Source organism: Rhinopithecus roxellana, chromosome 8 (assembly GCF_007565055.1).
Source record: "Rhinopithecus roxellana isolate Shanxi Qingling chromosome 8, ASM756505v1, whole genome shotgun sequence".
In the NCBI taxonomy this organism is placed as follows: Eukaryota; Metazoa; Chordata; class Mammalia; order Primates; family Cercopithecidae; genus Rhinopithecus; species Rhinopithecus roxellana.
Genome location: NC_044556.1, coordinates 81,453,226 through 81,741,583, shown reverse-complemented (window position 1 = coordinate 81,741,583; position 288,358 = coordinate 81,453,226). Strand labels below are relative to the sequence as shown.

The 288,358-nt window shown below is 33.3% G+C and overlaps 1 protein-coding gene across 1 annotated transcript; it reads left to right on the top strand.

Moving 5' to 3' along the window:
• Window positions 1-60,927: 60,927 nt before the first annotated feature.
• Window positions 60,928-286,693, top strand: COL11A1 (collagen type XI alpha 1 chain). The gene is made up of 67 exons (XM_010356796.2): window positions 60,928-61,363; window positions 87,001-87,168; window positions 91,087-91,300; window positions 95,165-95,327; window positions 133,219-133,347; window positions 138,206-138,322; window positions 138,925-139,017; window positions 141,578-141,832; window positions 143,137-143,199; window positions 144,646-144,687; window positions 145,619-145,681; window positions 148,086-148,160; window positions 149,225-149,308; window positions 151,355-151,411; window positions 155,356-155,409; window positions 157,293-157,346; window positions 157,487-157,540; window positions 157,726-157,779; window positions 158,956-159,009; window positions 159,133-159,177; window positions 160,356-160,409; window positions 160,787-160,831; window positions 161,092-161,145; window positions 161,604-161,648; window positions 166,904-166,957; window positions 168,145-168,189; window positions 169,220-169,273; window positions 169,355-169,399; window positions 175,992-176,045; window positions 177,842-177,949; window positions 180,988-181,041; window positions 185,755-185,808; window positions 186,095-186,139; window positions 186,286-186,339; window positions 186,447-186,491; window positions 190,293-190,346; window positions 195,539-195,592; window positions 199,926-199,979; window positions 202,721-202,828; window positions 203,216-203,305; window positions 203,565-203,618; window positions 218,559-218,666; window positions 224,475-224,582; window positions 226,114-226,167; window positions 230,077-230,130; window positions 230,641-230,748; window positions 235,717-235,770; window positions 237,221-237,274; window positions 238,429-238,482; window positions 243,068-243,121; window positions 243,954-244,061; window positions 244,360-244,413; window positions 245,065-245,118; window positions 246,548-246,601; window positions 258,787-258,840; window positions 259,007-259,114; window positions 259,597-259,650; window positions 273,614-273,667; window positions 274,560-274,667; window positions 275,223-275,276; window positions 275,386-275,421; window positions 275,514-275,567; window positions 277,070-277,319; window positions 280,853-280,965; window positions 282,396-282,464; window positions 284,228-284,461; window positions 285,964-286,693. The coding sequence occupies exons 1-67, from the start codon at window positions 61,258-61,260 to the stop codon at window positions 286,108-286,110; spliced, it is 5,421 nt and encodes a 1,806-aa protein (XP_010355098.1). The 5' UTR covers window positions 60,928-61,257; the 3' UTR covers window positions 286,111-286,693.
• The last annotated feature ends 1,665 nt before the right edge of the window (window positions 286,694-288,358 follow it).

The following is a 288,358-nucleotide window of genomic DNA, read 5'->3' as shown; positions in this document are numbered from 1 at the left end:
TGCTTGTAAAATTTTTTCTCATTAGTGTTTTTTGTTTTTATTTTAAAATAATTATAAATTCAATGGAAAATCCAAAAATAGAAGAGAGGTCCCACGTACCCTTCACGTTTCCCCAAATGGTAATATCTAATATAACTGCAGTACAGTACTAAAACCAGAAAAATTTTCATTGGTACAATCCACAGACTTTATTCAGATTTTATCAGTTTTACATACACTCTTTTTCTTTCATATGTATAGTTCTATGCAAGTCAATTAAATGTGTAGAATTGTATAACTACCACTAATATTAAGATATGGAACTATTTAGTTGCCACAAAAATTTCTCTCAAACTACCTTTTCATAATTACAGCCATTCTCCCCTCTTTCATCACTAATCTGATTGTCTTCCTTAGAGTTTTATTATTTCAAAAATGCTATGTAAGTTAAATTATACAGTATATAATGTGTTAAAGTTGACACTTTTCCTCAAAATAATTTCCTTAAGGTCCATCTCTGTTTTCTGAGTGTGTTAATAGTCCATTCATTTTTATTTTTATTACTGAATAGTATTCCATGGCATGGATGCACCACAATTTGAAAGATATTAGGGTTATTTGCAGTTTCGGGTTATTACAACAAAAACAGCTATAAGTGCTTGTGTGTACATTCTTACAAATGACTAGGAATGGGAGTGTTGGGATGCATGATCAGTATATAGTTTTTCAAGAAAATTTCCATAGCTTGGCTCTGGAATGCACCTGTATGGTCAGCCACTGGAAAGGCTGATGTGAGACGATCGCTTGAGCCCAGTAGTTTGAGTTTATCATAGACAACATAGCAAGACCCTACCTCTTTAAAAAAAGAAACAAAGAAAGAAAAAAAGAAAAGAAATGAAAATCCCAAAGTATTTACCAGTGTGGCTGTGCCACTTATATTCCCACCAGCAATTTCTAAGCAATTCAGTTTTTCCATATTCTTGCCAGATTTGGTATTCTCACAAGTTTTTATCTTACCTGATCTAATATTTGTGTTGTAATATCTATTTGTGGTTTTAATTTGCTTTAACCTAATGGCAAATGGTGTTGACCATTTTTTACGTGCTTATTGCTATCTGTATGCTCTCTTTGGTGAAATGTTAATTGAGTATCTTTTGCCCATTTTCTAATTGAAGTGTGTGTGTGTGTGTGTGTGTTACATTTTAAAAGTTCCTTATACCTGATATGAATCTGTTTTTCAGATATATGGTTTGAAAATATGTTCTCTCATGCTAGCTTGTATTTTTTATCTTTTTAATGTGATCTTTTCATTTTAAGTTTAATTTATCAATTATTTTCTTTTATGAATTGTGCTTCTGGTATCATGTTTAAGAACTCTTAAACATGCATTTCTGCGTGTCTATTTCTATTTCTTGTATTCAGCTCTATTGATCTCTGTATGTATTGTTTTGTTAGCACCACTCTGTCTGATTGCTGTAGCCATATAGTAAACTTTAAAGTTGGATAGAGATCCATACCACTTTATTCGTTTTTTGTTTATTTTTTTTCCAAAATTGCCTTAACTATTCTAGTTCTCTTGTCTTTGCATATAAATATTAGAATAAGCTTATTAACATCTACAAAGCACATCGTTGAGATTTTGAAAGAAATTGTATTATACATATAGGTTAATTTGAGGGAAGAATCAACATCTTTATTGTATTGTGTTTTCTAAATCATAAAACTATATGTCTCTATATATTTAGATCTTTGTTTTATCAGTGTTTTATAATTTTCAGCATAAAAATACTGCACATGTTTTGTTAGATGTAGTATCTATTTCATTTTTTGAGTAATTATAAAATAAATTGCTTTCAATTTTTGTTTCCCTGTGTTTATTGTTATTATATAGAAATATGATTGTTTTTTTAATATTAATCTTGTCTCATGTGGCCTTATTAAACTCACTATTAGTTCTAAGAGTTTTTTGTTTGTGTTTTATTTCTTTGTAGATTCCTTGGAATTTTGTAGGTAGACTATAATGTCTTCTGCAAATAGGGAACCTTTTATAATTTCCTTTCTTGTTTGAATACCTTTTATTTCCTTTTTTTTTCCTTCATTAACTGCCTAGGAATTCTAGAACTAGGTTAAATAAGAGTGATGAGAGCTGACATCCTTGCCTCATTCTTGGTTTTGGAGGTGATTAATTCACTCTTTCACTAATAAGTATGATGTTAGCTATGGGTTATTGGTTTTCTTTTTAAACTTAGTTTAGATTATTATTACTATACCGTATGCATCTGTTTTATAACAAGAAAATACTAAGAAATCATAAGTTTCAAATTCAGGATAGTAGACAGTCACTTTTCTCATGACAAAACTTCATTCACTTCCTGATACATGTTGATTTCCTAGTTTCAAAAGAAGCACAATAAAGTAGGTTTTTAAGAGTTTCCATCATAGAGTCAATCTGTCTATATTTATTCTCAGCTCATATCAACCAGCTTCATCTATTAAGAGGGATAAAGAATCAGTCTATGATCCTGGGAAAGTTTGTAACAGCTGACTTTGCCAGGTTAATACTGTATGACAAAGGTTATGATGCATTGTATTTGACATAACTTGGATCAGTTATCCAAGCATGAAGGATAGAATGGAAAATACAACTTTTTACTCTAAAGAAAAAAATTTAATTCCGCATTTTGTCTAGGGGCATGAATGAAAACCACTCTAAAAAAACCCTCCAAAATGTAGAATACACACACACACACACACACACACACACACACACACACACACATATATATGTCTGTGTGTATATATATTCTACATATATCTGTGTGTATATATATTCTATAAATATATCATAAAATTCACTAGGATTTTTGCTATTAGGTTCTGAATGTATAAAGTATAATTATAAAGTAAGAAATTTGGTAACATTTTTTAGTATTTTTTGTTTACAGTTTTTTTTTAAGTTTACAAAGAGGTGTAGTTTAGGTGAGTGGTAAGCAAATCTAATTTATGTAAGTATCAAATATGGTTATGGTTGTAGAATCCTTTTTTCTTATCAAGAAGCTACTGCTATTACTTGGCTCTAAATAAAATGTCTTAAAAAGATATGTTAACTTTTCTCTTGTTCTGTTTTGTTTTATATAGTTTTAGGATGTAATTTTAGAACGCCAATCAGTTATATTCATGAGAAAAGTTACTAACTTCCAATTGGCATATAATATTTGACTTATGATAATACAGACTTATATCCAAAATACCTTCTAGATAGCATATGCTTGATTGTCTTTTGTCGATTATGAGCTATTCATTTGATTAGAGGTCAACATTAGAACACACAAGCTGTCAGGTCTTTTTTCAAGACTTTTATTTTCTGATATGCACATACGATTTTTTCCTCAAGGCAGATAATCAGTGAGTATGAATGGAATTAAACAATGCTTTTAATAATATTGTAAATATTTTGAAATATAGCAGAAAATATTATATGATCATTATAAAAATGATAATATTAGGTTGGTGCAAAAGTAATTGCAGGTTTTACTACTAAAAATAATGGCAAAAACCACAATTACTTTTGCACCAATCCAATACTACATATACTATTGCTGTGTGGAACATTCTAGAAGGCTTAGAACTTTTTAGAACCAAAAAATCTTTGTGGTTATTCTGTTTCTCCCACAAAGAATAAAGTAAGAGGATCTGGAGAAGGCCACTCTCCCATTCCACCAGCAAATAATTCCACATCCTGGAGAAAGAAAATTAATTTTAGGGTCTAGTTATTTCAAAAAATTTTAAAAGATTGGATAAAATGTATTGTTTGATACTCTTCAATCAAATAATTTATTAAAACTGTTATATGACATTGTTTTCCTGATAGATTTAATAAATCTGAGAAATATCCAGAGTGTCTGTAAACTCATAAGTCTTTTGAATTTCTAACTTTCTAACTCATGCCAGTTGGATAATTAGGTCAAGTCATAGTAATGCCATTTTGACTATGTAAAAATGAAAAAGGACTTTTTTTCTACATTTAAAAAAATATATTCACCAAAGAGAATTAACATAACATGACCTATAAAGTTAGCATTAAAAAATTCAATTCATAGTGATGTTTATTTTTCTTGCTTGCTGATATCAATATTGTATGCTTAATAAAACACTTAATGAAGAATGTTTCCAGATATTTACCATATTTTATAAACACTATTTTAGAAACTTATGTAGATTACTAAAAATTCTCAACAACCCTTTGATAGTCTTTCATGCTACATCTAGGATTTGAATCTCTGGTTTCCAGAAGCATGGTAAGAATACTTTTTTAGATGCCACCAAGGTTGAGGGGATACCACATGATGAGTGCTGGTCAATGCACTGTAAGTGGAAGTGACATGTTTCACTTCTGGACTGAAGTATTTACTTATGGGTTACCTTCCCCTCTGCTGCAGCTCATTACAACTTTTGATAAAGTGATTTCTCCATCAAGCTGTGTCAGAGAGTGAGAAGATAGTATGGAAAGCCCTAGCCAACTCATGTACCCTGCGGGAAAAAGAACCTTTCTTTTTTTAAGCCTGTAAGATTTATGGGTTGTTTATTACTGAAATCTAACCTAGACTGGTATTAACTGTCCCACTTTGAAGACAAAAATAAATTTCACAGCTAGTAAGAGGAATAACTGAGACAACCTCAGGTCTATTGCAAAAAATGCATATTTTTCTCTACAACCTCTTTCCACGCCACATGTTTTTGCACCAACCCTTGGACTTTCCATCATTAAGTTTTAGAGCCCATGGGAATACCTCAATTCTTTCAGTATTGTTGTAGAACCCTAAGGGCATTTCTCTCAGAATGCATAAAAATGTGCTATTTATCTACCGCTTAAATTCATAACTCTGCTACTGTTACAATTTTGCATAAGGAGAGCATTGGAAATTATGTAGAACATTTCATGGTTTTGATGTTGCATAACTTCCAGCTGCTGACCATATGAAGGAGCCACATAAACAATTGCAAACACAAAAATAGAGAGTTTTATTACAAAATGTGAACTCTGAGATTGTTCTATTACTTGTGCAAATTCTTAAATTTTTTTCTTTGATTTACAACATATAATAAACTTTGTCATCTAGTGCTAAGTTATAATGTACAATTCCACATTTTCAGTTTAAAATAATATTTCCATAATGCAAAGATGTTTCATTGCTCCTTTTATCCATTTTTTATTAAAATCAGAAGTTGGAGGAAAAAGTGATTCCTTGTGTTACATCGGTCAACCTAGTTTATATGTAGTCTTTATCCATTTTGCACTGAAATCCTACATTAAATAATGAATTTTTGGAGGTTACTTGTAATGAACAATGATCCAGTTTTCACCTTACTATGAAAACAAAAAATACAACTTGGGGCTTACTTTCATAGTTCCAACATAGATAAAGTGATCATTAAAATTATGCAGTTTGAGTTTTGTATTATACCTGTAACTATAGATTTCACTGACTTGTAAAGTATTTTGGTTCCAAGCAAAATTATTGATTTTACTTGTGGAAGTGCCAAAAGGACACCTTCATTCAAAACCTAGAGTCAACAGGTTCACTTAATGTGTTAAATATTCCAAGAAATAAACTAGTTGGATCCAGCCTTCATACAAGAAGATACATTTATTCTAAAAGGTAGTGTTCTAAAACCACCATCTAAAACATATCTGAGACAGATGTGGTGACTCACACCTATAATCCCAGCATTTTGGAAGGCTGAGGTGGGAGGATTGCTCAAGCCCAGTAGTTCAACACGAGCCTGGACAATATAGGGAGAACCCGTTGTTACAAAAAATTTAAAATATTAGCCAAGTATGGTGGTGTGTGCCTGTAGCCCAGCTACTCAAGAGGCTGAGATGGGAGGATTGCTTGAGCCTTGGAAGTCAATGCTTCAGTGAGCTGTGATCACACCACTGTACTCCAGCCTGAGCAACAGAGTAAGACTCTGTCAAAAAATAAATAAATAAATAAAAAGCATTTCCTAGAAGGTAATTTGGATTTTACAAGCAAAGCTGACTGACTTTGTGTCTTTTGCCTTGTGAGTGATTCTCTTTCTTCCTTAAAAATACCACAAAAATGTTACAATAATATCATCCCTCTAGTATTATTGTATCAAATATAAATATTCTTGGGCAACTAAAAAGGCCTATAATTACATATGTTGCTTTTTTCATAAACTTTTAAATATTAAGGGAAAAAGGCAAGACATAACATAACCTAGGGGGAGACAACATCAAAACATATAACCAACAAGGACTTAATATTCAGAACTTACAAAGGAAACATACAAATCAATATGACAAAATATAGGAACTCCCAAAAAGAGAAAATATGAAAGGCATTTACATAGAAGAAACCACACATATCCAATAAACATAATCATAGATTTCAAAATTAAACCACAACAGATATCACTTTATACTGACTAGCATGGGATCAAATTGAAAAATCAGCCAATATTATATGTTTACAAGAATGAGACTAACAAGAATTCATGTACATTGTTGGTGGAGTGTAATTAATAACATTAATTTAAAAAGCAATATGGCATGACCTTGTAAAGTTGAACATGTACATATCACACATTCAAACAATATCAGTTCCAGATATAAACCACAGAAATCCTCTTGCAATATGTTCCAGGAGACATGTACAATAATATGGAACTGTTTATAATACTAAGGCATTGGAAATAACCCAAATGTATGTCAACCTGGGACATAATAAATACAATGTGGTAGAGTTACGGATTGTGATACAAAACAGCAATGAAAATAAATGAGCTTCATGTAGATATATCAAGAGCTGCAGCTTATAGAATGTAGAGTAAAAAAGATTGCAGAGAATACAAACTTTCTGACATGATTTAAATAAAATTACACCACAAGTAAATTAAGCTGTATATTATTATGGGACACATATATGTGTTATTAAAAATACAAAGAAAAGCATTGGGAAGGAGAAAAAGTAGTTAAGGATTGTGTTTTCTGCTAAGAGGAGACTGGGATCTAGGAAAGTTTAGATCCATTAGTATGCTCATGCTATATATATATACACACACACGTATATATATATATATACGTATATATACGTATATATATATACATATATATATACACACATATATATATATACACAGTGTTTTTTTCTTTTTTCTTTTTTTTTTTTTTTTGAGGCAAGATCTTGCTCTGTCGCTCAGGCTAGAGTGCAGTGGTGTTATCACAGATCACTGCAGCTTCAACCTTCTGGGTTCTAGCAATCCTCCCACCTCAGCTTCCCAAGGAGCTGGCACTACAGGAGCACACAACCACACCTGCTCCATTATCATTCTTAGCACACGCATACTCCCCAACCCACACACACACACACATAGGTACCATGCTGTTTTCTACTAGTAGGATGGTAGAAGAACTACCAATAATATTGAAAAATGTTTTAAGACCCAACATGAAATTCGACCCAATATAGGTCCTGTTCTCTTTCAGAGTCATTTGTTCTTTTCTTTGCTCATTCCTTTTTATTTGCATCAGGCTTCTTTCTGTGCTGCCAGTAGTGCTCACACCTCAGAGCTTTTACACATGCTGTTTCTTCTGCTCAATATTCGCTGCCCATAGATGTTTCAAAGGCTTGCTACCTCATCTGCTTTTGGCACTTACTCCATTATCACCTTCTCAACAAGGCCTTCACTGATCAATCCAATTAAAACTTCAACTCATTATTATGTGTATGTGGGTATGATTGTTTAAATTACCTATTTCATTTATTCATTGTCTTACTGCTAAACTTTTAGAATGTAAGCAGTATAAGGGCAAGGGCTCTCTTTTTTTTTTCCCTCCTGTATTACCAATGCTTATGTCAGCACCAGATACATAGTAGCATTCCTTTTGAATGAATTATTCCTTAAATTTCTTGTATTGTCATAGACAGTAACTTCAAACAACTGCTACAAAAAAGGAAAATATATACTGAAAAGGGAACTATATGAAATACTTAAAACCCATTGATATTTGTGATATTAGGAGGAGAAAGGCCCTGTGGAAATGCTTTTATGTGGTATACAAGCAAAAATGTTTCATCTGACATATAGGGGCATATAAGGGCAGAAGGGAAATGAGCAGCTTGCCAGTGTAGTGTGAAGACATTAAAAACCTATTGTATGTATTACAACATATTCCATGTACTTTTTGGGATGTACTTTTTGTAAAAGCAGAGCACATGGCCAGAATATTTAAAACATATTTAACACAATTGTGTACATATTTAAAACATATTTAACACAAAAATATATTTCTCAACAAAAGCAATATATATTGTAATATATATAATAAGTAATATATATCTACATGTAACTTGCAGAAAGCTAAGGATTTCTAATAAACTTTAAAAAATCTTCACACATTTCTGTATTCAGGAGACCTATCTCCTGTGCAAAGATGCACATAGGCTCAAAATAAAGGGATGGAGGAATATTTACCAAGCAAATGGAAAGCAAAAAAAAAAAAACAGGAGTTGCAAACCTAGTCTCTGATAAAACAGACTTTAAACTGAAAAAGATTTTAAAAAGACAAATAAGGGCATTACATAATGGTAAAGGGATCGATGCAACAAGAAGAGCTAACTATCCTAAATATATATACACACAATACAGGAGCACCCAGATTCATAAAACAGGTTCTTGGAGACGTACAAAGAGACTTAAACTCCCACACAATAATAATGGGAAACTTTAACACCCCACTTTCAATACTACACAGATCAACGAGACAGAAAATTAACAAGGATATTCAGTACTTGAACTCAGCTCTGGACCAAGCAGACCTAATAGACATCTACAGAACTCTACACCCCAAATCAACAGAATATACATTCTTCGTAGCACCATGTATCACTTATTCTAAAATTAGCCACATAATGGGAAGTAAAACACCCCTCAGCAAATGCAAAAGAATGGAAATCATAACAGTCTCTCAGACCACAGTGCAATCAAATTAGAACTCGGGATTAAGAAACTCACTCAAAACCACACAACTACATGGAAAATGAACAACATGCTCCTGAATGACTACTTGGTAAATAATGAAATGAAGGTAGAAATAAAGAAGTTCTTTGAAACCAATGAGAACAAAGAGACAATGTACTAGAATCTCTTAGACACAGCTAAAGCAGTCTTAAAGAGGGAAATTTATAGCACTAAATGCCCACATCAGAAAGCAGGAAAGGTCTAAAATCGACAACCTAACATCACAATTAAAAGAATTAGCAAAGCAAGAGCATACACATTCAAAAGCTAGCAGTAGGCAAGAAATAACTAAGATCAGAGCAGAACTGAGGGAGATAGAGACACAAAAAAACCTTTCAAAAAATCAATTAATTCAGAAGCCAGTTTGTTTTAAAAGATCAACAAAATATATAGACCACTAGAAAGACTAATAAAGAAGAAGAGAGAGAAGAATCATATAGACACAATAAAAAAAAATGGTAAAGGGGATATCACCACTGATCCCACAGAAATTCAAACTACTCTCAGAGAATACTATAAACACTTCTAGGAAAATAAACTGGAAAATCTAGAAGAAGTGCATAAATTCTTAGACACATATACCCTTCCAAAATTAAACCAGAAAGAAGTCGAATCCCTGAATAGACCAATAACAAGTTCTCAAATTGAGGCAGCAATTAATCGTCTACTAACCAAAAAACAACAACAACAACAAAAATGGATTCACAGCCAAATTCTACCAGAGGTACAAAGAGGAACTGGTATCATTCATTCTGAAACTGTTAGAAAAACTACAGAAAGAGAGACTCCTTCCTGACTCATATTCTGAAGCCAGCCTCATCCTGATACCAAAACCTGGCAGAGGCACAGCAAAGAAACAAAATTTCAGGTCAATATCCCTGATGAACATCGATATGAAAACCCTCAATAAAATATGGGTAAATCAAATCCACATCAAAAAGCTTATCCACCACTGTCAACTCAGCTTCATCCCTGGGATGCAACACTGGTTCCTATATATAAAGCAATAAACGTAACCCATCACATAAATAGAACTAATTTGAAAAACCACATGATTATCTCAATACAAGCAGAAAAGGTCTTTGATAAAATTCAACACCCCTTCATGCTAAAACCTCTCAATAAACTAATTATTGAAGGAACATATCTCAAAAAAATAAAAGCTGTTTATGACAGACCTGTAGCCAATATCATATTGAATGGGCAGAAGCTGGAAGCATTTTCTTTGAAAACTGGCACAAGACAAGGATGCCCTGTCTCACCACTCCTATTCAACATAGTATTGGAAATTCTGACCAGGGCAATCAGTCGAGAGAAATAAATAAAGGGTATTCAAATAGGAAGAGAGGAAGTCTAATTGTCTCTGCTTGCAGATGACATGATTGTATATTTAGAAAACCCCATCATCTCAGCCCCCAAACTCCTGAAGCTGATAAGCAACTTCATCAAAATCTCAGGATACAAAATCAATGTGCAAAACTCACAAGCATTCTTATACACCAATAATAGACCAGCAGAGAGCCAAATCATGAGTGAACTCTCATTCACAATAGCATAAAGAGTACAAAATACCTAGGAATACAACTTACAAGGGACATGAAGGGCATCTTCAAGGAGAACTACAAACCACTGCTTAAGGAAATAAGAAAGGACAAAAACTAGCGGAAAAAATAATTCCATGCTCATGGATAGGAAGAATCAATATAGTGAAAATGGCCATACTACCCAAAGTGATTTATAGATTCAATGCTATTCCCATCAAACTATCATTGACTTTCTTCACAGAACTGGAAAAAACTACTTAAATTTCATATGGACCCAAAAAGCAGCCTGTATAGCCAAGACAATCCTAAGCAAAAAGAACAAAGCTGGAGGCATCCCACTACCTGACTTCAAACTATACTACAAGGCTACAGTAACCAAAACAGCATGGTACTAGTACCAAAACAGATATATAGGTCAATGGGAACGAACAGAGGCCTCAGACCACCACACATCTACAATCATCTGAACTTCTACAAACTTGACAAAAACAAGAAATGGGGAAAGGATATCTTATTTATAAATGGTGCTGGGAAAACTGGTTACCCATATGCAGAGAACAGAAACTGAACCTTATACAAAAATTAACTCAAGATGAATTAAAGACTTAAACATAAAACATGAAACAGTAAAGACTCTAGAAGAAAACATAGGCAACACCATTTAGGACATAAGCATGGGCAAAGACTTCATGACTAAAACACCAAAAGCAATTGCAACAAAACTCAAAATTGAAAAATGGGATCTAATTAAACTAAACTAAAAAGCTTCTGCACAGCAAAAGAAACTATCATCAGAGTGAACAGGCAGCCTACAGAATAGGAGAAAAGTTTTGCAATCTATCCATCTGACAAACGGCTAATATCCAGAATCTACAAGGAACTTAAACAAATTTAGAAGAAAAAACAACCCCATCAAAATGTGGGCAAACGATATGAACAGACACTTCTCAAAAGAAGACATGTACATGGCCAACAAACATGATAAAAAAGCTCATCATCACTGGTCATTAGAGGAATGCAAATCAAAACCACAGTGAGATACCAATTACAATGGCTATCATTAAAAGTCAAGAAACAACAGATGCTGGCAAGGGGGTGGAGAAATAGAAGAAACACTTTTATACCGTTGGTCGGAGTGGAAATTAGTTTAACCATTGTGAAAGGCAGTGTAGTGATTCCTCAAGGATCTAGAACCAGAAATGCCATTTGAACCAGCAATCCCATTACTGAGTATATACCCAAAGGATTATAAATCATTTACTATAAAGACAGATGCACACATGTGTTTACTGCAGCATTATTTACAATAGCAAAGACTTGGAACCAACCCAAATGCCCATCAATGATAGATTGGATAAAGGAAATGTGGCACATATACAACATGGAATACTATGTAGCCCGCCTGTAATCCCAGCATTTTGGGAGGCTGAGGCGGGCAGATCACCTGAGATTGGGAGTTTGAGATCAATCTGACCAACATGGAGAAATTGTGTCTGTACTAAAAATACAAAATTACCTGGGTGTGGTGGCGCATGCCTGTAACCCCAGCTACTTGGGAGACTGAGGCAGGATAACCGCATGAACCCAGGAGGCAGAGATTGTGGTAAGCCGAGATTATGCCATTGCACTCTAGCTTGTGCAACAAGAGCAAACTCCATCTCGAAAAAAAGAATGAGTTAATGTCCTTTACAGGGACACAGATGAAGCTGGAAACCATCATTCTCAGGAAACTAACCCAGGAACAGAAAACCAAACACTGTATGTTCACATTCATAAATGGGAGTTGAACACATGGACCCAGGGAGGGAAACATCACATACCGGGGCCTGTTGGTGGGTGGGGGGCAAGTAGAGGGATAGCATTAGGACAAATACCTAAGGCATACAGGGCTTAAAACCTAGATGACAGGTTGATAGGTGCTGCAAACCACTATGGCACATGTATACCTATGTAACAAACCTGCACGTTCTGCACATGTATCCCACAACCAGAAACAAAACAAAGCAAAAAACAAAAAGCAAAAAACTCCACATACACAAAACCAGACATGTAGGTTTTCTGATTGATACCTTTCAAGGTTTTGTTTTGATGAGCTGTTATAAGAGCAGGCCTCTCAGCTACTGTGAAATAAGCACAGGAAATGCAACATAATATAAGGATCTAAATGCCATAATGGCTACTCTTTTGCACCTAAATTGTGTAGTCACTAGTCATTCATAGAGTCTGCATTCACACATGGCAGACCATAATTGAGAAGCTAGAAGGACTTGTTTTGAGGGTGTAAGATGAATCATTTCAGGGCTGTAATGATTGAATTGCTGGGTTCAGCACCACCTGCTTCAGTTATCAGATGAGTCGAGGTGAAAGCACAGTCAAATACAATCAGCCTTCTGAAAATTAAATATATGTGAAAAATTACTGACCACAAAGAGGACTGAACTGTGTTATACAGTTATTGGCGTAGACTAGTGAAACTCTTTTTTTTTTTTTAGCGACACAATGGCTCTCTTATTGCAAAAGTGGCATTTTGCTACAATCATCTTCCAGTTGAGAACTGAGCTTCTGTCCTAGATTTTAAAATGCAACCTTGGAAATGATGTTATTACTTCTGTGTATATGTGTTAAAACTAATTCCAGCAACATTCCAATGACTATATCCACATGATTCTAATATCTACAAATAAATGAAAGTTTTTGATTAATGATTCATGCAGCTAGATACTCAATTTCCAAATATTTGTTGTAAAAAATAAAGATAATTGATGATATTTTATTTCATTTTTGTGTCACCTGAACACACCTAAAAAAATTAAAACTTCATAACAAAAGACCATGATATAATTTTTAGTTAAGTGATTGGTAAGAAAGGATTTCAGGACCATATTGGTAGTAAAAACTAGAAAGTAAAGGACCTCTTCTGGTGCTGAGATAAGCCACTCTCATTTGGTAGGAAATCAAATTTAATATTCCTATATATATTTTTCCTTTCTATTTAAACAAATATTGAATTTGAAGAAAAAATATCAAGTGCACAATTATTCTCAATGTAAAATTAAATATTTAAAATCAATTTTTAAGTGTTGACATGTAGAAATAAATATTTAAATATTGGATTTTTAAAATTTATTATTTAAATGTTAATTTTTTTGAGGGAGAGTTTCGCTCTTGTTGCCCCACAATCCTGTAAATAGTTTCTTCATTAAATGCTCTTTAACTACACCCTGTGAATGAGCCACCTATTTCTTGCTGAATTCTTAACTAATAAAATATACCTTTTAGGAGGATGCCTTATATTGGCCAGTAAGTACAGTATCCTCTTATTGCTAATTTCAGGTTTCTTTCTCTCCCTCTCTTTTAAAATGCACATTCAATAGAGAAAACAGTGCTTTAACATTGTTTTTACTGCACTGCAATCTGTACCAAGACTCTTTTTCAGCTTTATATCTTTTTTATCCCACAAAAATATCTTTCCATTCCTTACATATGTGCTAGCGTTCTTTCTCCACATGGTTAACTTCCTCCACTCTATTTATATTCACCTCAAAAGGCTTAGGGTTAATTTTCATGTCCAGAGGAGGCTTTTTTATACCCTTTAGCCTCCATTGATCTCTTGTTTATCTGAACCTCTAATTGGGGTACAGATAATTGCTATTTTAAACTTAGATATATATGTTACTCACATGGTTCCTTAGCTCCCCAGAGGCAGAAATAATTTCCTTTAACTTATTTATCTCCTTCCCAGGATCTAACAATATACAAGACAAAGATGTTTAATAAGTATTTGTTGATTTTGTCTTTTAAATGATAGCTATCTAAAATTTATTCATTCAGATAAGTACTTCTAAAATTATATTCTTTATTCTTTTTTGCTGAGCACATTTATAATATTGATTGCTTTATTCAAAACTTTATTAAGAGTACTTAATGTAAACTAAAATTGCCTGTTGAAAGTTTGAAATGAATGTTGTTGATGGGAATGCTGAGAAAATAATATTATGAGCAGTGGATATAGGACTAAATAAAATTATAATAGCTTTTAAAAAACATAGCTTAAAATTGGAAATACTAATTTCAACTAGCTAGAAGAGAATAACTTGAAGTTTTCTAATGTAAAGAAAAGACGAACATTGAAGGCTATAGATGTTACAATTACACTGATTTAATCTTTACTAATGCATGAATGCATTAAATTATCACCTTTGTCCTGAAAATATGTGCACCTATTATGTGTCAGTAGAATAAAATAAAATAATAATTTCAAAATAATCATGATTAATCTGAATTATTGCTGAACAGAAAAATTAATGTTCTGTCATATTGCATATCAGATAAAAATTGCTAGAACAAAAAATGTTTAGTCGATGAACAAGCATTTATTGAATATACATTATAGCCTTAGCATAGTATTCAACGAATCGATTAAACAAAACAAGAAAATCATTGCTTTTGAAGAACATATCATCTAGGGAAAACTTTAAATACATTAAGTAATATAAACCACTGCATAATATCTAACAGGTTTTATATGATGAGTAAGGTGTGGTAGCTGATATCTCTAGCAAGATAACAAACCACTCAGTTGCTGGAACGAAGTATGACTACAGCCTCTGTGGAAAGAAGATGGGGTTAGAATGAAGATCATAACTTCACTCATTAAGGTAGATCTCTGATCTTAGAAGGAACTTATTCATAAAAACCAGATTTATGCAATAGAGACTAAAGTAGAAATGTGCTGCTTAGTTGGTTCAGGAGAGCTTAAAAGCAAATCACAGGCATGTGGAGCACCTAGACAAGGCCTCAAGATTAATTTAGGCTCTATCTACTAATGAAGACGAAGCTTCTAATATACTTCCAGATATGATCTGGGTTAGTTCAGAAACTGTGGTGTGAATGAGTTTAGACATAGGATTGACTGAAGTTGAACTTGAAGACAGAAATAAAAATTAGTTTAATCACTCATTCATTTATTCACATATTTAACTTTTATCAAACAGTAATTTGCTAGATGACCAATAGTTTTCTGGGCACTAAACTTCAGCATCAAATACTTTGATGCTTACATGCTTATAGATATGGATAGGCATAATTCTTACATTCACTTCCATGGTGCTTTTCCCGTAAGAAAAAAAATAATTGAAGAAGACTTTAGCTAAAAATATCATATTGAAGTTTTTGATATGGCCTTAATTTGCTCCTGAATAATCTGTGATTTCTGTTTACTTTTTGTTATTCTTTTGAGTTTTGAGGGCTATAAGAAGTCACTATGGAAAATTCTAAAATAAGGCAAATTTGGGTTTTGGTGCTGTTTATTGCCATTTTAGTGGATTCTTGTCTCTATCTCCCATTGAGGTATTTTCCAGTGGGAAGCCAGCATAATGTTAAAAACCTTAGACAAATTAAATTTAACACAGTTTATTTTAGCAAAGAACAATTCATGAATCTGGCAGCACTCAGAACCAGAAGAAGTTTAGTGATCTCTGCCCAGAACCATGAGCAGAGAACTTTTACAAGCCAGACACCAGGCAGAGTAGAGCAATCACCTGATTGGCTACAGCTAGGCATTTGCCTTATTTGGGTGTGGTGTGATGAGGCATTTACCTTATTTGGCTAAGATCTGATCAGTTTTCTGTCTATGATTGGATGAAGCTTACCTGTCTGTGATTGAAAACCTAGCATATATATATATATATAATCTCCTAAATTAGGTTTTGATGTGTTTACATACTAAGTTAGTTACAGAGCTTTTATTGTTGGTTTATTTTCCCTATGGGAACTCAAAGCACAGAGACAGTCTCAGCCCAATTGCTGCTTATTTAATTTAACAATAAGAAATAGAAATATTGCAATTTGGAGGTTAAGGTGTATTGGATTTGAATCTTGAGTCTGTCACTAATAACATATCTTGATACCTAAATGTCTAGAGAAACAGATGTGGGAGCTGAGACCATTGTTGAGGAGAAATCAGCATAAGAGTATGTTACTCTGCTCCTCCCAGCCTCCTGAGGCTGCTGGACTCCCTTGAGAAGTCCAAAGACATTAGGGAAACTGGGTATGAAGACAAATTTGAATTTTTAACAATAACTTTTTAAAATAGTGGAACATCCTTTTTTAAGCACTGAATTAGGAACTTAAAATAATGAAAAGGAAGGCTATTGGGAAGAAAGTGTTTTTCTGGATTTTCCAGGAACTATTATATATCTCTTCTTATTGTTACCCACCAAACAACTTCATTGAGTTCTACTTCGCACAGGCATCTCAGAAAAAGTTTGCAATGCATTAACAAAATTGAAAATCCTCTTCTGAAGGTGAAGGTTTCCAGACTAGCTCATGTATTTTGTGGCAAAGATTACTATCACACGTCCAGGGCTTTGTTTGCCTAGAGTTAATTCCTGTGGTTCCTGTAGTTGGAAGGCAATCAGAAGAAATAGAAAAGAGAGATGTTGGTCAGGGCTAACCATTATTCAGCAGTAGCAGCAGCTTCATGTGTTTGAAATCACTTTGTGGTTTTTCCAGTTTGATTTTTATTTTCTGTTGGACTAAACACTTGCCACTCTTGTTTTGATGGTAAGAGTAATAAAGAGTAGCGTTCCTGGACATCACATTACTTTAATACATCATTGTTAATAATTAATGTCATCCAGAAATCTTTCAAAAGAAGGAATATATTATAATAACACTCAGGAAAAGCTTACAGTTCCAGGGTCCACTGCAAATTTTAAAGAAGACCATCCTTAGAGTTTGGCTTGCTTTAAGGGAAGGTAAAGTTTCTTCTTCCAAGGTATTTACAGAAAATTCTTAATAACCATGCCAATGAAAGCCTAATATAGCCTATGTGAATGTATTACACAGATACCTTCCCCCATCACTAAATCCTTTTTACCAAGATGTCTCCCTTATCAAATAGTTAACTCAAGTAACATATCTGTTGGTGAACTTGGAGTCATATAGGCAGGTTCATATCTGACCTTATGCTCTGTTAGTTATGTGACCTTGAACATGTCATCTAACCTTGTGAGCCTTGTTTTCTGATTTGTAAATATGTGATCATTAAGAATTATGAAGGGGCTGATATTTTACCCTAATTGCAAGCTAACACATTAACATGCCTCATTTTCGTGAATGTTGGCAGAAAACACAAAACTAGAGGATCCAAGAAAAAAGGACATTTTATTGCTTATAGCAATAACAGTAGACAGAAGATCTTCATTTTCTTGTGCCTCATTTGGCACAAAGCAATGCAATTAGGAATATTGAGAATCCAGAGGTAGAAGGGACTTTTATATTAAAATTTACTATTTTCCACTATTTTTCTTAAGAACTGTGTTTCATGCCCATTCTCTTTTATCCCTAAATACAGTTTGTCCTGTTCAGTCTTTCCAAATTCTTTTGCCAGAGGTGGCCAGAAAATGTGTCTGTTTTTTCAGAGGAAAGGGTTAGAGGATCTAAATATTTCTTATAAACTTCAAAATTTATTAATGTTTATTTTCCAGAGGTACCTGGTGTCTCTATGTACTAGGACTTAGTGGATTCTTTGACATGAAGGTCTTACTTGTTGGCTTGCTCTCTGAACACTTAGATTTTATTTTTTTTACCATCTTCTAAATGAAAGTACCACTTTCCAACCATTTTCTGGCTTCTAGAATTTTATTGATATGAAATGTTTGTTATATCTACTGTCTTTCTTTTTGTCTTTATAGGTGTATGTCTATTTTGTTCCTTCACTGTAGTTTAAATAAATTTTCAGTAGAGTGCACAGATTAGGCCGGGTGCGGTGGCTCACGCCTGTAATCCCAGCACTTTGGGAGGCTGAGGCAGGTGGATCACCTGAGGTCCAGAGTTCCAGACCAACCTGACCAACATGGAGAAACCCCATCTCTACAAAAAATACAAAATTAGTCAGGCATGATGGCTCATGCCTGTAATCCCTGCTACTCAGGTAGCTGAGGCAGGAGAATAGCTTGAACCTGGGAGTGGAGGTTGTGGTGAGCCGAGATCACACCATTGTACTCTAGCTTAGGCAACAAGAGTGAAAGTCCGTCTCAAAAAGAAAAAGAAAAAAAAAAAAAAAAAAAGAATGCGTAGAATAATACAAAGTTTCTACAAGCATGAGGTCTGTGTTCTGAGACAATACCAGCATTTTTCTACCCTTTCAAGTTCCAAGGTATGTTTGTAATTACAAACCTAACACAAATGGCTCTATAGTATTTAATTATTTTATCTTTACTTGTTCTTTCTTTTCTAGAGATAAAAACAAAAATAAAACAATAACAACAAAAAAATTTGTTTCTTTTGCCGTGGAGACCTTGTGACACAAATGTATTTTTTCCTAAAATTTTTAAAGGGTAATAATTATAATATTAAAATATTTAATTGACCTATATATGCACACTCACACACATACATATACACTCACATATATACACACATATATATGCACATCACAATTACTTTTTTCATCTGTCAGTGCACACTTAAGTAGTTTCCATGTCTTGACTATTGTGAGTAATGCTGCAATGAACATGGGAGTGTACATATCTCTTCAAACTTGATATTGTTTCCTTCAGATATATATCCAGAATGAGATTGCTGGGTTATATGGTAGTTCTATTTTTAATTTTTTGAGGAATTTCCATACTATTTTCCATAACAACTGTATCAGTTTGCATCACGACCTTCTTCACAGTATACAAAGCTTCCCTTTTCTCTATGTCTTTGCCAAATTTGTTATATATTATCTTTCTGATAGCAGTCATCCTAACAGGTGCGAAGTAATAATTCATTTTGGGTTTGCATAGCATTTCCTGGTGATTAGTTGAGCATCTTTTTCATGTACCTGTTGGTCATTTGTATATTTTCTTTGGAGAAATGTCTATTCAAGTGCTTTCTCCATTTTTAGTTGAATTATTTGTTTCTGTCATTTGTTTGTTTGATTGATTTTTGCTATTGAGTTGTACGCATTTCTTACATATTCTGGATATTAAATCTGTATTGGACATGTGGCTTGCAGATTGTATTAGTCTGTTCTGAAACTGCTGTGAAGAAATACCTGAGTTTAGGTAATTTATAAATAAAGAGGTTTAATGGACTCAGAGTTCTACATGGCTGGGGAGGCTTCAGGAAATTTACAATCATGTTGGAAGGTGAAAGGGAAGCAGGCACCTTCTTTACAAGGCATCAGAAGGGAGAACTGTGAGTGAAGGAGGAACTTGACAAACACTTAGAAAACCATCATATCTCATGATAACTCACTCACCACCATAAGAACTGCATAGGGGAAACAGCACCCATGATCCAATCACCTCTCACCTCTCAAAGTACCTGTGATATGATTTGACTTTGGGTCCCCATCCAAATCTCATCTAGAATTGTAACTGAGGTGTTGAGGAAGGATTACAATTTGAGATGAACTTTAGGTGGGGACACAAAGTCAAACCATATCACAGACATTTTATTTTACTCTATAAGAGTAAGATAAAATTTATTTCCTTTTCATTTTGTTGATTGTTTCTTTGCTGTGCAGAAGCTTTAGCTTGATATAGTCCCACTTACCTATTTTTGCTTTTGTTTCTTGTGCTTTTGATATCGTATCCAAAAAGTCATTGCAAAGAGCATTATCAAAAAGTTTTTACCTTATGTTCTTTTTCTCTGCTTTTATAGTTTCAGAGCTTGGATTTAAGTTTAATGTATTTCAAGTTAATTTTTATGAGTGGTGTACAATAGCCATCTAATTTTATTTTATTTTTTAATGAGGATATCCAATTTCCCAACACCATTTATTGAAGAGATTATCATGTCCCCATTGTCTGTATTGTTGGCACTCTTATCAAATATTAGTTCACCATATATGCATGAGTTTATTTCTGAATTGTTCATTCTATTGCAATGAGACCATCTATGTATCTGTTTTTATGCAAGTACCAGACTGGTTTGATTACTGTAGCTTTGTAATGTACTTTGAAATTAGAAAGTGTGATTACTCCAGCTTTGTTCTTTCTCAAGATTGCTTTGGTTACTTTGAATCTTTCATGATTCAATACAAATTTTGGTATTTTTTTCCTATTTCTCTGAGGAATGTCATTGGAATTTTGATAAGGATTGCATAGAGTCTATAGTTCTCTTTGAGTGGAATGGTCATTTTTATAATATTAATTATATTACAATATTAGTAATGAACACAAGCTATCATTCTGTTTATTTGTAACTTCTTCAATTTCTTTAATCCATATCTTATCGTTTCCAGAGTACAGATCTTTCACCTCCTGGGTTAAATTTATTTCTAATTACATTCTCTTGTTCTGAGTCTCTTCCCCCAGTATCTCTGAGTTAAGATCTAGGTATTAGGTCGTCTGTCCAAATCTTAGAGTCAGAATGTGATAACAGTAAGAACTTGATTCTGAATCTTTTAAATTTAAATTCCCTGCTTTTTATGTCATTAAAAAAAAAAAAGAAAAAACAATATCCCCAAATCTCCTTACCTCATCTTTTTATCTGCCTCTACCTCTTTCCATGTATTTTTTGATATATCTCTCAAATTACATGTGAATTCTGTCTGGACTACACTCCATATTGGTCCCAGGTTATATATCTAAAAATCTTTCATTCTCCACGAAGTACTGAAATTAAGATATTCTGGTAAATACATATTCCCACAAAGATTTACTGCACAGATTTTAAATTTTATGTGTGATCCTTCTATCAACAGCTCTACTAACTTACAGTTAAAATTGTCAATTTTGCCTTCAAAGCATCTCTTGAATCTATTCATTTATTTCATTTTTACCACCCTTTATCTTTAGGCTCATATTATCGCTGCAATGGATACTTCAGTTGCTCTCCAAACACCACTGGTCTCCAAACACCACTCTGGCACACCTCCAAACTGTTCTCTATACCATATCCAAGGCAAATATTTTGAAATATAAGTATGATAATTTTATATTATGTCTAAAATATTTTATTGGCTTCTCATTGCTGGTGTCATAACTTGACCAAGAGGCTTTCACATAATTTATCCCTAAGTTATCTCCAAAGCTTTATTGTTCTTGTGTCTTCTCATCCCCTCCCAGTCAATATATACCAGTCTTCTTTCAGTCCTTTCTACTTTTTTTCTCCCTCCAACTATGTGTTTATCTCTCTTTCTGAAATTTTCTTCCTTATTCTTTTTGCATGGGTAATTCATACTCTGAATTTCATTCATTCGAGTATCACTTCCTAGGGACACTTACCCTGGCAAGTGGAAATGTTTCCAGTTTTAGCTTTAGCTGTCATAATAGCTACATCTCTTGTGTAACATTTACATTTATTATGTCATATTTTTAAGAGATATGTTTTCTCTAACAGACTGTTAGAAGAAACATGAAGACATCAGTACGGTCTTTTGAACATTTGAAAGTACCCGGTGCCCACTTGAATATATAGCTCAGAGTAGAAATGATTTGATTGCTAACAAGTATTATTATTCCTTATTGACACACCAATTCCAATCTCATGAAAGTGACATTAATTATATGCCTCTTGCTTCAAAATATTTGTAAGGTCCTCTCTAATTCTGTATAGTACAAGTTTTTGAGTTTTGACATTTCACAAGTTATCTCTGAAGCCTTTGAAAGAACAGAAGAAAATTCAAGACTTCCAATATAGGGGATTTCTCCCAGAAGTAGCTTCTTTTAGAGGCTCTTACCCAAAGTCTCAGAGCTGTTTATTGTACTAGATAGTAGTCTAAATGTACAAATACCATTATCTACCATACTCAGTGTATAGAAAATGTACAGTTCATTTCAAGTTATATCACACCAAGCATCCCCACACTTTGAATAAAGTAGGAGATAAGCCTGCCTATACCAACTATTAAATCTATTCTCCTCATTCTCCGATCACACGCTTAAATAAATATCCAGTACCAAAAACAATAATGACAACAAGAATCAACAATCTTCAGACTCTGGACAAAAAGTATCTTAATTCAGACTTGTGGAAAGTAAATAAAACACATTTCTCCACTTTTCCTGGTCACGATTTTGGAAAAAGAAATATATAACCAATTTGCACTTCAATAACACAACACTATATGGAATCTGAATGTGGCTCCATAAGTCTTTCAGGACTTCCAATGAATAAGCACTTGACTTGTATTTATATATTAAGAAATGAGGAGAGAATCTATTTCTCGCAGACCCAGTCTTTAAAAGGTATTAACCCTCAAGGTTGTGCAATTAAATGACCCGGAGAATGAGCGCCTCATTAAATTTTGCACTCTGGCTGATTGTCTTGCTTCACACTAGTCCTGATGCTGCCTGAATGGCATCATCAAATGGTATTTTGAAGAATTTATAAAAGGTAATTGATGGAATGAGTGCAAATATGAATATTTACATTTGAAAGTATTGTTGAAGATATAATTTTACTATGTTTGATGGTGCAAGTCAACGTGAACAAGTCTTTTAAGATAGTTTTAAAAAACAATAGAGTGATTTCTGCTTCCAATATAGATGGTGTAACAATGATTCAATCTACTCTACTGCCTGAAACAAATAAAAACTTAAAAATTCCATGAGGCAAAAGTTTCAAGATACAAGGCATCAGGCAAGAAAGGATAGTGATCCCTGAGAAGTGAAAAACGAATGAAATATGAGTTATTATTGTTTCTTATAATTGCTGGGAGAGTTTTTCTGAGTAATCCCATGAAAGTGTAAAGTCAAGTAGAATGAGGAAGATCCATGAAGTTGAGGAGAAAAAGTTGAGAGTCCACAGAGAACACGACATTAGATTTTACAGGACAGTACCGGAGATGAGAGATATTTAGAGAGAAAGTGTCTGTTCTTACTAGGGAAACGTAGATGCATGGAACACTGTATAGAGCATCCAAGAGTGCCTTATCTTGGAAGTAGTACAGTGATCAACTATTGTATTGTGAGTGGAAGAGTTTCAGGGATATTAGATGTTTAATGCTAAAAACAGGACAGTCGCAGACAAACCTGTACACTTGGTCACTACAGTCGTGAGGGAATAATTTGCCCCACACTAATACTCGTATCATATTGCTTAATCCATTTTAAGTACAACCCCAAATGGTTAAACTGTTTCAAAATTACTGTGTCACAAATCATATCTCAAGAATAAATACATATGGAAATCCTGTATCTCACAATGTAAAAGTTCTAAAATTAGTAATTGGAAGCAATAATAACTGAGAATTTCCCCAAATTAATGTTAGATACCAAGCTGCAGGTTGAGGAAGTTCAGAGAACACTGAGCAGGATAAAAACAAAACAACAAAAACAGAAACAACAACAACCAGACAACACCTAGGCATATCATATACAAACCACAGCAAATCTAAAGTAAATAAAAAGCCTTGAAAGAAGCAAGAGGAAACAAAGAATTATGTATAGGGGGGTCAACAATTAGAATAACATCTGATTTCTGCTAATCATGTAAGTAAGAAGAGAAGACAGCAAAATATATAAAATGTTGAGAGATAAAAACAAACAACAAAAAATCCACCTAGAATTCTGTATTCTGTGGAATTATCCTTCCAAAGTTAAGGAGAAATAAAAACTTTCTGAGACAAACATTGAGGGAATTTGTTGTGAGTAGACTTATCTTGCAGGAAAATTTTAAAAAGTTCTTCAGAGATAAGAATAATAATACAGGGAAGAAATATTTCTACATAGAGAGGAAGAGAATTAGAGAAGGAATAAGTGAAGGCAAAATGAAAGCTTTTTAAAATTCTTAATTGATCTAATAGATAAGTGTTCACAATAATAATGTTAATAGCAACAGTGTTTTCAATGATTATACAATGTCAATGTATACAAATGACAGCAATGACACAAGGGATGAGAAGGAGGAATTGGGAATATTTGTACTTGCACTACATATGAAACAGTGCATTGTTTTTTGAAAGAGGACTAACTTTAGTTGTAAATGTCTATTGTAAACTCCAGGGCAACATTTTTTATTCTTTGTTTTTTACTTTAAAAAGTAAAAAATAGAGTTTAATTGGTATGCTATGACTGAAGACATAATGGAATGTTATAAAATGCTCAATTAAAACCACAAAAGGCAGAAAATGAGTGAAAAAAATAGAAACTATGAAGGGCAGCAAAGAAAACTATAGCATATATGATAGATATTATTCCACCTACATTAGTCACCATTTTGAATGTCAATAACTTTTACCAGTTAGAAGACAGAGATTTTTGGAGTGAATAAAAAAAAATGCCCAACTATATGTTGTCTACAAGAAACCCATCTTAAATATAGATACACAAAAGGATAAAAAGGAAAGTAATGGACTAAGATATCAGGGAACACAATTCAGAAGAAAGCTGGGGAGCTTTAGTAATTTCAGAATTAAAGTTGTTACACACATGGAAGAGGCTAGACTCTCGTATTAATCTGTGGTTGGGTCTTTTCTAGAACGTTACAATAAAAGCTAATTGAGTGATAGTGTTGAGAATAGTGGTGAGAAGGTGGTTCATATAAAGAACCATGAAATTTAAGCTAGAAAAGGGAGTATTGCATTGAACAAGAAAGGATTAATGGAGACAAAATAAGAAGATCTAAGGAATCAAGGTTGGTGTGAAGTAAAGTAAATGATAGGAAGAATAACTTTAACGAAGAGACAAAAAAACAGAAGCTCGTAGTTGAAATGTTTAAAGTTAACATCTCAAAAAGTGAGCAGTTTGAACATTGAGAAGATCAAGGATCTAGCCATGAAGTTAGTCTCTAGGGATTAAAAAAAAAAAAAGTAACAAGATTTATTTTTGCCTATGTAACATGTGCAGTGCTGTATATATTTATTATATTTTTTTTCTATTCATGACAAATTTATGAGTTTAGTATTACTATAATATTTTTGAAAATTTATTTTGAGGCAGGGTCTCACTTGGTTGCCCAGGTTGGACTGCAGTGGCACAAGCATGGCCCACTGTAGTCTTGACCTCCTCGGCTCCAGTTGTACTACTGCCTCAGCCTCTTAAGTAGGTTGGACTATAGGAACATGCCACCTTACTCAGCTAATTTTTTTAGTTTTTGTACAGACAGGGTCTTGCAATATTGTTCAGGTTGTTCTTGAACTCCTGGGCTTAAGTTTCCTCCTGCTTCTGCCTCTCAAAGTGTTGTGATTACAGTCGTGAGCCACTGTGCCAAGGTTAATATATTTATACTTCATTAAAATAACATAATACATGCTATATATTATTACATAATATATATACATTATATTAATTATGATAGTTATTGTACTACCAAAGAAGAGAAAAACAGAAAACTGAGAGCAGTGTTTTAGATTGACTATTTATTTGGATTTTCCAATCCTTCGAAGATGAAGGCAGAGAGTAAAGTGGAGAGAGAAACCCTAAATTAATGGTGAGATATTTGGTAATCAGGGAGTGTAGCAGCAAAACAAGGAGGAGAGATAGAAGATCAAGTTGCTAAAAAGTCTAACGCCTCAAATGTGTATGAGTTTTATGTAAGGATGGAGAATTAATAATCCCTAAGCAGTGGTTGAGAAACAAATAGGAAGCTAACCTCACCTTTTGGTCTTAAGGTGTGGAAATCTAATTTCAGTCAGGGAAAAAGAAGAGGACATTTTATGAAAATGTTGAGGATGAAGGGGAGTTCTTATATCATAAAATAGACTTCATAAGAGCACAATGTAAAGAATATGAAGGAGAGGAGGTTCTGCAAAGAAATGTGTATTGTTAGCATATCACTAATGTGAATACAACTTGGAAAGTGAGCAGAGGATACAGGAATAGACAGTGAAAAGCCCTGCAAGATTTTAGAAGGGTTTCCGTAGTCCCTTGGGTTATCAGTGATACGGCTTCTAAAGGTCTCAAGGAAACCGAATGCACACCTTTTCTTATTAAAACCTCTTTTTCCCAGCACTTTGGGAGGCCGAGATGGGCGGATCATGAGGTCAGGAGATAGAGACCATCCTGGCTAACACGGTGAAACCCCGTCTCTACTAAGAAAATACAAAAAAACTAGCCGGGCGATGTAGCTGGCGCCTGTAGTCCCAGTCACTCGGGAGGCTGAGGCAGGAGAATGGCGTAAACCCGGGAGGCGGAGCTTGCAGTGAGCTGAGATCCGGCCACTGCACTCCAGCCTGGGCGACAGAGCGAGACTCCCTCTCAAAAAAAAAAAAAAAAAAAAAAAAAACCTTTTTTACATTTATAATTGATCCATGGACATGAGAAATAAACAACTGCCAGATTTTTCCTTCTTTATTAAAAAATATGAAACACAGGCCGGGCGCGGTGGCTCAAGCCTGTAATCCCAGCACTTTGGGAGGCCGAGACGGGCGGATCACGAGGTCAGGAGATCGAGACCATCCTGGCTAACACAGTGAAACCCCCGTCTCTACTAAAAAATACAAAAAACTAGCCGGGCGAGGTGGCGGGCGCCTGTAGTCCCAGCTACTCAGGAGGCTGAGGCAGGAGAATGGCGTGAACCCGGGAGGCGGAGCTTGCAGTGAGCTGAGATCGGGCCACTGCACTCCAGCCTGGGTGACAGAGCGAGATTCCGTCTCAAAAAAAAAAAAAAAAAAAAAAAAAAAAAAAATACGAAACACAAAACATAAAGCAAAATAACAGAAATAGATTTAGGTCTTTTATAGAGTGAGTTCCTTCAGCCATCTTGTGATTATAAGGAAAAGATCTTGACATCATTCACAAAACTGCAGACCTCATGTGAATAGCCAAATACCTTTGGAATTCTTACTATGTAATTAAAAAAAAAAAGCTACCTTCCTTTGTTTAGTTTGGTTTTTTGTAACTTGCAACCTGAGGTAATTCTTTCCAGTAGAAAAAAATAGAAACACACTTGCAATCTATATAATTGTATCCAGTATAATTTCCGAGATAATAATTTGTATCCAGTATAATTTCCATGCTCTTCTTAGGGAGTTAATTGTTCCCCCTTTTATACTTTTTCATCTCATATAATTATTTTTTCATACTTGTCTTGGAGTAGTCGTACAATGTATAGTTTATTTATCTTCTTGCACAAATAGACCAGGCATTGTTCTAAGTCCTTATCACAGTATCTGGTAGGCAATAAGAAGCCTGTAGATGTGTTGAATGGATAGATAAAAGGTGAGTATAATGGAGACCAATAGGTTAGTCTCCAAGACTCACTTTTGAGAATTCAACACCTCAAGTAACTAATCCAGAGATGAGATTCTTCATAGTTCCAGACCTATCATAGTACTTATCTGGGAATTTATAGCATGAAATTGAGAGAAAAGGACATGTGGAATCATAGATGCACAATCATACTATTGACATTACCCCAGTGGAACAATTTGTGAATTATTTCTACTAAGGACTAGAAACTACCCTTATTCCCATGTTTTCTAGTGCTTGGTTGAATAATTTGTCCTGGGATTCTGTGAAATACTGATGAACCCTTTCAAGCAAATGTATTTGTGGTCTAAGTTGGCCAGAAGATATTCCTATTTCTCATAACCAAATGAAATGTAGTAATTAGGATACAATCAGGTACAGTCTGAATATGGGAGGATGTGTATAATTTCAGTATCTAGTCATTATTGCATATAGCAGGTACAAGAGAACATTGTAAGTACACATCTGGAAATAAAATACTTTAAGAATTGTATCTCAAGAAGTGAGGTCAAGTGACAAGTTTGAAATACAATCTTAGTTCTAGTTGTGTAGGGAATTTAATGCAAGACTCTACTTAACACCACTTCTTAGAAGTGGAGAGAACTCCCAACACCCAATCCTCAGATAGGCAAGCCCATACATGACCATATAAGCAACTATCACAAAACCACAGTATTTGCCAGGCATTAAGCCCAAAATAGAACTGAAGAAATTGAGCTAGGAGACCCACACTCTAACCACTAACACCACTCCCTTCCTACAGTACATTTAGTGTGAAATAGTTTTTTGGTTTTCTTTCATGCTTGTAGTCAACTAAAGTAGGCTGGAAAAATTAAAAACAGTCCACTCACTTAAAAAATGCACTTTTCCTTCCATTTAAGGACTTTGAAATTTAAAAAATAATAATAATTTAAGAAATTTCATGGAAATTAGAAACCAAAAAAATGTAGTTTTCTGCTAATAGAGACCTTTTATCTGTACATGAAACTAGACTATTTTTCATCTCTTTGAAAAATAGCGTCTTTTAGAGGTACTGTGAATAAAGAGCCTATTTTCTTCAGATTCTCTAGCAAGATAAACTGTGACAGCGTAAAATTATTAAAAAATATACAACTAACTTTTATATTTTAAGTTATCTCATATTATTAATGTGTAGCATAGTTTTTAGTTTTCAAGAGTAAAGTTAAATTAGCATTTTTCCAAGCAGAGAATTCAGAGGTTAAGGCAGTTTGGTGTCTAGAGATTCAGTAATTCATGAAAGAGCCTCTTTTTTCCCATTTCATTTCCTGTTTTCAAACTCCTTCCACTAGCACCATTCAACCAAAGAGTAATACTGTGCTTCAGCACAAATAGCTAAAAGTGACATTAATTATTTTATTTATTTACTTTTTGTTTGTTTGGGCAGCCTGCCTGCAGACACAGGGACTTGGCAAGCTTCATTGCCTTGTAGATGTGCTAACTTTAATTTCTTTTTCTAACAGAGATGATAGCTTTAATGACACTGACTTAAGTTAGGCAAAATATTTGACTACTGGTGTGTTAATTGAAAATATTTGTCTAACTCAAGGCTGAGAATTCAAAATAAAATTATCTATGGTCATTTATATATTTATCACATTTTAAAACCTTAGGAGGAAACAAGTGATTAAATATATATTTTTAAATTTCAACAAAATACCAGCAACAAATAATTACGTTTTAGTGTTCCAAAAAACTGCGATATTTGAAAATGCTATTTATTGCCCATCGTTGCTTTTATTCATAAAATGTATATCATGTTCCTGTTAAGTATACTTATGCTAATATTAAGTAGGATCAAGTGTTAGTAGTAAATTGTAATGCATTTCCTTACTGAAAAATAATGAAGTCTTTTCAAACTAAGTATTTTCATTCAAACGGATTTTGTATAGTAGAAAAAGATGTGAATAAAAAGTAACAGGTATGAAATTTAAGTTTAACAATCATAAACAGTAATATTTAGTACATCCTAAACCTGAAAGGGGTCGTTCTAGGGTATGGTCTTTGATATTCCAGAGTTCATGCTTAGAGTCATTGCCTTTGGTGTTTCAAACCTCACATTCTTTTCCTCACCTCAGACCAGCTGAGCTTTCAAACTTTTGAATTCCTCTTTCATAATTTCAGCCTTTCATGGTGCTTTGAGATGCATATTTTCCAGAAATAGAGTATTAGTCACAAAGAAAGAAGTTAGTTTGGTTTCATGATCAGAAATTTTCCGCCATATTTAGGCTGTCCTATAATAACTCATCTTTGAAGCAATGGAACTGAATTTCTAGGCCCACTTCATCCTAGGTGGAATTTTCCATATCCCTTTGCCTGCTTAGATTCAATAGTTTTTGTAACAACTCTTAATTTTAAGGCTTGTCCATTCATCAGGATACATTTAATTTTAAGATTACATAATTTTTCCATTGCAATTTATGCTTTTATAATATTTTCCACTATGTCATATTTTGACAAGAGTTTTTTTGAATATGGTAAAGTTAATATGCCAAACTGGATATCAAAAAACTGAACATTTATTGACAGATATTTTGTTTTCCTATTTTCTAAGTCTAGGAGGTAATGTAATGTGTGGTACATAGTTGTGTATCTGCAGTGAATAGGTACATAGTTGTGTATCTGCAGTGAATATTTGTTGAATGCCTGAATGAATAGTAAAAAAAAAAAAAAAAAAAAAAAAAAAAAAAAAAAAAAAAAAACTATATTTGTTTTAAAGTAAAATATATTTTAAAAGAAAATATAATTATTTCAGTTAAATGTTATTATCTCCATTCCTGTAAATCAGTATCTTTCAATCTTTTCACTCCAAGATCCATGTGTGAACTTTCCAAGGCAATTGTGGAGGACAATTTTATTCCTCAATCTCATTAAAAGACATCTATGGTATTGGTAGCTCCAGTTAAAACGTATTGTACATTTATAATCAACTTCATGTCCATCAAACATGTCTCCAACATAGTTTACAGCTTGTTTTTCATTTCTCCTTCAAACACTGGCAAAAGATATGGTAAAAACACATAATGTCACTATATAAGTACAGTTAGGAAGTACTTCAGTTATTAACCTGGAGATGTACTCTAATCAAAAGGGAAAAGATCCCAAATTATACCATAAGAATGCAGGAAATCTTCTAAAATCTCCTTCTTTAAAAGGAGTAGTGATACTGTTCTTAAAAATATGAAATGTAGTAATTAGGATACAATCAGGTACAGTCTGAATATGGGAGGATGTGTATAATTTCAGTATCTAGTCATTATTGCATATAGCAGGTACAAGAGAACATTGTAAGTACACATCTGGAAATAAAATACTTTAAGAATTGTATCTCAAGAAGTGAGGTCAAGTGACAAGTTTGAAATACAATCTTAGTTCTAGTTGTGTAGGGAATTTAATGCAAGACTCTACTTAACACCACTTCTTAGAAGTGGAGAGAACTCCCAACACCCAATCCTCAGATAGGCAAGCCCATACATGACCATATAAGGAATGCAGGAAATCTTCTAAAATCTCCTTCTTTAAAAGGAGTAGTGATACTGTTCTTAAAAATATGAAATGTAGTAATTAGGATACATTTTAAATTTTCCCCACATTTGATAATATTATCCAAGAAACTATGCTTCTCAGCCTGATTCTCAAAGGCTTGATTTTGAATATATTCTTTGTCTAGCCTATACATTTCATTCTGCTTCTTCCCTGGAGGATTAGATGAGTTTTAACCATTCCAAGTATTAATATTCTTATAAACTGTTAAGCTTTTCAGCTGAAATGTCTTATTTATTTAACATATAATTGTATGTAGATTTTAATGTCACTTATTATTTTAAAGCGTGTTTGATATGCTTGGTATATCTAGAGGAGACAGAATTCCTTCATGCATACTCACATTATTATCTCCTCATTCAAGTTGCAAATCATGTGTCCTCCCCAAGGTAGATGAAAAAAGTTGTTATAAAATAATCTTTAGGTTATAGAATTATATATATACATATATATAATTATCTTGTATTACCATATCTGTAGCTTAGTATTCAACAAACTTAATCAAGATGCCTTGATAATCCAAAGTCCTCATGTCTTCCAGGAGTGACCCTATATTTAAATATTCAAAAATGTAAACAAGTACTGCCATCTTCCTTGCATATGGAGAAGGGCCTCCAAATATGTATATGGAGATCCCTCTCCAATTATTTAATTGGACAGAGATGGAGTGTACGTGGGACACCTCTTGTATCTAAGCAGCCCACTCTCAAACTCTTTTCTAAAGTTCTCTATATTCTCATCGGTACTTCAAGTTCTGTCTTTTCCTCTTCTCCAGCTTACTTCCCAGGAACGCATATCACCTCATTGTTTGCTATGATCAACAATGTAACATTGTTTCTTTAAAAAAAAAATAAAATAAAATAAGCCAGGCGCGGTGGCTCAAGCCTGTAATCTCAGTACTTTGGGAGGCCGAGATGGGCGGATCACGAGGTCAGGAGATCGAGACCATCCTGGCTAACACGGTGAAACCCCGTCTCTACTAAAAAACACAAAAAACTAGCCGGGCGCGGTGGCGGGCGCCTGTAGTCCCAGCTACTCGGGAGGCTGAGGCAGGAGAATGGCGTAAACCCGGGAGGCGGAGCTTGCAGTGAGCCGAAATCCAGCCACTGCACTCCAGCCTGGGGACAGAGCGAGACTCCGTCTCAAAAAAAAAAATGAATAAATAAGTAAATAAATAAATAAATAAACAAATATTAGACATCTTTTTCTTCTCTCTCTCTCTCTCTCATTATACTTTAAATTCTGGGGTACATGTGCAAATCAAACAACCTCATCAAAAAGTGGGCAAAGTATATGAACAGACACTTCTCAAAAGAAGGTATTTATGAAGCCAACAGACACATGAAAAAATGCTCATCACTGGTCATCAGAGAAATGCAAATCTCTCTCTTTTGTTTTTTTAAGAGAAAAAGGTCTCACTGTGTTGCCCACGCTGGATTTCAACTCCTGGGCTCAAGGGATCTTCCTGCCTCAGCCTCCCAAGTAGTTGGTACTACAGGCATGCACCACCATGTCCAGCTGACATCCTTGTGTTTTTAAAGGTCCTAACCAGTTCCACCACAAAGAAATGGCATGCTGCCTGACATCACCCCATTCTCTTCCAGTCATTATGTTGCTAAAGCCTCCACCACTTCTTCTTTCAGGTACAAACCATAATCCCAATTATTTAGCTGATAAATATCTGACGAAAACCTACTACCACATCTCCGTAGATTTTATTAAGAAGACCAAATTAGCTCTGTTTTTCTTTAGTCTAAATTGTGTCCAGAAACCTTGACTTTCAAAATTACAATTTATCTTTATTGTTTTTTCCTTAAGAAAAGAAACAATCTTACCAGCAAAACTGTAAACTTATCGACAGAAATGTTTCTTATTAGATTGTAGATATGGTTTGTTGAATGCCAGGTATAAAGTTATGAAGAATTTATAACAAACATTCAACAATACTTTTTTGAGATAATGATACAAAATAAATGGACACAAAGTAAGTAAAATTATATCTTAAATACACTGAAAGAATATGTAGTGTATTAATGTGCTTTCTTTCCATACTATGTCCAAGTAATATCTGAAATATATTTATTAAACCAGTGTTTAATGATTGTCATTAAACATTTTATATATTTTGATGTATTCCTGTATTTTACAATGTTTATGTAAAATCATAACAAAATTGAAGTTTCTTGTTTTGTAATTTGTGAATGTGGAGAACAACGGATCATTAACATTGATAAAATCATTCCATAAACCACTTCATCCTCAGAAGATTGCATTTTACTGAGTAAAATAGACTCCGTTTTTCAGTGTCTATATCTTACAGCAACCCAGGAAATCACTCTAATTGCCAAGGTAGTTTCTGGCATAGGCAAATGGACTTGGAATCAAACATTACTCCGTACACCAAAAGTATTGCCAAATTTGTGAGGAAATATTAATAACCAGCAATTCAAATTTAACATATTTATTTGGTATATACAGTCCCAACAGGAAATAGATGATTTTAAAAAACATTTTGACTAATTTTAGGTTCAGGGTTATATTGCAGGTTTGTTACGTAGGTAAACTCATGACTCAGGAGTTTGGTGTACAGATTATTTTATCACCTGGGTACTATACATCGTACCTGACAGTTGCTTTCTTTTCTTTCTGAACCTCACCCTCTTCTCAACTTCCTCTCTCAAGTAGACCCCAGTGTCTGTTGCTCACCTGTTTCTCCATGCTTTCTCATAATTCAGCTGTCACTTGTAAGTGAGAACATGCAGTATTTGGTCTTCTTTTCCTGTGTTAGTTTGGTAAGGATAATGGCCTCCAGTTCCATCCATGTTCCTCTAAAGGACATGATCTCATTGATTTGTATGGCTGCATAGTATTTCATGGTGTGTAAGTATCACATTTTCTTTATCAAGTCTACCATTGAGTAAAGCAGTGAACTTATTTACACTCCTTCCAGCAGTGTATAAGTGCTGCTTTTTTGCCACAACCTTACCAGGATCAGTTATTTTTTGGCTTTTTTAATAATAGTCATTCTGACTCATGAAAGATGGCATCTAATTGTGGTTTTCATTTGCATTTCTCTAATGATTAGCGATGTTGAGCATTTTTCATGTTTCTTGACCACATGTATGTCTTCTTCAGAAAAGTGTCTGTTCATGCCCTTTGTCTACTTTTGAATGGGTTGTTTGTTTTTTACTTGTATGTTTGTTTAAGTTCCTTGTAGATTCTGGATATTAGACCTTCGTTAGATATATAATTTGCAAATATTTTCTCCCATTCTTCAAGTTGCCTATTTTACTCTGCTGATACTTTCTTTTGCTGTGCAGAAGTTCTTTAGTTTAATTAGGTTACATTTGTCCATTTTTCCTTGTGTTGCAATTGCTTTTGCCATTTTCATCATGAAATCTTTGCCAGTTCCTAGGTCCAAAATGGTATTTCCTAGGTTATCTTCCAAGATTTTTATAGGATTCGATTTTATAATTAAGTATTTGATCCATCTTGAGTTGACTTTTGTGTAAGTTTTAAGGAAAGGGACCAGTTTCAATCTCCTGCATATAGCTAGCCATTTATCCCAGCATCATTTATAGAATAGGGACTTCTTTACCTATTGCTTATTTTTATCAATTTTGTCAAAGATCAGATGGTTGTAGGTGTATGGATTAATTTTTAGGTTCTCCATTCTGTTCCATTGGTCTATGTGTCTGTTTTTATACCAGTACCATGCTGTTTTGCTTACTGTTGCCTTATAGTTCAGTTTGAAGTCAGGCAATGTGATTCCTACAGCTGTGATACCATTGCTTAGGATTGCCTTGACTATTTGGGCTCTTTTTTTGGTTCCATATGAATTTCAGAATAGTTTTTCTTTTTTTTTTTTATTTGTAGTTCTGTGAAGAATGTCATTGGTAGTTTGATAGGAAGAGCTTTGAATCTATAGATTGTTTTGGGCAGTATGAACATTTTAAGGATATTCATTTTTCCTATCCATGAGCATGAAATCTTCTTTCACTCATTTGTGTCATCCCTGATTTGTTTGAGCAGTGTTTTGCAAATTTCATCATAGAGATCTTTCACCTCCCTGGTTTTCTGCATTCCTAAGTACTTTGTTCTTTTTGTGGCATTTGTGAATGAGATTGCATCCCTGATTTGGCACTAGACTTGGGTGCTGTTACTGTATAGGAATGCTACTCATTTTTGTACACAGATTCTGTATCCCAAAATTTTGCTCAAGTTGCTTTTGGGCTGAGACTATGAGATTTTCTAAATATAGACTCATGTTGTCTGCAAACAGAGATAGTTTTAATTTCTCTTCCTATTTGGATGCCTTTTATTTCTCTTTCTTTTGCCTGATTGCTCTGGCCAGGACTTTGAATACTATACTGAATAGAAGTGATGGGAGAGGGTATCCTTGTCTTCCTCCAGTTTTCAAGGGGAGTGCTTTCAGCTTTTGCCCATTCAGCAAGATGTTGGCTGTGGGTTTGTCATAAAAGGTTGTTATTATTTTGAAGTATGCTCCTTCAGTGCCTACTTTGTTGGGAGTTTTTAACATGAAGCAATGCTGTATTTTATTGAAAGTCTTTCCTGCATCTACTGAGAAAATCATGTGGGTTCCATCTTCAGTTCTGTTTAAGTGATGAATCACATTTAGTGATTTGTGTATGTTGACCCAACCTTGCATCCCAGTGATAAATCCTACTTCATCATTGCTAGTATTTTGCTGAGGATTTTTGCATCTATGTTCATCAAGGTTATTGGCCTGAGGTTTTCTTTCTGTTGTTGTTGCTGTGTGTCTGCCAGGTTTTGCTTTCAGGATGATGCTGGCCTCATAGATAAAATGAACTGGGGAGGAGTCCCTCCTTTTCAATTTTTTTGAATAGCTTCAGTAGGAATGGTACCAGCTCTTCTTTGTTCATCTGGTAGAATTTGGGTGTGTATCCATCTAGTCCTCGGCTTTTTTTTTTTTTTTTTTTTTTTTTTTGATTGGTAGTCCATTTATTACTAATTCGACTTTAGGGCTCATTATTGGTCTTTTTGGGGATTGACTTTCTTCCCGGTTCAGTCTTGGGAGGATGTATATGTCCAGGAATTTATCCATTTCTCCTTGATTTTCTAGTTTGTGTGCATACAGGTTTTCATAGTAGTCTCTGGTATTTATTTGTATCTCTTTGGGGTCAATGATAACGTCCCCTTTGTCATTTCTAATTGTGTTTATTTTGGATCTTCTTGCTTTTCTTCTTTATTAGTCTAGCTAGTAGTCTATCACTTATTAATTTTTTCAAAAAACAAACTTCTGGATTCATTGATCTTTTGTATAGTTTTTCAAATCTCTAGCTCCTTCAGTTCAGCTCTGATTTTGATTATTTCTTACATTGTGTTAGTTTGGAGCTGGATTTTTTTTTTTTTTTACACTTACATTTTATCTTCATTTAGTTCTTTATTACATTTCATTTGCTTTTTAGTTTTCTACATTTAGTTTTCAACTGAAAATCTAACATGCTTATTGCATGAGAGATATACAATTTGGATGCATTTTTTTCCTAGGATGTATCTCATGTGTTGTTTACTGCCTGCATCGCAAAATTGTCTACATTTGCTATCACCGTATTTTTTGTCTAACCTTGCTGGTAGATTTTCTACTTTCCAGATGAGAATAAGCCATAGGTTTCATCAATAAACTCTTTACTCTCTACTTCTAGAAGATGTTTAGTTACTTGTATTTAGACTTTGAATAGAAATCTTCAACTTTAATGTCTAAATCATGTATTAATTTCTGAGGCATTTATGGCATGATAGAATTACTTTATATTGAGAAAAATTTAATCAATTTATGAGTGATTTGACATGAACCACTTAAAGTCGCTTAAAGGTGTGCTTTGCTTTATAATTTGGCTGTTTCTAAACAGGTCTGAAGGCACTCAATGTGCTCCTAATTATTTACGTATTTCACTTCATTTTTTGTAAACTTAGCATGGGTGGAACTTCATTTGTCAATATCAATATTGACATTAAAATCAGTATAACTTTTAATTTGTAAGGTCGAAAGATCTGTGAAACTCAATAGGCATCCCAGAGATTTGCAGCCATTCATGACACTGTCTCTAATGGCAGGAACACCAACAGAGAGGGAAGAAAAGATACACTGGGGTATCCCTATAGTTTATCTCTCAAGCTCTACTAATACCTATCATTGGCTATACCAGCCAAAAGCTGTTTAATACAGGAGCTTGAAAAATGATGCCTACAGGTGTCATTTACCACATGAAATGAAGAGCAGTCAAAGGAACGGATCTGTAGGCAAACTTGCCAGCACCAGCACAAACAGAAAGAAGAACTACAGATTTGGAAAGGATGAAACAATGTTATACCTTCATAAAACCCAAGATATCAGTTGTAAACATATTAAAACTTATAAAACAGTTCTATATTGATGAATGTTAATAACTACTGTTTTGTTATTGAATACTAATCAGAACAATCAGGAAAGAGAAAGAAATAAAGGGTATTCAATTAGGAAAAGAGGAAGTCAAATTGTCCCTGTTTGCAGATGACATGACAGTATGTTTAGAAAACCCCAACTTTTCAGCCCAAAATATCCTTAAGCTGATAAGCAACTTCAGCAAATTCTCAGGATACAAAATTAATGTGCAAAAATCACAAGCATTACTATACACCAATAACAGACAAATAGAGAGTCAAATAATGAGTGAACTCCCATTCACAATTGTTACAAAGAGAATAAAATAACTAGGAATCCAACTTACAAGGGATATGAAGGACCTCTTCAAGGAGAACTATAAACCACTGCTCAATGAAATAAAAGAGGACACAAACAAATGGAAGAACATTCCATGCTCATGGATAGGAAGAATCAATATCGTGAAAATGGCCATACTGACCAAGGTAATTTATACATTCAGTGCCATCCCCATCAAGCTACCAATGACTTTCTTGGTAAAACTGGAAAAAAAAAAAATACTTTAAAGCTCATATGGAACCAAAAAAGAGCCCGCATTGCCAAGACAATCCTAAGCCAAAAGGACAAAGCTGGAGGCATCAAAATATACTACAAAATATACTACAAGGCTACAGTAACCAAAATAGCATGGCACTGGTATCAAAACAGAGAGAGAGACCAATGGAACAGAACAGAGGCCTCTGAAATAACACCACACGTCTACAACCATCTGATCTTTCACAAACCTGACAAAAACAAGAAATGAGGAAATAATTCTCTATTTAATAAATGATGCTGGGAAAACAGGCTAGCCATATGTAGAAAGCTGAAACTGGATCCCTTCCTTACACCTTATACAAAAATTAATTCGAGATGGATTAAAGACTTAAATGTTAGACCTAAAACCATAAAAAACCCTAGAAGAAAACCTAGGCAACACCATTCAGGACATTGGCATGGGCAAGGACTTCATAACTAAAACACCAAAAGCAATGGCAACAAAAGCCAAAATTGACAAATGAGATCTAATTAAACTAAAGAGCTTCTGCACAGTAAAAGAAACTACCATCAGAGTGAACAGGCAACCTACAGAATGGGAGAAAATTTTTGCAATCTACCCATCTGACAAAGGGCTAATATCCAGAATCTACAAAGAACTTAAACAAATGTACAAGAAAAAACAACCCATCAAAAAGCGGGCAAAGGATATGAACAGACACTTCTCAAAAGAAGACATTTATGCAGCCAACAGACACATTAAAAAATGCTCATCATCACTGGTCATCCACGAAATGCAAATCAAAACCACAATGAGATATCATCTCACACCAGTTAGAATGGCGATCATTAAACACTCAGGAAACAACAAATGCTGGAGAAGATGTGGAGAAATAGGAACGCTTTTACACTGTTGGTGGGAGTGTAAACTCGTTCAACCATTGTGAAAGACAGTGTGGCGATTCCTCAAGGATCTAGAACTAGAAATACCATTTGACTGAGCCATCCCATTACTGGGTATATACCCAAAGTATTATAAATCATGCTACTGTAAGGACACAAACACACATATGTTTATTGTGGCACTATTCACAATAGCAAAGATTTGGAACCAACTCAAATGTTCATCAATGATTGACTGGATTAAGAAAATGTGGCACATATACACCATGGAATACTATGCAGCCATAAAAAAGGATGAGTACATGTCCTCTGCAGGGACATGGATGCAGCTAGTAACCATCATTCTGAGCAAACTATCACAAGGACAGAAAACCAAACACTGCATGTTCTCACTAATAGGTGGAAAGTGAACAATGAGAACACTTGGACACAGAGCGGAAAGCATTATACCTCCAGGCCTGTCATGGGGTGGGGATAGGGGAAGGGATAGCATTAGGAGAAAAACCTATGTAAATGACGAGTTAATGGGTGCAGCAAACAAACATGGCACATGTATACCTATGTAACAAACTTGTGCGATGTGCACATGTACCCTAGAACTTACAGTATAATAAATAAAATAAAATAAACCTCAAAAAAGAAATTGGAAGAGAAAATTCCATTACATGGCAATAACTTCTACTGCTTCCATGCTAATTCCAGCTCTTATGACTTTTATTCCTACTCCATCTTTACTCTTACTTCTTCTTTTAATACTACCACCATGATTATGACTACTGCTTCTCTTACTACTAGTCAATGATGGCAATAAAGGGCAAGGGGTGATGAGTGACAAAAGCCTCTATGAACAAAACAGGAAAACATCTAAAAATTAGAAAAAAAATACTTTAAAAACATACCATGTTCTTGGATTTTAAAAACTAAATTTTGCAAAAAAAAAAAAAAAAAATCAAACTAAATTAATTTGATTTACCATAATTTCAAGCAAACTTGAGCAAAATGATACCAAAATTTATCTGGAAGAATAAAGGAGCAAATATACAAGACACATTTGTTTAGGTGCTGGCTGGGACAAGTGGCTAGCCACATGCAGGAGAATGAAACTGGATCCTCATCTCTCACCTTATACAAAAACCAACTCAAGATGTATTAAGGGCTTAAATCTAATACCTGAAATAGATAAAATGCTAGAAGATAGCTTTTGAAAAGCCCTTCTAGACATTGTCTTAGGCAAGGATTTCATGACCAAGAACCCAAAAGTAAATGCAATAAAAACAAAGATAAATAGGTGGGACTTAATTAAACTGAAGAGCTTTTCCACAGCAAAAGAAACAGTCAGCAGAGTAAACAGACAGCCCACAGAGTGGGAGAGCATCTTCACAATCTATACACTTGATAAAGAACTAATTTCCAGAATCTACAACGAACTCAAACAAATCAGTAAGAAGGAAACAACCAATTCCATCAAAAAGTGGGCTACGAACATGAATAGACAGTCCTCAAAAGAAGATACAAGTGACCAACAAACTTATGAAAAAATGCTTAACATCACTAATGATCAGGGAAATTCAAACCAAAACCATCATGTGATGTCACCTTACTTCTGCAAGAACAGCCATAATAATAATAATAAAATAAAATAAAAACACATAGATGTTGGCATGGATTCAGTGAACAGGTGACACTTCTACACTACTAGTGGGAATGTAAACTAACACAGCCGCTATAGAAAACAGTATGTATATGCCTTAAATAAATAAAAGTAGAACTAACTTTGATCCAGCAATTCCACTACTGGGTATCTACCCAGAGGAAAATAAGTCATCACATGAAAAAGACGCCCATACATGTTTACAGCAGCACAATTCACAATTGCAAAAATATGGTGTGAGATGGTACCTCATTGTGATTTTTATTTGCATTTCTCTAATCAGTGATTTTAAGATTTTTTAATGGTTGTTGGCTACATGTATGTCTTCTTTTGAGAGTGTTTGTTCATGTCCTTTGCCCACTTTTTAACGGTGTTGGTTGGTTGTTTTATTGTAACTTCATCTTAAGTACCTTGTAAATACTCTATTTTAGACTTCCATCAGATGCATAGTTTGTGAAAACTTTCTTCCATTCTGTAGGTTTTCTGTTTACTCTGTTCATGGTTTATTTTACTGTTCAGAAGCTCTTTAGTTTAATTAGATCCCATTTGTCAATTTTTGCTTTTGTTGCAATTGCTTTTGGTGTCTTTATCATGCAGTATGTTCCCATGCCTGTGTCCTGAATGGTACTGAATGATGGCAGTCTTCTATAGTCCAGTACTGATAGTAAAAGATGCTATTACAGAAAGCTCTTGAGCTGAGCTCCTGAATACCAGCCAGTTTGGTAAGATGTCAAAATAATAGAGGGGAGGTAGTTGTATCTAGCTATGGAAAGCAAGGTGAGTACAATTTTGTGACAAGTGGCATAATTAGAGTTTCTAGTAGAGGTCTGGCCTGCAGAAAGCTATGGAGATAATTAACAAAATATAGCATCCCTAGAGTCAAGACAGAAGGATATCCAACAAGTTTATTACCCAGTCTATAACAACAACAAAAATCAAAGATGGATGAATGATGACCTCGAGACTAACAAGAGCCCTCTCAATAATTCCTTGGCTGGCTTACAGAATAAAACCAATCCACAGACTTAAAATCTCATTAATCAAATAATAGACCAGGTCCCCAAGAGGGGAACCATGCAATACCATATGGAGAAAATAAAATATCAAAAGTATTTAAAATATTTATACCTTGGAAACCAAAGTCATGGATTCCTCCTGCCCCCCTTTAAGAGTGGGAGTGTATAGGAGCAAGATGGTATATAGATACGTGGCCCAGGTCTGAATCTCCCTGAAAGCACTCTGGTAGCCAGTTACTCCATTCTTGAACACACAATTGTAATGGATATACTTGATCCTTGGCACAACTTCCATATAGGTTCCTTATTCTGTGGTACAAGAGCTATTATAGTAGGAAAAGTGGAGTTCAAGACTAGGAAACGAATGCCCTCAGAGTCAAAGTTATAAAACAAAAGCAATATTTCATCTTGATGGTGGGGCTGAGGTGGTTGTAGATGTGACAAAGCATGCAGTTAGATCCTGGAGAAGGATACAAACTCAGGCTACAACTGCTGTTTCAGATAGGCATTTTTGTTACAGTAGATGAGTGTGAAACTCAGATACATGGTATGCTGTCATTGATTTTGTGAATTCATTTTTTTCCATCCCTATCAGGAAGAGGATTAGGAACATTTCAAATTCATTTGGGACAGAAAGTAATACATATTTACAGTCTAGCCCTTTTGCCCTAGGGCTTTATGAACTTGCCTAATATAGCCAGCCAGGTGATCCTGTAAAATCTGACCATTCTGCAGAATATTGCATTTGTCCACTATATTGATAACACCATATTAATCTTAATAACCATAGTGTTAACTATGTTGGAGATCTTGACAAGTCATATGTGCTACAGAAGGTTGGGAATAACAATATATGGAGATTCAGGGCCTACTGTATCAGTAAAGATTTTAGGGGTCCATTTGCCTGTTTCATGCCTGGACATTTCCTCCAAAGTAAAAGAAAAATCTTTGCATCTCACAACTTCCACCACTAAGAAGAAAAGATAACACTTGGTAGGTGTCTTCAAATTTTAGAGGCAGTATATTCCACACTCATGAATGCTGTCCCGGTCTATTCACTGGGTGATAAAAAAGGCTGCTAGCTTTGGATAGTGCTCAGAGCAGGATAGGGCTCTTCAGTACATCTAGGCTGTGGAGTAAGCAGCTGTGATGTTTGAGCTATAGTAACCAGAAGCCCTTACGGTATTAGAGTATTAGTAGTGGCAAAAAAAAATGTGTGACTTACAGAGAAAGCTCTACTTGAAAAATCTGAAGCCATTTGTGTAGGAACACAGTTTGAAGATCTTCGTATTACATGTTAATATGTTCAAGAGAGCATTCACAGTGAGAGAGACACTAACCTAATTAGACAAAATGACTTGGCCATTTGACAAAAGCCAGAATCTATAATTGGCTACCCCAGTGCTGGAACAATGAGCATAATAATAGAAGTACCATGATGACAGAAATTGAGGCTATGCATGGGCCCAACAGTGGGCTCCCACCAAAAAAAAAAAAAAAAAAAAAAAGGCAGATAAATTACTTCCCCTGATGGTATTCAATCAAAAGCATGACCAACACTGAGTCTCTAGTGTAAAATCATCTTCCAAAGAAACCAACCAGCCACTTGATGATAAGTTGATAACAAACCATCAGAGTGGCGGCAATTAATCTTGACTGTATTAAATCATATCCATAGGTAAAAGTTCTTCTTTCCTGTGTACATGGACTCAGTTAGATTACAGAGTATTTAATTTACCAACACAGTATGCATAACATTACGTCAGACACAGAAATACACTTTACAGCAACAAAGGAGGTTTAGCAATAAACACATGGCAGTGGAATCCACCAGTTCTGCTACATATTGCATCACTAAAAGTTTCTGGCCTAAGAGAGTGATGGAATACCCTTTTAAACTAAGGTACCAATTTGGAATTGACATTTACTGAGTCATAGTAGCATATATACAAAAAAAAAAAAAAGCCAGTAATATGTGTATGTATACACATACCTATAAATATTAATACATAAATCTTAATGCTATATATTCATGTATTCTATATTAAATATATTAAAATATATACAAAAATAAATCTGGAAAAATAAACATAAACTAAACAACAAAATTAAAGATGATTATTTCTTAATGGTAGATTTATTTCTTATCGTATTGACATTTGTTCTCTAAAATATAAATAATGGACAATATTGTTAGTGAGAAAAATGTGATAGAAATTGGTTCATTATTTCTGAATATCTTGACTTTACATGTTGATATACGAAACATCAAAGATACAGCTCAACATTTAATTTATCTTGATTTCAATGGCTGTAAGTGGACAAGATCTACTCTCCATAATCAATCATAATTGTCATTTCTTGGTCTTTCACGACCTAATTGTTTTCTTCAAGTTGTAAATGATCTTGAAAATTTTAGAAAGTTTTGAATCTATATTTTTTTAAAAAATGATTTCCAATCCACTAAAACATTTATTTGGAAGATTTTAGATAGCTAAAAAATCACTTTCCATATTTTGGGGAATAGCAGTATGAGAATTCTTTAAGTAACATGTAGTTTGGCCATTAAGATTGCATAATAGGCAGTGCGCGGTGGCTCATGCCTGTAATCCCAGCACTTTGGGAGGCCGAGGCTGGCGGATCACGAGGTCAGGAGATCGAAACCATCCTGGCTAACACGGTGAAACCCCGTCTCTACTAAAAGTACAAAAAATAAGCCGGGCGTGGTGGCGGGCACCTGTAGTCCCAGCTACTCGAGAGGCTGAGGCAGGAGAATGGCGTGAACCCGGGGAGGCTGAGCTTGCAGTGAGCTCAGATTGCGCCATTGCACTCCAGTTTGGGTGACAGAGTGAGACTCCGTCTCAAAAAAAAAAAAAAAAAAAAAAAAAAAAAAAAAAAAAAAAAAATTGCATAACAGTAGATACATTTCCAAATTCCTGTTTTCTAAATGCTCTCTCTGTAGTATAACTTTCTTTCTATTAAAAAGCTATTGCTTTCTTAGCCATTATTAAAAAGTCCTTTTTATCTTGAAGGGATATTTCAGTATGTAAAAACTGGTTAAAAATTTTATTAGGTTAAACATTACTGACAACTACTTATCATCAAAAAAGTTCAGTAAATTTGAGATGATTTCGGGGGGTGATAACAGAAAAGTATAATTTTAATTGTGCTCATCAATATCTTAAATACTTTGCTACTTTCCATCTTATGAAATATTGCATCAGGTGTATTTTTTGTATGTTCAAATAAAACTTTATAAAAATAGGTGGCCTATTGTTTTATTATACCTCCATATTTGGATAACTCAAAATGTTTGTTTTAAAATACATTGCAATCAAAGGAGAGGAAGAGATGGTTGACTATATTTAAACATTTAAAAGGTAACATTATTCACATTGGTGATATCTTTGTGCCTTTTATTTACTACTGCTTAACTGCAATGGTTTCTTTGTGAATAATTTGGTAAACAAATACTTCACATAATAATATTTCTGAATGTAACTTCAGAATCTTTCTTTTTCTTTGTTGATTCCATAACAGGCACACTAAAACAGTTAAACTGTTTTGTCAATAAACATTATTTTATTAAAGATTATTTTAAATTGTTTCCAGTACATCTTGCTTTTATTGACCACACCCACAAAATTCATCCTTGCTGTTTTATTATTGAGGCAGTTCATCTACCAAAATCATAACCTGAGACATGTTAGAAACATCTGTTCTTTCTTTCAACAGAAAACCTCTGGTACCATGCAATTTCTCTATTTTTTTTTTCCCTCCAAATCTCTGACAACATTTTCTGTTTTTTTTTTTTTTTTTAAAGTACTTTCTGTTAAATAAGTACATGTTAGTCTTTGTGCCATATTGTTTTCCTAGAAAAATATAAGGCGTTTCTACAAAGTGAGAAGAAAATTGTACCCAACAGTAAGAGGCTTTTAAAAAATTGAAGTAAGATTCGTATAACATTAAATCAATTATTTTGAAATGAGCAATTCAGTGGCATTTAGTACAATCACAACATTGTGCAACCACCATATCTACCTAGCTATAAAATATTTTCCTTGCCCCAAAAGAACATCCCATACTCATTAAGCAGTTACTTCTTATTATTTTCTCTCTCCAGCCCTTGGCAACACATTTGCTTTTTATCTCCATGGACCTACCTATTATAGATATTTCATGTAAATGAATCATATAACATGCAATCTTTTATCTTTGGATTCTTTCAACTTAGCATGATATATTCTAGATTCATTCATGCTATAATATATTGGGATTTCATTTTATGTTATGGTTGAATAATGTTCTATTTTATGTATGTGTCACAATTTGTTTATCCATTCCTCTGCTGATAGACATTTGGGTTATTTTCACCTTTTGGCTATTGTGAATATTGCTGCTATGAACATATGTATACATGTTTTTGTTAGTACCACTTACAATTCTTTTGCGCATATCCTTGAGGGTGAAATTACTGGCTAATATGTGAATTCTGTGTTCAACTATTTTAGAAACCAGCAAACGATTTTCCACAGCAGCCAAAAAATGTTACGTCCTCACCAGTTAAGAAAGAAGATCCCCATTTCTTCACACTGCTGCCAGTATTAGTTGTTTTCATTTAAAAAAATCTGGACAGGCACACATTTTGGGAAGCTGAAGAGGAAGAATTGCTTGAGTTCAGGAAATAGAGGCAGTCTGAGCAACATAGCAAGACCTTATCTCTACTGAAAAAAAAAAAAAAAAAAAGGCCAGGTGTGGTGGCACACCTGTAGTCCCAGCTACTTGGGAGGCTGAGGTGGGAGAATCACTTGAGCCCAGGAGGTTGAAGCTGCAGTGAGTCATGATTGTGCCACTGCAGTGTGATTGACACAGCAAGATCCTGTCTCAAAATAAAATAAAAATAAGAATTATCACCATTCTAGTGGTGGTGAAGTGGCACCTCATCGGAGTTTTGATTTGCATTTCCATGAACGCTGATAATGTTGGACATATTTGTATGTTCTTATTGGTCATTTGTACTTATTCTTAAGAGAAACATATACTCGAGTAATTTGCCTATTTTAAAATTGGTTGTTTTAAAATGGGTTGCCCATTTAAAATGGGTGAAAACTGGGTTGTTCATCTTTGTTGTTGAATGTGAGAACTCTTTATATATTATATATTAGATGATAATCAGATATACGATTTGCAGGTATTTTTGCTCATTTTGTAGGTTATCTTTTCACTTTCTTGATAATGTGTCTTTTGGTAAACAAAATTTTTTCTTTTGACAAAGTCATATTTATTTATTTATTTTTTTGTTTTGCTGCTCCTGGTTTTGGTGTCATACCTAAGAATGCCTTGGGAAATTCAAGATCCTGAAGACTACCCTTATGTTTTCTTCTAAGAATTTTTATTATTTTGGCTGTTATATTTACTTGATCCATTTTAAGTTAATGTTAGCATACGATGTGAGGTAAGAATCCAATTTCATTCTTTTGCACATGGATATCCAATCATTCCAGCATCACTTGTTGAAGACAGTACTTTTTCCTAGTGAAGGATCTTGGCATCCTTGTCAAAATTAATTGTTTATAAAATATATGGATCAGTTTCTGGATGACCAATTTTATTCCATTGATCAATATGTCTAGTATCACACTTTTTCGATTAGTAAGTTTTGAACTTGGGAAGATTTTGAGTCCTCCAACACTGTTTTTTCCATATTGTTTTGGCTATTTAAAATCCCTCACAGTTCTGTATGAAATCTGAGTACCAACTTTTCCATTTCTGCAAAAGAGGCCATTGGAATTTGGATAGGGATATTTGTTTAGTGTCTTTTCTAAACTACTTTTAAAGGTCTATAACTTCTTTATGTTTTGCCTCTGAAATCTCTCTTTCTTTAGTTTGTGTTCAGCTAGTGTTTTGTCAAAGACTTTCTGATAAACCAAGAGGAGACAGAGAGAAATAAAGAAAGGGAGAAGGAAAGGGAGCCGGAGAGATTGTCATCCCAGTCTTTGCAAATTGCTTCTGTGCTGGGATACTCTTTTATTGCTTAGCCAGCCCATTTAAAACTCTACCTTAGCCTTTCCTTCCTTCAAATGCTAAGACTAGATGTCAGCCAGGGATAAATGATTCGGGTCTTCTCTGGTCTTTTTCTGAGTAAATGTTTTGCCCTAATTGTGTGCTGTTGTTTTCTAAATTTCCCCACAATATAGAGCTGCTTAAGATTGTTATAATTATCCAAAGAAACACTTTCCTTAGCTTTTCCTTCCAGATTCTGGGCACTCTATTATATTTTCTTCAACCTTAATCTTTTGCCCTAGGCAGCTGCAGTTTTTTATTGTTCATTTTTGTTATTTGTTTATGTGTTTACCTTATAATATTCTTGAGGAATGCCTGCTGTTTTTCTGTCCAGTGTGAGTTCTGAGTTAGATAAAATAAAGACAAACACTTCTCATTAATCCTTCAAGTAGCTCCTATGCAGGATAACATTATTTGAGAATGAGGTCTGCTCTGCTCGCTCTGCCAGGCACATTGGGAATACAGACTGTGCCAGATGAAGCAAATGCAAATAAAAATGCTATACAGCCTTCTTATAATTTGTGTGTTCCCTTTCTCTTGATTCAGCATTCTCTTGTTTCTGTAAACATTTATTTTTCAGTTTTAACAAAGTTGATTCCAACAGTTCTGCTTTTTTTTTTTTTTTTTTAACTTTCTCTAGAGAGACAGGCCATTAGATCTGTTTACTCTGTCTTATTTGCTATCATCTAATTTTCCTATGATTTTTTGTCTTGAACTATTAAATTTGAAATGTCAAAAGTAGTTTTTAAATATGAGGTTTTTTGAACTTTTGGTAATTGCATAATTATCACTAGAAGTTAAACATTTTGACAAAATTGGAGGTTTTTCTTCACACTACAGATGCTCACCATGCTTTGAAAATTGAAATAACTTAAGATTTTAGTTCACAAGGATCACTATTTAAAAGCAGGATATACAGGCTTAAATTTATTTGAATGATACATATTTTACAGGATATTTTATAAGAGAACCAAGATATGACTTGGTTTACCATCTTATCTAATAGGTGTAAAAAAAATAACAGTTTTCTGGCCAAGCAGTGTGGCTCACAACTGTAATCCTAGCACTTTGGGAGGCTGAGGCAGGTGGATCACTTGAGGTCAGGAATTCAAGACCAGCCTAGCCAACATAGTGAAACCCCATCTCTAATAAAAATACAAAAATTAGCCAGGTGTGGTGGCAAGTGCCTGTAATCTCAGCTATTCAGAAGGCTGAGGCAGGAGAATCGCTTGAATCCAGGAGGCGGTGGTTGCAGTGAGCCGAGATTGTGCCACTACACTCCAGCCTGGGCGACAGAGTTAGATTCCGACTCAAAAATAAAATAAAAATAAAAATAAATAAATAAATAAATAAGTAAATAAATAAATAAAGTTTTCTTTAAACCATATTATTGCTGTTCTACTAGGAGTTGTACACATATGCATGTCTCTTGTATTTGGAAATAAAAAGTGTTCTCATTCCCAGCTTAGCTTGTTGCTACTTTTCTTATTAATGTTAGATCTATAACATAGATCTATTTGTACATCTGTATCATAAAGCTATGCATCACTCTTAAAATGCCACGTTAGAAGCTGGGCACAGTGGCTGATGCCTGTAACTCCAGCATTTTGGGAGGCCAAGGTGGGCGGATCACTTGAGGTCAGGAGTTTGAGACCAGGCTGACAAACATGGTGAAACCTGTCTCTACTAAGAATACAAAAATTAACTGGGCATGGTGGTGCATGCCAGTAATCCCAGCTTCTTGGGAGGCTGAGGCATGAGAATCACTTGGACCTGGAAGGCGGAAGTTGCAGTGAGCTGAGATTACACCATTGCACTCCATCCTGGGCAATAAGAGTGAAACTCAATCTCAAAAACAAAACAAAACAAAACAAAAACTATGTTAGAGAGTAGAATATCTGTTTGTTGTATTAAATTGGCCAATGTAAAATTTTCTTTGTGTTTTATTGCCATCATAGTCTAATTATATGTGGAAGATTAATACTTTCATGATTTTTTTTTTTTTTTTTTTTTTTTTTTTTTTTTTTTTTTTTTTTTTTTTTTAGACAGAGTTTTGTTCCATTGCCCAGGCTGGAGTGCAGTGGGGCAATCTTGGCTCACTGCAACCTCTGCTTCATGGATTCCACCATGTTGGCCAGGCTCGTCTCAAACTCCTGGCCTCAAGTGATTCCCCTACCTCAGCCTCCTATAATACTGGGATTACCGGCGCAAGTCACTGTGCCCAGCTCATGATTCTAATATTTGTTATATAAATATTGATTTCTCTACATGGACTCTTTAATTCTTTTTTGCGTCATTTAACAAATATTGGTTATGCTTCAGTCTTTTTTTTAAAAACGAATATTTTGGGCAGTATGGAGAAAGAGAATATTAAATCTGTCTGAAAGAGCTTCCAGAGCAGTTGAATACACTAAAAGTTTAAAAACGTAAAAAATGTAACCAGAATCACTAAAAAATTGGTTTTGCTTCAAGTGGGAGATTGCCATAGTGGTGAGAGAAATGAAATTGAAAATAGTTAATAGGAAGGCATAACAAATTTCAAGTTTTTGTTGATTTTTAGTCTTATATTTAGCTACTATTGAACACTGTCAGTGATGAGTTTAACCCTCTTGAATGAGGTAGACATGATCAGATGCAATTATTATTATTTATTATTATTTTTGAACTACGAACCAAGAGGCCAGTCTTGAGGGCTCAGTCCCACAAGACTACCCCACACCTGTAGATGCCGACCACAAGCCTAAAACTATGACCCATGCTTCTGGTTGGGGTTCCTATGGCCCCTTCTTCAGTTTTGATTAATTTGCAAGAGTGGCTCAACAGAACTCAGGAAAACACTTTAATTTACTCACTTATTATAAAGGATATTATAAATAACGTGGATAAACAGCCAGATGGAAGAAATGCACAAGGCAAGGTATGCATTAAGAGGCATGTAGGCATGTATCTTCCATTTCCTATCTGGGGTGCTGCTCTCTAGGCACCCCAGTTAAATGAAGTTATCTGAAAGCTCCACTGCTCCCCAAACTCAGTCCTTTGGAATTTTTATGGAGGCTAAATGAAGGAGGCTTAATGAAGAAGGCATAATTGTTTATGTCATTGTCCACTGGCAGTCAACTCAACTTTCAACCCTTCTTTCCTCTCTAGAGGTAGAGGAATGGGAGTAAAAGTTCCAATCCTCTAATCACATGGATATTTTCCCTGGCTGACTCTCCCCCGTTGTGAGGCTATCAAGAACCCTAGTCCCCATAACCAGTTATCTCATTAGCATACATAAAGGAACTTATCACTTAAGAGATTTCAAGGATTTTAGAAGGTGTGTGCCAAGAAATGGAGATGAAGAACAAATATGTATTTCTGAGTATCAAAATTGGTTAATGAGATTTTCATCAGAATGTTGACGCTGGCATTTGATTCCATTGTTTTCTGTTTAACAATGTATTTTAAGAGAGACATAAACTAACTAAAACACGATTTTATTTCAAACAGAATTCAGAGGAAATATAGATGGCCCAGGAAACATAGATGACTTCAGCAAAAAGATTTTCAAGATAAGAGAGGACCTCAAGGAAAAAATCAAGTCAATAATTCAGCCAATTGCATGACCCTCAGAGTGAATCAAGAAAAAATCAAGGCTATACCTGTAAAAAAACTTTCTGAAAATCTCATAAACATTTAGGATATGTTTTATATAACCCCTCAACTAAACAAAACGCTTCCTAAGGACATGGTTTCAGAAAGTAGAATTGCCAAAATTAGATAAATGTTTGTCTTAGAAAATTATGGATATGGCTTTGAGTGAATCAAATGAACTCCAATGAGATTCATAGGAAATCCACAAAAGTTTTAAGAACACTTTATTAACAAATGTACCATCGGTTGATTAAAAGGCACAAATATAGGTCAAAATGAAAAAAAGATCATTAAAAGTCTCAACTTTTGTGAATAGGAGGAAAGCTCTGAAAGCTACTGATCTATAAACACAGAACTTTTTTATGGAAGAAGTTTGTCTCACAGGGCATATACAGAACCCAGAGCTTGAACCAATAACTGTAAAGAATAACAAATTATCAAACAACTCTAGGAAAGTATAATTTGGTTGTGACAAAAAAAATCTCCAGCTACCACAGAGAACTGGCAAAAAGTACTAGGCTGAATTTCATAGCTTATATGGACTGATTTCTGTGCCTTCCATTTCTTCCCTTTTTGAATGAGATTGTCTATTGTGGATGACAGATAACTTGTCATTTTTGTTCACAGATTTCCAGATTAAGAGGAGATGTACTTCCACATCTCATCTACATCTAGATCTTATTCAATCATGAGACACTGTACTTTGAGACTGATGACATAACTGAATGAAGTTTGGGGGAATTATGAGGAGGTAAGTGTACTTTGCATAGGCTATGTTAAATTAGATCCAAAAAAGGCTGCTGATAATTCTTGCCATGCCTATAATTGTATATTACTCTTTTCCTCCTAGTAAACCTGGGTTTTCATTATTATTGCTTTTGACCTATGAAATGCTGCAGAAGTGAGATTATACTGCTTCTGAGCTTAGCGTTGAAGGGGTCTCCTGATTCTGATTTTGATTATACTCTCTTGCAGCCCTGAACTAACATTTAGCAAGCCAAACTAACCTACTAGAGAGATGGGTTCAGTCAGAGTTCACCATTTCCAGCATTTCCAGCCACCTCGGCTGAGGCACTACGTATACCTGCCTGTTAATATACCTGCCTTTTATGTATCAGGACTAGCCAATCTTCCCCCAGTTCACTGCAATTGCTCGAGTGCTTGGATGATCCTGGCTGACATCACAGTGAACAGCAGGACAACTTAGCTGAGCCTAACAAATCCACAGAATTATGAGAATTTTTTTAAATGTTATAAACCCAGAACATAAGTGCTGAGTTGTTATGCTTCTTAGATAAATGACACAGAATTTTACTGGTCACACACACACACACACACTAAGATGCTGGGAATTTCTCACCTGTAATTCCTTTGTGATGGGTGACAGTTATTCATTGGCTGTTTATAGACCCCCACTCCCCAACTGAGCTTCTGTATTTTATGGTACATCTCCAGATAGTTTTAGTCAAGGTTACCTGTATCCAGTAGGAAGACCCCAAGTTCTGCAGTGGCCAAACTACTAAGCAACTAAATGGTTCTCCTCGAAGCAAGAAAATAGATGCACTTAGGAAAATGAATCATAGAGCAGCACTCCCTTCCTTCAATATTTCTCAGTTATAAAGACTTGCTAAGATTGTTTTTTTTCCTGTTTCCATATATCCTCTGCTCATCTCTTTCTTCTACCAATGTCCTAGCAGTTCCCCTTGAGAGGTGCAATTTTCTCTCATGTTGATTAGTTTTCTTGAAAAAACATTCACATTTTTATCCCTGTTTTAACGTCTAAGATTTTGAAAAATAATATTGTCCGGCAACAATATTCAAGAAAATGTCTTGGCAATAGATTTGGAATACGAATAGAATAAAAATATTTATAAACTATGAGAATAGAAAGTGGCAAAGGCATTTATACTGAATATTCCTCAGAAATATTGCTAAAAAGTAGATTGGAGTAAAGACTGAACCAGGTTTTAAAAATAACAAGCATCATTTCTGTTCTGTGCTTAGAGACTAAAATGTTATTTAAAAATAATAATAAAAAAACACTCTACATTTCTTCTCAACACTATAATATACATCATCAAAGTTTTGGATAATGTTTACATTTCAGTAAGGTATTTATTTATGTTATCTAGTTAAGTGTTTCTGTGTGTGTGTTTAAAATGTTTTCCATTGTCACATGATTATTATTTTTATGATTTTTCTTTTGAGACAGAGTCTCACTCTTTTGCCCAGGCTGGAATGTAGTGGCGCAATCTTGGCTCACTGCAAGCTCCGCCTTCCGAGTTCACACCATTCTCCTGCCTCAGCCTCCCAAGTAGCTGGGACTACAAACACCCGCCACCATGCTTGGCTAATTTTTTGTATTTTTTTAGTAGAGACGGGTTTCACCATGTTAGCCAGGATGGTCTTGATCTCCTGACCTCATGATCCGCCTGCCTCGGCCTCCCAAAGTGCTGGGATTACAGGCGTGAGCCACCGTGCCCAGCTGATTAAATTTTATTTAAGTTATAATCTCAAAGATCTGTTGAAGACAGTACTGAAGAATGTAGATTTTATTTTAAAAGTCGCCTTCTATAAGAAATCACAATTTGCAAGTGATTTCTTACAGAAAGTGATTTTTCCTATGAAATTAATTCACTTAATACATCCCTTAGGTAATTAATTGATTTATTAATATATTTTCTTCCTGTACTAGAATATAAGGTTCTAGAATTTAGGACGATGTCCTACTCAAATATTTATGAAATCACTATCCATGCATATATATGACTTTTTAGTATGAAAATTTTTACTGTTACTACAATATAAATATGTTTACATATAAAACATACACCTTGAGTTATTTGTAACTCTAAAATTTGAAATTTTAATATGAATTTCTTGACATTTTTCCTATTGTTATCCACTTATCAAAATTTATCCAGATATCCTGTTGCAGAATTATTGGTAGAAATAACAAGGGAAGACAATGGAGAACACAGGAAGTAGTGCTTTTTGTTGGTCAGTATCAGAGCTCATGTAACTTTATACGCAAACTATGCAGGATCCTTATTTTCATGAGATGGTGGAGATGAGGAGGAGACCTAAATTTAATGCATCCTATCAACAGAATTGATCCTGAAGTTTTCAACTGTGACTTAGTAAAACATTGCAATGAACTCCACCCCATGAAATACGTCAAACTTTGTCTTGATAGTTTCACAGGTGGTAGAGATGTTTAGTCTTCCTTCTAAATTGGTAGAAGCCCCATGGTATTACCAGTAACATCCTGGAGTTTCAATCCAAGCTTGGGTCTTAGGTATCACAGTAATTCATATCTGAAGATCTAATGCTTTAAAATGATGGACAAAATCATTTTAATTGGAACTTTTGTGTTTTAAATCTAAGCGCAAATTAAAGTGAGCAACTAAGATAAATGTTACCAAATTCATATGGAGCACAAAGAGAAGGGGAAATCAAGATATTGAAAATATAGTATAGAATGAGGATTTCTGCTCTCAAAGAATTTATGGTATATAAAAACAGTTATGTAATACTTGATATGTTTTCCAATTTAGAGATTTTTATGCCTTGCAATAGAAGTCCTTGCATAGTACTTATGACTTTCAAGATCACGTATTTACAAAACATTAATATAATTATAATTTTATTTCACCTCTTTAACACATTGAATTTCTTTTTTCTTTTTCTCCTTGGAAAATAAAACATGACTTCGGATTAATTCCAGCAGTATTTTACCTTTGCAAACTCATATAAAGTTATAAAATGATTTTAAAATCCTAGGAGAAAGAGAAACCTGAGGGTTGGCATGAGTATAAAAATTGCTTATTATTATTTTTTATTCATAAAAATTCATCCACAGATATATCTTGACATTTTTAAGGCTTTAAGTACAGTCAATGCATTATCTTTTATATTTCAAGCTTTATTTAAGAGATTTTTAAGAGATTTCATTCATTTTAATACTTAACTTATAAAAATATAAATCAAATTCTAAAATGCATAATTTATAAGAACAGAATTAATAATGAGAGCAGTTGTGTAAAAATATAAATGTTTTCACATATAACATCTGTTTCAGTATTCCTAGTTTGAACTTTAAGTGTCCCAGACCTCAACCTTAAAATGAAATCATTAAAATTGCTACATTCCTATCTCATGAAGATGTTATGAAAACTAACAAAAAACCATTAAGCATTTTAAATAAAAAGAATTTTCCTATACTGGAAAATGCATTTTGTTTTTAATAAAATACTCTTATACTAAATGTTTTGTTTTGGAACCCAACCATTTATATTCATATGTAATTTTCCAGTCTTTGCAAATTAGACTGTAAAAGCTTTTGAAATAGTATCTGTTGTTTGTCCAGCATTTGAATGTGCAATAATTTCACCATACCACTACTGGCAGAAAGTATAATATTGGGAGGGTTATTAAACACTGAAAAATCTGTGAAACAAATTAAGTTGAAGTTATTTAATACAGATGTTTTAAAAATCAGATCTATTTCAATATTTAACCATATTTGCCAGCTTTAAATCTTGTATTTGGCATTTGTTGTGGAATGTATAAGACTGTCATATAAAAATAACAGAAATATTGCATATGATTCAGAAAACTATCCAATGTGACTCTTCAGATTTTTAATGCACATGCATTTGGTTTCAGACTTAAATGATTAGGTACAAACGGTGGAGGCATAAAACAATTACATACGATTATCTAGAAATAATATACAGTTTAAGTCAAGAATACTGTCAAATGGTATCGGGGTGGATCAATCTGTGAAGATATGATAGAGGTGAGAAAGAAGATCCTACTTATTTCAGAAATAATGTAATAATGTATTTGGTATCTTGTTGCCTTTTGTTATTTATAAAGTAATGTCAAAGGAAAATTAATTGTACATTCTCATTTAACTATGAAAATAAAATGTAAAAAATTATGAAATGTTATGAATAAATTCTTGAATTATCCTTTTAAAGATGCTAACATCTCTACTTTCCGCAAACTTATTTTGTTAGGAATAATCAATGTGAATCCAGTCAATACTACTCAAGTGATAATTGGAACACTATAGAAAGTAAAATATCTTGGTTATACATTAGTAGTGGTGTGTTACTTCCTTTAGTTATGGAAATGGTTTACTAAAACATGTAAAATCAATTCTTCTACCTCTACTAATACAGGTATTCCTGCTGCCCTATACAACTTGGGAAAAAGTCATGTTACATTTTTGCTGACACATATTCCCAGGATGCCCTAAGAGCTAGTAAATGTCAAACCCATTCAATTGAGAAAAAAAAGAGATTCAGAGAATAAAGGTATGTTGACAAAAGTCCAAAAGATATCTAAGATTTACCTTGAATTATTCCATTCTGTTTCTCCTTTCTATCTTTGATTGGACAATTATGAAAAGGAACTCTGATAGCTTCCTGTGAATATAGCTAACTAAAATATATTTTTAACAGAAATAACATGAACATACAAGGCCATATTCCTTGTTTGTTTGGTGTTCATTTAGATCTAATTTTATTTCAGGTCCTTTTAAACAGGACACATCTGTCATCTCTGAGATGGCTCTTTCAACACACCAACAGAAGAAGGTAAAAATCTTCTTCATCTGAAGATTTTGTTGTATAATGGAAATTGGGCTAAATTTGGATTCCTATAATGTTCTGTAAGTTATTTCAGAGTAATGTTGCCAATAATTACCCAACCATCAGTAAGGTTTTTGTGAGCTAGGCTAGACTATGGAAATAAATCTCTCTGTCCCTCTTCTACCACCACTCTACAATAAAATGGCCCATCTGTGAGGTCAGAGAGACTAACTTTACTTTTAAACAGAGACTAATTTCTAGTCACTCATGTATTAGAAAAACTATAAAATGAATGTCAAACTGCTTAGTCATTTCCTTCTCAAAATAATTGACCTAAAGTTCAGAAAAGGGCAAGAAAGGCAAATCTTTAGGCATAGTAAGAGAGGGATTACATGCAAAAGCAATTTTGTTTTAAACATTTTAAGTATTTCTGGTGTGTGCAAGAGCCCTCACCCCATATTATCTCATTCAACAAATCACATTTGATGTTGTAATTTTAATTACAATAAAATGTTTAGAGAAAACATCTAATTTATATCTACTTATCTAATCTATCTATCCATCTACCTATTTATATCAAAAATAGGGGGATGAAACATCAGTATGAGAAAAGGGGAATACATGCCAAGTGACTTAAAAGATGATGCATTATTTATAAAATCATGTTACCTAATATACTTCTTCTTTCCCCTAATTCCAACTGTAGTAATTTAAGGATTGTTATAGAGTTCTGTCAATATTTTCATACTATTTGTATTAGGGGCATCCGGCTATTGTCAAGGTGTCTTCGGTCTCCCTTTGGTTGTAGAGGTCTTAATATTTCAAACACTGGTTCTGAGTCCAGCTCCCCTGATTCCTAGAGATTTGTGAAGATGTTAAGGATGGTTTATGAGCTTTTTACAATGTTTCATAAAGTTCCGTGGACTCTGAAGATTGTTTAGAACTTTAAGTTTCCTTAATTTGACCTCCCAATCCATTGTCAAATTATTATCTCAGTTTCTCTGACAAGCCAATATGGACGAATGGTTAATTTAAAATGCTGCTACAGAAAAAGTGACGGTTTTTTCTCTATTTTTCAAATCCTGTTTTTGAAAATCTTGTCAATAACAACTAATTCTACAAAGCTGAAGAAATAACTTTAAACATCATTTTTGGCATGTGACAAAATAGGAAAATATCACTAATTGTGCTTCAAACTAAAGACTTATGTCAGGAAAACTACCTGTTTTGTTATATTTTGAATCTACATATAAACAATTAGCAAGGACTGGTTGAAAGATGGCCCGGGAAATGGTGCCATTGGAAGTTCCCCTGTGTGAAGTTGAAGTTAGCTCAGGTGCCTCTCCTCTGGCTTTCCCCTGCTCCCATTATTGCTTAGTATTATCCTTTCTTTCACTGAGTTAATCTCCTGTAAATCCGTGGGCTGGTTCCTAGGGAGGCTCTAGATCTGGCATCTAGCTACAGGCTAGAGGGCTTAGATATAATTATTCCTCATCATGAATTTGCTATGTTTCCTTCTAGAGGCATTCATTCAGACCCAGGTTATGCCTAGCTGGGCAGTGGCCAGAGGAATTCAGACCACAAGTACAGAGAGCATAAGGTAGTAATAACTCTATTCACCCAAGATGCTTTGCCTGAAAGAACCCTTTCACAGCAGTGAGAAAGGCTAAGATGTGACCAGAAAGTAGGGACTGCCAGATTGACTGCATCATTTCTCACCTTCTAGAACAGCATCAAGCCACAGAATTCTCAATAAATTTGAGAGCTATTAAGAGACAATTTGGAACACCATTTGTACATGTTGCTACAAGCACCATAACTCTCTCTGGCTACTGAATTGATTTACAATTCTGGAAGCTTCACAAATATATATTTCTAAACTTGCATTCATTTCACTATTTTACATTTGAGAGAAGATGTAAAAAATAATTTTTAAAATATCCAAAGATTATACAGAAAAATCAGTTTGTACAGAAGTTTAGAAATAGCAAATACATACAAATTTTCCATCTGTAAGACGATGAAAGATAATGAAGATGGTAAATACATATATTTTTACTGTAAGGGTCTTAATTTGTAATTGTGCATTTCAGGTTCAAATGCAATATGATATTAAATTATTTTAAGCAACAGTTTGAGGTTGTAATCTGAAAATCTAGTCGATGATAATTCTCTGCAGCTGATATGAGGCATCCCAAACATTCTGCCAACAGCATTACAAATATCAAGTAATTTTTTTGTGTGTGTGATCTAAGAGATAACTTCTTGATAAGGGAGCAGTTCTTTGTTACAGAGAGTGATATTTATATTGAAGGTATTTTCTAGTTGCTTTCTTCATTTTATATGTCTCTGTTCATGCTGTTAAAACTCCTATAAGGGCTCAATGTAGTCTTTGATCACCTTTCTTCCAATTTTAAACTGCATGAAGAGATTTGATATAATCTGATAGATTATGAGGCATATTTTGATGACTAATAGAAAACTGAGTTCCTAAAGATTAGTGGCAGCTGTAGAATTGAACATATGTACCTAGTAAACTTAGTTGAGAGCCTTTAAGCATTTAAAAGACTTAAATACTCGAAGTAGGCCCTGGCCAATGCGCCTAGTCTTTGTCAACAGAAAAATGTGTTCATTCATCCAACCCATCTCTATTGAGTGGCTAATGTATGCTGGCACCCTGATGGGCACTGTTCCAGAAAATCTTTGAGAGAAACATCTTAGGAATTATTAACGAACAAAAAGGAGTCAATAGGATGGAATGATTTTAACATGGAAAAAGTGACTTGGGAATCTCTATTCCAGGTGGAAGAGGATTACTTTGAGGACGGGTTAAGTAGAGAGGGAATTTAGAAACCTGCGCTCTTCATTACTTTCACTGTGGAGTGACCATGTTTTTGGCTCCTGAGGCTGAGGGCCAGGGCCAGGCCCTTAATGAGAAGCTGTGGGCAGGGCCTCTTGGAGATTTCTGTTAGTTGCTTTCCTCGCCTTTTCTACACTCTCCTCAGTACTCCCTCATCCAGGATCAGAACAGAATCAGCTGGAAAATTAAATTACTCACCCTCTTAATGTCAGCTCCCATAAATTTTTTCTTCCTCCTTCCTCAGAGTACAGTTGAACTCTTTTAAGTACAGTTCCTGAATGAACCTAGTGCTGAATTTAAATGTTTAAGAGATAAACCTGTCAGTTTCAGATCTCCAAAGAGGACTTCCCTACAAACTCTAGGTTTTGACCTCTAGGGTCCCTCCATGCCACCTTCATTCATTTCTTCTAATTATTGGGTTAAAAAAATAAAAATAACACCTTTCAGAGTAGGCAGCGCAATGAGTCCACTGATTCCACGTCTGCCATACGAAGCAGATTTTTGCACAAGGACAAGGTTACCGCTGCCAGCCCAGGACTCCAGCGGTGTGGCGGATCAGGCGCTGAACTCCTCCCCTCTCCCGCTCACCAGCGAGAGCTAACAGACGGGTGCAAGTACACAAGTAGCTGTTTTTATTGAACACAGAAGCGCCTTGAAAACTCCGTGTGCTCCGGGGCTCTCCTGCAATTCCTTTCATTCCCAAAGTGCTGGAGCCAAGCACGCGTCCCGCGTAACTCCCTCCCATTTTTTCTCGGGGATTTGGTAGGCGAGGAGGGAGGAGAGGAGTAGGAAGATGGGGGGTGGCTGGTGGGCTGGGCCTGCCGGGAGTCCTCATTCTTGGGCTGAGGGAGGCGAGGGCGGGCTTGGGGCCGCCCCAGAGGCGTGTGATTGGGTCTGACCCTCAGCCTGCATGTCAGTTTCGCCCTGGGTGGGGGAGCCGGGAGCAGGGAGGGGAGTGGGCGGAGGAGGGGGCTGCCCGGAGCCGCTCGTCCAGCCCACTGACGGCATGAAGCCTTTAGGGGCACACAGTACTCTCAGCTTGTTGGTGGAAGCCCCTCATCTGCCTTCATTCTGAAGGCAGGGCCCGGCAGAGGAAGGATCGGAGGGTCCCGGCCGGCGGGGCCAACTCAGAGGGAGAGGAAGGGGGTAGAGACACGAAGAAAGCAAACCATCAAATTTAGAAGAAAAAGCCCTTTGACTTTTTCCTCCTCTCCCTCCCCAATGGCTGTGTAGCAAACATCCCCGGCGATACCTTGGAAAGGACGAAGTTGGTCTGCAGTCGCAATTTCGTGGGTTGAGTTCACAGTTGTGAGTGCGGGGCTCGGAGATGGAGCCGTGGTCCTCTAGGTGGAAAACGAAACGGTGGCTCTGGGATTTCACCGTAACAACCCTCGCATTGACTTTCCTCTTCCAAGCTAGAGAGGTCAGAGGAGGTAAGAAAAAATGGATTTGGGGAGGTGGGAGATTGCCGTGGGTCTTACTCCTGCGCCCCTCCCCCCACTCCTTTACCCTTCCTCCCTGCTCTTCAAGAAAGAAAAAAAAAAAAAAAGCAATTCCCTAAAATAAAATCCAGATTGTAGCTGCTACCAGGTTGGAATTGGAAACTGGAGAAAGAGATGGATGTAGGCGGGACAATAAAGGGAGAGGAGGTAGGTAGCAGGAAAAAAGATCTGTCAGGCGGAGAGCCTGCTGAAAATGCCCTTCACCACTTTTCAGTCTCTTTGAAAAGAGGAAAAATATTACCTTGAACACAAGGGCAGTTATACAAAGCTTTTGTTTGAGGCACAGTCTTTAGACTGCCCTTGCAACACATCTGGTTTCTTCAGATTCTAACTAATGGGAATATCTTTTTAAGGGTGAGCTGAGGAGAAAATACAAAGGGTATAAAATGAACCTTGATAAAGTTCTTTGTCTGCAACAAAGTGAGAAGCAGGCTGTTTGAGTTTTGGGGATATAAGAGAAACCAGAGGGGTGAATCTAGAAGATTAGGAACACTGTGTGTGTTTGGGGGGCGCGGGAGGGTCAATCTATTTTAAGTGGACAAAAATTGGCAGATTATTAGGAATAGGTTGAAGATAGGGAGAACACTTTCCCCTGAATTTCAGTGACTCCCCCCACCCCACCCCTCCGCTTCTTCTTGCAGGTTGGACGTGCAGTTCTCTTGGAGAATGATGAAAGTCGTCAAGCAAATGGGGTGGGGGCGGAGGACTAGGGATTGGGAGGGAAGGGGAGGGGGTGTGGGTGGGGTGGGAGGAGAGAGGTAAGGAAAAGTTCCTACGTGGCACCACAAATATTCAATGGCCAGACCTGCTCGGAAGTCTGCAACCCTGTCAGTACCCACGGAGGGAGAGCGACTTCTCTCCTCCCCTCGCCTTCTCCCTCGCTCTTTCCCCCGCCCTTTCCTGAAAAGGCATCTGGCTGGAGCGGTCCGTTAGGTGCCTTAGAATCGGCTGGCAGGCGAACGCCTTTGGAGCTCAGGGAGCCCAGGCAGTTTAGAGTAGAAAGCAAGCTTTGTGAGGAGTGCAGAAAGAAGCTGGGGGATAGGAAGGAGGGTGACGAGGATGGGTCAAGGGAGATAAAAATGGTCAAGCCCAAATGCGTAGGCTTTAGCAGAAACCTGAGTCTGGCCTTGGGTCTAGATGCCAAGATCTGAGCTCTCCCTAATGGAAGTCTGCCCTCCCGGAGGCCGATCTCTGCGACCAGGTTATTCCTTCCACACGCTTAGTGACTTTCAGCTTCCCAAGTAGCAGGCAGCGCTAAATTATTCCCCCGGGTGATTTTTCCTGGTAAATACAGTGAAATTCCCATTAGAACTATATTTGAATATTGAAAGGATTTATTATGTTGATTAATTATGTTGATTCATTCATTTCCACATTTTCACGGATAGATAAAAGAGTCTTTGAAAGTGAAATCCGTCAAAAAGTTTGTCTTTTACTTTTAGTACCTGGTCACCGGTTGGATTGGCCAATTCTGTCAGCAGTTCTGCCCTCTGCTGGTTTTGCTTATTATTTAGAATTCCTGCATCTACCATGGGACATGAGACCTCTGTGAGTCCTTCTCAACTACAGTAGTAGTGAAAAAGGACCCTTGATAAAGGAAAAATGGATATACCATTTCTTTTTCAGCATGTTACATACGCATGTAAATGAGAATAATGTAATGGCAGCTATTTGTTTAAAATTATAGAAATTGAGAATTTCTTTGGTGATGAATGAAATACAAGCTCCGAGAGACACTTTTGCATGAATTCAGGGATTATTTTACTGAAGATATTTATTTTTATTTTCTACATTGAGCCTTTCTGTAAAGATCGATGGATATTTTAAAAAATCAAATCTCTGTACTTTTAATGAATACATTTTCTATTTTCAGTCTAGCAACAAACCTGAAACAGTTTTAAATAGCATCCCAGTACCACATCAAATAAATGATGGGAAAACCACTTACCCTATTTTTATAAAACCAAGTAATGATAGAAATAGCAAAGCATAAGGATTAGATTTTGTTGGATTTCTTCTTGATGAAATGCCCTGAAAGTTATGTGATAGTTTAGATATTTATATTATAAAATTTTGGAATGTATTTTATCAAGCTGTTTGGTGCTCATTGCTCCTGGGAGGCCACATGTTAACATAAACCCAATTTTGTAGGCATTCTTACCCCCAAATTAACTTCAAAAAGGGAATACTAGTATATTAATGCTTAAAAGTGATCAAAAAAGTAAATCAAAAAGTGATTTACATTGGCTACAAAGCCTGAATCACCACACAAGGGAAAAATAAACCCAGTGTCCATTTCTGAGAGTAGCCTTTAGATTTGTGGTTGAAGTAAGAAGTAAGATTTTATACCAGTTTCTAAATAAAGATATTATATCCCAGCATCATACTATGACATCAATATCACTGAGGTACAGTGATAAGGTTTGGATATTAAGTACAAAGATAATTTAAAGCAGATCCTACTTTTATATAAAATTAAAACATTAAAGCCTTAAAACATCTGAGTTCAAAACAAAGTTAGACTCTAGAGAAAATAATATAGAGAAAGTTTCTTGGAAGTGAATGAATTAAAGAAAATTTATGACTTCATACCTAGTCATATTATTTTCTTTGAAAAATCAAACTATAACTTGGAAATATTTATTATACTCATTAAAAATCAATTCTTGCTGTGATTTAGAACAACAAGGTTAAGTGTGATTTGTATAAATATTTACTTACATTAACTTCAATTTTATGTTTCATATATATATTTATTGTTAAAATAAGTGATGTATCTCAGTGATTTATTGATATTCTTTGGCAGTTCGTCCACTACTTACTATTCGCAAGAGGTGGGGTTTACCTGGAATTCATAGTGACCACACTTTGATTATGTTAAGATAGATGAGTTTATGTAAGGGTTTTAAGTAAGAGTTAGACTTAGCTATAATCAAGTACTAACAAAAAATCTAATTGAATCAGTTTTTACTAACTAAAATTACATTTAACCTTTGACGGTTAAGCCAATACTATATCTTGTAAAAGGCTGATCAAACTTGGAACTTTGAAAATTTGTCAGGAATCGATAGTGAGTCCTGCAGAAGTGTTGTTTTGAGTGCCCGGGATCAGCAGGTGAAATGGTCCTGGCTTCCAGAGTATGTGCTAATCCAACCTTGCAAAGAGATCAGATTTGTCCATTTGTTTTCTTAATCAGAAATCCGAAACTCAGATATGCTTCTGATAAGAAATGCAGTGTTGCTAAACTTATTAATATTATGTATTTCCATTTGTTTGTTAAATTCAAAATTGATCAGGACTATAATAGAGAAATAACATAGAATAAAGAGAAACACCTTTCTGCATGCTTTACACACATAGCCTCAGTTTAGGTGACACAGATTCTTTTACCTAATTGTCCATTAGTTTTGAAATTAAGTTTCTTAATATTTTAAAGTGACAATTTGCTTCATAATTAATACTTAACTGAGGTGATATTTTATAGAAGTTATTCTCTAAAAGGTAATTGTATAGTTTTAAACAAAGTTATGCATTAGCAAAGTGAGAAATGTATTTACATAACGTAATTGCTTAAAATTAAGTTAATTTTTTTTAGGTTTTTTTATTTTCTTTAATTTGTGACTAAAATAGAAGAACCACATGGTTATTCAAGTTATCCCTAAAATACAGCAAAGCAAAATCTCCTCTTTTCAAATTTATGGGTTGGATTTCTAGCTAAGAAAAATGTATAGTCACCTTTCTTTTCTAAAAATTTGCTTTTTCCTGGGATAAATTCTCTTCACTCTGATTCATGTAGTAAGATGCTGCCTATTTCATGATAACAAGGATTCAAATCAAGTTTGGTTGAGAGTCTCTGTGTAATACAAAGCTGAATTTTTAAAAGGTTAAAACAAAAAAGAGTGTTTAGATAAGATTTTTAAAAGAGAATGCTAGCACTAGAAATTATAGAAATTGTTGATCAATCTTACCTTCTCAATAAATGAAGAAACTAAGGCACAAAATGTTATCAGCTGAATACTCTTCCTCATAAAAAATATTCTTGTAATATTCAAAGTTTTTCTGAGCAGATTGAAGACCTGTAATAGTGATCAAAAGAATTTTAAATAATAGAGGTCTGAAACGATGAAATGAGAGGAGAGAGCTTAGTAGTGCAAGTTTTAATTAAAGGTTTATTTTGGATTGTCAAAACACCTGAAACTAACATAAGTACCTTTTAGCTCAAGAATAAATTGACAGTTTATAGGAAATACTCACTCTCAATGGACTACCATGACATCTGTTGTGCGATCAACAACTATTACAAATTTAATTACCATATGTGAAATTGCAAGGCAGTAAAAGAGAAGGAATTCGATACACTATTGCTATATTTATTTCCAAAAGTCTGAAATTACTAGACCGTATATGTGCTAGAGTTTAGATTCGTGAAAAGGTAGATATAGTGAAAATGCCTTATATAAAGAAATTTAAATAGAACATAGTTACAGAATGCATTTTAAAAATACTCTATTTACTGTTTTGAAGAAAGGTAATTTTTGATCATTTGTATTCCTAACTATGTGATTTTATAAGATTATCTGCGTCAGAGTAGAAGGCGTAATACTCTATTCATTGCTGTGTTAAGAACATAGTTTTGTGTGCTCTCTAAAGTTGTTAATGGAAGACTAGGTCCAAGTTTGAATTTCTAAGAAGCTAAGAAAATTATAAAAAATGGCAAATTTCTGATATTTTCATGTTAATTTTAATTGATTGGATGACATATTTTATATATATAATATGGCTTTTATTAATGTCAGGTAATCATTATGACACACTTGTGTGTTAACAGATTAAAAAAAAACAAGTGGCAAACTTTAGAAAAAAACATGAGAGAACATAGTAGTGCAAGTTCTAATTAAGGTTTTTATTTTGGATTGTCAAAGCATCTGAAATTACTGTAAGTACCTTTTAGCTGAGGCATAAATGGGCAGTTAATTTATAGGAAGTACTCACTCTTAATAGGCGACCATGATATCTGTTGTGTTGTCAACGACTATTACAAATTTAATTACCGTATGTGAAATGGCAGGGATGTAAGGGAAGAAAAATTTGATTTTCGATCTCAACATTTACTTCTAGAAGTTCAATCTTCAACTAGTATTCCTACCAAATTAAGAGTCTTTTCTGTCTTTAGGGAAAACCAATAAAAACCGTAGGGTCCTGAAGATTATACTGTGAAAGCATTTATCAAGAGTTTTTATACTCACAAGTAACTATACCAATTTATATAAATATGGAGTTTAAAAAATGCTGAGACATCTCCATCATTGTACATGATTTTTAATGATTATGTTTAGGTATTTAAAAGCCAGAATTTCATTAAATACACTTTTATTTTCTCCTTACCTTTGGAGAAGTAATTAAGCATGGTTGGCCTAATCATTAGGAATTCAAGGCAACGGCAAGTGGGGACTGAGCGTTGGGCAGCATTTCTGCTTTTACTCCTTCACTTCCCTCAGGTAATACTGGGGAAATGTGACCTGAGTTGGGAGTGGTGAGAGAGGAAACCAAACTTTTTCTTTTTTGACCATTCAAGTTTTGTTCCTTAGCAAAGAAGAGAGAGATACGTAGATGTTATAAAAAGTTGCAGTGTTCCCTAAGTTCTTTCACTAAAGAGTCAACTTTAAATGCAGTTTTCAGTGTAACTTTTAGTATACTTTAATGCACTTTCTACATGAGGACATATTCCTTCTAAATTATCTTGCAATTTAATTCAAAACCTAAAGGTTTTTTTTTTTTTTTCCATTTTAAAATACTTTCTGTTTTAGAATGCATCTAATGTATTTATTTATCCTTCCTTCAAAACCCTAATATGGTTTTACTGATATAGGTAAGTGTATTCTTTTATACGTTCAGTTGTGTCAGAACTCAACATGAATAATACTAGCTCGTAGCAAAGATGAAAGACAATTTAAAAGTGATTTAGTGAGTAATATCTATTTATCAGTTGCAGTCTTTGGCCTACTACTGACTTGGCTAGTGGTTCTTTAGACATTGGCTGATCACCAGACCTACTGTTATCTGGTAAAATAAACTCTTTGCTTGCTGCGCATGGAATTAGAGACAGTGCTATTAATTTGGGAGAAAGAACTCAGAGAAAGGAAAGGTTATCATATTTCAGAGTAAGAGACCAGCTTAAATACGACTTGACAATTGAGAACTAAAACAAACCTGTGTAAAAGTGCTTTAGCACAATCAACTTTTGCAATCCCCTCAAATCTTTTTTTTTTTTTTTTCTTAAAAAGCATTTCTTTCTTATTTTAACCAAATTTAATTGCTCTTGAATGGCTCTGTACTGTACAGGCAAATGAAGGTCCCTATTCATAGAGCTTGAGCGCATAGAGTATCAGGGGAAGCTTCCTTCCTCTGTTTGACTGGTAAACTGACATCCGGGCTTAAAGGAGTGAACCTTAGACTGTGTGAGGTAGTTGGCTTTCCTTCCTCACTCAGATTTTCACATAGACTTCCTGAAAGGATGACTGCCAGAAAGAGCAGTAGTTGGCAAATGAGAACATTTTCATACTTGGTGCTATTAGATACTTGGTGCTCTTTCATACTTGGTGCTCTTAGATAGCTCTGCGGAGAAAGAAAAAACACAAATACTAAAGTGGTGTCTGTCTTTCCTTTACTTCTGTCCTTAGAGTCTAAGAGTGGAGTTGAACCTACTACTTACTGTCACTCTTCTTTTTGAATGCATATGAACCTTCACAGTATTTCACTGGCTTTTAGGATAAGTTTGTTGTCTAAGTGGCTTAGAGTGCCCTTCGGGATGTGGCCTATCTTTATGTCCAAGCCCATGACCAGCCATTTCCCACCTCCCCAAGCCCACTTCCATTTACCTTGTACTTAGTGATGTTAAACCTCTTACCTGTATTCTCCCCTATCTTTGAACACTCTCCCTGGAATGTCTATCTCATTCTCTTCCATCAGCAAACACATTCTCCTACTTTATACTTCAAAATTTAAGTAAAATTTCATAGCTCCAGAAAACTTTCCCTTATATATCGAGGTGGATATAATAGTGAGCCCTAATACCGAATGCATGCTCAGTATGTGCAAGATTCTGCCATATGCACTTTCATAGAGAATCTTATTGAATTGAGACAGTTTTCCTGGAAGTAAACTGATATCAAAATACTGATTTTACCCATGAGATAACTGAAAAACAGAGAAGTGAAAGATTTTGCCTAAAGTCACACAGCTAGTAAGTAGTAGGCCCAGAATTTGAATGCTGCCAAGCTTTCTCCAGGGCCCTTGCTTTTGACCACTTGTCCATGTTTATTTTTTTGGGTGTTCTAATGCTTCTACACAGCCTCCTAGACTTGTCTTATGATTATGGTGCCCTGGGGCCTAATATTAATGTACACATCATGAAGCTAAACCCCAGAAAATATCAGGTCATTGGGTGAATAACTTGACTGCCTTCAAGGAGAAATATAAGGAGCTTCTGGTAAAAGGTGATGTCAGAATCCAGATAACTCTTTAGCCTGCATTTAAGTTCGGTGGTGGAGATCATATTACTCTTACCATTTTATGGACAAACCTAAGCCTCAGTGGTAGTGGAGGACTGAAAAGAGAGTTTCTGGGAGACATTAAATATTACTTTTGTTCCTTTGACTAACTTAAGGAGAAGCTGACAGATGCATGTTAGTATTCAAGGTTCCAGTTGTGGTTGGCTTGGTTTCATTAAGTAAAATAACTCTTATAGATCATTGCTTGTCCTGATCAGGATCCATTGCAAGGATTGTCAGGCCTTATTCTGCTTTTGGGGATTGATGTACGGGAGTTTTCTTATTGTCTTCCGCATAAAAATGTCAGACTTGATTATCCAAAAGCTTTTTTGGAGCGTAATCAACTGAGAGAATGTGACATCATTATTTTAAAAATTACTCATTTATGGCCGGGCGCGGTGGCTCAGGCCTGTAATCCCAGCGCTTTGGGAGGCCGAGACGGGCGGATCACGAGGTCATAAGATCGAGACCATCCTGGCTAACATGGTGAAACCCCGTCTCTACTAAAAAATACAAAAAACTAGCCGGGTGAGGTGGCGGGCGCCTGTAGTCCCAGCTACTCGGGAGGCTGAGGCAGGAGAATGGCGTAAACCCGGGAGGCGGAGCTTGCAGTGAGCTGAGATCCGGCCACTGAACTCCAGCCCGGGCGACAGAGCGAGACTCCGTCTCAAAAAAAAAAAAAATTACTCATTTATATGTCAGTCTTTTTCTAGGAGTTCCTGGGTGGGTAGTGACTGTGATCTAGTTTTATTTGTGTCCCCGGTGTTTACCATGGTGACAAAATACACAACATTGATATAGTAACTATTTAGGTTAATTATATTTTTTTACCCAGAAGTTTGGAACAAGATTAAAATTGGGTTAGCTTGGAATGGTGTGAACTGAAAGTTTGAGGACCTCCTCAGATTATGCTGTTAGTAGTGTTAGTAGTGACTCCTCCTTTTCTTTTCTTTTTTTTTTTTTTTTTTTTTTTTTTTTTTTGAGACCGAGTCTCGCTCTGTCGCCCAGGCTGGAGTGCAGTGGCCAGATCTCAGCTCACGGCAAGCTCCGCCTCCCGGGTTCCCGCCATTCTCCTGCCTCAGCCTCCCGAGTTGCTGGGACTACAGGCGCCCGCCACCTCGCCCGGCTAGTTTTTTGTATTTTTTTAGTAGAGACGGGGTTTCACCGTGTTAGCCAGGATGGTCTCGATCTTCTGACCTTGTGATCCGCCCGTCTCGGCCTCCCAAAGTGCTGGGATTACAGGCTTGAGCCACCGCGCCCAGCGACTCCTTTTTAAATTCATTTTCTAAAAGTAAATAAATTGCAATTTACCTCTAGCTTTTTCATATGGAAAACAGTTTTGCATTTTCTCCAAAGATGCCTCTGAATATTTTTTGCTACAGACTGACTGTATTACCTCCAAAACTTTGTTTTGTTAATACCTTAAGATATGAAGTGGTATTGACAGTAGCACAAATAATCATTTTACTTTTCTACTAGTGAACAAGAAAGTTTAATCTAAGAATAATATCAATCTGTAAAATTGATAATTGGAAATAGTCCTCTCATATATTCATTATTGAATCTTTCATCTCACATTGGTATGCTACTGGGGATTAGTTGTCTGACTTTGCTTATAAACTATTAGAAATAGAGGTTTATCCATATATATGTACATATATATGTATATATGTGTATATATGTATATATGTATATATGTGTGTGTGTATATATATATATGGATGTATGTGGGTATATGTGCATGTGTGTATAAAGTACTTTATGATTATTTCAATAAACTCATTCTTCAAGTTAGGAAGTAAATTATATATTTTACATATATTGGAATTATTGTATTATGAAGTACCATCTCAAACAGGAAACATATAGAGCTTTGAAGTGCTTAATAAGATTAATAAACAATAGTTGTAAAATTCTTTTGGAATATAGTTACATAGTTTTTATACTATATTGCTATCCATGGTATATTTTAGTTACACTAAAATCACTGGTATAGGTATATTTATCTGCTTTATTTCATGTGTTCAAAGCATCTAGAACAGAATCTATCATATAGTAGGCATTTGATAAAACTTTGTTGAATGAAGTGAGGACGTTGTTGACATTGCTAATGACTTATTGTCCATAACCTAACCACCTGAGATGTGATATATAGTTATGTGTATCACCTACTCTCCATGTCTACAGAATTATCTTGAACTAATTTCTGCTGATATTATTGTGATTTACTGAGACTATAAGTCTCTATTTTGCCTCCAAGACAACCTATGACCTCTACCCTAAGCACTCTCCCACTTTGTTATTTCTAAAAGTAAAAATTATCTTTGCTTGAGATTTAGATATTATCTCCTCTAGAAATAACTTTCTTCAATCATCGAAGATTGGGTTAGTTAGCCTGGCATAACGTTATAAAGCACACTATACTTACCCAAAACTCAAATACTTATCTAAAAATATTTTTGATGGCATAAAGAAAGCAGGAAATACATCTTTTTCACCGATGCAAATCATTCTGGCATCTATCACCATATCTGGAGCAAAATAGATAGCCAATAAATATTTGTTGAATTAATGAACTCATAAGCAAGATATTTTCAACAAAGTCAAGAGGACAGGGGTCCGTGGCTTAGTATCACAATTATTTCCAATCCTAATGCTGGGGATTTTGATGAAATAGTTTTTTACGACATCCAAGCATAGATGGTTTATAAAGTTTCACAGATAATGTTGATGCAGAAGCAGGGGTTTACAAACCGTCTGTAATAGGAAACAAACATATACATAAATAGAAATGTGTCTGGCTTGTATAACTAGGCACTGGAAGTCAAGTGAAAGGTTGTTCATCATAATGTGCAAATTATTTGATGAATATGCTGTTGCTAAGCAGTAGTGGCTCTGCAGTAACTGAATTGAGGAAATCAACTAATTACAATGTAGAAAATGCTTTCTTTTCATCATTCTCCCCAGAGAATGTAATAAACTAAATGCCAATAAATATTGTTCTTCTCAGCATTAAAGTCAAGCAGTTATATTGGAAGTGTAATTTTAGTTTTATAATACACCTTTTTTTTAACAGCCTTGGTTATTTGTAAATTAGAAATGCTATACTTTAAAAATATCACACTCTCAACTAGTTGGTGTTCTTTTCTTCACCATACTCTGAGTTGTGATGCTATCTTTGCTTTCCATTTTCAGGTCAAGCTTTTATGATATAAAAATGTTCAGGATTGAGGCTGTTCGATAACCATAAAAGTTAAATGACTATCTTCTGTGTTAATCACAGTGTTAAGTGCTGTGGCGACACAGACAGTATGATGATCTCTATTCTCATGGAGTGAAAAGCTAATTAATACATGCAATCATTCATTTACTTATTCAACAAATATCTGTTAATACCTACTAAATGCTCTTCCTAAATTCTAAACTAATTCATTCATTTCATTGCATATTCAACAAGTATAGGTTAAAAGCTCATTATAAGCTAAAGGTAGTTGGTGGGCAAAGATAGTTACAAACCTACCTCAGAGTGATTATGGTCTACTTGAGGAGACAGTAATTAATCAAATAGTGGCACAAGTAAATATAAAACTACAGCTATGCTAGATGCTTTGAAGGAGAGGTGTATGGTTCCTGGAGAATACAGAAGAGAAGTTTAGTAAGGTCAAAGAAAGCTTCCCTGAGAAAGTACCAGTTGAGCATTGAATAATTAACTAAAGTGAAGAGGAAAGAGCATTCCGGGAAGTGATGTGAAGGCCTTTGTGAAGGGAGAATGACACCATAAGGGACTTGAAGAAAGGACTTGAAAAATGGCAGTGTGTCTGGAGAAGCAGCAGTGGGGATAAAACGTGAGATGATGCTGGGGAAGGAGGCAGGGGACATATAACATAAGATCCTAAGGATAGATTTTTCTGCATAGCGTGGAAACATGCCACTAATTGAAAAGTACAAGTAAACTGCCAAATTAGCAGGGTCAGTGCATGCTTTGATATCTACCCACAACTTGGTTGTCCCAGTTGATTGCTACCATTGGATCCTCTGACAGTCAGTGAACTGGGGTCATGCTGTTTTTTCTGGAATAGCCAGCCCCACTGTAAAGTCACCTGGGGTTCTCAACAGTAAGGAGTACATTTAAGTCACACTTTATATGGAGCTATGGTCATGTAGTCTTGCCAAATATATAACTAAACTTCCACTTCTATAAGGGAGTATGAAAGAAATATTAAAGTAAAATCTGCTATAAGACAAAAACATCACTTAGCATTTCTAAACCTTACATGACTGTCCTTGTTATTACCCAAAGTATAACAGCTTTTAGAACAAAAATGGCAAATAATGATTTTTGTTTCTTAGGATTAATATGTGAAGTCATGATCTCTATTTTGATTATTTGAGAGTACCAATTGTTTATTGTTAGCATTGTTTTAAGTGTGAAAGGTCTCTTCGAGTGGAAATTATTCAAACAGAATTTTAAAGTAATCATGTCATTGATTAATTAATTGTAGCTCTGGATAGCATTGGTAGGCTGTCAACTCCTAAAGTTTTATTTCTATCCTGCTTTACCCTGAACTTCAGACTTGCATACTTGACTGCCTACTCATTGATTTCTAACAGTATTTATTAAGTCATTTCACACTTAGTATACCCAAAACTGAATTGCAGAACTCCTCTCCTAAAACCTGTTCTTCTCATGGTCTTCTCCATCTCACTTAATGGCAACCCAATCAATCATGATGTTCCAACTACAAATCTTGAAGTTAGCTTTGACTCATTTTCTCTCTTATCTCCTTTTCTACCTATCAGCAACTCCTATCTGCTCCACTTTCAGAATATATGTAGAATCTGACCCATACTTTCTGTCTCAGTCAAAGAAAGCAACATTTTATATCTGGAAAATTGCAGTTCCCCACTGCCGCCTGATCCTACTCCAGCGCGCCTAAACTTTATTCTCAACACAGCAGCCCCAGTGGTCTGAAAACATAAACTGAATGGAAAATCTCTGCACCTTCCTCTCAATTTTCTATAAACCTAAAACTGCTCTAAAAAAAAAAAAAAAAAAAGTTGATTCTAATCATCCTTCTCCCCCTACCCTTCCAATGGTTTTTAAATCTCATTTAGAATAAAATCTAGTCTCCCTGAACATTCCACAAGACCTACGCAGCCTGTTCTCAATGTACTCTCACTTTTACTTCTCTGACCACATCTCTTTCATTCTTCTTTTTTTGTCCATGCCGTCAATCTTTTTATAGCACTATTCACATATTCACATCGAGTACATACATATTCACATTGGTTTTTATATAATACAGAGTTTAAAATAACTTCACACAGAACTAAATTTCTTCAATCTGAATTTCAGCTATCTTTTTTTGGTAAATTCTCCCTGCTGTCTATCCAAACTGAACAATATTTTCTGCTACACAGATTAACATGAGAAAATATCCAATGTACAAATGAAGGGACCTGAGCAGAAAAGAGAGCCAAAATATTAGGAAGTGGGTATGGGGGAGAATTTTTTGAAAAAAGATCCCATTGTTGGAGACATATTTGTCTCCTTGCATTTCCTTCAACATTCTGGGCCAACTATTGTCTTGGGTTCTTTGCACTTGTTTTTCCTTTTGCTTAGAATCCTATTCTGCAAAAATAGCGGGATAGAGGAGCTTCCTATGACTTTCTAGACTTTGCCCAAATATCATTTTCTTATTGAGGACTTGCCTGTTCTTTTTATTTGATATTATTTTCCAGGCCTTTGCAACCCTCCCTATAATCTTTTCCTCATTCATTTTTTCCCTGGTACTAATCAAATATTTTTTCATGTATAGAAAATAATGGTGCATTTAATAATACTGAGTTTGTGTTAATTTTCTATGTAAAATATGAAATTAGATAATTTTGGAATATAAATGTTGCCTTAAATTATTTAAGCTTTCAGATGTTAACAGCATCTAGGCCATCTGTATCCAATAATTCCCATAGTTTGTTATTCCATTTTACACAGATGTGCATAGTCAATATGAGAGGCAAATTCTAGACAGTAAAGCATTTTTTCTTATTTGATGGACACTGTGCGTATTAATTCAGGTGTTCTGAGAAATGACAGCTGTGTAGAAATGGTAATGGCTTTTTTTTTTTTTTTCGGTAATGGCATTTTGTACTTTGTTTTATTGGTTTAAGAGAATCATGGTGATGGCTACCTAGAAATTAGTATTGCCCTTAATCAAAGATAAATTCAGAATCCTGTATTTTATGTGGAGTTGACTCTTGACCAACATGAGAGTAAGAGGAGCCAACCACCTGTGCATTGAAAATCCATGTATAACTTTTGACTCCCCCAAGACTTAATTACTAATGCCTACCATTCACAGGAAGCCTTACTGATGAAATAAACAGTTGATTAATACACATTTTGTATGTTATATATATATATATATATTTATGCTGTATTCTTATAATAAAGTAGAGAACAGGAAATGTTCTTAAGAAACATAAGGATGAGACAATATATTTAGTATTCATTAAATGTAAGTGAATCATCATAAAGATTTTCATTATTATCATCATCATCTTCATGTTGAGGAGGAGGAGGAAGACAAGGGGCTGATCTTGTCTCAGGGATGGCAGAGGCAGAAGAAGTAGAAGGGGAGGCAGGAGATGCAGACACACCAGTGTAACTTTAGGGATATACATTGTAATTGCTGCCTGACTTTTTGCTTTTCCATATCTTTAAAAAAATGTTTTCATATGATACCAATCCTTCTTCCACTGTTTTCTTTAATTTTAGTGACCATATCATAGAAGGGTCTATGTGATAAAAGAAGCCAAAAGAAATCTTCAAGAATCAGACCACTTCTGCCAGATTGTCTAATATCAATTTGTTTTCTGACACTGCTTCTTCTATTTCTTCTTTCCCATCTTCTGACACTGGTTTGGAAGCATTCATCCTTATCAAGTTGTCTTCTGCTAATTACTCCTGTGTGGTGTCTATTAGCTCTTGAATTTTTCCAAGATCCATACCTTGAAACCCTTTACCCCCACACCTCCACATTTTTTTTTTTTTTTTTTTTTTGCCAAGTCCACAATCTCTTTCCTGATTTCCTTGATTTGCTCTGCAGCAAATCCTGTGAAGCCATGGATAACATATGGCCACAATTTTCTTCAGGAGGAATTTATTATTTCAGGCTTGATGGCTTTCAAGGCTTTCTCTATAACAATGATGACCTCTTCAATGGTGTAACCCTTCCAGACTTCCATGACGTTCTTTCTATCAGGGTTCTCTTCCAAAGCTTTGACGGTGCTTTCCATACAGTACCATGTGAGTGAGCCTTAAAGATCCTTATTACCCTGTGACACAGAGGTTGAATTAGAGATCTATTTGTGGACAAGTAGGCCACTTGGACACCTTTCTCACTGAATTCATGGGGTTATGGGTGGCCAGGGGCATTGTCTAATATCAAAAGAACGTTAAAGGGCAGTTTCTTACTGGCAATATATTTTCTGACTTCAAGGACAAAATATTGATGGAACCACTCCAGAAAAAGAGTTCTTGTCCAAGCCTTCTTGTTGTACTACTGAAAGACAGGTGTTGATGTTTATCTTTTCCTTTCAAGGCTTGGAGTTAGCAACTTTATAGATAAGGGCTGCCCTCCTCATAAACCTGACTGAATTTGCACAGCAGTAGAATTAGCCTATTTCTTCTTACCTTAAATCTTGGTGCTCGCTCTTCTTCCTTCCTAGTAAATATCCTTTGTGGAATTTTTTTTCCCCCAGAAGAGGGCTGTTTCATATGCATGAAAAAACCTGTTCAGGCAGGTATCTTTTCTCCTCAGTGGTGTTCTTAGTGGTATCTGGGAAATGGTTTGCTGCCTGTTCATCAACAAAAGCTGCTTCTCCTGTTATCTTGACATTTTTAAAGCCAGACCTCTTTCTAAAATTATTGAACGACACTTTGTTGGCATTAAATTCTTCAGCTTTAGATTCTTAACCTTGCTTTTGCTTTAAGTTGTCATACAACAACTTCACTTTTTCTTGAATCGTATTGAACTTCATAGTTACATAACAGCTTTCTCATAGCCCCCCTCACCCACATAAAGCTGCATTTTCAATGTAAGATTTTTGAAAAAGATGCTTTGCAAAACTGTGAGACTTTTGCAAATTACTGGCATAGATGCAGTGATAGATTCATAGATTTCCTTTCTTTTCTTTGTTTTTTAAATTTTTTTATTTAAACAATGATCCTTAGGCTGGACTCATTTATCTTGAAATGGCAGGCAACCACAACAGACCTCAATCTACAGTACATATCAAACAATTCAACTTTGTGCGTGTGTGTGTGTGTGTGTGTGTGTGTGTGTGTGGACTTTTCTCTGCTTCTTTGGAGTATGTAAAACATTAGTGGCACTACAGATAGGTTCCCTGGTGCTTTTCAAGGTTTACAATATTGCACTAAACATGATGAAAAGGACACGAGAACCCTGAGAGATCACTTTTTACAGAGATAGACAATTTCCTAGAGAGATCCGCTGCTCATGTGGAGATGATATTTAAGCAGATACTTGCCACATTTCGGCTCACCACAATAGCAACAGGAGGTGGCTAACCAATGATTACAGTAGTACAGTATGCACTACAGTTAATCTTACTCAGTTTTGATTTATTGCTGCATCTTTACATTTGTTTACATTTCTCTCCACTATGAATGGTGCCATGTATAATGGTGCCATGTATGATCTGTGTTTGTGTGCATAAGATTTGACAAATTTTGACTTCTTATACTTTATTTGTCTATTTTGTGGTAGTAAACCATAAAAGACTTGTATCTACATATATTTTGTGCATTCATGACATACTTAACTTTTTCTTAATGTTTTTGATATTTTTAGGCTACTTTGTTCATCTGGAAGGTTTCTCAAATTGTCACAAATCTCCAAAAATGTTTTTTAAATTTTAAATTTATGTATTGAAACAAATTCACAGATAACTGGACCTATACATTTCAAACTAGTATTGTTCAAGGGTCAACTGTATTTCTCCCAATCCCTAAATAGGTTAGAATTATAAACAGGCCACAATGGGATGCTGATACAGTTGATTTTGCTGGAAATCACACTTTTTCATTAATTGCACTTCAGAATATTTTACTATGTATGTTTCTTGACCTTCCTAATTATGAATTTTACTATGCAGTTGGTTTTGTTTTAAATTGGAATTTTCCTGGAATTGTAAGAAAGTACATTTACATTTGTTCATTGGATTTCTATTTTCTGAGAGGGTAGTACTAATGGGCTTGTTAGGTGCTTGTTTTGATAAAATTAACACTAAAATTCCTAAAACTCCAGGTTACTGATTTATGTTTCTTTCTTATGTCATTCTCAGTTTGGTGCTATTCACTGTTTGAATATGAAATACCCAGTTTGTATACATTTGTTTATTTGTAGTATTTGTGTGTATATTAGTGTACACGTGGAGAAATAGATTAAGTCAACAGAGCATTATTAATGACAACACATCTTAGTTGATTATAGAACCCTTTGGGGAAAATTGAACTCTAAATAGTATTATGGAACGCTTCCCATGTCCTGTACTAATTAATGTAAACTATACAACTGTAAGGGCTTCATATATAATCTTACAGTTTACTAATGTATTTAGTTCATTTCTTTAATTTTGCACTTGTGTTGACTACAAAGATTAGATTGTAGCATACAAATCAACCATCTAGTAATTTCATCCAAAAAGGGTTCTGCTGAGGGTAAGAAGTTTATGTAATTTTTATTGGCATTATTTGTGTTACATCATCATTTGAATACGAACTTCTATATCTTTTCAAATATGGGAGTATTGGGGAGGGGGGAGGAGGGAGGGATTGCATTGGGAGTTATACCTGATATAAATGATGAATTGATGGGTGCTGATGAGTTGATGGGTGCAGCACACCAACATGGCACAAGTATACATATGTAACAAACCTGCACGTTATGCACATGTACCCTAGAACTTAAACTATAATTAAAAAAAAATGTAAAAAAAATAAAATAAAATAAATATGGGAGTATTTAGGTCAATGTGCTTAATTTTCTAATATTTTATATTCATATATAATTCATGGTTGTTATGTGGAATGTATGTATCTAAAATAAATGAAAGAATAGTGTCAGAGAAAAGGGTCTACAATATTGCATTTTTAAATCTTTAGTAAATAGCTTATATCAGGCCTACTGTGTTTAAGCTATAGGTATATCAATTTCTATGCAATGCAAGTAAAAAAATAATGAAAAGAGAAAAATGCTAATGATATCAGTGTATTAATGTCAATTTGCACTACAGGGGGTAATGAAGTGCTGAGCATGAAAATATAAATTTAAGATCTGTTTGGTTGCTTAAGCTAAATTCCAGGAAACCTCCCAAGGTTGTTTGTATCTGAAATAACATATGAACATGCTGAAGAGATTGCTAAGAAGTACACAATTTTTATGGATGATTTTGAATGGACATTTACAGATGAAAACTGTTTAGTATTCTACTCACCTGCAGAGAACCTTCCCAAGGTAGTCTGAGGAAGCAGATAATAACAGGAATCAGTTTAATTATAGCTCTAGGGAAATGTGGATGGTGTTCATTGGAAGCATTAAAGATGTTCAAAAAGGTAGACATTTTCAGGGAACAATAATTTTAGATAATATTTTTATTGAATATGTATTATGTATTAGACACCATTCTAAGTTTAAAATTCTTTATAGCATTTAATTCTCAAAATGAGGCTGAATTGAGAAAACTAAGTCTTGGAGAGGTAAATAGCTTATCCAAAGTCATAGAACTAATAACTGCTGAATTTGGGCTAGTTATTGGGCAGTTCTTACTGTGGAAACTAGTTATTAATTGTTGTTTATATGCTCAGCATGTCCCAGTTTTTAGGCTCTTTCTTAAGAGCCATCATGATTTTGAAATATGGCAGAATATTAGTAGTAGGAAAATTATAAGAAATAATCAATTTTCTGTCCTTTTCTCTTTTGTGAGTCCTACATCTCACTACCACATGCTCATAGTAGCAATACTGGTTTTTTGACTGAGTGGAAGATGGCTGAGAACTTTCTTCTGTATTATTTTATTTTTATTAGTTCCATAATGGTATGCCTCGTATATAGTCTGTGATGTAAGGCACAGGGTGAGAATAAGTGATTCTCAAGAAGTTGGGGAAGTATCTACATTAGGAAGGCCTTTTTTTTTTTTTTTTTTTTGAGACAAAGCCTCGCCCTGTCCCAGGTTAGAGTGCAGTGGCATGATCTCGGCTCACTGAAACCTCCGTCTCCCAGGTTCAAGAGATTCCCCTGCCTCAGCCTTTGGAGTACCTGGGATTACAGGTGCGCACCAGTATGCCAGGCTAATTTTTGTATTTTTAGTAGAGACAGGGTTTCACCATGTTGGCCAGGCTGGACTTGAACTCCTGACCTCATGATCCACCCACCTCAGCCTCCCAAAGTGCTGGGATTACAGGTGTGAGCCACCGCACTGCTTCACGCCTATATTCTTGCCACACCTGAATCAAACAATGGCAACAAATAAACTTGGAAACCTCTTCAAGTTCTTGGTAAAGGTCACTTCCAATCCTCTTCCTTTCCTGTCTCAGATTGGTAGGAAAAATGCTTCAACTATGAGACAGGTTGTAGCTACTAATTTATTCATCCATTAAATATTTCTCTATTGATTATATACTGTGCTTCAGCTGCTATGTCTTTGCAATTTAATAGTGAATATCAATAGCACTGATGTTTACTGTCAGAGGGTTCACAGTGTATCAAGGGAGGCAGATGTTAAACAATAAATTCCGTGCTTAACACAGAGAGAGAAATATTAGCTGATGTGAATATGTAACAAGAAAATCATGACCATAATTTAGACAGATGTGGTGCCTGAGAACATATAGCCTAGAGTCAAAGACATAATTAAGCAAGCAAACAAAATAGTGTAAGGTGATCTAAGGGGAAATACAGGACACTGGATTCATATAAAGAGGTCACATTATCCTCCTGGAAGGGCTAAGAATAAATCTCCTAGAATAAGACATGCTTATGTTTACATCAAAAGGTTGACTAGGTCTGAAGCCACCAAGTTTCAACCCTGGCCGCACATTATACTCATCTGGGAAACTCAGAAAATATGGATGTCTGTACCCAATCATTCTACTTTATTAGCTCTGGGGTGGGTTCCAGGCATTCATAGGTTTTAAAAACTCTCCAGGTGATTCTATTGATAGGATTGAAAAATAAGTCAGCTGTCCTTAACCAATTGAGGAAGGAATGGAAAAAATCTACAGGTAAAGACAGCAAGGTACATTTTAGAAACTGAAAGTTATTCCAATTCTAGTAATAAATGTGAGGGTGGGCAAGTAGATGGCTCTTGGAGTTTGTGGCAGTGAACGCATGATGAAAATATGATTTTTCTTCAGTGGTCCTCAGCAGCCATGGTGCATCGAATCTGGAGAGCTAAATTTGCTTAGTGTTGATATCTCCTTGGGGAAGCATGGCTGGTTTCCTTGAACTCTTTACTCTCTTTGTATCTGTGCTACCATATATGCTGTGTCTTTCCTTCTCTTCTTCATTGAAGAACTCCTGTTTATCCCTCGGGACTCAGCTTAAAAGAGTTAGGTAGTAGATATTTTAGCTATTGTGAGCACACAATCTCTGTTACAGCTACACAACTCTGTTTCAGTACAAAAGCAGCTATGGACAATATATAAATGAATGGGTGTGACTATATTCCAATAAAGACTTTATTTATGAAAGCTGAAATTTCATATAGTTTTCATGTGTCACAAAATATTGTCCTTTGATTTTTTTCAATCATGTAAAATGTACAATTATTCTTGTATCATGTACCATATAAAAATAGGCAGCAAGGAGATCTTAGCCCATAGGCATAGATTCCTCCACCAGCATTCTAAGCTATTGTTACAAAAACCAATTTAGTTCTGACAAAAACTCTTTGAAGTAAATATTTTTGTTATTCTCATTATACTGATATAGAAACGGAGACCCGGAGTAGGTAAGTAATCTGTCCAAATCACACAGATGCTAAGAAGCAGTCTTACCTTTATCATTGTAATGGTGCTGTTCACTGCTGGTCATGGAAGTGTGCAAAGAAGCTTAGAGAAGGAATTAGAGATGAAACAATCAAAGTATTGTGAGATGTTACATCAGTAATCTATATGGATGCTGAAGGCAACAACAAGGAGAAAGGATCAAAGAATTGGGATCAAACTGATCAGTAAAAGGGTGGGGGTGTTTAAGAGGTCAATAGAATACAGTAAAACGTACATATTAGGACCTAAAAAAATTTTGTTTCGATGCTAGATAGCCTGAGGATTTCAGATGAAGTTCCTTCCATATATTTTCACATTATCGTGTTTCACATTCAACCAACATTTTATATAGTCTATGTGTGTTTGTGTGTGTATACCGGTTCCTTTCTAGTTTGTAAAAATTGGCAAAGACTAGGCAAATAATTAAAAACAAGTGTGAAAGGTGCTATAACAGAGGTTAGCGGATCTCACCCAGCTTTAGGAGATAGAGAATGTTTTCTGCAGAAGATGCATTATCAGGTATATTCTTCTACTCCTTCGGGTGAGGTGGAGTGAAGTGTTTGAAACAGAGAGTAGGGTTTATAAAGGCCCAGAAGCAAGCCAGAGAACATGGTGGATTCTGGAAAGACTGAGTTTAGTATGGCTAGAAAACTGAATGAGGACAGAATTAGGGACTCATCAGAGATACGACTGTACATTCAGTGAGATTAGAGTGCTAGGATAAGTTGGAGTGTCCAGATATCCAAATTGTATATTCAAGGAATGTGGAAATCATCTGAGAGTCAGTGGGGTTCTTTGAAGAAATTTAAGCAGAAGAATGACATGAGACATGAATTTTTGGAAGCTTAATCAAGCTGGTGGAATGAAGATTGATGGGAAAAAGTGTGGAACCCAGTCAAATGGCTGTTTTAGTAGCACATGGGCTTGGATATTCTATTCTCCCATTTAATAAACCTGTAGCTATTCAATAAAGGACAGGAAAACATTATTGAACAAAACATTGTGCTGAATTGGATACATCTGAATTGCATACACGTGGTTTGTACCAGCAGTTGGCAACATAGAGATAATTAAAATATTAAGGTCTTTTAATAATTACTTTGAATATGGAAATTTTACTTTTTTCATGCATCATATTTAGCCATAAAACTACTTCTTTTAATCTTTGAACAGTTGCAGTTAGCAAAATACAAAGAATAGTTTTCCAATGTATATGTATGTATGTGTATAAAACAGTAGAATCCATTTAATGACAATTTATTAAATGCAATGTGTACGAGGATTCTGAGATCAAATAACAGTCAGAATTTCAAAGTAGCTTAATTCATTATTTAGTTCACTGGAAATAAAATAATCTTAAGGACTTAATTGGAGTTTTACTTTTTTGTAACTTGAAATGACTTTTTGGAAAAAGAAAAAGTTTGGTTGAAACCTTTATTATATGTCTCTACTTGTATTGTTTTTTAAGATGTGTACACTTGGAGAAAGTCATGGTGTTAAAAGATACGTTGTAGAATTTGCAGTCCATTTTATGTGTTATTTACCTCTGTCCAATTGTGACTATGACAGTGGGGATGCATTCTTTTTTTTTTTTTTTTCAGGAAGATTACAGCCTTCATAGATGTGTTCATGTCTATCCTCAAGTCTTTATTTAGTTCTACTTTGGAGAATGGCTTCAGAGCAAAAAGATGAGATAATTTAAGCAGATAAAATGCTGTGGTTTTCAGAAACATTCTTCTTCAGAGTCATTTATTTACTAGAACAAGTAATGAGTTTAGTTTAAAATAAATATGAACATCAGGAATCAATTAACTGGCTCAAATGATATTAACATATTATATGTATGTTTTAAGTTTTTTTTGTAGAGTTTTTATTTTGGGTTATAGCAGTTTGAGTGGTGAAGTGGAAGGAGCATAGAGTTGGTATTTACACAGATGTTAAGAGTAATCTTAGTTTGCTCTCTGGTTCTCAAATCTCTCTCTACACAGGAGGGATAAGAACATATGGCTTGTGAGGGTTAATCCCTGTAAAGAATTTAGTCCAGCGACTGGCACATATTGGGCTCTCCCTGGCAGTTATTATGATTATCATTTTCTTAGTTATGAGGTAACAGAAAAGAACACATAAAAAACAGATATCCTATTGGCCTAAATCCATAGCCAAGCAGGACTAGTGCAAAAAAATGTTCTTGAACACCATTATAATTTTGTATCTCAGGCATGCTGAATGCTATTTGGCCAGCATATGGTCTACTCTGAATGTTTTGCTTGTTTTTGAATACAGGTATGAAGCTAATAGAATGTAAGTCAAGCAAGTACTCAAATAATGTTGTTTTGTTAAACTCGTTTAGTTATAATGTTGATAAGAAAAAAAAAAAAAAAAGGTCCGTTCCCAGTCAGGGTCACTATATGGCAATTACATGTTCTCCCTATGTCTGCATGGGATTTCACTGGGCACTCTGGTTTCCTTCCATATCCCCAAAATGTGTACAGAGAATTGCTGTCTCTAAATGGTCGCAGTCTGGTTGAGTAGGTATGTTTGTCCTACCATGAGATGGTGTCTTGTCCAGGGCTGGTTCCCGCCCTGTGTCCTGAATATTTGGGTTGCACTCCAACCATCTGGGGCCCTGAACTGGGATAAGCAGGTTAGAAAATGAATGAACAAATTAATGAATGAATGCACATTATTGTCAAATAAAAATTTATAAACTCTACCATAATTATCCAAATGCACATAATAAATAATGCAGTACAAAAGCACCCAGAGCTCATCATATTTGTGATTGATTCTGAACTGCATGCTGGGAGGACATGCTCCTTACAATTTTCACTTTTCAAACGTTTATACCTTAATTTAATCCAGCCCTACTGTGACCACCGTCATTCACTGATTCACCAGAAATCGGATAAATAATTATTTTGTTTTCATTAATAATTCTTAAGTGTATGTATAGCTCACATTTAGGTCAATGTGCAATATTAAAAGTGTTTTCAGTCTTTATTTAGAAGTTTGGTGATGTTTTTTGTGACTGGAAATAGACTGTAGGAACTTAACTTTGGTTTATATCAATTAGCCTATGGTCAAATTGGTTTCATTAAAGTTCATTAGCTTAAAGTCGAAGTTTGCAAGAGCCTATCGAGGACGTTAAGTGAGGACTTATTGTACATTGAGTAATATGGGTTCTAAAGTCTATTTTTATTAACAATACTTGAACCGCATTATTCATGTCCTGACTTGCTTAGTGACTTAAATAGATATACAATTATGGACCAGAGAACTTGAAGATCTAAAAAAGATAAAGTGTTTTTTTGTTTTTTTCTAAGTGGCATATTTCATGTAGTGTACTGTTTGAAGGTTGATCCATGTTGTGTCATGTATCAAGACTTCTTTCCTTTTCATGGCTGGATAGTATTTCATCATACAGACTACTTTTGGTTAATCCATTCATCTGTTGGAAGAAACTTGGATTGATTCCACCTTTTGACTCTTGTGAATAATGCTGTAGTGAACTTTGGTGTTCAAATATTTGGTTGAGTCCCAGCTTTCAATTATTTTGGGCATATATGTGGGAGTGGAATTGCTGGGTCATGTGGCACTTCTGTATGAGTTCACTTAAATTAAATTTTTTGAATGAGCAACTAGAGACAGAAAGTATATAAGAAGTTGTCAGGGGTTAGGAGTGGAAGGAATGAGGAGTTATTGCATAATGGTGATGAAGTTTGTTTGGGTTGATGAAAAATTTTCAGAAATAGATAAGAATGATAGTTGTACAATATTGTGAGTGTAATTAATGCTACTGAATTGTACACTTAAAAAACCTAAAATGTCAAATTTAATGTTATATGTATTGATCACAGTTAAAAATAATAGTATAATATACCAAAACCCACTGTACCCTTTTAAATGGGTGTTTTGTATGACATGTAAATTATAACCTGATAAAGCTGTTCATACAAATGGATCACACTTACAAAGGGAAAGTTTAAGGTTCCAAACATATACTATATTGACCACTTCACAGTAGCTACAAGTACCTGGAATGAATTAGATTTGGGAAATTTATGCTTCCACTGATAAATAGCCTAGTATTACATACTCTAAGGCTACATAAAAATGTGGAGGGGCACAATTACTAAATTACTCATCTTTAGGGACTTTCAGTCTAAATAATGAAGTATGGAGTAATATCCATGAAGTAACTGGTAAGTTGAGAAAATACAAATCAATAAATTACATATAGATAGATACATAAACCTTTGTGCACATACATTTGTACCTGTATATAATTTGTAAATAATTATCACAGGAAAGCACTAAAAAAGGCATTGTATTGTGCGGCCTATTTTTTTAACACCTTTCTTTCAAATTCTCTTTGTGTATACAAAATGACTAAGTAGGTACACATTTTACAATGTTTATATAATATCCATTGTAAATTTGAATCTTCAAAATCACCTGTTTAGATTATGAATAGTTTATTAGTAACTCTGTTAGAAAATGAAATACAAATGCTGGCTTTCACTTGAATTCTACATAATGTTATTACTTGGAATTATTAAATATTTTATAAATTATAACCAAGATACGTATGAATGTTTGTAAATTCATATATAGGAAATTTTAAATTCCAGATGCACATATGCCTGTATACACACACACACGCTCGCGCGCGCACACACACACACACACACACACACCCCTTCTGTGTTGCTTAACCATAATTTGATTACAGATTTGAGATATTTTGAATTTGAGAATGTTGTTATGGTTTGTATTACTACCTGCTGCCCCACTCCCCAAACTCCCACCTAAATGTTAGGGAAGCATGGCAAGTGATAAATAGATTCAAGTTATGAAACGACATACTATCCTGTGTTAAAAATACTCATTGTTATATCAGATAGTTGTTCAGTTCTAGTTTTTTTTATTGTTTGCTTATTTTTCAGCTGCTCCAGTTGATGTACTAAAAGCACTAGATTTTCACAGTTCTCCAGAGGGAATATCAAAAACAACGGGGTTTTGCACAAACAGAAAGAATTCTAAAGACTCAGATACTGCTTACAGAGTTTCAAAGCAAGCACAACTCAGTGCCCCAACAAAACAGTTATTTCCAGGTATGTTCACTTTATTATTATTACTACTAAAATTATCACTACTTTTGTCACTACTAATACTACTTTTAGTATTTCTTGACTAATTAGTATTTTTATCAGGTTAGATAATGCCCAATTATATGGTAAAATGCAATTCTTTCATGTATCACACACCAAATACTTTGTGGTCACCAAAGTAATGTAATGAAAATAACAAATAATTTAATAATTGCCAATCGTAATTCAGCACAATCACATTTCTGTGAAAATATGGTTATTTGAACATTTAGTAATTCATTGCTTTGTTAGAACATAATATATTGAGACCACATTTCATATCTAGCCTATTTCTACATGTAATCATATAGAGGTTATTCATCGTGACTGGGGTATAGGAGGGAATCTTTCCCCTTAATGACTACCTAAGTTAATTTAATGGGCATTTGGATTTGAAGATACTTAGTGCAGGTTTTCCTAACATTAAGGTAAATGTTTCTGTTGAAAGAGATACTTTTTTACACAAATAATTTTGCTTTATTTTTGCATGTTGTTGTTATCTAAAATATAAGAAAATTTAGTCACATCTCACAGTTATCTCTACTGAAACTAGAGATTTTTTTTTTTTTTTTTTTAATATCAGCTGGCAGTTTTTCATAATGGTACTGAAAAGTACTTGCTGAATATTGGTTTTTCCTTCCATGAGAGCACTAATTGACCTAATAACACTAATTATCTAGAAATCATGATAATGTGGAGAAAGGGAATTTAGTGGTGAAATGACAATTTTTGAGCCTCATATTTTCAAAGCAGGTAACTTGTTAACTGTGCTTGCCTCCATTTGATACATACCAGTTATCTATGATTGGTTGATTGACAGGTGTTCTCACCCTTATTTAACAGAGGAGGAAACTGAATTTCACAGAGGCTCTCTGAGTTGACCAAGTTACATTGTGGTCAATACATAATCTAGGTTTGTTCTGCTCCATATATTTTATATGTTATCAAATGGTACTTTCTGGAACTTTGGGGTCTTCTCGGCAGCAATTTATCATTTAAATTCTTCATGTTATCCTATATTATCTCTGCTTGAAAAAATTTGAGTTTCCTATCTTCATATGAAACTGTGTTCTAACAAGAGGAAACAAATATAAATCAAGGATTTAAACGTTACAAAACAGCACAATACACTTTTCATGGAAAGGCATTTTAAAATATTTTGAAATACATTTATTTTGATTGTTCACTGATTCTTCCAATGTATTTTCTGTTTTGCAATACTTTGTGGTGAACAAGAACAAACTGAAAATATAAAGAATAAAATGAACTTTTTTTCTGACTTTGAAAATAAAAAAATTAAAATGATTATTAAATTCATAAAATATTTTAAAAGTAGAATTAAAAAATTAAAAGTAAAAAGGTAAGTGGCTTTTTCTATTTATGTGCACTCTGCTGCATTTCCTAAAGCATCCTTAATAGATAAAGGGATGGGAATTTTGAAGAGAAGAAAACAAAGAAAAATATACCAATTAAAAACCTTTAGAAATACTCGGATTACAGGTTATACTTTTTATACTTTGGCTCATTATCTCAGGGTCAGTGTGTTCTGCATTCCAATGTGGTAGTTATTTAAAATCATTAATTTTATATAATTAATTTTAATACTATATATTTAAGTGATAAAAGCTATATAATCAACATTATCTGACTGCTTTCTTTATGATACAGTCTCATATAATTTCCACAATAGTTCCATGGGACAGATTAAATTAGGCCAGTCAACGGATAGGAAGGGAAAGTAGGATTTTATTTGCCAAGAACACATGGCTAGGAGATGGTGCGTTGATTCCATATATTGACTATTACGAATAATGCTGCAATAAATATTGGACTGCAGATATCCCTTCAACATACTGATGTCATTTACTTGGTGCATATACCCAGTAGTAGGATTGATGGCTAATATAACATAGGAGTGCATATGTTTCTGACATACTGATTTCATTTCCTTTGTATGTATACTCAGTAGTGGGATTGATGGCACTAGCTCTAATGTTTTGAGGAAACTTTTTACTATTTTCTATATGGATGTATTAATTTACATTTTCACCCATAGTCTGAAACTGTTCCCTTTTCTCTACACCTGCACCAACACTTATCTTTTTGACTTTTTGATAGTTGTCATTCATACTGGAGTGGAGTAGTAGCTCATTGTGGTTTTGATTTACATTTCCCTAATGATTAATGATGTTGAACATTTTTTTCATATACCCATTAGCCATTTGTATGTCTTCTTTGAGATATGTTTATTCAGACATCTTGCCCATTTTTAATTGGATTACTTTTTTTTTCTATTGAGTTTTTTGAGTTCTTTACATGTTTTTAATATTAACCCCTTATCAGATGTATAGTTTGCAGATATTTTCTCATGTTCTATAGGTTGTCTCTTCATTTGTTAATTTTTTCTTTTGCTTTGTAAATGCTTTTTAGTTAAACGTAATACTATTTGGATGTGGTAGGGCTGGGATTTGAGCCAAATGGTCTGATAAGATTCAGAACTTTCAATTGAGATACTGTACTGTCTTCCAGTTAACTACTCTATGCATACATTTATAGCATAAAAATGTATTAAAGCCTCTTGCTGTTTTTTCTTTTGTAATACATTTGAATAATTTCCACTTCATAAAACGTCTTTCTACTACGTGGCTTCATAAGATTCTATTACATACATATTCGTATTTTATTTAACCAGTTTCAATCATTGCAGCTTATTTTAAAATTTTACTATTATAAATAGTGGTTGGTGATTTGAAAGCATAATACGTTTACGCATATGCATCCTCTCCGCATACATCCTTGGTGGTAGAATTGCTGATCTACAATTGTTTGAACTTGAATCCAAGACAGACCTATTCATATTTCTTTTATAGATTTATACTACTGCCTGTAATAGAATTTAGAATGAATGGATTGAAAAAGGGAGGTCTTGATATTGGGCTAGATATTGTTGATTACACATGCACATACACAATGGTTTTGCAAAAAGACAACTTTTAAACTAAAAACATCTCATCTCTCAAATAATAATGCTTGCTTTATTTATATGCCAGAGTAGTAAGAGGATCAAATAAGATATACTTGTAAAACTATTTTGAAAAATAAAACCCACAGCTTAACATGCAGTGTTTTATAAAAATATAAGTATTCTTTACTTAATTATTTGAGATATACTTAGGGTAATTGTTTAAATGATATATTTGTTTAACAAATGTTTAGTAAGTACCAATGTAGATCAGATTGTATGCTAGATATTTGGCACACGATTGAGAGAGAGAAAGAAAGAAAAACAAAGTCTGCCTTCTTGAATTTAAAATCAAGTTAGTCAATTACCCTTATGGTTCTGGCTCATAATGACATACACTTCTTTAATAAGAACCAATATGCAGTGAAACTGCATTGTTTGATATTAAGAACTAATCGAAAACTCTTAAGCTTTTAGAGAAACAACAAAAATAATACGTTTGTAAATTGGGTCATTACAATGCTTCTTTAAAGTGGGAATGTATGGCTACAGACTAGACAAAGCCAAAATATACAAACTTTATGCCAAAATTAGTACTTAAATAAGTGCTTTAAGAGTGCTGGCTATGTGTTTGATATTTACTGGTATCATGATCCTGTTGCCTAAATCAAATTTAATTTCATATAGCCATTGTGCTTTAAGTGCTTTAAGTGAGTGGCTTTAAAGTTTGACTATAGCTTGGATAAAAATTGAAGAGAAACCTTAATAGAGGACCCCTATTTATTTATTAATCTGTTTACTATTCAAAGTTAGTTGATTTATAAAGGCCATGTAGAAAGTTCAAAAATACTACAGTGATCTAGGAACAATGTAGAAATTGGACGTTGGAAATTTCTAACTCTTTGGCCTTTTCTTCTCAGGTGGAACTTTTCCAGAAGACTTTTCAATATTATTTACAGTGAAACCAAAAAAAGGAATTCAGTCTTTCCTTTTATCTATATATAATGAACATGGTATTCAGCAAATTGGTGTTGAGGTTGGAAGATCACCTGTTTTTCTGTTTGAAGACCACACTGGAAAACCTGCCCCAGAAGACTATCCCCTCTTTAGAACTGTTAACATCGCTGATGGGAAGTAAGTCACAAAATAATACAATGTTTTAACTATGCTGATATCATTATTTTTATTCAGTCATTTAACAAATATTTATGAAGTGTGATACCGTTTTTCTAGTGGCTGGTGATAAACAAATGAGCAAAAAATACATAAAGACATAATTTATAGTATGTACAGGGAAAAAACAATGCTTTCAAAATAAGTCACTAATAAATACTATAGCAGGTGATGATAAGTGAGAAAGAAAAAGAGAGCAGTAAAGAGGATGGGGTGTGGCAGTGGGGTGGGTACAGTTTTAACAAGTGAGATCAAGCCAAATCCCACTAAGAAAGTGGTATGTAAAGAAGGTGGAGTGCTTGCCATGCTGATAATTAAAAGCCTAGTGTTCCAGGAGAAGCAGGAAGCAAATACAATCTCTGATTCCAGGGTATGGACAATTTGTTCCAAGCAATATCAAGGATACCAGCGTGGCAGGAGACGAGTGGGATGATGAGGATGGAGAAGCAGAGGGAGGCCAGATGGTATAACACATTGTAGGAGGTTGCAAGCACTTTGAATTGTACTCTGAGTGAAACAGGAAGTTACTGGAGGCTTTTTGAGCAGAAGAATGATCTAATTCAACTTATGTTTTACTAATACTGGAGATCAGAGGAAGCACTATAGAGTACTGATATGTGCCACATGCTAAGCTCTTTATACACTGTTAACTCATTTAGTTCTCTGGGTTCCTTTAAGAAAGTAATGTTAATAAACTAATTTTACTGGTAAGGGAACTGAAGCTCAGAGAGTTTAAGTAACTTGCCTAAGGTCATATAGTTGGAGAGTGATAGAGATGGCGTTTGAACTCAGGAAGTCAGGCTCACACTGTGCTCCTTTGCAAATCATGCCGAATTCTGAATTATGCATAGTGGTCATTCCCTTTCACTTATGGAGCAGCTAAATAGAAATTTATGCTTATTAAGTTTACTCGATATTTTATCACTGAATCCAGACCTCTAAAAACAACTTTATCTGAAATAGCACATTTGGTCAGAGATATAAGAAGGAAGTAGCAGTGCTCATTGATACTCATTACATTTTTGTCAGGACCACAGAGAAATTCTCAAGTCTCAGTGTTACAAAAAAAAAAAACCAAGGCTTTTTACAACTAATTTACATTATTATCCTATAAACAAATTAGATATAATAGCACATGGTGTTTCTCTTTTTGACTGTTAGCAAACTCCATACTAAGATTTTAGTCTATAGTTGGTAATTGTAGAAAATATTTTGAACTTATCTTATTATTCACACCTTATTTTTCCTTAATCCTACTTTCCTAACTGAAAAAAAAAAAAAAGCTTCAATTTATTGCAGCCCAGACCACATTCTATTCAAAACTAACAGGCAGTGTTTAATATGAATGAATCCTTAAAGTAAAACATGAACAAATAAAAACAAAAAAATGGAGGATGTTCAATAAATATTTTTAATTGATTATCAAACAGAACAAGAAGTTATATTTACATATATCACAGTAGTAAAATATTATCTTGATAATATATTGAATACAATTCATATCTAGTAGTATTCATTTTTTTCATTCATATATGCCTTCAATAACAATTTATTAAATGCTTACTGTGTGCTAGATAGGTCCTATACTTTTACTTGAGACTGTTAAAATGTGATATATTTGTGGAGCTCAACTGACATAATAATTTAGATGCAAAAATATTGGTATTTAAGCCTACTCTGATTTTTTTAAAGAACAATCATGACATTCATCATGAATGAGCATTCATTCCATATGTACTTATCTATTAGCCACCACTGGGCTGGCAGTCTGTAGAGCACAGCAGTTGTAGCAATGAACAACCCAGGTGAAGTTTTTCCACTCCTGGAGCTTAAATATGTGAAGTGCTGATAGTTCTGTGAATGAAAATAAATCAAGGTAGGAAATGTAGAGTGTACTATTTTAGATAGGGCAGTTTAATATGAATGAATCCTTAAAGTAAAACATGAGGTTTTACTCATATTTTTTTGATGAGGTTGCATTAAGTAAAATCACAAAGGAAGTGAGAGTATAGCCATGTAGGGATATGGAGAAAGAACAATCCTTCCAGAGTGAAGAACCTGTGCAAGGGGCAGTAAAAAGGCATCCTTGTGGTTGGGATGCCGGGAGTCCAGGGAGCATCTGAACTCATGAGGTTACAGAAGGCTAGGGGACCCTCATATGAAGCAGAGTAAGGGCTTCAGTTTTTACTGTGAGTATTGTATTTGGTAGTTTTTAAGAATGCAGACCCTTGATCTGACTTATATTTTTAAAAGGTGGCTCTGGTTGCATAAGAGTAGAAGCAGAGGTCAGTTAGGAGTCTAGCTGTGAAAGATGGCAGCTTGGACTAAGTTGACACACAATGGATTCTGTTTATACTTTTTAATTTATGAACTGATAGAATTTTCTGACTATAGGAGTGTGTAGTATGAGAAAAAGAATAATTAAGAATGCCTCTAAGGCTAAATGTTAATTTAGTATTTTGAATATTATATATGATATCATGATTATGACATATTATCACAGCCTACATTAATTAAACAAAAATATCAAGTTTAGAGTTCTAATCAATTTTAATTATTGAAATTTTTTTTTTTTTTCTGTTAATGAAAAGCACATACCTATAATACTGGGAATGGTTTAAGTGAAGACACAGATTTCTTGGCATGAAGTATGTGTAAATTTTACTCTCACTCTATTAAGTAGATCCTTGTATAAATCTTTGCTCAATTCATACCAAGCAGACACCTATGCCAGTTGAATGTTCTAGTGGAAAGACCAAAAATTAAGTGTATATGGAAATACACTTGGTCACCATGCCAAGTCACATGAAACAGACATTTTAGGAAGGCTCCTGCAACTTTTTGGGTATTTTATTTTATGGATCTAGTCCTAGACACTTCTGGAATATTAATCTAGCACTTTTCATTTGGAAAAAAAATAAAATATAAACCAGACTGGCTTGCAGAATCTGAGTGGGCTTCATTTAATGGTTTATGTTAGCACCATACATTGTTCATAAAACCCACCATTTTACAGTATGGTTAGGGAATGTGCATTTCCAAAGGGCTGGCCATGTCTCCCCAGCCAAGCCTGTCATCACTGCTCTGAATTAGTTGGAGCAGTAGCTGCAGAGTGAATTGAGACTCTCATTCCACACATGTGTTGACTATGTTTTCTTTCAGTTTTCCACTTCCTGCCAACCCTGGAAAGAAGGAAAGATATTGTGTCTCAGTCTTGGATCCTGACTACAGTAGTGATCTATAACTGTCTTGAAATTAAAGTGGAAAAATAATGAAAGCACTTGAAATAAATGTGAATAAAGACAGAGAAGCACATTGTGTTTTACAATTAGGACGTTGACTTGCTCTAGATGGAGCACTCATTCAATTAGTAGACATACCCTTTTATAGTCAATCTCAGGGGATCATTAGAGCAGTTTTTTTTAAATGGAATTCCACTTTGGAAGAAAGCATTTACGTACTTGGAAACTATTACTTACCCCATATCCCACCCTAATCTCTATCAAATACCTTCATCAGGACACAGTGAGATTAAGCTTTTGTTACTACAACACAAAGTGAAGCAAAGGATGGGCACTTTCTTATCAGCACAGACAGCTGATTCTACTGTGCATTTTATGCTGCTTGTGTCCTTTTGAGTACCTAGCACTGTTGGGTAAAGAGTAAGTAGTCACCTGTTAAGCGGCTGCTTAATAAATGTGCCTACATTTTTATATGATTTCAGTTCATTTTTATAATTTAAAATACACAGTATTTTAATGTGAAGACTGCTTTGGCAACCATTGTTTTTTTGAAGCTTACAAAAGAATTACTTGTCTTTTTTAGGTGGCATCGGGTAGCAATCAGCGTGGAGAAGAAAACTGTGACAATGATTGTTGATTGTAAGAAGAAAACCACGAAACCACTTGATAGAAGTGAGAGAGCAATTGTTGATACCAATGGAATCACGGTTTTTGGAACAAGGATTTTGGATGAAGAAGTTTTTGAGGTAAAAATAAATCAAACTCTAAGCTGAATATTGACAAATCAAATGAACTGGGTTAACAACAGTAAAAATACTGCTTTATAGCAATATGTTATAAAGCAAAGTTGAAACTCTAAAGGGTGACCTAGTTTCTTCCTCTGTGAGTATAGCGGTGATGTTTTCTATTCTTCAGTAAGAGAATGACCAGACAATGGTGACTGTAACGCCTGGGAAACATTTACAGGGATTGGTTGAATTGAACACAGACATGCTATTCTCCTGGAAAGGACAAACAGCTTAACTCTTAGTACTTTGTATTATTTTCTTTGCAGAAAAGAACACTTTCTTCATTTCATTCTATGGGAAGTTAATTTAGAGAGATGTATATACAAGTCATATGTTTTGCCTTCCTCTGTTCTTTGTGAATTTTTTAAGGTAAAATAGAGATCATATTGCAAAATATAAATTTTAAGTTTACAAATCACTTTAAAAAATAATGTAAAGATCATGGTAAGATATTTCCATCTAATTATATTTCACTAATTATGATAATCACATTCTTTTAGTTCTCCAATCATTGGATATGGCATTTTGTGCTTTAATTTTCATTTAGTCATTTTTTAAAAGAATGAATGATCTGAATTCTGACACAATTAAAGGATGCACTCTCCAGGCATTATTTATTATTTTGGTGGTTGTTTTTAAACAATTTGAGTCATTTCTTTGTCAAGGTGTAGCGAAGTAAAGCTGTGTAATATATTACAAATTAATAGACTGTTTCACCTGGAGATTTGCTATATTTTATGATGTGTGAATATACATATACACATGTGTACACACACACACATATATATACACAAACATACAGACAGTATGTATTTTCATAAACAGAACAATGTTTATGAAATAGTCTAGCATCGGCTAGACTATTTTGTTCCTGTACTTATATATATAACCTACAGTGTAGTTTTATTTAAAATTTTTATTACAATTAACATTTGTGAAAGTTCCATGTTATGACTTTTTTCCACTAGTGTGTACCTAAGCCTTTAACTCTACATAAAATATTTTAAACTACCATATCATGATGGATTATGTAAATGATAAACTGATTTGAGTAGTATATAATGGAAATATGCTCTCAGATCTCCCAATATCTAACATTGATTGCATGCATATGATGATAAACAATTATTTATTCATTCAATAAATAAATATTAATATAATTTCTCGTCTTGAAAAACTTTTTGAAAATAAAACTATTCATAAATATGTTTCATGTGAATTATAAATGAATTATGATTTATTTTTTTAACCTACACCTTATTTTCCAGGAACATAAATGTGTACGATAGAAGAACAATATCAATGGAATTTCTTTCTTTTTTAAAAAATTGATTCTTAGCTTTGTAACACTATATGCCACATTCTGAATCCTGGAGTAACTCCAGCTCTTTAGTTCGAGGAACTATTAAAACATTAAGAAAAGTAATGTTGAAAGGATTCTTTAATGAAAGCTTTAGCAAATATGACAATGAGTAGTGAAAAATAAGTTTATTAAGCTGTTTCGCATCCTAGAGTTTCATGAAACCCTATGAAGTTTTAAATAGAACATTTACTTACTATTAAGTGTAGTTAGTTTATAAAATGTTAATGAATACAGAACTTACTCTCTCAGGTTTATCTTTTATAATCTTTGACCAGTTATAGAGGGAAACTATTTTTACTTAATAAAAATATTGAGACCGCTTTAGAGTAGGAAACTTTGAATTGGATGAAATTTAGTGTTTATCTAATTCATATACTCAAATACCCATCAGATAAAAGATTCAGGTCTTACTTTCTAAATTATATTATTGTATGTATATATGAAATTTCAATAACAATTTGGTCTCTTTCCACTTGAAAATAGAGCATGAAGAAAATAAGTAATTCAAGTATATAGATGTTTAGTCCGAATTTTAAATTCTCACTCTTTTGTAAAATTAGTTCATTCTACCTGATCTTAATATATCTTTTCGTAAAAACTTATTCGAGTATGTATTTTCTTTTATTTTTGGTTTATATTCTAGTACCTATATATTTCTGACTCTTTGCAAGTAAACACATAGAATTTAAACTAAAAATGACAGGAGATAGAAATTGTACTGTGTATACATTATTTTAGTGTTTTATAAATAGTTGTGATGATGAAGATAATATAATACCAGTGATTTATTAGTCTGAAAACTAGAAATGTCACTTTTTCAGACATAGTATAAGTCAGATTTAGTTGCAGATTTGTTTAGTGTATGTAATTTCATGTATACACTAGCTTGCATTAATAGAATGATACTACTATGGTAAAAAATATTAAACATGGTCATATTTGAGTTTCAATCTAATGACTTTTTAGAATTCAAATTTATATAGATAAAAGCAAAGCTGAAGATGATTTTAAAGTTTGAACAATTGTGGCCGGGCGCGGTAGCTCAAGCCTGTAATCCCAGCACTTTGGGAGGCCGAGGCGGGCGGATCACGAGGTCAGGAGATTGAGACCATCCTGGTTAACACGGTGAAACCCTGTCTCTACCAAAAAATACAAAAAACTAGCCGGGCGAGGTGGCGGGCGCCTGTAGTCCCAGCTACTCGGGAGGCTGAGGCAGGAGAATGGCGTGAACCCGGGAGGCGGAGCTTGCAGTGAGCTGAGATCCGGCCACTGCACTCCAGCCTGGGCAACATAGCAAGACTCCGTCTCAAAAAAAAAAAAAAAAAAAAAGAAGTTTGAACAATTAAAAGTTGTAAAAATTATCACAAGATGAGCATATGGACTCATAATTCAGGCTTTATAATTTCAGCATAGCAGAGTGGTATATGAATTGATTTGGGGATGACAAAAATCTGATTTTGAATCCCAGCATATAGCTTAATATTCAACCTTCTCTGTATAATTACTCTATATCAGCTTCAAATGGGAAATATAACAGAATCTTCCTCATAGGACTTATAGAAAAAATGAGCTGATGTATGTACAGTCGTTAAGATACTAGTATAAATATAAATATATATAGATTTATACACATACACACATATGTAATAAAAACGTGGTTGTATGTTGTTAACTTATCCATTAATGTGTACTTTTACAAACATTATTATAACTTCTTTTTCTTATGATTTTACAACTGTGCATTTCAAATACTTTTGCTATGGGTGACTATCCCATCTATCAGTCTGAAGTCCTCATGGGTCCGTCTGTCTGTATTCTAAATGCAGTACTTCTTTTCTGAGCCACTGCAGTTTTACAAAGTACCTTGTAGAGATTAGATACATTTGTCCCCTCTAGACAGAGGTAACACCTGAGTACACATCTTAATAAGTGGAACGTGATCTGACTTAATGAGTATTTCCATGCAAGCAAAAAAAATTTAAAAAGTCCTACCAACACTAATCAACAGCCTTGATGTTTTTTTTTCCTGCTTGATAAGATTCAAAGATGTGAGGAAAACTAAATTAGAATAATTGTATTCCTTGTATTTATTATCAATACAATTATTTTTGGAGTCTTTAAAACAGGAAAATTTCTTTGCTTAATAGCAAGTTATAGCCATTGTTCAAGTTTTCAAAACATTGTTATTTATATTTTGTTTTTTTTTAAATAATCAAAACAGATTATTGCAGGCCTTTTATATTTTTTGACTAATAGCCATCATTGGGGAGATTATTTATTTCCTTGAAGCAATGAGTAAAATATGACCTATGACAGCCATTTGAGTAGAAAAGCTTTGTGATGAAAATTTTGCATTTTTTTCAAACTCCTCAGGAAATATTTTGAATGTAATTTTCTATGGAGAAATCAATGAATAATAATTTATAAAAGCTATGCTATTTGATAATTCTACAAGGCCTGAAAAATGTAAGATTATCAAACTCTTTTGAGACGGCCAAAAGTAAAGTCACCTCAAAAGCCATTAAGAGTTTGATTATTGCTTTATGGTGTCCACATATCTTTTTAATGCGTATATTACCCAAGATACACACTTAAAAGTTGAATTTTAGAGATAGTTTTCCTATAGAACAATGTTATAAGATGGAGATAGCCTTTCCATTTATCCACTTTTCCCAGTCTAGATGCATTTAGTTCATGGTTCTTGTGATTTTTTTCTAAATTTATTGAGTTATAATTGAATCACAGTAAACTGCAAATATTAAAAGTATACCATTTAATCAGTTGTGACTTATGTATACAACTGTGAAACCATCATCATAATCAAGAAAATAAACATTGCCATCTCACCCAACAGATTCCTCATCATCTTTTATAATTCATTCCTTCTTCTATCCTAATGCCAGACAATCATTAATTAGCTTTTTATCACCATAACATTTCTGGTACTTTTACAAATGAAATTATATTGGATGCACTCTTTTTTTTTTGGATGCACTCATTTTAACTTAACTCGTTTTAACTCATTTTTCTTTTCCCTGTTATTAGCAGTATGTCAGATTACATTGATTGATTTTTCAAACATTTAAAAACAACTTTTCAATCCTTAGAGGTCTATAGACCCCACTGGTGATGTAGTATGTTGTCTTATTTATATAACATGCAATTAAGTTCTTACTCAGTATAATGATCTTAAGATTTACCCATATTTTTTGTATTTATTATTATTATTATTATTATTGTTTTGCTGAGTAGAATTTTAACACATAGCTAAACCAAAATGTGTTCATTCATTCACCCTATTCGTGAGCATTTGTGTTGCTTCCAGGTTATGGCTTCTATAAAGTCACTATGAACATTCATGTATACATTTTGCTTTGTTTGGTTGAATACCTAGACGTGGAATGCATGGGTTATTTGGTAGGTGCGTGCTTAACATTAAAAAAAAGAAAATTATCAAACTATTTTTCAAAGTGGCATTAACCATTTTATACCTTCTTCAGCAGTGTATGAGAGTTCCAGTTGTTATGTATCCTTGCCAACCTCTGATATGTTCAGTCTTCTTCATTTTAGGCTAGAATTCTAGCTAGATGCATTGTAGTGTTACATTGTGGTTTTAATTTGCACTTCTCTCTTGACTGATGATGTTTGCATTTTGCCAGGTGCTTGTGGGCCATTTATGCATATTGTTTTGTGAGGTGTCTTTTCAAATGTTTTGCCCATTTAAAAAAGTTGAGCTGCTTGTCTTTAGTTTAAGGAGTTTTAAGAGTTTTACAAAATATCCTGTATATAGATTTTTTGTCTGATAGAAGTTTGCAAATATTTTTTCCAGTATGTGACTTGCCTTTTTTTTTTTTCTTAATGGTGTCTTTCAAAGTGTATATGCTTTTAATTTTGATAAAGCTCAATTTATCAATTTTGTTATGTTTTACACTCTTTGTGTTCTAAGAAACTTTTACTCCAAGATCACAAAGATTTTCTTCTATTTTTAGTATCAGAATGTTGTTGTTTCAGGATTTGCACGTAGGTCATATCCCATTTTGAGTTAATATCTGTGTATGATGTAAGGTAAAGGTTAATATTCACTGTTTCCTACATAATGATATCCAGTTCATTCAGCATATTTTTCTGAAACGGCTTTCTTTTCATGATATGTATTGCCTTGGTCTTTAAATCAGAAATTAATTGGCTACCAATTAGTGCACCTATTACTGAACTCTCTACCTTATTTTATTTATTCATTTATTTATTTTTTACTACTAGTACCAAAATATCTTGATTACTATAGTTTAACAGAAAGTTTTTAAGTCATGTGGGTAAATACTCCTACTTTTTATTCTTTGTAAAACATTGCTGTAGTTAATTTTGGCTCATTTTCATTTCTACACACATGTTAGAATAAGCTTTTTAATTTCTACAAAAAGTTGTGGTTTTAATGGGGATTTCATTTAAGCTACAGATCATAATGAAGAGAATTGAAATTTTGAAAAATCATGGAGTTTTTCTATTTCCTGTACATAGTATAACTCTCCATTTATTTTGGTCTTGTTTAAATTTTTTACAATGTTTTCTGGATTTCAGGGTAAATGTCTTGGACATCTTTTATTTAATTTGTTCCTAAGTATTTTTCTTTTTAGTGCTACAGTAAATGAATTTCTTTTTAATGTCATATTTGAATATTTTCTTGCTAATACAGAAAACATAATTTTTCGTATTAACTTTGTGTCCTATAGCCTTGTTAAATTCATTTATTAGTTCAGGGTTTTTATTTTAATGTAAAAAATTATATAATCTGAAAGTAGGGACCATTTCACAAGTTTTCTATTTTTATGCTTTTTACTTGTTTTTCTTATCTTATGGCAATCAATGGGATATATATTGAATATGGCATCTATATATATTGAATATAGCTTGTGTAAGCAGGTATTCTTACTTTTTTTTCTGACCTCATGTGGAAAGTAATTCAGTCTTTCAGCATTAAGTATGATGTTGGCTAAAAGTTTTCATTGGATGCTGTTTATCGGTTTGAAATTTACTATTAGTCTTAGTTTCCTAAATATTTGTTATCATGAACATGTACTAAATTTTGTAAAATGCTTTTTCTACACCTATTGAAATGATCATGTAGGTTTTTTTTCCTGTTAGTAAATTGAATTACATTGATTGATTTTTCAAATATTTAGAAACAACTTTTCATTCCTTAGATGTATATAGAGTCCTCTGTAGTCATGTAGTATATTATCCTATTAATATAACATATAATTTCATTTTCTAAAATATCTTTAAGAAGCTTTAGTCTATATTAATGAGGTATACTAGTCTATGAATATCTATATTGATAATGTCTTTGTTAGGTTTTGACAGCATTATCCTGGCATCATAAACTCATCTGCTCAGTGATCTCTCCTCATCTATTTTCTGAAAACTTTCTTATATTACTGATGTTATTTCCTTCTTGAATACAGGATAGAATTAAGCAGTGAAAATTTCAGGCCCTGTTTTCATTTTAGAATTGTTTTAACGTATTCAATTTCTTTACTCGATACAGGTTAATTTAGTTTTTATGTTTCTTATTGCGTAGATTATGTTGTTTTATTTTTCAATAAATTTTTCTAGTTCAACTAAGTTGTTGGATTTGTTCATATAAAGTTATTTGTAGCATTTCATTATTTTAAATTTTAATGTCTTTAAATTTTCTATGGAAAATTACTTTTTATTCCTGATATTAATAATTTGAATTTTCCCCCCAGATCAATAATTTGAACAGGTACTTGAAAATTTTGTTGATATTCTCAACAAACCAGTTTCAGGCTCTGTTAATTATCACTCTTAACAGACTCATTTATATTTCATAATTATTTTTTCTATCAATTTGAAAGCGAAAAATTATCTAGCCTCTCAAAATATAGGGTTATTATTTCAAGATTCATTTTTCCCAGTATAAAAATTTAAAATTACACATTTCTCTCTAAATACAGTTTTAGCTGCATACCACAGTTTTACTGTGTCAGTTTTTGTGGTAATTTAGTTAAAATAATTTTCAATTTCTTTTTTTATTTTATTTCTAGCCCACTAAATATATAGTGATGTTTAATGTCTAGATACTTGAACTTCTCTTAGTTTATTGGTATTGGTGTCTAATTCTGCTGTCTTCTGAGAATAAGTCTGGTATGATCTCAATCCATTTAGACTTATTGAGATTTGATATATGGTCTAACATGTAGTCTGTCTCAGTTAATGTAATAATGCCCTTAAAAAGGAAGAGCATTGTAAAATTGTTTGATGCGGACTTTTATGAATGTCAGTTAGATCTTTTCTTATTTTTCTTATTTTTTTGTCTGTTTATTCTATCAGTCATTGAGGAGTGTTAAAATTTTCTACTATAATTGTAGAATTGTGTATCTTCCTTTTCATTTTGCCATTTTTTCTGCATATACGATATTCTCAGGCACATGCACCTTTATCATTGTTGGATCTTTCCGCTTGTCACTTTTTATTATGAAATATCTGTCTTTATCTCCACTAGTATTTTTTGTCTTGAAGTCTACTTTATGTGGTATTAGAATGGCCACTCCTTTTCTTGTTAACCTACAATTTGAATGTCATTTATTTTTTATGTCCATTTATTTTCAATTTATGTGTCTGCATAAAGTGTGCCTGTTAGAGTCAGGTTATTGGGGGGTCTTTTTTTAATCTCCTCTATATATTTCTGCCTTTTAATTGGTGTCATGAAACTAATAACATGTAATTTACATTATGCCATTGATTTGTTATTGATATGGCTGGATTTAAGTCTGCATCTTATTGTTTGTATTTTCTTTGTACTCTCTGTTTTCTGATGCTTTGTTCTTGCTTTCCTGCTTCCAGTTTTTTTTTTTTTTTTTTTTTTTTTTTGGTGCTGAGGGTTTATTTGAATATTTTGTAGTATTCCATTTTGTTTTACCTATTGGATTTTTGCTATATTTTTTATTTAAGAAGGAATTTTTATAAGAATTATAAAATTTGTACCAAAATTTTATGATATATTTCTTGCTAATATTGTATCATTGTATGTATGTAATGTAGAAACCTTTCCATCTCCTTGTCATACTGATCTGTATAGCATAGTTGTCATACTTATTAGACCTGTATATATTGAACATACCACCAAATGTTATGATTTTTGCTTTAAAGAATCAAATGTTTTAAAGCTTTTAAGATAATATAATTTTACATCTAAGTAAGTATTTGTTATTTCTGTTTATCTTTTATTTCTGAAGCTCCATATTTTTCTAGGATACACTTTTCCATCAGTCTAAAAAGTTTTCTTTAACATTTCTTGTACAGCAGATATGCTATTGATGTATCTCTTGAGTTTTCTTACATGTGAGAATGTTGTTCTTTTGCCTTCGTTACAGAAGGATATTTTCACTGACAATAGAATTCTGGATTGACAGTTTTACTATTTTAGCACTGTAAAAATGTTGTTCCACTGTCTCTGGCCCCTGTGTTTCTGATGCACAGTTCACATTCACATTGTTGTTATCATGTGCTTGATGCACCACTTTAGCTGCTAGTAAGATCTTTCTTCCCTTTATTTGCTTTTCAGTAGTTTGACTAGGAAGTATGTTGTCATAATATTGTTTGAATTTATTCTGTTTTGAGTTTATTAAGCATCTTCCATACGTAAATGAATGTTTTTCAACAAATTTAGGAAGCCTTCACTCTTTAAAGTTTCTACTTTGCTGCTAGGTACTCTTATATTTTCATTATTTTCAATAGGGTATCACTTGCTTCTTGGAGGAGAGTTATAATAGCTGTTTTAAAAACTCTTCCTGAGAGTTTCAATGTCCACCCCATCTCAGGGTTGGCATCTGTTTATTGCCTTTGTTGCTGTTGTTGTTAATAAACTGTCTTTATTTTAGAGTACATTTAGGTTCACAGCGAAGTTGAGCGGAAAGTACGAGGAGTTCCCATATACTCCTTGCCCCACCCCAACATACACCCTTCCCTATTATCAATATCCCATACCAGAGTGTGAATTGACTACAACAGATGAAACTACATTGACTTATCATTATGACCCAAAGTCTATGGTTTACATGTTCACTCTTGGTATTGTACATTCTAAGAGTGTAGACAAATATGTAATGACATGTACTCACCGTTTTAATATTTAAAAGAATAATTTTACTGTGCTAAAAATCTTCCTTTCTCTACCTATTCATAGTTCTCTCCCTGATTGACCCCTGGAAGTTGCTATTTTTTTTTAACTGCCTCTATAATTTTGGCTTTTCCAGGATGTATGTAGTTGTAGTCATATAGTATGTAGCCTTTTCAGATTAGCTCCTTTCACCAAGTAATATGCATTTAAAGTTCTTCTATATATTCTCTCTTCTTCTTTTTTTTTTTTTTTTTGAGACGGAATCTCACTCTGTCACCCAGGCTAAGTGCAGTGGCATGATCTTAGCTCACTGCAATCTCCACTTCCCTGGTTCACACCATTTTCCTGCCTCAGCCTCCTGAGTAGCTGGGACTACAGGCACCCGCCACCATACCAGGCTAATTTTTTGTGTGTTTTTAGTAGAGAAGGGTTTTCACCATGTTAGCCAGGATGGTCTTGATCTCCTGACTTTGTGATCCGCCCGCCTCGGCCTTCCAGAGTTCTGGGATTACAGGCGTGAGCCACCGCACCTGGCCCTCTTCTATGTATTTTCATGACTGATAGGTTCATTTATTTTTACTGCTGAATAACATTCCACTAGCCGGATGTAGCACATATTTATCAATTTATCTACTAAAAAACATCTTGGTTGCCTCTAAATTTTGGAAACTATGAATAAAGCTACTAGATAATTATGTGTAGGTTTTCATGTGGGCATAAATTTTCAAATCATTTGGATAAATACCAAGAAGTGTGACTGTTGTACGAATATGCTTTGTTTTATGAGAAATTGCCAAACTGTCTTGCTGTACCCTTTTGGATTTCCACCAGCAAGAAATGAGAGTTTCTTTTGCTTCACAACTTTTCCAGGAATTTTTGTCATCACTGTTTTGAATTTGCCCAAAAACAGCACTATTTCCTTTTGGTATGTTGTGGTTTCTCATTGTTTTAATTTGCAGTTCTCTAATGACATGTTGAACATATTTTCATAGTCTTACTTTCCATCTGTATATCTTCCTTGTTGAGGTGTTTGACATTTTTGTGCATTTTTAATTCAGATTGTTGGTTTTTTTTTAATTGTCAAATATTGAACTTTTTGTATATTTTAGAAAACAGTCCTTTATCAGGTATGTCTTTTGCAAACACATTCTCCTGATATGTGGCTTTTTTTCTGATTCTCTTGATACTGTCTTTTCAGAATAGAAGTTTCAAATTTTAATAAAGCCCATATTATCAATAAATTATTTTATTGAATATATCTTTGGTGTTGTGTCTGAAGAGCCATCACTATACCCAAGATTATTTAGGTTTTCTCCTGTATTGTGTTCTAGGAGTTTCATGGGTTTGTGTTTTACATTTAGGTCTATGAATCATTATGAGTTCATTTTTCTGAACAGTTTAAGGTTTGTATTTAGATATTTTTTTTGCATGTGGCTGTCCAGTTGTTCCAGCACTATTAGTTGAAAAGATTATCATTGCCCCATTGTATTTGATTTGCTCCTTTTGTCAAATATCAGTTTAGTATATTTATATGGATCTTTTTCTAGGATCTTTATTCCATTGATCTGCTTATCAATTCTTCCACCAATACTACCTTGTATTCATTATTGTAATATTATAGTAAGTCTGAAAGTCAGATAGTGTTAGTTCTCTTTGTTCTTTACCTTTAATATTGAGTTAATCGACAATTCTGGATGCTTTTCTTCTTATAAATTTGGAATATGTTTGGAAAGATCCATGAAATAACATTCTGGGATATTAATTGTGAGTGTATTGAATCTATAAATCAAGCTGAGGAGAACTGACATCTTGACAGTACTGTGTCATTCTATCCATGAACATAGAATATCTTTATTTTTCAAGTTGTTCGATATCCTTCATCAGAGTTTTGTAGTTTTCTTCATATAGATCTTATATTTATTTTGTTAGATTTATACAAATGTATTTCTTTTTTGAGTGCTCATGTAAATGATGTTGAGTGTTAAATTTCAAATTATTCTTAAGAAAATGATTGATGTTTTATATACCTTGTATACACAACCTTGTAACAATCATTTATTATTTCCAACGTTTCTGTCAATTATTTTGGATTTTTTACATAGACAATTATGTAATCTATGAAAAAGTTTAATTTTTCTCTTCCCCATCTGAATACATTTTATTTCTTTTTCTTGTCTTATTGTATCAACTAGGACTCCCAGTATGATGTAGAAATGCAATATTAACAGAGAACATCCTTGCCTTGTTTCTGATCAGTTTGAGAAAATTTCCTTCTGTTCCTAGTTTTCAGAATGTGTTTTAAAATCATGAATGAATGCTGTATTTTGTCCAATGCTTTTCTGCATCTATGATATGATAATTTATTTTTTTTTAGCTTGTTGATGGTGATACTAATTTATTTTCAAATGTTGAAACAGCTTTGCATACCTGTGATAAATTCCACTTGACTATGGCATTTACTTATTTTATATACCGTGGGATTAAATTTGATAATATTTTGTTAAGGATTTTTGCATTTATGTCCATGAGAGATATTGCTCTCTAGTATTATTTTCTTTTAATGACTTCACCTGGTTTTGATATTAGGATGATGTGGCCTCATAAGATCAGTTAGTAATATTCCTTTTCTTCTATATTCTGAAAAAGATTGCAGATAATTGTTATATATTTTTCCTTGAATGTTTGATAGGCTTCACCAGTGAACCCATCTTGTTCTCTTTAGAAAGTTTAATAATTTTTTTATTCAATCTTCTTATTGGACATAGACCTTTTCAGATTTTCTAATTATTTATGAGTTTTTGCAGATTGGATCTACCAGGGAATTCATTTATTTCATCTAATTTATCAAATTTGTAGGCACAGAGTTTTTCATAATATTATTTTATTATTTTATCATCCTTTTAATGTCCATGGGATCTGTGGTGATACCTCCCTTTTTTTCCTGACAATAATAATTTGTAACTTCTCTCTTTTTTACTTAGTTGGTTTAGCTAGAGGCTTATCAATTTTATTAATATTCTGAAAGAATCAGGTTTTGGTTTGGATACTAATTCTATGGTGACTTTCTGCTGTCTGTTTTATTATTTCTGCTGTAATTTAATTTTTTTCTTTTGTTCTGTTTACTTCACATTTATTTTGCTCTTTTTTGTTTAGATTCTCAGAATAGAAGCTTAGATAGTTGATTTTAGAGCTTTCCTCTTTTCTAATATTTCATTCAATGCTATAGGTTTCCCTCAAAGAAAAGTTACTTTTTGATTTTTATTTTGTTTATAATATTTTAAAATTATTCCTGAGATTTTTGTCTTCAATCCATGTATTAGTTAGAAGTGTGTTTTTACATTTCTAATTATTTTAGGATTTCCCAGCTATCTTACTGTTACAATTTGAGAGCAGATATTGGATGATGTCTATTCTTTCAAATTTTTAAGAGTTTTCTTTTTGGTCATGAATGTAGTCTGTCTTGGAGAATGTCCATGTGAACTTTAGAATGATGAGTAATCTGCTGTTGTTGGTTATAGGAATATATATGCAAATTATCTTTTTTGACTAATAGTGTTTTTTAGTTCAACTTTGTCCTTACTAATTTCTGCCTGTTCTATCTTTTTTACTGCTGTTAGAATGGTGTTTACCATTTAAATGTAATAGTGGATTCATCTATTTTTCCTTCCAGATCTATTAGACTTTGTCTCATATATTTTGTTAGGTGCATATGCATTAAAGATGGCATGTCTTATTGGTGTACTGACCTTTTTACCCGTATTATCATGTAATGCCTCACTTTATCTTTAGTACTTTTCCCTGCTCTGAAGTTTACACTGCGTGAAATTAATTTAGCTACTCTTGTTTTCTTTTTATTAGTTTTAGAATGTTATACCTTTCTTTATATCTTTCCTTTTACTTTGTATGTGTTTTTTATATTTAAAGTGTATCTCTTGTAGACAACATGTAATTGAGCCTTGTGCCTTGTTTTTTTTTTTTTTTTTTTGGCCCACTCTGACAATCTGTCTTTAATGAGTGTATTTAAATCATTCATATTAAAGGCAATTATATATACATTTAGAATAATATTCACCATATATGTTACTATGTTTTATTTATTGCCCTTGTTCTTTGTTTCTATTCTTATCTTCCACAATTTTTCTACATTCTGTGGCTTAAGTAGAGCATCTTATATGATTATGTTTCTCTCTTTTCTTCAAATATCAATTATACTTCTTTGTCAATCTTCTTTTGTTATTTGCCCTAGGATCTTTCTTTCCTTCTTTCTTTCTTTCTTTCTTTCTTTCTTTCTTTCTTTCTTTCTTTCTTTCTTTCTTTCTTTCTTTCTTTCTTTCTTTCTTTCTTTCTTTCTTTCTTTCTTTCCTCCTTCCTTCCTTCCTTCCTTCCTTCCTTCCTTCCTTCCTTCCTTCCTTCCTTCCTTCCTTCCTTCCTTCTTTCTTTCTTTCTTTCTTTCTTTCTTTCTTTCTTTCTTTCTTTCTTTCTTTCTTTCTTTTCTTTTTTGACATGGTTTTGCTCTGTCATGCAAGCTGGAGTGTATTTTGTGATCACAGCACACTACAGCTTTGATTTCCTGGGCTCAGGTGATCCTTTCTACCTCAGCCTCCAGGTAGCTGGGGTTACAGGCTTGTACCACCATGCCTGGATAATTCTTTTCTATTTTTTGTAGAGATAGGGTCTCACTATGTTGTCCAGGCTTGTCTCAAACTCCTGGGTTCAATAAATCCACCAGCCTTGGCCTCCCAAAATGCTGGGATTAAAGGCATGTCCTGCTTCACCTGGCTAGGTTTTTAAATATGAATTTACACCTATTCCAAGTCAACTTTTAAATAACACTGTACTGATTTATGAGTAATGCAAGTACCTTATAAAAATATTTCCAATTCCTCTCTCCTGCCTTTTCTGTCATTGCCATCATTCATTTTACTTATATATAAGCATATATACAGTGAAATCCATTATTGCTATTATTTTGAAAAAGCTGTTATACCTTAGATCAATTAATAAGAAGAAAAAAATTACCTTCATTTATTCATTCTCTGAATATTTTCTTTATGTAGATTTAAGTTTCTCACTTACATAATTTTTATTATTTCTGAAAAACTTCTTCTAACATTGCTTGTAAGGTAGGCCTACTGGCAACAAATTCCTCAATTTTTGTTTGTCTGAGAAAGTCTATATTTCTCCTTCACTTTTGAATAATGATTTCTTAGGTACAGAATTATAGGTTGGTGGTATTTTTCTCTCAACACGATATATTTCACTTTATTCTCTCTTCCTTACATCATTTCTGAGAAGTCAGATGTAATTCTTATCTTCACTTGTATAGGTTAGTTGCTTTATTTCCCCCCTCTGAATTATTTTAAGATTTTCAATTTATGTTAGATTTTCTGATATTTGAAGATGATATTCCTAGATTTTTGGTCTGATATTTGAATATGATACTCTTGGATTTTTGGTTTGATGTCTGATATTAATTTGGGGAAGTTCTCAGTCACTATTGCTTCAAATGTTGGTTCTATTCTTTTATCTTTCTCCTTGTATTCCTGTTGTGTGTGGTCTCTTCTTTTGTAGTTGTCCCAAAGCTTTTAGATATCCTGTTTAGTTTTGTATTTCCCAGCTTTTTTTCTCTTTGCTTTTCGTTTTGGAAATTTTGATCATCAGCTCCTCAAACTCAGATTCTTTCCTTAGCAGTGTCTAATTTACTAATGAGCCCATCAAATGTATGCTTCACTTCAATTATTCAATCAACAAATTTTTGATTATTTGTTACAGTTATCATCTTTCTGCTTATGTTAGTCATTCTGTTCCTGCCTGTTGTCTACTTTTTTATTAAAGCTCTTAGCATGGGAATCGTAGTTTCAAAAAGTCCTGGAATGGTAATTCCAGGCTTTCTGCTATATCTGACTTTGGTTTGATTCTTATTCAGTCTCTTTAAACTGTGGTTTCTCTTCCTTGCAGTAGGCCTTTTAATTTTGTGTTGAAAAGTGAACATGATGCACTGGGTAAAAGAAACTGTGGTTAATAAGCCCTTAGCAATGTGGTGGTAAGGTAAGAGGGGAAGGGACTCATTCTATGATTAGGTCTCAGATTTTGGTGAGCCTGAGCCCTGGACTTTGAACTTTATCAGTGCTTCATAGTCCCTTACCCCATGACCTTAGGTGGAACAGGATGGCTGAAGGGGGCTGGGGTTATTTTCCTTCTTCCACGTGGAAGTCCAGAGGGAGCTGTAGTAGGGAATTTACTTTCTCTCACACTGAAGGATCATGCTGAACTGGAATTAGGCACAACATACATTGTTATATCATGCTTTGCTTTATGCTTTGCAGATATTGCTCTTGTTACAAATTGAAGGTTTGTGGCAACCTTGAATCGAGCAAGTCTGTTGACATCATTTTTTTCCAGCAGCATGTGCTCATATCATGACTGTGTCACATTTCAGTAATTCTCACAATATTTTAAACTTTTCATTATTATTATAAGTATGGTTGATGGCACCCCAAAACCATTACAACTGTAACATTAAAGATCTCTCATCACATATCACCATTTCAGTTATAACAATAAAAAGATTTGAAATGTCATGAGAATTACCAAAATATGTTACAGAGACATGAAATGAGCATATGCTATCTTATATATAATAATAATATATGCAATAAGTTGGTAAACTTAAGTGATAAATGCTTTTGTGTTCTGACTGCTCAACTGACTCAACTGACCAGCTGTTCTCAAATTCTCTCCTCCTTGAGTCTCTCTGTTGCCTGAGACACAGCAATATTGAAATGAGGTCATGGTCATTTAGTAACCCGACAATGACCTATGTGTGTTCAAGGGAAAGGAAGAGTCCCAGGTTCAAGTGTTCAAGAGTCACTTGAAATCTAAAGCTAGAAATGATTAAGCTTAGTGAGGAAGGAATGTTGAAAGCTGAGATAAGCCAAAGGCCAGGCCCTTTGTGCCCTGTGAATGCAAGAGTTATGAATGCAAAGGAAAATATTTTGAAGGAAATTAAAAGTGCTACTCTCGTGAACACATGAATGGTAAGGAAGCAAAACAGTCTTATTGCTGATATGAAGAAAGTTTTAGCAGTCTAGATAGAAGATCAAACCAGCTACAACATTCTCTTATGCTGAAGCTTAACCCAGAACAAGGCCTTACTTCTCCTCAATTCTATGAAAGCTCTGAGAGGTGAGGAAGCTTCAGTAGAAAAGATCAAATCTAGCAGAAGTTGGTTCATGATGCTTAAGAAAATAAGTTGTCTTCATAACATAAAGTGCAATGTGAAACAACAAGTGCTGATACAGGAACTGCAGACAATTATCCAGAAGATCTACCTAAGGTAAAGTGTTGAAAGCTGCTACACTAAACAACAGATTTCCAATGTAAACAAATCAGCCTTCTATTGGAAGAAGATACCACCTAAGACATTCCTAGAGAACAGAAATCAATGCCTGGATTCAAAGCTTCAAAGGACAGCTTCAAACTTACTTATTAGGGGATAATGCAGCTGGCTACTTTAAGTTGAAGCCAGTGCTCACTTACCATTTCGACAATTCTAGGACCCTAAGAATTATACTAAATCAATCCTGCTGTACTCTGTAAATGGAACCACAAAGTCAGAATGACAGCACATTCATTTACATCATAGTTTACTGAATATTTTAAGCCTACTGTTGTGATCTACTGCTGAGAAAAAAATGATTATTTTCAAAATATTACTGCTCATTGACAATAAACCTGGTCACCCAAGAGCTCTGATGAAGATGTATAAGGAGATTAATGTTGTTTTCATGCTTACTAACACAACATCCATTCCGTAGCCCATGGATCAATACTAATTTCAACTTTCAAGCCTTCCTATTTAAGAAATACTTTTCATAATGCTATGGCTGCCATAGACAGTGATTCCTATGAGGAATCTGGACACATTAAATTAGAAACTTTCTAGAAAACATTTACCATTGCAGATGTCAATAAAAACATTTGTGATTCATGGGAGGAGAAGTTTGTTTCAAAACTCATGGGTGAGTTTGAGGCATTCAAGATGGCAGTGGGCGAAGTCACTGCTGATGTGGCAGAAATAGCAAGAGAACTAGAATTGGAAGTGGAGGTCAAGGGTGTAACTGAATTGCTGTAACCTCATGATAAAACTTGAACAGATGAGTTGCTTCTTATGGATAAGGAAAGAAACTTTTTTTTTTTTTCTCTGAGATGGAATCTGCTTCTGGTGAAGAGGTTGTGAATATTGTTAAATGATATCAAAGGATTTACAATACTATACAAACTTAGTTGATAAAGCAGCAGCAAGATTTGAAAATATTTACTCCAATTTTGGAAGAAGTTCTACTGTGGGTAAAATGCTATCAAAAAGCATCACATGCTACAGATAAATCTTTTATGAAAGGAAGAGTCAACTGATATGGCAAACTTCATCATTGCCTTATTTTAAGAAATTGATACAGCCACCTCAAACCTCAGCAACCACCACCCTAAGCAGTTATTGATAAAGAGGTGAGATCCTCCACCAGCAAAAAGATTACTGCTTGCTGAAGATTCGAATAATCGTTAGTATTTTTTAGCAATAAAGTATTTTTATATTAAGGTACAGACATTTATTTTATACTTAATGCTATTGCACATTTAATAGACAGCAGGATAGTGTAAACATAACTTTTATGTGTACTGAGAAACTGAAAAAATTCTCAACAATATTTTCTTTGTTGTGGTGGTCTGGAACTGAACGTGCGATATCTTCAAGGTATGCTTGCATTTCCCTTTCTCAAGTTAGGTTAACTATGATGAAATCCCAGCAGGTTACTCTGAGGGCATGCTTTTTTTAGGAAGAACATAATGTTCTGGTGTTTTCAACATGATTCCTTTTCTCCTCCCACTTCCAGAAGCATGAGAGGAAATCTTTATGATATTCACTTACAGGCCTTATAGAGTTCTTCCAAGTAAAACTCACAAAAGTGCAGGATTGCCCCATGACTGAGTCCCCTTGATGTTTTTAACTCTTGGAAGTTTTAACTGTCAGAATATTGGTATTTTCTCTCTCACATAACAAAATTCAGAAGCTATTAGGAGACTCATATACTAGTGTTAATTTCAGTTCAATTCTTTACATTTTTTCTCAATTGGTTTGGGTCTGTTACACATGCTTAATTCTGGAGATAGCCTGAGGTTTTTATGGTTGGTACAAAAATTAAGCAATTTCCCTCTTCATTTTTCTCATCTCAGATTCCCTGTACACTCTCTAACCTGCATTTTCCCCCTAGTTCCTCTGTCCAGAAACACAGGGTTTCTTTCAAAGTTTTAGGCAGAACACAGTTGTTCTGCTCAGCCACGGGATTCCAACTTTGGGACAAAACCTTGATAAAATATGAAACAAAAACAAAAACAAAACAAAGTAAAACGCAAGTAAGTTATACCTGTAGGCTAATTTCTCCAAATGTTGACTCTCTCCTATAATCTGCATGATTTATAGAGTTGTCAGCTAGTTGTTGATTGCGTTTTATTTAGAGCTTATAGTTTTCAACAGCAAGAGAGTTGGGCTGTAGTGGGCTTACACAATCATAGGAGTATTGGCTTTCCCAAGATACGAATGTGTGAAAAGTGTTCATTTCTTATGAAAAATGTATACCAGAGGTGTCCAATGTTTTGGCTTCCCTGGGCCACATTGGAAAATAAGAATTGTCTTGGGGAACACATAAAATACACAAACACTAATGAAAGTAATATTTTAAGAAAGATTACGAATTTGTTTTGGGCCACATTCAAAGCCTCCTGGGCCTCATTTGGACTGTGGTTCATGGGTTGGACAAGCTTAATGTATACCATTAAAGAGATAAGCATGGTACTTGCTCTTGCCTCATTTCCAAATCCCTAAAATTGGTACAATTCTATTATCTCACAGTTAATGTCTAAATCCTCCTTGCTGTGTCTTCTCTGTGGAACTTCTTTAAGAAAGAAAACAAAATAAGCTATCACTATTTAAAAAAATTAACATCATGTTTTCTATCTGGATTTTAAAATATAAAGGTGTGTTCGCCAATTATTTCTTTAAATATTATCTTTGTAAAAGTGTAGAAGGTCTTCCATAAAATATGAACTTTACAAACACAATGTTGGATATGAGTAGGCACAGGTGATAACATAATATTTATTGTTTAATTGAGAAATAAAAGATGAAGGTAAAGGTATCATTCGGTATCTAACAGATACAGTAATGGTTGAATGAAAAAGATTATGATAATGATAATTAAATATTTGTGTTTTAAAGTCACACACATGGTAGTTAACAATGTTGACTCTGGAGCTGGACAGCCCTGGCTTGAATTTTGGATTTGGAAAATTAACCAGCTCTGAGATTGCAGACAACATACCCCGTCTCCCTGTCTCCTTCCTCATCTGTAAAATGGAATAACAGGGCTATGCATCTCATAGAGTCATTTGGAAATTAAATTAATATTTATAAAATACTTTAATCTGTGTATTTCAGTATTGAGTGTTTTATGAGTGTTTGTTTGCTTTTTTTTTTAATTTTTTTTTTGAGACAGAGTTTCACTCCTGTTGCCCAGGCCAGAGTGCAATGGAGTGATCTTGGCTCACTGCAACCCCTGCCTCCTAGGTTCAAGCAATTCTCCTGCCTCAACATCCGGAGTATCTGGGATTATAGGCATGTGCCACCATGCCTGGCTAATTTTGTAATTTTAATACAGACAGAGTTTTACCATGTTGACCAGGCTGGTCTCGAACTCCTGACCTCAGGCAATCCTCAAGCCTTGGCCTCCCAAAGTGCTGAGATTACAGGCATGAGCCACTGTGCCTGCCCTGTTGGCTTTAAAAAACAAAACAAAACAAAACAAAAACTTTTTTCATTTATTATTTCTGAATTTCTGAATTTAAGTGAAAAACACAGATATGGTTAACATACGAGCCACACTTTGTAAAAGACTCAGGTTTATAGTTTATTATTTTAAAGAAGTCTTCAATACCTGAAGGCAAAAGTAAAATGCCATTCTAACGTGGTACTTTATCACTTACTCTTGTTAGAGTAGCATAGAGTCAGCAAAAGAGAAAAGCAAGGAAGCTTTGAGTTTACTTATGGATGTTAAGTTTAATTTTGTCTGTAGATATTTGGTTAGCATGTGTATTTTGGAGTGTAGTTGTGCCTTTTTTTAAATTCTTGAAAATATTGTCTGGAATCTGTTTTGTGATTCATTTTTTGTATGATATATTAAAACAACAGCATTACTTTCTAAAATCAGAAACTAATGTACAATTTTAAGAGAAATAAACTGTGTATAACAAACATTAGGTAAAAATGTGGTAGACTTGATGTTCAAAAACAATCCAAGTCTAAATTCTGTGTGACACACAAATTCAATGCTCATTAGTGTGAAAATCCCAGGGGATACCACACATCCAGCTAGTATTAGAGTTTTGTAACAAAACTAATATAAAGCCTCACTGCATTCACAAACGTGTTGAATTTCTTTAATATAGAACAACATGTGCAGTTGTTCTTTCTAAAAGGTGGTTTTATGGTTTTCATGAAGAAATAGTCAAACATATTTACATGACAGTATCTTTTAGCAGTATTTAAAACATAAGATGTTGCTACGGCAATAAGTTTAGCATTTGTTAGATTTTATTAGACTTTGTGTTAATGATCAATTATTTACCAAAATGAGATTCCACATACAAGTTTTCTCTTTTGATTTTTTTTTTTTTTTAGGTGACATTTAAGTTCCACTGCTGACCACTTGTATAAGAGTAGACAGAGCCACAACTTTGGTGTAATTCTTTTTTGAGAGTTATCCTTAGCCAAGACTCAAAAGCACATCTGTTTTTGGCTGTTTTATGTATAATTACATTCTTTATTGCTTCTCACTGAATTTGTCTGTCAAGTGTAGTGAAAAACAACACACATAAATATGCCACGTTTTTTAAGACCAAGCTTCAGTGATTCTGTAGGGCTGAATTTGAAACTGATTTTCTCAGTTCTCCTTTCTAGATGCTACTATACTTTACTATACAACAGCCTCAAGGTATCCTGTTGCCAGTCAGAGCATCTGGAATCAGATCAGCACCATTGTATTGTGATATGCAAGTAATAGGCCATATTTTGGGACTTGATTGACCTTTTGTTATAATTTTATCTTTAGTAGGATTTGTGGCTAACACTGTTTCAAGAAACTCAATGATGCATTTAAGGCAAATTTAGATTTCTGAGCTCTCTAGAGATCCAAAGTAGCACTGTTTATATAGGATGCTACTTTTCCTCTAAAAGGAGCATTGCCCTTTTTAATTTGGATTTCTACTTTGCTGATTAGTGCATCATTGGATTAGCTACTGCTGGCCATGCACAATAGTGTTTCATACATTTTATGTTTCCTCTTTTACAAATTTTGTCTCTGTATTGATGAACTTAGTTTTTTTCCCCCTCTTTTAAGGTCTAGTATTAGCCTGCAGTACTTTATTAACTTTTCAAAGAAGAAATCATCTTACATTTGCATTCTTGTTTGTATGTAATTACCAGGTTGTTTTAGAATTATCTATTAATGTACAGCTTTCTTATTAGACTACATATTTCTTGAGTGCTGGATTTTTATATTCCATTACTTTAAATATTCCAGGCGCAACATCAATCACAAAGTTTGACACAGTGTTTGTAGTTAAATAAAGATTAGTAAATGCATGAATGAATGCTTTACCCAGAAATGACTAAGGCTTTGTTAGAGTATCAGGGAGAATAAAGGGTTGGGAAAGCTGTAAGATAGCATATGTTATTCAAAAGCTAGGTGTTCACTTAAGTTGACTATTCTCTGTTGAAACAAAATACATATTATGTGTCAATTATTGTGCTTGAGTAAGGGATATAGAAACATAGTTGTAATGAAAGACTTGTGTTACATAATAAAGACATAAAAATATTCAAGGGAGGGAATAATAACTAAACCCAGACTAATAAAAATAAAAGAACATGAGAACACATGTACAAGTTGAACATTTGTAATACGCCCAGCAGTTCTGAGAAATGTAATGTGGTTTGGGGGCATTTGGGAGGAGACCTGAATAAGTGTGTAAGAGCCCATTTGCCTTTTATACCATACTAAGGCAGCTGAACTTTAAACTATAGACTATGAGAATTTTCCTTAAGTAGAGGAATTACACATTGTGATTTTTTAAAAATTATTTTTGTGGCAGAGAAGGAGCTAGTCTAGAATTGGAAGAATCTGATTTAAAAAAAAGAAAACATGAATTGTTGAATATTGGTTCAAATAAAAGGTACTTAGAGTAGAGACAAGGCCATGGCAGAATAAATGGAGAAAAGGGTCTTATTTTCAATATGGAATAAAACTGGTAGGTCTTGGGAACTGTTGGGATATGAGAGGTAATGGGAGGGAGGAACTTAATATTTTTGGCCTTTAGTATGTAGGTAATAAATAGGTGATATTTACTTTTTACAGAAACAAACTTTTTAAAATTTCGACTAAATGTAGAGGATTTTAACTATCTTTTGTATTATTTATGAAGTATATGTTTTTAACCATGCTTTAAATTAGTAAAAGACTGTGGGACTGTCCTGAGCCAAAGAATCATTTCACCATCTTTTCTACACTTCTTGAGTTTTATAGTAAACACACAGTTAATGTGAAATTGTTATTAGCTAAAAGAAGTGTAATAAGAATGTTGATATATTATTTAAATTATTGTTTAAGTAATTTTTTTAAGAACTTGATGTTTTTAAAGCATAAACTACTCTATTTCTATTTACGGTTTGACTATATATAGTTATTAGAAGAGTGGCAGCTAAATAGTGAGTGCCAACTAAGTATTGTCTATTATTATAACTGTTATTATTACTTATTCCTTGGATAATTGCAAAAGCCTTTTAATTGATCTTTCTGCTTTTGTTGTTTCATCTGTTGTAAGCAGCAAACAGAAAAGTAAGTCTATTTCTGTCAAGTAGCACCTGGCCAAAAGAACAAATGAATGAATGAATGAAGTTGTGCCACCTCTTTGCTCATAACCTTCCAGTAGCGTTTCATTTCATTTGGAGTTAAAGTTATTTCAATACTCTGCAGGATCTTATGTGACCCATACCACACCCTCTGCCTCTCCTCTCAGACGTTATCAGTAGCTCCTCTCCATGTTGCTACCTGTGGATTGCTGGTTCACAAGGTGTTCCTCACTTGAATATATTAATTAATCCCTTGCCTTGGGGCTGCTTGTGCTGTGGGGCCTGGACATTTATCAGTCCTTCTGCCTGGAATGCTCTCCCCTAGATATAGCATTTTTTATTTCCTCATTTCCTCAGGTGTCTCTTAATCAGTGAAACTTTTCATGATCTTAATGTGTCTCTTAATCAGTGAAACTTTTCATGATCCCACTTTATAATAGAATATTCTACGTTCTGACACATCTTCCCTATCTTTATTACTTTATGTTCTTTACAGCATTTATCACTTTCTGACATATTATATTTTTCTTATTTTGTTTCTCCCTCTCAAATATAAGCTCCTAGAATGCAGGAGCTTTGTGCTGTGTCCACAAAATCTAAAATAGTACCTGACATGTAATGCTTGGATTTTTTAGTGGATGAATAAATATACTTTCTAGCACTTATTAATTCAAAGGGTATAGGTCATCTATAGTAGACAAGGAAGTGGGAAGCAAGATCTGTTACCTTTTTCTAACCTTTTAATTAATTAAATTTATTTGATGCAACAGAGCCATATTGGTAGTTATGCTTTTGTAAGAATCCTTAGCATTGATAATATAGAAAGTGTAAGATAAATGTACAGTTTTATGGTAGAGTTTTATCCAGCTTTTGGCATTTTCTGTAGTACTTGGTAAATAGATATTGAATTAGAAGTACATTCAAGTAATATAAGACACTGTTAATTTTCTCAAAGCTGGTTTCTCAAGCTAGTTTTGGGATTCTGCGCAATATAAGGGCTGTGTGGGAAGCAGTTCTGTCTGTGATTATATGATTTCCCTCATTTTTTCCTTTGAATTATGGTTCAGATGCAATCTCTGATGCATTTTTCAATTACACTAAAATTCTAAGCATTTTTGCAACTTGCCTTTACCACACAAAATAGATGAGAAAGAATCATTAACTGTATGGGATGTTTGAAAAAATAATGGTGAGAGTTAATGCCTTGGCAAATTCAGAATTATAAGTAGACAGGAAGCATAGGTTTTCAATTAATCTTCTGATTATGGTAGTTACTTCTTAAGAATTTTATGCCACATTTAAGATTTAATTTCAGCCTTGTTTCTGGATATGCAATCAAAAACTCTGCCAAGAGCCACCAGGCTTTTCCTGAAAGCTATAATATCAAATGTGAGCAGAAGTTTTAGGGTCTAGGGGCTATCTTATGAAAATAGTATAGAATGTTGTTAAGCTATTTATTTTACATTGCACATGCTAGGCTACTTATCTAAATGTATTTTTCTTTTATTTCTATTACATTTTCCTCATGTGCTTGATTTATAGAATAATAACTTTCGGACTCCTGAAAATGGAACTTATTTTTAGAAAAATTATAACTAGAAGTCTGCCACTTAAAGGTTTGTTTTCCTTTAATTGACTCCAAACACTGCAATAAAGTATCTTACATTTGTATATACTTTACAGTTTATAAACCTCTTAAATCTATATTAGTTGTGTTTAGAATTTCTGAGGAAATAGTATTCTTCATTTACAGGTGTTGTAGTAATAGTATTCTTCATTTACAGGTGTTGAAATAGTCTTTCAATGGTGAATAAATTATTGGTCAGGAGATCTATTTATTGATTATTTATTGAGTACCCACTAAGAGAAGGCCTACTCTAGGAATTGGGAAAATCTCTGACAACAAAATGGAAAAGTCCCTGCTCTCATGAAGTTCATATTCCAGTGAATTTAATTGAACAAAATAGATTGACTGGTTAAGTAAGGAGCCGAGTCTATAAACTATAGTTTTTATTGTCTTGTAGAGATGCTATACCTTCCTGGCATGTGACACACATACTGGTTATTCAAATCCTTAAACTTACTGTTCGGTCATCCAGATATATATATTATATATATTTCATATATATGATGTATTTGTATTTCTCATATATATACCTATATATATAGAGAGATATATAAATATATTTATATACATGATACCAATTTCTATTTTAGGTCTTCAAGTAGATGGTGTTTCCCCAGCTTGTCATATTCTTTTTGAGTTGCTCTGAGTTCCCACAGAAAACAGAACTTTCCTTAGATGGTTTCAGAAGTTTGAGCAGGGAGGCTGGGAAATCTAGTATATGCATTACCTTCCTGAGGGCTAAAGGGGCAAGGGGCAGAAATACTGGTACAGCACTCAGTGAGGAGCTGGAGTTCTGTAGAAGTACTTTCTAGCAGTGTCAATAATGATAAGGGTCCCAGACTACTGTGACAAGCTAGGAAAGTATGGGGGTAAATGATGCCAACCTTTTTCCCTTCCCAACTTCCAAACTCCTGGGGGTGGCTTCCATGGTCCATTCTGGAAACCAACCTGCGGGAGAGTCTGGTGATGCAAACTTTAGTGGTCAGTTTCTTTCAGGCACAGAGTAAAAGACAGAAGTGTTAGTAATAGGAATTGAGGTGCCAACAGAGGATAACAAGTATCCCTTTATTTAGAAGAAAAACTGACCACTTTCACATAAATTATGCCAGGAAATTCTAGATAAATCCTCTAATTTTCTCAGGTGAAAGTTCAAATTTCTTATATCTTCATAATTGGAATGTAGCAGGTAGTAAAGAAATATGTGTCTCATATGTAATGTATTTGTGTATAATAATCTCAATAACAAGCCTATAAGTATTGGAGAGGAGGTTTCTTTTCCTCCTATTCATAGTGTTGGCATGATACTTTGTCTCCATAAATATTTATTGAATTAATGGATAGACGAATGACAGTAAACAGGCAAAGACAAATATTCTCATAGTAATCTGGCTGTTAAAATCCTTGTGCAAGTTAGAATTAAAAGTTATAGGAGAAATATAATCACTATCTTATCTATAATATTTCTTAGCTTATTAACTTGTAACACATACAGAAGAAAAACATTTTGTTTTGGGAAAAATATAGCTTTTCCTGAAATAACAAACCAATATTGTTATACAAAAATGTTGTATAACAGATTGTTTTTGCCTTCAATCAAAATAGTTTTTCCAAAATATACGCATTTCAGTAGGGAATTCTAGCTTTCAATTTTGAGTAAGCCATCCATTATTTACTGTTCAACAAATATTACATGTTCAAGGTACAAACTGACTATATTTTGTAGAGAAAAGAGGTTTTCACATTTGACACTAAAAAATATTTTTTTGTTTTCAGAATAAAAAGAGGTGTGCTGATTATATTACATATATATGCATACTTTAAAAGTCCTCTCAGAATTACATATTATATAAAGTAGCCAATTTATATTTAAAGAGCCTTCAGTTCTCTAAAGAATGAATGTATCATTCGTTGTTATAGAGGATTGCAACAGAGCAAATACAAGGGACTATTTATAAAAGATGTGTTATTTCTGGAATAGTACAATTCTATATAAAATTAAAATAATAAATGTATAGAAATGCAACTACCAATTTCTTTTTATTCTCTGACAGGTATTTTCTCTAAGAGACTTAAAACAGGCAAGAAAAAAAGGATGATGCTAAAAATTGATATGTAAAAAACTGATACCCAAATATCTGGTATTGTGTTGGAGGAATAAATGTGTCAGTTCAACTGTTAACTCTTTATGAAATAGTGAAAATAGTCTATAATTTCTTTCATATTCCAAAAATAACAATTACTTTAAAATTATGTCTAAAATTTACTGCCAAGTTAAAGATTATGAAATAAAATGTAAATGTCAAATTCTAATGTTAATTTTGTGAAACAGGCAGTGAAAGTAATACCTAATGCAAAGGTCATATTTGACCTTTACAATGATATTAATTATATGAACTTGTCCTTTGAGTCTAAGTGTTAAAATACAGGTTAATCACTATGTGTCAATTCAAAATAAAGCATAAAAATTAAAAAGCATATTAAAAATAAATACTGATTAAGAATTTCTCATTAATAATTAGCATTCAAATTAAGATGTGCTATTAATGTAAAATATATGTAATCTTTCAAAAACTTAGTAGGAATAATAATAGCTTTTATATTAATTACTAATTGAGATTATATGTTTTGAATATATTATGTAAAAATATAAAAGTTAAAGAAAAATAAAAATATTACATACCTGTTTCCTTACATATGAATATTTTTTCTCAAGTTGATTTTTTAAAAAGAGGTCTCAAAATGATTTTCATTTTGTTTTAAAATCCTCTTTAGCATTTTAAATGTTAATTTCAATCATATTTTGGACAACAAATGTTTTTAAAATACATCAGATGAATTTATTTTGGGAAAGGGATCAAATTGTGGTAACATTTAAATGTTAATTATTTAAAGAAACATTGATATGAAGAATCCTTTCATAATCTTAGAATCATCTCTAAGTATCTTTTTAGAATTTTAATTTAAATTTTTACATAAGAGTTTCCTTCAATCAACAAGAAATAAACATGTTTAGTCTTTATTCATATTAACATAAACTGATAAAATGTAACAAAGAATACACAAAAGTATACAATCTGAGATTATCAGAATATATACTTTAATATATATTTTGAGATTAATCTCAGAATATATACTTTTGAACTATATATTTGAACTCTTTATATAACATACATAATTGGAATATACATAAACATATACACATATAGTTCAAATATTAGGGGTAGGTTTTTCTAGCATTTTTTGTTTTCCATTATTGACATGAAGTAGGATTACAATATAACTTTATTAGATGGAATTAATGAAACAAAATTGTTTTAAACTTTCACTAACACAAAATGTATTTTAAATATAAAACTATTTTATGGATATTTTTAAAAAATTTGTTCTCTTTAAATTATTTATTTGTACTTGGAATGATGCTTTTTTACCTTTCTTACTTTCTATTATCTCCAGTGGACTGAGGGGTGTCTGTGATGATGATACTGTCCGGTTTGTAACTTCAGATTACCCTGTGTTCTAGCTACTTGCCAAATTAAATCAGCCAATATTTCTACAGCATCTACTTAATACTGGACCCTGGATATAGTCAGTTATTGCTTTTGTTGTAAATAAACAAATACCCATTTTGTATTTTTCCAATTGAAGTGACCTTTGCTCTGTTATAAAGATAGAACTTGAGAGGAATTTAAAAAAACACAACAACCTAGTATTAACTGTTTTGTATTAGTTTTCTAAGGCTGCCATAATAAATTGCCACAGACTCAGTGGCTTAAATAATAGAAACTTAGTTTTTTTAAAGTTCTGGAGGCTACAAGTCCAAGATCCAGGTGTTGACAGAGTCGTTTTCTTCCATCTGAGGGTTCTTGCCTTGGCTTGGAAATGGTTATCTTTTCCCTTTGTCTTCAGATGGTCTTTCCTCTGTGTGTTTGTGTCTTAATCCTTTCTTAAAGGAGAGGAGTCAGATTGAATCAGGACCATCCTAGTGGCTTTGTTTAACCTTAATTACATTCTTAAAGGCCCTGTCTCCAAATATAGTCACAATGTGAAGTATTGGGAATTAGGTTTTCAACATACAAATTTGAGGGGACACAATTTAAACCTTAGCACTCAGTCTGGGCAAGCTCATCCTGTTCTTGATTATCAATGAAAAAAAAATAGGTGTAAGATTGCTACAGAAAGAAGTATGGACTGTCAGATCAAAGGAAAATTTTCTGCCAATTCTTACTGATTCTTGAAACTTGGTTTGGTTTCAATGATGCAATCTGATTGTCTGCAGGTTTAGGAGAGATAGAGTTCAAAAATAAATGAAAGTTACTTTCTTAAATGAAACACTGAACTTACTCCATAAATGACCATTAGTTATTATTCTACTACTTAGACTTAAGAGACTGACCCTCCAATTTTTTCCTTTTATTGTAGTTCCATTTGGGTAAATGGCTTTGCCATCCTATCATTGCTTACTTGAGAAACTGCAGAATTGCTCTACGTTCTCTGTAACACTTTGCTCCATCTTTCCTTATCATTCTTGTCTCACTCCATCATCAGCACCCAGTCAGTTTCCAAATCTCACAGATATCTTTTTTACTAATATATCTACTGTCTGTTGCATCTACTCCATTCCTACCATGGTGGACTTGGTTTCAATTCTCAACACTTTTATTGAAATAGGCTTCTAATTGATTTCCCTGACTCCAAACTGGCTGCTTTCAAATTATCCTCCCTTTTGCTGTCAAAGTGATTTTTTAAAAATACAACATTGGTCAACCTATTTCATTGATCAGAGTTCTCAAATGACACTCAAATAACATCTTTTGAGTTTCAGTTCACATACAAGGCTTTTCTTAAATTGGTTCCTAACTTAAAAAAAAATCTACTCTTTACCCTCACTCCTTATTATCACCATATAAATCCTTCCTTCTAACTATGCTGCACTATATATACTTCTCTCTCTCTCTCTCTTTTTTTTTTTTTTTTTTTTTTTTTTTGAGAAAGAGTCTTGCTCTGTCACCCAGGCTGAGTGCAGTGGCAATGGCGTGATCTTGGCTCACTGTAACCTCCACCTCCCAGGTTCAAGCGATTTTCATGACTCAGTCTCCCAAGTAGCTAGGATTACAGGCATGCGCCACCATACTCGGCTAATTTTTGTATTTTTTGGTGGAGAAAGGGTTTTACCATGTTGGTCAGGCTGGCTTTGAACTCCTGATCTCAGGTGATCTACCCACCTTGGCCTCCCAAAGTGCTAGTATTACTGGTGTAAGCCACTGCACCTGCCCTAAGTCTCTGAATTCATCATACAGTTTCATTCCTCAGAAGTTTCATTTAAGATGCTTTTTATGTTTAATGCTATTTTACCTCCATCCCCTTCATTAGGCTAACTCCCATTTGCTTGTAACAAATCATCAATATTTTTCCAAGAGCCATTTCATAAAAATGTTCATTCTCACTGAGATACCTATATGTTGCAAGTTAATGGAGACAAGAATGAACTATAGGAAATGGAATCTAGATGATTTTATGGAACAAAATTTTAGCTGTGTGATTTACTCTAGCATTGAGGGAGATTAAATATCTAATCCTAGATATTTCTGTAATTTAATAAGGTATATAGTCAATTGTTAGAGTGTTATATTCCAGATCTTACAAAAAATTCCTCTCTTAGAATAAAGAACTTTAAATGTTAATGTTAAAAGTTTAGATCTTGCAAGATTCAGAGCAGAATTGAAAGCCTCGTGGAATTGTACAGTCACCAGCTGTAAGATTAAAATTTAAGAGAGATGATCATTTTTCAGTTGTAATTGAGCAATGATTCAACATCTGCATTAACTATTTTAGTTATATCTAAATTTCTTCTGCCTTTGTTGTGATCCTTTTAAGTTCCAAACACATAATCCATCTATGAGTCACATTATTCAATCAGATGGAGTTGAACAAGACAGCTTATCAGAGGCTGGTTTTTCATTGCTCATTCTCTAGAGGCAGCTGCTTTGCTGTGCAATTCAGTGGATGCTCAGATTGAGAACTAACATCAACCAATCACTGGTTGGCTTCACATAAGACAAGGAGTTCAATCTGAAAATTCAGAATCTTAACAGTGACACATTGACATGTGATCTTAAGACATTAGACCAATATTATTTACCATACTTTTTCAATAAATGTGATTCTTTACACACACACACACACACACACACACAAAATCTAAATTTATCTTTACTTGTATATTTTGTAGACCATTATGTAATTATATTCATAGGACAGAAAATTAAAACAGCTGTGCCTTATATAGACTTTATATTTAAGTCTATATAATATATAATAATATAATTAAATAATAAATAAAATAAAATAGAATACATTATATATTATATATTATAATAATATATGATAATAATACAATAATATATAATTATATATTATATAAATATATGAAAAAATACATTTTATATAATATATAATATTATATGTAATATTTATATATTATATAATATATTTTAATTTTATTATCCATCATATATTATATATAATTATATATACATTATATAATATATTATTACATATTATATATGCTATATTATGTATATTATATGGACATATATAAAGTCTATATAAGGCATAGCTGTATATTATATACTTATATAAAGTCTATATAAGGTATAGCTGTATATTATAATATATAATATATATATAAAATATATATATACACACACACACAAACCAAAGTAAAAAAAATGAGCAAAAAATTGTTAGCATATGTGCATTATTTGTTTTGTTTTAAAAGTATGCTATTACTTGTATCGTTTGTATTGATAAGAAATATAGTGAGATCATTTTGCAATGCATGTGACATTCACAAGAACATCATCTGTATAGACAGTTTCTATTTAATTTTCTTACATTTTATTTGCTTTTGATCTATACCTATAATGTCTATAGGCAAACACTATAGTATAAACCCAGTTCACACAGCTGGAGATCACAAAGTAATTGTATCAACTGTACCTTATTCTTGGTTTTGTGGATCATGAAAGGAGGAGGATGCCTTGTATGCTAAAGATGCTAGTTTTACTCAATAACTTTACCTTTTTTAGCTGTGAAGATTTTTATGGCACTATTGAATCTAAATATTTATAGTTCATTCAATCTGTCACAATGAGCTTGTTTACAGACTGTATTAAAACATGTCATATGATTAACATAAAACACTGTAAAATGCCTTCTGGGAAAACAGTACCGTAAGCTTTTTATTGAATTTTTCCAGTTCCTTTCTAGTATATTTTATAACTATTAAATACCTGAAATAAGGATTTATAGTTGAAAAGTTGGCAGGATTCCATTTAGTGAAGTTAGGACTGTAAATAGAATAGCAAGTACTTACGAAACCAGCATTATTTAAAAATATTTATTATTTAAAAGTACTATATACTTACATATAAGATGCATATATATATTTATATTATTATAATATATATTTATATACATAAATATATATATGATAGCAACCTTTTTGTTTTTCGGCAATAAATTCACTTGATTCATTATAATTTATATATAATTAAATATGGAATTCTAGAATTTCTATTCCTGGAGAGGAACTTAGGTATTATCTCTCAGCGCATTCATTTTACAAATGATAAATTAAGTGATGCACAATTCCAGGTAGTTAATGGCAAATCTGGGAGAAAATTTAGGAAGCAGAGTTTCTAATTGAAGCTCTCAGTGGTTCCATTACTCAGTCATATACTCATATACTCCTTATTTGTTTTAAATGTTAATAATTTTGTATTCAAATTTCTCTTTGTTATTTTTCATTTATTACAATTCAGGGATGGTTACTCTGTTCTGAATTATCCAGTTGGAATTTGAGAAATGCTATTGGTATGTGTTAAGAACTTGTATTTATTTGCTATGTGTCTATTTAAAATTAGTAGGTATTAGACAATATTAGAGATGCTCCTACTTAAAAATAATTTACAAAAAACTCAGAAACTAATTTTATTGATCAATTATTTATATTGTCTCATGACATGTAAAAATAAATATTTTCAAGTTAGAAATACTAATAATACTTATGATGATTTTAAATATGGTTGTCTAGATGAATATTTTCTACTTTTGCTTTATGTTATGCTTCACCATAAATTAAAGAAGGCGTTTCCTTACTTGGACATACTAGTATATTATATGTACTTTTAAAGCACTATTTGAATGAGTGAATGAATTAATGATTAAATAAAATGACTAAAAAATTTGCATAAATATAACACAATCTGAGTTATCAATGGAGATATTTCTGAAGTCAACAAAATTTATCATGAAGATGAATAAACATAGTATTTCATTTATGTCAGCACAATTTTTATTAGTGGATGTGTGTTTTTGAGTCATTTTTGTGGTGTAATGTTGCTCAGTTTTGTAGTCATAATGAGACATTCTGGATGAAGATTATTCAGGTAGTTGGCGATAAGATTTTAAATGTCAAAATATGGATTAAAAGGGGATCAGGTTAAAACACTAAAAAGAAGATTTAAAATGAAATATCCATAAGGAGCTTTGAAAAGCTCAGACATAAATCTGATGATCTAGGAGACCTGTGTACCTGTCCAGGTAAGACCTGAGGAGAAGGTCCTGCTATTTTCAGTATGGTTGACTTTGAGGATCTACCTAGCAAAAAGTGAGAGCTAAGACAGTGTTGTAAACTGTAGGAGTGTTGAAAGTGTTTACCAGGGCACACAGAAAGGCTCTTGGGATACTAATTGTTTCCATTTGATTCCAAGATTTAAGGAAATCTCAGTGTAATCATTTACGGATCATTAACCTCACCAAACAGAGACCTCGTTGGCCACAAGCAGCAAAGACTACTGACTTATAGAATTACTTTAAGTAAATCACTACATGAACAAGCACCAACAACTATAAAGAAAAATAACAGTAGGCTTGGTGGAACGGGAGGATAGTATCTGATTTCAGGGTTGCTATTTAATACGTTCAACTTTCAACATAAAAGCTTTCAACATCATGAGATAGCAAAAAAAAAAAAAAAAAAAAAAAAAAAAAAAAAAAAAAAAAGAAAGAAAGAAAAAGAAAATTATGTGGCATAAAAAGTAAAAAGCAAAGCAGTTAAGAGGAGCTGTCCTTGAAGAAGCACAGACATTGGACTTCCCCAACAAAGACATTAAATGAACAATTATGGATATGTTAAAAAAACAAAAAAAATCATAATAACTAACAGCAAGTATGATAATGTCTTACCAAATAGAAAGTAACAATAAAGATATATGCTATAAAAATATTAAATAGTAGTACTGTAGTTGAAAACTATGACATACAATGAAAAATTGACTAGATAAGTTCAACAAAGAATTTGAGCTGACAAAATAATCAGTGTACTTGAAGATAAATCAGTTGATATTATCTACGATGAGAAGAAGGGAAGAAAAAAAAAATTTAAAAAGTTGACAGAGCCTCTGAGACCTGCGGAACACCACCAAACATTCCAAAATAGGCATAATAGGAGTCCCAAAAAGAGTAAGGGCAGAAAACATATTTAACAAAGTAATGACTGAACACTTCTCAAAGTTGATGAAACATGTTAATCTACACATTCAAGACTCTCAACAACTTCAAATCGGATAAACTTGTAAAATCTACATCTAGATACATCATAAACATCAAAAAGCAAAGACAGTGAGAGAAACTTCAAAATTGCAAGAGTGAAGTGACTGATAACATATAAAGGATTTTCTTTTAGATTATTAACTGATTCCCTATCATATACTGTGGAGGTCATGAAGTAGTAGGGTAACATATTCACAGTTCTGGGGGCAAGGGGGAAAGACTTCAACCAAAAATTTTAGAGCCAGCAAAACCGACTTTCAAAGGCAAAGGAAACAGCCAGGGGCAGTGTCATGCTCTTATAGGCCCAGCTACTTAGGATGCTGAAGTCGGAAGATAGCTGGAGTCCAGGATTTCAATAACAGCATTGGACAACATAATAAGATACCATCTCTTTAAAAAAGGAAAATTAAGACATTCCCATATTTAAAAGAATATTCACTAACAAAGTTCCCTTTCAAGAAAGGTAAAGAGTATCTTGGATTGAAATGGAAGATTACTGGACAATAACTCAAATAAAGAACACTAGTACAGTTATCTAGGAGAGGTAAATATAAAAGATTGTACTTCTTGTTTATAATACTTCTCTTTTTAGATTAAAAACAAAATTGCATAAAACAACAATTATAAAACTGTGTTGATAGGCTTATCGTATATAAAGATGTAATTTATACAACAATAATAGCTACAAGGCGGGAGTAGGGATTAGAGCTACATAAGATCACATTTTTGTGTAAGATTGACATGAAGTAAGTATTAATTTGAAAAATATTGTAATAAATTAATTATAATTCTAAGAGTAACCACTAACAAATCTATAAGGCTATAGTAAAAACATAAGTAAAATTTGTAAATAGTAAGTATCTATTCAACTCAAAAAAAGGCAGTAATGGAAGAATAACGTAATATTAATACAAAGGCATAAAATGTAGAAAACAAATAGCAAAATAATAAATGAAAACAACTCAAATTTCCAGAAACTGATCAATAAACAGCAGCATGTCCATAAAAGGGAATATTACTTGAAAAGAGGAATGAAGTACTAATACATGGTACAACGTGGATCAATCTTGAAGACATTATGATCAATGAAAGAAGCCAATTGAAAAATGTCACATGTTGTATGGTTGAATTTATAGGAAATGCCCAATTTTTACCAGGGGTTAGGAAAAGGGAAGGATTGAGAGTGACTACCACTGGTTGCAGGGTATCTTTTAGGTGTCATGAAATTTTTCTGCAATTAGTACTGACAGTTGGACAATGCTGTGACTGTACTAAACCCACTGTATTGTAAATTTTGAAAGAATGGATTTTATATGTGAATTAATTAAATCCATTATAATTGATTTTATATTTGAATAGTGTGAAAAGCTCAATAAATATGTTATTTTAAAAAAGAGAAATGTAAGCATAGAAATATAAATTTTTGAACCTTAAAACTAAATCCTTAGCCGGGCGAGGTGGCGGGCGCCTGTAGTCCCAGCTACTCGGGAGGCTGAGGCAGGAGAATGGCGTAAACCCCGGAGGCGGAGCTTGCAGTGAGCTGAGATCCGGCCACTGCACTCCAGCCTGGGCGACAGAGCGAGACTCCGTCTCAAAAAAAAAAAAAAACTAAATCCTAATTCTAAGGGTGAGAATGAACACAGTTTTTGACAGAAGAAAGAATGATACAAATAAAAATAAGTACCACACCACAGGTAGTAACCACGGTATTAAATAAAAAATTGCCTGCTAGGATTAAATAACCTCATTCTAATTAAATAACTTATACTTAATTCTAATTAAATCGCTAATTAATATATTTTCTTGGCACTTCTCACACTATTTGGTTATATCTTTTCAAGTTATTAATTTTATTCCACCTTATACTATAGTTTTAAATATTCTTAACCACTGGTTTGCGCTCTCCAAAGAGCAAAGATTACATCAAATGTGTGTTTCTACACCCACAGGTTCAATATTTTGAGTATTTTTCTCAATAAATATTTGTTAATAAATAAATATTGTGGTATAAATGTAGAATGAATTATTCCACATTTTTAATTTTTAAAGATTTTTGTAATTTAATTTCCATATTTTTATCAAGTCCTAAATAATCCCTGTTGGTAAGATGCAGAGAAAGCTGGAATGACTTAAATTATTAAATATGGAGTCAGGAGTTTTATGCATCAGATTTATGTGCTCAAGCTTACAGAGACTTGAATGCTCAAGTTAAATGGCTATCAGCCCAGATATTCCTCTAGGTCTGAGTGTAATTCTGAATTAATTTGGTCATGACACACAGATTTATATTAAACTAGTTTCTTGATGAAATAAGGTCCAGGTGGAAGTAGTCACATTCTGTCAAGAGCAGAATATTTGAATTTTTCTCTTGTTTGCAGTTTCCAAAAGCTCTTGAAATTAAAACTATTTAGGTAATTCTATTGTTAAGTATTACTAATGTTTTGATTTTATTTAAATCACATGGATTTTTTGATAGGTGATGTTTAATGTATCCTTAGGAACTCCTTTTTTTTTTCCTTAATATAAATACATCAAACTCATGCTTTTTTTATTTTTAATTTGGATTTCTCCGATGTCTTCATTTCTCATTCATCTTTGTAGGTAGGGATTCCTTTTGATACTGATTTTTCTAACAGAACGTAATAGTTGGATCTATATATTTACTGTAAAAATTTCATGTAAATTTCCTAACAATAATTCCTTTTAAGCTTATTGAACTTTTTACTTATTTAGTATTAGAATTTTGTTACTGTTTTTATATATGCACAGTTTTTAAAATGTGTTGACTTTTAAAATTAGCCTTTTGCCCACATTATATTTGTCCTCTACCATGCAGTATAAACTACCAATGAAGTAAAATTGAGTTTTCAAAAAGGAATGAATGTAGTATAGATTTCCTGAGCCAGAAGATAACATAGAATAACAGCCCAATATTTACAGCTAATTTGTAAAATAGGTGTTTCAATCCTGTAAGACTCTTCCTAACATTGAAATGTAAGTCATTTTTCTTCTTCAAATATTTAAAAATAAACCACACATTGTCTTGAATACATCTCACTCTGGTATATGTGTACTTTAATATGCTGACTGCATCTGTGTCTGTGTGTTTTTTATTTATTATTATTATTATTATTTTTGCAGGGGGACATCCAGCAGTTTTTGATCACAGGTGACCCCAAGGCAGCATATGACTACTGTGAGCATTATAGTCCAGACTGTGACTCTTCAGCACCCAAGGCTGCTCAGGCTCAGGAACCTCAGATAGATGAGGTGAGGAGCACAAGACCATCGAAGGTCTCTGTATTTCAATGATATGGACATAGCAGTGCAGTTTGCAGTTCTTGAACTTACACTTATTTATTCCATTTTAGTTAAACTATGCTTTGTATTTTAATAGTGTTATAATATTTCCAGGAAAAAAAAAGTGACTTGAATATATTTGGTACTTGTTTTCTTGCTGTTTAAGCATTTTATTACATACATTTATTAGAAATAGTGGTGCTTCACTTGTATACTGTGTATATGCACATACTCCATTTTGGAGGGGGTGAGAAGAAAATAATTTCTAAGAGTGATATTTCAACCATTAGCATTTAAAGAATTAACACAGCTTCAAGATAGAGTGGCATATTTTCTGGTGTGCATGCCATCTCCCTAGACCTTTGGCAATTCATGCAAATGAGAAAGTGACATTAGAACTACCTTAAAGTTTTCAGGCTGTGTTGAATAATTAGAGAGTTTTTTTTTAAAAAAATTTCTCATAGGAAAATTTAAAAGCATGTGAAATGAAAGGAATTTAAGCCTCAGTTGGGAGCAAAACTGTATTTTTGGATTTTTTCTCAAGACTTAAAGTGTTAAAAAGGAAGTAGGAATTTGGAAACATCAAAACTGTTCTAAAAATGAATCAGATAGAAAGTACTTTCCTTTTAAATGTCCTCGTAGGTGCCACCATTTGAGTTTTACTGTTTATAATGAGTCAAAATCTTTTATCTTATTGTTAGCTCTGCATGTGAATTAAGGTTGGATTTTACACTTTGAATGCTAGAAATATGTTTTTGACACTATTTTACTTTTTAACGTTTAATAGTGAATTCTGTTGCACTGATCTTTTCCATGACTTAATATTAGTTTTTGTTTAAAAAACAAGGTAAAATTTTAAGAAGCCAACAGGAAGGCAAATATGAGAGTGTAAAGATAAATTACTGGGATATTTTATTTACTTGCTTCACAGTTCTCAATTACTTCATTCTTTTTATTCTCTCATGATTCACTAAATATATTTTCCGTGAATTCTGAAGTGATAGATAAAATAATTATCAGATTTAGTGTTTTTATATCTAAGAGGTTATGTGCTGACTTAATATTAAAATTTATAGAATTTAATGTACATTTTCAAGGTTGATGAGATCTGTTTTGCTCCTTTATAAAGAAAGATAAGGCATATTATTCTTTTTAGCAACAGATATGGCTCTGACTTTTGGAAGAAGGGAGGTTTGCAATCTTAATATATCACTTTGAAGTGTTTTGTTCCCATGTTGTAATGCTATTATGTCAGGTAAGCTGTTATTTTATCAAGGTAATTTGTATCCATCTTCTTAAGTTCATTTAAAAATGAACTTGCCTTTTACCATGTTAGTTGTTGACATGTATATTTAACATTCTGTTGAGATGTCAAACTTAGTTTTACTAGAAGCATTTGATGGGAAAATGCTTTACATTACACATTACAAAGCACATTACAGCAGAAACTGCATCACAATCTGGTTGGGTAATGCAATCATAGATTGCATTTTTACCTCTTTAAAAATTGAATAAGTCATAATGAAAAAGTCTTTTATTTAAGGAAGAATTAGCTTTCACTTTTTTCTCTAACTCTAAATTATGTTGATCCTTCAACAATAAGATAAACATCTATACCAGTATCAAAAACTAATCAATCAAATTAGTAAGTAGTCCTTATAATAATTTTAAACTATATCCATTAATATGTCATTATATGATAAAATGCATATTAATAATCTTCAGAGTTTCTACCTATATAAATTAATAATGCAATGTTAGTCATCAATACGTAAAGAACATAAAGTGCAATATGGAGCATCAGTCATACATGTTGTACTTTATATTACTTAATTGTTCACTAATAAACTTCTGGTATTGCATGTTTATTATTCTAATTTGGATTAATAAATATGTCAATTTCTTTTATAGATCAACCCATATGCTTTTTCAGCTTATAATTTTGTCTACTTAGTATCTTCAAATAACATATCCTAATGCATTCTTAAGATTCACATTGTTATATGCTTGACACAACTTTACAACCATCACCATGGAGTAAGAGATGTATAATGTAGGCAGATTTTAATTTAATCATAATATCATCACATTTTAATTCTATTTGAAACTACACAATGCCATTTAAATAGGTGACAAGCTAATATTAAAATTATAATGAATTTGGGATTTTCTGATCAAGTGAAATTATCTTCCTGTCTTATAAAAAATTAGATGTTAAATCTATAGGATTCCTTTTGGTATTCTTTCTTAAAAAAGGATGAAAACAGAAAATGAAGTGACAGACAATCTTTTATAAAGGAATTTAAAAAACAATTAGCTTTCCAAAATGTGTTATCTTTTCACTTAATATGTATCATACATTATATTTCTCATCAGATGCACAGGTTTTTACTGATATCACCAGTTTTCTTACAAATTAAGTAAGAACAGACATGACATTTCTGGAAGATTATTTTTCCTCACCTACTCTAATTTCTGTTAGAATACCAACAAAGTTGAAATTATTCCATCACTGCATGTCTTTTTGCATATATTTGTCTGATTGATTATAACTAGTTATTTCCTCTCTACTTGTCTCAAGCCATCTTTAGAATTCCATAGTGAGGAGAGATTTATCTTCAAAAATATGTTATGAGGCTTTATGTAGTTATATATATATATATATTGCAATATACATTCAGCAATGTCCTGAGTATATTCATGACCACCACATGGAGGAAGCTGTGCAGATAAAGGAGAACCAGGATTGAATAAGCTCTAAAAGAAAGATGTGCTGGCTGGGCCCAGTGGCTCATGCTTGTAATCCCAGCAATTTGGGAGGCCAAGGTGGGCAGATCACCTGCGGTCAGGAGTTCAATGGCAGCCTGGCCAACTTAGTGAAACCCTCTCTCTAATAAAAATGTTTACAAGATTAGCCGGGCATGGTGGCAGGTGCCTGTAATCCCAGCTACTTGGGAGACTGAGTGAGGAAGGAGAATCGCTTGAACCCAGGAGGCAGAGGTTGCAGTGAGCTGAGATCGTGCCGCTTGCACTCCAGCCTGGGCGACAGAGCGAGACTCCATCTCAAAAACAAAACAAAATAAAACAAAAAACAAACAAACAAACAAAACCCAGAAAGATGTGCTTTAGTGTCTAGGGCAGTTAACATGTTATTTCCTCCATTATTTCATAACCAGTCTGGTTAATCAACATTTGGAGAGTTTAAATAAAGAACAGAATTATGAAAGTTAGAAGATAATTTGTCCTATAAGAGAAAAACATGATATAAAATTAATTGACTCCTTTGTATAGTTCTCTCTCTCTCTCTCTCTCTCTATATATATATATATGTATGTATATATATCTTTGAATAGCAGATTTCAATTAAAATGCATTTAAGTTGTCCAGGTTTAAAATTGGCACTTTATGCATTTACTTATGGTTCTTGTAATTCATAACTCCTCTATAAGCTACTAGAGCTTATTATTAGAAGGCACTGTGATCACAATTTTCTAAAACATTTGTGGTCAACAGTTATTTTGTTGGAAGATTAAAAGGGAATGGTTAAAATGCGAAGAGAGATCCAGTTGAGACATAAATGGAATTGTATCAAATACATTACTTAAGGAATTACGTATAGATTGTCCCTGGAAAATATATATTATTTTATGTATTATTATATATGTTTATTATATGTATTATTGTATTATTATGTGTGTTTGCCCTAGGCAATTACATATAAATTGCCCCTGGCATGCATATACATACATACATATATACACACATAATTTTTTTAGAGTTTTAACTTGCTTAGTTTACTACTTAATTTTTATGCTACATATGATTTAGTGTATTTAGTTATTTTGATTAAAATCTAAATTTAACTTATGTTTAATAATATCTATATTCTTGACTGAAAATTAAAATTTTTATAAAGATATTGAGCTTTGGATTTGAGCACATTATTTTGCTCATTATTTAATATGTACGATTGTCTTTTAACTCTATTAGGAAACGTATCTCTCCTTAATTAAAATCTTTTAATACAGAAGAAATTAGTATAAAATACTATTTCCAATGTGAATTATGTTTTTTAAGATATCTAAGTGTTAAGCCTTTTTTCGATAGAGAAAAAGGCAGCAATTTTAAATATTAAAATTATGCATTAATTATAAGCACATCTAATTTTGAATCCTTAATGTCTCACAAGGATTTTGTGCTCTGTTTGATCTTAGGAAAGTCTAAAGGAAATTAGGAATTTCTTAATACATTTTAGATTTTATTTTCCCATTGGTTACAGTATTTCAAATAGAGTATATACTTATTTCACATTCTTTGTATTCCCTTTCCCTCCTCCCCTCTTTCCCATCTCTCAATAGATATGAAAATCCTTTCATACTTAGGAAGACTACTCTCAACATTTTTATTTTTAGACATGTAGCTTAATGAAAAATTCCCATTGAAATTACTGTAGAGCTCTTATAGAGAAACATTGCATAGCAATTTTTCAAATCAAAATTAATATTTGACATCTATGTTCAAGTACATAATTACTGTGTTTCAATTAACATTCCATAATTAAGAACTTGAATTACTATTCCACGTTTTTTGTTTTCTTGTGATACTAATCACCATTCTGCTCATAGGAAATGTGCTTTGTCACTCCTATGTTGTTATACTCTGTATAAGACAGTATAATACTTCTATGTAATGCAAAAATAACTCATCAATAACATTAATTTCTTGTCTCTTAACATTTACACTATGTAAAAGTTAAGATAGTTCTCACTTTGTGAATAGTATTTTGCCACTAACACAATTGCCTGATATTTTTTCCTTTGCAATGTAGTATGAACCAGAGGATATAATCGAATATGACTATGAGTATGGGGAAGCAGAGTATAAAGAGGCTGAAAGTGTAACAGAGGGACCCACTGTAACTGAGGAGACAATAGCACAGACGGAGGTAAAAACAAAGCAGTGCCTGTGTATGTGGTGTCCTGCTGTTCGTCATCCTGTGGTTCCTTATGTTGACTGTTCCTCAAACTTACCATAAACCTTTCATTCATCTTATTCCTCTGAACCAATAACTGTGATTTTTATTTGACAGTAGCCGTTTTGAAGAATAATGTCCATTTCACTTTTGCTTAGCCTTCCTTTCATCTATGCTCTATATTTCCCTCCTTGTTTATTTATGTTTTCCATTCCATCTTTCACCACATTTTACAGAAAAAGAAATCCAATTTCAAAAAGAAGACGAGGACAGTGGCTACTAATTCAAAGGAAAAGTCCAAAAAGTTTACACCCCCCAAATCTGAAAAATTTTCATCCAAGAAGAAGAAAAGTTATCAAGCATCAGCAAAAGCCAAACTAGGGGTAAAGGTAGCAAAGAAAAAGCAATCAAGATCTATCCTAGATAAGCTGGAAGATCTCTGATCATGAGTCATAGTCTTAACCCAACTAGATAAATACTCACTCGGCTAATACTATAACCCAATTAAATCATGATTTCCATACATTTGGGATTACCTTACATGTTTACTAATTCTCTTCTGAATTTACCATTAGGCAAATATCGTTGATGATTTTCAAGAATACAACTATGGAACAATGGAAAGTTACCAGACGGAAGCTCCTGAGCGTGTTTCTGGGACAAATGAGGTAATACACATAGACAATATTAAATCACAGTCCCACTTTTTAAATGTGTAATATATTTTGATATACTTCACTCTGGAAGAATCTATAATTTCTCAAACATCTGATGTTTTAATTCTTTTACTAAAGTAAGAGAAACAATAGCAATGGTTCACTATTACTAAAAGCAGTTCATCTGAAATCAATGTCAATTCAGGTTTTGCATGACTCTTTGCTTCATGCAGATGCTAAATTGATCAAACTGAATTGCCTGCTATTATTTTCTTAATTGCTCCTGGAATTGAGCAAGCTTTTCAACATGTTGTGACTAAGGGTATTCACAACATGTTTCTTCTGTGAGAAGAATCCTCTAAAGTGAAAATTGTATCATCAAAGGATACAATTAGAATTTTACTCCGTCTGATGAATAATCATGCATTTTATGACAGCGAGCATTTTGAGAAAATGTAGTCTTAGTGGACCTAAATAATTACATTTTCAAATGTTAGGAATGTAATATTAATTCTTATTAAACTAATATATCTTAATCTTTCCATTATTTTCTATGAAAATATTAAGTACATGTAGGTAAAAATTAATCTTCCTGAATTTCATATTGCACATGCATTCTGATCATGAAGAATACAACATACAATTCAGTTTAACTTTGTTAAATATCTGGTATACATTTTGGTATAATTTTATCAGGAAATGAATAGAAGAAATGTAATTTACTTCTAAGCAAATTCATGTAAAATGTCTCACAATGAGGCAAATAGGTTCAATAGGCCTTTATATGAAAACACAAAATTGAGAATAATAAATATTTAGAGTGAGAATGCATTTTAAGTTTCTTTTAGCTCAAATTAATAATTTTCAAAAAAAATAGTATTTTGATTCAAAATGTTTATTTACCTAACCAAATTCATCCAGCATTTTAGTGCCGAGCTATGATTATAGCAATATTCTCACCCTAGATATTATGCAGTCTCTGTAGACAGCATATACTCCTTATCTAAGAATTCAAAAAATTATGGTTATTGAACATTTAATTTTAGTGAAAAAATACTGATCATTTATCTACATATTTTAATTCACAAGATTGTATAATACTGTTATCTAATATTACTCTATCATCTAGATTTACTATGGAATAGAAAATCAGATACCTAAAAATGAAATTTACAAATTGGCAAGATAAGCCTAAACAATACAACAAGATCCTGTCTTTACAAATAAATCAATCAATGCATTAGCTGGGCATGGTGGTGCATGCCTGTAGTCCCAGCTACACAGGAGGCTGAGGCAGGAGGATCATGTAAGCTCAGGAGTCTCAGGTTGCAGAGCAATATGATTGTACCACTCGATTCCAGCCTGGGTGACAGAGTGAGACCCCATCTCAAAAAATAAAAAGTAACAAGATAAATTATTTAATTTGAGCCTCATCATGAACATAATAAAACCAAATATTCACATGTTAAGTCAGATTCAGGTTTATTCTACTAGTAAGGAATTAAGAGAGAAAATGTATCAGTTTTTATCTATGTCTCTGAGGAAGTATTATTGACATAATTCTCACTTTCAAGTATTAATTAATATTTATTCCTTACTCTTCTTGAGAATTGTACAGTGATATTTTGTATTTCATTATCTTAAATGTTGATAGCTATCACTTGTTTTATTTGATTTAAAGAACTGTTTGGTGTCATGCTACTTCCCTACATAAGAAATGCTCTGCATAATCATTGTAATGACACATCTCTATTTATATTGATATTGGTATATTATTATTTTATTTATGGGATGAGACTCAAACTTACATGACTTATCCTTGTAGCAAATTTATTTCATGATGATGTTCTGTAAGATTTAAAAATTAGGCAAAGCTGCCAGGTGTGGTGGCTCACACCTGTAATCCCAACACTTTGGGAGGCCAAGGCGGGTGGATCACCTGAGGTCAGGAGTTCAAGACCAGACTAATCAATATGGAGAAAACCCGTCTCTACTAAATATACAAAATTACCGGGGCATGGTGGCACATACCTGTAATCCTAGCTACTCGGGAGGCTTAGGCAGGAGAATCTCTTGAACCCAGGAGGTGGAAGTTGCCGTAAGCCGAGATTACACCATTGCACTCCAGCTAGGCAATAAGAGCAAAACTCCATCTCAAAAAAAAAAAAAAAAAAAAAAAAAAAAAAAGAAAGAAAGAAAGAAAAAAAAAAATTAGCAAAGATTTAACCCCATACATTTTTTTATTGTTCAAATCTTAAACTATGAAGTAAATATGAAATTGACTAACATGTTTTTTCCAATGGAACAAGCAAATACACATGTTAATTCCATGTGAATATTTGCAGTTTATTGGAGAAAGTGCTTTGAAAGCAATATCTCTTTGTGCATAGCAATGTACAAATGTATTTCTTTCAATGATACTTGAAAGACTACTTTCCAGGTGTTTAGAGTTGCTTGAGTAGTAACAAAATCTCATCCCATCACATGCCATCAAACTGTAATTTAAATGCTTACCTTGCTTTACTAACAATAAACTTCATATTCCTCAATTCCTTGCAATTTAAATTAATAGCCAAATCCAGTTGAAGAAATATTTACTGAAGAATATCTAACGGGAGAGGATTATGATTCCCAGAGGAAAAATTCTGAGGATACACTATATGAAAACAAAGAAATAGACGACAGGGACTCTGATCTTCTGGTAGATGGAGATTTAGGCGAATATGATTTTTATGAATATAAAGAATATGAAGATAAGCCAACAAGCCCCCCTAATGAAGAATTTGGTCCAGGTGTACCAGCAGAAACTGATATTACAGAAACAAGCGTAAGTTGATACTACGCTCTGTGTCGTTGTATGTCTTATTTATGGGATATTTTTATGTCCATGTCCATCTTAATGTCTTTTCAGGTTTAAAATGCAGGTTGAATTTTTATGTAAATTATGATTACCTGTTACCACTAGGACACTTTGTTAGATTCTTTCACATGGGAATCTTCAGCAATTGTATCGTTGGCCACACTTTTGGAGTCATTATCTGAAAGTAAAATCTTGAATAGAATTGCATCAGAAATTTTGTCATTGATAAGATTAAAACATAGTTGTTTTATTCTGAGTAGCAAGTCTGATTTTTAGACTATTTCTGATTTTTAGACTATTTCATTAAATTTAATTTGATGTTATTGCTTAATGCCTGGGAATAATCACTGACATCTATAGATGTCTTTATAAAACATGTTTATAAGAGGCCATTGTTCAATCTCATTTTAAGATTCAGTATTAATGCTTCTTACGCCTGTCTTTTAAGTTTTGCCCTATTTAAGCCTTCAATAGGTCTTCATACTTAAAAATATATTTTAATAGGTTATTTTTAATGTGTTTACTTTACTAAATTGTCTTTTTAAAAACTGAAATGACGCGATGGCTCATTCCTGTAATCCCAGTACTTTGGGAGGCCGAAGTGGGCGGATCACGGGGTCAGGAGATCGAGACCATCCTGGCTAACACGGTGAAACTCTGTTTCTACTAAAAATACAAAAAATTAGCCAGGCGTGGTGGTGGGCGCCTGTAGTCCCAGCTACTCGGCAGGCCAAGGCAGGAGAATGGCGTGAACCCGGAAGGCGGGACTTGCAGTGAGCGGATATCGCGCCACTGCACTCCAGCCTGGGCGACAGAGCGAGACTCCGTGTCAAAACAAACAAACAAAAAAAAGTGACATGGCCGGCCAGGCGTGTTGGCTCACGCCTGTAATCCTAGCACTTTGCGTGGAAGAGGCAGGCAGACTGGCTGAGCTCAGGAGTTCTAAACCAGCCTGGGCAACACGGTGAAAACCCGTGTCTAATAAAAATACAAACAAACAAACAAACAAAAACCTTAGCCAGGCGTGGTGGCGGGCTCCTGTAGTCCCAGCTACTTGGGAGGCTGAGGCAGGAGAATGATGTGAACCTGGGAGGCGAAGCTTGCAGTGAGCCAAGATCCTACCACTGCACTCTAGCTTGGGTGACAGAGTGAGACTCTGTCTCCAAAAAAGAAAGAAAGGAAGAAGAAGAAGAAGAAAAAAAAAAATAATAAAAGAAATAAAGAAATGGCCTTACAGATATTCAGGTTGTTTTGAATATTTCATTCAACAGATAAATGGCCATGGTGCATATGGAGAGAAAGGACAGAAAGGAGAACCAGCAGTGGTTGAGCCTGTAAGTAGGGGTGTGAATGCACTTTAAAGGTTGGTAAAATTGCTTGGGAGCCACCATTACGTTAAATTATTATATATATTCATGTATTACCAGTGATAATCTTGATGTCCAGATGTTTGCAGTTCACCACAAATAAGTAAGTTAGTAAGGTCTTGTCTAGACAGGAGAATTTCAATAAAACAAAACATAGAGCTGCAGAATTTCAGAATTTGAAAGTAGCTAAAATTTATCTTGTCTAATTCTCTCGTTGTAAAACTAAAGAACCAGAGATCTAAAGTACCTAAGCAATTTTCCTGAGGTTTCAAATGTTTGATCAATGAGATATAATAGGACTTTTAGCTTTCCTGCTTTCCAATTCAATGATATTTTTATCTAATCTCTGTGACTTAACATTATTTGAAATATATGACATACATATTTGTTACATATCCAAATTGTGTCATATGATAATATAAAAATTTTTTACTTCCTTTTCATCTACAGAAGAATCTCTAATTCATTCCAAATTAATTATTTAAAGTTTATATCAATATTTTTATTAATAATAATATTGCTAAGAAACAAATTCTTACTTAGAAGCAGTTTTATCATTGTTTCCTGCTAATAAACAACTCGGAAAAACTAATGTATTAGGACTGAAGGTAGAACAATATACAAATCATTTCAGAAACTGTAAGGACACAAAAATTCCAAAAAAAAAATAAATAAATAAAAGAAAGAGAAATGATAAAGAATAAAAAGAATCAGTTTTAAGGACCTTGTTGGCCATCTACTCACTACTCCCAATCATGCAACATGCTCCCCAAAAACGTTGAAAATACATTTTTCAGACTGAATCGGTCGTTATTATAAACATTTTTAACCCCCTTTTTAAATGACATTGCAGCTTTTCAGTAGTCCAAAGATGGAGTGGAATGATAAATGTTTTAGAACTGAGTTCTTATTCTGAATTGCTCTTTATTCCTTTGCTTATATCACATTTATCCATTTTCCTTTTTCCTGGAATTTTCTGTAATTTCCCTGAATTAAGCTGCTTATTTTCCATTCATTTATTTACACAGCAAATATTTACTAAGTTTCTGTTTTGTGCCAGGTGTTATTCTGTGGGCTACAAACAAACAAAAAACAAAAACAAAAACCTTGGTAGAGTGTTTTGTCTGTACTCTTCTTGGAAGCACTTAGCATATTCTCCTTTGTAATATTATTCATCTAAATATTCATTTCCACTCCACTTAGTTCACACATTCTCTGAGGACACAGGCTATATCTTCTATCATGTTGAATTTCTTTCCTTCCCTGTGCAAAAACATTTGTAATTAATTTAAATGATATAAATAGATAATTCACTATTTAATATGCAATGATATAGTGTTCTCTTATATTCATGTAATTAAGAGGCTGGGGGTTATATTTCCCTGGTAGAGATGTTCTCTTTTCTTATTATAGGGTATGCTTGTCGAAGGACCACCAGGACCAGCAGGACCTGCAGTATGTAAATGTTTTAAGATTATTTTTGTCTATTTAAAGTAATCATATATAAGATTTCTATTAATTACTGAATGAGAACATTTTAGACTAATTAGAATGTTGAACTATAGAGAAAAACATTTGTTCAGAGGAGCTCGTGCTTTGAACTGCCTTCTAATTTGTCTATCCAAGTAATACTCTTTAAATTTTGTTTTAAATATTTTTGCTGCTTAGATGTCTCTGCATCTTCTCAACTTACTTTCATCTTTCTACTGAAATATATAAAAGTAAAGAAGAGTAATCCTTATCTTCATTGCAGGGGTATAATTATATCTCAACAAACGGAATTGCGACTTCTAGGTAGACTGTAGCTGCCTTATCTATACCTCTGTGGGGAGTAATTATCAGATTCCATTGTGGTTTCCTGATAAGGCTGATGTTGCTCAGTGTGTTTATTCTCAGGTGATTGCACTGATAAGACCCTGTAATAAATCCTCTGTCTTTTGTGGAATTAAACTCTTGTCATCTGAAATAATAGATAATACTGATGCATTTAAATATGTTTACCCATAAAAGGAAACATATAATTGCCTCTAACCTAAAAGATTTCTACATGTTCAACTTGGCTATCAAATTTTGAGTTCTAATTTTATGAGTGTTCCATTTCTTCAGTTAGAACTGGGACCAAATATGACCTTAGAGACTTGACATTGGCATATTCTTCTTTCCTGTTTTTCCTTGGAATGTTTGCCTCCATTCTGAGAGCAGCTGAACTAGCTACAAATTGGTTTCTATATGTTGTCTTTTCACAGGAAGATAAATAGGGCAACTATTTAGAAGACTAGTGTATATTTATAAAATATAAATGAATTCTTCGACAGGACTAGGGTGAATTCGTCTGAATATTAATGAGATTAGGAATCTAATTCTGATACGTTTTGTTTCTCTATAGGGTATTATGGGTCCTCCAGGTCTACAAGGCCCCACTGGACCCCCTGGTGACCCGGGCGATAGGGTAAGTGAATGGACATGACATCTCATTACAAATACATGTCATACAGACAAAAATAATTAAAATGTATTCTACAAGTTTAACATGTTATTCTTCCTGTGTGTGGGAGGAGTAGAGGCCGCATGAATTCAGTGCTGCACAACATTTTAGTTAACTTTTTAAATATTATTTTAAAGTGAGGATAAAAAATGTGCATTTATCTATGGCATCATTAGTATCAAACTTTTATTTTCAGCCAATATCCCTGATGATATGAACTCGTGACATTAGGGATTCTAGTATTCAAATTTGAATTCCAGACATATTTTTCCAGGTATTCTCATTTATATTTAGTTGGATGCTGACAGAATGAGTTAATAAATCTAAATTCCACTTTGAAGATCAAACGCTGGGTTATATGCTGAAAGATCTCATTTGTGTTAAGTCTCTTCAAACTCTTCTCATAAAATACCCTTCCCTTTTTTTCCCACATCCTTGAGTAGCCAATAACTTTGTACTTTTTTTTCTTTTGTTCTTCAGAGGATCAGAGATGCAAATAACTTATACTTTTCATATAATTACAATTTAAAGAATGTAAAAACTTTTTAATTTAAATTTAATGGAAGAAGATTTTTAAATATTTCAGAAATTCTGGCCTGAGTGACAGCTATTTAAGGTCAGAGGGCATAAGAAGTATATTATGCAAAGATTATGAAACTTTTTATTTAAAATAAAGTTCATAAGGTTAGTTCTTACATGCTCTGCTTACTTAATTTGATATATCCAGTTTCTTGGAGATATTTATTTGTAATAGTCATTTCAGTTAATATTTTTAAATCTCACCATGTTTTCATGAGACCTTTTTGGATTCTGTAATTTACTGGACTTAAACTCTATATCAGGTGATAAATTCATCTCTTTCCATTGTGCCTTATGAATACAAACATATAAATGATCTAAAAATGTAGGAAATATTTTAGTAATAGGAAATCATACCATTCAAGCTAGATTTGTTAGGATTTGAAACAATTATTTCTTTATAGACGCCGTTATTTTTAACTTATTTTAATAGTTCCTTGAAGCCTGTAGATAATCTATTGAAATAATATTCTAAATAAAATATAATTTAGGCCGGGCGCGGTGGCTCAAGCCTGTAATCCCAGCACTTTGGGAGGCCGAGACGGGCGGATCACGAGGTCAGGAGATCAAGACCATCCTGGCTCACACGGTGAAACCCCGTCTCTACTAAAAAATACAAAAAACTAGCCGGGCGACCTGGCGGGCGCCTGTAGTCCCAGCTACTCGGGAGGCTGAGGCAGGAGAATGGCGTGAACCCGGGAGGCGGAGCTTGCAGTGAGCTGAGATCCGGCCACTGCACTCCAGCCTGGGCGACAGAGCGAGACTCCGTCTCAAAAAAAAAAAAAAAAAATAAAATATAATTTTGCCAATCTAGAATCAATGTTAACAGTTTTCTAAGAGTTAAGTTTTTATAAGAAATTCACATTTGAAAAGTGCTGCTGCATTTTTTTTTTTTTATATTGGATGGGCACTTTGAGTTATAGCATTTTGTATCTAGTTATTTATTAATTTTTGAATTTACTTGCTTCCCTGCCAAGTATGACATTGCTATGTAGAAATAGTCTCCTTATATTGAAAGCTTATGGACATATACGTTGTATCTATTTGTCACATACTTATGAACAGATGTATATATTACATATTTAATATTTTCTATATTCACATCCATATCTTGGATTTCTAGACAGCATTGTCACACCTAAACTTCTAGTGCATGCATGTATGCATGTACACATACACACACTGAGTATATTTCATCAGTAAACATTTAAAATAAATTAGTCATTATCTATGATTAACATTAACATGCTAAAATTAGCCATTATCTATGTTAAAAAGTATCTCTCTTGAAGATAGTATCTATTGTCTATTAAAAATAGTATGTAGTTAAGTATTCTACTAAATAAATACTATTTATGTAGCTGTTGAAGAATACTAAAATATACCTTAAACCCAGTAATTTTTAAATAAAACTTTCATCATTTACTTAAATCTGTTTTTATCTAACTGTAAGAACCAGGCTTGTACTACTTGTTTTTCTCACATTACTTTCCCCCCAAATATATGTGAACTCTTCATTTTACACAGTTTTAGGCTGCAAACAAAGTTTGAGCAAAATTTATATCTTAATTAGATTATGTACTAATAACCAAACATTATTAAAATCATCTAAAACTAGTACAATAGAATAGAATTCTGTGTAGGGATACTTACTAAAAACTGATTAAATAAGATGGAAAGGGCAAATGCAAATTAGATAAACTAGACCTATGTTATAAGTTATTCTAGTTCTAGTAAATATTGTTATTTTGATATTTATTTATTTTGGTTATTTCATTTATTTTCCTAGGGTCCCCCAGGACGTCCTGGCTTACCAGGGGCTGATGGTTTACCTGGTCCTCCTGGTACTATGTTGATGTTACCGGTATGTTCTTTTTCATGTTATGGAAATGACTTGATATTTTGTCATCTTTTTTCTAAAGATTATTGTTCAACCACATTGAAGAGCAATCAACTAAAAACCATTGTATGAGGTAGAAATACTTGAAATTAAGCAGCATTTGGAAATTCAGGGAAATTTTACAAAACAAAATTCTGATAAGTATCAATCTCTGAATTAAAACTAAGAATTCATTATTTGATTACACTCTTAGCAACAGAGTTTTTAATAGTATTTCCAATTATGGTTTATCCTGAGTCACATTATTAACATGTTTTTATACGTTATTTAACATAGCATTAATACACTATTTACCATCTATTATCTATACAGCCATAAGTAATATTTATTTGTAGTGTTATTATTCATTGCTCAAAAATTATTTGCTTTATTGTAAGATTCCTTTATAAAGTTTTTGCTGCCCTGGTGTTTTGGGAAAAAAATGTGTATTTTATTTATCAATTTCAATGTCATGAACAAAGTTTCAAGAAATAATTACTTAGAATGAAAAATTGATTCATACTGCATTTTGAGTTAAATGGAGCAAATTTTATAGAGGAATGTTACAGAAGATCTGTTTTATAACATAAGCACTTAAGAATGGGTGAACAAAATAAATAAATCACAAGGAAAATTTCATGTGTATTAATGGATATTCCAAAAAATTTGACAAACAGAATAGAGATTGAGCTGTAACCGTCACTGAACTTGGTATATTTGGAATTTTATACAAATTAATCAATAAAATGGGTAGCATTTGTGCTTAAAAAGTCACAGTGATTTATTCCAGAGGTGTAGAAATTATAACATTTAAAATTGAAACACAGTTTCTAGTTTCTTCTTCTACAGTGGTAACCTGTAGTGTAAAGAACTTCCATAAGAGATAGAGTAAAAACAAAACAAACTAGATCTCATGATTCATTATGGAGTTAGTTTGTAATTTTGTAAAATCCCACCATTTTAAGTAGTTTTTATCTAATGATGAAAGCACATAATTCAACATGTTTGACAAAGCTGATTTTGAATTTCTTAATATTATGTCTTCCAAGTTCCGTTATGGTGGTGATGGTTCCAAAGGACCAACAATCTCTGCTCAGGAAGCTCAGGCTCAAGCTATTCTTCAACAGGCTCGGGTAAGAAAGGATGAACTTGCATTCCCACAAGATGACTGACTCTGTGTCAAGTATATATGTGTGTACATATGGAAGATGCTACCATTATTAATAGAATATTTACTTCTGAATAGTATATTGAACTTACTTAGAAAACTGCTAAAATTATATTTACTTTTCTAGTAGTAATGTTTATTAATTGAAAATTATAGTTAGGTAGCTGACCCATGCAATATTACCATTATATAATTCTAGCAGTCTCCCACCATAACACACAAGATTTCTATTTTTTTTTTTTTGAAGAGTATTGATATATTTACACCTAGTGCACCTTATCTATCACATCCAGTTTTACTCTGCTAACTCGTAAGTCAATGATTGGTTATAATTAAGAGAATAAAATTTGAAACACATTTGTTCTTAATTTTCTGGATTATCTAAGATATCAAGGGTAACACAGAAAATTAAATTTCTTGGACATCGTATATAAGAAAGGAACCTTCACATTTCTTACCAACCCTAATCTTTATAATCTGTAATGTTTTTAAAATTTCAGTTTATGATTTTTTTTAGTTTAAAGCTTCCACTACTTGTAAACTTATAAAATATAGAATTACATTTATGGTTTTTCTTAGTTTCATTGAAATTAGAATATACATAAGAAAGTCAAAAGGAAAGACCAGGGAGGAATTGGAATTCATATAACATTTTTATTCATAGTATTGTTTTTCTTTTTGAGGAATAAGGAAATAAAGGATTTATGATTGGTATGGATATGGTTACCTACTTTCTAACCAATATAAATCACTTCTGTGATAAAATTTTTATTCATAATGATGATGAATTTATGCATGTGTTAAACTATCTGAAAACGTGTGAAAATTGTAATTCATCCTCAATATTTGTTTATGTCTTTCCTAAGTCTATTAATCTGAAAATATATCATTATTTGGTTACATCATGTTTAAAGATAATGAAAAATTAAAATATTTGTTTATTAGATTTTGGCATAATGCAAATCTAAAATTATTTAACATAATTTACTAAAGATTTCTACAACTTATTTTATAAAATACATTGTTTTGAACAATTTTAAGGTAATTATTTGAACTTAAATATTTTATGAGGTCATTGAATTCCTCATTTTATTAGCCCTCTTCACCTACTTGAAAAATAGGTAGCAAGCATTATAATTCAATTTTTCAGATATTTAATCTCAAGGATTAAGAAGTATATTGTCAAAAATCTCATGGTGAGTCAGTAGTGACTTTGGAGATCCTACTGTTTTCATCTCGTGCACTTTTCTAATATGATTTTGCATTTATTTCTGTTGCGGTATTATTTTTGATATCTTTGTGATAAATCTAAGTGTTTATCTCTTGAGCTCTCTAATATTCCAAAGTAGCACACAATACTAATTTAACATCTATCAAATTTTTATCTTTTGTATTGTATGTGTTCCAGCTTTTCAAGTATGCTAATTTCACATTTCTAATATTCAGTGTAATAATAGTGCATGTAATCAGTTTATTATGCCTATGATTATACAAAATAAAACATTCTTCTCTGTAGCATTAGATTTGAGATTTGTTGAAAGGCACATATTATCATAACACTTCCTGACCAGTTTTGTTTGATAGTGTCTGGCTTTAGTTATCATGATTTTTCCTAAACTATTGCTAAAATAATTTTATCTAAAGTCTCTCAAATTGTGCCTACACATTTAAGAGAAAAAGGCTATGCATTATTCTTCAGTAAATTCAGAATAGTAAATTATCAGATATTAGTTGTTCTAAAATCTAGTTTAACTTTTATTTTTGATTAAATCATAGCAATATATGTTACAAGATTTTATATGTTAAAAAGTTTTCAAAATGTCTGATATTTACCTCTTTTGTCATTCTAGAAATTGGCAGTTCTTCAGTAACCCGACACTCTTTCTAGCATGTAGCTATTAAATCTGTGTTGATCATGTGTTACTTAAGGGTAGCTTGTGCATATTCATATTGTACTTTAATTTGCTCTTCCAGGAGAATATTACTGAATTTGATATATTTTGTTTTCTAGATTGCTCTGAGAGGCCCACCTGGCCCAATGGGTCTAACTGGAAGACCAGGTCCTGTGGTAGGTTACTCCAACAAAGATAATATATGTTAAAATTTTCAAATTAGCAGTTCCCTGTGCAACTTCTTCCAGGGATTGTGCATATCTCTGGTTGGTGACAGTAGTGTATGTTTTCATGCTTGCTGTTGTTTCCATTAAAAAAAATCCTTCTCAATTCAGTTTTCAGTACATTTTGATCAAAAGGTCTCAGTAAAAAATTTAAATTGAATAAAGAAAAATGTAATTGAGTCATATCCAACTATTAATTTCTTAAACTATAAGTATCATTCATTTGCCTAACATTCAGTTTCTAAAATGATATTTTACAATAAATCCTTGAGACTTAATTTTATATTAAACAAAATGTTTGTTAAAAAAGAAAAATATATTTGAGGCCAGTAAAAATTATGACAAAATCTTCAGACAAGCAAGATACTTTTTTAAACTGCAGGTTGCCTCAGTATTCCACAAGATATTAGAGAGAGTATTTTCTGTTGTAGAAACTCTTGGAAATAACAAAGTATTATTTTTTTCTTACTAGCATGATAGCAAGCTAAGATATTTCAAATATTTTTGTCTAAAAAATCTTCAAAGACACTAGAATATACTAATGTTAAGTGGTGTAGCAGTTCACAGGATTCAAACCGGGATTTTCATTAATTTTAGAATAGATGGATAAATAATTTATATTTTAAATATTTGCTTTTTAGTATATTTTTTCTACTGTGCTTTCATATGCTCTCACAGACTTTCAAAATATTTTATGAAAATAAATCTATTTACAGAATGTATTATTCTGAAAGTTAAAATCTTATCTGTATTGTACATACTAGACACTTACAGCAAAACTATTGTATTCAAATTTAAATCAAGTGCTTAGTCTTCTAATTATTTAATCTGTTTTACTGGTTATATTAAGGTGATAGTTTTTCTTCATGTATTTTATTCAAGATTTTATTGTGTAGATTTCCTTATATTTATATTTACCATAATTTAGTCAAAATTTTACATTTATTTTGCAGGAATATACAGTCAATCATATAAGCTCAGGTGGAACATATATTCTGATAATGTTTCATAGAATTTAAACTATATAATTTAACACGTTATTAAATATTTATCGTATATGTTATCATACTTTGCCTTTCCAAAATACAATAATATGGCAAATTCTATATCACTTAACAAATGAAATAGAGTTGATTTTCAATTATTTGTTAATGACTCAAATTTACGTAACAGGAAAGTAAGTAGTATATTAGTGTATTATAAAATTGGGGATCAGAAGAATTAACCTAGGTATTTTATTAAAAATAAAAATTTCTGAGCCTCTGAACTTAAGACTCTAAAGTTGTAGATTCAGAATTGGAACCAGCACTGTAATTTTAATATGTGCACCAGATTGATTCCTATGGGCAAACATATTTGAGAAACAGTGCCATATATGATTTAATTTACAAATATCAGGCCGGGCGTGGTGGCTCGCGCCTGTAATCCCAGCACTTTGGGAGGCCAAGGCAAGCGGATCACCTGAGGTTGGGAGTTCGATACCAGCCTGACCAACATGGAGAAACCCCGTCTCTACTAAAAGTAGAAAATTAGCCAGGTGTGGTGGTGCATGCCTGTAATCCCAGATACTCAGGAGGCTGAGGCAGGAGAATCGCTTGAACCCAGGATGTGGAGGTTGCTGTGCGCTGAGATCGCGTCAGGGGACTCCAGTCTTGGTGACAGAGCTAGACTCCATCTCAAATAAAAATAAATAAATAAAAAGAAAAACAAATATCAGTCCTAGGATATCTAAAACTCTATTATCCAAAGAAATTTCATTACTTATCTTGAAAAACACAAGGAAATGGATCCATAGAGGCTAACGGCAGCAATGAGCAGAAACAAGGGAGGCACATTACATTAGCGGTTCTTGTTTTCATTAAAAAACCATTAAGGGCCAGCCTATTTTCCATAGCCTGTTGGCAAAGAGAAAATATTGACAACCATATACACATTCTCAGTGTCATAGCCCAAATTGATTAATTTTAACTACTTAACTCTTTGGTATGAAAGTTTCAGCTTCCTTAATTATTGAAGGTAGGTATTGAGAGAAAAAAAATCGTATTGTTTCTTTTTAACATTTATTATACTTTGTTTCGAAACATGCAAATTTGATGTTTGCATCAAAATGTTAACTTGTTAGTCTTCCAAATATCTTTTAACTCTATAGTCTAAAAAAGTATTCACTAGATTAAGATTTAGAAAAGAAAGTTCTATATCAATATTTTGACATTTGTGCATTTTTCCTATGAAAAATTATTTTAACCACTTGTTTACATCCAGTTGCCTTTATAGACAAATGGAGGACTGTATCATAAAACATGCAGGAAGTGCAGAAAATTTTTTTCCCTATTATTTTATTGTCAATGACTGTGTGACATTTTTTAGAATAAGTGTTGGAGCAAAATAATTATAATCTGTTGAGTAGGTAGTGCTTATATAGAGAGAATGTAATACAGTCAATTAATTAAAAATAGTCTGTTCTATAATTGCATTCAATTCAGTGATTAATAATCTGACTTAATGTGGAACCCCAGTTTTTCTCTTGCAGAAGTTTGTTTGCAATAATTCTTTATTAGAAGCTTGAAAGTCATTATTCTTTTAATTTTAAATTTTGGAAAATTCATGTTACTTGACTTTTTGTATTTCGTAGACATCATGTTAATACTTCTTTTACTTTGGAGTCACCAGGAGGCTATAGATTGCTGACATGTTCAGATTTAGCATAATTTTAATCTTTGTCATACTTTATACAATGTGGTATTTAATGGAATGTGTATGGATTTAAATAAATTAGAATCTTTTAGAACACACAGTGTTTCAGCATGAAGTGACTGTAATCACCATGTTTATTTTTAATGTTCTGAAGTTTTTTGGGGATATGTGTTGCCTAGTGTTTAATTTTAAAACTCACAACTTGTTTATAAAGCAATTTTATGGTTTGTTTATTTATTTTAGTTTATGTGCCAGGTTGTTTTTGCACCTTTTTATTTTTTATTTATTTTTATTTATTTATTTTGAGATGGAGTTTCACTCTTGTCACCCAGGCTGGGATGCGGTGGTGCGATCTTGGCTCTCTGCAAGCTCTGCCTCCCCGTTTCAAGCGATTCTCCTGCCTCAGCCTCCTGAGTAGCTAGGATTATGGGCGCCTGACGCCATGTCCACCTAAATTTTGTACTTTTAGTAAAGATAGAGTTTCGCTATGTTCGCCAGGCTGGTCTCGACCTCCTGACATCAGGTGATCCACCTGCCTTGGCCTCCCAAAGTTCTGGGATTACAGGCGTGAGCCACCAAGTCTGGTCACCTTAATTATGTAAATGCATTTAAGATATATTTGTTATACAGACTTATTATCATTGGAAAAAACAAACCAACCTGGGGAAAATGTGTTAACGCTATTTCAGGGCAATTATAATAGTATCAATAACATCAGGTTCTTGCCATTTTATTATTATACAATTTAGAGTCTAAAAATTATCTGAATATAAAAGCAGTAACATTTTGTCAATGTTAATCCTTATAGTATAAATGGATTAAATGTGTATCTGATTTGGTAATAATGGGTTACTCTACTACTGCATCACAGAGTAGTGATAAATAATGCTTTGTGTATCATCCTATGAGTTCTTATAGTGCACACACAAAAGACAATTTCAATGTGATTTCATGAGGTTAGCTTCTGTGCAGTGCTACATAAAATATAGACCTTTATTGCTCACAAATTGGAATGTAATCAATACATTGAGAAGAGATATACTTCAATGCAAGTGCTGGAGAATTTTACTGTGTTAATAAGATAATGCTAATATGATTAAATATATTTTGAATAATGTTTAATTATTTCAGGTGCAATTGGCAGGATAAAAGTACTTATGAAATTGCTAAATTAAGTGAAATATCTTCACTTTTTTCTATAGGGGGGGCCTGGTTCAGCTGGGGCCAAAGGTGAGAGTGGCGATCCAGGTCCTCAGGTAAGAAATCAAAATTTGTCTTTTTATTCTTGACTGGCTTCTTTGATACAGCATAATTCCTTTGAGAATGCATCAATAGTTCATTCTTTGTTGTTGTTGTTGTTGTTCCTGAGTAGTATTCTATTAAGGTATGAGAGTTTATTTTGAAATTTAAAAATTCAGAGAAAACTGATTACGATATTCGGGTGATTCAAGATATAGTAGCCTTCTCTGTTATGTTTGGTTAACTTTGCCATTAAAAGGATGGAAAATGTTTGCAGCTTAACTGGGAATCGTGTAAAAACACTGATATTAGACTATATGAAAAGGTAGGGAGTCCATTCTTTCCCAAAGTTTGTGAACTTTTTGCTCAATATTTTCTTTTTATAAAATAGATGAATCTGAAAACATACCGCAGTAATTGTTTTGGATTTTAGTTTTCCTCGATTCCTTTAATCCAAAAAGAGAAATGTATTATCAAAGGAAGGATTATTTTCATTAAAAACTAAAAAGTAATTTGTACTGTTATTGTTGGCTCATGCCTTCGGACTGGAGTTCAGAGTACAGTGTTCTCACTACAAAGCTACATACTCTTCAACCTGTAGACCATCGTTTTTTTTTTTTTTTTTTTTTTTTTTTTTTTTCAAGACAGAGTCTTGCTCTGCTCTGTTGCCCAGGCTGCAGTGTGCAGTGGCATGATCTTGGCTCACTGCAACCTTCGCCTCCTGGGTTCAAAGGATCCTCCTACTTTAGCCTCCTAAGTAGCTGGGACTACAGTCATGTGCCACCATGCCTGGCAAATTTTTCGTATTTTTTCTAGAGTTGGGGTTTCACCATATTGCCCAGTCTGGTCTCAAACTCCTGAGCTCAAGCAATCTGCCCTCCTGGGCCTCCCAGAGTGCTCGTATTACAGGAATGATTCACCATGCTGGGCCTTTAGACAGTCTTAATTTTTTATTTCTAGAATGAACATTTCACAGTGATTATAAAAATTATTTAAATTTTCAAATGTGGGTTTCATTATTTTCTACCATGTTTATTATATGCATATTATTTTAATTAACTTTAAATAGCATATGTAGTTAGTTAAATATGAAGGCCTATGTAATATTTGTAGTGGAACTACATTTGACCTATTATTAGCTGTATAATTTCACTTTAAAACATATATATTGATCCCCATGAAAAGTATATATTGACACATTATGGTATACTGCTACTGAAGAAAAAGATAATGAGAATTTTAAACCTTTAATCTGATATAGTATAGTGCCAGTCAATAATTTGCTTCAGGGATTGCCAAATTGTCCTCCAAATTTTTGTAGCTGATTGAAAGAGAGGTGTACCAGGCACTGTGCTGAATTTTAGAAGTATAGTGGGGAAAATTGATTAAAGACTTTAGCTGTTCACAATCTAAATGGGAGATTCAAACATGAGAAAAAACCATTATAATCCAACATTATAAGTGCAATAAAAGGAGAAATATCTAGTAAAGAACATACAACAAATGAGAGAAAGGTGAAAGAAAGGGCATTGGTAAGAGAAGAGAAATGGAATGAATAGTTCAGAGTGTGTTCCATCAAGGGAAATATAAAACTCCAAGGTTTTGGGAATAAAATGTGTAATTATTTATTTTATTTAAATGTAACCTCATGTCTACATATATAGTTAATAAGTGGTATTTTTTTTTGTAAGAAGCCATTTAGAAAAAATAGGTATTTATTTGATAGAAACCTTTTGTCTTCTGCTTTATTTGAACTTTTATGTGGAAATAATTTTCTTGTGTTTGAATGATTAAGTTAAAGCTAAGAGGATCCTAGTTTCTGACACCATCTCTCTTGATGCTATTGAGTTTGTTGATCAAGAATTCTATAATATGGTTTAATTATGATGTTTTGATATAGGGCCCTCGAGGCGTCCAGGGTCCCCCTGGTCCAACAGGAAAACCTGGAAAAAGGGTATGGCTTATTTTCATTGTGCATTTTGAAGGCATCTGCCATGATCATTAGATTTATTTATTTATTTATTCATTTATTTATTTTACTTACCTGCTAGTAATAAGAGTCACTTTGCTTAATCATGCTGTTGGCATTATCAGGGTCGTCCAGGTGCAGATGGAGGAAGAGGAATGCCAGGAGAACCTGGGGCAAAGGTCAGGAGCTCACATATTTTTATATTCACATCCTGTGTGTCAGTTCACCATGTAAAATTTTATATTTAAAAATCCATTTTCTGAATCTGAGAGAATATTTCACATTTAATGGAAAGACTGGAATTGTGATGTTGATGATGATGATGATGATGATGATGATGATGATGATGATGATGGTTTTACAGGGAGATCGAGGGTTTGATGGACTTCCAGGTCTGCCAGGTGACAAAGGTCACAGGGTAAGATACATCTATTCCTTTTTTTTCCAGAGAATGTTATGAAATATTTTATAATTGATAACAATTGGGAAATCAGAAAAAGAAGAAAAATTAATTTTAACATTTGTGAATCGACTTAATAATAATGTAATAGATACTAGGAGGAAAATAGGTAAAATACACATGTGGTATCAGTGTAAGTTCTTTGAATATTTTTAGACATTATAATATTTCTTTTTTGCAAACATAAATTGAATCAGGATGTTTATATACATGTACCTGGAAAATATAAACAGAAGAGCAATGTGGACATTTAATTTTACCTCTAATTTTTAAATAATTTTCTCAACTTTTTCATTACTTTTTGTCTGTGGACATATACTCAGAAGAAAGACATCTGTAGGTAGTTTGTCATTAACACAGTAATATACTAGGCACTATGTTATTTTTTGGTGATGATAAAAGCTTTCAGTACAAGTCAAGAACTTGTAATTTGTGAAGGCTAAAGAAACCATGATCCTGAACAGTATTTCAGCAGATAATTTTAGTAGGAAATTATGAAGACTGTCTCTCAAAAATAGATCAGCTTTAGATCTTCATATCTTTCTTTACCAGCATTAATAATGAGGCTAAGATAAGTTGTAAGAAAATTGGAGAAGAAAAATATAGTGAAAGAAAAGAAAACCCTATGAATGTCTGACAGAACATATAGTGTGTGTCTAACATCTTAAGATCAAGATCTACTTTTATCCATTTTAAAAAATACCAAATTTCTTTCATCCCCTGAGTTATGCAGATTTAATATAAATTATTTAGAAGTAGAAAATATTTAAGTCAAAGTCACCAAAGTATATCCATATTTAATACAATCATCAGCAAAATAAGTTTCTAAATAATTTATCTCAAAATAATTATATGTCTGGAAACTATTTAAGATACTTATTTTTACATAAAACTTTGTATTGAAAATTAAGAGAACAATATTATAATTATAAAATATTATTAGCATACTAACATGTAAAGCCAGTTAAAGTTGTTAAATTATGATTTATCTGCAAAATGTTTTGAGGACGGTAAATAAAGCATATGTTTTCCCTGTCAAATGTCCTGTTTTATTTGGTTTGGATAGTTACCTGATAGACTGGTAAACATTCTACTTATTTCCATATGCTAATCATATTTGTATTGATTTAACAGGGTGAACGAGGTCCGCAAGGACCTCCAGGTCCTCCTGGTGATGATGGAATGAGGGTATATTAATACTTCTTTTCATTTCTTTACGAAATATTTAAAATTAAAACATAATAAAACAAAATCATGTTGAAATGATACATTGTCTAAATGTTCTATACTCATTTATTTCGTCAATGACAGGGAGAAGATGGAGAAATTGGACCAAGAGGTCTTCCAGGTGAAGCTGTAAGCAACTTATTTTTTATTTTTAAGTAATAGCTCTATTTTTTAGGACTAGTGGCTGGTGTTACACATATAAAAACAACGATAAACTCAGATAAATATTGCAGTCTTAGCTAAGCTAACCAGATAATTGCCATGTGAAAAAAATGAAAAAGGATATATAGAGGTCTTCTTTTGTTACAGAGAAAATCTTAGACGATTGAGGGAAAAATCTGTGGAATGTAACATATTTCCAGCCAAAAATGTTACCTTACCTAGTTTTTGTTGCTGTTTCTTTATTTTGTTTTTTGTCCTTTCATCAGTAGCTCCAAAATTTATGTACTGAGAAGAAATGAATCCTATTACCAGAAAAAAAAAAAAAATAGTATGTCACTTGGAATATACCAGACATATGGATTATATCACTTTTCTCCATCAAATATTACAAATGAGGAAACTGATCTGGGAATGTTTACTTGAAGCTAGCTAACAAAAAAACTAAACTAGAAATAGGCTTCCTAATTTTGGTTTTAAATTCCTACATTCTACCTTGTGCCACATTTTAGATCCTTGTCAAGTAAATTCAAGCAAATGGGGGAGAAATTAGATTATTTTATTGACTTTTCTAAAGAAGGAAAAGAAGGTGAGCAGGTGCAGGAGGGGTAAAAAGAAGAGAAGGAGAAATCAAGTGTAAATAAAAATAATTTACGGAACCTCTCAAAAATGGTTTCTGTAATCTGCATATATAGTTACACAGCTGGTCGTTTTCTTTTCTCAGTGAATGCTATCTTAAGAAGAAATTTACCTAAATGTACAATAAATGAGAATCAGGACTCCTCTATTTGTATAGTATATCTGATTGAATAATAATGTTGAATGTTGTCATTGAAATCAAAAAATGACACAAAAGTGTCATATTGAAAATATTAAACTATTTCATATTTTAAAAATTCCCCAAGTGATTCCTATGTAAATTTATTGAATCAAAGAAACACAGTTTCTGTACTAAAAACTGTTATTTATTCTGGCTTTTGGATCAGTATAAACACTAGATATTTATGTTATGGACATCACTTTCAGTGTGTTAATAAAAGATGTCCAGATATTTTTACTCTAAAAATAACCTTAGGATTTCTTCATTGGAAGAGACATGTTTTTAGGACTTTTTTTTTTAAAGGCGTGCTTTTTTCTTTTTCTCCTAGGGCCCACGAGGTTTGCTGGGTCCAAGGGGAACTCCAGGAGCTCCAGGGCAGCCTGTATGTACTGCTGGAAACATTGAAGATTTTCTAGGGAAAGCTTGTTGCCAACCTTTGAGAGGCCATAAAAGCCCTCAGTAAAGAGCCAAGAGTTTATTGCCTTGTTGTATTTGAAGATCTACATTCCCTTTTTTCCTTCTATCTTCCTTCTGATTATCTTACTGTTTTCATGATATATCCCCAGCATGGTAGATTGTCTCCAATGTGGACATGGAAAAGAAAGTATAGGTCTTGTCTCTTCTTTATTTACATTAAATCCTAAAATGATTTTTAGTCGCTTAGGGTAGTGAGTATCATGCTATTAGATTATTCTTTTTGATTTTCTATTTTAGCATCAAAACATATAAGCAACCATACATACTTTTTCTTCGTTGCAGGGTATGGCAGGTGTAGATGGCCCCCCAGGACCAAAAGGGAACATGGTATGTATGTAGCAAATAGTGATAAAATAACCCATCTTTGAATATAACCACTAAGAAGCCATTTTTGTTGCTAAATCTAAAATATAAAGATTTCTTATATTTTGCTAAGTATATTAGATACATTAATATTTTACAATATTTTCCAGAATCTCTTGAGGGAAAACTGTTTAGAGGTGGGTGGAGGAATTTTCCAATTAAGAAGAAAAAAATCTATTGTGTAAAATAGCCCATTAAAGACTTTTTATATTTTCCTCTGGCAGGGTCCCCAAGGGGAGCCTGGGCCTCCAGGTCAACAAGGGAATCCAGGACCTCAGGTAAGTCTAAGCCATTGCAGCTCCTTTGAAATAATGGGGGTGGAGATGCTATCTTTGCATAAGAAAATTGACAGCCTCACAATTTTCTGTGTAGGCCTAGCAATATTTAAAATGTGAATGTAGGAAAATACATCCTTTTCTTTTTTAAAAAAGTTGAGCAAACTTGCAGAAGCCCCTCTCTTCCCAAGGAAAAATGAGTCATTCAATGTTTAGGGAATGCCAGGACTACTAGCCACCTGCAGGAGAGTTCTGAATAGGATCACATTATAGTCCCTTTGCAAAAAGAGTAGCTTGTGTAAAACTCCTCATCATGTTCTAAAATTCTTTGGGGTGTATAGGAATATATGCAGATTCTTATAACTCACTCTATGTACTGTAGTGAGCTAATAATTTGCTGTTTTAAAAGTGTGTTACTGTGATTTGACTTCTGATATATGAAATACATTTTTTAAAAATAGGGTCTTCCTGGTCCACAAGGTCCAATTGGTCCTCCTGGTGAAAAAGTAAGTTAATCTTTTGTTCTAGTAAAGCCTAGTGAACATGTTTGCTTTAGCAATCTTAGGCAGGTGTAAGGTCTGCCTTCTGTTTTTGTTAAGATATCTAGATCGCTCAGCACATAAGGAATTAATCTGGAGTTGACGTGGAAATACAGTGTGGGGAGAATTCATTTATATGTTCTTAAACTGTGAATGATAAAACTTCAGTTACCATTTAAACAGCTTCTAAATGTGACGTTCTCAGCTATATTAATTTCAGGAACATACTGGTACGAGTGAATATTTTCTCTTTATTTTAGGTCTCCTTTTCTTTCTCATTATTTTCCAGAAAAGTAACTAAGTTTGCTTGTGACAAAAGATTTGTAGGAAGATATAATGAAGGGAAAATTGTGAAGTTGTCATTGCCATCATATCTCATATATGAATGGCAAATGATGGTCTTGTTAATAACTCAATGTCTGGATCAAAACAAGAATAAGTCTTTAATTAAACACATGTCTTTTTCCCTGATATCCACTGTCAGAGTCCTTGAGTAATATTTTGTTCCCTGTAGTCATAGCACATTGCTAGCTGGCTCTTTTCCAACACCTTTTTTCTTTCATTATTTTTGTTGATTTCTACAAACATAACAATTTTTTTTTTTAAAAAACTAACAGCTTTATTGAGGTATAATTTGCATACTATAAATATTCACTTGTTTTAAGTGCACAAGTGAATGATTTTTACTAAATTTACAGTTGTGCTGCAATCTAACTTTCAGAATACTGATACCACTCCAGAAATAATCCTTGTGTTAATTTGCAGTCCGTGTTTCCACCCCCTCAGACCTAGCCAACAATTAATTTGCTTTTTATCTCTATAGATTTGAGTTTTCTGAATATTTCATATGAATGAAACTTATGAATAAATTTAATATATTATTTAATCATATGAATGCATATGTGATCTTTATGTCTGACTTCTTTCATTTTAGGTTCATCCATGCCGTAGTACTTTTTTTTTTTTTTTTTTTTTTTTTTTGAGACTGAGTCTCCCTCTGTCGCCCAGGCTGGAGTGCAGTGGCCGGATCTCAGCTCACTGCAAGCTCTGCCTCCCGGGTTCACGCCATTCTCCTGCCTCAGCCTCCTGAGTAGCTGGGACTACAGGCGCCCGCCACCGCGCCCGGCTAGTTTTTTGTATTTTTAGTAGAGACAGGGTTTCACCGTGTTCTCGATCTCCTGACCTTGTGATCCGCCCGCCTTGGCCTCCCAAAGTGCTGGGATTACAGGCGTGAGCTACCGCGCCCGGCCTATGCCGTAGTACTTTTATTAGTACTTTGCTCATTATTTATTAGTACTTTGCTCCTTATTTTGTTCTCATAGTATTCCATTGATTGGCTATACCAGGTTCTGTTTACTTTTATTTGACAGTTGATAGAATACATGTAGTTTATACGTTTTTGCTATTATCCATACCACTGCTGTAGTGAATAATTGCATACAAGTCTTTGTATCGATGTGTTTTCATTTCTTTTGGGTATATACTTAGAAGTAGAATTCCTCGGTTATGGTAAACTTATGTTTAATGTTTTGAGAATTCCACTCTTTTCTATATTGATTGTACCGTTTTTCCTTCCAAGCAAAGATGTATGAGGATAGTAATTTCTCCACATTCTCACTCATGCTTGTTGTTGTCTGTCTTCTTGATTACGATCATTCTTGTTGGTGTGAAATGGTATCTCATTGTGGTTGTAATTTGTATTTCCCTGATCACTACTTTTGTTGAACATCTTTTCCTATGCTTAGCAATCATTTCTATCACATCTTTGATAAAATATCTATTAAACTCTTTTGGTTAATATTCTAATTGGATTATTTATCTAAATATTGAGTTGTGAGAGCAAACATCAGATTTAAGTAGTTTTGAAAGTACTTTTTTCTGTGGATGCTTTAGACATAGATGCAGAGCACTATTGGAAAATGTCCTACGAGTTATGTTAGGTTCTAAAGGTTATTTTTAATATTTAGATCAGGGATTTTAATCTGGGTCACTCATATTTTAGATTAGCACATTATAAATATATTTGTTTTACATTGCACTTGACACCTGCACCTGTTAAATTTCTACCATGATTTTATCATGTATGTACTAGATTGTTAAGAGGAATTTGCTCTTAGGAAAAGTTGTTATATCTGAATTCCCTGTGCCAAGCCAGATAAAATATAGAATCTGGTTTACTGCACTTCTGGTGGTAAGAAAAGAGCTGTCTTACGTGCATACTGCTTCTGCCTCTGATCTGAAGCCAGTAGATTCAAAACCAATCTCTTACCATCAAAAGGAGAAAGATACTCAAGAATATGAGGAAAACACTTTTTAATGATAATACATCTATAATATAAATTTTTTATTACATCTATATTAAAAAGTAGAAATTATTATTTTTAATTTTTTATTATTTTATTTATTTATTTATTTATTTATTTTTTTGAGACGCAGTCTCGCTCTGTCGCCCAGGCTGGAGTGCAGTGGCCGGATCTCAGCTCACTGCAAGCTCCGCCTCCCAGGTTCACGCCATTCTCCTGCCTCAGCCTCGCGAGTAGCTGGGACTACAGGCACCCGCCACCTCACCTGGCTAGTTTTTTGTACTTTTTACTAGAGACGGGGTTTCACCTTGTTAGCCAGGGTGGTCTCAATCTCCTGACCTCGTGATCTGCCCGTCTTGGCCTCCCAAAGTACTGGGATTACAGGCTTGAGCCACCGTGCCCGGCCTACTTTTATTTTTAATGATAGCTATGATTTATTTATTCTGGCTGAGGAGTCTTGTCTCTGAAAATTTGGTAAATAGTAATGTTTTAATTGTATCATGGTATAATTTAACATTTTAATATAATTTAGCTAATGTCATATATTTGTACTATCCAAGAACAATGTTTTTTGCTAACTTCTTATAGCCTGGCTTTTATTTTTGGTAAAAATATTTCATAAAATTTAAGTTAATTAACTAAAATAGATAAGATATTATATTGTTTTTTTCTGATATTTTTGATAAATATACCAAATACATCCTGTGATAAATTGTGATTTCTCCTAAATATTTCCTGTGATTTAATTTCTGAGTTTACTCATATATTAATTGCTCAGTAGCAATTGATGTTACATGACTGTCTTGAGTCCAGTATAAAATAACAGGACACAAAATAAATATTAAAGGGAGGAATTTTGAAGACATGGATAGGAACCTAAGTTCATCCAGATTGCAATGCTGCCACGTATTAGCATCGGCTAATTTACCTAAACTCTTAATCGATACTATTTCTCGCAATTCTTTGAGAATGTGGATAATGAACATAAATTGCCTAACATGGTACATAGAAACATTCAATAAACTTTAACTGCTTTATTAAAATCTAAATATATTACATTCTTTTAACTTTTTTTTCCCCACCCCTCCAGGGAAACAGCAAACAGTAAACAAAGCAGACAAGATATTCTGCTATCATGGAACTTCCATTCTGAAAGAGATCTCTTCATTTTAGTTTGTTTAAATAACAATCTTATAGTGCAAGAGTGTTAATATATCTTGCCTATTATTTATTTATTTTATTATTATTATCATTATTTTTTGAGATGGAGTCTTGCTCTGCCACCCAGGCTGGAGTGCAGTGGAGCCATCTCCACTCACTGCAACCTCTGCCTCCCAGATTCAAGCAATCCTTCTGCCTCAGCCTCCCTAGTAGCTGGGATTACAGGCGTGCACCACCAGGCCCTGCTAATTATTGTATTTTTAGTAGAGATGGAGTTTCAACATGTTGCCTAGACTGATCTCAAATTCCTGGCCTCAAGTGATCAGCCCACCTAGGCCTCCCAAAGTGCTGAGATTACAGGCGTGAGCCGCCACCGCACCCTGCCTCTTGTCTATTCTCAAATATATAGCAACATAAAAATTCCGTGCAATATTTATTACCCAAAAGGTTATTGTCATACAAATATCACATTTGCTGATAATAATAATTAATGAAATAATTGTTTATATATTACATTTCGCTTTGAAGAAATAAAACCACTGCCTTGAGAGTGAAAGTTAATTTAAATGACAAGCAAAATGAGAGTAAAAATTTTGTGTTTTATGATACTTATTACATGGTTTTAAATTGCTTGATTGAATATGACTTTTGTAGACTGGTGAAGAAGGTTGAAACATTCAAGACCCTTAAATGAGGTGTAATTACTTTTGGTTAAAAAATCTTAATTTTTCAATTTAAAGGTTACTTTTAATTCATTTTTGTCTTATGCTGATTTGGTTGAAACTTTCTTGTAAAACTGCAATGTCAGGCAATATGAATACAATGATTATACTTTACTCCCTGAGAATGAAAAAAGCCCAAAAATATGTCCAGCATTTAGGCTTGCTGATATGTCCTTGACCTTCCCATTGATTCTGAATCCTGGACAATAACTTGATGTGTCAATAATGATGACCTGGGCTCTGGGAGCTTGATAAATTTAATATTCTTAGAAGAATGTCTACTTTTCTCCCAAGAAAAGGTCTGATTCCCAAGAAAAGATACTGTCACTACCAAGAAAAGGTAGTGATTCTTATCATGTTCCAAACTTAGAAATGGTCATGTTCAATGTGATTTGAAACTCTGTGTGGTTAAACAGGGATTAATCTGTTGAACTGTTACTTTATTATTATCTTGTTGGTTACCTATTAGGATATGTTCTTTTTACATTAAAATAGATTTACTTTCCTTCATTTCCTATGAATAGTTATCACACCATAACATTGCACAAAATATTTTTTAATTTTTAAAAATAAAAATGGTGTTTCATCAATGTTACTATGTAATGGGGTTTCATCAATGTTACTATGTAATTTTTTGAATTAGTACTTATTAATATTATTGAGGGAAATAATACAATCTTTACCTCTTTAATGATATGAATCAATATATTTCTGATCTATAATGCTTTCCTTTTTGTTCTCTAAGCTTTGATTTATTGTGGTATTGAACAATTAATTTGTTAATTTAAAAAAGACACATCTAAGATTATAAGCAGGCTAAAACCTAGCATACCTGTGACATGTTACATTTAGTTTTAATTTATCTTTATGTGGCATTTCCTCCACATAATATATTCAAAAGTTATTTAAATGTTTATTACTTATGGATTGAATCCAGTGACTCAGGCTAAGAATTTCATTAGTAGTATATGTACAAGTTAAAGCTTTTTAAAATTATTTTTATTTTTTTAATAGTTTTTTTTCTCTATTTGATAAGGGACCACAAGGAAAACCAGGACTTGCTGGACTTCCTGGTGCTGATGGGCCTCCTGTAAGTAACAGCTACCTGGTCATTAAAATTTCTTTACATTATCTTTAAAACTAGATTTTACATGTGTTTTAGAAATGATTATATGAGGTTAGTAATAAAAATAAATTGAGCCAGTATTTAAACATTGATCTCTCTAAAATACCTTTTATCATGTCACTTCTATATTGCAAAATCTTTAATGAGTTCACTGTAGCTTTTGCAGAAACTCATTTGGCACTCTAACCTAGAACCTCCGCAGAATCTTATATATTTTTTTCTTTTTACTTCCTCCTTAACCATTAGCTCCAGGTAAGCAGGTCCACTCACATTTTCTTAGCATAATCTAAATTTTCTATCACCGTATCTTTCACAATTCTGTTTCCTCTCCTAGAAAGCCCTTCCATCCTCTCCTTCTTTTCAAAGTAGCTGTTTCTATGAGTCCAGGTGACGTTACTCACCATTGATAAATGTTCTCAGACATCTTTCATGAAATACCTCAGCCTACAGGGATTTCTTTCTTTTCTGGAAATATAGCAATATTTATTATTTCCCTTTAAATAGTAATAAATAATGAAATTGTGTAACCTCTACAGTTATTATATTAAAAACGTTTGTTATTTACAGATTTTTTTCCTCTTTAAACTATATATTCAGATTTTTTAGTGCTAGGATATAAGATTTCTCATCCTACCTCTCCTTGCTATTGAGTATAATTGTGATATGGCTATAATTTTTATTTACTGAATCTCAATAAGTTGATTATTAACACTGTTACTATTTATGATCATGCTGTATATTCAGCTGTCTCATCCACATGTCTTAGTGCCCCTTTGAAGGTGCACATATGATCATTCGATTAATTTGCAAAATATAAGGCAATTTAAATACCTTTATATAAGTCTTTGAGGCTGGGGATGAATTACTAATGAACAATATGTATTATTTGATGTCCTTTTTCTAAGCTCTCTCAAATGCATTATGTATTTGAGGAAACTTACATCCATCACATATAAGCTTATTATGTTTACTTCCAAATGCCATAGTTTCCAATTTATTTAAAGTCATACACACTGATGCAAAAGCGTTCAATGTTTTTGAAACTTAAAGAGTAAGATCTTAGTAGATTTAATAACAAAAGAAATACTTTCATAGTATTATTAACTCTGTTTATATAACATCTTATCAGTGTATGTTTTTGCTAAATAAAGGGTCATCCTGGGAAAGAAGGCCAGTCTGGAGAAAAGGGTGCTCTGGTAGGTTACAAAGTATCCATCTAAATGTCCTATTAAAAAATTTCCAAGAGAAAATGCCTAATTTGGTCATCTCATATATATAAATTATGTTCATATAGTTATTTTGGGTATAAAAAAGATATCTTAGACTACTTTTAATTTTATATTAGTAACTTTAGAAATTAGACTATGTTCTGTCCTTTTAACAAATATTCCCATGGCTAGGAATATGTGCACATTCTGCATATGAATTATGTGTGGATTAAATGGTAATAATGTAAAACAATGAAATTGGACAAGAATTACTCAATATTACTAAACTGCATATGTAACCCCAATTTTATTATTATTACTTTCTGGTAACCATTATCTAATAAAATGTTAAATTAAGACCAATGACTATCAAAATATCAAAGTGAAATGTAATATATGCATATTCAATGTTAGTGCTACTTTAGATTACAGTAGCAGTGGTAGGATCATTTGGTTTACATTTGTTTTGAATTCTTTTAAAACAGCATTAAAATTTCAGCATTACTGCAGAAATTACAAATTATGATTTATAGAACGTTTTATGTAGGTAGACTAGAGAAATAAAACCAGCTGTGGAAGATATATAATTTTGATTATATACTTGATGAAGTGAATGCTACTAATTTATAATTTTCTATTTGAAATTATCAATCTTGTTAGTTTTTCAATAACTGTTATAGACTTTCAGTATAGCATGTTTTAAGTTAAAAATCAAATGATTAATTTTTGAATTGTTTACATTATTTTACATGCTTATAAGATTTGCCTTATTAGTCCATTTCAATATCATATTTTTAGTATGAATATATAATACATTTGGAGTGAATAGTGCTGGTTACATGTTTTGTTTTCATCATATCTGATTGTAGAAACAAAGAGTAAACTACCAAAAAATCTTTATCAAATATTAGCAGTAGAAAAAACCATATCCTTGTAGGTAATTTGGTAAAATTACAGTATGTAAATGAGTAGCACTTTCAATTTATTATACATATAAGTGGTAATTAATGTATTTCAGGGTCCTCCTGGTCCACAAGGTCCTATTGGCTACCCTGGCCCCCGAGGAGTCAAGGTAACTGTTAAATTGTTTTCACCTTATACACTTTCAATGTGAAATGTTGTAGTCATTTAATACTTCTAATTTATTCCACAGGGAGCAGATGGTGTCAGAGGTCTCAAGGGATCTAAAGGTGAAAAGGTAAAATGTAATTGTTTAGGTGGTTTTAATTTCTGTATATTATGTTAACATTTAAATTTATTTAACAGATATTTTATTTCTTGAATATATTGAGTGATTACTTACATACTACACAATGCTAGTATAATTTTGTACCCTTTATCTTCACAACTTAAAAACAATGTCTTATATCTTGTGATAAGGGTTAAATACTAGAACAGAAACTAAATTATGTTACATAAGAGAATTAATTCTGCATCTTTTTTTTTACATGTGCTTAAGTTTTGTAAATCATAGGGTTGGCTTTAGGAATAGATGTACTACAGGATGTTGTCCAGTTAGATGCATAACATATGAGTGTTTATTCCTTTTTTCCCTGCTGAAATCCTCAAAATGTATAAATAAATTCAGCACAAAACAGGAGAGTTAGAAGTACACTAAATCCGTTGGGGAAAGAGGAAGTCTTTCTATGTAATAATACACACAAATCAATAGTGTTAAAAAGTGAGAAATAAAAATTAAAACCAGGCAGAAGTGAATGACATAATGTACCTAAAACTATGAATGAATATAGGATCTTTTATAGGGAATTTATACATAATTGGCTTTTGCTGAAGACCATGACATTCAGGTTTTTTTCAAGGATACCTTTAATAGGAGTGCAGAGCCCCAAATCCTTCAAAGATTATGATGAAATGCAAAGGGAATGACATTACTCAGTGATAGAGTTTAGCTGTGTGCCCACCCAAATCTCATCCTGAATTCTAATCCAAACTGGAATTCCCACCTGTCTAGGGAGGCACATGGTGGGAGGTGATGAGATCATGGGGGAGGTTTCCCTCATGATATTCTCCTGATAGTGAGTGTGTTCTTTTTTTTTTTTTTTTTTTTTTTTTTTGAGACAGAGTCTCGCTCTGTCGCCCAGGCTGGAGTGCAGTGGCCGGATCTCAGCTCACTGCAAGCTCCACCTCCCGGGTTCACGCCATTCTCCTGCCTCAGCCTCCCGAGTAGCTGGGACTACAGGTGCCCGCCAGGTCGCCCGGCTAGTTTTTTTTTTTTTGAGACGGGGTTTCACCATGTTAGCCAGGATGGTCTTGATCTCCTGACCTCGTGATCCGCCCGTCTCGGCCTCCCAAAGTGCTGGGATTACAGGCTTGAGCCACCGCGCCCGGCCGTGATTGTGTTCTTAACAAGATCTGGTTGTTTGATAAGTGCCTGGTGCTTCTCCTTTCTCTCATTCTTTTTCTCCTCTATCTTGTGAAGAAGGTACTTGTTTCTTCTTTGCCTTCTACCATGATTGTAAGTTTTCTGAGACTTTCCCAGCCATGCAGAATTGTAAGTCAATTAAACCTCTTTCCCTTATAAATTAACCAGTATCAGGTAGTATCTTTATAGCAGTGTAAAAGCAGACTAATACACTCAGAATCAGTATTGAATTAATTCTTACTACAATATTTCATACAAAGTTAAAACAACACATCGTTGCATAGTATAAATATTGGTAGGTTTGGTGAGATATACATGGATATTTACTATTGCTAATATCATACTCATAACATCATACTCTATTAGACTGTTCTTGCACTGTTATAAAGAAATACCTGAGACTGGGTAATTTATAATAAAAGAGGTTTAATTGACTCATGGTTGTGCAGGCTGTACAGGAAGCATAGTGGCATCTGCTTCTAAGAAGTCCTCAAGAAGCTTCCAGTGGAAGGCAAAGAGGGCACCGGCATCCTACATGCTGGGAGCAGGAGCAGGAGGGGGGAAGAAGGTGCCACATGCTTTTAAAGAATCACATCTCCTGAGAATGCACTCACTATCAGAAGGACAGCATCAAGGAGATGGTGCTAAACCATTCATGAGAAATCCACCCCCATGATCAAATCACCCCCAACCAGGTTCCATTTTCCACATTGGAGATTACATTTCAACATGAGATTTAGGTGGGTAAATATCCAAATTATATCAAATACTAATATTTTTTCAAGGATAGTCATTTATTTTCATAGTTACAATATTATCAAAAGGCTTATGTGTAGATTTGGTACCAATAGGAAATGAATAACAAAAAGGGATGGATTTATTATATCCATTATACTTTATCTGAAAAAAGCTACTATTATATACTAAAAGTAAGCAACTATGTTGTCAGATTTATTGTATGAAAAAGGCCGTGCATTTCACATTAGCTTACCTACTTAATGGTAATCTCAGTTCATTCTGATCACCTAGATGAACTTTGGAGTACCAGTTGGCTCTCCCTATGGGTTCTGCACCTATGGATTCAATAAACCACAGATCAAGGATACTTGAAAAACCAAAAATTAAATTAAAAAGTACAATGTGACTGGGCACAGTGGCACATGCCTATAATTCCAACACGTTGGGAGGCCAAGGCAGGAGAATTATTTAAGTCCAGTAGTTCAAAACCAGCCTGGGCAAAATAGTGAGACCTCATCTCTATAAAATATTTTTAAAATTATCCAGGTACTGTGGCATGCACCTGTGGTCCCAGCTACTTGGGAGGCTGAGGAGGGAGAGTTGCTTGAGCTCAGGAGGTCAAGGCTGCAACAAGCCATGATTAAGCTACTGTACTCCAGCCAGAATGACAGACTGAGACCCTGTCAAAAATATACGGAGTAACAATATACAATAATACAAATTAAAAAAACAATATAGCAACTATTTATGTAGCATTTAAATTTTGTTAGGTATTATAAGTAATCTAGAGGTGGTTTAAAGTATAAAGGAGGAGGATGTGAGTAGGCTCTAAATAAATACTATAGCGTTCTATTTCAAGAACTGGAACATCCACAGATTTTGATATAGGAAGTTGGGTTAGGGTCCTGGAATCAATCACCCTTAGATATCAAGAGAAGACTGTATAGTGTCTCACTGAATTGACAAATGAGCACAGTGGTGAGTCAGGTAGGGTTTAACATATAATTTGTAGGTTGCCTATACTAGAAATAATGTCTCTGTTTAGAATTTGTCATGTTGAGAAATGTAAGTAACAATGCAAATGTTTTCCTCTGCAATTAATACCCATCAAGGATGTTTAGAGGGGCCAGGCAGTGTTTAAAAGAAAAGTGCCTGAGTGGGATGGGGATTTTGTTAACTGCTGAAACTTGTCGGAGAGTTGCAAAGTGACAGAGGCAAATAAAATTATACATGACTAGATATATGTGAGGACAAAGCCATACGGGAAAAAAAAAAAAATAAGATACATTTTTGTATGTAGCAAAACTTCTTAACAATTGCTCATTGTTTTGGGGGTGTATAGTCTCAGAAGATGCAAATATACAGAGAGGAAAATAACTAAAATTTTAAATTAGGAACCAGAAGTTCTGGGTTCTTGTTATAGTTTTCCGAGTTACTTTGTCTCAGCTTCATTTGAAATCTATAAAATAAAGACAATTTCCTAAAAAAATTTAAAGATATTTTGAGCTATACCTTTTATTCTAATATACCAATCAAGTAGTAAATTATGTCTTATTATAGATTATGATTTAGTTTTCTAAATTATAGATTTAGAGAAATTTTGTATAAATGTTAGTAGAATTTTTTAATGGTAAGAATTCTCCATATTTTCGAACTCTGTGAAGGATTAAGTCCTGATGAATTATTAATATGCCTTATTTATTTCATTTTTCTGAGTATTCAAGATAATTGATCATTTATCTCGTAAGAGATAGAAGAAAATGGAAAGTTTTTTTTATATATAATGATGTTAATTATTAACCAAAGGTGAAATAGCAAGTTAATACTCTAATTATGATTAAAATTCTCCATTTTTTAGCCTCAGATTTGTGTCTTAAGCCTGGAGCAACACAGCTCAATAAATTAGATGGCATAGATGAATTCCACTTTTATACATCTTCTAAATCTATGTTTTCTTCTTTTTTTCCTTATCTGATTATTTTAGTACTAGAAATCTTAATAACTTGATATGTCACTTGTTAAAAAATGACATTTGTTGTAAGGAAATACCTAATTGAATCATCGAATTGTTTTTTTAACATGAATATGCTGAAAACTAAAACATGAGAAAAATAGCCTCCCCATAGACTGAGTTCTCAGTTTAAAAATAAATAAAAAATAAAACTCTGTCTGAAACAATCCTGAAAACTACAAGGGATTTTTAGACATATAGTGCAGTGTTCTGTAAACTAAGCATGACAACTGTGTAATTGTGTTTTTCTCTAGGGAGAAGATAATGAAGACAGTTGTCAATAGCATGTTCAGTGGTCATTCTCAGCTCTTAAGCCTCTGCCATTGCCCAATCACATTCAGTACAGAAAGCATCCTCCTCCTTATGAGGCCACTTTATGGGCAGGATGGTGAAAATGGCATGGTTTTCTCTTGAAAAAAAAAAAAAAAAAATCCCAGGCATGCTACAGTTCTTTGAGTATGCAAGATAACAGTTTGAATCTCTTTTTCCAGGATTAGGTCTCATATTCACAAGTACCCAGTATTTGGTATTTTCTGGACTTTAATATACCTTGCTAAACTCACACTGAGGCATTTAGAAAATGTTTCTTGAACATTGTGGTTACTGAAGGTCCAAAACATGTTTAGCACTGGAGATTCACAGGTTAATTCGGCAGGATTCTTGTGTTCGGCCATTTAGTAGAAGGAAAGCAACCTATGACCTAGAAAATGCAGGATGGCATATTGATGGGATAATAATTATTCAGTGAAGGCCACGAGAGGGAGAGGTTAATTTTAGGAGAAATTCAAGACAAAAGACTGATGAGGTAAAGAAGGGCTAGATCATGTGGTGAAGGGAGGTGCCTTATATTGATTGTTAGCAATTTGATACCATTAGGATATTTTAAAGTAAAAATTGATGTGACCAATTCTGTATTTTAAGGAGGTCATTTTGGCAGCAAGATGTGGAAATATTTGTGCCTACCCTTCCTAGATTTGTTTTCATATACAGCCCAAAATGTTCTTTTCTGAAATTCTCAAATCAAATCCATTTCTACCAACTGAAATACCACCCCCCATCAAACCTTCTCTATTAACCTCCCACCTCACCACCCCCTCCACCAGCACCATACATCATTGTCATTATCATCATTTTGGCGTTCTTCTCTGGACACCCTTTCTACTTCATTTGTACCAAAATGACTGCAAATGTCCCACTTTCAGTTTTGTTTGTTTTGTTTTGTTTTGTTTTGTTTTTGAGATGAAATCTCCCTCTGTTGCCAAGCCTGGAGTGCAGCGGAGTGATCTCAATTCACTGCAACCTCCACCTCCTAGGTTCAAGCAATTCTCCTGCCTCAGTCTCCCGAGTAGCTGGGATAACAGGCACCCACCACCATGCCCGGCTAATTTTTCTATATTTGGTAGAGACAGGCTTTCACCATGTTGGCCAGGCTGGTCTCAAACTCCTTACCTCAGATGATCCACCCACCTCAGCCTCCCAAAGTTCTGGGAATACAGGTGTGAGCCACTGCTCCTGGCCCACTTTTAGATTTTACTGGTAAAACAAAAACCTCAAAATACTCCACAGCACTTCGAATGAGTAATTGCTCAATTAATTTTATTGAGTACATGAATGATTATTTCTTAGTAATTTTTTTTTTCTTGAACTTAAGAGATAGTATGGTTGTTTATGCAACTTACTTAAAAATCCAGGTTTCAATAAGAATGATAGAAAATATTTCCATAGCCCAAATTGCTCCTCTCTTCATTAAGTGACTGTTTTCAGCATTGTTGCTCTGTGTGTTTAGTGCTACAGTGAGCAATTCTACCTGTAAAGGATATTATTAATTTCTATTTTATATAATTAATCTTACCTGAAAGAAGATTATAAGATACAGAACACATTGAGCTAGAAGGCATTTATCTAATGGACATGATAAAAAATACACGATATAAAATTTGTGGGCATAAATTAGTAAATTAAGGGAAAATTATTTTATTCATTTTGTCACTCCAGAGCTCTTGTAATACAAAGTTAAAATGATAATCGTTTCCTGTTGTTGTTGTTGTTGTTGGGAGAAGTTCTTGCTCTGTTACCAGGCTTGAGTGCGGTAGCATGATCATGGCCCACTGCAGCCTTGACCTCCTGGACTCAAGCAATCCTCCCACCTCAGCTTTTTTAGTGGCTGAGATTACAGTCATACACCCACACACCTGGTTCATTTTTTTTAATTTTTTTTTTATTTTTGTAGAGTTGGGGTTTTGCCATGTGGCCCGGGCTGGCCTCAAACTCCTGCCTCAGTCTATTAAAGTGCAGGGATTACAGGTGTGAACCAGCACACCTGGCTCAATATTTACTTTTTATTTGTTTAACTAGTACAGAATATATGTTTTTATGGGAGAATGGTTATTTCCCTCCTAAAATAAGATTTAATGAACATATTTGTGAAAAATGTCCTAGTGTAATTTATAGCCAATAATTGTGAAAAAATGAGATGACAGTGGGGATCAGAATCTGTGGCTGGAGTTGGAAAAGGGAGGAGTAAGTTTCACAACTACCATTCACTTTTCTAAAAAATAATTTTCCCTCATTATCAGCACATACATTTTTATAGCACTATTTTAGGTTACTCCAAAGGACTGATTAAACCCCTATTTAATTCCTTTTATAATGTTTTAGGGTGAAGATGGTTTTCCAGGATTCAAAGGTGACATGGGTCTAAAAGGTGACAGAGTAAGTATAAAGAAAATGTGCACTAGTACATAAAATTTAATATATATATATTTTTTTCTTTGCTTATCTTTAAATATGGTAAGCATATGATAAATAAAATGTTTGTACTACCTAAGTCTTTAATCATTTAAGTTTTTATACTAAGATTTAGGGATTTTAACTTTTGTGGAGATAGTGTAGTATAAATTGTCTTTTAGATGCTATATTTCCGTAAGTTCCATAATAAACATGCACCCGCGCGCGCGCGCGCACACACACACACACACACACACACACACACACACACACGTGTTAGTATTGTTTATACATAGGACATTAAAAAATTATGATCAAATTGCTAGAAGTAATTTGATAAGTTTGTTCTAAATTTTGTTCATATATAATGAGCTATGCTGCCTGGAAAGTATATGTGTGCAACTTTCATGAATTTTCATTATATGGTGGTGTTCAATTTTTGAATGTAAAAATAGTAGATTTTTCTAGTAATACATTATAGAAAACAAACAGAAATATTAGTTATCTAATGCAAATTAAATGCTTTATTGGGAAGATTTATTTTTAATTAATATGCTAGTACCTGATACATCTGAACAAAGAAGCATTCTATAGAAAATATTTGTTTCCCTGAAATTCAAATGAAGTTTCCATGTAGGATTGGGGCAATAACATCCATATACAAGTTCTTAAACATTAAAGATAAAAGCCAAGTACAAAATAGAGATTTCTTGTGTTCCAAACAGTAATTTCCAAAGCTACTGACCAATCTTTATTATTATTTTTTTCCCTCTCTCTCTGCAACACAGATGCATTAAAAGCAATTTAGTGTCATATATGGTAGGATTAGACTTTTGTAGATTTTCAAATGTCAGACTATATTCAGTTTATTCAACATGAAATGACTGATGAAGTCACTTTCAAACCTGTTTGTCATGAACAAAAACATTAGTAAACACACCAAAGTTGAAAACTCTTGCAATAGACTGTAATTTATGACTTTCAATCTCCAAATGTGTTTTTGTGACTGCCTGATGGGTTTATCTTGCCTGCTGCCCAGATAGAGCCTATTTATCAACACAGGGGAATTGCAATAGAGAAAGAATTTGACTCTTTCTCTACACAAAGAGTTGGCTGAATAGGAGACAAGAATTTTATTATTACTCAAATTAGCAAAAATTTGGAGGATAGGGTTTTTTCAAGATAGTTTGGTGGGCAGGAGGCTAGGAAATGAGAACTGCTGCTTGGTTGAGGATGCAATCATAGGGGGATGGAAAAATCGTCCTTGTGTTCTGATTCAGCTTCTGGCTGGGGACCACAGGGCCGGTTAAGTCAGGAATCATTGGTCTGGGTGGAGTCAGCTGGTTGTCAGAAATGCAGAAGTCTGATAAGGCACCTCAATAGGCCAATCTTACGTTCTACATAGTGACATTATTTACAGAAGTAATTAAGGAAGTTATAAAAATTGTAACTTTCAGAACAATGGCTGGTAATTCTTTACTATGCCTACATTTTAGTGAAATTCACACCCCTCTCATAATTCCAACCTTGTGGCTTTGTATTAGTGTTTATAAAGACAGATTTGTTTGGGGAAGAACTATCATCACTTGAACTATAAAGTACATTTCTCCCAATGTTATCTTGCCCCACGCCCTGTTATGATCAAGGGCAGTTTGAAGGTAAAAGGCAAGATGGAGTTTGTTAAATCAGATCTCTTTCACTGTTATAATTTTTTCACTGTTATAATTTTTGTAAAGAAGTTTCATTTTCATTCATAAGAATGTTGTTATTCTGTGCCTCAGGGAGAAGTTGGTCAGATTGGCCCAAGAGGGGAAGATGGCCCTGAAGGCCCGAAAGGTCGAGCAGGCCCAACCGGAGACCCAGGTCCTTCAGGTCAAGCAGGAGAAAAGGTTGGTAAATGACTTTAAATTCACCGGTACACTTGCAAATGATGTTTCACTATCATTTTAAATTCTTTCAATAACTGGTGTCAGAAATTGAGTTCTTAATACATTAAAGATAAAATTTTTCATTATCATTTTAAATTTGCAACCATTACATTTACATTTCAATGTAATATTAGGCAACATTAAAATTTGCTTTCATAAAGTATTTCGTGATATGGTACATTTTCTGTAATGTACTGTGAAGTTAGATTTTTTAAAAAAGCAAGAAATGTCTATGACAAGTGTTATCACATTATGTACACTAAAGCAAAATATAAATAATCTCTTATGGATAGAATTCAGATGATTCCTTTTCTTTCTCTCATATATATATATATTCTACATATATATGTGTGTGTGTATATATGTCTATATTAAATACAGAATTCTATTAAATTCCTATTAAATACTCCTAAGAGGTATGATTATGAGATAGACATTTCTTTTGTTACTCTTCCTTATTTTCTAGTCCTCTATGCCCTCCTTGGCCATGTAGAATCAGCTACTCTTAGAGTTCTTCTACATTAGATGTTGAGAATTAAAGGATGCACGATTAAAGGATGAAATAATCAATGAAAAAGGATCTACTTATGGTTTTGTACCAAGTAGAATCATCTTTTATTTTTTCTACGTAAACATGCATTTCACATAATAAGTCTATTAAAAAACACTGGTATTCAGGCCCAACTTCAAGGGATTTTAATTTTAATCTGGGCTTGACACAAGTATCAATATGTTTTAAAACATCCCCAGATAATTCTAATATTCATTGTTTGGAGAGACACTGGGCATTATGTGTTGTGTCAAAAATATTTGCAACCATTACATTCATATTGCAATATGATATTAGGCAACATTGAAATTTGACTTCATGGAGGATTTAGTGACATGGCAAATTTTTGATAATGTATGAAGCTAAATAAAAAAATGAGAACAGCCTATGACAAATGTTATTGCATTATATACACTAAAGCAGAATATCAATAATCTCTTGCTGGCATAATTCAAATGTTTCCTTTTCTATATGTATATGTCTATATTTTCTACAACAAACATGCCATAAAGAAACTTCATGCTATTTAAGAAAATTACAAATGACAGTCCCAACCATTGTATCTCAGAAAGAAAACATATGATATAGGTATTATACAGAGAGTAAGAATAAACAAATAAAAAGAAAATTCCTCATGTCCTTGTGAATTATCTAATGTGACAGTTCTTATAAGGTTTTATACTTTGAAACTTCTACAGTTTCACACTTTGAAAAAACATTGCTAATCGTAAATTAACGAACACTGTTATAGTGATTTGGCAGCAGAAGTAAAAGATCAGGGGAAAACAAGGCCCTTTGAGATGTTTAAACCTTTTCATTTAAAATGCCCAACGCCAGCGGTTAAAAGGGTATCCTGGTACCTTCCTGTCTTCTTAGGCTCTATCATGTGTAAACAGTCACACAATCTATAGTGATAAATCAGGAGCTTAACTTACCTCACAGTTCTTTTCTTTTGTAACATTTCATTAGTATTTGTTAGTTTACTGAAGTTGCCTATCATCCTATTGAAAATGCAAACTTTCTGCCAGAATTTATTTTAAAATGACTCTAAAATGAATTAGAGTATATCCATACATTCTAATGTGGTAATTAACAAAGAAAACAAATAGCTTGTGATCAGAATTAGATAAGTTTACTTAACTTGAAATTGATGGTATAAAACAAACTGTGATAGTGTATCCAAGGTGACATCATTGTAAGTATACTTCTTAGGGTTAGTTTGCATATTTTCCGTCTAAAGACTACTTATCTATGCAATGCTGATCATGACGTGGACAGCTCTTTAGTTCAATCTGTAACAAGGTCATTAACCATACTTTTAATTTTTTGCCTTGTTTCATCTAGTAAAATACTTATTTTTATTTAGAAACTTCTGTTCATCTTTTATCAATGCACATACAAATTTGAACTTGTGTTTATTTTCCATTTTTAGTTGTTCAATGTACATTGAAAATAATGATACATTATGCTTTCTAATGTTTAAGACAGTAGTAAATAATATTTTATAAATGAAGTATGCTTTTATAAGTATCTTATTAAGGAAATGGATGCATGGTAAAATTCCACATACATATTTTATTCATTTCATTTATTTTTATCTTTCTACCTGTTTTTTTTTTAAATTAATGCTTTGTTCAGAGAGAAATTTTAGGGAAGTAAATTGTTTAGGATAATATTTTAAACCATCTGGTGTTTGTTACACATTGTTGGACTTCATTATAACTTAAATTTTGTTTTAGCACTTTCAGATTGAAAGGCAACCTCATTGCACTGGAATAAAATAGTATATTCGAATATCTGCTTGGAGGAATAAACACTCCACAAAAACCATCATTATTAGCTAAAGCTCTCAACACATATTATATTTATTAGTCCGGATATCTCAACATGTTAGAGTGAAAGAAGAAATTTGGCTTAAAATTTAATTCTGAATGTCTTTGCATATCTAGGTTTACTTACTCATTGAGAAAAGTTAAGTAACTCATGATCCCTTGTTTTATATTTAGACTGGGATAAATGAAATAACTTTATCAAAAAGATTTACTCTAGTTGGAGTGATAAAATCTAAATATTGTGCCAGTTACATCAACTAATTTAAAATAGTGTTCAATGTTGAAAAGCTTAGGAGTATTTTTAACCATGCTTTATAATTCACAAAGAAGTGTAGAGTACTCTAAAACCTCAGGATTCATGTACCTAAAGAAGGCACTATCACTTATATAATAAAGGTTAAGTTAGGCAACATTATAACATTAGAAATATGTTCAAAGCGAGAATTTTCTTATTCACATGAAGAAACTTAATGAAGGTAAATAATGATAAAAACCTGCAAATCTTCCTTTTGAGTGTACAATATGTGATTCTAATTTTTAGAAAAAATACTGAAATCATTATGTAAACTTAATTCAACTTAAAATATTACTTTGATTATTATATATTTTAACTATAGGGAAAACTTGGAGTTCCAGGATTACCAGGATATCCGGGAAGACAAGGTCCGAAGGTAAAACAACTTGATATTTATAGTTTATTAACATTTTGTGAAGACAATATTAATCACATATGGTTACCTTACAGTTTGTAACATCTCTATATTATGATGAGTACTTAAAAATAATTTCACAAGGAAAATCATAGAGTGTGTGGACACCTGGAGTGCAGGGAGCTCAAAGAACTTAAGTGATTATGGATTGCAATATTTTAGGAGAAGGAGTCATGAAACAAAGGCATAATCGGTACTTCTTTGTAATTGGAACAAGAACTATCCTAATATATCTGGAAGTTTTAACATGGATGACATTTGATGGATAATAGCTTTTGATTTCCTTTCTACTATCCTAAGGGTTTATATTACCACTTGATTTTCTTTTTTTTAATTAATACACCTTTCACACTGTCTCTTACCCTCATTTCCATGAGTATTTTTTTCCAGCGTTGCTGTAAGAAATCCCCACAAACTTATTAACTTAAAACAACAGAAATTCACTGTCTCACAGTTTGGGAGGCCAGAAGTATGAAACCATGGTGTCGCAGGGCTATACTGCCTCCAGAGTTTCTAGTAAAAAATCTGTCCTTGCCTCTCGCAGCTTCTGGTGGCCCCAGACATTCCTTGGCTTGTGGTTTCATGACCCCAATCTCTGTTCACTTCTTTATCTGGCCTTTTTTCTGTGTATCTTCTTCTCTTCTGTCTCTTATAAGGACACTTGCCATTGGATTTGGGGACCACCTAGGCAATCCAGGAGGATCTCCTTTCCTTAATTTAATAGCATTTGGCAAGGCTCTTTTTTCTAAGTAAGGTAACATTGACAGGTTCCATAGATTTGGATATGTATATAACTTTTGAGGAGCCACCACTCAATTCACTGTATCACTTAAATCTCATTTGTGGCTATTTGAAATATAATTTTAAGTATAAAAAATATGGTTTTAAAAAATCCATATTTACCTCAGTGCACTAATTTTTCTCAAATCTACCATAAAACTTCGTTAAGGAGGCACTTGATGCATTGAGTAGTTAAATTAGTCTTAAGTGAATTAATATATAAATGTTGATTATTAATAACAGAGTGGTTATGATACGGGAGGGGGACAGAGAAGTGATGGGTAGTTTTATTTATATCATTGTTTTAATTATATGTACATGAGATTATATCAATCTATCAGTTTATTGAGTTTGACCCATTTAGGCATAACAGACATAATAGGTATGGCAAATACTGCTTCTGTAACATTCTTAAACATGTATCTATTCATAAGTTTCACATATAATTATGGGAGACAAAAACGCCCTTCTCCCTGAGTGTATAAACCACATGCTCTTGTGTTCCCTCATTGCCACGTGATAATTCTCTTTTAGACTTGCTGTACAGCTTTTTCTTACAATTTTTTTTCATTGTGTTTCAAAAAAAATCCTTCTTTCCTTGGGTAGCAGGGGATAAATATAATGCCTTTGAACCCTTCTAAAATAAGATTTATTCCATCTGTGATTTAAAAATAATATGGGCATATTTAAATATTTTTTGGATGTACTCGACACTGATTAATACTTTTTATCATTTAAATATTGTCTCTAACCTACTGCTCTGTCTTTCAGTTAGCTTCCTTTCAATGTCAAGCATTTTCACAAATATTATGAGTAAGAAAAGCCATTCACTGTATAATCCAGGACCTCAAGCTATCCTTACATCACTTCATGCATTCTAGATCTATTTATTAAGTTAAATTGCAATTGTTTTGTTCTGATTTAAAAACAGGAAACTGTCACAATATTACATGAATGAGTAGAATTTTATTTTATCAATTTATTTAAAATTCTGGCTTTTCCTAAGTTCTCTGATCAGTATTCTTTGAATTGTTTTTATTAACAAAATGCAACAGAATAAACAGAAATGCTTCCTCCTAGAGGTATCTAACATCTTTTAATCCTTTTACTGAAATGTCTAGAATTTTGTTCTTTATTTCTTTCATATTGCTTCTTTTCATAGCTCATTTATTAGTTCTATGATAAAAAAGCTTTTAAGTTTCTCTATTCTAAAATGAAAAACTAACTGGGACGTCAAAGATGAAAGCTTCATATTTTTTTCCTATGTGTAAGCTGATGAATTTTGAATAAATTTAAATTTTTATTTTGCTAAAGTGAAATGTCATTACCAGTCTCTTTCAAACAGATTAAGGACTGTAATTTGACATCATATTAATTTCTTAGTAGCTTTTAAGCAGATTAAGGACTGTAATTCGACATCATATTAATTTCTTAGTAGCAATATAAACCATAAAGGTATTAAAAAGATGTAGCACCACATGTGCTATGAAATGATAGCTGTTTCTAAAATAACATCTATTTTAAGGTAGGATACTTTTATATGTCAGACAGCATTTTAAAAGTCTCACGTTTTTAGTTTCACATTTATTGACGAAGCCAATTTCACAATTAATACTTGACTTTATGGCCTTTGTGTGTTTCTGTATAAAAACAGGTAATATTTCGTCATAGAAATTATATATTTTGGTGACACTTCTGTATGTGGGAAACAAAAAATAACATTTCCATATATTCAACTGATTAATTGGTGGGCTGGTCATTTTCTGTGTTTTCTATCAATTTCCTAGAATAGAAACTCTACGTAAGAAAATACATTGATGAAAAACAAAATTGGTGCATAATATCTGTTTGATTAAATGAAGTATCTATAAATATGCTTAGTTATCTCTTCTAGTTAGGACAGAACTGAATATTTGTCCCCACCCCGTCAAAATTTCTATTTTCATACTGTATTATACTCATTTGTCCAATTCCTTCAATAGTCACATGGTAATACTGTGCTAGTGGTAACTATCTGATTTTGTGTAGAGAAAGAAAAGAGATTTTGAAAGCTCTTCAAAATGTAATGTGCAGAGATTTTTTTTCCCCAGTATGTGAATATTACAATCCTAACAATTGTTCTCAGGTTGATCACAAGTTAGCTATGTAGGCACGTATTGAAACATATAGGAAAACATGGTATAAAAAGCAGCTTAGCAGTGCATCCTTCGGGTTATTCTTTTGACTATCAGCTGCCATAGGGCAACACTTACAATTTTATTTACCTGCTTTAATAGCATGGTGTAGGAAATACAAATTGATAGCATCTTACCTTCCTGATAAGTGTGAAATATTGACTACTTTCAAATTGGGAATAGGTCTAAATAGTTACCTCCTGTGAGTGGGTAATACTCTACACCTGGCTATTCTAACTGTACAGGCCTGAGAATACAGCTTCAAGACTTACCAGATTTCATAGTTCATGTGACCCCAAGAGGTTGTTAAAAAATGCAGATTCCTGGACCTCACTGCCAGAGAGTCTGTTTCAGTTTCAGTAGATGTGGCGTGTGCCTTGGCAGTCCATATTTTTAGCAACTACTCTAGATTATTCTGATACAGAGGGGTCATGTATCACTTGGAGAAACATTATTTTTAGGGGTATTTCAATGCAAGTGAGTGGACTGAAAAAAGAAAGGAATGTATTCAAGTCTAAGAAGGCTTTGTTATATTTCCCTTAATATATGGGGAAGTTTCCAAATTTGATGTCTAGTATTCTAGCAGAGGCTAAACATTTTACGTATTATTGCACTTAATCCGTACAGTGGTTTAAACAGGAAAACCCTCCACTCATTCCTTTTCAGGGTCTCATAATTAACAAGTTGAGTAGCAAGGATGTGAACACTAATCTTCTCTATTTTATGATACAGTGATGAGGGAAGCTAATCACAATCATGATCAAATAAACAAACAGATACAAATTTAGGTATATGTACAAGACCATATGGGACATTTGGTTATTGGGGATTATATTGTATTCCATCTGTAAAATGTGGCCATTTGTAAATGAAATAGTGCTTTTATAAACTTATTACATTTTTAAATAATTATTATTTATTATGTATCATTATTATTTTTGTACCAAGCATTCTTTTTTTTCAGTCCCACAAATTTCAAATTACCTGTAAGGTGTGTATTATTGCCCTCACTTTGCAGAAGAAAAATCTATACTTGATGAGCATAAGTAATGTACCAAACTTACTTAGCTGATGCATTTAGCTGATACATAACTAACGTAAATCTCAAAATTATGTCCAGAATTCTAAAAAACAGAATTTTAATGCCTGGCTGTCTGAAATAGACTTTCAGCTAGGTGTAGTTGTGTTCAAACACCAAATAGAAAATGTGGAAGAAGGTTTTTAGTCCATGAATTGATCCAGTTTTAAAAGTGTGAAAATACTCAAATCAAAAGTGGCAACTATAGACATATGATAATATTAACTCAGGAAAAACATTTTCCAAAATTCCTATTTTGATATTTGACTATTCCTATTTGTGAAAATAGTATTTTTCTTTAGAGTTGAAGCAAATACAAAGAATTTTACACTGCAATACGTTTTCTATAAAATGTCCTATAATTACTATTTTATAACAAGAGATGAAATAATTCTTGATTAGTTCGTTTACTCAGAAGGTTAAAAACTAAAATGTTTTATCAATTTGTGCTTTCAATGCTTCCAGGATTTCAGATGTCATTGTAAGTTCATTTTTAATTACTTCGATGGTATCTTAAAATTTATATTTTTGATTTAAATATTAACATCTGTGTGAAAATCACTCTGTTCCAAAATAAATTACATCTTGTGACTGAAAATGTTAATTGCCATGTTTGTTCATTATTTAATTTTATTACTGTAGGGTTCCACTGGATTCCCTGGGTTTCCAGGTGCCAATGGAGAGAAAGGTGCACGGGTATGATATATAAATATAATGTTTTGAACTGTGTGTATAAATGTTCTTAGCTGGACATAGTGGTGTGTGCCTGTATTCCCAGATATTTGTGAGGCTCAGGTAGAGGACTGCTTGAATCCAGGAGTTCCAGGCCAACCTGGGCAACATAGCAAGTCTGTCTCTGAATGAATGAATGAGTAAATGCATGCGTGCATGAATGATGTTCTTGCATGACTACTCAGTCTCAGCACCAGCGTCATAATTTACTGTGATATACTGCATATTGAAATTGAACTGTCTTTGCTAGGGAGTAGCTGGCAAACCAGGCCCTCGGGGTCAGCGCGGTCCAACGGTAGGTGCCTTGATTTAAAATGATGTACATTTTTCATATTGAATTTAGTGTTTCAAGATAATTTATTTTTCAAAAATAAAAATTGATTTAGTGCCTTTGGATTTGCCTGGCACTAGTTCGGGTTCATCTTTTGTTCTCATCTGCAGGGTCCTCGAGGTTCAAGAGGTGCAAGAGGTCCCACTGGGAAACCCGGGCCAAAGGTAGCACCTGCACTTTTTCTGTTTGGATGTTACTGCAGGTGTTTTTTCCAGGCAGATGCTATGAGAAGGAATTCAAACTGATTTTTCTTTTCTTTCCTTGGTACCAGGGCACTTCAGGTGGTGATGGCCCTCCTGGCCCTCCAGGTGAAAGAGTACGTATGATACAGCCATATAATATAAAATGAAAATTAGTATTTCTGCAAGTATTTAGATTTCAGAGAAAAGATGTATGTCTGCTAATACATGTGCAAGTTTATCCACACAATCTAGTCTGAATTTAAAAATGCTTATCTTTTAATTTATTCCTCTTCACCAATAAAAAAGCTTAATCAATATGTTCTACTTATTTTGTTATAGAAATGAGAAAAATGTGTGTAACTGGACTAAGATATCACTCTTATAGTCAAGACAAAAATATATATTTTTTAAATTTTAAATACTCTTAATAACATCTTTGCCCTCTTCTCCACTCAGCTTGCTTTCCATATTGATACTCATTTTGTTCATAGAGCTGACAGCAACATTATGCTGGTAAAAAAACAAGCTACTAGTAGCCATTAAGCCAGAATCAATATACATTCAACTCAAGATAAAACATCTATTCCAGTAAATAGAAACACTGTTTGGTAAATTGATTTTTAATTAATATAAGATGTAGCCAAATCATATGAACAAGCATGCCCTTTGTTTGGATTTTTTGGCAAAATATAGCATTTTTGTAGCCAGATTTTTAAAAAAGCTATCCTCCTGATATGTTTAAATATTAGAATCTGTATTCCTTTAAAAAATTAGAATCATTTCTTCATATTCTATAATAATTTTCAGTAATATGGAGTCAGGTTCATGTATTTTTGTATATTATTATTTGAAATGTATAATCGGTGTTTTACAAAAGACAAAAACGCCTTGCAATGCATAACCTAAAACTGAAAATGAATAATTTTTATTTGAGTAGGAGCAATGAGCAAAACTTGAGTTTGTATTCGTGATGAAAATGGGCGTAGATAACACACAAGAATAAACATTTAATTAGAGTTGCTTTAAGTATTTGGCTCATATTTAATTAACTTTCCACTAAATGTTTCTCACTCTTGATGAACTGTTCCCAAATTAAGTCTATCCTGTAAATTTTGAGCTCATAAATAATACACTCATTTGAAGTATTTTATGGTCAAAGTCATTTTAATAAGATATATTTAAATTATTTAAAATGGCTAAATAATTAAATGGAGTAGAATAATTTAACAAAAAATAGCACAACTGTGAGTTTTGTTTTTAGAGCACCACTGATTCTCTCATGCATTTGGTTTTGTCTTCCAAAATGCTATGATCAACAATAGTTCCTTACAAGTGAATATGCTTTTGCTGATACTGCATTTTAATTTGAAAAACAACAATACTGTCATCCAACAGTACAATTACTTTTAAAATCATTTTGAGAGTAAGAAAAGTACCTCTTGAGAATTTTTGTTTTGTTTTGCTGTTTTAGTAATCTAGATAAATTTATTTTCAATAAACATTCATATATGTTTTCAGTATCTATGTAGGAAGAACATATTTCGTATGTTCCTTGTAGTTAATGAGGCATCTCACCCCAAATATGCCTTCATTTTCTGCCAAGAATTTTCAATTATCTTGAACTATTTAGTTCATGTCTTAAGCACACAGTTGAAACATGGCAAAGGTAATGCCATAAAATATTTTCTTCAAAATATATGAGTTGGGGAAAGTTCAGGGGATAAATTCTGTAGTACTATTGGATTAGAAAATGAAATACCTATTTTTGCCCATTTCAAAGGACTCCTTAATTATCATTATATTTAATGACATAGTTATATATGGCATGCATATATATATGTATACATAAACTTTTATTAAGATATTCTACAAATGAAATGTAATCCAGCATAATCATAATTTGCAGATCATGTATGCTGGTTATTAAAGGTTAAATATAGCTTTTAGTTAGGTGTAAGGTTACCAAATTAAGTGAAAACAAAACAAAAATGGAACAACAGAACCAAGACAACTAGATAAATTTGAATTTTATATAAAGAATAAGTCATTTTTGTCATAACTATGTCTCTTGTGATATTTAGGATATATTAAAAATTATTCATTATTTAAAGCTCAAATTTAGGCACTTTTTATCTGGTGATCTGGTTTCAACACCATCTGTACACTGAGTCGTTATGGATTTTTTTTTAAATCCCACCTAGAAACTATTTTGATTATTACACAAAGAATATGCCAGCCAGGTGCGGTGGCTCACACCTGTAATCCCAGCACTTTGGGAGGCTGAGGCGGGTGGATCACCTGAGGTCAGGAGTTCGAGACCAACCTGGCCAACATGGGGAAACCTTGTCTCTATTAAAAATACAAAAATTAGCCGGTCATGGTTGTGGGTCCCTGTAATCCCAGTTTCTCTGGAGGCTGAGGCAGGAGAATTGCTTGATCCCAGGAGGCGGAGGTTGCAGTACCACTGCACTCCAGCCTAGATGACAGAGCAAGATTTCATCTCAAAAATCAACAACAAAAAAAGAATATGCCAATGCTTGCTGTGAAATTTTATGAAGACTCAATTTTTCATTTTTATTTTAAGTAATGATTTTTGAAATATTTCTTTCTTAAAATAATTTAAATTCAAATTGCATTTGAAAGGCAGCAAAATTTTAGAAAGCAAAAACATGACATTTTAAGAAATCAGGAAAATAGAATCTGCTACGTAACCAAAAGAATACTATTTTTAAAAATTTGTACTTAAAATGAGTTTTTAGGAATCGTCATTTCATAGTTTAATAAGAGTTTAAAATTTTGTAAGTTCCTAAAATTTGCCCAGTAGTTTTGGTAGTTTCATGTGACATCTATTTTTGGTAACTTTATATATAACTTTGAAGATACTTTTTAAATATCAGATGCTGGTAATAGTAAAAACTTGTGATGATTTCTGAGCTAACATTGGCTATGAATGGTAATGAGATTTTTCTTGGGAAGCCTAGATTGATAAATAGAAGGAGTAAATTCTGTTGAAGATCAACTTCAGTAAACTATTTTTGATTAGAAAAATACATAAATCCTACCCTAAATGTATTACTTAACACATTTTATTTATGCTATCTTTCATAAATCTTCTTAAATAAATAACTATTATGTTCTGGTCATATGGAGGATTATCTCTTACCAATTACTTTTTTTTTTTTTTGCCAACAATGGAGTCACTCTGATGGGACTTACTTTATGCACTTTAAAAATAGGTAACTTTGAGATGAATAATATAATTAATTAAAAATCAAGCCAAGAATGATATTATAATTTTTTATTTGAACTGAACATTAATAACTACACAATAAAGTTGTTTTAACCTTATCTACAAAAGAAATTTATACATGAGTAAAAAATATATTGACATCATCCAAAATAAATATATTTTAGATATGGAGAATAGTTAATGGCATCTTCTGTGGTCTTTTTGAGATAGTCACATACTTTCTCTCTTAGTGTTAGAATATATGGCTAGATACAGAACAGGGATGGAATAAGTTATAAAACAGTTTTTTTTTTTTTTTTTTTTAAGAGGGGCTGTGGAATTGAATCGAATCAAAATATCTTCCTTCTATGAATGTTTCTAGCCAATGTTAAAAGTAAAGACGCTGCAAAACTTCTCAATATTTATATGTTCTATTCACTTTTAATTCATATGAATTCTAAATATTTACAGTGTTCCTGAGGTAACATTGATGTGATGTGTAGTTTTGAGTAGAAATAGTGTGGAAAATTATCCATTTTACTTCTAGATTAGTAATTACTATCATGTTGTATTACCATAGTTCTGTCACTGTGATGAAGAAGCTATACGATACATTGTATTTTATCAATATAAATAAACCTCAAAGTATAAAGATGCATCTTCTAAGGCATATTGTTAACTTCTCCCCACTGCTTTTTATTTCCAGGGTCCTCAAGGACCTCAGGGTCCAGTTGGATTCCCTGGACCGAAAGGCCCTCCTGTAAGTGTCAGAGCTTCTCTTTCTCCTTCTTTATTTGATATTTTTTCATTTTTGAGAGTCACAGCTTACATTTTAGATATTGTTAGATAGGATATTGATAAAATCTCTAGAAAATTACAATTGATATCAAAGAAAGTAGACCTTTTTAATTTATGAAGTTCGTAGATTGTTTCTTAATATAATTTCAATATCTTTCATTAAGTATTTTTTGATAGTATACTGAAGACTAGAAAAACATGAATATCATTCTCTCAGCTGCTCCTTTACTGCAATGGAAATAATTGATGACATTACAAATTGTTACCAACTCTTAAATATTTGGTATATTAGAATTTATCTTTATCTTCCATCGTCAATATAAACTTCTTCAAATATCACTTCCTAAATCCCTCCAACATTTTGATATTACTTAAGTTATGCTAAAATTTATTATATTAGTATCAAGTCTGTTGCTATAATCTATTCTTTTTAGAAAATGTAATGAGAATTCTCATTAAATCATATCCCTTTTATTAAATATGTTTAGAGCAACACTTGAATGTTCATCAGGCATCTTCATAAAGTTAATTGAAATACTGTGTTTTCATATTTAAGTATTTGTGGGGACATAGAACATGCTGGGGTCTTTGTTGTTGTTTGTTTGTTTGATTGTTAGTTTGTTTTGCAACCTCATTAGTTTCTTTAAGACAGCCGGAGTCGGCTTCTCTACCTGTCTAGGACAGTGGTTCTCAAATGTAGTCCCTGGCCCAGCCGCATCCACAGCTCTTGGGATATTGTTAGAAATGTTGTCTCACTGACCAAATCACAATCCTGGAGATGAGCAGGGAAGGGCCCAGTCTATCTTTTAAAAATCCCTCTAGACAGTTCTGATGCATGTTAAAGTGTGTGAACTACTGTACTAGTCCAGATGAACAATACTACCCACACTTTAATGTGCACACAAATCATATTGGTGAATTATTTATTTTGAAATAATTAAATGTCAAATATTAAGACAATCTTTAACTTTTTACAATAATTTTAGACACTGTTTAAATTATTATTTTACCACTGAACAGTTTTGCATTATTACTGCAAATATATTAGGAAAGTAGTGTTATCTGTATTACGACATTATAGAAAGATCAATACGTATGGCTAATATTAAATATAAAGTATACCTTGATACTACCTGCATATAATGCTTACCTACTATGTCAGTTTTGCTCCAAATGTAACATGAAGACTGTGCAAAGTTTCACAGAGAAATGAGAACAGTTTCAAAAGTCACTGTATGTATTTATTTATAAACAGTCTCATAATTATTTTTAAGCTGTGTGTTAGATTACTGTTTAGCAACATAAAGTTTAGTGATGTATATAACCTCAGTATTGTACCATTTGTGTTTGTATGCATTGTTGAGAACTGCTTGACTCATGTAATATTGTTTCATTGTCAAACAAACCCATTTGACTCATTTTTTTCTCGGACTTTTTCAGCCCATTGTCTTATGTATCTTTCAACAAGTTTTGAGCCATTGATCGTGCATGTGTTTTGTCTCTAAGAGGTATCAGAAGCATAACAAATGCCTACACTTGAGAAGCATGCATTCTAGTAGGAGAGACAAGACAGGAGCATTGCTTTCACTAATAAACAAAATAATTTTTATACTATGTTCCTCTAACAAACAAGATATTAGAGCATGAAATAAAAATACCTCATTTCTCTAGTATGCAGTTTTATGCTGTTTGGGATAGAAATGGCTTCATCTGTTTTATATAGAAAGAAGAAACTGGGGTGGAGAGATAGAAAAACCTCTTCCTGTACATTAATTGATTCATCTCCTTCATCATACCAGGAAAAAATCATATATATATATATGATGTATATTCACACAGACATATATACACATGGATCTAAATATTACCTTCAGATTCTGTTAGTCTCATACTCATATCAGCATATTTTGGGAATATGCAGTCATCCATTTAAAAAAATATTAACTTGATTAAGATTTATAGCATGACTAGTATGAGAAACATTCTATTTAGAATAGAAAAAGTCAAAACTCAGTGCCAATGAGAAGTGAGAAAACATCCTTAAACAATTACTTACAAGTTTTCACAGATTCCCTCGCCAAATCTGTTCCCTCTGTCCTGTACCAACTAGATCAAAGGGGAAGCCTATTTTGATGAAAAAATTATTACTTTTACATAAATACAATGAAATTATTTGGTAATTAGTCTGCTTATTTTATGAATTAGTAGTTGGTGGCCATTATGGTTATTTAGGACTAACTGCTTGATATTAGAAGTACATACTTAAATCAAGAAATATGATAATGACATCAATTCTTTTTTTATTTTTTTATTTTTATTTTTATTTTTTGAGACAGAGTCTCGCTCTGTCACCTAGGCTGGAGTGCAGTGGCGCGTCCTCGGCTCACTGCAAGCTCCGCCTCCCGGGTTCATGCCATTCTCCTGCCTCAGCCTCCTGAGTAACTGGGACTACAGGCACCCGCCACCCCACCACTCCCGGCTAATTTTTTTGTATTTTTAGTAGAGGCGAGACTTCACCATGTTAGCCAGGATGGTCTCGATCTCCTGACCTCGTGATCTGCCCACCTTGGCCTCCCAATGTACTGGGATTACGGGCGTGAGCCACCGCGCCCGGCCAATAATGACACCAATTTTTTTTTTTTTTTTTTTTGAGGCAGAGTCTCGCTCTGTGGCCCAGGCTGGAGTGCAGTGGCCGGATCTCAGCTCACTGCAAGCTCCGCGTCCCGGGTTTACGCCATTCTCCCGCCTCAGCCTCCCAAGTAGCTGGGACTACAGGCGCCCGCCACCTCGCCCGGCTAGTTTTTTGTATTTTTTAGTAGAGACGGGGTTTCACCGTGTTCGCCAGGATGGTCTCGATCTCCTGACCTTGTGATCCGCCCGTCTCGGCCTCCCAAAGTGCTGGGATTACAGGCTTGAGCCACCGCGCCCGGCCAATGACACCAATTTTTAATGCAGTATATTAACACTACTCTCTCAGACTATCTAGGAGAGCCATTAAATATTATGTTGCATTCTTCCCAGGATGTGATCACTTAGATCTAAGATTGCTATTTTTAAGTATTATAATATTTTGCAATGAATGTGTTATTTATGTCAGCAAATAAGAGATATTTAATCTTATATTTACAGCTCTGTTAAAAAAATTAAGTCTTGTATTAATGGCAAAGTATATCATTTAAGAAGCACTTTAGTATGGTGGGAAAAAAGCCAGGCATACTTGATATCCTTCAGCTGTCATACTCTCTGTAAAACTTTTATTATTGCCCAGAATTGAAAGCAAGTTTATTGCCAATGTGTCAAACCAGTGATAAGGCACAGAAGATTTTTGTTTGCTATTTTGTAAAAGTAGACCTCAGTGAAGTCTGTTACCAATTAACTAACTGCTTATTTCTGTATGTCACCTCCAAACTGAGGGCAAAACTAAGTCTTAGCATTAGTATATACCTAGTGACTGATACAAGGGCATTTAATATATGTTTTTTAAAGAAGCTATAGTTAAATGACATCCGAGAATGTTTTGGACCTTTGGTTAGATACACCCCAATTTTGTTTTTTGAAGAAGAGGATGGCAGTGGTAGCCCTGGAAAACCTGAGCAAGTCACTAAGCAAGTCATAATGTTGTGAAGTAGCTTAACGGTTTTTAATTAGAGTTGTTAATTTACAGGGCAACCAGGATGTCAATACAGATGACTTAAGGGACAGAGATGGTTCTGGCACCGCCAAGAACCTTTCTCCTGAAGTAGCTTGCCAACCCGGAAAAAGTCTCACTCAGTTGGAAGAAAGCTATTTGAGAAAATGATATTTTGGAACAAAGCCTGTTTTTCATACTCACTCTATAAAAACATATATTAAAAAGAGATGTTCAAAACCAATTTATTTAAATAATTAACATACAGTGAGAGGTGTACCTGTTGTCATTAAAAAATATCATTATTAAAAGAATCATTTCATTCATCTAGAAGGGTGAGAATATTTCTGTCTCTACCCATTGACCACGTTTTGAAATTTGAACTTGATATGTGATGGTTACTGAGTAGAATGAATAATCCATAAGGCAGTCTAAAGAAGCAATCTCTTTCTACTAAGTATTTAAAATATAGGAGCCTCACAGAGTTGTTCACTTCAAGTTTGTAGTTATTCGCTTCATTTATTTCTTAAACCATGACAAAGACAGCATCCTTTATAGAAAGTGATAGCAGCAGTTTTGCTCTGTGGTACTTCACAAACATTATTCTTTCAAGAGGACATTTAAGAAAATCTACTGGGAAAAATTTGTCCTGACAACTTCTAGAATTGAGTGCAACGTATTGTTTCCTTTACTTTGAAAAAATTTGAGAGGTAAAATGACATTGTTTGTATGAGTTTGTATTTATTTTGCATTCTTGTTTGTTTTGTTTTGTTTTGTTTTGTTTTGTTTTGTTTTGTTTTGAGACAGAGTCTCAACTCTGGAGTGCAGTGGCACCATCTAGGCTCACTGCAACTTCTGCCTCCCAGGTTCAAGCGATTCCCCCGCCTCAGCCTCCCAAGTAGTTGGGACTACAGGCACGTGCCACCAAGCCCGGCTAATTTTTTTGTATTTTAGTAGAGACGAGGTTTCAGCATGTTGGTCAGGATGGTCTTGATCCTCTGACCTCTTGTTCCTCCCTCTCAGCCTCCCAAAGTGCAGGGATTACAGGTGTCAGCCACCGGCCCGTCCTTCTTTTGCATTCTTGTCAGTTAGAAGCTCGGATTACCACTAGAGGGCACTATTTCTCTCTGTTATCCAAGTTTTGATGCACCGAGAATTAGGACTAAATCACCAAAAAGGGGGAAATATTCATTTGTGAAGTATTAAAGAAGTAATATTTTTCACAAAAACGAAAATATAAACCTTTGCAAATATTCTTTTACAGATGATTGATGCAAATGAAATATATTTAAATGTAAAATATTCAGAAAACTGTTCTACTATTTTATTTTGGTTGCAGTTATAGCTACAGAATTACATTGAAGAGCTATATGTGCATATTACCATATATAAAATCAACAGAAGAGCAAAGTAAAATATCTAATGAAAATATAAAAACAAAAGACAATTTTCTAACATATCACATTTAGACTATAAAATAATTAAATAAATATTTATGACGTGGTATTTAATATTTGTAATTTCAGGGACCACCTGGGAAGGATGGGCTGCCAGGACACCCTGGGCAACGTGGGGAGACTGTAAGTGATCTTGTTACTCTTATTAAAAATTTCCGTCTACCACATCAGTTCATAGAAAGCTACTTTATTATGAACATTTGAATTACTAGGTTGAGAAAAATGGAAAAATTAATTCCATTAAGCCTTTTGTTGAAATATATGCATAAATTTGTAAATAGACACAAGAAATGTATTTCAGGAAATAGGACGTTAGTTGATATGATTGTTCTTACTGTCAATAGCAGCATTTTAAGGATGAGCTGATGGAGAAGAGACCATTATTTTTTGGACATCGCCTCAAGATTGTCCCTCTGACTCTTTTCACTGAAGCCTGTTTACAGATACATTCCACTCAAACCCATCATCTCTCCAATCTCCAAAGGCAACAGATTACGAATAGCCGTGCACAGAATACAACATTTTTTAAATCTACAACTAAGGGATTAAATATTTGCTGATATTGGACCCATTAGGTATAATTGGTTGGGAACTATGTCAGAAGCATCCTTTCATGTGAAATAGGAAAAACTAAATCAATAATGGTGACTAAATTTTACTGAAAAACTATAAATAATATAAAAGTAAACAAATTGACTGAACAACTTACCATGTGTATAACAATTTGGGCGGAGAGGAAACTGGCAGCTCGGTGATGGTTTGAGTATCCTGGTGAGCTTATTTATTTTGCTCTTGTTGAAAACCAGGCATCTGGCTATCCCAGTGGATTGTCATGCTAGTCAGAAATCATCATGGGTTAGCATGTCTCCATGGAATACATTCTTGCTTCTCACCAATAATTACTTTTATCCAGATTTCTCAAGGAAACCACAAATACAGACTACCTTTGCCTATGTGGTTGAAAATCACGTTAGGGTATTTGGCCAGCCTGAATACATATTGGAGTTGCATAGCAGTGTCCTATAATAAATCTGAAATCTGAAAAGATTATGATTTTTCTGCTATGGAGGAAACAATCTGTCAGCAGCCACCCAATTCTTGCCTTGCTTACCATGTGGCAATTCTTAGTTTCACTATTTCTTAGCTTTAGCCAGATGGGAAACTTTGGAGTCTTGGACTTCTAAAGCAAAGTTGAAATATGATTTAGTGAGACCAAAGAATAAACTGTTTAGGTATCTTCTTGGGAAGGATATCTATATGAGGAACGGAAATAAACTTTCTAAAGGAGAGTCAACACTGAATTTGCAAATGCATTCTCATTCAAATCTTTCAGCCAAATCATTTTTAATGAAGCCATTGTATAACTTTCTAGGAATAACTGTAGAATATTCCAAAATGTCTTCTGGGGAAAAGATAGCTAGAGAACTACTGTTATAAAATCCTTTATGTCTATGATTTAATCTGGAGCATCCACTTCTAATGAAAATACTTATATCACATAGAACATGGAGATTTAAACATAGAAGAAAAATAGCATAATGTTTCTAGAATGAATGTTTCTGTTTTGTCGTTTTTCACAGATTAAAGCCAGGATTACTTCTGAAAAATTATATTTCCAATTTCACATCCACTTTAAGGGAATAGGGAATCAACCTATAGCCCCAACTTTTCTCACTTTGTTCTCTGCTGACCCAGATTCAAAGGATTACCTTGTACAAGAGTCACAATCTAGAGTGGGCATTCTTTATCATATATTTACTATTTTATTTCAATGGATAAATTTTTAAATGATATTTGAGATTTGTCTCCAGGCAGAAATCCATTAATTAAATGTTTATTCTGGCATCTTACATTCATTTGGCTAGTTTCAGAATAATAGAAACTATTCCCAATTTTTCCCGGTGGCTTTAAACAGCTTCAGAAATGGTTTCTATTATATTGAAATGACCCAAATTTGTCTCAGAAGCATAATGCCAAATCCTATATTGGTCCTAAAATTGGCTTAGTCTTTTAAAGATTATCAAAATAGGAGTCACATTTCTGATGGATCTTAACAGCACATTTTTCAAACTACCCATGAATATGTCAAATTAATTTCCATTTTCAGCAACTTTGAAAAACATAATTTGACTAGCTATTCTAAAATTAAGTGGCAAGTGTAGTCTTATTACATGACAATATTGAACAAGCACACCTTATTGTGAACTGTAAAAGTTTTCCTGTATAGTTTGTTTGTAAGATCCCCAAGATCAAATGTATTAGATACTCGCAAACAGTCTGAATGTTTTGAATGAGCAGACATATGGGCCACGCTGTCTTCCAGCTTTCCCAAATCCGTCACTCACACACATGGTCTAGCAGTCAAAACTTCCTCTTTCCCCTTAGGATGTATGAGCGCAAGTCTATGTTGTAATTTTGTCCAGATTTTCTGCAATTAAGTATTGATTTGTAATCAAATACATTTAATTAATCATTATTGCAGTATTTTGTTTGTGTGTGATTCTTGCTCTCACAGTTACTAAGACAAAAAGCTTTCTAAGACTTTTTTTAAAAGTTTGGAATTGCCTTTATATCTTCCTGTCCAATTTAGTGATTAGAAATTGGAAGAAGAATAACCCAGACAGAGGAAACAGGTCATACAAACATAGGGTGTGTGGCTATTCAGAAAAAGGTAGGAAGATCAGCATGGCTAGAATTTAGGATACATTATCAAAGCAAAGGAAGTAACTGAATTCACACACTGGGCCCCTATTGGCTAGAACTTTGTCATCTGTATGTTTGGTGGGTGATGATTCTGGCTAATGTAAACAAGTGAGTAAACCTTATTTGAAAAACTCAGCAATGGTGAAGGAAAGAGGTGATTCTAGTCTGAATAAGACAGGTCTACTAGGAAAAGTGAGCTAAAGCTGTATTTGAGGGAGCTTCTCAGGTGACGCATTCAGATGAAATAACGAATTAATTATGGGCACTGAAGAAAAGCCTGGGATATGAAAACGCTCCATTATAAAGGCGGGGAACACAGAAGAAAATCAAAAGAGAAGATACATTCAGCAAGTTCCATGTTAGGAATGTTGAAGAGAGAGCATGATATACAATTGGAAATTTCTAGTAGGCACTTACCGTGAGAGTTTTAGGGCTTGTACTGATTAGAGGTTTATAAGTAGTTGGGAGTGGAGGAGTTCATCAGCACAGAGATGGCAATTGTGGTCATGGAGTTTGTTGAGGTAATCCAGGGACACACATACATGTATGTGCATGTGTATATATGTGTTTATGTATCTGTGTATGTGTGTATGTAAATCTGATAACAGATTTCCAAACCAACTAGTTACTGAAAAATTACAATTAAGCGACTAATATAAAATGCTAAATAAATTTTATGACTTTCCCCTCAGAATTGATTGGTTTTGACGTTGATAATGATAGCTCAAATAGAACTCAGAAAGTCTGAATTAATAGATTTTAAAAATAGAAGAAATCTATTTTCTTTCCCTGTAGCATCAATTGCAATAATTACAGACTCTTATCTTTACCTACTTATACAATTTTATTATTGTAAATAATTCATTCATAGTTATCAGGAGCATTGTGATACAAATGTGAGATCACTAGTTCCTACCCATTTTTTTCCTAATCTTATTACTTTCAGTCTGACTAGATGTTATAGGGAATAAAATATTCAGTTATTTGAAAACTTCTTCTCCCAATATTTTCTATCTACGTCTCCAGCTGTCAAAAGTAACTTAACTATCATGAGTAAGAAATTTACCTATCTTAATACAATTATGTGGAATGAATAACCTACAGCCTAGAGAAATATAAATACCAGAATATATGCCCAGAAGTTTTATTTAGTGAATATATTCTGCTCAAATCAACCAGATATTTTAATGACTGCATTATTTGCAAAATGTATTTACAACTATATCTCTTGAATTTCTTATAAGAAAGAATGTTGATAAATACTAAAATAATTACTGTGCAAAGCATTATGTTAGTAGGTCTATTTTTATATCTTGTTTTATGAGATTTTAGAAATATAATAGAGAGAAATGTATTAATATCACTGTGAATTTATTTCTGTGTAAACAATCAGTAAACTGTTTCAAAGAATGTCTAAATCATCATTTATTTCATCCATAAACATTCCTGGGTTAAAATTCTGTATGTTGTTTGACCTGGTGGAACAGGGCTAAGAACACATTTTTTGCTCTAGATTAATTTATTAAAGGTAATTGTTGCCCTAGCATGTGAAATGTTGAAATGGCAAATTTTGAATTTTAATGAAAACTGAAATAAGTTTGACATATTAAACTTATATTTAAGCATTTGAAAATAAATATTTTTAGTCAATGGGTGACTTTCTTTTAATGTGACTCATTCAGCTATCTCATAGAATTTTGATTTATGCTTTGTGTTGTGTGTAGCTTTTACAGATAATACTTTGCCTTCTTAGGGATTTCAAGGCAAGACCGGCCCTCCTGGGCCAGGGGGAGTGGTTGGACCACAGGTATGTTCCTTTTCTTTATTTCCTGAGCAAGATTTATTTATTTTTGTTTATATTTTAACCTTCCTAAGTTGTGTAAAATCTTCTAAATTTATTATGATTCAAAATGATGTATTTTTTATTTCAGATTGTATTTAAATATGTGCAGCTTTCGTACATCAAATGAAACCAACAAACTATTACTTAACTAAAGCAACTTTTCAATTGCCTGTAAGAATAAAAGAGAAGAATAAAATAAATGAAAATAAATCAGAAAGTTCACACTGAATTTAACACTAAAGCCTGACTATGACACCATCTACTAATAAAAATACAAAGTTCCTTATAAATAGGTGGGCCATCATCTTTTTCTAGAATTTTAAATTATAAAATGACTTCATGTTTTTGAGTATAAATTAGATTTAGAAATATACATCCTAAAATTTTAATATTTGTAACATATTAGGTGTTTCTTAAGATTTTTGCCTTGATAATGAATTATATCAGAAATAAATATTAATTATCTTTGAGGATATACAAAATAATGGAAGAGACAAGTATTTCTTTCACGATAGGTGGCAGAAGAAGTCTCAAAAATTGGTGCAGTATTCTGAGTTATAGTATAAAATAACTATAAAGAGTAATTCATGGTAATAGAAAATAATGTTTTTCTTCCCTAGCAAAGCATATTGAATGGGCAGAACACATTTAATTTACTGGGCTGGAATTTTCCCCCCACTAATAACAAATTATAACAAAGGAGCAAAAGCAGGTGAATACATGTTTTAGTTATTTAATTGGTTTAGTCTTTTCTCTGTCTCTAAATAGTTCTCAACACTGTAACTCACACACATACACGCCCACATGTGCACACGCACACACACATGCACACCCACACACACACACATCCACACACACACACACACACACACACACATCTAGAGAAACAAAAAAACTGCATTTTGTTTTTAGGAAGATGTGTAACAGAAGCAAAAATGAAGACTCATTGGATTTGTTGATTGTTTTATTTCGGAGGTTAACCCTGAGCCAAGGGAAATGTTATGTTATTTTATAGAGTGTGTAAACATGAATACTTATTTGTGTTAAAGGCTTCTTTTCAGAAGCTTATAGTTTTAGTTAAAACATTACATATACTTTCTCAGTAATTAGAAAGCTTCCTCCAAAAAACTTTTATTTTTTTCTGTTTAAAACAACTTTATAGCTATTTTCTGTGAGAAAATTTAACCAGAAAAAATATTCCTATTATACTTAATATCCATAAACAGAAATAGAATTAGATTCTTAACTGAAATATAAACATCATGGAGCATAACTGAATATTTTAGGACCTCACATCTTTCAAAAATACAGTTCTGTTCACTGTGGTCATCTAAAACTTCTGAGACTTGTGTTTCTTTTTTTGTTCCCCTGCTTACATTAAGGGATAAAAATACTGGGCGTTTTACTGAAGATGCACCTTCACCAAATTACATTTTTTATTGGTCCTTTTTAAGAGAAAAAATATCCAACAGCCTATTTTAAATGTAGCCATACTTTCATGTGAAGACAAAAGATTTGGTTTAATGGGAATAATATAGATTGCAATACTGAATATCCACTGTTTTCTTTAAACAATTATGTGAATCTCTGATCATTTTTGTCTCAGTGGTGATAGCTGTTCAATTATGGTTAATTCTGTATTCCTTACTGTTTAAATTCTGGTGTTCAGATAGTTAAGAAAACATCATGTTTTGGATAAATGTTTGCACATTAATGTTAAATTGAGAAGTTATAGCAATCATATAATTACAGGAGTTTAAACCTAGAAATGTATACCTAAGTAGGGACAGGTATATTCCTTATCCAAGATAAACAGTTAAGAATATGTTGAATTTTTAGGGAAAAAAAAATATATATACTTCTTAAGCAAGTACAGGAACACGTTCTACTATTTAACAACATTAGCATCTAAAAATTTGCCCTTTATTTAACTTGAATCCTTCATTTTGCTTTTTATTAAGATAGAGAGAAACTGATCACCATCCTCTGTTTATACATGAAAGCTTGTTATACTCAAGCACCACAAAACAGCACCACTCAAGGGACACATAAATGACCTGATATTTTTCACTTTGGCATTTGCTGCAATTTAAGGCAGCTGAGCATTTGTTATAGCCTTTGGCCAGGAGGAACTGCCGATCTGTACTCACTGCCTTCAGGATCCCCTGCCACGTTCCCTAGACTTTGTCCAGTGAATATAGATTAATAGTAGAGAAGTTTTAAGCTTTTGGAAATTCCAAGGAGAACCACTGACTTTTTGGGTTCTCAAGGCCCTAAGTTTATTTTTAAACAGTGATTCATTGAGTGGCTACCAATGTGGTTTCTATGCCTCTTTACGACTAAGCTGATTTGACACCTCATATGAAAAGAAGGAATGGGATAAAACTGTATTTAAAAAATCATAGTTTTAATAATGCTTGGACTTGCCCCACTCTGCAGAAATTATTGTATTAAGCAAAGAAAACATCTTTTTGGACTTTATGTGCTTTCCTTTTACACTCAGATTCTAACCAAGATTATATAAAAATTTTTTAGACTGTTACTTGATATGCTACTTTCAGTGCTTTGTAAGTGTTTTGTAAGATATCATGAGAATAAGTGAGGATGATAAACTTTTGTAAATGAGAATAATACTGTTTTTGAGTTTGTGTTATCTTTGCCAAAAATAAAAGAGCAATCTAAGTGGTTTTGCTTATCTAATTTAGGGCCCAACTGGCGAGACTGGTCCAATAGGGGAACGTGGGCATCCTGGCCCTCCTGGCCCTCCTGGTGAGCAAGGTCTTCCTGGTGCTGCAGGAAAAGAAGGTGCAAAGGTACAACATGCTTCAGAAATTTTTTTTGGCCGAAAACTTTAATTTATATTTCACTATACTCACCACTTGTCTACAGATTCCATTTAAATGAGTGTCAGAAGATGTGTCAGGAAAATATTTAGTGTGTGTTTATTATACTCCAAGATATTGCCCAACGTTTACATAAGACTGTTAGCTCCATTGACCATAAAATCTTTTATATACATATACCCTTAAATGTAGGTAGTGGGTACTTCGTTTTAATGCATATAGTAATCTACCCAATATTCTCATCATTAAATAAGATTCAAATTTTACTTACAGGAGTTTAGAAGTAATCACAATTTTGTTTGTAGAAATATGTGTAGAAAGTAATCTGTCTTGATGGATGTTTATTATATTCTTTAGGGTGATCCAGGTCCTCAAGGTATCTCAGGGAAAGATGGACCAGCAGGATTACGTGGTTTCCCAGGGGAAAGAGGTCTTCCTGGAGCTCAGGTATAATCAACATCTATATAGATAAAGCAAGTGATTCAAATTGTTTATTAGAAGCATTTTTTCCCAGAACTTAAAAAGCGATGAGTAATTAAGGGAATATATGTAAACATATGCATTTGATTATTGTTATATATGTGTGTATATATGTAGTTATGTTTAAAAACATTATCTGATATCCTTATTTTATTAATCAGATATCTCCTCCTATTGATATCCAATTCATAGAGATTCATTTGCTTTATTTTTTCACTTTTTCCAGGGTGCACCTGGACTGAAAGGAGGGGAAGGTCCCCAGGGCCCACCAGGTCCAGTTGTAAGTATGACGATAATAAATAGCCAGACAATCATGGTTGAGAATTACAGCTCTTCTTTCATTACTCTCATGCTGTGATTCCACAGCGTGTGGGAGAGAAAATAAACACATGTCAATCAAATCAGTCAATGCCTAGTTCCCACTAATTGCATACACTAATGAATGCAGAAACAGAAGGGTTTAGATGATTGGAAATATTTGCTTCTGCTGCTGTCAGGAGGTAAAAGGAAATATCTTGCTTCTTACGGTTCCCAAGGAAATAAATCCTCATTATGAGTGATAGAAGCTCGTAGTCACGGAAGGCCTGGAGAGGCTATAGTTTGAAATTTTTACTTCATTTACATCTATTATTTTAAAATTACTTACAAAATAAGATTTGATGTCTTATAAATTATATTCTATCATTCATTTTTTATAGAACATATTTAATTTGTTTATAAGTACTTGATGAGACTTGAATTTTTCAATGATACAAAAGACATAAGCATAAAAGCATAAAACCCATAAGCAAAATCTTATATATTATCCATATTTCTTTATTTAATCGAAACATTATGAAATAATTGGCAAATGAATAAATATCAGATTTTTGCCTCATCTTTTTTCTTGAGATACGTATCAATCCCTCAGAAAACAATTGAATGTATGCTTCATTTTTTAAATAAATTCATCTTTATTCTTATCTGTACACTGAAATTTCACTATAACAGCCAAACTGCCGTATTTAGTGTTTTCTTCTCATTTTCTTATTTCACCAACCTAAAAGTGCTGAAAGTCGCCTTAAAAGCCCTCTCAACTTCCCCTCACACAATATTTATTAGTTCTGCTTCCAAAATACTTTACTAATTTTTCCCCTTTTCTTCATTTCTACCACTACAGTCTTTGTCCAGACTCTTTTCTCTTCCTTTCTCTTTGACTAATAACATCTTATCTTGGGATTCATTTTCTTATCCTCTTCAGTCTGTTTCACCTATAGAATACTAGTTTAGCACACATCCTTAACTATGGCATTCCTCTATCATACCCATCCTATAGCTCCACACTGCCTTCGGAAACCAAGCTCCTTATCCTAGCCAGCAAGTCATCTTCCAAGTTCAACCCCAATTTCTATAGTCTTTTTTTTTTTCTTCATGCCCCCCACTTCAATTCTACCCAACTTAATGCATTTAATGTTGTCTTGCTTCTCAAAACCATGACCTTTTCTATTTTGAAAAGAGCATACTGTATACTTTTCCCCTTCCTCCAGGAAACTCCAGTTTTTCTTTCTCTACTTGAAGAAGATCCTACTCATCCATAAAGATAACTCTTAAATGTTAAATCTCTTGTAAAGTTATCTTTGGATAATTTACCTCCATTTCATGTATTGGTAAAAATCTCCCCCCCCCCCCCACACACACACACCCACTGCCCTTTATTGTATCTCCATGTTTAGAGATTACATTGGAATATAGTTGGCCGTCTCTCGCATTAGGCTGTGAGTTACCTGTATTATTTTAGATACTCACTATACGGTGCCTGAAGCACAGTAATCATCTCACACCTACTCATTTGAATTATTATGAATTCTAATATTGGAATAAAGTTTATATAGAATTACTTAATACTGGGAATACAAGTATATCATTTTTCAGATTGATTCACATGATACTTACTTTACTTCCCTCACATCATATCACAACCATTGAGATAATTATGGAAATGTGGTAAAGATATTTTTTAAAGAAAATATATCTTGAAAACTGTATTAGACTTCCACTGGAGTTCATAAAATTATGAACATTTTCTAATATCCTCAAAAGTTAGTGGCAGTAGCATTAGCAGGAACAACAACTTAATAAGACAAAAGTTCGTATTTGGGTATAGAATCTTCTAAATTTCAGTAAAATGAGATCCATTTAACCAGACCTTCAGATTCTAAAGATATATTGTAGGAATAAATGATGCTTTAAGAGCAATGCACACTGAACTAATTATCTGAGCTGTGACTACAAGGATTACATTGTTTTAAGTTGTTTTTCAGGGACCAAGCACTGAAGCTCTCAGGGGTTGGGAACGGTAGAAACCAGTGTATTTGTAGGCTGCATACTATGTCCAGGGGATAGAATTTTCAAGATATTAATTGAAAAATGTATAGTTACATGTAGAATAACATTAAATATGATATAAAAATCAAATGTACTTTTATTTATTTGGCTTCAATTGTGTATTTGACAATTATTACTTACTTTGTTATATGCAACTGAACATCACAGTAGATATTCCTTGAGATAAAATAGGATGAACAATTTTAAAAAGAAATACACCAAAGACTAAATAGCACTGTAAGTTAGTTGGTGGTTAAATGCCTAAAGACATGCAAACAATAAATGTTAATTCTATGAGTGAGGTAGAAAGATAATAAAAATAAGGGGAAGGGCCATGTGGAAAAGATGACCCTTGAACTTGGCTTCACGAGTACAGAACATTACAAAAATCATTGAAAAGCAAGAAAATATTAGGAAAGGGATATGATGTTTAATTAGTATCTGTTTTTGCCCAAGTGGGACAAGATATGGGAGATGGTCTAACATTTGTTGAATTCTTGCTAGCATCCAAGCACTCTGCTATTTTACATAATAAAAAAACTAAATCCCTAATGCAACATGTAATGTAATTACTGAAGCTCTAAAATTGCAAGATGTAGTCATTTGAATATTTGAAATGTACAGAGCAAGTGGAGCAAACAAATTGAAGTTTTAAGAAAACAAATCTGTCATTAGTGTTTAATATATAACAGAGATAGGAGAGAATAAATCACAAAAGTCCATTGACCTGTATAAACATTGGAGCGAGCTGATGGCTAGGGCAGTGTGGAATCCAAGGACAGTGCTGATGTAGCAAACACGGAGGGGGGCAAGATAGTAAGATTTATGACTAATATTTGATATGGGCAGTGAGGACAAATGAAAACTGAACAATGACCTCAAGCTTGTGTCCTTGAGAGAATGACAGTTTGGTGATGTCTTCCATGCCTAGAGCAGTTTTACCTCATCAAGAACAACAACAAACAAAAACCAGAAATATTCACACACACAAAAAAAACTTAAAACCTCTTGGCAGTCACAAAAAATTACAAATTACCTTTGTAATTTTTGATTATCTACTTTGATAATAGATGTGCTTGATAGATGCTCACTGTGTTTATTTGAAATTAATACCCATTTTTATGTTCACAAATCAAATATGCAAACATCAACCAATTAAAATTATTCCTTAAAGTTGTTGGAAAAGGATTCACTAAAAGGAAGACACCATACACATTTATTAGTTCCTAACACTATTGTTTTAATTGCTGCAGAATATAGTGAAGAGGTGCATGATGATGACTCAGTTCATAACAAGCCTTATTTTACTCCATTTGAAGTGATTACATCACATAAAATTTGATTTTGAATTTTTTTGTTCCAAATGACAGATAAAAACTGGATGGTTTTCTAAATGTGAAGTATAATTTATCTAGAAAATTAATTCATGTTAATTCTTATTTTTTGAGGTTCAAAACTTACTATTGGGTTCCCTTGAAATTAATATTGGAAAAAAAAAGAATGAAGAGTCGAGAGTTATTTAAAAGGTAGCAAGTTCTGCTTTGCAATGGTAATAGAAAAGGTGATGGCAAAATATTAAAGGGAAGTATTTGATCAGTTGGTGAGAAATGATAAAATTCTGAGTCATAAGGAATAAAGACATAAGAACATCATCTAAAATTTGCTTTTACAATGGATATGTCTGAGTTTATATCAATCTTATGTTAACTTTACCTTTAGGATATTGACGAAGTAATGGTAAGTGCAAGAAAGGAATTCACGGAAACAGTGCTGGGTATTCAGAAGTTGTTTGTATTACAGAAAAAGCAAAGTGATGAGTTCTGAGGAAGAGAATGTGAAGTCTAAAGGAAAATAGAAAAGGGAAATGAAATAATACTGAGTGTTTATTCTTTCAATTCTTATACTAGATATTTTGTATCTGTTATTTATATCTTTTATTCTTATTTTTGCGACTTGGAATGGTAGGGGTTTTTTTTTGTTTTTGTTTTGTTTTGGTTTGTTTTCTATTTTATCATTCCATTTTTAAAGATAAAAGATCTGAGACTTGAAGAAGTATACAGCTTGCCCAAATTATCTGGGCAAAAATCCATAATAGCACTTTACGTAAACTCATTTTCAAGTCATCTTGATCCTTCTAAATCTCTGTGAACAATTTTGTCAAAAGAGAGTGAGAAGAGTTAATATTTCAACTACCTGGGCTTTATTATTACTATTCTCTATAACTATTGTTTATTTTGAATGAATCAAAGATGAAACTGATTAAACTAATATACAGGTTGATTTTTTAATGACTAGATATTTGTCACAATACCATTGAATTCTTAGTTTCTTTCTCCTATAATACAACTCATAAGGAATGTAGTTGTGCTGTGTATTTCTGGATTGCAGGGAAATAATAAGTTCCCTCATTACATAGGATACTGATGAACTAAAACTAAAAGTCCTAAGCAGAGCTTTAATCAGCTAACCTTATCGCTCACAGTGATATTTGCAAAGTCTTCATGTGTCCCAATTATGTAGCTTATGCACTATATCCTTACTATATGCTCTAATCCGAGAAAAGAACAAATATAATATTTAATTCTCATGCATCCATTCAAGTGTTATTCTATCCATTCATTTATAAGTATATTTAGTACCTATTCTCTTTATTTATAATCCATTTAGTCTGAAGCACAGGTCATTATTATGACACTCCATAGAAATGGATTTACTGTACTAGGGTGGGTCTAGGTGTACACCATTGACTTATATTTAGAGAAACTTTATTTGTAAAACAAATGAACTAAAAAGATCTGTTTGAAGATATGGGATATTGCTTTATACAGGGTCCTCTTTATGAATATCCTTGGAAGAAATCTCTTGCTAACCACAGCTTTAAAAATATTGGCAGTTTATTTTTTTCAAGTATTCTTTTTGTGGAATATTTTAAATTATTTCTTGTTATTTCTTGAACAGTTAACTGACTTATTTCTTTAGTCAATTTGAATTACAAAACTTAGAATTCTTTTTGCTTTGACTTACAGAAATAATGGAGTCAAAATAGAGACGGTACAGAAGATAATGTTTTATAACTATTTTAAAAATTTTTGATCACAACTTACTATAAAAAGTACCTATGATATACTTTAATATTGTCTATTACATTTTGTCATAGTTAATATTTTTTAAATACTCAACAAGACCCATGAAATTTATCTTATAACCTACTCATGGATCATAATATACAGTTAGAAAAATCCTTGGTCTTGGTATGCATCTTTAGTTTACTAATATTGCTGGCTCCATTTTACTTCAATAAAAAGTTATTTGCTTACCTGTTTTCCTGTTTTTAAATGCATATTGTCTAATATTTTCTGCATACTATTTAAGCTGCTGTAAGTCTTTTTCTGTGAAATTACCATCAAGAAATAAATACCTGAAAATATCAGACAATCTATTAAACTGAAGTTATATTGATTCATAAAATGGACCTTGCTGCAAAGAACTTAGGGTTTACTGAGGAGGACAGATAAAGAGCAGATAAAATAACATAGTAAATAATATGAAATATATTAAAAGAACAGAAAACACAAAGGTGAGAACAATACTTTTTGCCTAAGGAAATTAAGTTTGAATTGAAGCTGTAAATAAAAACCAGTTGTATCTATGAAAAGCAGCCTTTTTGTGTGCAAAATTTAGTCTTGAACTGCTCAACACTTTTTGTCTTCTTAGTAATGAAGTAGTATTTCAAGGTTAGGGTTCTCTAAAGGTTTTGGTCCTGGGAGTTATTGTATATTGAGGAACATTCTGTCGTGCTACCACTTATGACAAAATTATACCAATAGGATGCTGTGATGTTGGGATTTTAAAGTCTATTGAAACAAACTATCCGCTGTATACATAATGTTGTATCCAAGAACTGGTAACAGATGCCAATCAAATCCAGGGCATATCTTCTGATCTCAAGGGATGTAGTCCCTAAGTGGATGTCTTGATGCACACACAAGACAGAAAGTAGCAAGAGACTGAACATTAAGAGAGAAAGGCAGTGCAGCACTTTTCTGCATGATGAACGTAAACTGGGTAAATGTTTTCTATGTATGTAAACATATATTTAAATATATCATGCACCAAATTCTCAGCTTTCACCTACTGCATATATTTTTATAAAACAAAATCAAGGAAAATAATATTTAAGAAAAAGATACTTTCCTTAAATAATCTCTCCTCCAGATATTCTTCACGGTAGAGAATAATCTCATTAACAACAGTTATTTATCTAAAAAATGAGATTAAAATAAATATAGTAGTGTGTTTAGTAAAAAGCCTTCTATCTTTACAATCACATGTATATTTTATCCCCAGGAGCTGTGGGAGTTAATATGCAGAAAGTATATGAGAGGAGCCAAATAACTGGTACAGGGTGTATGTCCAGTATTTGAAAATTGTGCGGTATTGCAGTCTTTGCTCTTTTTCTGTGACTTCTCTTATTTGACCATCCTCCCATGATTCTGACTTTATTTTCCTTCTTTATATATTATTTCTTCTTCTTCTCATTGCTTCTTTAAGAGTTCTCGTTCTCTTCCTATCATAATTCCTATTTCTCTTATTTTGTTGCTCTTAATCCTATTTCTTAGAACCTTCTTTTCCTTGGTTTTTACTTACTCTTTAAGCAAGGGAATAACCAAGGTTTAGAAGGATGGCATATACTGACATGCCAAGTCAGACTCTATACATTTTTAGATAAAGCACATTTTCTCCATTGTGACTCAGGTAGACCTTAGTGTAAGATGATTACATCCAACTAGGGATGAGATAAATTTAGCAATAGTGATGGGGACCAGTGATCAAAATCTGAGGCATTTGATTTGACTTTGATCATTCAGAGTTTATGCTTTAAATTCTAATAATGCTTGATAGTTCATCTAAATTTTTAGTTCACGTAATCTAAAATGTATGTCATGTAGAGAGTGAAAGTTTTGACATGAAGGTCAACTTCTTTTTTTTGTATTTTTTATTTTATTTACTTATTTATTTATTTATTTATTTATTTGTTTGTTTATTTATTTTTTAGAGGGAGTTTTGCTCTTGTTGCTCAGCCCGGAGTGCAGTGGCGCAATCTCAGCTCACTGCAACCTCCGCCTGCTAGGTTCAAGCGATTCTCCTGTCTCAGCCTCCTGAGTAGCTGGAATTGCAGGCAACTGCCACCAACCCAGATAACTTTTATATTTCTAATAAAGAAGGGGTTTCACCGTGTTGGCCAGGCTGGTCTCGGACTCCTGACCTCAAGTGATCACCCACCTCGGCCTCCTAAAGTGCTGGGATTACAGGCGCGAGCCAAGGTGCCTGGCAGAAGGTCAACTTAAAAAGACAAAGCAGACATGCTTTTGCCTTCTAGTTGTATAGCTCTGGTTCATAAGCGCTTTATGTGTTTATACTTCTATTCTTCTCTCTAGTGGGCTGCCTCTTAACTGAATGCTGATGAGGTGATTTTGTCTATCACTTTCATTTACTTTACAAATACTCCTCGGAATATGAAACACCCAGTGAAAATAACTGATAAAATGTTTATTTTGGTGTTCTCATCTGTGTGAAGGATTAGGGAAGTACTTCCTATTCCCATTGTTCCAAGAGTATAGACCAATGCTATTGCTTCTTGTTTCATTATCATCGTAAGGTTTAGATGAAGGTGCAGCAGGATTTAGGGGAAGGGCTGCAGAAGGGGATAAAGCTAATACACAAGTAAAGAAAGGTAACTAAGTAGAGAAATGTAAATTCCTCCTTTTTAAAAGCATGTAAATGTTCACTTTTCAGCTCAAAATGAGAGAAAAATGGCATGTTTTCCATAGTTGTTCATATTTAATACTGAAATAACAGAATACTTACGATATTATGGTCATTATAATTCATGCAGTTAAACAGATATTATTGCCTTTGGGAAACATGTTTTCATTGTCATTTAAATCACATATTAAGAAAATATTATTTCTATAATTTTTAGTTTCTCCTTTGCGTTCTGTCTAGGCACTTTTGATGTGTAAAATATCTATCCTTCTTGCAGACAGACAAGTATACAAATAGTTAAAGTTAGGGTTAACAATACCATATTATGTGGGAAAAGCCCTATCCTTCTTTTAACAGGGTATTTTATACCTGTTGTTTTCATATTAATTTATTAAAGTATTAAATATGCTATATAATTTTCTGGATCTTACTTTACTTTTCTGTAAAATTTTACTTCTACAATTATTTGAGATTTTACATCTATTTTTGAAATATGTAACCGTTCATGTACAGTTCTCTAACATATATTACATTTATACTTTTTGACAGTCATTGTTCAAAGAACTTTAGCTATATCATATTAAACATGACAAAAATCTGATGACAAACTTTCTGTCTCTATTATGACAGGCATTGTCCAAATAACTTGAGATGTATCATAGTAAGCATCACAAAAACCTGACAACAAACTATTTCTCTCCATCTGTATCAACAAGAGTGACTCAGAGAGAGTTTGCTTAAGATCAGAAAGCTAGTGGTTCCATTGCTAGAAAGGGAAAGATCATACACTTAATTGACACATTTATTTATGGTGTACTATGTGCCAGTAACTACTCAAACTGCTGGGGATCATTGGGGAAAAAAAAGAAAAAACCTCTACCTTTGTGAAGTTAATCATTATCTATTTTACCTATGCTGAAAGACAATCATTCAGTTTAGATATAATAGTTTATTTATCTGACAACTATAAAGCCCCTTGTTCTTTAGCCAGCTGTACAGCAATACAAAAATGTCTCACTATACATGCCTACTCTTTATAGAAACAAATAAAAAGTGTATACACATTGTGAGTTTCTCAAGGGCTGCTTCCTGCCATAATGCATTTCATATTCACAGTCAAGTGTCACAAGAGAATAGATTCTCACTAGTGATGAATATGGAGTTATTAGCTGAATGTGTAAATGAGACCTTCTTTTCATATTGGGTTTAAATTTTTGTTTAAAAAAATAGAACTTCTCCAGTGATTCTGTTGAGATTAAAGGATTCATAAGTTTATTCTTTTAAAGTTGGCCTGAGAATATTTAAATAAGATTTGCAAGTTTACTATGTCATTTGCTTGACTGGTAGATACCATCAGAGATTTTCACTTTTCATTTATAGATGTATAAAATAAAATTATAGCAGAACATCTAGGCTTAGAGAGTGTTTGAAATAACTAATAGAAAAAGAAATTGCAGTTGTACTTTAGGGCATGGATATACATGCTGAAAGTCTCCTCTTGTTTTCATGTGTTGTTTCAATGTTTATGAGCTGTGACAAGATCATGAGCAATATTTTAACTACAGAGAAGTAATATATTCTCAACACTAATTTTAATGCAGTTTCCACAAGCAAGATGGCAATCTGAAATTTAATCTTATGAATGCTCCAAGGGAGAAACTGCAACAGTTAAACTTTGTAATAAAAAATAGTATACAGTATCTGGCTGGGCGCGTTGGCTGATGTCTGTAATCCCAGCACTTTGGGAGGCCGAGGCAGGCGGATCATGAGGTCAGTCAAGAGATCGAGACCATCCTGGCCAACATGGTGAAACTATGTCTCTACTGAAAATACAAAAATTAGCTGGGCGTGGTGGCGTGAGCCTGTAGTTCCAGCTCCTCGAGAGGCTGAGGCCGGAGAATCATTTGAACCTGGGAGTTGGAGGTTGCAGTGAGCCGAGATTGTGCCTCTGCACTCCAGCTTTGTGACAGAGCGAGACTCCATCTCAAAAAAAAAAAAAAAAGTATACAGTATCTACAAACTATACACATTGCCATAGAGTCAAATCAGCATTCTGTCTCTTCTTGAGATACATTAAAATAATTATTAAAATATTTCAATTAATAAACATATTCAAGTCTAAATTTAATAACCATTATTTTTATAAGTAAAAGCTGTGGCTTATTTTCATATAACATATCAATCATAATGCATCCAGTTAAGGTAATTTTTTTTTTTCATTTTGAAACCATTTTTTATGGGGAAAATATACATTCAATTGCTTTTTTCCTGCAAATTTGAAAATTTTCTCTTGATTACGTATGTGTATATTTGAAGCCTAATTTTTTTTTTTTTTTTTTTTTTTTTTTTTTTTTTTTTTTTTTTTTGAGATAGAGTCTTGCTCTGTTTGCCCAGGCTCTAGAGTGCAGTGGTGTGATATCGGCTCACTGCAAGTTCTGCCTACTGAGTCCACGCTACTCTCCTGCCTTAGCCTCCTGAGTAGCTGGGACTGCAGCTGCCCACCACCTTGCCCGGCTAATTTTTTGTATTTTTAGTAGAGACGGGATTTCACCGTGTTAGCCAGGATGGTCTCAATCTCCTGACCTCGTGATCCGCCTGCCTCGGTCTCCCAAAGTGCTGGGATTACAGGCGTGAGCTACCGTGCCCGGCCTGAAGCCTAAATTTTTAACATGTTCAACGTGTTTGCATACATAATAAAAACACAAATGCATTATAGTTATTTAATACATACAATCAACATGTTATTCTTTGTTAATACGAATTAAGAGAGCATGGAGATATTTACTACTCAGAATGTAGTGCCAAGGGCTGCATTAATTCACTCCAAAAATAATGGTAGAGCTCCTAGGTACTATAAGAGAGTGTATAAGGAATACTTTGAAGGATCTCATGCTTCTTATTCTCAGGAAAATACAGTTTTTTGGTAAGATAGTATATTAGTCCATTTTCATACTGCTATAAAGAACTGCCCAAGACTAGGTAATTTATAAAGGAAAGGGGTTTAATTGACTTACAGTTCAGCGTGGCTGGGGAAGCCTCGGAAAACTTACAATCATGGTGGAAGGCAAAGGGGAAGCAAGTAAGCAGGAAGTTAGTGCTGAGCAAAGGGGGAAGAGCCCCTTATAAACCATCAGATCTCATGAGAACTCACTCATTGTCACGAGAACAGCATGGGGGAAACTGCCCCCATGATTCAATTGTCATAACCTAATCTCTCCCTTGACAGGTGAGGATTATGAGGATTATGGGGGTTACAAAGCAGGATGAGATTTGGGTGGGGACACAAAGCCTAACCATGTCAGATGGTTCTTGACCTGGGCCAAAACAAAACAAAACAAAAAGCTGGAATTTTAGTAGTATAGGAAAATACCAGAGATTTTCCATGTCAGAAGACAAGTGTGACCAAATATTCAGAGGTAAAAATGGACATATTGTGTTAGAGGGGCAGTGATAGATGTAATATTTTTAGGAGAAAATAATGTTCAAAGTAAAATGCTAAAATATAAAGTAAAGAAAAATCTAAGTATGTGAGTCAAGTATTTCTCTAGGATGACTGAGGATAATTATCTCAAAAAGATGCATTAAACCACGCTATTTCAGAGTTCAGCATGGGTGAACTCTGAAATCAGGAGGGAAGCCTAGTGAAACAGTACCATGGTGTCTCCAGTGAAATGTGTTGAAAAATTACCAAAAGTGAAAACAGTTCTTTGTTGTTGAAAATTTCAAATGAACTTATAAACAATAGTGACAAAGAGCAGAGATTCTTTTTATTTTTTTCTTTTGAGACAGAGTCCTGCTCTGTCACCCAGACTGGAGTGCAGCAGTATGATCACAGCTCACTGCAGCCTTGACCTCCCTGGGCTCAGGAGACCCTCCTGTCCTAAATAGCTGAAACTACAGGTGTACGCCCCTACAACCAAATAATTTTTGTGTTTTTATTAGAGAGGGGGTTTCACCATGTTGTCCAGGCCTCGAACTCCTGGCCTCAAGCAATCTGCCCACCTTGGCCTCCCAAAGTGCTGAGATTACAGGCATGAAACACAGTGCCCGGCCAAGAGCAGAGATTCTAATGACTTCTGTAGCAAAGGTCAAATGAACTAAATGAATGATGGAGAATGACTATTTGGATAAAGGAGATAAGCATTTTAATCAATTCCTGTAAGTTTTTTCTTTGTTTGTTTTAGAGAATATTCAACCAATATGAGCTTGTTCTGGTAGAAGTGGCTCTTAAATGGCTATATTTCTTCCATTTATTAAAATTTAGCACAATTCATTGTACCCATGAGTTTTATGGGTACAACGAGTCCAGGAAGTTTTGTTCTCACCACTTATAAACTGCTAAGTATTGTAGGAAAAAACCTGGTAGTGAATTAAGGCACAGAGACCTTGAGTCTATGGTCTTTAACTTAAAAATATACAAGTCATACAGCAATAAAATTATATTACATATGCAAAGTACTTAACACAATAACTGTTAATTAATAGGCATAATAATTGAAAATTAGTTAATTCTCTTAAAATGGACTTCAAACTTTTGCTGTTTATCCCCTGTTTTTCATTCTAGTCTAGTAACCATCAACTTCACCACAGCCTAGTGTGATATCTTCCTAGGGTAGTCTTTCTACAGTCAGGGTTTAAACAGGATTAAAGAGAGAAAATTTATATGGCCTGACAAATTAAAATTGCACCTCTTTTTGTATAGCCAATTACAAATGAAATACTACAGGAGTTAAATGCTTATTCTAGGTTTGATAAAACTAATGGGTAGCAATCATTTTGTGAGGGTTAGAAGTGAAATACTAAACAAAAATGTAATATAGTCACTTTGTATGTACATTGATCCTCAACAAATCAGCTTTTCAGATTAGTGGAGATTTATCTTTAGTGGCATTAATTTTAACTTGAATAGAGTAACCCTAGTTGCATCATGTATTGTCTTCTGTTGATGTGTTTCTGTTACCAAAAAAGGAGAGTTTTTATTACTGATTTTCTTCTTTCCTCTCTTTTTACTAATTCAAGGGACACCTTTGCATTCCTCTCAATTCATAGCCCTTGTTCTACTTGCTCTTCTCCTTATCCACCTCCTGTGCTTTTTTCTTCCTTCCTGACCTCCCTCTCAAAGAATTGGACGCAAATATTTGTGTTCTTTCTACTCTTAGAGTTGCTCATTTTGAATGTACAACACTAAGAGGATGTTGTTATTTTTTCTTCTGCACTGACTTCTAGAATCATTCACCAGGAGTCTGTTACTTGGTTAACAGTAATACAACTTGTGGTTGACTATTTTATTCATAAAATATTTTAATATTATTAAATTTAAAAAATACATTGACAAAAGAGTGTATGTTTATTATCTAAAAAGTACTAACTGCAATTTTCTCTTGTAACTATAGCCTCCTCTTTAGTATTTGGAATACTTCATTGGTAAAAATAGAGTTTACATACAACTCATTTATTATGCAATATAAAAATATTCCCTAGATTCGTTTTTGAACATCTACTTATTTACAGCTCAAAAATGCCACTTTTGTTTATATCAAGGTCAAATTTCACAATTTCTTTAACTATATTTTTGGCAATGTCTCTCCAAACTATTTCTATCACCTAAGTTTAAGATACCTAATAATTACAAACATTGCTGTCCTCATTAGAAAGAACCAATGGGTGGCTTTGTCAAGAAATCAGAGTGGAGTCCAAGCTCAGGGTTCTCTTAACTAGTTATATGATTACAGGAAGGACGGTTAACTTCTTTGAGCCAGAGATTCCTCATTTTTAAAATAGATGCTACAACAGCTCTATCAACTACCTGGAATTGTTGTGAGAATAAAATGATAAGATGAAACTTAAACTGATTGATAAATTGTAAAGCATTATGTTAATACAAGTTGTTGGTATGATTACTATTTTTATCACATGTAATTAGTTTCCTAGTTAACAAAAATACAAATTAGAACAACGTAGATAATGCATATTTGTATAATAAAATGATTTATAAAATATGGCAAGTATAACAGTAGAAAACATGAAGTAATATCTTTTCCAACTTTTATAAATAATTTTCCCTCTGAGTTTTGAAATGATGATGTTATTATCTAAGTATGTTAATTATTAAGAAAAAATACTAGCAATTATATTTTCTAATATTTTACAGTTTAATCATAAAATAAAAATTCTGAGAATTCAAAGACAATTTTGTTGTTATCTTTTATTACCTAAAATTGGAAGTAGTAATAGATTATATTTGAGCTTTACAGTACTTAGTACGTATGTCTGCATTTCTTTTATTCTTGTTTTAATAATGTTTTCTTAAATTGTAGGTACAGATAACTACTATAAAGGCAGTATCCATGTGATTATTTTCAAAAATCTATGTATAGGAGGTTTTTTAAAAAAGCAAACTAGTTAAAAACATAACATCTTTTTTGAAACTCAGTTAAAAAAATAATCCTAATCAGATTCAAATTATCTCATCAGTGTTCATAAGACCTCATGTTCTTATACAACTCTAAGTTGAATTTAAGGGCTTATTCTATGAGAAAATGTCCAAACTTTGGGATAGTGATTATCAAATGTTATTTTGTAAAAAATTATGTGTGTATCCTAATGCAAAGAATTTCTGAACCCATTTTTTTTTTATTTTGAAATCTTGGTTCAGCACATTTGAAATAAAGCCCAGAGATAACTTCAAGAAACACTAGTTTAGGGATTGTATTCTGCCAATTCATTATAATACAGGGAGATATTTGTGTAAGAGGTTATTATATATATTTTTTATAAAGCATTGTGCACAATTATGAACACTTAAATAAAAACAGATAACAGTAAATAAATAAATACATCTAATTTTGAGGTATTTTTTTCATCTCATCAGTATTTTCTAACACCAACATCTATGCTTAATATTGGGGCTGGAAATTAGTATCTCAAATAGTGGATACAGCTGTTTCCCTTTGGGATCCTAAAATTATCTGAACTCTAAATGTTACTTTAACATATTTTACTAGACTGTAGGAAGCTGTTGTTAAATAAGGGATTCTTAAGCCAGTATTGCTTTCTTTAATAACAAAATACTTCTTTTCTTGTGTACTAGGGCTCACCAGGAGAACGTGGGTCAGCAGGTACAGCTGGCCCAATTGGTTTACCAGGGCGCCCGGGACCTCAGGGTCCTCCTGGTCCAGCTGGAGAGAAAGGTGCTCCTGTAAGTAATGTCTAGAAGAAAATATACTACACTGTTACCTTGTACACGTTATTAGTTTTTATTCAATAATATTAGCTTTTCATACACCACTGTATTCTCTCTATATATGTGTCTGGCATATAAATACACTGGCTTGTATATGTATAATAGAGAAAATTTCAAATTCAATTAAATGAGATGACATTTTCCCACACTTTATGAAACCATAATACCTGTAAGGGAGTTGGATATTATTAATGTAAAAGGCTTCTCATTTTGCTTTAAAAAAAAAAAAAAAAAAAAAACTTGTGAGTTTTTGATTAAAGCTATGCCTTGCTGCTTTACATTAGAAAAGTGTGAACTTTTTACACCTCTTGTAATGCAAATTCAACTTCAAGCATTTCCATAGTCTGTATATGAAGCTCATAGAAAGTAGCTGCCCTTCTCATGTAATTTGAGCTCTGATCACCAGTGAATGAGACGGGGAACATCTGACCAATTATTTCATCTAATATTTATTGGATTTTAACATTTTATATTTACATGACTATGGACTCTATTCCACTTATTAGATTTAGGTTTCTTTGTTAAGATTTATGCTCTATTTTTGTTCCTGGTTTTGATATGATTGTATTTTTAAAAAATAATTCTCTCTTTCTACAAGATTAAAATGCAAACTGTTTCAGTAAATGTAGATAAAAAGTATTGGCTCTGATACACAAAAATGTAAGTTTAATATTTTTATATACTGGTAAGTGTTGATATATAAAATTAAGCTTAAGCTTATATTCAAAAATACTCCTCTATCACTAAGACTTCAGTTTTATCAATTTGATTTGCTTTCATTATCTGTGCATTTTCTCTGATTATTCTGTGATATTATTCCAATGTTTCTGTTTGAGACCATTTTGTGCAGTTTTAACAACACTACAGACTGGGTAATTTATAATGAACAAAAATTTATTGGCTCATGGTTCTGGTGGATGGAAAGTCCAAGCTAGTGGGGTCACATCTGGTAATGAACTTCTTGACACATCATACCATCATAGAAGGACAAAGAGAGCAAGAGAGAGAGAGAGAGTAAAAAGAAAACAAATTCCCTTTGTTGTAATGAACCCACTAATGCAAAAACAGCATTAATTAATTTCACTTTGCTCTCATGGCCTAATCATTAGGCCCCACTCCCCTGCACTGTTGCATAGGGAATTAAGTTTCCAAAAGATGTTTATTGGTGACACATTCAAACTGTAGCAGTTTAAAAATTAAAAAAAAAAAATCATTTCCTGTAATCCGTTACCTTTCAGAAAGAGTTAGAGTGTTGGAATGGGCCATGCCACCTGTGGATAGAAATTTTAGGTGACAGAAAAAGCACTTTTAATAAGCTGAGAAAATATATTTAATAGTGTACTGTGTACTGGGAGAAGATAGAAAATAGATTCAACTCCTTTAGTACAAGTTAATTTAAAAATATAGGGAACACATATTTTGTACAATACACTAAATAATGCATACAGAGAAAATAGATATAAATTGCTTTTTATACAAATTGAGAATATACTAATTAGATAAGTCAATATTTCTGTGAAGGTAATATATTGAATGGTAGGTTTTAAAGTGGATAATTACCTTAGCTTTATGAAGAATAAGTAAATTATTGAAATAAAGATCAGAATATGGAAAAGCATTAAAATTGATAAGAAATTAATTAGGTGAGACAGATGAAAAATTATTGACATTCGCCTTTGTAAGAGCCAGGATTCATGCCTGAGTTTTGTTGGTAATTAGTGATATCATAACTAGGGAAGGGAAAAGGGAATGCCTTCCTTACCCATCCTCTTTCAGTTATCCCAGCCAAGGACAACAACTCCAGGATGTTCATTCCTTTTTCTATTAGCCAAAATTAGCTATTTAGAATAACTAAGGGGTAGGCACTGTATTGTTAGCATTATACTTTTGAAGGAGCTGTCTGCTTAGGAACAGTGGCATGAAGTGGTAATAAGAGTGTTCAGTGAAAGGAGTTATAGATATATATTCAGAGGTTTAATAAAAACTGATGAAAATGTTTGGCAAAATGTTATATATAGCCTTTACTTCTTCTTTTTTCCAAACAAATTTTAGCTCTTACCTCTGCTGAGCAGCTTGTGTTATCAAAATGTTATGCAATTATCAGCAGGTTTACATTTACATTAAAAAAAAAAAAAAAAAAAAGACAAGATGGGGCCTGTGGAAGACAAGCCCTTGGTCCACCTACCTATCAACCCTGCTTCCTGGAATGGAGAAATGTCCTAAGTAGCATCCCTATATTAATCAGTTAGATTAGAAACTCTGGGAGGTGGGTCTGGAAAGCAGGTAAGAAGAAAGGGGCTAAAACCTTCTCCAACATAATGGCATTAATAGAAAATTTTGATAGGGAGACTGATTCTAATGAAAACTATTAGTTAACTGGATGCAAAGATTACAGATAAGGAGCAATTTTAACTATGCATCTATTTGGGGACAGTTGTAGAAATTGGAGGAAAAGCTAGATCTAAAACACAATGAAGTCAATGCACTAACTATAACTGAATTAGGCAATAGTAACTTGAGATTTTAGGAAAAATATTCTCCAAATACTTATTTACAATTTCTAGCATGTGTGTGTGTGTATAATTGCAGAGAAAATGATCAGTGCCAGAAATGTAAGTCTGGGAGTCATTTAAAATAAGAGTGATGTTTAAAAGCATATTTTTGGATTACCATGTGATTTAATGTTGAGGGAGAGCAGAAGTCTGGACTCAGTCTTAATGGAGAATTATAATGGGTGTCAGTTTCAAAAGCATCTAATAAGAGAGAGAAATAGTCCACGTGTTTTTTTTTTTCTTTGTGTGTGTGTGTGTCTCCAGAGACATGCCATCAAACAGAACAAGAGATAAGCGAGTTTCTTTTTGTGGGATGTTGTAAAAGATCAAGAATACAGAAATCCAAAAGACAAAGAAATAAAGAGACTGGGATTTTACCTGCTGGACATTTATAGCTTTAGGTTAATTCTAAATTGATTCAAAAAGAAAAAAATGGGCTATATAGGAGTGTAAATCACCTCAAGCAAGGCATGGAACCCATAGAAAAATGAGCAGTAGGTGGAAGTACTAATAAGATTGAATGCATTGCCTCATTATTATTATTATTGTGTGGTGCATATATTTACTTGATCAATAATAAGAAAATAGTCAGTGGAAAAGTTAACGAGTTAAGGAAATGAGAGTAGCCTCAGGTTACCTGCTTGAAGACAACCAGAAATGGGTTGGGAGCTAGCCCTATCATTTATTTAGTTCATGATTTCGGTTAAGTTATTTGACATCAAAACCTCTGTTTTCTCATCTCTGAAAAGAAGATAATCACAATATTTTGTGAGGACTAGATAAAATTATAGTTCTAAATCATTTTTCAGAATTGTGATAAGTGTTCAGAATAATCATTACTATTAGTAGTAGTATCATCATTACCATCAGTGTGTGAACCAGAGTGCCATAAAAAAGGATGAAATAATAAACTGCTAATAAATACATAAATGAGCTCTTGAGGAAGGAGTGATGGATTTTGTGAATTGTAATAAAAGTTGTGGGTGGGAGTATAGGTTAAATATAAGACCATGCCAAATCAAAGGACATGGGGATGTTTAGCTAATTCTATCAATTTTTAAGGGAAGATTTAGTTATTAATGTAAATGGAAGGTTAGAAGTGGTGAAATAAAGACCGACTACAAGGAGAGATACATGTTTCCAGTAGTTGTGTAGATTGTGGGCCAAGAGATACATAATGGAGGAAGAGTTATGTCATCTTGAGGAATTATAAATGGCTAATATAAATTTAGAGTGCTATAGATCTGTTGAATTTCTCCCAACACCACACAGACCAGGGTCAGAAGAAATGAATGGCAGGTGATTCCTGGCTAGAGATTATATGTACTATAATGAAGGCAGAAGAGAATATATCTGCCTTATTTACAGGAAACCTTATACAAAAGGATTGACTTTTAGAGTTTAAGGCTAGCAAGGAAATTCAAATTAAGGGGAGCTATCTGAATCAACCATTGTATTTAATATAGTGAAGTTTACTGTGAATAGCACAGCACATCCTTTGAGTATTGATAGATTTGAAATATCATATTTGTTTGAAGAAGATAAAAGGTCTCCAGAGTGACATCAGGGGTATCCCTCACATAATAATTATGGCACCCTTTTAGAAAACAAGAACATATGGAACCCAGGCAAGTAATAAATTAGTTAACAATTTAAATTTGCCTTATAGATAGTGTTACTTTTGTTGTCATTAATTAAGTAATGTAGCAACAGTTCCTTAAGTGACTACTCTGGTCCACAGGCCAGAGATATACAAGAGAATGCAAAATCAGACACAGTTCCTACCCTAACATAGTTTACTATCTGATAGGGCAATTTGATAATATGCAAAGAATCACTAAATACATATATAATGACAAACTCAGGTTACTGATATGAAGGGAATGTAATGGTGTATGTCAGATTATAGTAGAGAGACCTGCTAGAATTGGGGCCTTTTCTTGGACAAGGCATTGATGGCGAGATGTAAAAGGTGAGAAAGAATTAACTGTGCAAAGAGTTCTCGTAGGCGCATTCCAGGCCAGAGGAACAAAATGTGCTCAGGCAATGTCACAGGAAAGGACATGGCATCAGATTTAAGGGACTGAGAAAAATGTCTAGAAGGGTTGGAATGCAGACAGCAAGGGTTAGGGGAGGCTAGATGTGTTTGGGCAGGTAGCAGGAGCTAGATCGTGGTAAGCTATACTAAGCCATGAAGTCTTTATGTGAGGAAAAGTAAACAAGTAAATTTACCTAAAAATGTAGGTAACATGATCTAATTGGCTTTCTGGATGCAGTGTGATGAATAGATTGGAAGGAAGTAAGAATACACATGGGGAAAGACAGATTTTTTTCAGTATCTCAGAACAAGGAAACCAGTATTTTAGAATAAGGTGTCAGTGGTTGAGATAAAGTGAATATATTCAAGAGACAATTCGGAGATAAAATGTACAAAACTAAGTCATTTTAAAGGAACAGGAGATGTTAAGAGAAGTGAGGGAAAGTGGGGTCATGAAAAGGCAAAATTCTAATGAGTTGTAGATTCCCAGCTTGTATAACAGAAGGACAGAAAGGACCTCTGAATGCGATCAAGAATATTGTCTTGTGCAAAACTGATGAAATTTTGACTTTTAGAAAATAATTTATTTTAAACTATGAAAAAATGTTTTATTGGAAACAGAAGTTGAGTTCATTATCAAGGCACTTTTTAAAAGATTACACAGTATAGGTCAATTTAAACATGAAAATAATGCCATTTTCAAAAACCAGAAGAACCAAAACAAACACTTAAAAGTAAGAAAGTTACATATGAAACATGTAAAGCATATGGCAAAGCTGGACATATGAGCAAGTGCATTTTTTGATTTCTAAAGCCTAATACCCATTGCACAGCTATGTCAGTGGCACGAAGGAAGGGGAGTAGAGGCTCAACAAAGTTTTACAAACGTAAGGAATCTGATTTGTCAATATGTAATAATTGCATGTTTGAAAGAAAAATTCTAAGTTGGGTCCTAATTATTTTTGTGGAACATAGCCTAAGATTTATAAGTGATTTTAAAAGAATAGTATTCTTAGTCACAAATGAAGGTAGGGATCATGTATCATTTATTCTTTAAAACGTTTTTCTAAAAATCATTAAACAATATCCTTGTCAAATATAGAAGCTAGATTATTACTCCTGTAGCTGCACTTCAAAACTGTAAAACTAGTGATCTTTGGATATTCAATACAGGGAGAAAAAGGCCCCCAAGGGCCTGCAGGGAGAGATGGAGTTCAAGGTCCCGTTGGTCTCCCAGGGCCAGCTGGTCCTGCCGGCTCTCCTGGGGAAGACGGAGACAAGGTTGGTATTCATGATCCATGTTAGTAGATCCTGTGAAAAAGCTTAATTTTTGTCAAGAATTCTAGATAATTCAAATCTTTATGATTAGACTCCAGGTGGAAGTTTACCTTTTTCAAAGTTTCACACATATTTTCATATGCTCAAAAGTTTTATTTAAGAGGTTCAGAATTAGTATCTGTTCCATAAAAGGGTATGTGATATATAAACAGAAAAATCAAGTAAAAGAACAGTGGTAGTGAGAAAAATTAGTAGATGCCAAAATTGATTTATTTTTAAGAATATCCTGGCCGGGCGCGGTGGCTCAAGCCTGTAATCCCAGCACTTTGGGAGGCCGAGACGGGCGGATCACGAGGTCAGGAGATCGAGACCATCCTGGCTAACATGGTGAAACCCCGTCTCTACTAAAAAATACAAAAAACTAGCCGGGCGAGGTGGCGGGCGCCTGTAGTCCCAGCTACTCCGGAGGCTGAGGCAGGAGAATGGCGTAAACCCGGGAGGCGGAGCTTGCAGTGAGCTGAGATCCGGCCACTGTACTCCAGCCTGGGCGACAGAGCAAGACTCCATCTCAAAAAAAAAAAAAAAAAATCCTTCTGAAATGAATATAAAATAAGAACATTAATTATATGTATATGATTAGCCCTCATGTCTTGCATATTGCACAATAAGACTGAAGAATGAGCTACATATTTACTTGATAATCCTGTTATCATGTACCAACATGTGAGTACAGACTCTAAGCTCCTAATTCCAAATGTAGGGCTGTGTGTTAAATGTTTCGGTTGAATATATTCTTATATTATTTTAAAATATTATTTAAAAATATGTAAACCAGCAATCTGATAATGTGCACCATTTTAGCATTTGGAAAATTAGCAGAAGTAGTTTTGCTGTTATTTTGTTTTTATTTTTATTTTTTACTTTTTTGAGAGATGGAGTCTTGCTTTGCCGCCCAGGCTGAAGTGCAGTGGCATAACAGGGCTCACTGCAGCCTCAAACTCCTGGGCTCGAGTGATCCTTCCACCTCAGCTTCCCAAGTAGCTGAGGCTATAGGCATGCTTCACCATGTGCAGCTAACTTTTTTAAAACATTTATTTGTAGGACAGGGTCTCACTCTGCTTCCAGGCTGGTCTCAAACTCCTCGGCCAAATCTTTCACCTCAATCTCCCAAAACCCTGGGATTACAGGCATGAGACCCAGCACCCGGCTAGTAAAGTAATTTTTGGTTAATGTGTAATTATAGGTTTTATAAATCAGTGTACTTCCATTATCAGTTTATACAGGTAATATTTGAGACAAAATTCATTTTTTAAATTATAAATTCAGTTGTAGTGTTCTTTGAAGTTAAAATGACTTGTCTGTTAACATTAGTCAACACTAGAAAGCTAGAAGCAGAGGGAACCCAAGATTTGCCATTTTAAACAGTGACATTACACACTAGCATGTAATTATATTAAAGGTAAAATTTGATGATAATTAAGACAATGCAATAGCATGTTAGAGATAAACTGTAAATCAAATCTTTCAATTTCAGGGTGAAATTGGTGAACCGGGACAAAAAGGCAGCAAGGGTGACAAAGGAGAAAATGTGAGTTTCCTACTTTTTACTGAGAGAACATTATTTAACACCTTTTCCTATTTACCATTGATATTTTTATATCGTACTACTTACTTTCCTAGCCAAAACTTATAATACCAATACTACGTTACCTCTGCAGTTATATAATTCTATAATTTTACATATTTGTGAAGTTTTCTATTTCTGTGATTAAGTAAAATATGACAATTGTAGACCATTATTTATAACTCTGCTATAGCAAATGAAAGAGTAACATAATGAAATAGCCTTTTTGGTAAGGTTATGAGAAATTATATATACAAATATTTACCAAAATTAATAGCATTACTATGTTTTACATGTATACAAATTGGTAGCTCATTCCTGTATATTATAAATACTTATTTTAAAATTTTCCTTTAAATCATAAAACTTCAAAATAATTTTGGTTGCTCATTCAAATGGTATGTTCACTCTTGTCTTTATGATGTTTTTCTTTGGTCATTACCAGTTTACATTCTCTTTAAAGTATGTATTTAAACATGTTCCGACTTCTTAAATGAACTATATTGGATGATGATACTGTCACGTGCTTCAGCACTTCCTTGCTAATTTATACTTTCTAAAGAATATCTGTGGACATTACTTTCTAAGTTCTTTATTTTCACTTTTTTCCCCCTTTAAGTGTTCATATATTTGCTCTCCAATAGAAACATAAATTGGGGGCATACAGAGATACGTCCTTCAAGTATTTTTTTCCACCTAGTATAGAAGTTTATACATTATCACCAGCAATTTGATTCTAACAGACCAGTCTGGTTCCATTTTGTGATCCATCAGTCTGATGCTTTTAGGGTTGGAGTTACTGCCTACATTAACACATAACTGAAAGAAGGTTTTTATTAGAATTGATTGAATCCCAAACTGAAGAGTTACTAAAATCCTATGAGATGAATTTTTCTAACTAAAAAGAAAACTCTAGAATTAAAAGAGAAAAATCTTACAGTAATAATTGTAGTATTTATTGCATAATAGGCTCTGGATTCATTTTTATATGCAGTATAACAAAACATCAACAAATAGATGATAGCACTGATACTCTAGATCCGTACTGTAAAATTATGACAAGAAATTGTGTACAGAAAACCGGCTGCATATGTTTGGTGCAGTTAGTATTGACTGTAAATTTACAAAATGTATTTTGGTGTCTGCCTTAGTCTGTTTTGTGTTGCTATAAAGGAATACCCAAGGCTGGATAATTTACAAGTAAAATAAGGTTATTTGGCTTACAGTTCAGCAGGTTGTGCAATGAAGCCTGGGGCTGGCTTCTGGTTGGCTTATGGTGAGGGCTTTTGTACTGTATCAAAACATGGCAGAGAACTTAAAAGGGGAAGCAGGCCTGAACAAAGACAGACCAAACCCCACAGGAGTGCTGACTTTAAAACAACCCTCTTTCATGGGAACTAATTCATTCCTTCAAGTACCAATTCAATCTCCCCAGAGGAAGTACTCAATCACTATGCAGCTATTCCTTATGGATCCGTCTTGAGAACCCAAACCCCTCCCATTAGGCTCCACCTTCAACAATGGGAATTAGATTTCAACATGAGGTTCAGTGGGGACAAACCATATGCAAATGATAGCAGTAAATTTCTTTAGATTCCATTTAGATTTTGTAATGATAAATAAATACTATTGATTTAATTCGACTACCTTATACACTTGACAGAAGCCACATTTTTAAAAGTTTTATTTACTCCTTAAAAGCTATGCTAAAATGACTGCATGGCCATTATTTGGGCCAGCAAATCTCAAATATTTTTCCTCAGGACGCTTGCATACTCTGAAAGGTTTCTGAGGAGCCCAAAAAGCTTTTGTCTATATGGGTTACTATAATATGAATGAAAACTGATATATTTAAAATATTTAGTGATTGATTTATTTAAAATTAAGAATAAGAAGCCCAAAGCACTTTTAATAAAAAAGCTATATTTTTCCAAATAAAAATATATAGTCCCAAGAGTAGCATTGTTACATTTTTTTTGTCCAGCTTAATAGAAGAAGCTATATTCTCATATCTAGTTCAGCCTGTGGTGACATGTTTTGTTGGTTGAAAACATGAAGAAAATCTAGGCTCATATAAATTATGTAGTCATAAAAGGGAGGAGCATTTTCAGTAACTTTTCAGGTAATTTTGAATATTCTTTGATTTTACATAGGAATTTTATTAGTGGTAGTTTTTCTTAAAGATCAATTGCAAAACAGAATTTGAAACAAAAACAGTGAACTTTTTGTGCTATTGCTTTATATTCCACGGCTCTATCTTGCACATTGATGACTATGTTTCATACATAATTTTGTAATAACCTTCATTGATAATTTGGAAATTATTAGTTTCCTGGGTATGGTCCTCAAAGTATTGATACAATTCTTTATGCAATATCAATATCATAGGAAAATACTTTCAGATTGGGAAGATGTAAAGCCTGCAATGACAGATGAAAGATTTCCAAAATTCTAATTTTTGTTTTAAAGTTTAAATGTTGTTGGTAGTCAATACTGTCAGTTGTTTTCTTTGAAATCCAAGGCTTCCTTTACATTGAATAACATCTGCCAAAATCATACTTATTATTTATAATCACAGTTATTATTTATAACTGATTATTTATAATCACATTTATTATTTATAACTGTGATTATAAATAATCATAGTTTTTCTGTCAGCTGCTCTTTCAAGTAAAAATAGTGCTCCATGTAAAATTTAGTGTTCCATGTAAAAGTTCTGCCGGCATTTCAAACTATAATCCAAGTGTTTTTTTTTTCTTTGAGACAAACACTGTACTTCAGTATGAGGCAAAAATAATTTATGTATGTCTTCAATTTGTCAAAGGAATATGAAAAGACACATATTCAAGGTCAATATTTAATAATATTAATAACTATCAAAGCCTCTTCAATACAATTGCATCCATAACATTCCTGGATGGAACAGCCATTTTTATGTTGACTGAGAGTATATCATGATAAAACGCAATTAATGCTTTTACAAATGGTAGCTCCCGACGTGATTAGCGCTAAGTTACCAGCAATTTTATTCACCATAGATTTTACATCATTAGTGTAAAAGTCTATATGGTATAAAGGACAAATAATGCCTTACTGTTGTTATGAGAAGAGTTATGAACTAACGGAATCCTAAAAGGATATGAAGAACTCCCAGTGGCCCATGAACCAGATTTTCAGAATCTTGCTTTAACAGTTCCCCCACAAGTAGTAGTTTTGATACAGAACAATACAGTTCAATGACACTTTTATTTCTTTAATGCCTGAGCCTTTTATATTGCCTGACCAGTTACTAATGTAAGAAAATGAGACACTGAAGAAATAGCTATGCATGTAAGACTCATAATGCCTTTTGAAAATTACTGCTCCAAGTAAGAGGTCCTGGTGTACTTAATATATAGCAATTAGTTTACACGTGTATGCATATGTGAAAATTCCAAATTTTCATATATCACTACATTCTATCTGTATAGAACCTTCAGAATTCTGATGTTCACTCAGAAGATAGTATACAAATTTTTCATGAGCCCTTTCCTAATCATATTTATCTCATTAAAGAAATCTGATACTTTGAAAATTTTCAAATGTGAATCTTACAACTTTATCTCTGTTAGCATAGAAATCTATCTTGAAGATTACAGATAAGGGTGCTTTCAATATATGTCAACTTAAAATTGATTTCAAATGTGAAAGTTTGAGTATCAAGAAGTAAAATAAATAATGATTGCACTAAATGCAAAAGGGTTCTATGTGATGCTTCTTTTTTTCCAAAGGAGTGCAGAAATGTTTGATCTTGGTAGGCTAAATGTTCTGTTTCATATAGCTGAGGCTTTTCTGGCTTGACTTTATAAATTACTTGTTTTTATCTCACTACAGGGTCCTCCTGGTCCCCCAGGTCTTCAAGGACCAGTTGGTGCCCCTGGAATTGCTGTAAGTATTCCAAATTGTTCCATAAATCTAAATCCTTACAGCTCCCTGGTTAAATTTATATACTGTCCCATAACCAGTCAATTTTTTGGGGTAATAAGTTTAGTTCGTATGTTTCACATTAAATCGAATTTAAATGATCAAATATAGCTAGCCAAGCTGATTCTTAGGAACAAAACATATTGTAACTTCATTTGAAAATAAGTAATAGTTTGTTGAGAATTCCTTAATATGTAATAATTCAGAAAATTATTTCCATTATTAGACAGCTTTTGCTTCTCTTGGTATATATGATCAAATCAAAATCAGTCATAATCCAGAAGCAAAGCAAGCAAGCAAAACAAACAATAACATATTGGAGCAGATAATGGGAATTTAGTCTATTTTTTACTTGGTTATTTATTCTTAAATACATCTGCTTTGGTTAAATTGGAAATGGTCACATTTTTTGTAATGACCCATATAATAATGATTTTTTTCCAGTTTGGGACAATTTTTCTTTCTCTTCTCTAGGGAGGTGATGGTGAACCAGGTCCTAGAGGACAGCAGGGGATGTTTGGGCAGAAAGGTGATGAGGGCGCCAGAGGCTTCCCTGGACCTCCTGGTCCAATAGGTCTTCAGGTAAGATGCCCCTGTCATTGTTTACTCCATCATTTCTACCTGCTTCTCACCAGGCTTTCTGGTGAATGTAAAACAAATTTTTTTTTTCTTTTTTCTACGTAAGAACTTGGGAATAATGTTTATTCATAAAGATTATTTTATTTAAACGTGTAGCTGAACTTGAAATCCTTGTTATCATGTATGATTAATTCTCCTGAACGTGTATCAGGGCTGGTTTCTGATTCTGGAGCATTTTTAGCCCCACTTTAATTATTACACCTCTTTCTTCACTCCTATTTTGTTTGGAAAATGAACTACAACTTTACCTAAGTCTGCTACTTGAAAGTAAGATATTAGAAGGGTTCATTCATAGACTCATAAGAAGGTAAGTTAGTATTTCAGACTGATAGCAATAGGAGGCACACAAATTCCTAGGGAGACAGGGGTGGATCCCTGGAGAATTCGACCTATGACTCTTACTTTCAAGATGGTTAAAAAAAATTAGAAGCGGCCGGGCGCGGTGGCTCAAGCCTGTAATCCCAGCACTTTGGGAGGCCAAGACGGGCGGATCACGAGGTCAGGAGATCGAGACCATCCTGGCTAACATGGTGAAACCCCATCTCTACTAAAAAAATACAAAAAAAACTAGTCGGGCGAGGTGGCGGGCGCCTGTAGTCCCAGCTACTCGGGAGGCTGAGGCAGGAGAATGGCCTAAATCCGGGAGGCGGAGCTTGCAGTGAGCTGAGATCCGGCCACTGCACTCCAGCCTGGGCGACAGAGCGAGACTCCGTCTCAAAAAAAAAAAAAAAAAAAAAAAAAAAAAAAAAAATTAGAAGCATTTCTCAAAGAAATGGGATCCTGCCAATAGCAACTGCCAACAGCACATGTTAAACAATGATAGGTAAAGTAAACAAATTAACAGTCGATCATTTAAGATAAATTATTATTATTTTAAAATTATAATTTAAATTTTATGAAGTATATCCAGGAAAAGAAGTATTAAATTGTGGAACACTAAAGGCTGAGAGAGTTCTGTTCAAATATATCTTACCATTGGACTCTTAGACAAAATGTTCCAGAGTGGACATCTTCTATTCTAGGTTGTTTTTTATTTTGCACGTGATGTTCACTGCTTCCTACGAACTTTGGAAGCACTGAGCTTTTTTCTTCCGTTTGCTTGTTCTATCTCTTCCTAGTGATCCACGCAAAGGTTGTAACATTTTGTCTTAAATGATATTGAGGTACCACATGATGATAACTTATGGTATATTATTAGTATTAGAAATGGTAAATTAAGTCATCTAGTTCACTGGACCTAGAAATTTGTGAAGTTGTAGAAAAGTATATGTAAATTGAATTTATATAAACAGTTTATATCTTCATTTTTATAAATATAATTATACAATTACTGTTTTTTGATATTAAATAGCTTATTATATACATAATTACACAAATTACATTATAAACACAGTATAATGAACTATTACTGTTAAAACACTCAATGGATGTTTATCAGATAACAAGATTTTTTAATTGTCTCATTTTATTTTAAGGTCAAAATAATTCTTTTTAAACTTGGAAAGTGAAAAAATTTTACTTTCGTACTTATCATGTTTAACTCAGTTATACTTGTTAGACAATTATACATAAACAGTGATAAGTACCACATATCAATATGTGTAAGAAGCACACATATTTGAAAACAACAGGACATTAAAATTAGCTTGCCAATGGATATTTATTTTCTTTTTTTGCATTTGACTAATTAGTCTGAATCCTATAAAACCGTAATTTAGAAACAGTTCTCATGATTAAAGAAGGTGTCTTGTAGATTATATTTATAAAAATTTCAATACAATTATCATCTTTGTTTCCACAAAGTAAGAAATGTGCTTTTTGATGAGGGTGACTCAAGAAATCAATTCATTACAATTGTGATTATATTTTCCCACAGCTACTTCTTTAAATCAGGAAATTGGATGATGCTAATGTAACTAACACGTTCACAATTGCATCTGCCTCCTTTAATTGAGTCTTCATGGCAGAATAGATATTAGCAATTATAATAGACATAAAATAATCTAACATTCAGATTAAATGTCTTGATTTTTCAATTTGATGTTTACTATCATCTGCATATGAAGGATATACACACACACATATATATGGAGGGAGAGAGAGTGTGCGTTCTTGATCGAACTTCATTTTTGACTCATCATTTAAGTGGCAATGATTTTAAATTGATAGAACTTAAAACAGAAACTCTCTATGCATAAATTACCTCCTTGGAGAAAGGTAGGACATTTCATGAGAACTGATTAACCCTAGAGTACCTTTCAGCGTGTTTAGTTCCATGCAACAAGAGATTTTGACTCATTATGTCTCCACTGATTGTAATAATGATAATTTTCTGTCTTAATCAATACAAACTATGATCTAACTTAATTAAAAAGAAATAAATATTTTTTTCTATTGGAATATTTTTATTGAATTAATTGGAATAATTATATGCATAAAAAAGATGAAAATATACATCTGGGTTTGTAATAAAAATAAAACTGTGAACTAATATTGGCATACCTTTCAATTTGGGGATACTAAATTAGATGAGCCCTATCCTGAAAGGGTGTGAAAACCTGGACAGAAAATAAGGAATGTAATTTTTAATTTATTGTGTTTTTGGAAACTTAATTATGTTTAAGTTGTGGTATATGCTATTTAAGAAAATGGTGTTAAAGTGAAATATTTATTTCAACTGTGTTAAAATATGCATGCATGTTTAAGAATTTAAGTTTATGTGTTTCATCAAATTCAGAATTTGAATTTCTGAAATTGACTGACTTAGAACCTAAAACTTTTTGCAATCACCTACAAGTAATTTTTAGGTCAATAGGATCTGAGAAATACTACCTGTCTTTTTCTTCCAGAAACTTCACTTATAATTCTAGAAACAATCATCAGATGATAATAACAGTTTGGGGAGTACATATATAGTAGGTTATAAAAACAATTTTGTGCATTACCAACATTAAAAAAATGAAATAGAACAGGATAAGATAAAATAGAATGAAAATATCAAAGGCTATCATCTATGCAAAAGGCTAAGTATTGCTTTTTGAAACTCATGTTTCAGCTACTTTATATGTGCATGGTTAAGGAGCATTAAGTAAAATGTATTTTTCACAGTGGCTCACAGTCAAATAATATTCAGCAATTGCAGTGCAGTGTCAAGAAGTCAGTAATGTCACTAAAGTACTAGCAGTTATTTAGAACTTTTACATTGTTTGTATTTTTATGTCTAAAATAGATTACACCTAAAATATTATTATATAAACATTAAAAATTATGTATTGCATATATGAGATGTATTAATATATAATTTTACTCTGAAAACATTAAAAAATGAAAAAATCCATAATCCTACAATATTAGAAATGATTACTATGTTTGCTATTTCTGTCTGATAATTAGCATGCCTATTCTAGATACATATTTTACAGTAAAAGTTATACCATGCATATTCATTTTTATTTTTTATTTATTTTATATATTATTCATGTTTAGAGTATTAGTATCACATTAATAATCACATAACATTCCACTACTTTATATAATTAAATTTCTTTAGTTCTTTTTTCTAAGATTAAACTTCTGGAATGACAGGATTTTTACTATCATAGCTACTGTTAGCAAGAAATATTTTATTGAATGTAGCTATCCTTGTTAGTTTATTTTCTTAGAATTCATTCATTCAACAAACATTTTAATTTTTGATTGCTCCTCTGCTAGTTCCTAAACAGTTGACACCTAAAAGATCACTGAGGAATGCATGCCCCAAAGTAGTTCATGACTGTAAATATACACGGAAGTGACATAAGAAAGTTTATAAATGTAAAATTGATGTACGTACCAAGTATTGTTGTGACATGAAAGAGGAAATAAAAATAATCTTCATAGAATAATTCTTGGGAAGATCAAATAAGTAGTCAAGAAGTAGAATAATTTTTCCATGAAGAAATAGATTTTTCCATAAAGAAATAGAAATTTGAGTGCAATCTTTCTGTCTTCCTTTATACCATAACACAGAGCTTCTCCTAAATAGCAGTTACAGTGCAATTGAATACAATGGAAATAGATTTGAAAGATTTTTTTTTTTTTTTTTTTTTTTTTTTTTCTGTCGCCCAGGCTGGAGTGCAGTGGCACGATCTCGGCTCACTGCAAGGTCTGCCTCCCGGGTTCACAGCATTCTCCTGTCTCATCCTCCCTAGTAGCTGGGACTACAGGTGCCTGACACTACGCCGGGCTAATTTTTTTTTTTTTTTTTTCTGTATTTTTAGTCGAGATGGGGTTTCACTGGTGTTAGCCAGGATGGTCTCAATCTCCTGATCTTGTGATCCCCCCGCCTCAGCCTCCCAACGTGCTGAGATTACAGGCGTGAGCCACCGCTCCTGACCCGAAAGAGTTTTTAAAAGTATAATATAGTAGGTTTCATGAGCTCAATGATTTGTGAGATGCAGAAATTGAATTAACAGTTTCAAGAATTCAGAAGATATTTATAACCTTTGAAATATATTGGAATATTTATTTTACCAAACTGGTACCTAACTATAAAAACCTCATGTTCTAAAATGTTTTGGGCCAAGAGTTTCCAGAAATCTGTACCAGGGAAGTTCTGTGTATTATTTGTACAGGACTGAGCAAATGGTTGGGCATTCATAAATTCCCAGATCAAAGTATATCTTTATTGTAACTAAAAATAAACAATATAATATTATACAAAAAATAAATGTTATTTGTAAATGTAGGTGTAAGATTTTATTACATGTGGTCAACACTTGTATAGTAGGTGTTTTAACAAATGTTAGTATCTGAATCTTCATTTCCATGTACTTATTGAACTTTATAGTTGATTTTATCTTAGAAATTGATCAAACGTGTCTTTTTAAATACATGAGTGATTTTTATTATTTTTCTATTATATTTTCTTAGGGTCTGCCAGGCCCACCTGGTGAAAAAGGTGAAAATGGGGATGTTGGTCCCATGGTAAGTTTTTATTTTTTGGTGTTTGATGGGTATGTGTCATATGTATGGCAGTCACTGGTTTGTAAATTATTATGTGTTTTTTCATTACTATGTATATAGTATTGAGGTGTATATAAGCAACTGCCATGCTTTAGTTATTTCTTAGTCTGTAGCTCAGGATTTTTATTTGGAGCAGGTAAAGAATAGGTAATATTCACTCAAGATTTAGATAATTAGCAATTTACACAGAATCAAAAAATAACTGTACTTTGAAACAAATTCTTAATTTAATAAGGAATTATGTCTTAATTAGAATGCTATGACTTATAATTATTTGCATTTATTGATTCTGGCTCTCTAAGACCTGAACTGAGAATTTGAAATGCACATAATTATTTATTTAGCTCTACCTTAGATAAGAAAATAATTAGCAAAGGTAATTGAAATCCATAATGAAATGTGATGACTGCATGTCTTAAGTGTCCCTTTCCTTCAACATTGCCCCCAATTTTCACTTCCTTCAGAATACACATTTTCAAATTTTAACACTTGTCTGTTAGGTTTTATTCTCCTTAGGAATTACACTCAAATCTATTATATTCTTTGAAATGATCCGTATTATCATTAATAAAATTAGATATAAGAAATGCATAGAAAACTTTGCTGATTCAAATAACTGGTTAATAGTTCCAAGCAGTATCAGATACTTTCCAGATATGGTTACCATGGTTCTGTGAATCATTGATATATTCTTCCTGATTACATAGTAATAGATAATAACAGAAAAGCTTTTCAACCATGGCATTAGAATAAACTGAGATCTTTTAAAAACACTAATGTTCTGTGAAATGTACTAATGTACGGCGAAAAACACTTGCTATAGACTATTTCAATCACAACCTTGAGGTAGGAGATTCTGTCATCAGTATTTTATGTAAAGTGTTCCAAGTTAATTTTACTGCACTGTCAGGAGAGAGAATCTTTGTTTTATCAAATTAAATAATTATTCTTATTTCTAATTCTAGCGTATAGAACCTAAGAGTTGACATAGAAAAAGCTAAAAATACGTATCCACAAAAAAGACTTCTATTGAGTTAATGAATTCTAAATCTACTCAAGCACCATTTCTTTTTCCCACTTTACATTTTCTTTATGTTGTAATGTATTCTAGAATGAAATATATCTAATTATATTGTGAACATATTATACCAGACAGTAGCAATAGACTTTCTTGACCCATTTTCTAATCACATTTTTTCTCCTGAAATCCTAATTTCCTCATAGCTATGTGTAAAGGCTCATTTGCTAACATGATGTTGTATCCATCAAGGATGACTTATAACCCTGATATGCTTCACTAACTATAGTTTTTACAGGCTTAAACTTCTTTTAGTTTTTTAGTCATAAAATGAAAATGTTGGAAACACATTTGAATTTGGTCTTTGTAAACCTCAATATTTCTCTCTTATAGGGTCCACCTGGTCCTCCAGGCCCAAGAGGCCCTCAAGGTCCCAATGGAGCTGACGTAAGAACTCTGAAATACATGTTAATTATTTTGAAATTATATAGGTGTTGTTATTTTATAGCAGATGCTCTCTGTGAGTTATAATGCAGGTAATCACACTATTGTTTAATATTAAGTGGTTAAGAACTCAAGAGTCACCTATTCACTCCACTTCATTATATAACAAAATAAATGGAATTTATAGTGACCAAATCATGGTAAATATAACATAGGTACACATTTTCCATCCAATATATATTTACTGTGACTGAGAAATGTTATAATGTTGTGTATATTATAATTACCACATCATTCAAACCAACATACTTAGACTGTGCCTTGCATATGATAACTCTTATGCCCTTGTTAACAATGGCTTTCATCTAAAAGCTTTGCATTTTGTATTTTCAGTCTATATAATGTTACAGCAATATGTGCATGATAGGTGCACCCTTTATCACATAAAATGTTTTAATTATATAAAGATGATATTCTCCAAGCTTAAAAATTATTTTAGTGTTATAAGATTTTGAAATATAATGCCATATTTATCTTACTGTTACCATTTACGGATCTATGGCTTTGACAGTATTTTTCCTTCTGGCCAACTTTTCACAATGAAGTCTATGTTTTCTTCATGTCTCTGGTCTTCATTTTCTTCATTCTTCTTTAATACCTGCTTTAAATTCTGGCAGGCCAGAACTGAGAAAAAAATAGACTAGAAATGGAGGAGCTAAAAGAGTTTGTAGATTTTAATTCTCCTTAGGTAATTAAAAGCTAAAAGATGTTATAAGGGGTTTGTTTCTTGCCTGGATTATGTAATTCTTAACCAGGGTCATAATTTTGATTTACTACAAAATCACTGCCTAAAACCAATCTAACTATTCTGTTGGCAAAGAGATTGAAACTATGTTTCAGGAATGAACCAGAGTGTGAAAGTCTCCTGCTTTATCTTCAAAATTATAGTGAATTTGAAAATCAGTGTAATATATTAAATTATTTGCTATCCAGCACATTTGACAACTCTATTAAGTATCATTTAGTCTCATTCTTTAAATGACTAAGAATACTCATGCATCTATTTCTCTCTTTTTTGAGAACAACTAGATACATATTTACAAATGCATTATTTTAATAAGAATATGGATAATTGCATTCCTTTTTCTACACTGCAGGGACCACAAGGACCCCCAGGATCTGTAGGTTCAGTTGGTGGTGTTGGAGAAAAGGTAAATATATTAGTGACACACAGTTTGAAACAACATGAATTAAGAACTTTAATAATACTGGGTAGTAGTTTAAGTGCTTCTAGTATGAGTGTTTCTAAGCCTTTTACATAGTTATATGATTCACATGTCATCTAGTAGTTTCAAAAATTAAAGTTAACATGATTTTGAAATATGTTTTGATTGCCAGTTATTATATTGAATGAGTGCAGATATTATTTTCTTTAATCTAAGCAGGAGCCTCATAATTATGGTGTCATTATTATCCACATTTATAAGCTGAGAAAGCTGAGCCCTAGAGGATTCCTGTAATTTCATCAAAGTTTTTCCTTAGAAGGTGACTAAGCTTGGATACATTGCAGTCCACGAATGTCTAGTCATACTCAGTACTCAAAATAGAAGAGACTGGTTGATGTAACTGACTTAAAGGGAAAAAGGAATCCTTCAAGCCACAAAGGAATTAATCATTCATTTTGCTACATTTTGAGTTATATTTTCATTACTAATACTCAGACCTATCTTTGTCACTTTTCAAAATAGTTGGCATGAGCACAATATCTGGGCTCAGAATAGCTTTTTTTTTTTTTCTTGTGAACATGATTTTGTTTAAAAAATCTGCTCTTCCTTTTACAAAAATGTCAAAATGATCCATTGATTTCTTGTTTAAGCATTCATGCTCACTTCTTAATAGAATTTTCAAGAAAATTATTGATATTTTCTTGTTTTAAAAAATAAACTACCCATTTTCAGAAAGGGAAGAATTATATTTATAACATCACATATTATGCAGTGAAAACACTAAAAATTTCCTTGATTGCTAATTATTAAAGGATATCCGTAGTATAGACTTACCCTGTTCTTAAAAATGATTCCCTTCCTTGGTCTCAAGTTTTTTCATATATTTTATATTATACTTAAATTGATTTCTTTTAATTAAAGCATTTAATTCTCAGAAAACAATATAATATGATTAGATTATGTTACTGTATCTTGATATTTACTTCAGCTCCATGCTTGTAGTCTAGTATTTTAATTATAATCAATGTTATTTGATTAAGAGAATTTTTAACTCGTTATCTAATTCTTCCTGCATTCTTTGATTGACAGCCTTTTTAAATATATATTCTTAAATTTAAAGTTATGTGTTGAAACTGTTCCAGTAGTTGGTGTTGAAATTGAAAACACATTTTTTATTCCATTCAGTTGTCCTAGAAAACATTTTTCATGGTGCTGAGACTCCTATGGGAGAGCACTGGTCTCTGAGGATATCATCACGGTAGACAAAAGACCCCAAGGCACACACCTTTTCCTCTTCTCTTTGCATCATCTCCTTTCGGCTCTAATGCTGACTCAATTGTTGTGGGAGCTAGTCTCTAGGATTACTAGCTTTTATTGGCTTCTTTCCTGAAGATTTTGAATGCAGAGGGAAAGCTGTCATTATTTCAGTGATACTCTTGAAAATAGGCATGAATGCCAGATGTTTAGAGTTCTGAGAAACTTCCTTCCACATTGTTTCCATTTAATTTAAAGCCTATGTATATTATAGTAACACTTTGCCAAGTTTGACTCTTATGAGAATAATTCAGTCAATCTGAATCATTTTGAATCAATCCGAGTCAAAATGTGTTACAATAAAAAACACGGTTTTAATTTTGCTCCTTTCTTTTGCATTTTTTTATGTGACAGAGAACAGGATAGAGGTAGAATTCTAACCTTCGTTTTTTTGTTGTTGTTATTTTTTAATCAAGGATAATATAATTTCTAATAGATTATAAATTTCTAACATCAGCTTTGATTCTGGCTGAATGTATACCCATTTCTATATTGAAAAATTTATTTTCAGTCACTGGCAATGAAGAATAAAAAAAGCATATTTTAGTCATGTTGCATTTTGTTTAAATATATTTAACCTGTTCTTTATGTACTGTATAATTGCTATAAGTAGCTTTTGCACTTCAATAATTTTATCAATACTTGGAAATATGTCAGGATATTTTCTTAAGGTTTATACATATTTTATAACTTTGTACATACAGAGTAATTTGTTGTTTTTTCTAAAAAGATATGTACCTAAACACGTGTGTTATGTAATGAGGTAAATGGTTACACAATAAGTAATGACGACTTCATAACCTAACATCTCCTTCATATACCAGTGCTCTATCATAAAACTTATATTAAATATTATTCTTCAGAATGAATAGTTTGTAGCATTGTGATACTAGAAACATAGACTTAATTTATATAATATTAGTCTTGTTGCCATGGTTTATTGATTTGTGATTTTGTCCCACCTTCCTTAAAAATACTTTAAATGAAACATTTTAGATAAATTTTAAATTTCATTTTAACTAATTGTCATTTTACATTGTGCACACTTGGATCTAACATCCAAAATGGTAGTTTTCGTATATTTTGGACAAATGAATATTAATATATTATTCTTAAAATAAAGAGACTTTGTAGTAAAAAGCTCATACTTTTTAAATTGTTTTAATGTTTTAATTTTTTTATCACCTCAAGCATTTATCATTAGAAAGCACATACTTAAATTCTAAGATTATTTAAACCTATCTTTTCACTGCATATCATTTCACTCATTTAATAAAAAGAAAATAATCTTTTCACAATATCCATAAATTTAACTTTATAGTTGAAAAGAATGAAAAGAGAACAACAAAACTTATAGAGGGTTACTAAAAATATTTCAACTATTTCTTCTGTAGTTCTTTCTGTGATGTTACCATGAATTAATGTGGTACATAAGAAAACATTTTGGTTATTTCTTTTGCTGTGCAGAAGGTTTTTAGTTTAATTAAATCTCATTTGTCTAGTTTGGGGGTTTCTTTTGCCTGTGTTTTTGAGGTCTTAAGTCATGAATTATTTGCCTAGACCAATGTCCAGAAGAGTTTTGCGTATGTTTTTTTTTTTTAGTATTTTTATAGTTTCAGATCTTATGTTTAAATTCTTGAATCCTTCTTCAGTTGATTTTTGTATATGGTAAGAGATAGGAGTCTAGTTTAATTCTCCTTAAGGCAAATCAGATTTCTCAGCACCATTTATTGAAAACAGGATCTTTTCCTTTTTGTTTTTGTCAACTTTGTCAAAGATTAGTTTGCTGTAAATATGCAGTGTGATGCCTCCAGTTTTGTTCTTTTTGCTTAAGATTGCTTTGTCAATAAGGCTCTTTTTGTGGTTTCATGTGAATTTTAGGATTTTTTTCTATTTATATGAAAAATGACATATTCAATGTACATGCTCAATAGATTTATCATATTTCTAAATAAATATTTTAATATGGACATTTTACAATTGATTTCAATGCCAAAATACTTGTTTCATTTTTAAGATATGAATATCAGCTCTTGGAAATATCACTAAACATATCATTCCATTATACTGAGATAGATGAATGATACCTCTCTTTATAAATAATATAAATGCAATATTTTTCTTGTAAGATTTATCCAAAAATTCTGGAAGTATTTGCTGTTCATCTTGAGAGATGAAGTAATGTACACATCACACTACTAATAATAGACTCTTGAAAAGTAGTTGATATCTCCACCATTAAGTGGGCAATTTAAGAATTTAAAATATGTGTATGTTCTCAGAGTAAGAAACTATGTACACAAAAATAGTCTCTGCCCTGAAATTGTGTTTGTAGGTAATATGACACATTTACTTAAGAGCAGTGGACTTGTGTCAGGAATATTGGAAATATTAGAGTTAAAAAGTAAGGGAAATATAGGCCTCACTTCTTTTTCAGTTTAAAAGAACAATTACCACTTCACAATTGCTGAGACCACTAGTGTGACTGATTTTGAGTGGAAACATGGTAAATGAATGTACTGTTTTACTTAACTGATTACTTGAACAAGACGTTATATTTTTTGTGCATTTTGAAGTATGAGGCATTAGCAACAGACTTTCATAGGTAAAACCTACTAGTTAAAGAGATGTATTTATTAATCCACTGGGCTAGAAAAAAAGCCATTCATATCTAAACAGGGAGATAATAAAGGCTATCACATTTGTGTGTATACTCAAATGGAGCAGTTTTAATTAATGTCTAAGAAACTTTACATATATTATAATTATTGTCTTTCCTCTAAGCTCTTTAGATTCCTACTAAACAAATCCTATAAAATATCAACATATGTACCAGCAAGTCATCTGTTAATTTGTTGTAGTTAAGAGAAATAAATTTATATTTTAGCAAACAATTTGAAGTTGTTCACTCAATAAACTTATTTGTAATTTGAATATTGACACAGTGCAAATACATAATATTTTAGGAAACACGCATGTCTGGTGATGGTTTTGTGGTAATCTGGATTAATATGCTGACTATTAACTAACCAGTGAGAACTATAGCATTAAGCCTACAGTATTTCTGTCTACTTACCTGAGAAATAAAAGCATTGGAGTCACTAATAGAAAAAGTTATTTTTGTTATTAAAGTTTTTCAATGCCTTTTAAATAATATATAAAAAGGCTAATCTAAAATGATATGATAACATTTGAATTTTACAAATGTAGAATATCATCTCTGTATTCTAATACTAATTTGATCTTCTCTATATAGGGTGAACCTGGAGAAGCAGGGAACCCAGGGCCTCCTGGTGAAGCAGGCGTAGGCGTAAGTACTGTGTTATTGTTAACATAGTGTATTTTTGGTTTGAGAATTTCTTTTACAGCATTACAAACATGTAACTTAACTCTTAGCTGTGATTCAACTTTTTACTTTCCCTTTCCAACCCATTAGGAATAATCACAAATAGAAAGCCTTGTTTAATAACTTTGGATATCCTCTGCATATGTGGATTCATAAACAAATTGAAAAAAGATCATATTTGCTGAAGTTAGAACATTATGGGCTGTTTACTGTATGCATTCCCTTTGATGAACTGTCCATAAAAGGAATAAGCAAAAAAGTCCTGCTGCCTTAAATAAACATGTATCAATCGTATTAGGACTATATTATTCTAATTAGTTTAAACCGGGAGTAAATTTGCCCACCAGGAAATATTTGACAATATCTGGAGACACTTTTGGTCTTCAAACGTGGAGGGTTGGTATCCATTTAGTAAAGGCCGGGGATACCATTGGACTTCTTAAAGGGCAGAGAACAGATCTCCACAGCAGAAATTGCCTGGCCCAACATGGTGAAACCCCGTCTCTACTAAAAAGTACAAAAATTAGCTGGGCATGGTAGCACATGCCTATAGTCCCAGCTACTAGGGACGCTGAGGCAGGAGAATCTCTTGAACCCGGAAGGCAGAGGTTGCAGTGAGCTGAGATTGTGCCACTACACTCCAACCTGGTGACAAAGCGAGACTCTGTCTTAAAAAAAAAGAAAGAAAGAAAATTTTCTGGCCCAGTGTGCTAAGATTAATAAACTTTTATGCAAAACTTGTAAGATAACTCTTCTTTCCTTCTATTTAAAAAAAAAAAAAAAAAACATGGAGTAGGGTCCCAAAGGAGAAAGAGGAGAGAAAGGGGAAGCTGGTCCACCTGGAGCTGCTGGACCTCCTGGTGCCAAGGGGCCACCAGGTGATGATGGCCCTAAAGGTAACCCGGTAAGTGAGTTTAGTCCCCTCTAATGTGGCATTTATACCAAACTCACCTTGGAGCTTTTCTTAGAAAGGTTAGAAATCCTGAGGCTCTAGACCATAGTTGGTAAATCTGACTTTTCATCATTTCATATATTCATAAGCATTCTCAATTGAATTAATTCTTTAGAAATTTTTTGGCAGGAGAAGAGAAATATTCTCAGCAGGTTTTGCCATGATTTTAACCTCTTAACCTCCAGAATGTCATAACTTTATAAAAATTTATTTTTCATTTATTTCTTTTTCTTTCAAAACATCATTCTAGGGCCCTGTTGGTTTTCCTGGAGATCCTGGTCCTCCTGGGGAACCTGGCCCTGCAGTAAGTATCAGGGAAAAATTAAGAAATTATTTTGGTGAGAATGTTTCTAGTTTCTGTATTGTTAATAAAGAAAAAATCTAATTACCAAGGGAACTCCCAAAAACAGAAAGAAAAAGAAAACATAAAAAGTAATTGCAAATGCAGGAAAATTCATATAGTTGGAGACTATTTCACCAACATTGAGTGATTAAGCTCTTCATGCAATGTAGGTGCAACAGTTAGATTAGGTTCCTGGTCTTTGATGGGTTGTAAAAACAAATTATCTGAGTTGTATCATTATTTCAAAGTTACAGGATCTTTGCTTTTCTGTTTCTCTTCTATAATGCAAATCCTATTTAAAACTATACCATGTTTGTTCATGGTGAAAGAATTCACTGGCATTGTATACTAATGACATCTTCTTTCTTCCTTATATAAAGAGCGTGCTGGATTTTAAATTTGATATATGAATAGTAGCAGTTTTACAAAATTTTGTGGGAAGAGTGAGAGGTACCACTATCTTTTTTAAAAAGGGTAAAAGAATATAGTGATTTTTCTTGTCCATCTGATATTTTTTCTCAAGAGATGGCCTAACATACCTTTTTCCTAATAAGTAGTGTGGTTTATTGATACTGAAATATATCTTGCTTCGTATTTTATTTCCTCTTATAGGGTCAAGATGGTGTTGGTGGTGACAAGGGTGAAGATGGAGATCCTGGCCAACCGGTGAGTAAATGCACTATTTTTTTTTAAGTCTTTATATAGTCTCAAGGCATTTTAATGAGATAATCAGAAGTAATCAGCCTTTGAAAAACATAGCTCTATGTATATGCACTTTTCTGAAAGAATTATCAAAAAAATTGTTGAATTCCAATTAAAAGTCAGTCTTACATGGATTGTTTCTTATTTGATATAAATTAATAAACAGTCTTTATAATGAAAAGTGTAATCATATCATACTAATGATGTTGTCACACTATATCAAATTCAGTTATCTATTCATTGTGTTAAAAAATTAAAAACACAATAATACTAAAAGAAAAGTTATCTCATCATTAGCAAAAGTTATTATCCCATCATTAACATGAATTATTTTAATTGTGAACCTAAATGAACTCTCAACATAGTATAGGCCTTTTGAAAAAAACCTATGAATGATACAGGTGTGTACTTTGGACACACGTAGTTATTTAGGGAGAAAGTAAGGGAGGTCACTCACTTTAGGAATCAAAGACAATGGTCCCTCAACACAATGTTGTCTCTGGGGCCATTCCTACTAGATGGTTTGCTATCACAGATACAGACTTATTCTGCATAGATAAGACCTGTGGATCATATGTCAGCCTGTGTATTAGTCCATTCTCATGCTTCTGTGAAGTACACAAGAATGGGTAATTTATAAAGGAAAGAGGTTTAATTGACTCACAATTCTGCATGGCTGGGAAGGCCTCAGGAAACTTACAATATGGTGGAAGGTGAAGCAAGCATGTCCTTCTTCACAAGGCAGTAGGAGAGAGGAGTGCCAAGTGAAGGATGAAAAGCCACTTATTAAACCATCAGATCTTGTGAGAACTCACTCACTATCACAAGAACACCATTTGAGTAACCACCCCCATCACTCAATTGCCTCCCACTGGGTCCCTCTCACGATACATGGGGATTATAGGAACTACAATTCAAGATGAGAACATCTTGGGGACATTTGGGGACACAGCCAAACCATATCAACACGATATATACACCTTGGCATAGAATGTTAGCGTTGTACAAAAAGAAATTTAGAAGTAATAGTATTATGATTTCACATGTTTATGTGATATGAGCAGAATTATTAACCATATGATTATATTAATTAGCATGCCTATTTAATGCCTGCCAGATATAAATTAGCACTTTTTAATAGGACACAGTTTTACATAAAAAGAGTTTGATTCATTTTGTTCTAACTATAAATCATTTTACCATATAAATTTACCAGGTCTAAGTATAAATATCTGAGGAAGTTTAGGTATCTGAAATAGGGCCGAGATTTTCCAGGAAATATTGACATCTGGAAATGAAGAAAGAGGGTGGGTTTCCATCCAGATTTTGAAATTTTATATAGGCCACAAAATAATATCCAATTTTTTTAAAGGTATTTTTTCACATTTTATAGGGTCCTCCTGGTCCATCTGGTGAGGCTGGCCCACCAGGTCCTCCTGGAAAAAGAGTAAGTTTCTTTAATTCTTTATTTAAAACATATGTTCATTAGTCACTATGTATAAATTTATACAATATGCAAGCTGCAGGCAGCATGTTATAAGAATAATGAGAAATATCATAAATCCTAAAAACAATTTGTAAATGTGCCAAATAATAACTAAAATATAACATATTCTAACTATTTCACTGTCACAATAAAAATAAGACAAACAACTTCTACTTAAGGAGTTTTCTACTCCTCTATGCTTAGATCTCCCCTTTGTACAAATGTAGTAAATTGTTATAAAAGACTTTGGTGGTATCCTGAACATTAACTCCTGTTGTAATATATGGAGATGAGCTGTCAAAAGTCCAGTGGCTAGCTTAAAACATTGTAAAAACCTGAATGCATCAATGGAATGAGCTCAGGAATCAGTATATAATGTTAAATTGCTTTACATTGTCAAACTTCTCTGACTCGGAAACAGTATTTTAATGATGTCCTATAGCATAATATAGATAAGTAGATATTGCTGAAATTATTGGCCATAGTATACCCTAGGAGATTTACTTTCCTGTCCTTTTCTCACTGATGCATTCTTTTCATAATAAAGCAATCTCTGCAGACCTGCCTCTTGCAGCAGCTGTTTCACTTTAGAGTGTTCTTCTGTATCTCCTTCAGTCTATTTTCAAACCGGCACATAAGTAAAATATGTGATAAACATCAAAATATATTTATCAGGCTGATTCCCTCTTCAGTAATCCAAAGTTACTGGATTACAGCAGGGCAATTAGTGCCACTGCTGTTTTCTAATGGTATCTTTAGTTTATGGGAATTTTTGACACTGAATATCCTCACAGTAAACATAGAATGTGAATGGATTTTACTTTTGTCTCTCAGCAATACAAATTTGAATCAATATTTACAAACATTTCTTTTTGCAGAAAATATACTTAATTTACAATAAAACTTATCTCTGAAAACAATTTACTCTTCATTGTCCAAGTACGTTTTTTTTTTTTTTTTACATTTTCTCTTATTATTATTGTGTCTGCAACCCCAAAGCACGGTCTCAGTATAAATAGATATATCCCTCAAACAACCATGGGGATGTTATTCTTAGAAAGTAATTAGAAAGTGTTGCATGATTTTTTGATATCCATTGCGTCTTTCTGCTTTAAGTCCAGCTGCTCATAAAACTGTGATGCATAGCTGTCTATTATACTATTTCAGACTTTTTGGAAGAATAATTATATAAAATATCCTTGAGAATGTATTGAAATACTTCTTGAAACAACAGTAAATCATTTTTTTCTTCTTTCTTCTGGCCTCAGATGGTGGGATGCTATATAATGTGGTTGGTAGAACAATGCAGTCATAATAGCTGGCTTTCAACCAAGCTTCACCAGTTACTATCTGTATTACGTTTGGCAAATTGTGTATTCTCTGTTTCTCAGGGGACCTAACACCCACACTAGGGTTGGGTTGAACATAAGATAACTCACGTAACACAATAAAAAAAATATATTCACCTCATAACTGTTGCTGTGTTAGCTCTGAGTTATGGCATAGTTACTAAAAACTTCTTAGCACAAGGATAATCGTCATACGTATAAAGCGTGATGCTTTTGATACAGAGGAAATTAAACCTTGCTTCAAAATGTAGCAGCAAGTAGAAAAGGAGAGACTGTATCAAGATTGATTTTGAATATTCTGTTATATATAGACAGCTTCTCAGCTCATTTCATTACTCAAGTCAAACTCTTAGCAAGTGCTATCTAGTCTAGTTTCATTTTAAAATATGTCAAAAGATTATTTATTTTTTTTTATAAATTTAACTAATTACCATTGGATATTTGAGATGAATTCTCTTAATATGGTAACAGAGTTTTAGAATGAATTCCTTTCTTTAGCCATTCAGTGGTGGGTCACATGAATTATTTATTTTGAAAACAGCTGAATATTTTTGAAAAATGTTTTAAGTAAATGATAAAATAACTTATTAAAGAGTATTAATGGAAACATAAAAGAGAGACATATATGTGTGAACCAGTAAGTCTCATGCCCCCTTTTAGTATAATAATATGACCCAAAACTTATACATAAATCTAAAACTATTACATAAAAATATTATATGTTAAAACTATTAAGCTGTTGTATGAAAGTATTTTAATATAACAATGTTGACATTATTGATATTATAAACTTTCAGATATTTTCATTCATATTTACTAATTTTAAAATCATGATAATATAATGCAACAAATTTTTATTCTTTATTATAACATGTTTTTAAAATATATTTGTGTTTATTACTTTGGAATGGGTAATGATCGACAATTATAATTTTAGTGAATAAGTCAAACTTCTAGGAAGACCTCCCCCCAATTCTAATATTGAGAAAATATCATAGAAAAGTCAGTACATATTCAGAGGTTTAGATTATACATTTGTTCTACAACACTGAAGTAGTTTTAAGTAAGAGAAAGTTCATGTACTTATGTTCTTATTCATTTACATCTAAGTTGGACCTCGCAATTTCTAGTTAAATGAGATATAATTTTAAAACATGAGTTAATTGCTGATTCTTAATTCCTGTCTCTTATAATGAAGGATGCATTTTCATATATTAGAAATAATCAGTTATAATAAAAATATAGTAGTATATTAATGGAAATGTACAAACATATTTAGTTACTTGTTGCTTTAAGAACATGAAGCATCCTTTCTTAGTACATTTAGTGTTGCTATAAAAGAATACTTGAGGCTGGGTAATTTATAAAGCAAAGAGGTTTATCTGGCTCACAGTTCTGCAGACTCTCCAGGAAACATGATGCCAACATCTGCTTCTGGTGAGGGCCTCGGGCTGCTCCCACTCATGGAAGGAGAAGCAGAGCAGGTGTGTGCTGAGATCACAAGGTGACAAAGGAAGCAAGAAGGAGCAGCAGAGGTGCCAGGCACTTTTTAACAGCCAACTCTCTCAGCAACTAACAGTGAGAAACCACTCACCCCCATCAAGGAAAGGTATTAATCTATTCATAAGAAATCCATCCCCATGACTCAGACACCTCCCATTGGGTTCTACCACCAAGATTTGGAATCAAATTTCAACATGAGGATTGCGAGGGGAGAAATATCCAAATTATAGCAATAATCAATAATTATTTTCTCATCTAGCACTAAAGATTACATGATATTCTGAAATTATAAGCAATTGGTAAATTTTTCTTTAGACATAAATATCAAATACAATTACAAAATAGAAAAATTATGTTATTCTCATTCCTGCCAATATTTCTAACTAGACAACCTGGTTAATTCCCCTGATTAAAAGGAATAAAACAATCCTTAAAAAAATAAAATTATGGTTAAGTGGATTGATGAGGTGGGTAGAAAATAAGACCCTAAGATAATTTATTTGCAAAGTTATGCTTGTTTTTTAATATAGATGTATAGGCAATGGTCCATTGAAGAAAATGGCCAGAAAAGACCCATGGGTATATGTAAACCTTATTTGTAACTGGACATTACACATCAATGGAAAGTGGCTAGGCTATTGAAAAAATTCTGCTGCGAGAAGTGAGTTTCTATATGGAAAAAGATTAAATATACCTCATCTAGCTTATTTCACCGAATTCAATTCCAGTTGATTTATAATCATAAATGTCAAAGGTATACTTTGAAATATTTTAGCAAAAATTATTTGAGAATAATTTTTGACATCCAGTCATAAATTCTGATCACACAGGCGTAATTAGAAAGGAATAGATTGATGTATCAAATTGCTATTACAATTTCCTATTTACCCAAAGTACTTAGAAGACAGTGGAACAAAAAGACCTGATTAGGAGAAAATATTTCTAACATACAGGAAACATGCATAGAATAATTTGTTAGGATATCTAAATATGTCTTACAAATTATAGTAGCAAGGAAAAAAAGTAGAAAAAATATGCCAATGACATGAAAAAGTATTTGACACAAATACCCCATGAAAAAAGAAAATATTTGTAGGAATCAGGAAAGTGTGTACTAGAAATTACATTGAGATAGTATATCACATCCACTAATTAACAAAAATGTACTTTGACAAACCAAGTATTGGGAAGAATGTTTTCAAAAAACAGTGAAGATTATTATGCACGGCTGTTGTGAGTTACTGGGTACTGCTGCTTTAGGCAAAAAGTTGTACGTTACCTAATAGAATGTAACATGAACTTTTTCTGTCATCTGGTAATTCCATTTCTAAGCACATATCCTAGATGACATTTTGCTCCAAAAGACTCAAGGAATAATGTTTTGTTATCCTTGTTAATAATAACTACAGACAAGATAAGTTAATTGAGGTATATTCATAAACTAAAATTTTGTATGGCAATAGAAGTGAATGCGCTACAGATGCATGCATAACATAGATGAATATCAAAATCTAATGTTAAACATTAAGCAGAATAAATATGTGTGTGTTTATACATATGACTTGTGTGTGTATGTGTATATAATGTTTACCTGGAAAAGATAGATTACATTATTTCATGTATATAATATGCAACATTGTTAAGGACAAGTTTAGCATTTAAACATAAGTGGTAAACATGATAAAGAAATGTAAGCCAATGATTAACAAAAATTTAGGATGGTAGTTACTTCTGTGGAATAAAAGTGGATTGCAATTGTTACAAGTGGTATGTAGGAAGCTTCTAAGTTAATGATACTGTGCTGTATATGTAATGCATTTGTATATTGAAAGACTAAAATAATATAATATTGAGTCATTCTAGCATGTGCTCTATAGCATTATGAGAAAGTACATTAGTTGAGTTTCCTTTGATTTTTGATAAATTGTTTTAAATTAACCTCATAAAAATTTTAGCACTCTTCTATCCTCTCTTTTTAAATTGCAATTTATAGAATGATCATGAGCTATTTTAATCCATTCTCATCACTTTGTAAAAAAAATTAGAAGGCCTTGTATTCATGAATCAATAATAACATGAGAACGATGGTGACTATGCATTGCTTACAAAGTTATTCACATTCATTTTGATATAACAGAAAAATCAACCTTAGGTCAGTCCAATCGAGCAATAATATGCAGGGTTTTCTCTTTTAAAATATGGCAACAATAAATTGAAACTGAAAGCCATTTAACACAATATGTTAAATTGTTTTCTATATTAGGTTTGGATAAACTGGCATGCTTAATTGCTTCTGTCTGTTTTACATAATAATCTATTTTCTTCACCAGAGTAAAATATATTTTAATGGTGTGAAAAATTACTCTTATGTCAACAATCTTATTACCAAAACTATGATTTGTTCTGGTTTAACACTAGCAATTAATGCTTGCACCATTAATGTACAGCCTACAACACTAGTTAATTTAGTCAATAGCTCTACCTCAACATAAACAAATAGGTGTCTTAGCTTGAAAACAAAAGAAAAAGAAAAAGAAAAAGAAAAAAATGGAAACACAGGTCAAATGCAGTGGCTGACACCTGTAATCCCAGCACTTTGAGAGACTTAGGCAGGAGTATTGCTTAAGCCCAGGAGTTTGAGACAACATAGTGAGATCCCCATCTTCTAAAAACTTTAAAAAGTTACCCAGGTGTGGTGGCACATGCCTGTAGTTCCAGCTATTTGGGAGGCTGAGGTGGAAGGATTGCATGAGCCTGGGAGGTCCAGGCTGCAGTGAATCATGACTGTTTTACTGTACTCCAAACTGAGCAACAGAGGGAGACCTTCTCTCAAAAAAAAAAAAAAAAAAAAAAAAAAAAAAAAAAAAAAAAAAAAAAAAAAAAAAAGCAAACCCAAGAATTGAAGCCCAAATTATTTACTAACATCATTTGCAACCTATAAAATGACATTCCTTTTATCTTAATTTCACTAAAAAGTAGATCAGAATGCTGTTGCATCAGAATCAGACAGAACTTGTTTCAAATCCTTGCTACCTAAAAATGTGACTTGGCATAAGTTAATTTATTTGAGTCTCAGTTTTCCCATTTATAAAGTGGGCATAATAACTAATTTACAATACTGAAGTGAGGAATAAATGAAATTGAGAAAATGTATATTTAAAGCACAAAGCCTAGTGCCTGAATTTGTCAGGATCTCAAACAGTGGATGTTATTATTAAGCATTGAATAAGGGTTTCAAATTGTAGTATTATTTATAAGCTCAATAAACCTTTTATTAAATAAAATAAAAAGATAAAAAGGAGTAAAATATTTTCTTCTGATGTCCTCGTTGTATACATGAAAGGACAGCTCATTAGCAATAAATTCATGGTAAACTTAGGTTTTGTTTATTGTTGATTTTGCTTTGGTGTTTGAGTTCAGCGGTGACCAATACTGAACTAACTGGGTGATACACATACAAAAAGGATATAGAATATAATTAACTACACTTTCAAAGTATACAATATTGTAATTTTAAATAAATTTATACTTATACTACTAATATAAATTGGTTATCCCTTGGTGCAAATTCATGTGACATATATGTTAAGTATTTCCTATGATAACAATTACCAAAAATAGAAGCATTTAAATTCATGACAACTGCATATATTTTTTAATAAAATGTTTTTGTCAAACAGTAGATATTTAAGACCGGTTTAAGAAAAAATAAAGTTATTAAACTATGAGTCAACTGAGTAAGAGGTATTTGGTTATGCCCATGATCCCAGCACTTTGAGAGACTGAGGCAAGAGGATCACTTGAGTTCAGGAGTAGGAGACCAGCCTGGGCAACATGGTGAAACCCTGTCTCTACAATAAAATACAAAAATTAGCCAGGTGTGATGGCATGAGCCTGTAGTCCCAGCTACTCAGAGGTTGAGGTGGGAGGATAGCTTGAGCCCAGGAGTTTGAGGCTGCAGTGAGCCAAGATCACGCCACTGCTCTTCAGCCTGAGCAACTGAGTGAGATACGGTGTCAAAAAGAAGAAAGCACTGTACATAAGTGAGATCACTCTGTTTATACACTGTACATATGTGAGGTCACTTTGTCTATACCAAGGGTGAACACAAAGCATCTAATAATAGAGGGATATAATGCAGAGTGAATTCTATGAATTGAAACTGATTTGAGAACACTGTCACTACAAACCTTTGGGTTCAGTCAGCAGACAGTAATGTCTGATGCAGCAATCAATTTAATACCACTTTTGTGAAAATAGCAAGAACATATTTCTATGCAGTAGGATAATATCTGTTCAACAGGCTCATGGTTTGGCTGAATACAGAATTGCCTTACGATCTGTGTCCCTTTAGTCCATCTAGAAATGTTAATCTTAAATTAGCTTTGTGTATATTTTGTGGAAATTAACATTTCTCAGATCCTTACTTTCCCACTGTGGAAACAATAACAAAAGTCACATTTTTTTTTCTATAGTATCTTATGTCAGAAGTAGCAATGACAAGAAATGTGTTCAAAAGTATTACCACTTTTTTTCTGTGATTGAATCTTACGCATGAATGATAATAAAACTTCCTAACAGAATATTGATCACAATGTTGTAAGTGGCAGTGATACTGAGAAAGAAAATTCTAATGGTTATTAAACAAGTAGGAGAATTACATTATCATTCGTAGTACATGTACTTTCTGTCATGCATTTGTAATACTTGGGAATGAATGTATATTTCCTTAAGGAACTGGAAGATTTGTACAGCTTGTTTCAAAAAGCCATGGACTTTTAATACTAAAGTTATCATTTTGACTAGTTCCATGTCCTTTTACTGAAAAAAAAAATCTAGAGCTGACTAAAATAATTTAAGCATTATAACCTGAAAATGCACATATTAAATGGAAATTTGAATTCAGCTCATATTGCCAAAGGGAAATTCACAATAAAAAACTAAAATGGTAACTGTTGTTATTAATTGGTTATAATGACAGATGAAGTTTTAACTTACTATGCACACACAAACTATTTATATGTGTGTGTGTATATATATATGTGCACACATATGAAGTATTATAATATATATAGAATTAATTCAAATTTCAAATTCAGACATTTTCTTTTACAAAATCCTTGAAAAATTCTTATATAAATGTATAGGTAGAAAGTACATTGTAATAATAAAATAAATTGTAAATCCACTTAAAATTTCTGTGTGGTACAAAACTGTGCCTTCCAAGTAAGGTCATTATGAAAACAAGGTCTGCATTTAATTTGGGAACCACTGCAGAGATTATATACCCTTCTAGGAGATTCATAGTTCAAGAGGAGTATTAAAGGTTCTGAAAATTTTTGATCAAATGTATTTATTTTTAAACTATTTTAAATATTAATGTTTTTAATACTTTTGGGAAAATTGTTCTAATTTTTTAATGTGGGAAACAAAAATTCTTGTTCATTTAACATGTTCAAAAATGTTTGTTTATCCAAATAGCTAATTTTATACTAAACTTGGCAGTTTATTTGCTAATATTAAAAAATCAAGATCTCCATATACCAAGTCTCTGCCTTTCTCCAAGTCCGTTTTTTCCTCCCTAACTCTCAAGTCACCACATAATCATGCACCCTAATATTCTGCCTCATAGCAAGACAAATGCATAGATGCTTAGCTGCTAGCCTAAGTGAACTCTTAGCAGGTCCATAAAGAGTATCGTGTACTTTCCATTCTTACTCCTTTAAGCATGCATGTGAGTGATCAGAAGGTAAAGTGTTAGAAGAAGCCATCCCTCTCTCATCTACCCACACTGTAAGATTCAGATCAGAGACCAGGTGTTTAGGAAAATCCTCTATACTGCCAAACTGGATCATTGTACCTATTTCGTACACTGATCTCATCTTTGTTTATTTTACAATGTTCTATTTGTTAATTTTTGTATCTGTGTTTGTGACTAAATTCTGTGAATTCCTTTCAGATTTGATTTTATTTGTTATTTATATGCATAGCACATTTTGGAATAGAAGGGATATTTAAATGTTTGTGACATGAGTGGAAAAATGATTACATTACAGAATCATACTGTAAAACTTGAATAGTGGAAAGAAGATTATATTAGATGCTTTATGTGAAGAATAGTTCTCATGAGTAGAAAAATCTGTTATAACAATAACCACTGGTGGAGATTAACTAGGCCCTATTTTAGTGTGTTATATTTTTATGAGGTATTTTTCAATAAGAACACTCATTACTTCATGAAAGTACAGCAAGAGCTCACCAGATTAAGTTTTTGCCCCTTCGTTTATGCAAACATATGAGGAATAAATTATTGGGGCAAGAATTTGCCCATAGGCATTGTCTTTGTTTTGTACTACTATAACAGAATAATACAGACTCTATAATGTATAATAAGCACAGATTTATTGGCTGAAGGATGGGACGTCCAAGATTGAGTGGCCACATTTTGCAAGGGCCTTGTTGCAGTGTGATGCCGTGACATGGTGGAAGGACAAAGAGCAGACAAGAAAGAGCAAGACATCAAAATCACAGCCTCAGCCTTTTTTTTTTTTTTTTTTTGAGATGGAGTTTTGCTTTTGTTTCCCAAGCTGGAGCGCAATAGTGCGATCTCGGCTCACTGCAACTTCTGCCTCCTGGGTTCAAGCGATTCTCCTGCCTCAGCCTCCCGAGTAGCTGGGATTACAGGCACCTACCACCAGGCCCAGCTAATTTTTTGTATTTTTAGTAGAGACGGGGTTTCACTATGTTGGCCCACCTAGTCTCAAGCTGCTGACCTCAGGCGATCCGCCCGCCTTGATCTCCCAAAGTGCTGGGATTACAGGCATGAGCTGCTGTGCCTGGCCACCTCAGCCCTTTTATATTTATTACTAATCAATTCATGAGCCCTCATGACCTTAACACCTCCTATTGGGTCCCACTTCTCAACACTGTGTTGGGGATTAAGCTTTTAACCTATGCTTTTTGGGGAACACATGAGTTTTTCTCTAAAGGACACTTACTACTCTCTCGGGAAAGTATATCTGCTTTCATCCTCATTTTTCTTAATTTTGTTGTCATCTGGAAAAAACATAAGGAATAAATAAAGTTGAGAAAAATGAGAAAAAGAACAGAACAAAGTCATTTAATAAAAAATTTTTACTATGAGAGATATTTGTTCACAGAGGGAAGAAATTATTTAGGGAAGAGAAGCCCTTTATTTTAATCACGATTTAGTTGCTGTGTTTTCGTTTAGTTATGATGAAATTCTCTAGGCTCTTCTAATTCTGATTTTCTTTCTCCTGTGACATAAAGGTGATATTTTCCTTCTGATTTTAGACAATAGATGGCTTGCTTTTTAAAAAGCCATGCATTGATAAGTCTTTTCTACTATAAACTTCATGTTTGTAAATGCAATCTTTTGAGGTTAAGGCCACATACCATTATGCTACTAGTCTAAGGAAAAACTATCATTGAATAAGGAAAAGCTATTATTTCATTGGATATCATTATTTCTATTTCCAAAATACTAGTCATTATTATTGTTGTATCTACTTTGCATGTTATTATTTTAAATATCACACCAAAATAATTTCTGACTCAACATTTTAACAATAGAACAAATTTGAAATTCATGGTTCAGTACAGAATTACTTTTGTATAAATATGAAATTTGAAAGATGTCCTTTGAAGTTTTAATGTATATATTATTATTAGCATATTGATTCCACCTTAAGAGATTACCCATAGAATTTATACGTTTCTTATCTTTGGGTTGAGGTACAATGAATGTCTAATAATAGATAAAGTTATAGGAATGACATTGAGAAAATAATTACTAATGATGTCATCATTAACTCTTTCTGAGATAAAATGAGTTCATGGAATTCCATGGAGTTCATAGAATCGATGAAGTGCTTGATATTCATTTTATTCATCTTTACTTTTTGTATATATTCATGGGGTGCAAGTGTAATTTTCCTATACTGATATTGCATTGTGATGAAACCTGAGCCTTCAGTGCATCCAACACTGAAGCAATGCTATTGTACCCTTCAAGCAACCTGTCATCATCCACTGCTATTGATATACAGTTTAAAATATGATATAAAAAGCTGGGATATATTCACCATTAGAATATTAATATGGCATCTGAAAAGGGAAAGTCTTCCTCCTGTCTCGCCTTATTCTCACCAATTAACATGACTACTCTCTGCAACCACCACCCCAATCTCAGTTAATGATTTTGAGCACAATTTATTATGAAAATTAAAGTAAATGAATGGAAAAACAACAGAGTCTTAGGGAAAAAAATAAAAAGCAGTTTCTTGGAGATCATTAAGTTTATTTTTCAGTTCTGTACTCATACTTTTGGATGGCATCTGAAGTGTAAGTTTTTTTCAATTTTACTTCCAATATTAGGATTTAAAAAGTGATATTCACTTTCGTTTTACCTATTTATGTGAATTGCATAGTTCTCAAAAATGAAAATACTGTGTCTGTTGACCATCATAATTTAAAATATTGTGTTTCTTTAGTTGTTATGTGATCCTGTAAGAATGCATCAACATATACATATTCTAAGATTAAGAAAGGGGCCATTCTTAAAACACATATGAGAATACAAGTAGATTGCCGAGCGAGGTGGCTCATGCCTGTAATCCCAGCACTTTGGGAGGCCAAGGCGGGCGGATCACAAGGTCAGGAGATCGAGACCATGGTGAAACCCCGTCTCTACTAAAAATACAAAAAAAAATTAGCTGGGCCAGGTGGTGGGCGTGTATAGTCCCAGCTACTCAGGAGGCTGAGGCAGGAGAATGGTGTGAACCCAGGAGGTGGAGCTTGCAGTGAGCCGAGATCGCTCCACTGCACTCCAGGCTGGGCAACAGAGAAAGACTCCATCTCGAAAAAAAAAAAAAAGAGAGAGAGAGAATACAAGTAGAATACAAAAATACAAATAGATACATTAAATTAATTTCTAACAATACACATAAATGATATATCAGTATTTAACACACTCAGGGTGGCGATTTTAATTTATCAGCATTTCTTTAAAAACTTTATTTTTACTGCTTTCTTATATTGATGTGAAGTGATTATCTGTAATATACTTAATCTGTGATATTTTTCAGGATTCTAAGAGGAAGTTTGTACATAAAATGGGTTTTGATTTTCATTATTATGTTTTAAACCAAATAGTGATAGAAAACTGTAATTTATTCATCTGTTACAAATTAAACTTTAGTGTTTGTAAACGAGTGCTCATTAACTTTGCTTTAATATGTGATACATACTTTACATTAAATCTTATATCTGTAGGGTCCTCCTGGAGCTGCAGGTGCAGAGGGAAGACAAGGTGAAAAAGGCGCAAAGGTAAAATAAATAATAATAGTATATATGTAATATATATTATATATAATAGGCATTATATTTGAAAATGTCATGCATAAACTGATCAATATTTTTTTCAGTACATTTGGTAAAATAATAAAAGTCTTTTCTCATCGTTAATATGCTCCCATATTTTATTCCCTAACAGGGAGAAGCAGGTGCTGAAGGTCCTCCTGGAAAAACTGGCCCAGTCGGTCCTCAGGGACCTGCAGGAAAGCCTGGTCCAGAAGGTCTTCGGGGCATCCCTGGCCCTGTGGTGAGCATCTGTGTTAAAAAGATGCTATTTTGAAAGTAACATTTTTATTTTAAAATAATTATGAATGAAGGTGCTTATCTTAGCATTATTCCATAAGTTATCATATGGATAATTTTGTGGGAATTCTATAAATATAATGTAAAAAAGTCAGATACTATATAAATATTTAAGTATATCATTTATTTAATAAGTTCATGGTGAAACACTGACTTATAAAGAGAAAATAGAAAACTAAATTTTAAAATTTCAATGATGTGAAGTGTTTATATATACATCTATATATATATTTGTGTGTATGTGAATATAGACATATACGCATAGTAAAGGCACAAAATTATTTACAATATTTTTAGATGTCCTCCATATGGCAGAAATTATGGGTGATATTTGCTTTGTTTTCTTATCATATTTCTAAAATTTAAAATAAAGAAATAAATATGTATTCTTTTATTAATTTTAAAAATCATTTTTATTTTCTCTAGGGAGAACAAGGTCTCCCTGGAGCTGCAGGCCAAGATGGACCACCAGGTCCTATGGTGAGTAAGATCTTTTCAGTCATTTAAATAGTGAGAATTTCTAAAATAAAATTGTCTATTAGCTAGAATTTTTGACATTTTAGCTTATAAATAGGTTTGTATTTTTTCTAATCGTCCAAGAAGTATATTATTTTGTCTTAGAGGAAAGTAATCCTAACTGATAGGTATATGGAAAATAAACCACTTGATCAGAAGATTTATTTCTTTCTTATGCACTTTGGATGAAAAAAAATATTTCCACTCTGAATGAAATGCCACTAATGATCCAGCCAGTGCTTTTCCTAGTCTGGATAGTTCCCTAAAACACTTGCAGTTACACTTATTTTCCTGGCATTTAACTTTAAAAAGTATGCTGGCACCAGCATAGAGTGATTCTTTGACAAAATAAATTGTTCTCTTCGTGAGTCATACAGGCTGAAATATAAAACAATAAAACTCAGTGAAAAAAAGATATGGCTACTGTAACAGTGAAGTTTGGTCACTATCATTAAGTCTGTGTGCAAACAACATGCTTGAGAAATGCAATACAGCATATTGTTGACTGGGATATTATTCATAGATGGAGTTTATTATAGGATCCAAAGCTATTTTTGATACAAATTTGGGCAGAAAGTGAGAACAAAAGACTTGCCCTTTAAAATAATTCCTTACTAGGTGACTTATTTGCTTTATGTATAGATTTCTTATGGTAGAGATTTTTGAGTGTCATTATCCAGTAATAGTTAAGTGTGAAGCGATTAATCAAAATGGCAAATGATACATATAGCACTCTGTATGTGTGATGAGTATTAGTTTAGTCAAGTCCTTCTATATATTTTAAAATTTATTCAAATGCCTCTTATCATAAATATATTAATTATCTCAGAGACAGAAACATATGCACAAAGCCATCACAACTGGGATTCATAATTCATTCAGGAAGAATTTTGGTTATTCCTTTCAACAAAGATGCCACAGCAATTTCCTCTAGCATACCTACCAAATATTTCATAAGTTTTAAAGAGATTATTTAAACTTTCACTGAAGAATTTAAAGATCCCTTGTTTAGTAACTAGATAAAAGTTATCAAATTTTGGTAGATTTCAAGCAGGAGATGATCAGTGCTGCCCATTACCTCATCAGCTTACGAAAAGGGCCCTGGTTGAAGCAGCATCAGCTCCACATCTGTATCATTACTTAGGAATATTCTCATTAGATATGATAAACTCATAACTGCCCAGAGTCAGAGCCTGGAAGGAAAAAAAAAAATACCTTGCCTTAATGTCACTCTAAAATTTGCCAGAGATTTTTTTCTTGTTATTTCAGATTTTCCAGTAAATATTTTGACCTTTCTGCAGATGAAATAAAAAGCACCATGCTGGGGATTTCCTTCAGCTAATATTAAAAATAAAACCTTCTGGCATACCACCTGATTCGGCATACAAACTTTTGTATTTTTGACTCTTAAATAAATGTGAGTTTACAGTGCAAGAGGACAGAATAATTTCCAAATCCTTTAGGTAAAGCGGAATTATAAGCATCAGAAGTGGGCTGCGTGGGCACATTCCATTCTGACTGCTTGTTTTATGGAGAGTACTTACGATATGAATAGAATGTGTAGTTTTTTTTCATAGCTTTAGTTAGTCTTGATTTGTGATGTCTAATCTCAATGAAAATGCTACTTACTCTTCGTGAGGTGAGGACGGGCAGAGAAATCATCTTCAAAATGCCGTTTATGGCAATTCAATGAGCCTTTCAAATCAACTAAGATCTATTTTAGTAGGTAATTTTTAAATCAGAATAAGAAGTAGCTTATTATGGTTACTAGTTAAGGTTATCGACTCTAGAGCCAAACTCTCGAGTTCAGAAACAAGCACTACAACTTACTTGGTGGATGACTTTAGGAACATTACTTTTTTTTTTTTTTTAGCTTTAAGTTCTTCATTTATATATATATATATATTTATGTATTTAAATATATATTATATATATAATTATATATTTGTATATATATTATATATTTATATATTCTTCATTTATATATTCCCATTTATAAAATGGGAATATTACTAGCCTCTATCCGATGATATTTCTAAAGTTTAAATGAGTTTAAATGAGTTAAATTGGGATATGGATATCTTCTACCACATGCGGTTCTTAGGTTAATTAAATGAATTGCTTGTAAATCACTTTTATGTCACCAATTAGCATGAGTAGCACCAAATCAAGAATCACTAAATGAGTGAAATAATGATATAATGATAAATGAAATAATGAAATAATGATAAATATTTTGAAAAACAATCAATTTTATATTCTTAGTGGAAAGTAACTAAATTCAACTTCATTCATGATGTGTATCATCAATAAACCTTATGCAAAAGTTGTTGACTATTAAAGCAAATGGAAGAGATCAAATACAATTATACTTATACAAAAATACCTTGTATTTTTGTACAAAAGTTAGAGTGTTAGCATATTAAGTACTATGATAAACTCAAACAGAGAATACTAGATATACACAGAGTCGGAACTTTTAAATGTCATTTCCTCTAGGGACCCTTCCCTGTTTAGAAACATGATATGATTATTAAAGAAGGAACAGAGAGTTATTTAAGTGTGGATGACACAGTGGCTGTGAGACTAACAGAAATTTGGAAATTCATAGAGGTTTCTATTAATCTCTGAATTAATCTGTGTGAAAGCTATAATAATAATACTTTCTCCATGATGATTTTTTTCCTCATTATAACATATATTCACACCCATATCCAAATCTACACAGGCTTCAATTTGCTTATCTCTGGATTTCCACAAGTACCTATTGGGTCTCTTTTCCCCTTCTAGAAGCTGCCTGTAACTACCTACTGTATTGTTTCTACTGGTGAGATAAAGCTACCAAGACATTCCCCTTTTCCCCAACTTTTAAATACAACTTAGCTGTTCAGTAAGTACAACTTACCTACTTTCATCTCTCCAGATTGGCAGCTGCCTATTTAGACAATTGAAATATCTAACAGAGCATCCATTACCCACAGAGACAAGTTTAACAATTTTATAGGAAGTTTCTGGATATGAAATTCTTTGGAATAGAATACAAAAACTAATTTTATAGACTCTTAAAATGATTTCTGCTTGGTGTCTGCCCACACTATGCTATCAGCTCTACTAGAGTCAGATATGATATAATATTTATTTTTTACTTTAAAAAGTACATATTTCACATGGTAAAAAACTTGTTTATAAACATGAATTCAACATATATTTACGTTTGTATATGTGTATAGGCGTACACACACACACACACACACACACACACACACTACAAATGTGTACTTAGATCACCGTATAGAATTGAAGATTGACAAATAGCACATACGGGCTGGGCATGGTGGCTCATGCCTGTAATTCCAGCTACTCGGGAGGCTGAGGCGGGAGAACAGCTTGAAGCCGGGAGGCGGAGGTTGCAGTGAGCCAAGATCACACCATTACACCTGGCAACTGAGTGAGACTCTGTCTCAAAAACAAAAAAGATAAATAGCACATATGGAAGCTAATCAAAAGCTAAGGATGATGATGAGCCTCTATAAATAATTCTATTCGAGTTTATTTTTTTAAGTGGGACTCTGTTAGTCAGTATAATATAATTGTATTAGGGTATATTAAAGGATTTTTAAAAATTTCAATAGAATTTTGTATTGGTTGAATTATACTGCTATTTTAGTAGTCAACCAACATTAAATGGGAATAAGACTGAATGTTTCATTTATTTATTTATTTATTTATTTATTTATTTATTGAGACAGAGTCTCACTCTGTCACTGGGTCTGGAGTGCCATGGCACAATCACGAGTCACTACAACCTTGTCCTAGGCTTAGGTGATCCTCCTACCTCAGCCTCCTGATTAGCTGGGACTACAGGCCTGTACCACTACACCAGGCTAATTTTTGGCATTTTTAGTACAGATAGGGTTTTGACAGTTGCCCAGGCTGGTCTTGAACTCCTGGGCTCAAGCAATCCATGCCCCTCTGTCTCCCAAAGTGCGGGATTACAGGCTTGAGCCACCATGCTTCACCAATTGAGTATTTTAAAGAGAAGAATGATGATGTCTAAATTCTACCCTCTGATACAAAATCAAAACTGAAATAATTTAGTTACTCTAAAAATTAAAATGTATTTGATTTTTTGAAGTCAGAATTAACATGTCTTGGCTTTAAGCTTTTATTTTGTTTTGTTTCATATTCTTTTAAGACTCTATCTGTTTTAATGCAACTGAAAAATTATTTAGCATTTATGTTCAAACAAGATTATTTAGTATTATCACACATTTCTGCTTTCGATAATAAAATGATAAATATCTGATAGTATTATTTTTTAAACAATAAAAACTTAAAAGATAGGATGGGATACTGAATTCGAGTTTATTTCTTTAATGCTACATTTAACTTATTTGTAGACAAGGGGGATATGGGTAGCATTCCATAATGATTAAAAAGGTTTAAATAACAAAACGTTTGGTTTTCACCGGATTAAATATTATTCCACAATTTAGTCTTTTAAATAAAGTGTAGTATCTGCAGTTTCTTTAAATTTCAATGAACTAGAGTTTTGAAATGCAGATCAAAGCAAATATTCCAGAAAGCATAATACTGCAGGGGAAAATGTTTGCTTGTGTATTCTAGACACTTACGAATGTATCATCCCTGTTTTCCTTTTCACTTTATTACTTATGAATTATGTATTTCCCTGGGGGTTTTCAATTTACAGTATCTGAAAGAGAAAAATAGAAAATATGTATAGTTAGAATAACATTTTTATATGCAGAGTTGATGTTTTTCATCTGTTTCAGGTTCAGAGGGTTATTTATAACTGCTCTCAATATCATACCAATTTCTATTTCCAGCTGATGAAAATAAAAACTGATTTTATATGGCAAATTCATCTTTAGATGTAGTTTGTAATGTTGTGAGAGATTATTAGCTTAGAGAAGTTAGTATTCATTATCTCTTACTTCTTCATGGATAATATTTATGGAAAGGATTTTTAATGCATTCAAAACACAAATAATGTCTAATATATTTTTCATTAAGCTTGAGCAATTAGAATCACTAGTAGTTCTTTTTTTGCCATTTTAGTTTTTTCTATTAGAATGGGATGAAAAAGTTGACAGGTATTTATCTGTAGCATATCTAAAACTAATGATAATAATTCAAATTTGTATTATGCTTCACTGTTTATACAGTTTTTACTGTGGCGAGCAAAGTGCCAGATAATGGGGAGATCACTGTATACTCAAAAATGAATTTGCTAGTTTCTTTGTGATCTTTTTGTCTGAGATTTAACAGGGCGGGATGATTGTTTATTCTTATATAAAAGAGAATGTAACTAAACTCATATAAATTTGACTCTGAGGATTAGTAATTTTCTCCTTATTAGAAGATTATTATTAAGTATATCCACACTTAAAACTGCATGTGCTTGTTTGAAAATAACTTTTCTCTGTTGTTAATTGAATAATATAGGGAAATTGTCCACTTTAATACTTAGAGAATTAACTGAATTTGAAAACATAAATATATCTAATAATAGTCAAAATACCATTGTTACACAAGCGCTAATTTATATTAACACTATTCCTGCTCTTTCCTGATATTCACAGTTTCAGTTTGAGAAGCAGGTTTCAGAAACTAAGGAATAGGGAGGCCCATCCTGATTCATGTACCAGCTCTATGAGATAGGAATTGTAGTCCCCAGCTTGTAGATGAGAAAGCTGAAGCTCTATTTGTCCAATTAATTTAAGTAGCTAAGAAGAGAGTTTGGTTTCTATGCCAGACTTATCCTATTCTGAACCCATACTTTTCCTAGTTCATCACACTGCTTGGATCAGATCCGTAGTTCTTAATGCTTTAAATTCACAAAAATTATGGACCAGGATATAATGTGCTTTTTTACACTGAAGAAATAGAGTGTTTCCAGATAGAGGAAAATATTACTCATGGTAACCTTGTAGAAGATATAGTAGTAGTGACTCATGATGTACGTTGGTAAAAAGTTAAAACAATTTGCTGTCATAGAGCCATGATGAAAATTATTACTGAAATTATAATTGAGATAATTCAATTCTATCAAAATAATTCTAATTCATAGAGAAACCGTATGAACGGTTTGCTTTTGTTGCTGGGTGCCTTACTTGTGGCAAGCAGTAGTGACATATCTAGGTTAGCGTGGCCCTAATTTCATGAGTCACATATAAATCGGGTATTTTAGCCTCGGTTTCACTTCCAACAGCATCTGTTGCCTGCGTAGTTTCACTTGTATACTTTCACAACAAGGACTTTATTTTGTGTTGTCTTCAAAATTGTAGTACAACAATTTGGTTTGTTAGTGTGGTGTGTTTTTTTGTTTTGTTTACTTTTTCTAGCAACAGGGTGTTCTCTGTCACCCATGCTGGAGTGCAGTGGTGTGATCATAGCTCACTGAAGCCTCAACCTCATGGGTTCAGGTGACCCTCCTGCCTTAGCCTCTCAGTTAGCTAGGACAGCAGGTGTACACCACCAATTCTAGTTTTTGCTTTTTTTTTTTTTTTTTTTTTTGGAGACAAAATGTCTCGCTATGTTACCCAGGCTGGTTGCAAACTCCTAGCTTCAAGCGACCCTCCCACCTCAGGCTCTCAAACTGCTAGGATTACAGGTGTGAGCCATTGTGCCTGAGCTAGAGTACAACAATTTGTAGATAAAGCAGTTTGTTCGAAAGTCATCAGTATGAAAATGTTTTTGGTTGGAAGGCAGGACAAAGAGTTAGTTGCTAAAGTGATGCCATAATTTTCATAGAAATATAAGTTAAAAAGATAAATGTCTTAGTCTGGGACTATTAAAAAAGTTAAATTATTGAAATGGAAGTTTATTTATATAAAAAATAAATTTCTGAGCGCGAGCCACACAGAAGACCGGTGATTTCTGCATTTTCAACTGAGGTACTGGGGTCATCTCACTAGGGATTGCTGGACAATCGGTGCTGGTCAGCTGCTGCAGCCTGACCAGCGAGAGCTGAAGCAGGGCGAGGCATCGCCTCACCTGGAAGCGCAAGGGGGAAGGGAATCCGTTTTCCTAGCCAGGGGAACTGAGACACACAACACCTGGAAAATTGGGTAACTCCCACCCCAATACTGCGCTTTAAGCAAGCAGGCACACCAGGAGAATATATCCCACACCTGGCCGGGAGGGTCCCACACCCACGGAGCCTCCCTCACTGCTAACACAGCAGTCTGCGGCGATCTATCCGCAAGGCAGCAGCGAGGCTGGGGGAGGGGCGCCCGCCATTACTGAGGCTTAAGTAGGTAAACAAAGCCGCTGGGAAGCTCGAACTGGGTAGGAGCTCAGAGCAGCTCAAGGAAGCCTGCCTGTCTCTGTAGACTCCACCTCTGGGGACAGCGCACAGCTAAAGACCAACAGGGGAAGCAGCGGGGGCTGGTGCAGACACGAACCACTCTGTCTGACAGCTTTGGGGAGAGCCGTGGATCTCCCAACGCGGAGGTTGAGATCTGAGAACGGACAGACTGCCTGCTCAGGTGGGTCCCTGACCCCTGAGTAGCCTAGCTGGGAGACATCCCCCACTAGGGGCAGTCTGACACCCCACACCTCACAGGGTGGAGTACACCCCTGAGAGGAAACTTCCAAAGAAGAATCAGGCAGGTACACTCGCTGTTCAGCAATATTCTATCTTCGGCAACCTCTGCTGCTGATACCCAGGCAAACAGGGTCTGGAGTGGACCTCAAGCAATCTCCAACAGACCAACAGACAGTCCTTCTGACTGTCAGAAGGAAAACTATCAAACAGGAAGGACACCTATACCAAAACCCCATCAGTACGTCACCATCATCAAAGACCAGAGACAGATAAAACCACAAAGATGGGGAAGAAGCAGGGCAGAAAAGCTGGAAATTCAAAAAATAAGAGTGCATCTCCCCCTGCAAAGGAGCGCAGCCCATCGCCAGCAACGGATCAAAGCTGGTCAGAGAATGACTTTGACGAGATGAGAGAAGAAGGCTTCAGTCCATCAAACTTCTCAGAGCTAAAGGAGGAATTACGTACCCTGCGCAAAGAAACTAAAAATCTTGAAAAAAGAGTGGAAGAATTGACAGCTAGACTAATTAATGCAGAGAAGATCATAAACGAAATGACAGAGATGAAAACCATGACACGAGAAATACATGACAAATGCACAAGCTTCAGTAACCGACTCGATCAACTGGAAGAAAGAGTATCAGCGATTGAAGATCAAATGAATGAAATGAAGCGAGAAGAGAAACCAAAAGAAAGAAGAAGAAAAAGAAATGAACAAAGCCTTCAAGAAATATGGGATTACGTAAAAAGACCAAATCTACGTCTGATTGGGGTGCCTGAAAGTGAGGGGGAAAATGGAACCAAGTTGGAAAACACTCTTCAGGATATCATCCAGGAGAACTTCCCCAACCTAGTAGGGCAGGCCAACATTCAAATTCAGGAAATACAGAGAACACCACAAAGATACTCCTCGAGAAGAGCAACTCCAAGACACATAATTGCCAGATTCACCAAAGTTGAAATGAAGGAAAAAATCTTAAAGGCAGCCAGAGAGAAAGGTCGGGTTACCCACAAAGGGAAGCCCATCAGACTAACAGTAGATCTCTCGGCAGAAACTCTACAAGCCAGAAGAGAGTGGGGGCCAATATTCAACGTTCTTAAAGAAAAGAATTTTCAACCCAGAATTTCATATCCAGCCAAACTAAGTTTCATCAGTGAAGGAGAAATAAAATCCTTTACAGATAAGCAAATGCTTAGAGATTTTGTCACCACCAGGCCTGCCTTACAAGAGACCCTGAAGGAAGCCCTAAACATGGAAAGGAACAACCGGTACCAGCCATTGCAAAAACATGCCAAAATGTAAAGACCATCGAGGCTAGGAAGAAACTGCATCAACTAACGAGCAAAATAACCAGTTAATATCATAATGGCAGGATCAAGTTCACACATAACAATATTAACCTTAAATGTAAATGGACTAAATGCTCCAATTAAAAGACACAGACTGGCAAACTGGATAAAGAGCCAAGACCCATCAGTCTGCTGTATTCGGGAGACCCATCTCACATGTAGAGACATACATAGGCTCAAAATAAAGGGATGGAGGAAGATCTACCAAGCAAATGGAGAACAAAAAAAAGCAGGGGTTGCAATCCTAGTCTCTGATAAAACAGACTTTAAACCATCAAAGATCAAAAGAGACAAAGAAGGCCATTACATAATGGTAAAGGGATCAATTCAACAGGAAGAGCTAACTCTCCTAAATATATATGCACCCAATACAGGAGCACCCAGATTCATAAAGCAAGTCCTTAGAGACTTACAAAGAGACTTAGACTCCCATAGAATAATAATGGGAGACTTCAACACTCCACTGTCAACATTAGACAGATCAACGAGACAGAAAGTTCACAAGGATATCCAGGAATTGAACTTATCTCTGCACCAAGCGGACCTAATAGACATCTATAGAACTCTCCACCCCAAATCAACAGAATATACATTCTTCTCAGCACCACATCGCACTTATTCCAAAGTTGACCACATAATTGGAAGTAAAGCACTCCTCAGCAAATGTAAAAGAACAGAAATTATAACAAACTGTCTCTCAGACCACAGTGCTATCAAACTAGAACTCAGGACTAAGAAACTCAATCAAAACCGCTCAACTACATGGAAACTGAACAACCTGCTCCTGAATGACTACTGGGTACATAACAAAATGAAAGCGGAAATTAAGATGTTCTTTGAAACCAATGAGAACAAGGATACAACATACCAGAATCTCTGGGACACATTTAAAGCAGTGTGTAGAGGGAAATTTATAGCACTAAATTACCACAGGAGAAAGCAGGAAAGATCTAAAATTGACACTCTAACATCACAATTAAAAGAACTAGAGAGGCAAGAGCAAACACATTCAAAAGCTAGCAGAAGGCAAGAAATAACTAAGATCAGAGCAGAACTGAAGGAGATAGAGACACAAAAAACCCTCCAAAAAATCAATGAATCCAGCAGTTGGTTTTTTGAAAAGATCAACAAAATTGACAGACCGCTAGCAAGGCTAATAAAGAAGAAAAGAGAGAGGAATCAAATAGATGCAATAAAAAATGATAAAGGGGATATCACCACTGACCCCACAGAAATACAAACAACCATCAGAGAATACTATAAACGCCTCTACGCAAATCAACTAGAAAATCTAGAAGAAATGGATAATTTCCTGGACACTTACACTCTCCCAAGACTAAACCAGGAAGAAGTTGAATCCCTGAATAGACCAATAGCAGGCTCTGAAATTGAGGCAACAATTAATAGCCTACCCACCAAAAAAAGTCCAGGACCAGATGGATTCACAGCTGAATTCTACCAGAGGTACAAGGAGAAGCTGGCACCATTCCTTCTGAAACTATTCCAATCAATAGAAAAAGAGGGAATCCTCCCTAACTCATTTTATGAGGCCAACATCATCCTGATACCAAAGCCTGGCAGAGACACAACAAAAAAAGAGAATTTTAGACCAATATCCCTGATGAACATTGATGCAAAAATTCTCAATAAAATACTGGCAAACCGGATTCAGCAGCACATCAAAAAGCTTATCCACCATGATCAAGTGGGCTTCATCCCTGGGATGCAAGGCTGGTTCAACATTCACAAATCAATAAATGTAATCCAGCATATAAACAGAACCAAAGTCAAGAACCACATGATTATCTCAATAGATGCAGAAAAGGCTTTTGACAAAATTCAACAGCCCTTCATGCTAAAAACTCTCAATAAATTCGGTATTGATGGAACGTACCTCAAAATAATAAGAGCTATTTATGACAAACCCACAGCTAATATCATACTGAATGGGCAAAAACTGGAAAAATTCCCTTTGAAAACTGGCACAAGACAGGGATGCCCTCTCTCACCACTCCTATTCAACATAGTGTTGGAAGTACTGGCTAGGGCAATCAGGCAAGAGAAAGAAATCAAGGGTATCCAGTTAGGAAAAGAAGAAGTCAAATTGTCCCTGTTTGCAGATGACATGATTGTATATTTAGAAAACCCCATCGTCTCAGCCCAAAAGCTCCTTAAGCTGATAAGCAACTTCAGCAAAGTCTCAGGATACAAAATTAATGTGCAAAAATCACAAGCATTCTTATACACCAGTAACAGACAAGCAGAGAGCCAAATCAGGAATGAACTTCCATTCACAATTGCTTCAAAGAGAATAAAATACCTAGGAATCCAGCTTACAAGGGAAGTAAAGGACCTCTTCAAGGAGAACTACAAACCACTGCTCAGTGAAATCAAAGAGGACACAAACAAATGGAAGAACATACCATGCTCATGGATAGGAAGAATCAATATCATGAAAATGGCCATACTGCCCAAGGTTATTTATAGATTCAATGCCATCCCCATCAAGCTACCAATGAGTTTCTTCACAGAATTGGAAAAAACTGCTTTAAAGTTCATATGGAACCAAAAAAGAGCCCGCATTGCCAAGACAATCCTAAGTCAAAAGGACAAAGCTGGAGGCGTCACGCTACCTGACTTCAAACTATACTACAAGGCTACAGTAACCAAAACAGCATGGTACTGGTACCAAAACAGAGATATAGACCAATGGAACAGAACAGAGTCCTCAGAAATAATACCACACATCTACAGCCATCTGATCTTTGACAAACCTGAGAGAAACAAGAAATGGGGAAAGGATTCCCTATTTAATAAATGGTGCTGGGAAAATTGGCTAGCCATAAGTAGAAAGCTGAAACTGGATCCTTTCCTTACCCCTTATACGAAGATTAATTCAAGATGGATTAGAGACTTAAATGTTAGACCTAATACCATAAAAACCCTAGAAGAAAATCTAGGTAGTACCATTCAGGACATAGGCATGGGCAAGGACTTCATGTCTAAAACACCAAAAGCAATGGCAGCAAAAGCCAAAATTGACAAATGGGATCTAATTAAACTAAAGAGCTTTTGCACAGCAAAAGAAACTACCATCAGAGTGAACAGGCAACCTACAGAATGGGAGAAAATTTTTGCAACCTACTCATCTGACAAAGGGCTAATATCCAGAATCTACAAAGAACTCAAACAAATATACAAAAAAAAAACAAACAAACAACCCCATCAAAAAGTGGGCAAAGGATATGAATAGACATTTCTCAAAAGAAGACATTCATACAGCCAACAGACACATGAAAAAATGCTCATCATCACTCGCCATCAGAGAAATGCAAATCAAAACCACAATGAGATACCATCTCACACCAGTTAGAATGGCAATCATTAAGAAGTCAGGAAACAACAGGTGTTGGAGAGGATGTGGAGAAATAGGAACACTTTTACACTGTTGGTGGGATTGTAAACTAGTTCAACCATTATGGAAAACAGTATGGCAATTCCTCAAGGATCTAGAACTACATGTACCATATGACCCAGCCATCCCATTACTGGGTATGTACCCAAATGATTATAAATTATTCTACTACAAAGACACATGCACACGTATGTTTATTGTGGCACTATTCACAATAGCAAAGACTTGGAATCAACCCAAATGTCCATCTGTGACAGACTGGATTAAGAAAATGTGGCACATATACACCATGGAATACTATGCAGCCATAAAAAAGGATGAGTTTGCGTCCTTTGTAGGGACATGGATGCAGCTGGAAACCATCATTCTTAGCAAACTATCACAAGAAGAGAAAACCAAACACCACATGTTCTCACTCATAGGTGGGAACTGAACAATGAGATCACTTGGATGCGGGAAGGGGAACATCACACACTGGGGCCTATCATGGGGAGGGGGGAGGAGGGAGGGATTGCATTGGGGAGTTATACATGATATAAATGGTGAATTGATGGGTGCTGACGAGTTGATGGGTGCAGCACACCAAGATGGCATAAGTATACATATGTAACAAACCTGCACGTTATGCACATGTACCCTAGAACTTAAAGTATAATAAAAAATAAAAAATAAAAAAATAAAAAAGAAATAAAAAAGAAAAAAAATAAATAAAAATAAAAAATAAAAAATAAATTTCTTTAATTTCATAAATCATTTAGATATGAGGTACAATTTAGAAATTACAGCTGAAAGTACCATCTTGATGTATTTGTAAAGTTGTATAGTTTAGCTTAGAGAAATTAGTAGTCATGATCTCTAACTTCTTCATGAGTAATATACATGCAATATTTTATTGGAATTATTAAGTATTCTTAATATATGTCTCTCTCCAGTAATCATAGTGACAGATATCTAATTTCAAGAGAACAAAGAATAAGAATTGAGATCAGAATTCAGAAAATTGGCCATGGCCTAGAAGAATTACAGAATTCCATGTTTTAATTTAGTATATATAGGACTTATCTTCTTATTCTATAGAATATTAGGCAACCATTCTAACATATACAAATAGAGGTTATTATTTAAATACAAACCAAACAGTGTATTAAAATTTTGTCTAATTTTTTTCCTGTGGTTATCAAAGATCTATTGACTGTCAAAAGTTTATTGAGTTTTTCAAAAATTGTACTAAAAATATTATAACCTTTTAAATTTGTGTAACATAAAAATGTTTTACTGACTGGATATATAATTTGGAAATCCCTTCTAAAACTAGTGTACTTAAAAACTGACACTTTCTTCTTAACTGAAACCCATATAACCATGTTCTATTTCTAACTTCACGTTCATTTAATCAAAATTATCAATATTATGGTTACAAATTAAACCATAGCATTTTAAATATTTAAACTTACTTAGAAGCCTTAAAAATAAAGCAACATTAATCATTACTATTTTCAACTCCGTATTTTCAAAACCAAACTAGGTCTGTGACTAGTCATAGGATTCTTTAATTCATACCTACTCTATGTTTTTTTTTTTTTTTTTAAATTTAGGGACCTCCTGGCTTACCTGGTCTCAAAGGTGACCCTGGCTCCAAGGGTGAAAAGGTGAGAATAAAAGAATGTGTTATTGATAAAAGAATATACTTTTATATACTAATAACCCTGCTTTTGCAGATTAAAATCATTCAAAAGAAAATGTCAAACAATATCTTCATCATTCTAACCCTGAAAAAAGCTTCAATCCTTAGTTTCCCAGATGTATTTAGAGGGGAGAAAATATGCAAATAGTGAAAAATGTGCCAGAATTCAGTGCTATATCTTCTCAAGTTTCCATTATAGCAACCATATGGAGAAAGCATATGGTTATACTAAAATAACTATTCAGAAAATAAACAGACTGAATAACAAAATATCTATTTTTATGTTTTTAAATGTGAAAATAAAAATTTTAAACTAGAAATATCTTTCAAATACTAATTTGATCTCCTATAATTTATGCTGAGTTGCACCAAGTACTTAGAGAAATGAGCCTTTTTAAAAATGGTATTTTTATTGTTTGTATTATTTTTAAATCTTCAAATGCCCTTTAAAGACTGCAGAGTCTCTGAAGAATAGAAATTATTTCATTTTAAATGAGATGCTTATTAAAATAATGAGTTTTCTGTTATTTATTCAACTAATATTATAGATGGTCATTATTGGTTGAGAGATTCCTCAAATGGAGCACTTAAAATGATATTTTTAGAAAGCATTTTGTTTTGTATTACTTCCAATGCTTAATAAAGCCCTCACTTAAAGTAAGCAGTAAAAGATCCAGTTAGGTGATGAGAAGGAAATTTTTAACTGTATATTTCATTCAGAAGGGTTATTTTAATGTTGTTTTATCAGCATTGTTCATTTTTATGCTTTAGAAATGTAATGTGCAAATATTTTATAACTAAAATTTTATGAAGATAGTAATGCACATGTTATTAACTTTTTTCTCTGCCTTTCAAAGGGACATCCTGGTTTAATTGGCCTGATTGGTCCTCCAGGAGAACAAGGGGAAAAAGGTGACCGAGGGCTCCCTGGAACTCAAGGATCTCCAGGAGCAAAAGGGGATGGGGTGAGTAAAACTACAGGTTATTTTTTCTACTCATTTCCAATAATACACACACACACACACACACACACACACACACACACACACACACAGTCCTTTAAGTATGATCAAAGAAAGAATTTAGAGTGTCTTAATTCTAATTTGTTTAAGTCAGTAATGTTCTTAAAAAGATATTTTTATTCAGCCCTAGGGTAAATAAATTTTACAATATTTAAGTTAGAAACCATAAAAATTACAGTTGAGTATTATTTAAACAAACATGTACTAAATTCCCATCACCTGTAAATCATATTCTGAGGGATAAAGGAATATACACATATACACACATAGATTTAAAAGAAAAACCTCATTGATATTGTAGCAACATAGGAAAAATTCCGATTATTTTGCGCAAGTTAATTTTTGATTCACCATGGACAAATATTTAAGCCATTCATAAATATTTTTGCGTACTCTAAATTTTACAGTGTATGCTGTTATGAAAATGTTGAAAAGTTATGAAAACATGAAAATGAAATAGCTGAGGAAATCCTTTACATTGGCTGATTCTCTCTCTAGGGAATTCCTGGTCCTGCTGGTCCCTTAGGTCCACCTGGTCCTCCAGGCTTACCGGTAAGTACAAGACAAAATAACTTTATAAGGTAGGGTTAAGTTACAAATATAACAAAGAGACACAAATGCTCCAGATTTTTATCTGTACTTTTGCCTTTGCATTTTCTAGGGTCCTCAAGGCCCAAAGGGTAACAAAGGCTCTACTGTAAGTACTTTTCCCTTTGACAATTTAATTTTTCATTGAAACCTATTTAATTGCCCCTTCTTTATTTATGTCCTCTCTCTTCTTTCTAACAGGGACCCGCTGGCCAGAAAGGTGACAGTGGTCTTCCAGGGCCTCCTGGGCCTCCGGTAAGTACATGTTAACAAGAGTGATGTTCTGATAATTCGCATCTGGAAGCTGCCAATGATTTCTCTGAATTTATAAGATAGACAAAAAACACATTCTGTCAAAAGTGCTGATTTTATAGGAAACATTATCTCATTTACATAATCAAGTCTACATGCCATGACTTAAATGTTAATTGATTTCACTCTTCAAATATAAATACCCTAATTATATATTATCTTGTTTGTATTAATTTTTCAAGAGAATCATATACTATTTTGTCACATTACTGAAACCAATTTATTTTATGCCATAAAGATACATTTATGCTTGACTCTAAGAATAATGACAAAAATTCAGATGCTTCACATTTTTTCCTAGTGCGTATATAAGGATACTAATAAAAGCAATAGTAATAGCTACCACTTATTAATACTAAAATGTTCTAGGCTTCACATAACTCATTGAATGGTAGAATTAAAATATAGATCCATGTGAAAGAAATGTTATTCTTCTTTCTTGAGCTAAAATCTTTCCAACTATATGTATACTAGTTTGCTAGGGCTACCATAGCAAAGTACCACAGAGTTGGTGGCTCAAACAACAGAAATGTATTGTCTCCCAGTGTTGGAAGCTAGAAGTCCTAGATCAAGGTGTCGATAGTGTTGGTTCCTTCTGAGGTCCATGGCGGAAGGATCTGTTCTGCACTTCTCTTCTTGGCTTGTGGTGGCTGTCTTTTCCCTGTCTCTTCACATTATCTTCCCTCTTTGGGTGTATCTGTGTTTAAACTTCTCCTTTTTATAAGAATATCGCTTACGTTGGATTAGGGCCCACTCTAGTGACATTATGTTAGCTAATCATATTTTCAGTGACTGTATTTCCAAATGGGATTACATTCTGAGATACTGAGAATTAGGACTTCAACATTACAAATTGTCATGGGATCCAATTCAACCCATGACAACATGATAACTATTTGGTACAGCTCTGCTCACAATGTAAATTCAAGTCTGGTTGCATTTATTTTAAGTTTGTTCATTTATAATGATTTAAGTCACACATATTTGAAGCAAACTAATGTGTACATATTTTTTAATGTTTCATGTTTTATAATATAAATTATCAAATAGACAGTTAAGAGCGCACTAGCTTTAAAGTGCTGTTCTAATCCTCAGAGACTTTACAATCTAGTTGTAGAGTTAGGGCATATAAATGATGACTAATTAATAAACAAGAGACTAACATATATAACATATCTACACAAATCTGTGCTATATTATTGTGTACATAAAGGGCAAGAAGTCATCTAACTTATTCACCTACCTCAGTATTTCCACCAAGTTCATCATGGAAGAATCTATGACATTTATATATTTATAAACTTATCCTATAGCATAAATTTTGTAGCTACTGAAAAGTTAAACCAACTCTAATTTCTTATAACAAAAACATAACCAGTAATAATTAGTATCTGCAGAATATTCCACCTTATGAAACAATTGCACTCATATTACCTTCTTTACAGGGTCCACCTGGTGAAGTCATTCAGCCTTTACCAATATTGTCCTCCAAAAAAACGAGAAGACATACTGAAGGCATGCAAGCAGATGCAGATGATAATATTCTTGATTACTCAGATGGAATGGAAGAAATATTTGGTTCCCTCAATTCCCTGAAACAAGACATCGAGCATATGAAATTTCCTATGGGTACTCAGACCAATCCAGCCCGAACTTGTAAAGACCTGCAACTCAGCCATCCTGACTTCCCAGATGGTATGTTAATAATACATGACAAAGCAAATGTACCAAGCCTCTGAGTTTCTGAGGTGCATTGTCAGCTCGTTTATTCTAGTTAAATGTTTAATACAGTCTCTAAATAAAATGAAACAGTTATTAATTCTCTTCTAGACAGAAAAAATCATTTATGCTGTATAAATCAAGAGTTGCTTTGGAAAACCCTTGTCTGTTAAATAAGGTTTTATTAAACTATGACAAGATCATTGTTGGATGTTTAGAGCTAACACAAATGTACTTTGCTTGTAATAACTATCACAGAATAGATAATTGTGTATACACACATGTGTATATTGTAATATGATGATTACTAACTTCATGTTAATGTGAATACTTACATTAATATGATTAGTATTTTAGATTAGTATGAATAATATGGATATGTGTAAATAGCATAACTGATGTATATTTGATCTATCAGTTTAGCAATGATTTGGTGCACCGAATATTTAAGAATTTGGATAGCTTGGAGCAAAAATGTATTTTTAACTCATCCACAGATATTCCAAACAACTGTGAATAGCTTACTCACTAATAACAATTAGGATAATTTATCATACCAACTCTTTGACAAAATCTTTATATACCTATTGGTCAGAGAAAGAGTTTCAGGTATGCTAAGTTAGTTGACTAAACTCATACAATTATTCAAGTAGCAAGGGGCAGATCTTCATCTGATTTTTAAATTTCCCACTTTATGTTGAACTATTTTGTCTCCCCTTTACTCAGCAGAAAATATCGTTTTGCACTACCAGTCATATAATGACAGGTTATAACTGTGATCTAAGTAACTCAATGCAGATAGAAAAATTCAGTGTAGTTCAAAAACAGCCGGCATAAAAAAAGGATGTCACAAAAATCTTCTAATCTTAAGCACACCTGTTAAAGGTAAAACACAGGTAATTATTAGTATTCCTATACAAACTGGTATCTGACATCTTCATGTTTATAATATGTTTATCTGAAAAAGATACATTTAGTTTAGTGATTTATAAGGAGATTTACTTTTAACTGGTATTATTTAAGCAAAGGATTTAGATGATTCAGATAATTCAATGTTATATACTCCTAAAAACCATATAAGAAATATCAAAGATTTACAGTGGTTATCTCTACTTGGTAAAATCTTAGATGATTTTTTTATTTCCTTGTATTTTTTTTTCCTGGGAATTCTAATTTGTTTCAGACATGAGTATATTAATGGTGTAATCTGAAAAAATGTAGATGTTTTTGTTAAAAAATATGTTAAAACGATGTGACTGTTAGAATACTTTTCCTGTTTATATACAAGTAGTAGCAGAAGATAAAGCAGGTTGATATTGCATTTTTTAGAGTTCCAGCACCAAGATAAGCAATTTGAGCTTTTAAAATATTAAAAGTTCATAACCAGTGGACTTATGTAATTCAAATATTTAAAATGAAGTGGCAGGATGAAAAACAGTTGGAAGTATAAAGGTAGAAAGAATTTGATTCCTTTCCTTCTCAGTATAAAGTCAAAGCTGCCACCCCTATATAAGAAAAAAGAAGGTTAACAAGAGAAAAGTATTTAAAATGTATTTGATTATAGTTTAACATGACATAAGAGTCTTCAGATTCAAGCTGCAAAGATACAGAGGAAGCTTCTGATTTTATGCTTAGGTTCGATAAGGCAGGGACAGCTGTGTAGAAATGCAATATAATATTGGATAAAAAAAGGGTATGAGCTAATGGTACTAACCTGAGCAGGGAAACCTAGTAAGACCTTCTGTTCAGATTCTCTCTGGCCTCTGTATTGTAGCATTCCATCCTCCCAAGTATAGGGTAGAACCCCTCTGGAATAAAGGTTTTAATTTCTTTATGGCCAACTGTTACACAGAAAGGTGGGTAAAGGTTATGTTAGCAGTGGCAAATCCATATGCCATACTAAGGGTGGTAGGAGTGAAAGTTTATTAAAAAGTTTTAGAACAGGAATGAAAGAAAGTGCACTTGGAAGAGGGTCAAGCAGTCATCTTGAGGGATTCAAGTGAGTGGTTTGAGCTTTGACTTGGGGTTTTCTATATTGGCATGTTTCTGAGGTTTGCATCTCTTCTCCCCTGATTTTCCCTTGGGGTGGGCTGTCTGCAAGTGCAGTGGGCTGTCAGCACTTTGGAGGGGTCACACACACATTGTGTTCACTGGAGTTGTGCGTATGCTCACTTGAGGCATTTTTCCCTTACCGGTTGAGTGTTCCCAGAGGAAAGTTATCTACCAGTCAAACTCCAACCATTTGCATCTTAGTGCACATGCTGAGCCCACTAGCCTACCTCCTGAGATCATATAAAGAAGCTGCTGGTCACCAGTTTCAGGTGTTTTCTATGAGGGAAAGGGAGACGGCCATTCCTTGGCACCAGCTGCAACCAATTATTATTTTAGCGAGACAGTTTAACAACTGCCTGACCTTCATCTGATGATCGCCTGACATTCCTGGTGAGGTTGGTGGGACTCTCCTTCCCTGTTTATGTCTGACTGACTACCTACTGTAACAGTTAGAGTAATGTGTTTAGGTTTTATAGCTGGCTTTGCAGAAAAATTAACAGTAATGTGTTTAGGTTTTATAACTGGCTTTCTATGACCCACTTTGGGGAGGAGGGATTCTAATTTCTATGACTTGCCTCAGGGGAGAATGAGGGATGAGAGACAGGAGGGCAGAGGTCAGAGAAAAACTGCTTCATAGGCTTTCACTTTGGGGTATCATTTTCTGAGCACCAACAGAAGGAAGCAAAGTAATGTTTACATGTATATCACTTTTGACTCCTAGTAACTCTTGTTAACTAAAACCATATTGTCAGTTATCTAAAGAATAACTTTGCTACTCCATTTTCAATGCTTACTCACATAACACCAAATGAATGGTGATGATTATTCACATAATAAAATGTGTTCTGCAACATTTCAGCAATAACATTAATAGCAGGCTGCATTAAAATATATAAAGTAGTCCTTCTTAGGACCCCCTTCAAAGAGAGAGTACATTTATTGCAAGAAGTTTTTTTTATATATAAAATAAGGCAAAGGTATGATCCCTGAGGCTATGTAGATCCGATATCCCCTCCATTGTTACGAATGAATAAACTAGGAAGAAAATATATTGATTATACTACTCAGATTACTTAAGTAGTAAATAATGCTTATGAGATTTGGAGTCAAGTATGTCTTATTTCAATATGCATGCAATTTATTACACAGGGATAAATGAAATGTTAATATTTGAGAAGATGATATTTAAGCTGAAACCAAAAAGTGATAGGCATGATAAGAATTTTAAAAAGGTATTCCAGGTAGAATATATGGGGCATCTGCAAAGCTTTGAGGCAGACAAGAGAAAGTATCACTGTCTATTAAAAAACATACCCCAATATGCCCAAAAGCTTAAAAGGGAAAAGATCTATTAACATGTATTTTTCCTATTTCTCTTTCTAACAAAATTTGATATCTAATGCATTCAACAATGATGTCAATGTTTTTTATATGACATATTTTTTGCTACCTTCTAGGTGAATATTGGATTGATCCTAACCAAGGTTGCTCAGGAGATTCCTTCAAAGTTTACTGTAATTTCACATCTGGTGGTGAGACTTGCATTTATCCAGACAAAAAATCTGAGGGAGTAAGTACCAATCTGTTTTGGTGGTGAATGTTGACAGTTCCTGCCATGTTTTGCAATATTGAACTAAACAGGAAAATTATACTGTCATATTTTCATTTATCTGCTTTTCTTACAGAATAATTAGAGCACTTCATTTGCATAAACATGAATAAGCACCAAATTGATGCACAGAGTTAACAAATACTTCTCCTCTTTATTTTTTACCCAGATGTATTCTTTCTGCACCTGCTTGCTCTCTAAAATTCTATGGCTTTCCATGACACAGCACAGCTGAATCTCAAATTTTAGTGCCTGTATAGTGTTCTTCTGCCCAATTACCACATCATAGACCTCACAGCTGCATATTATACCCAAAATATCTAATTTTATAAAGAATTAATCTTTTATATACAAGAGTCTTTTCTGTACTTACATGTTTTTTAAATATTTAGCTCCTTTAAACAAATTATTTAATTTTTACCTAACAGTATTACCAGTATACTGAATTCTATCTTCAAAGCTAAATGCAAATTATTAATGTAAAGAAAGTTTATTCACAAGCATAAAATATTCTCCAAACATTTTATCAGTGGGACATTTTGTCTTTATTGGTATTCATGTAATAAATCTCATTCTTCCTAGTAAATGGTGTGGACAATAGAGGCATAGAAACTCCTTAAGGCAAAACAAGTAGCTTTATGTGTGACTAATGGTTTTGGGAGAAAAATTAAGTTTCTGAGTAAAGAGTGGGTAGTAAGGGCAGGAGAAAAAACAACTTCCATCTCCCAACCCTACTTGGCATATGATGAAGCACAGTAAAGCTACTCTAGCCTCCAGAGAAATGTGGAAAAACAGAAAATGCCGTTTCTTATACAGATAACTCAAGTTCCCTGTTGTGAGGACTTATATACCTTTGCTGTTCTTCACAAAGCAGCATAATAAATGCAGATCTATAAAAGATTCTAAATATTCTAACCAGCAGGGAATGATTCGGGTTGTTTCCAGTCAATGCCTTTCACATAGCATCTCTCCTTAGCTACTGTCTAAATACTTTCAAACATGTTCCTTGGCTATGGAGTGAAGATGGTACCTGCCTTGCTTGATGACGCTGACTGACAGTTTGAGGATTTCCTTTGCAAAGGGTTTCTGAGTGTTCCACCAATGTCCCCTGCAACCCTTAGTATGCCTTTACCAGGTGATCTTTCCCTTTTTCCTTTAGAGCCAATGAAGAGAACAAAAAGGCTCAATCTTCACTGCATAGAATTTACAGGATCTATCTCAAATTTTTCTCTTTATCTCATTTTGTATAATCTAATTTGTATCATTTTAAAATGATTTTAAGAACTCCTTATTTTCTCAGTCTTACTAAAAATGAATTATATGTATATAAAAATACTGTTTATATTGCAAATTTTCACCTACTTACTAACTTTTCTATTCCTTTACAACAGGTAAGAATTTCATCATGGCCAAAGGAGAAACCAGGAAGTTGGTTTAGTGAATTTAAGAGGGGAAAACTGGTATGTTATTACCTCAACATGAAATGGTTTTTCACAAACTTAAGAAGTGAAGTTCTAATTATGTATTTCTGGACCTTAACAGTGAAAGTCTAAATTATGCTAAAGGAGGATTCGCTGTGGTCTCTAGTTTGTTCCACTTAATATCTCTTAGAGCACTGTGGTATCTTAAAGCAACCTAACATTTTTGTATAAAAGTAAATGGAAATATGCTAAATTTACTGAAAACAAGGATCAAATCATGCAGACAATTTATTAAGTACCTGAGATAGACATCATAAAAACTGATTATGTTAGAAATGTCAGGTGTAAAGAATATAGTATCTACTTAATATCTTCCTATTATTTCATTTTCTATCTACTTGAAACCTAATTCCTTCTTTGTTCTTCATTTCAGTAAGTTGGAATGTGCAACTTCTTCTGATTGTTCTGGCACAAATTTAAAGACTTCTGTACAATTACCAGTTCATTTCAATAATTTTCTAAAGATATTTTAAGATTAGATGTCAAAGTTAAATTTGTATTTAAAAGGTGTTTAAACATATACATGTGTTTAAAGCATTTTATTTAGAATTTATTGAATTTAAAGTGTTTTCCAATTATGCAGATAATTATTCAGTTGTTTAATGTTCTTTGAAAAGCTATTATTTTCCATTTATGACTATATAGTTATTATTTCTATACAAACTCATGCATGTTAACCACTTTCATTGACAACTCTCCACTGGAGTTATAATTATCTATTATAGTCTTCCAGTTTTATATTAAACATCCATATTACATTATTATCTTTGTATAAGTTTAAAAATATATACAGATAGAACTCTATCTGTGTGGATTAAATTTTCCCAGTAGATATTTTTTCTTCAACCCCACAAAAATACTCATCATCTGATCTGCTATTCAGTAAGAACTAAGTAAAATCTGTTTTAAGGAAGAAAGTAACAGATAACTGCCTTTACATTAACCTAATCTATAATCTAGGTGAACATCTTAACTTTTTTTTTTAAATTTAAGTGTGTATATTTCAGCTGAACTCAGATATTTTAATTACCAAAACTAAGACAATTCATAAAGATGATTGAGACAGTTGTTAATAATTTACAACTAAGACTATTTTACTGCTATAATTACAGAATAAGTATTGACTCAACAAGTATTGTCTTGCACATTATGCTTGGTGCTAGCAATACAATGTTGAGTATAAACATCATCTAAAAATAGACAAACAGGCATTTCTGAAAATATTAATAACCTTTGAGAACTATTGCCCCAAAAATGAAAAGTGCAGGAACATGTTTACAGATTTGGATAAAGCTGATACATTTTGAAATGTTTGAAAGGAATAGTCAAAATCAAACACCATAAAACCAGCTAATCTTTGCCTTACTCTGAGATTCCTTGGTTTTCATTGTTTCATTATTTTACCAATTTGTTTTTCAAAAAGATACACAAATATACTGAAACATTTCTTGGAAACTAATGCATTTTTTATAGAGTTGACTGTTTAGGAAACTAAGACATAGAGATAAAATGATTGTTTCAAAGGTAAGCAGCAGCTACAGTAACTTAGGTGGGATACAATTCATAAAATCCTGTCTCTGGGTCTTGACCCTCAATGCACTTTTTTCAATTAGGTTAACATGGGACTTTTGATTCATCTACATGCTTCTGGCATCACAGTTCACTGTCCACTGTGATTTTATTCTTTGTAGCATAAAGGAGGAAAAGAGTCATTAGGTGCCTTTTTATTCCTTTATTCCTAGCTTTCATATTTAGATGTTGAAGGAAATTCCATCAATATGGTGCAAATGACATTCCTGAAACTTCTGACTGCCTCTGCTCGGCAAAATTTCACCTACCACTGTCATCAGTCAGCAGCCTGGTACGATGTGTCATCAGGAAGTTATGACAAAGCCCTTCGGTTCCTGGGATCAAATGATGAGGAGATGTCCTATGACAATAACCCTTTCATCAAAGCACTGTATGATGGCTGTGCGGTGAGTATAAGTTCTGCTTGTCTGCCTTCACAGAGATGAGAGGCAACATGTCACCGTTTCAATTGGTCCTAAGCCAGATTTTTCTCACGAAATGGATGTCAGTTGTTATTAACATTTGATGCTTAATCCTGACATGTTAAACTATGGTATGTGAGAAACCAGTAATCTTAACACACACAGTTACACACATAGACACTCTGAAACACTTTTAAAGGCATAACAGAAGGTAATCTTAGATTATGTTATTTTATTAATCCTGACATTTGAATCATATCACAGCCAGTTATTCCTAAAATGAAAAAGAAAATAAAAAACCTTATGTAATTTGCCTCCTTATTGGCGATTTTAAAATGACAGATAAAGAAATCACCATTACACCATTTATAATATCAATAATTTTTAGCCCTATATTTTGTTTATAAGAAACTTGTTAATTTGTACTATATCAGTTTGAGATCCACTATCATTGTTGTTATCTCTATCTTATAGAAATACCTTTTTCACATACATAAGATTTTATATAAGAAAATAATAAATAGGTGCCCTAAGAAGCTCATTTCTTTAGCCGAGTGTTGATGACTAAAGAAAAGTCACAATTATAAATAAACAAGTTCATGTTTTCATCAAAATGAGTGTAGTGCAAGTAGAATAAAGAAGAGAGAATAAAGCAAATGAATGGAGAAAGAGTTGGGAAAAGCTTTTCCAATATAGTTTATTGTTAAATATTCATAAAATTAACATATAGCAGAGGAAATTTTTTGACTTTTGATCTTCTGCATTATAGTTCTGAACCTGTATTCAAATTTTTCTGTAACAGAATTTGACCATGTATGTCTTAACTATAATGGTAAAGATGTATTATTTATACAAGAGGGGCTGGGTATTGTGGCTTACCCCTGAATCCCAGAACTTTGGGAGGCCACGGTGGGCAGATCACCTGAGGTAAGGAGTTCAAGACCAGCCTGGCCAACATAGTGAAACCCCATCTACTAAAAGTACAAAAATTAGCCAGGCATGGTGGCACATGCCTGTAGACTCAGCTACTTGGGAGACTGAGGCAGGAGAATGGCTCAAACCTGGGAGTCAGAGGTTGCAGTGAGCTGAGTTTGCACCACTCCACTCTAGCCTGAGCAACAGAGCAAGACTCCATCTCCAAAAAAAAAGAAAAAAAAAATATATATATATGTGAGGATTCAATACCAGCATCAATTTTCATATTAAATTGTATTTATTAACTCAAGATTCTTTTTAACTATGAAATATATAGCTCTATCATAGTTAAGTAATTACAGCTAAATATCAAATGTAGTAATCAATGTTCAAAATTTAGAACTATTTGAACTATTTCAGTAATAAGAATTATTACTTAGATAATAGAAAATTTGTTTTTCTCTTCTCTTCTCTCTCAGCTTCTTACCTCCACTAGAAACCTAAGAAAAATTAAGATGCACTTAAAAATATTAAATGATTGTGTAACTTTTTATTTCTGCTTTATTTTACAGTCCAGAAAAGGCTATGAAAAGACTGTCATTGAAATCAATACACCAAAAATTGATCAAGTTCCTATTGTTGATGTCATGATCAATGACTTTGGTGATCAGAATCAGAAGTTCGGATTTGAAGTTGGTCCCGTTTGTTTTCTTGGCTAAGATTAGGACAAAGAACATATGAAATCAACAGAAAATATACCTTGGTGCCACCAACCCATTCTGTGCCACATGCAAGTTTTGAATAAGGATGGTATAGAAAACAACTTGCTACATATGCAGGTACCATTTAGGAAATACTGATGCCCTTGTGGGGGCAGAATCACATGACAAAAGCTTTGAAAATCATAAAGATATAAGTTAGTGTGGCTAAGATGGAAACAGGGCTGATTCTTGATTCCCAATTCTCATCTCTCCTTTTCCTATTTGAATTTCTTTGGTGCTGTAGAAAACAAAAAGAGAAATATATATATTCATAAAAAATATGGTGCTCATTCTCATCCAGCCAGGATGTGCTAAAACAGTGTGTTTAATAAATTGTAATTATTTTGTGTACAGTTCTATACTGTTATCTGTGTCCATTTCCAAAACTTGCACATGTCCCGGAATTCCATCTGACTCTAATTTTATGAGAATTGCAGAACTCTGATTGCAATAAATATATGTATTATGAAAAAATAAAGTTGTAATTTCTGATGACTCTAAGTCCCTTTCTTTGGTTAATAATAAAATGCCTTTGTATATATTGATGTTGAAGAGTTCAATTATTTGATGTCGCCAACAAAATTCTCAGAGGGCAAAAATCTGGAAGACTTTTGGAAGCACACTCCAATCAACTCTTCTCTGCCGACAGTCATTTTGCTGAATTTCAGCCAAAAATATTATGCATTTTGATGCTTTATTCAAGGCTATACCTCAAACTTTTTCTTCTCAGAATCCAGGATTTCACAGGATACTTGTATATATGGAAAACAAGCAAGTTTATACTTTTGGACAGGGAAATGTGTGTAAGAAAGTATATTAACAAATCAATGCTTCCGTCAAGCAAACAATCATATGTATAATTTTTTCTACCTTATCTCATCTCATTGTTTGCAGTGTGCTTCAATCATGCAGGTTAATATTAAAGATGGAAATTAAGCAATTATTTATGAATTTGTGCAATGTTAGATTTTCTTATCAATCAAGTTCTTGAATTTGATTCTAAGTTGCATATTATAACAGTCTCAAAAATTATTTTACTTGCCCAACAAATATTACTCTTTTCCTTTCAAGATAATTTTATAAATCATTTGACCTACCTAATTGCTAAGTAAATAACATATGGTGGACTGTTATTAAGAGTATTTGTTTTAAGTCATACTTATTCAGGAAAATCTAAACTTTTTTTTCCCACTAAGGTATTTACTTTAAGGTAGCTTGAAGTAGCAATACAATTTAAAAATTAAAAACTGAATTTTGTATCTATTTTAAGTAATATATGTAAGACTTGAAAATAAATGTTTTATTATTTCTTATATAAAATGTTAAATTAATTGATACCAGATTTCACTGGAACAGTTTCAACTGATATTTTATCACAAAAGAACATACCTGTAATATTGAAATTAAAACGTGAAATTTGTCATAAAGAATTTCTTTTATTTTTGAAATCGAGTTTGTAAATGTCCTTTCAAGAAGGGAGATATGAATCCAATAAATAAACTCAAGTCTTGGTTACCTGGATTGGTCATTTTCTTTCTTAAATAGCTTCCAAATTATTCTCAATTGCAGATAAAGCTTTTGATTCTTTCTTGACCATCCAGATTAGAATAGTTTTACACTTCTGAACAAACATATTACCATTCAGAGATAAGTTGTCTAAATCCCCCACATGCGTAAAATAGTAAAAAGAACATGGTAATATTAAATTTATAAAATAAAAGTAGATTATACTTAAAATTTCAAAGAGATATTTTTGTAATTAAGTATTTTACAAAGTGTCAAAAGTGTTTTGGTTTCAAAATTAGTAATACATTCAGAACTTTTTAATTGTCTAAAACATACATACAATTTTTGTATCATGGAATAGAAGGATTGTATACATTGGAAAATTTACTTTAATGAAAGTATAGCAATAACAAAATATTTTGCATATTAGCCTGCCTCAGGGATGCAGTGTTATCCATTTAAAACAAAAAAACTTTAATTTGGCACTCAACAGAATGAATAGATAATTGAATGGCTTTGCTTTTATATTCTTCCCATATATGGATATAGTCTTCTGCAGGACAACAGACTTTTTTCTCTCCCTTATGACTAATTTAGTCTAGACAAAAGAAAGCTCATCAGAATAGAAGAAAACTATTAGATGACATTTTAATACTAGTCCCAGCAGGTATAAGTTATTCATATGAAAAATACAAAAAAT

Bases quoted from the DNA above. Each gene is read 5' to 3' on its own strand.
- COL11A1 (XM_010356796.2), top strand. From the start codon at position 61,258: ATGGAGCCGTGGTCCTCTAGGTGGAAAACGAAACGGTGGCTCTGGGAT. The intron at 138,323-138,924 runs GTAAAAACAAAG...ATTTACCATTAG, and splicing joins AGACAATAGCACAGACGGAG to GCAAATATCGTTGATGATTT. The intron at 143,200-144,645 runs GTAAGTAGGGGT...TTCTTATTATAG, and splicing joins AACCAGCAGTGGTTGAGCCT to GGTATGCTTGTCGAAGGACC.